The 243,793-nt window shown below is 44.2% G+C and overlaps 4 protein-coding genes and 2 non-coding genes across 6 annotated transcripts; 3 read left to right on the top strand and 3 right to left on the bottom strand.

The window, feature by feature from the left end:
- Nucleotides 1-930: 930 nt before the first annotated feature.
- LOC139340366 (inactive dipeptidyl peptidase 10-like) lies at nucleotides 931-92,937 on the bottom strand. Its single transcript, XM_070976153.1, has 26 exons — nucleotides 92,604-92,937; nucleotides 38,077-38,188; nucleotides 37,320-37,415; nucleotides 30,927-31,021; nucleotides 30,458-30,532; nucleotides 16,178-16,230; nucleotides 15,792-15,873; nucleotides 14,677-14,797; nucleotides 13,902-14,056; nucleotides 12,006-12,103; nucleotides 11,785-11,908; nucleotides 11,666-11,704; nucleotides 10,499-10,606; nucleotides 10,032-10,123; nucleotides 9,899-9,946; nucleotides 9,228-9,349; nucleotides 8,171-8,218; nucleotides 7,536-7,634; nucleotides 6,383-6,452; nucleotides 6,062-6,256; nucleotides 5,450-5,504; nucleotides 5,275-5,374; nucleotides 4,491-4,549; nucleotides 3,458-3,530; nucleotides 3,258-3,331; nucleotides 931-2,252 (listed from the first exon to the last, which is right to left on the bottom strand). The coding sequence occupies exons 1-26, from the start codon at nucleotides 92,658-92,660 to the stop codon at nucleotides 2,115-2,117; spliced, it is 2,388 nt and encodes a 795-aa protein (XP_070832254.1). The 5' UTR covers nucleotides 92,661-92,937; the 3' UTR covers nucleotides 931-2,114.
- On the bottom strand, nucleotides 17,281-17,354 carry trnan-guu (transfer RNA asparagine (anticodon GUU)). Its single transcript has one exon. It is a non-coding gene; the product is annotated as a tRNA-Asn (tRNA).
- Nucleotides 92,938-115,222: 22,285 nt separating the features above from the next.
- cops8 (COP9 signalosome subunit 8) lies at nucleotides 115,223-123,341 on the top strand. Its single transcript, XM_070976156.1, has 7 exons — nucleotides 115,223-115,355; nucleotides 116,058-116,128; nucleotides 116,418-116,466; nucleotides 116,950-117,082; nucleotides 121,609-121,716; nucleotides 121,851-121,913; nucleotides 122,782-123,341. Exons 1-7 carry the CDS (start codon nucleotides 115,284-115,286, stop codon nucleotides 122,859-122,861), a joined length of 576 nt encoding a protein of 191 aa, XP_070832257.1. The 5' UTR covers nucleotides 115,223-115,283; the 3' UTR covers nucleotides 122,862-123,341.
- Nucleotides 118,159-119,895, top strand: trim63b (tripartite motif containing 63b). Its single transcript, XM_070976154.1, has one exon. The coding sequence runs from the start codon at nucleotides 118,427-118,429 to the stop codon at nucleotides 119,489-119,491; it is 1,065 nt and encodes a 354-aa protein (XP_070832255.1). The 5' UTR covers nucleotides 118,159-118,426; the 3' UTR covers nucleotides 119,492-119,895.
- A 1,269-nt stretch (nucleotides 123,342-124,610) lies between the features above and the next one.
- Nucleotides 124,611-124,684, top strand: trnai-aau (transfer RNA isoleucine (anticodon AAU)). Its single transcript has one exon. It is a non-coding gene; the product is annotated as a tRNA-Ile (tRNA).
- Nucleotides 124,685-141,583: 16,899 nt separating this feature from the next.
- Nucleotides 141,584-183,521, bottom strand: LOC139340680 (collagen alpha-3(VI) chain-like; the record flags this gene model as incomplete). Its single annotated transcript, XM_070976591.1, has 45 exons — nucleotides 141,584-142,461; nucleotides 144,082-144,267; nucleotides 145,218-145,277; nucleotides 146,644-146,829; nucleotides 148,127-148,210; nucleotides 148,610-148,870; nucleotides 149,208-149,263; nucleotides 149,361-149,463; nucleotides 149,579-150,280; nucleotides 150,706-150,808; nucleotides 150,924-151,417; nucleotides 151,526-151,537; nucleotides 151,653-151,689; nucleotides 151,794-151,826; nucleotides 152,037-152,099; nucleotides 152,410-152,472; nucleotides 152,583-152,618; nucleotides 152,796-152,846; nucleotides 153,168-153,230; nucleotides 153,563-153,625; nucleotides 153,912-153,974; nucleotides 154,191-154,253; nucleotides 154,350-154,385; nucleotides 154,478-154,531; nucleotides 154,660-154,725; nucleotides 155,070-155,132; nucleotides 155,234-155,287; nucleotides 155,463-155,507; nucleotides 155,606-155,632; nucleotides 155,736-155,807; nucleotides 156,029-156,082; nucleotides 156,198-156,290; nucleotides 156,378-156,523; nucleotides 156,637-156,712; nucleotides 157,481-157,815; nucleotides 157,948-158,553; nucleotides 158,721-159,320; nucleotides 159,566-160,186; nucleotides 160,390-161,001; nucleotides 162,868-162,922; nucleotides 165,432-165,950; nucleotides 168,843-169,313; nucleotides 170,484-170,996; nucleotides 179,070-179,411; nucleotides 183,291-183,521. Coding segments are annotated over 45 exons (8,514 nt in total), but the record flags the coding sequence as incomplete, so codon positions are not given.
- Nucleotides 183,522-243,793: the final 60,272 nt, after the last annotated feature.

The raw sequence follows: 243,793 nt of genomic DNA, 5'->3' as shown, positions 1-243,793 counted from the left end.
TGGGACTCTTTGATTTGAAGGCTTTTCAGGGTGTCATATCATTATTTGGCCTCACGTACACATGACGCTTGATTGACATCACTTCCGTCAACCATCTCACCTCGTTGGCTCTTCCGCAGCGTCCAATCAAATCACACGAGCTTCATCAGCATGAGGAGTTTGGCTGGTTTGTCTCAGCTGCTGTTTCCAAACTCTGGGACGAACGTCGAACCTTCTGTTGAAGCTTGTAAGTGAAGCTGAATCTTATTTACTCGGAGTTCATTTATTTATTTATTTTTACAAGGTCGAGGGACATTAATCAGCATCACAGTAAATGTGCTGGCATTGGCTAAAAGGCTCGTTTTTGACTGTTGTCCCTTTGCCAGATGTTAAACTGGCCATTACCTGATGAGATTAAACAGACTCATGTTGTTATTATTCAGGAGATTTTCCCCGCGGAGCCAAACTGCTGCTGCTGCCGGAGACTGTCAGAAAATCCTCAGCTTTGTTTCAGCTGCAGATAAAATATCAAACAAATGTTAACTCTGTCAGCACTGTAAACTGAAGGCTGAGCCACGAGGAAGCAAAGAGTTATGGGATATGTCGGTGTTTATGATCTCAGTCGCTGGTTTCAAGTCTGCTTCACTTCAGCACCATGTTGTTGTTGTAAATTATGGTCCCATTCAGAGTAAAACAGACCATAAAGCAGGTGATCCTTTAGGGCGTAGCCACCTTTTGATTGACGAGTTGCTACCACAGTGTAGTCAGAGCCAATCAGGGTCCAAAAAAAGGTGGGTTTATGTTTCAGTCAGACTTTGTTGGAAGGAAATCTGTGAAACACACACATCACCCCGTTCTGCCTCTCAGCTTTAAGCTAACTGCTAAGCTAAGCTAACCGCCTCAGCTGTGACACACCTGCTGGTTTCCACACGATGCAACACACAGAAGAAAAACTGTCTGAACAATTTATTTCAGCGTATAAAGTTTCCCAAGAATACAAACGTCTACTGTGGACATCATGGCGAGAATGACAGTTTGACAGTGAAGCAAGTGCAGCAAAGGATCATGGGGTCTGAGAGTGATCTGGTTTGTAATGAGGGAAAGATTCGGTGCTCAAACAGAATTAAAGGACAAAGCTCAGTGTACACACAGACTGGTATCATTTCATTTTCTGCAAACACTTTTCACATTTTGGGATGTTGAACGCTACATGTGACGCTGAAGAGTGACGGAGGAAAAAGACTTCATCAGGACAGGAATCAGACGACCAGTGTCGTCGGTAAGAGAACAAATTATCATCACGTTGCCCTGAAAACAAATACTCTGATCAATAAAACCTCTATTACAGGATGAGTTTTATTATATATATAGAGAGAGAGCTCGGAGAGTTCAGAATCATAAAAAATAAATGTCCATCTGTAATTCAGCTCATCGTCCCAGACTGGGAGGTCTCTAACGTGGACATTCAGCAGGACAAAGACAGCAGAGTAAGTCAAATTAAAATACAAAGACGTCCCTCTGGACAGGAGGACCAGCTAGCTCTGCGAAGTGCTTATTGATTGAAAGGGCTGATCAGTGCAGGTAACGTTGATGGAGACGTGAATGTGATTAAAACCAAACAGCAGCTGCTTTTCATCGTCTGGTGAGGAAAATTAGGAATTTATCACTATTGAAGATGCAGATGCTCAGTCGATCCTCAGTGCTTCAGTATCTAATTACACACTATGCTGAGTGTTGCTCTAAGGGCTGAAATAACGACGGCTGTGATGAGGTAAAGGCACCCGCAAGTATTGTTTGATGACCACTCAGCTCAGAATCTGGTGTTTGATGAAATTGCTTTGTTTGCAGTAAATAGAAATCTTCACAGTAGATTACAGCGATCGGCTAAAAGTATAGCTTCAAATGGAAAAATACGAGTTTCTCTTATTCCCTGACATTTGTGCTCAGTTCATGAGACAAACATTACAAAGTATAATCTGAAGCTTTAGAATACAGCGACAACAACAGCTAACGTCACCTCTCCTCGCTGATGCTACGTATGTTACACACCGGAGGTCTTCCTCGCGCTCTGACTGTTTCACAGACTGCAGCCCTTCAGGAAAACGTTGGCTCGTGGCAGCAGCAGCTGCTGCGGGTTAGTCGTCCTCCTGAGGCGCCTCAGACACGACGACCTGCTCGTCCTCGAAGCAGCGCCTGAAGAAGGTGAGCGCCGAGTTCAGCATGTAGTGCTGGCTCTTAACGGAGGAAATACTGTGGCCTTCATCGGGGAAGATCTGGGCAGCAGGAGACAGACGGAAAGGAGTCAGAGTTAGAAAAATCTGTAGGCTAAACATGTAGCTGGAGCTAGCAGCTGATTAGCTTAGCTTAGCACAGTGACTAGAACGGCCTGGCTCTGTCTGAAGGTAACAAAGTCCTCCTCAGTCAAACACATCATGTCTTCTTTGTTTAATCTGGACAAACAGATTATTTCTTCCCAGTGGCCAATCGCAGTATTACAACCAAAAAGCATTTTTCCCATAGACCACCACTGTGAAAGATTTCAGTTATTATTAGTTATTACTCTTTGTCTTGTACATTTTTAAGCTGTGGAGGTTTAATGTTGTCAAACTTTTTCAAAGTCTGAATGACTCAGACTGGTTCACATCGCCCAGCTGGGCCACAGGCATGATGGGATTAACAGGACTGCACGTATTCAGTGGGTTGCATACTCCTGGAAGCTGTAAACCTTCTGGCCGATGCACCAGGGAAGCCCTTCTGATTGTACTGAGCAGCTCTTATGACACACCCACAGGACAGAGCCCGGCTGTTCACGTGCTAAGCTAAGCTAACTGACTGCTATCAAACTTCTCATGAAACTCTTAGCAAGAAAAAAGCTGTTGAGCTGCTGATCTTTGTGTCTCTGTCTGCTGGTGCTGTGCAGGGCTTAAACCAGGAGCTTTAACCTGATGAAGGCAGTAATACAACTGCACAACTCTCCAAATCAACTTTCCTCCAAAGTAAATGAAAAAACACTCATTTGTCAGCGTCTTCCAAAAGCTCTTTCTCTGCCTCCTCTGCTGTCAGCGTCCTCCAGATCCATCACAAATGACTCGCACAGAAATAACCACGGTGTCTTCTATCACACCTCACTCACCCGTCCATCGAGCAGATAACTCACGCTGCAGATGCAGACTCACGTGATTGTAAACAGACGACTGTTTGTGACAGAAAAATACTGTCTGACTGAATGCTGTTAACTCGTCTGACCCATAAACACAACGACATCTCTCCTTACTCACCTGGAGAGTGTAATTAACATTGGAGGCGGACAGCAGCTTGACCAGCTCAGCAGAATGCTGGAAGTGAACGGTGGCTGGAGAAAAACAGAAGAAGAATCAGTGAAGATTCAACGTGTGGCCAGCCAATCAGATCACTTCATGTTGAATCTTGTATAGACCTGTGATGCTCTATGTAATCTGTATCTGTGATTCGCACTCACCATCCGCCGTGCTGTGGATGATCAGGAAGCTCAGAGGACTCGGTGCTGTGATGTTAGTGAGCAGAGAGGAAATCTGCAGGAGACAGCGAGCAGTAAAATTAGCCTCCGCAGCCAAAAGCAGCGCCGTGACACCGTCTCACTGGAAGCTAACAAGTCGAGTTTAGATGACATTATGGGACAGAACTGCATATTCAGATAGAAACCCAGCGTAATCAAACAATTCTATAGGCTTTATTTTAAGGGAAATCATCTGTTTGGCTCAAATACTACAATACCCATCAGCCTCAGCCACTGACGCCATGGACAGGAAGTCAGTCAGCAGTACGAATCTTTGTCTTCTCGTGTCCATCATGGACGTTTTGTGATAAATCACCTGTCCGCAAAGCCTCAGAGCCTCTAAACCGCACCAGGAAGCACGTGCACGACACGAGCCCTGAGCTAAATGGAACGCAGCCACCGTTAATGTTATTGGTTACGCCTGAGCTGTGACAGGAAAACAAAACAAGGCCACAATGTGAAAGAGGAAGATCCACCTGCTCTGTGACGGACTGACACAGCCACACAAACAGCTTTAATGAGTTCTATTCTACTTTATTTGTTTTCTTCCATCACACAGCTGTCAAACACTGTAGGAACGACACGACTGGACTTCCAGCCTCTCCACTAATAGAAACTCGGCCATGAAACACACACCTCTTCCCTCTAGCTGCACACTTCCAGACAGCGTTAAGCCGTTACTGTCTGGAGAAGCCGTCTCTGCCTCTGGCTGACAGAACGACGGCTGCTACGCTCTCCAGATTCCACCCACCCTCTCTGCACGTGCCGCTCAGACGGCTGAGAATAACAGGTGGGCTCGGACGTTTCCTCTCAAGAGCTGCCGCTTTGAGCCGGCCGTTGAAAACTAAACAGGCTCCTGTGTCTCATCTACATGCTGATTGTCACGATAAACTGCTTCACACGAGTCTGGACTGGACTCATCAGCTGACGTGTTCCTGCTGTTGGCTCTACATGGAGAAAATAGCTGCAGTCATACTTGGTATTTGTGGTCCTCCTTTGCCGGCGAGCCGAAGTACTTCTCAGCATGGGCCGACCCTTTGTGAAGATGAAGAGAGGAAACGTTAATGAGCAGACACCGAGGTCTAATTAACTCACAGTTCATTCATGATAACGCTTCCACTTCCTCTCAATAAAACTTCCTCCCTGAACAACAGACAGTTTACAGACTGTTTACGGGCACAAAATGCTCCAGTTTTTTCTTTTTCTGACAAACACAGTACACATTTTTAAGCTGCTTATGTGCTTAATGAAAATGAATATTCCACTAATATTCCTGTTTACATGCAGCCGTGCAAACTCGTGCACATCTGAAAACCTGTTGATATCCAAGTCTTTCATAATGTTTAGAGTCGGTGTTTCTCCTTCAGACTGTAAATGTGGGCTTTTCTTTTCTGCATGCGTCTCTCTGAGCCTTACAAAGCCAGAGTCTTCATCAGGAGACGCTCCACTGGGAATAAGCCCTAATTCAGAATATCCAGATGGAATATGTTGTTTACACGAGTCGAATCAAAGTCAGACTGTTGTCATGATTGGAGTAATAGTGGAATATTTACGTGCATGTCAACAAAGTGAGTGTGACAAATGGAAAATGCCATTAAAGATTAATGCTGCTCCCCTCGCCGTCTCGTTCTTTAATGAAATCTGCTTCCATGAACGAGACTGTTCAAACACACGACAGTGAACACGTGTCGGCACTGACGCTACGAGCTCCAGCTGCACGTCACTGTGATACTGTGAGTACGTGCGACACTTCATCTCACCGTAAAGTCTCCAGTTTGTTATAGGAGCCACAGCGATGCCGCACTGGAACATGGAGCTGTGGGAGAGGAGCAGGAGCGAGGACAGAAATCCTCCGTACGCCTGCAGGAAAACAACATGGCCGCTTTAAAAGATGCAGACATTTCATCTATAGATTACATACAGAGGCTACGTTACCTTTCCATAAACTCCAACTTTGTTGCCATCGATGTAGGGAAGCCTGACCAGGTGCCTGAAAGGTTAAAACAACAGCAGTGATCCCTTCCTAATGAGACTACACATACAAATTCAGACAGTTTGGATCTGAGAAGGCTTATCAGCATTTCTCTCAGCAGGAAGAAACAACTTCACAGCCAGTTTGAACAGGAGGAGCGACTCCAGTGACCAATAACGAACGTGATAATCGTATTAAAACAGACCTTTAAAAACATGAACTTAAGCAGCTACTCACTGACCTGGTACAGCTAGCTTAGACCATGAAGCAAGCCAGAGGTCCTCACACTGAGGCTTAGCAGTGGCTAACCAGCTAATATGTCACAAACTTTGGGGTTACTGCAGGGCAGATTTCTCCTCTTCTGACAGAGTGTGAACTGGTGCATATCAAAGTGTAAACACTGACACACTGACACTTCACATGATTGTACCAGTTCATGTGTTTCAGCTCAACACCAGTGTGGAGATTTAAAGACATGCAGCATGAATGCATTACTTTTTAATGGATCATTACTGCAGTAATCACAAGTTATATATAGTAATACATACATAAATAAATGAATATACAGATCTTACTCCAGAGCTGCGATCTGGTCCTGGACGTCCACCGTTCCCAGTCTGTGGTGGACCTCGTGGAGGATCCTCTGACCCTGGAAGCCGCTGCCCCGGCCGTCCACACGAGCCACGATGACGCCATCCGAGCTGACGAGCACTGAGCCCCAGCTGAGAGAGAAGCGGTCGCTCACAGCCTGACCACCGGGGGCGCTGTCACTGTGAAAGCATGAGTTTAGACCCTTCAGCGGCTCAACAACTCAAAATAAACCCAGACTAAACGAGCGTGCATGGTGGCTCGTGCTCCTTAAAGTATTAAATGTATTTGAAAATGAAACTACGTACAGAATCAGTAAAAGTGGGTGCTCCTTAGTTTCATCCAAATTTATCGGGACAGTTAACTCCAGACGAAGTGCTGCAAAACAAGTCAACAGCAGAATTTCATTTGTAGTCAATAATAAATTTCCTGCAACGCATGTTTCTAACTCACAGCTTAACATGGTGTCACGCTCTGCACGTCGTGCAGTTTGAATGGTTTCACTTCACTTAAGCTTAGTCTTTAAGTTTTATGTACATCACAGCAGAAACAGACAAGAGGTCTTAAGACTGAGGAAGTCTTTCAGAAACCTGTTCTGCAATGTGAAGTGAGAGGTGTTTAAATGAAGTCACAGCATCGTTGTTTGAGGCTTTGACTGGTGTGACCCTGCAGGGCCAAGATGTAATGACAGCACTGCCAGCAGAGGGTCAGTGAATGCATCATTCATCACACCTGATGAAGACCCCGAGGACTGAAGATGAAGTCTATTTAATGAATTTACATGGCGGACATTCAGATCTTTTTCAGTCTCTCCAGGTGAGTCATGCTGGAAACCATCACACCTGTCACCAACAGCCCGGAGCTTCAAGTTTGACCTTCTAGCAGCTCCCACAGGTTTTCAGCTAAATGCTAATGTCAGCATGCTAATAAGTTAGCAATGACGATACTAACATGCTAATGTTTAGCAGGTGCAACGTTTGCAGCATCTTAGTATTGGAGCGGCCCTGCAATCGGCTGGCGACCGGTTCAGGGTGTACCCCGCCTCTCGCCCATTGTAGCTGGGATAGGCTCCAGCCCCCCGCAACCCCCAAAGGGATAGGCGGTATAGATAATGGATGGATAGTATTGGAGCTAAACACAGAGCAGAGCTGAGGCTGATGGGAGTCATTCGTTCTGCAGGTTCAGAAACCAAAGTGCTGGACAGATCTTGTGTGCATGGAAACACGTGTATGTGAAAGGTTGCACCCTTGAACTTTAACCTAAATTTGGTTCTTCAACCTCCTGATTATAACTCATTAACTGAGCCGGGAGAGAGCGAGAGGCAGTCGGTGGAAGAAGCTGCTTGTAAACATGGTGATAGTGGAGGAGGAGATAATACAGACGAGGCTGGAGGGCAAGCTGAAGAAAAACAAATCATTATCATAATATGAAAAGTTTGCACATCGTTAAAACGTCTCATACCATAGTTGTGGATTTGTACAGTTCTTCTTTCCCACTTGGGTATCGTCCTGTTTCTCAGAGCATGTCTCAGTACTGTGTTCTTCTCCAGAGTCTTGTGCTCTGTGACATGACAGGAAAGAGGAACGATTACCTCCTAAAACTCTGTTCAGATGCATCATCAAACACGCAGGAGTCACACTTAAAGTCACACGAGTCAAGAATCTGCGAGACGATGCACTGACGTGTCACCGAGTCCATGTCAAACAGCACGGTAACAGACGACGTGCGAATGATCCACATCTCTCAACCCGCAGCCTGTCGGGGCGGAGGAGGATAATCGTCCCCAGACGCTGCTCTGAGTGCCTCTGATGCACACGCAGAAACATTTCAGGCACTTAACGCTTTAACCTTAATTGCATCCTCACATGCAGCTTTTTCCACAGCCATAAGTAAACGTCTGTTGTTGAATTTTGGCTGAACGACTCTTGATCTTAGTGGCTTAATCTCCACAGATGAGCTGATCGATTGATGCACTTTCAGACACAGAAGGCGCAAAAATCAAACTCTGCCAAACCATAACAAATAAATATGATGTAACTGAGTGAAAGTGTCAAACTAGTAAGTTGGTTCAGGTTGGTGGATGCCAGAGCACTTACTGTTCACATCAGTCAGTTTGTGGAGAGTAGTTTGTGGTATTCCAGGACCTGAGGGGGAAATAAAACGTCAGGAAGTTCATCTGACATTTCAGTAACAAGGGTTTCATCAAGACATCGAACCTGAAGAGACTAAAAACAAAAAGTAAATATCAGGAAACTAGAAGGGCGTGAAAGATAAAACACACTGAAGCAGAGGCGCCTCTTTCCCGCCTCATTATTATTTTTTTTTTTTGCAAACAGACGCCTGCAGATGATTTTATCTGGGACTTATGAGCTGAAAACACAAAGGGACCACAGCATGAGGCCTTAGCCGAGTCCAAGTTCAACAGAAACTGTTAACAAACTGAATGTTTTCATGTTTTCTCTGAAGGTGTATCTATGTGTTCTCCAAAAAAAAAGGCAATTTATTGTATTTATCTGCATAAATATCTCCAGCTACATTCATGAAATCTACATTTTGGCCAACTATATTCCTATTTAACATGCCTATACATTAATTTTGGCTTTATATCTTAATAATGAGGTCATTTATTATATTTGTCACTTCAAACTGTGTGTAAGGCCTGTATAGAGTATGTGTTTTTATTTAAGGAATACTTTGACGGCAGCCGTCTGAACACTGAGAAAAGCTCATCGCAGTCCAAATAAATGCAGGGATTATTTTTAAAACCTTGTTTGTGGATGAATCCTCACTATGTTGCTGTAAATGTTCATGTTCTGAGCGTCCTCGGTCAGTGCTAATGCTCATCAAAAGCATGTCAGCCTGCAGTCGAGCTTGTTTCTAACGTTTCAGCTTCTATTAATAAATCAATGATTTACTGACTGGACTCAGCAGACATGGAAGATCAAGACTGAGACTCTAACAGTAAATACAATTAAGATCGAAGGTTTAATAAACAATGAAATGACCCTCTGTCAACATTTCAGAGCCACTTGAGTGTTTGAAGTGTTAATGAACCAACGTGCGGCTCTTCAGCAGGCTGCGTTCCTGCAGTTTACATCCGCGTTAGGCAAACCTGCCGTGAAGCGCTCCGTCCTGGGCTCAGTGACGCCTTACCTCTGCAGCTGAGCAGAACGTGCTGATAGTCCGGACTGAGGACGCTGTCGTAGAAGGTGCACTTTGATTTGAAGAGGGAGCAGGTGAGGCACGCTTTATGGAAGGGATCCACGGTGGAGACTCTGAGGAAAACAACCAAGACACGTGAGAGAGGATCTGAAACCTCAGACAAAATCAATCTGCGCCTGAAGAAAATTCAGTAATTCATAGTATCAGCAGTGTTTTAGTGCCACTCAACATGAGACGAGATCACTGCATGAAACATGTGACTCTAACATCCAATGAAGCTGCTGCTCAGCTCCAGAGAGGATTCAAATATCAGACATGTGTGGAGCGAAGAAGAGACCGGAGCCTTCGTCACATCAATGCACGCGGAGAAAACAAACAGCATATCTCCAGCCATGATTGAGACTCAGCCGGTGCTGAATTAATTACGTCCATTATGTCTCATCTTCAACACACCCAGTGAATATTAACACAGCTGTAGTGGATGGAAACACACATCAAAGATAAAACACTCTACAGCCGCTTCGCTCATATCTGGCTGGTTAACGTGATTTTTATTAATATTGTGTGTTTAATATTCACCATACAGACACTAGAGTGATATCAACCAGTCAAATAAGCACATTTCCCATCATGTGCTATCCTTAATAAACTCAGTGTGGTACCTGTACAGGTGCCGCTGTGTCGATCCCTCCTCTGTGCTCAGGAAGTAACTGAAAAACATCAAATTGACCTGTTAGTCGAGAGTTCGTGCTGTGTGTTCTGTCACACGGCGTGGGATTAGTAACTCCTGCTTACACTGAGCTGGTGCTCTCATCGTACGCCAGAATCTGAGTCACTTCCCAGCTTCCTGAGGTCAGGTGGCGGATGTTGACCTCTCGACCCTCAGACTGAGGAGCAGCAGAGAAAGCCTGTTAGCGTGCTCTTTCAGGGATGCATCAGTAACCCGGCCTTGACTCTCAATGTTAAACTTATTGTCTCGACAGAAACTGAGTTAATGTGGAACAGCGCCTCCAGTGCATCTACTGTACAACCCTGTTCATTTATTCAAGCGGACGTCTTCTTAATTCTCTGGTATTCCAGGAAATAGAGTTAGGATATATAATTCAAAATGATGAGGCTTCAAAATGGAAGCGGTATGAATAATTGGACGGCCGTCACTGCAGGCGGGACAGATAAGGGGACGGGGAAAGCACACAGACACGTGTTTCATTTAAACAGCCAACTGAGCGCATTCGTTTATCAAAAGTTTGTAAAAGTCTTACGAGGTTGGAGATCATGGTGATGTGGCTGAACGTCCCGCGGTCACCGTGCTTTAAGGGCATAGTGATGAAGAACGCGGTGCAGTCCTTGGAGAACACTGGCTCCTCGTTCTGGGAAAGAGACGGAAAAAAGTCACTTTTAGACATTTCCACACTGCAGGACTCCACCAGTCTTTTCCTCCAGGACACCCAGTGTCCCCCATCCAATCCACACCCAAACCCTCAGCTTAAACTGAAACTCCTGAATGTTAGAGACACTTTGTCTCTGGCTGGATTCCAGACTTACTTTGGAGGTCCATGTGGAAAACCTGTCAAGCAAACTGAAGGTCAAAATTGGATTTCTGAATAGATACAAATGGTTTGTCTTCCATGAGGACAAAGACCGTCACAGCTCTACAGCTCCGTCTGTCTGTCCGTCCGTCTCCGTTTCTCCCTCCACTTAAAACCTCCTGACTACTCGTTTCTCACTCGCTGCTGTGTCTGAGAAAAGTTGAGGTGGTCCTCCATAACAGACAGACAGAGTGGTGAAAAGGACCAAACGTGTCAGCTCACAGCAGTTAACACGTTTACTATTCAAACACTGTGCTGCGTGCAAATGAGATGAGCTCCCAGAAAATAAATGACTTACATTTTCTGTTTTTTTTAATGTTTGAATTATTTCAATCACACTTTATGTTTAAAGTTTATGCTTAAACTGTGTGTGTTTATCATATGTATTTTTCTAACCAGGTCTCGATCTCAATGATGAACTGTTTAAAAAAGGGATTAAATGAATTTAAGCATCTTAAATAGTTTCATAGTTTCCGATTAAGTTGAAAAAGACAAAAGATTTTCTTCTGGCATCACTGATCTGATAGAATCGGCTTGTCCGGAGGAATTTTTCTGATCTGGTCCACTTTAAAGGACAATAATGGACTTAAAACAAAATGTTTTGTTCAATTAATGATGTTTCATGTTACAATTCAAGCATTTATGTCCGGATTTCTTTTTAAAAGAAACTCAGGGCAGCAGATTTGTTTTCCATGTGAACCATTTGAGGAGTAAAAGTAATCCCCCTCCCTGTCAGTGTTTTTGCTGCCCTCCATTAGTGCCTCCTCTCTGTTCATGTGGCTGTATTTCACATTTGGGCGCTTCACTTCATGCGAGGCCTTTCTGGAGCGACGCACTCACCTGGCGATCGAGCCACTTCTCTGAGGTCATCACGTGTTTCTGAACAGGAAAGATCACGTCAGCACAAAACACTTGGCTAAATGTATATTTTAGAAGAGTCTTCACAGTAAGCTGCTCGCCTTCGTGCAGTCGCCCGTCGTCACGTCACACAGCGAAAGGATTGACATGTTTTGAGCTCGATTCACCCAACGCACGCTCAGCCTCTCGTGCCCCACCCACTTCAGCATGGTGACGTAGTACTCGCTGAGGAGGACAAACAGGAAGCAGTAACCAATAAAAGCAGACTGGATCCGTAGATAAAAACAGAATCAGGCTGAGTTGAGTGAAACTGAAATCACACCTCTTTTCAAAGCTGTCAGGAGGTCTCAGCTCGGTCGTCAGGGAGCTGCCGTCCACAGTGACCACGTAGAGCCTGACGGTGGGGTTGATTTGACCCATCTGGAGTAAAAAAGGTTCAAACGTATGATTACATTCACCGCACGCTGCCCTTGTTTTCTATTTTTATGTGCTGTTATCCTGAACAGTGCCGGTAGGACTTAGTCACAGAGAATATAATGGAATATGAGCAGAGAACAAACTGGGTTGTTGTACACCGAGCGAGCCCCAAGGCCAGTCACTCATTCTCCTTCGCCTCCCTCCAAACACAGCTCATTAGTCAACAAGGGAAGAGACCTATCACAAGCATGGCAGTCTCTATTGGGCACTTACGCCCTCTTAATTTTACTGGTTATCGTTCATGTCTTCTCCAATCCTTCACTTTCTGCTCTTCTGGAAGTGAAAGAGCTTCTTGAAAAACTGTGTTCTGTTTTAATGAAAATGTTTGCAGCACATTACATGACAGGCAACACGTCTGAAACCTGCCACCGCTCACGCTGAAAGGAGAATAAGTCCAAAACTATTCTTTTCTTCTTTAATAGCAATGTTACTACAGTATCATATGGCACAGAGTATATAGTACACTATAGTACACAGCTTAGAGTACACACTGACCATCAGTAACCACTGTATAGATGAACTCGTACACTGTGTTTCCAGATCTTGTCATGATTCAGCAATTAAGAGTTAATCACATGTCACATATATCCACACGCAGCTAAGATGCTGAGCATGGTAAATAGGACTTTTAACCGCAGCACGCTGCTAGCATGACTGCAGACTGTAAGTCTTGATGTTCTCAATATCGATATGGCATCGGCTTCAGAAAATTAAGTGCTGTCCAGGCCTTAATGGGTTTGTCTCTGAGACAGTAATTAGATGTTTCCTTAAGCGTGGATGCATGATAGCCATGAAGGATACTCTGCAGGGTATTACTTTACTGTGTGCTGACTGATGAGGAGATTCCCACCGGCACATTATCCCCCAGCGACTGAAGCAGAAGTGTGACTGACGGCAGTACAGCATCAACGCTCTCACAGAGCAAAGGAAAGGGATGCCAATTAAATCTCTCCTTCGTTTAGTCCCACAATATGATAACAATGACCCCACTCAAGGGTTTAAGCAACGTAATCACTGTGTGTGTGTGCGTGTGTGTGTGTGTATGTGTGCATATAGAACATTTTTACACACTGTGTTTTAGGGAAGGCTCCGATCAAGGACAGCGCTTTGCTAATTACAAGCCCTCCTAAGGACGCCCTCCCCCCCGTGGTTCTGAACTGACAAATAAGGTTGCTCGGCACCTTTTGACCCCCATTCCACCAGTTTTCCACAACCCATCTTCCATCTTAGAGGAATTTGATACGCTAAACATCCGCATCAAAGGATGGGAGGTGTGTTAGCTTGCCTCGCTGAAGCATATCACGTTCCTATCCCCGCCAGCACCGCAGATCCCTACAGGCACCCCCCTTCAAAGGAAGCAAGTCACCATCAGATAAACCAAATAAGAAAAGGATTCAGTAACCTTCATGGATAAACTGAGGCACAGAGCCTGTAGTTGTATTACTCATAGCGCTGCTTTAACACAATGAAGCTATGTCCCTGCTTCTGATTCTTTCTAGCGCTGCTCTACAAGGCTCGAGCTGGCCAGAAGGTTTTGGATACTGATGCTGGATTCAGTTCTGGCTGTAAACAATGTTTGTAATTAAGAATATTGGAGTTAGTGTATGTTACTCTCAGCTGAATATGTGTGTTGGCCATCTGTTCTTTGTTTTAAAAGAAGGCTCCTCTAACTGGAATAATCGGCGTGTGAATACCCAGAATCAGTGCAGTCATGTCGTGTGTAACCAGCTGTGAGTTCCACCTTTGGATAAGGGTACTCCTTCCCTCTGGGGTACAGCGAGCCCGTGAAGCGGGGCAGGAGCATGTTGGGAACCAGGGAGTCGTTGATGGTGAGGTAGGCCAGTCTGGAGCCGTCAGGTGACCACCAGTGAGCCACCTGTGTGTGCAGCACCTCCTCTGGAAAACCAAGAGAAGACTGAGTCACACGTTCTGAGCTCAGCTGCTTATTAACCACAAAATGTGAAGCCCTTTAGCCTTTACGCTCCTCTGTGGTTAACATATATTATTAGTTTAGATGTAAATGGATGGCAGGTTAAATAATGACTGACTCCTCAACTGAATGAGCTGATCGATTCACTGCATAACGTACACGTTTTAATGCTAAATTAAAGAGATAATGATGTGAAGATGTGCAGAAAACACAACAGACCATGCACTTGATGACTTCTTTCAAGCTTCCACTAAGCCTGAGGTTTTCTTTGGTTTGAGCTCTAAAACTACTCGATGGTTGGGTAAAGCTCATCAACACTGCACAGAGAGTAGCCTTCACTGTTCATAGGAAACAGGCTGAAACGGCGGTCTCATGTATCTAAGTCACTCTTTTGACCCTGACATCCATCCACATGTTCTGTAGATAATATAAAAAAAACAACATGACTTCTGTCATCTGCTGCTGCTGCACTGCTTTCTTCAGCTACAGGAGAGCCAGATTGTGTAGGGGACACATGATTTCTTCTATCTGTCCTTGAACTCCACCCACTGTGCCGCGCTGTGTGGCGCCTCAGCTTCTCTCTTACCCTCATACAGCCAGTCTGCGATGCCGTTGAAGACAACGCCCTCCTGTCCGGAAGACGTGAGCCTCCACGAGCTGCTCTGAACGTCCGTTTGGTAGTAAATGTTGTTTTCAAATATATAAATCTGTGGGATAGAGAGGAAGTGCCACAAGCTGTGATTCATTCAGTGCAGGACACGTGAAGATGTCACGTAGATGCATCATCTTTTATGAATTAGAACGCAGCTCGGACAGTGGTCTGCTGCTTGGCACGTCTTCTCGTCTATGTCCTCCTCCTCCTGATCACAAAACCCAGCTCATCTGCACGCACTGGTGACCTGAAGTATGTCGTTTTACCGTACCTGTGGTTTGCAGACAGGCACAATGCTAACATTGTATTTTGCTGTCTGATGATCCCTGGTGAAGGGATCTCACTCGGATAACATGCTCATCGATCGACACATATTCAGTAACTGCTGTCATCTCTTCTGATAACACAGACAAATATGCCAAGGAGAGTTCACAAGCGCTGAATACTTCTTTATCATTAGCGGTGTGAAACACTGCTGCAGGGCCTCCTGGAGAACAGCTTCCACTGCGGGCAGGTAGAAATACTGAGGAAACGAGATAAATATGCTATCGCATGCTTAATTACTTTCCTTGTCTGCACTGAAGAAAATAATGGAGTGATTATTCTGTGCAAAACACTCTGCCCGACAAAGGCATTACTCACAAAGAGAGCTTTGGCCGCCCAACAAGATGTCTTCCAGCAGCCGTGTGATTAGTTAACCGTTGCTGGTTTCTTTTCAAATAATTGTTTTCTTTAAGGGGAGTTTGTCTTTCCTCTCAAGTCAAAAACAGCCTGTGATCCGCCTTCACGTAGAACAGGCGCTTCATCGAATGCAATGATTTATACATCAGTGGTGTTCACCTTTCTCCATGCAGCAACGTGTTTTCATCTGAAATGAATGTTTAGGGCTGCAGCTACATCTGCTGTTCCTGATTATTTTCTGAATAACTGGATTAACTCTTGGGTCTACATTATATTCTAGAGTGTCTTATATGATGTTTGTATGTATGTGTGTCTTTATATGAATAATGGAAGATGAGTTCAAGTGATTTGACCAGGTCAATACTCACCAGCTGCTGACCATGAACGCCCCATGAGGCAAACTGGAGGACTGAATCGGACACCTCTGGAGGATTCAGCTCCCGCACCTCTCTGATGTGAGGACAATTAAAAACGTGACACATCAGAGCAGGAAGCATTTAGATGTGCCTTTAAACCTCAGAGCAGAGACAATCACTGCAGATTCACAGGTTGAATCATTTTCAGGTGAATAATGTTAATGAAATTAAGTGAGTTTAACTGAATTTCATCAGGAAGATACATCAGTCCACTTTAAACTGAATCTGATTTTATCTGAGGGTTTGATTTGTCTCAGCTGATTTTATAGAAATGATTTGATATGTTTGTCCTTAATTTGGGTTAAATGAAAGAGAGGTCCTTTAATGATGGTCGTTACCTTGTATACAGGTTGTAGATCAGGTATGATGCCAAGAAAGAATGCTGGTAGACCTGAAAGACAACAAACGAAAAAACAATTCAAAGTTATTATGAGACCTTTGTTCTTCCCCCATTAATGATAATTAGGCCTCATCAGCCCAGAAAAACAAGGAAACATTTCAAATAATCATGACTAATACTGTAGATTCATCCAAAGATTCATCATCAGGACGGATATTCCACTATAATTTCAGCCTCTGGTGACAAAACAAAAAAACATGATGCAAAAAGATTCTGAGAGGATTTTGTGATTATGTTCTGTGATGGAGCACCAGCTTCTCCTTTACCAGCTTTGTGTGCTTCAGTTAGATATTTCCTGGTTTTTCTTCCTGTTCTTGTGCAGAATGAGCTTCTCTGTCAGCACTTTGAATTGCCTGGTGTATGAATTGTGCTATACAAATAAATTTGCCTTGCCTTGCCTAATAACAGAGCATAGTGCTCAGGAGCATTATGGGCACGCCCTGCTCCTTCAGTCTGACCCTAAAAACTAAAACTAGAAATAATGGAATGAATCAGTTTTAAAGCGTCTTCTCCAGGCTGTTTTACTTACACATTGCATTACAGAAAGAAAATTGTGGTTTAATGAGCAGCATGCACTGGAGCTAACTGACCAGCGACTGGGCCCACTAAGCATTATCTCAAAAGTCCCATCAACAGAGTGACATTATCGGCTTCACACACTTCATTAACTCTGAAAAACAGCATGTGGGTCTTTACTGATTGCCACCTCAATGGCTAACCAGATAGAACATATATTGGAGCAGCTGAGACACATTTTCCTTCTGTGGCAGAGACTAATGCTAGCTAGGCAGATTTCCCACTGCTTCCAGGCTTTGTGCTAAGCTAGGCTAACAATGTCCCAAACACATTAGATTCAACTTTATTGTCATCAGAGTGCAACACAGAGACAACAAAACATAGTTTAGCATCTACCCAGAAGTGCAAATAGTCATAATATCCAAAAATATACATATATGTAGGCAGTGCAAGTGGCATGAAGTGTAAACAGTGTGTCAGACATTGGCTGATTGTGTTATCAGGTACGTGATGCACAAAACACACCGTCCCTGGGTGGGCTCGAACCACCAACCTTTCGGTTAACAGCCGAACGCGCTAACCGATTGCGCCACAGAGACTGCCCACTTCACATCCAGATAAAATTGATTCTGTGAGAACATACACAACCCAAAAGACATAATTTCTGCACAAACAACATTCAAACGTTCCTTTTTCAGAAAAGACATCAATACAACAAAACATTAAAAACATCCTTTACATTATGAGGAGTCCATATGGTGCCTGCAGCCGACAACAAAGCCCAAAGTGGATAAATGGATAAATTATGATTAATTTGCTGTGGCAAAACTCTCATTAAAACCTTGCAAATAAAAGTGAGGCTGGAAAGAACCCAAGAGGTACTTAAACTGTATAATTTCACATTATGGTTCATCTTAGATGATTATTTTGCAATTACCTGTAAATAAGTGCATTTGAGCATGAAATGTTGATATAAATTCCACTCCGCTGTACCACATATTTAGAGTCACTTTACCGTTCTTGAGCATCCACTGCACGTGCAGTGAAGTGACCAGAGAACGTCCACTCACAATGCTTTTGTTTCAGGATTCAATTAGATAATGGTTCAAAACCTGAGAGCCTCTGCATGCTAATCAGCTGAGGCATTAGCATAACAATGTTACAGTAAGCTCACCCCACAGCGATATGATAAATACTGTAGAGCCACTCATTCCCCTCAGCAAAAGATCAACGGTGCACAGGATGGAGTCTGCTGGCTGATCTACTCGCCACCCAGCCTTCACTCCTAATTTGGACTTTCCTCTTCACTGTACAAGAGAGAATTCTCCTGGAAGGAAAAATGAAATTGTATTTGAACTTGACTGCTCTTCTTCTCCTCCTTCAAAAAAAGACGTCAACATCATTCTGCAGACAGCCTTCATACAGCGGGTGACAGCTCTGTGATGACTCCTTGATAAGGCTGTCAGTGATGGTGACACATGAGAGGGGAGGGTGTTGGGAGATGTGCAGCGAGTAACAGGCCGGTTTAGACAGCAGCTGCTAACGGCAGCTACATGCCACTTGTAAACACTTTAATTCTTAGTGTTTGCTGTATATATCTTAGAAAAGCACATACATGGTGTTCGCTGCATCGTCAAACCTGCAGCAGAAAAGCACTTTAATGTAAATACAACAATCTGCCTCTTAATTAGTGCTTTTCTCTCACATCTGAGCCTTTCACTGAGAATCTGTTTCACAAGCTGGAAGGCTTCGGAAGGTTGAGAGGGTGGAAAGGAACGAAACATGAAAATATATGAGTGGGAAAAGATAAAAGGTGCATGGATGTATGTTGTAAACTGCACTCTGCGCAGATTGTGGAGGGCTGCATTTACATATTGAACAACAGGGAGAAATGCAGACAGAGCTGGAACTTTGTATTCACCATTCGAACACAATTAAAGCTTCAGTGTTTGATCTCGAATGATCCAAGAAAATTCAATGTGCACGGCGGGTCGCAGAGCCAACATGCAGGCTCGTGCATCAAGCAAGCTGATTGGCTGACGTCCTTTAGGGAAGTTATGTCTCCCTGCATAGTACTGCCACATGTGATCTGAGACTATTCCTCTTCAAGATTCCTAATATCGTTGGCCGTATTCTCATTGTCCCGTCCATTTTTTTTTGTGTATTTTACAGACGTAGGCTCGTGGTTCATTGACAGCACACAGTCCCTGTGTGCTTCTCAGAATGGCTTCCATATACATTCTCTCATTTGCAGCCCAGAAAAGCAGAATTCCATCCGAAGTTCTTCACTATGCTCGAAATGATCGACACTGTACGATGTGCTTGCACATGATCCTGAAGGCCACACGTCTGGCTTCATCGCACTGCCTCTTCAATCCCTCACAAACAGATCTGTGTTGTTTGTTTGTCTTTGCAGTCTTGGCACAATTAACTATACATATGGGCAGTTTCAGGACGGCCTCTGCTTGAAGGCATCTGTGGTGTTGTGCTCTTCAAATCCTGCCTACTTTCTTATCTGCGCACATCAAGCCGAGCCAATGACTGGCTCTTCCTTTAAAGCATACTGAGCCTTCGCTTGGGAGGCAACATTAGATCAGGCGACTTGACAATCCATCTTACCATTTTCCAAGAGTTGCACTTTTGGCTGAACCAATCAGTCAGCGTTCTGAGGAACTACTGGCAGCTGTGGGCGGATGAGGCGTAGGTGTGACGACAATGTCACGGCTCCTAGAGAGGTTAACGTAGAAGCTGCTGTAGCATCAGCGATCTCAGAAGTGGAAAGTATTTCTTCATTAAAAGAAGAGCAGATACCGACACTGAAGGCTTCCTGGATGGAAAAGATGTTTTTCGCTCTTTTCCCGACTGGCTCTGGCAAGACTTTCTCTTCCTGTTGATCTGAATGGTTGGTGTTAGCCCATGACAGACAGATGGTTCGTCCAATCACTTGCCAAGTATTTGTTTAAAGTACCTGCCCTTTTCCAAACAGTTTCCATGGACATTTTCCCAGATGGTTGAGTATGACAAACCATCTGGTGCGTCAGGTTATAACGAGCCCTGAAGCTGAAAAACTGTTTCTTGTCCATCAGCTGAGGTGTTTGTAAAGAGCTGTCATGGTGGACGTGTGACAGTAGAAGACGTTATTAGTGAGATTAACAATGGCTGCACTCCAAGACCACGCTATTATGGTGCGGGCTCACTGGCATAACTTTCTGGAACTTAATAACTTAATGGAATGGAGCCATAATTAATATTATTGATTACACATCTGTCCTCACTGTTGTGACAAGTCAAAATTCAGCTTACTTGGGGCCTATCGAATGACCCGCTGCCGTCAGTAAACGAGTCCGTGCAGTGTGTCGAACATCGTGACCGCACCATATGATGTGATGTGAGGAAGCATTCATTGAAAATTATTTCATAAACTCTCAAGTTGTGATGATTAACAAATGAAAATCCAATCCTTTAGAAGGAGTTTCATACCCTTTGAGCACCACGAGGAAAACGCTGGAAGTTCTGAGATGTATAGAGACATTTTTAATTGATGATGATTTGAAGTCTGGCAAAGAAGAATGTGGCTCATTAAACCATTTCTGTCTGTTTCTCTCAGAGATCAACTCTCCTGAATGCTTTAGCAAAAGATTATGGGTTAATTAGTGCCTTTTGTTTATTTTCACACTATAATTTCATTATCGAAATGAATAAAAACAGATACTCCGTGACAGCTGCAATAAGCAGCACCTCAGTAATTATGTGAGTGTACGTGTACAAGTCATGAAAAATGCCTTTTGTATTCTGCACAGAAGGCTGCTGACCATAAAAAAAACAGTAAGATTTATGGAAACCTTTGACGCAGCAGTATAGCACAGTAGAGACTTGGCATGATTATGATAAATTCATAAGACAGCCGGAGACAGTGGTGTAGCAGCAGGCCATTACTCTCCATAGATCCACGCCGTCACTCCGACGATGAACACATCTGCTCCGTCCATCTCAGGAAGAGACAGCACCGCGAAAACTCTGCTGTCTCAATCCCATCGAGCTCACACAGCTCATTATCAGGCCTGCTGAGCTCACCCACACTGAGGTGTTCCCGCGGCCATCGAATCACAGGACGGAGCAGCGCAGAAGAAGTGGTAATCTCAAGCAGCTTCTGGGAGACAACACTCAACTCTTATTCTAGTCACAAAAGGTAGACAGAGTGCATTTCTACGTACAGCGCTTCTCTACCTTAACGGACAAAACGCTTCACAGCTGGTCCCTCATTCACAGTCATGCTCTCTCATTTATTATACTGCGCACTTGCTTTTACCATTATGCATGCAGTGAGCGTGGAGCTGCAGGGATTAGTCTGTGAACATCAGGTCCGTAATTCAGTGAGATGTAACTAGACAATAGTTGTTTATTTAGTGATTGTGAGAAACATCTACTCTATTCAGTGACAATGTTTGTGAAGGGAGGCGCTGCACTGCCATCAGTGGTTTGGTTTAGGCAACAAAAGCACTTTGGTTAAGGTTTTTATATATGAACCAAGACCAGAATCTACACCATAATCTATCCCTGACCAGAGCCAAGTGCTGCGAGCGGCTGAAACATTTCAACTTCATCATGCAGATATTGTAGGAAAACAAATGATGTTCATGGATATAATTTATCTCCTCTCTGTATGCGTATAGATATGAATGTTTGTTTATGGTGTGTGTCAGCGTCTCAGAAGTCAGACATGTTGGTTCCAGAAGTATTTTTATAAGCGTAGATTTCTCTTTTCATGAAACGCCCAAATAATAGTTCATATCCTGCATAACACAGGCGCCGCATAAATAATGCAATGACGCTACAGCTTAATGTTGAGGCTGCCAGATTTGATTATTTCAGCTTTTTCTGAGTCCCACTGTTTTCAGTACGGCAGGTGGCTGTGAATACTATGATACTCATGAGCCTCAGCCAATGTTCCTTCAGTCAAGAAGTCAGTCTGAGTGACGACTGTCTGGAAAACACTGAACTTCGAACCACAACTAAGAGCTTTAAGCTGTGAGGCTGGATTGAAATGCTCACCCTGAGCTGTAGTTTATTTCCATATTTTTACATACACTGTTGTTTGTTGACAATATGAAAAATAAACAGCAGCCTTATTCTTTAATTTTCAAAAATGCAGATTTGTCTTTTTCCACAAGAAAGGAAACAACTCAGGAGCCAAATGTACTTTAAAAATGTGATTCTCAGCATGCATTTCATCTCTATTTGGTGATAAAAAGGAGGATCCATGCAACATGCACAGCAGCTGATTAGCACTAATTCACATGCAGTTTCGTCCTGGAAGTGGGAAAATGTTGTATTCACAGTCAGCTTCAGGGTCCATCTTAGATGTGTTAATGCTAAAAACAAGTGTGTAAGGAGAATTTCAGCTGTGTCTGAAAACAAGTCACTTTGTGGTTTGAAAGAGCTTCTCTCCCTTACAGATGGTTGCTAACAAATGTCCTCTGTATGCTGCAATGTTAATGAGTTTTCCAGGATTGTGTGCACAGCCTGTTTCTATCTTTAGATCCACAGTCCCTTATCTCTGCTGCATGGCTGGATCAGATCTCAACTGTGATGAGAGCAACACAAAGAACACAAAGAGTCAGCGATAGGCTTGATGTGAGACTTGGGAATGGAGATTATTTTGTTTAATATATTGAAATACAGCTGCACTGCTGCCGTAATATGAAAAATACACGTGTGCTTTTTGATTTTCTCTCATGGCAAGATTTCCTGTGACCTTTCTTGCATTTCAGTGAGTGTCATTGAGAAACTGTTTGCTTCGCTGCATCACTCAGAAGCTCTATGAAGTACATGAATGGAGTCAATCAGCTCAAGTATATCCAAAGATCTGAGCAATTAAACACGCTTAAAACCACCATCAGGGCTTCAAACCAGCCACTGAAAACTTTTACTGTAAGAACAGAACAAAGTTAAGATGCTTAGAAAAGCAAATGTGCCCTGTGGACATACACTGCAATATTTACAGAAATAAAACACATTTCTCTGAATGTCCGCAGATTAGCAGATGTGAATGTTCAGTTTGCAACACGATAAATGAACAGAGACAAGACCAAACAGTTCCACTGAGCAGAAGTCGTAAAACTGCTGTATCTATCTGTGTAAGTAATTGCCTCCTAAGTATGTAGAATATTCCAAACCAGTTTGCTTTCAGAGCAGGAAACTGTAAGTAAATACGATGTCAGATGTGTGATGTATGAAGCTGTTAAGCACTATTAATCCAAACACTGTCTCTGTAAACACAGCTAAACTTTCCCACGTGATCTTTTGTGGCCACTCGGAGATTCATGTGCTGCACACAAAAGTTGTGTTTGAGGAAGAAAACGGTTCCTCCACTCCGACGGCCATCAGGCAGAATATTCACACTCATCTGCCCTGTGGAAATGAGTTCATCACAGCTGCCAGAGGACCAACAGCCAGATCTAAATTTGGGCTTCAAAGAGAGTTTTTTTTTAACGAGCAAGTTGACCTGCACAAAAACTTACAGCAAAGTATTAAGCAGCTCCGAACATGTCCACCATCTCTGTACATCCACTGACTTAATGTTCAAACAAGTCTTCATTCTGAGACAGGCTCAGTCTCTGAATTTGTGAAGGGACAACGTGTAAAAAGGTGTCAGTGTGACGCCTGACACACTGTCCTGTAACACATTTCTAACTGAAATATTAAAACAACTATTAAACAGACTACCATGACATTTTACCCTCAGGATGATTTGTACTAACTTTAATGATAAACAGACTTTTAATTAGCACCATCATCAGGTCACAACTGTAACTGGTCCAATACTTGATGACCAAATGCCTGAAAAACAAGTCACATTCTCATCAGCCTCAGCTCTACCTCTTCTTAATAATCAGTAAATATTAGCATCCTAGCCCGCTAAACTAAGACAGCCAACATGGTAAACGTTACACCTGCTAAACATCAGCATGCTAGCATTGTCACTGTGAGCATGTTAGCATGCTGACAAAGAAGTAAACAATTCCACGACCGCACCGCTACCTGCTCACAACAACGAGAAAAAGCTGAAATAGTGATAACGTAAAGTGCTGACTCAGCAGGTACAGAGCTGATTGTTCTGATAATCATGCATTTCCTCAACACACACAAACAATCCTCCATCCCGTCAACAACTCTATAAACACCACGTTAAATGGTGAAGCCAGCCTGGAGTGGCTGGGCAACAGCACAAAGCTCAGAGTTTGTCTTCTGATATTTTAGAATAAGACATGCTGGGACCGCTGGGGGCTCGGAGTGCTGATCTTCAACTAGGCAACCATTTAAATGTGATTTTGTTATTAATTTTTTCTGTGGCACCCGAGAAAGAGAGGATATGTGCATCCCCACAGCATCACTAACAGCCTTACTATGGCTGCTCTGAATATACCTGAGAGAGATTCATCACTCATCATGTGAAAGTGAAAAACACTGTTTGAAAACACTAACAACGAAGCAGATCAGTGGAGAGAATTAAACAGTCAGCTGGAAAATGTGATTTTAGCAAACTCGGTGTTAAATATCCAGTGAGCTAAAGCTGGTAAAATACACCAGCGACAGTCATCATTTCAGCCAGCAAAATCGATGTTTGTCAGCTAGAGATGAGACGCCTGCTGCTGTTGACTCCGGTGTGAAATTGAAGAGCCATTCACCCATTGTTCCAAAATTTAGGAGAGTGCTGAATCTGCCACCAATGTCTTTGCAAACTGCATGATTGCCATGCTTGGAGCTTGACTGGCAGGGCGACTGTAATTTAATTGAGTTTGACACGTATGTGCACAGCCTACACGCATGTGATGATGTCTGGTATGTCCCACACTTGGTTGGGAACAACAGGGAAGAGCAGGGGGGTGATGATGACGCTGCCAATGCACAGATTTTCAAAGTGAATCTTATACAGCTAAATTAAGTGTCTGTTGTTTAGCGGGCGCTTGGCCTTAGCTGCTAGAGGCCAAGAGCGGCAGCCAAGGCTGTCCAAGACACTCGGTGGGTGATGCATTTATTTTTATTCTCTGCCAGCTTTTCTCATAAGCCAGCCGAACTTCACCCATGAGGCTGTTGCTAGCAGCAGGGAGTGAAGCTGTGCATCACAGCAGAGATGGTAAAAGTTCCTTCAAGGATAAGATGAAAGAAACATCCAATGCTGGAAGTAGATGTACAGCTGCTACAGTCAGTTAGCAAGTTAGCAGAGCAAACAATGAGTTGATCATTGTGACCAAAGCTGACTGTTTCGGACCTTTCGTGTGAGCAAACGTAGACCTGCACTGTTAACAAATGTGACTTCCAAACGAATAAAAATGGATACAAATGTTACCAAATTTTAATCAAGCATGACTGTTGCAAATGAAAATGTGCTATCATATCTGTGTACATACATGCAAGAATTTTAGCAAAAGACCACAAAACACCAGAGCAGGTAAACTTGAGGTCATGATGTAACGTGCTGTTTAAAATCCTGTGTAAGTTGTGTGAAATGACTCGTGAGTCATTTTGTGCCAGTCTGACGTCTGTGTGTGGAGTACTTCACGGAGTTAAGGGTAATTGCTAATGCATTGGTTCAGAGTCAGTCTACTGTTGGCCTGTAACTGCCTTAATCTGGAGGTGACGACTGGATTATTATGTCAGTGTGTGTTGTGTGATTGGATATTTAATCAGACCCATTAAAAAGCATTCCATCTAAAACTACCAACAGTACTGGTATGAAACTATGAAACTACAAAAATGATGGGGGACAGAATGAGGATTTTGAAAAGTGAGAGGGACATGTCCCCTCGTCCCCAGTGGACATTACACCGAGCACACAGAGATGACTGAGGGATTGTTACGGTTAATCTATCGCAAAGCTTGTGTACCAAATCCACTGACCTTGTAAATAAAAAGACTCCTTCCTGCAAAATACTCAAAAGTTAGAGTGCTCAGATCTGATACTTATGAGGTTTCTGCCTGTCTAACAAACCAGTAACCACATGAAGAGCATTAAGTCCAAATCAGCACTGAAAACATAAACACAATCTCCTCTGCAAACCATTTATTATCACACCATGTTAACTGTGTGTGCTGTGCACACAAACACTGTTTACTCTGATCTCGCTGTTAGCAGGTGGGCTTAATTACCAGCATACTATAACTGTCCAGCTACTAAATCAATAATCAAAAGCGAGTTAATATAATAATAAACTCAGTTACGACCCAGTTGTGTGCATGTCACTGATATTCCACATCAACGATTCCAAAAGAGAGAACTTTGTGTTTTCTCGTGCTTGATAAAAATATAAAAGGGAGTGAGAAAATGACTAAATTATCATAACGCTGGCTGCTGTGCTGGATTGAAACAGGTGTTACTGTGTTCATCCTGTTGTTGTGTTGATGTCCTTTGACTGCAGTCTTTCACTGTGGAACATGTAAAGAGATTCTCAAGGATCCCTCAAGGAAGTGTTTTGTTTGTCAGTGTTTTGCTTTGATGGTCATAAACTGTGGAGCATCTTCTCTTCTTCTGGTCATTTCGGTCATAGTTTAGAAAATCGGGCATAATTTTGTGCACATGTGAACAGCACTGCTCAGCTGTGTAACAGCACCGTGGCTTACTGGGCTTTCTTCTGGGATAATTTAAAGCATCAAGCTAAACAGATATGTTTGCTGGTTGTTGATCAAATTAAAGCAAGCAAAGAAATCATAGCTTTGAGTAGCTTTCCAAAAAATGCAATAACTACATGTTTGACTCTTCCTCAGTCTAACACTTGCTTAAAACTCTGCATGGTGCTGTTGTGGCTGCAGCAGCTGCAAAATGAGCTTGTTGATCAGAGTGTGGAAACAGATCGTAAATGGCCAATCTGACACACAATGAGCTTTGTTCCATTCAGAAAACAGGTCAAGAGGCTTTAGTGTTGCGTGGTCTAAGTGATGAGTTCTTCTCACCCCAGTGAGGAACAAACTGATTACAATGATGTGCACAGACAACAGCAGGTTATTGTTAGAAATCAGGTCAGCACCACTGGAGGATACATTTCCATGTACTGCAATAACCTGCTTTCTTGCATATTCTCAATGTATTATAGTTTAAGCTTACGACTGATTATACCCCTTTCACACAGCAGACGACCCGCGTGGCTCCATTCATATGAGACAGCACACTCTCAGTTTTATTCAGTTTATGTCATTGCTTACAAAAAACACAGCTGGTCACCAAACGTGGGTCGGGAGAGGGTTTTTTCAAGGAGGGTCAGCTAATGCATGTTGATCCATTCAGATAGACTGGTGACATGGCTTTGACACGCATCACTGTCTCAGTGTTACTGAGGTATTAGCGACCTGTTCCCATTAGCCTGAAAGGCCTATCCAAGGCATACCCAAAGTAAACTGAGAGCTGTTCTTGATTCATCTGCAGTGCGGTTTGGTCTCTTTGAAATGCAACACTGAAGTTTTATCTCCAGCAGTCTGAATCACAGTGAGTGCGACTGGCACTCACTATTATAAGTTTGAACACACTCAAGCAGAAGGTTTTTAATTTCCACCTGAATATTCTTTTGCAAATAGATGTCTGCATATGACACAATGGGACCACAGCATGAAGCCTCAGCCTCGTCCAAGTTCAATAAAAATTGAAAAAAGCATTTTTATCTGGTTGGAACATTTGGACTGAGGTCCTCGTTGGATTAAAAACAACAAAAAAACTACAAAAACCAGCAGAACCTGAGCACAGGCAGAACTTAAAACTGATCCAAAATACTGCTGTTGAATAGAAGTGAAAGTCACATTCATCCCACGGTCAGGGTTACGTGGCTCACAGCTGAACCACTTCAGTGTCTTAGACAGGCATGAGATCCTGCTGATCAACAGGACAAAAGGTGGACAGTTATGTCAGAAAGGTCAAAGCTACAATCCTGAGCACATAAAAACATTGGTGGAGGACTCAGCTATAACTCCCACGGAGCCTGATTACGCTGCTGAGGAACATTAACTCAAAGAAACTTGTACTAAAAATAATGTTTATATGAGCAGTGAGCTTTACTTACAACGATGCTTTGTCTGAAGTCTTACAATAAAAGATAAAAATGAAGGTTTTAGAGGAGAAATGTTCCTCTCTGCATGCGTTTCTCCTTTACCCTGCTTCAGGAAACAAGGTTTATTGTTCATGACATTCAAATAATCAGGCTAGTGCAGAATGCCAACAATACCACAATTACAGGCATGTCAGCGCTTCGTCATCTGCTGTGATTACGAGGGAAATGAATTCTAAATACAGCCGCAGAAGTGCATGTTAAGTGAACAATAGGAGACAATCAGGAAATGTCAGAAAGAACTCCTTCTCATACGGATAAAAGCAGACAATGTCGTCTTAATAGGACAATGAAGCTGCTTTTCCACAGTCCACATCCTGGTCCTCTTTAGTCTGTTTCTGATAATGTTCAGTGTGAAACTCAGTGAATATTGCTCCTCCATGTACACATGAGGGAAAAACCTTGTAAGGTATTTCTCAAAAGGATGACCTTTCCTCCCAGAAAATTCACATCCACAGGGATCAAAACAACTTACACAACCTCAGCATCACCATAACCAACGGACTACAGGATACTGCATGTTTGGATTATTTATTTTGTTGTGTACTCAGATGAAACATGAAGGCTCGCTTCGTTTGAGCTTGGCTTGGAAAGCGTGTCTAAGAACAGCTGGAGGAGTGCAGTTAGCAGAGTTCACGACACAATGAGTGTTTTATGAGTCGAAATGATCAAGAAAACAAATGCTTATAGGACCGACAAAGCATCAAGGTCAGTCTGTCAAGGTCCCGCAGCTGACGTCAACAGCCTCCAACAGCCAAGTAAAAACTATGCATACAGCACACTGTAGGTGTATCATCACCACCTGTCACTGCCTAATACAACTAAGAACTATAGATATCACCAATTAAAAGAGTTGGATGGTAGAACACAGTATGACGTGAGAATCAGTCTGAACATACAGGCTGCTGCCTAAAATGAATAGAATAAGGTAACATTCATATATGGTCTGAATCAGGACTGATCTTTAGAGCAATGACGCTGAGCAGCACAGGCGGCTGGTGTTTGTATCACTCCAAGAATATGATCAATTCCAGGTTATTGACACAAACACTACATTAACTTATATGCTCATACTCAACACTGTTAGAAAGCTAAGAGTCATGTGACTTGACTGATGGACGACAAAGGTCCTGAAGATACAGCGCAGTGAAAGCATTTAGACCAACATAATAATAACTTCGTCTTCTGCGTTTTCACCGTCGCACCTTCTGGAAACATGTACAGACAGGCGCCATCTTGTCTCCAGTTACTCTGTGGAGTGTCAGGTTTCAAATGACACCTCACTTGACCAATCGTGATCTGCCATATGAAGCCTAGCAACCAGGGAAGCCAATAACATCCTGAGTGCAACACAAGGGCCTCGCTCTCACTATCCATGTGAAGATCAAGCCAATCAGAAGTGATTGTGCAGGTGACTGACGCCCTGAACAGCCAATGAAATTTTAAATAAACAGATATGCCACTTTAGTGTCTTATTTACAAGATTTCAGTGCTAATATGGACATTATTAAAAACAGCTTTGGGTTTACTTTGGGTAATGGACACAGCTGGGACGAGCTGGATCATCTGATAGTGAGGACAGTGAGTCTGAGCGAAGTGACAGCGAGAAAGCTTTTACATGTTATCAGACCTTGATGTAACCAAAAATAGGATGAAACATTTCAAAGGAAAAAACATAATACGTGGAGTAGAGGTAGAGATAATTATTAAAAAGTTAAATAGCACTGACTCGTTTTGGATCCACACTGACTCTAACCTCCATTCAGCCGTCACTGTCCTCATGACCAGCTGTCCTGTCAGCAGTCCAAAATGTCTTCACCAGGGTGAGTAACATCAGGAATTCACCAAAACAGTATTCAAGTAGGCTCCATGAGTAGAATACAGGAAGAGAACAGTTTTTAATCTAATGATTAATTGATTTTAATTCTGATTCACCGTAACGGGTGGAGACCACATACCTACAGTGAAAGCAGAAAGCCAGCAGACACTGAGGCCCTTGATCAATGATTACGACTCGTACGTCACACAGTGAGCGGCTGTGGATCTTTACATTTAGTAGAATAGAAGTGCAACTGTTTTCTGAGATGAACGAGTGGGAGACGTCAAAAACACTTTGTGTTTACACTATCCTCCAGGCTGACTCCAGCATATGGAGGGGCTTCTAAAAATAAGCGCACTGAGCGATAAGAGAGTATCACTCTGCACAAACGGCTACTCATGCCCCTCCAACAGAGACGGCCTGATAAAATAAAGATACTACCGAGCATAAAAACGTCTCTTCTTTGAATTGCAGGCAGCGAGCAGCTCAAGCACGAAGTCGTTTAACATGTTATGTTTTAATATGTATTAATACTTGTAAATTTCACAGCCCGCAGGCTTGATGAAGTGTGTGTTTGTTGTGAACGAAACATCTCCTCTCATATTTCTAAAACTTGTACCCTCCTGGTGGATCAATACTGGCTTTAACTCACTGACTCTGAACAGATAGATATCTCCATGCTGGTCACATTTCCATTTTAGTTCATGAACTGTAAACCTTCAATGTAAGCAGCCCCAAGCCAAATACCAGTGTCAGAATATATGCAACCTGAATATTAAGAGGTTCTCACCTGCTTGACATCATATCCCAGAAGAACAAAGTTCAGATCTGGAGAAAATGCAAACTTTGAGGCCTTAAAAGTTGCCTGTGGGGACAACAACAGATAGATGAGATCTTCTTTTTCCAAAACAAACCAATTTTTATTCTAAAACTGAGAATATCTCTCAGAAACACATGCCAAACAATCAGTCCTGATGCAACCCCAAAAGCATTAGCCCAAACTGAGATCAGCTTAAAGTTACAGTCAAACTTTGGCAGGTTGAAAATACCTGCTGAGGGCGAAGCTTTACCAAACTTTATTCTAATACAATATTATCTTGCATACAGTTAATGTGTGACAGAATTTTCATGCAATGTTCTTTCAACAAATCTTTAAATCCATTGTCATTTTGTTGACACTGGCATGTTTGTTTTTTCTTTATTCAGCTTGTGCACGCATGTGGAAAAATCATCTAAATGTACTGAAAACTCGCACTTACAAACGTTGTGTTTTTCAGCAGGAGCTCGGTCTCGTTGCTGTGAGTGCTGACTTTCAAAATGTCTCCATCCCAGCTCCGAAAGATGATTTCTTCATCTAAGACAGAAACAGGAAAACTGAAAATACTGCATTTAATTGTTGGATTGGTAATCATTTTTTAGTTATTTATTTATTTTTATTTTCACACTGCAACAAACTGTGACAGCTCTGAAAGCTTTGGACACTTGATTTGAAATTTCTGAGTCAAAGAGAAAAAAGTCATGTGCTTGGATGTTAGAGCATGTTGGAGTTTAGAAATGTTTGACCAGAGAAAATAATTCACATAATTTCAGTATGCAGTACAGCTTGCAGTAGCTTCGGACGCATTATATATAATACATTTCATCCAATTCCTTTTTTCTATACTCACGTCACACTCTGTTATAGCGGCTGCAAGTATTTTGAGTGACAGGAAACCCATTACCCCTCCAAGAATGGGCTTAATTAAGAAACTATTAGGATTAACTTAAGCACATTTCTCTTTTAATTTACAGCACTTTGTTAAAACATACACAGAAGAATCATCACAGACTGGGAGTTTGGAGGACGCTTCCAAATCATAAGCTAACAAACCTGAACTTCACACATCAAACTTATTCACCATTAACTAGCCACACACTGTCATTCCTATTAGTAGCATGTTGGCCATATATTAGTCATTATAAATCACTTATTATTGCCTCGTTTTAGGGGTTACGCTTGTTTGGGTTAGGTTATTAAGATCGTAATTCATTTTCATGTTCCTTATTTACTATCAATAAGCAGCAGTTGGGAGGTTATTGAGGCAAAACTCAATAACTAGTTAATGGCCTAGTACTTGAAGAATATGGTGAGGCATTAATAAGTGCTTTATAGTGACTAATAAAGAGCCAATATGCTACTAATATGGATGCTAATAAGTTAACTAGTTAATGGTGAATATGTGCACCTCTAACCGCTCCCATGGGAGAGGTTAAAACGTCCAAAATGACTCCAAAAACAACAAGCAGGAAGATGATTATGTGAAGGAAAGATGCCAGTGGAGCCCCTGAGAGGAGAGTTTAACAAGAGAGAGGAAAACAACAACAAAGACTCATTTAGGAGGATCTGTCTGAGGCAACTCGGCTCAATGAGATTACACTTCAACTTTCAACAGTGGAAACAATGACAGGAGTGCCTGCAATAACCCCCGTCTAATCCCAAACCAACACTGCAGCCCAGGGAGGCTGAATTCCATTAATGCACTTGACAGGTCTAAATAATTTCAAGGTCCCAATCTCATGTAAATGTCAATGAATAAGCCCTGAGGCATCAATCTCAGACAAGAAGGCTATAGACTGGCAAACACTCAAAACACTTCTGAGTATAATGCCAGGAAAAGAAATATGAAAGACAGATGGATTGCTTGTGCTCAACAGGCAAGAAATCCTCAAAAGGGCTCTTGTCATTTAGAAACCCTACACACAGTTAAAAAAAAGAGAAAGAAAAGAAAAAAGTCCTTTTTGCCTCTTTGGTATGCCTTGCATGTATCAAATCAATGGTTATATAAAACATTTTACAGCAACGTTAATTGGAAATCCGGGCAACTCCTGAGCTGACAACAGTTTCATCAGTAAGAGCTCAGAGGACAACGATGACACGCAATCTCAGCTGTGATTAAAAGTGTCCCGCTATCCCAAGACTTGAAAGTGTTTTGTGAGGGCAAGAATTAGAGGAAATCCCCCGTTACGCCACTATCGACACAGTTACCCGACTGATAAATGGCACGTCACTGGTCTGTGAGCTTAATGCAGTGATGTGAAGAAACCAGTTTCAGTGTCGTATCAGTTAAAGCAGCAGACATGCTTTTCATTGGTGACCTGACATGGATTTAACGTGCAAAGGGGCTGGAAATTTAAGGTAAAGGTAGTAAACAAGTAGGAATTTTAGCCTAATGTTGCACTTCAATATTCAGCCTGTAGAAATAGGACGTCATGTTTCGGGTGGCTCTGGAGGGCCGAGCCCATCCTCGCCAACAGCAGGATAGTTCGACCAATATTTATCTAGTTTTGGTGTCTTGAGCCATGTGATGATGAAGGTTGTCTCAGTTTGGGTTTTGTGGCAACAAATCTTAAACAGAAAGTCTGTGTACAAACTGGGGCTGTGGAGTTTGAAAGAGCAGTCAGAGGGCAGCTGCTGCTGAGTTGCATTGTGGGAACTCAAGTGTTTTTGGAGCTTGGCACTCAGATCTAAAACAAAGGATATCTTGGCCTCCACTGCTTTCATCCATCCCTTCTTTCTTTTTCTTATTTATTTATCGCAAGTCTACCAACTTGTTTCACTCTCTTTCAGCTCTGTTTTCGTTTGCACCAACATCTGAGAGAAATATCTGGCTCTTTAGCTGCTAAATGCTCCCCTGTTTTGCCAGCTAGTGGCTGACTTTGGCTGTGTGCTGCTTGGTTCTGGGCAGGAAGTGCACAGTGGTTCATCAGAGGGTTTTGCTGGAAACAGCTGCCTGCTGCAGCCAGAAACAAGGCTGATGAGTCTGCAGGCCAATAATCCACAGAGGACTTAAATGCTTAATGGAGGGAACTGCAGAGCGATTCAACATGAGTGACACCTTTCACATTCCACAGTCTTTTGGCCAATTGTTAGCATAAACACCACTGATTGGTGCAGCACTGAGTGAACAAATAATTAATAATTTGAAGGATGTACTTTTTAAAGTAGAAAAAATATCCAATGTTATTATATTTAGATTATATTAAGATGAGAAGCCTACTTAGCTTTATACGACCTCTGCTTTGGCAGCATGCAGGCTCTCTACTCTCTCTGTAATTACTGTACAGCTGATAATGTGTATTATGGTCGAAACACACTGGAATAACAATAATACTGCTGGTTCTTCACTCGTCTCACTGACTGCCATAGATAAGCTGTGAGAAAAATATCCATTGGTTGATGTTCCAAAAAAGAAACTTCTCATCTAAGTGGCTTCTTCAGTTCTACCTGATTGGTGGGGAGTTCCTGGTATTTGACCTCAAAGAGTGTGAAAATGACCCCAAAGAAGGTTAAATATCAGGGACACAACACCAGTCACTCAAAACTGAAGGATTTCCTTGGATGAGAAGCAAAATGTTTTCCAGTTCCAGCTGCCCCTGACTTTAGATAACCATGACCTGGATGACTGAGATTCTTCACAGACATGAGTACTGGAGGTTTGGAGGCCAAAACATCTCAGCACTTGTGTATCAATGACCAGCACAGCTGAGTCACTGCTACTGGAAAATTCACCCTGCAGACACATTGTGTTTGCTGACCAGAGGCTCAAAGGGCAGCCGGACTCTCATGAATCTTGAAAGATGAGCATGACAGTCAAACTGTGACTGTCAAAGTTTTTAAAACTAAAATGACTGAAACTGTTGGTGCTACCATAAATATAAAGTGGTATTTCCATTTACACCTTGTATGGTTTTGTTTTCCTCTGTCTTCTTCCTATATATTGTAATTATGCACCCTGGTGTGACGCCAACAAATAACAGGATGCTTTTGGACCCTCGACACTGGACTGTCTTACCATTTTAGTGTGGAGCAGCTGTCATGGAGCTGGCATTCACACATAAACGGCACTGCAGTCCGTGGAGGGGGTGAGGTGTGTTATCTGTGGCGATGAAGCAGGTGTTCAGATGCACTTTAACAGCCGTCCTGATGTCAGGTGTCTCTGTTGCTCTGATTTAATTTAAGTTTAAATCAACATGTTGTCAAGGTAAAGAAATGCACATTCAACAGTCGCTTGTAAAATAAATTCATATAAACCTGTGAGTAAAGTGATTTTCGATGCTGGTATATAAGACTGAACTAAGACTGTGTCTCTTGCAGTCCTATAGAGTCAGTTAATGACATACGGCTTCTCCAGAGAAGTGAAAGTTTTGCAGCATCAGACGACAACACACACAAGAAGCAGCAGCACGGGTTTGTTATCAAGCTATTACAGAGGAACATTATAATTGTGTTTATAGAAGCAGCTTTCATATTTGTATTGAGCCTGTCATTATCATAGCCACACTAAAAGCTCTGTTTGTTTGTGACTGACATGTGGCTTAGAGCACTCAGAGAAGCTTTATGTATGGGCATAAACCTGGGTTTACTAGGTTTATACAATTTGCAAGGGCTGGTACACTGAGCTTCCTGGTCTCAGAGCTAATTTAATCAATAATACTGCATTTACAATGGAGACGATGAGTATTATGAAAGATCCCACAAAGATCACCCAACTCTACGGAGAGTTTTAGCTCTGTTTTGTTTATTTCTGTCAGTAAACTCTCATCAAGCTTGATTTCAGTCACAGCAAGCAGCTTCGTTCAGCCACAAGGATCCAATGAACCCACAGCAAACTACTTGCCCAACACCAAACAGCAGACAAACAAAGTTAGTAATCAGATTTCCGATGGTGACGGAGAAGTGCTGGTCCCCGGGCGTGGGCGTCAGCATTGCCTGGCAGCTGGCAGCCCACCGCTCCTGGTCTGCCGCGGAGGATCGACAGATCGAGGATGGGTCAAATGCGGAAAAAACTAATTTCACGGAAAGCATGGCGTGTAGTGCAACTAACACCTTGTGTGATGTGATTAATAAAGTACGTTTCTTCTTCTTCTTCGTCTTCTTCAAAGTACTGGAGCATTAGCCACCAAAGAGCCAGATATTCCCTTAGGAGCTGGTGGAGGCCACAAACGGGCTAAAAGGAGAGTGAACTTCAGGTGGACACAAACTCGACTCCAAACGAAGACCAATGTTGATCTATGTCTGTCGGACGTGTAAACAGGCAAATATTTGCTAACATGTTGGCCACAACACCTTAATAATGTGATGTCAAATGGTGTAGCTGTGACCTGATCTGCTGCCCCCAAGTGGTCAAAAGTGGTGCTCCACCTGTGTAATACATCAATATGGCAGTTACAGTCATTGATTGGGTAATTATCTGCTGTCTTATCAAATGCTTATTAATTAATCAGAGGCAAAATTAATGCATTTCACTGAGCCATTCACACACAGCAATTACAGCAAAGGGGATGTTGATAAAGCCAAACTTTTTGCCCGACATCATTTTTTTCTGTTATTAAAATTACTTGAGCTCTTCTATGAGCCAGCCAGCACTTGAGCAGGTAGACTTGCAAGGTCGTGCTTTCAGAAGTGGAGGACTGAGCGTGACTGAGCCACAGCGGCCCTGTCAGAAGAAGGAGGGCTCAGACAGCTTGACAGCACCAGCACTAACAGCTGGACTGGATTCACCAGAGAGCCTTAAAAGAAGAGGACCATTCCATTACAAAAAGTGGTAATTGACGTGTTATTCATGGCGTCTCTAAGAGGAGAGCCTCTTGGATTCTTAAGACAAACAAAGAAAACATCCATCCATCCATCCATTATCTATACCGCCTATCCCTTTCGGGGTTGCGGGGGGCTGGAGCCTATCCCAGCTACAATGGGCGAGAGGCGGGGTACACCCTGAACCGGTCGCCAGCCGATTGCAGGGCCACATGCAAGGACAAACAACCATTCACACTCACACTCACACCTACGGACAATTTTAGAGTCATCAATTAACCTAATGAGCATGTTTTTTGGTCTGTGGGAGGAAGCCGGAGTACCCGGAGAGAACCCACGCATGCACGGGAAGAACATGCAAACTTCACACAGAAAGGCCCCGCCTGACCCGGGGATCGAACCGGCAACCTTCTTGCTGTGAGGCACGCGCACTACCTGCTGCACCACCGTGCAGCCACAAAGAAAACAGACGGTGGAAAAAACATCTCTCCCAGCATCCCTTAAGGGTTTCACTTCCAGTCGTTGACTGTGACCCACAGTGGGAACTCACTGGTTTAAGATGGTACTTTGTGTGACAGAGGCACATAAATGACATCATTTTACTGGTTAAATACTGCCACCAGTACACAGACACGTTTTTCTAAATCAAAACAGGCCGCCTGTAACATCAGTGATCCTGAGTTCATTATTCCTGGTCATGAATTTCATTTCAGATCAAAACTCTTGTTTAACAGCATCTTACGTGTTGTTTGTGTGAGCACACATAGAAACTGAGCTTTGTCTTGAGGGGAAGGGAAGACTGAAGCAACAGACTTATACGAAAGAACACAGACTAAAACCTGTTTCTGTAATCTGCATGCCAGATTACAGCCACTCAGCAGTAAAATAAATAATAATGGAGCTTCCTGTTGTAAGATATTCTAGACATTGCATTTTTTCTGAGGCAAGATTGCTGCATCACAACTGTCTCTCTAACTGTCTCTTTGGGGTCTTAAAATAGTGTTTTACTGTAACAGAAACAGCAGTCTGACTAGCGGAGAGCTTTGATAGTTGTCTCAGGAGTTTCTGACATGCTTACCACTGATCCACTTCGCATCGGGATCGTGTATTTGGAAGTTTCTTTGAAAGAGGTCATCCAGTGTTAACTGTGAACCAAAGGGTTTGCCACCATCATCTACAGGGAAAAAAAAAACACATTTAATATGCTGTCGACAATTTATCACCTGTCAAAACAAAAAATGAACTTGCGGTTTTTCTGAATTTACAATTAAGTCTTAAAATGCAGTGAGAAAGGTTTAAGAAAAATCACAGGGTAAATAAAAAACACATTTAATCAGATGTTCTTCTATAAATCACACACAGAAGGAAAATGTAAAAGCACTGCAGGAGCAGGTAAAGGGTAGGGTAATATTATTTAAAGGTAACTGAATACTAAGTACTGTAGCCCTGCTTCATGTGGACAAAGCATTTTTCATAAATTTTAGCAGTAAATCCCTTCTAGATGTTGTCTTACACGGCTCCTCTCCACGTTTTTATTTCCCCATCATCATATTTTCTCTGGGTAAACAATTCAAACCTGGCTTGATTCACCTGACAGTGTCTCTGATTACCTGCTGAGTACTTTCAGTGCTGCTCTGAATGAATACAAATGCTAATTAAGGCAGAACAAACTGAGGAGTTTGTGGCATACATGCAAACTGTGAAAGGATCCCAATGTGATATAGATTAAACTGATGCTGAGCACGACAATAACAAGTTGAAAGTCTGCTGACGTACATGTCTCCATTTATTTTTCACAAACTCTGACGACGTGATGGATCCGTAGGGAGCCTCACCTTTTGACAGCAGAACAATGGACAGTCCGATAAGTGACAGCACCACCAAAATAACCAGCAGGGAGATGGCAATGCCCTTCCAGTTTCTATCCTGTCCAATAGGTCCAATGTCCTGCACAACAAGACAAACAAATCACATCAATAATAATGCATCATGTAAATAATACCACAAAATAGCATGACACAGGGAAAGAAATGAGGGAACAAGGATTTATTATGTCTGTTAGGTCTTAAGCATCTTCTCTTCAGAAAGCTGCTGAAGTGTCCTTGAGCAAATCAGAGCACCTACATCCATCCGTGCAGTAGTTGACTGAGCCTGTGCATAAACCCAAGGGGACAAAGCAGATTATGCAGATTAAATCGAAGCGTGTGAGTTAACATAATGTATAAGATCAATAAAAAAAGGCAGTCTGAGGTTATAATGGCCACACTGTACACCTGAATGAATATGATTGGATGTTACGGCCCACACAGCTGTTAATGAGCCAGTGATTGTGAAGCAGCTGATGCCAATCAGTGGCAACAGACGTTAAGGCGGCCCAAACCCACTCGTACAGTGCTGGCTGCTGCCAGTTCATCCAACTCCTCCTCAATAATAACACAAAATCCCTGAAGCCCAAGATGATGTAGGCTGACATTAGACAGTGTGTGTGTTCTGTTGACGCTGGCTTTACTTCCTCATCGATGTGCTACACACAAAGTCAGAAATCCAGAGAAGCATGTCCAATATCTAGAAACATATTTACAAGGCCAGTCTGTCACAAACTGTTTGCATGTTTGATGAAGGTGATCGAACACAGACAAGGCCGTAAACCATTGTTTCGCCTTTAATGTTATATGCCACGCTCCTGTATGTACACTTAACCTGCAGTACATATGCTTTAACATACCCATACACATGTATACTACTGTCTATACTGCATAACTGATAGATATTCAGATTTATACTGCTGATGTCAATACTGCCCATATATGATCTATAGTGTCTCATGTACACACTGCATTCATGTGATACCTCCAGATATTCACTCTTGCCTGTACTTGTACCTGTACGGTATAAATCTGTGTAAATCTTGGTGTATACATATGTACTCCTTACTGTTTATTCTATACATATTTACATTACTTTACACTTATTTACACTGTTTGCACTTGTGGTTAGATGCTGAACTGAATTTTGTTGTCACAGTACCTGAAAATGAAGGTGAATCTAAGCTAATCTAATCTAATGTGGGTTATGCATGAACAAAGAACCTGTTGCTGTTGATATGACATGTTGTTGTTATATGTTCCCAGCATGGCCACTGAAGGGCTGTGTCCATCTTTTTTTACAAGGATGGACAGATGGAACATAAAAGACCACGATGGAAATAAATCTTTCACTTGACAATGTTTTACTCACTATTTGAATTACTACATTTAACTTTTGTCAGATAAACAAGGACAATCCATGTTATCCTACACGGTGATGCTTAACCAGGACAGTAGAACACTGAACCTATCTGGAACATGGCTTGATACAGCCTGAAATAAATAAACAAATAAATAAATAAATAAAACCTCCATTTGTTCTTGGTTTTCACCGTAACTCAGTAAACTTGCTCTTGGAACAAACCCAGGGAGTTGGGGAGTCGTATCTGCTCTTACTGTGCTGAACTTGATGAAAGCTTGATGAAAGAACAGAGCAATTCTCTGAAGACCAGGCCCATTTTTGGACGTATCACTCTTTGTCTTCCTGACATCAATTATGCAGCCTTATTTCATTTGCAGTGACAGAGCAGTGTTATAAATATATCTTGCTTACAGAGCCCCAAGCTACTGAAAACTCATCTGTGTATTTATGGATCTATTTGCTCTCCAAGTCTTTTAATTGGAAGGATGATTCAAAGATAAATATCTTGGAGCCTTGTCAATTCTACACCCCCCCCAGCTCTACTCAACAACTTTAGCCTTACGCCGAGTCCCTGTGGCTTCTCAGTATTAAAATTCTGGATCTCTCACAAGAGAAAGTAATTTTCCACAGTGGACACTTTTCCTCCAGTCTGGATTCACCATCATTTTACTTGTGCTGTCCCCATTTTCTGTTTTGTTTAGCCTCATTAACTAGACCAACCCTCACTGCATGTCAGGGAACATTATTTGCCTTTGTGGTTTCTTCATCAGGTCATTATTCATAGACCTCCAATGATGCACTGTGCTGTCAGGCCGTTATGTTCCTGATAGTATACATTTACATACTGTATGCTGGAATTCAGTGGATCTTGTCGTACCCAAAGTGAAAATGTGCTGCTGTGTATTCAGTTTAAAGATAATTGCAATTGCCATGAAAGAAATCCATTGAACAGCTCTAACTAAAATGTAGAAGAGACCATTTCAAACCAATTCAGTTGAGTTCAACTCAATTTGACTAGATTCACGTCAGTCAAAAAGAGAACCTGCATGTAAACAATTAATAAGCAATAAATTAGTGCATCCTTTTGACCACTAATTACAAAATTTCATGACATTCAGCACATATGGCTGAGCCACTGCACCACCTTCATGTCCATCCTCGACACCGGCTGCACCCAAGGCTGCACCTCAGTCCACTTCTCTCCTCCCTTTTCGCTACACTCCCACAGCTCAGATGATATAAGTGTGGGCCTGATATCCACTGAGAACCAATCAGCTGACGTGGGAGGAGGTCCAGACTGTCTGCATGGTGTCAAGACAATGACCTGAACCTGAGGATCCTGAGGTGCAACAGACTCCTCCAAAAACAGCACTATTTAGAGTATCCTGACATGCTGCTGTAGTCTGGCACTCCGGTTGCACTGCAGCAGACAGGAAGGACCTACAGCGGAGAGCTGAAACAGCTCTCAGGATCATTGGCTCTGCACTCCACAACCACACGGACCAACAGGCTGAGAAACAGCCTCGGACAGGCTGCTGAACCCAGAAGAAGCCCCAGCCTCAAGTGGAATACCTTACTGCTGCTGCTGCTAATGCAATAAGTGCAGTAACACTGTCAATGCGTACATCCATGTATGATACTTTATTTCATTTTAAAGATAGCTTTATTTTGCTCTCCACCAGCATCTGAGGGAAATATCTGGATCTTTAGCTTCTCAAAGCTCCATTAGCTAGTTGCTAAGTTTGTCTATGGGCTGTTTGGTGTTATTCAGGTAGTGTACAGTAACTTCATCAGGACTCTTCGCTGAAAACTGCTGTCAGGAGTGAACTTGAACCACAACAGCTCGAGTCGCAAAACTGATGTAAAAAGTAAACCATAGAAGACAATACAGGACTTCGCGGCATCGAGAGGAACTGCAGTGTCGGGTGAAAAACACAAACTCTGCTGGTCGTTAAGATGCCAAGTCATGGTTTTATTGTTTGTCAGCACCATGCGAGAGGGCTTCTTGTTTATGAAGCAAGCAAGGTTATCTCACCTGCTACCCTGTCAACAGAGGCAAATTATTTCCTCACACATGCCATTTCTGTCTTTGCAACAGTTTTCTGTGTGACGTCCATGTGATCTTACTTCTTGTGTAATGCACTCACCTGTCTGTAGCACTGTGACAGGTGCTGTTTTGAAGACATGGTTGCAGAAAGTGAACTGCACAGTAAGCAGGACATGAAGTGTACTGTGCTCCAGTGCAGCTAGTCTCTCATTATGTCCATCTGAATGTAAGCCTTCGTCTCCACTGTGTGCCTTGGATTCTTTAAAGGGGGGGGGGGGGGGGGGGGGGGGGGGGATACCCTGCAGAATACCCTGCAGTTGAACACTTTGTCTAATCACCGGTTTAGTTGGCAGATCAATACAATTCAACAGGAACATGCACAGGGTATGTTCTGGATAACACCGATCACTGGAAAACATGAAAGGAGCCAGCTGGGAAACTTCAAATGGACTAAACTTCAAACAGAAGTTAACTTTGTGTAACTTCACACTGTCAAACAACTTGCATCAGAACATGAAATGGCAGCTAGTTTTTGTCACACTGATTTCCTGTATGTCCTTCAGGCCAAAAGCTTGAAAGCTGCTCGTTTACCAAGGCTCCTGCTCCTTTTCCAGCAGTGACAGAGCTCACTGTGTTTGAGGCCGGTTAACCCTTCTCGATCAGAAACGGGGCTGCTGGCGATTCAGCACATGTGCAATACACGAAACACACAATTCTCTTAAAAACACAAGATTTTAGTCATTGTTTCAGTGGTTTGTTCTTGGATATTTAGTTGTAGCAGTGAGGTGATTATCTGCACTCCCCTTATTCACTGTGTAGTCTGACAGAGCTTCTATCCTTCATGGCCAATTAAGCAAATTGTTGAATTGCCTTCGTCACTTTCATGTACAGATTTTGCACTCTGCAGGTACAGCTGAAAAGATAATCCAGTTATATTACAATGCAAGGAACTCCAAATCTGGACTATAGCTACATCTGTTTCATGGTTGTGTTAATGAGGGTTTGGTGATTTCAGTAAATATGGTCATCTTAAAGGTATAAAGCTTTTGACCACTTGCACTGCTATGAAGCAACATTTTTAAGAGTGGGTGCCTGCTTTGTATGGTGCACCCATGGACGCACATGCCCAAACAGGTGGGCGATATTTACACTAGTGCTGCAGGTTTCACACTATTACTGATCAACACTAGGTGGCGTTAAGGCGGCAAGAAGTATAGCAATGAGCCAACAAAGGCAGCACAGATGAAAACTGCCTGCAAGTAAATATGGATGGCTTAGAACGGTTAGAAATATTTTTTGAAAACATGGTTGTCAGACTTCAAGGATGAGCACAATGAATCTTGGTGAATTGAGAAAGAATGAAAGAATGTAAACATTGTTTGTTTACAAGAAAACTCCACACAGGACCTTTATGGTGCACACAGACACACAGGATATCTTCCTGAAAGCACTTGTTGGCAAGAATTCCTTTGACGTACCAGGATTCCTCACACTGGACAGTTTCAATAGACCTAAATGCTTGTTCTTCATTTTTTATTAGTTTGCCATTTGACCGCTGTAATGTATCCATTGATCAGCTGCCAAATTTGATAAACTCATCTGTGTCCAGTCGCTGCCACGTTCTTCCTAATTCTTTGCAGTTCCATGCAAAACTCCTAAACCAGGTATCTGACTATGGTGCATAATCAATTCCAATTCATGCAGTACATATTTTGTGTTCCCACACACTTTGTGTTTTCCGTCATTATTAACCTCAGACCTGTGTGCTAGCCTGACAGTCTGCAGTTTGGATAGTACTCAGCCACATCAGCGTCGAGAGTATTTATCACCATCATACTCCATCACCCAGGAGAGCAGTGCGAATCCTCTCTGCTCACACTCTCTATTCACCACATCTCAGATGGAGAAAATGGCTTTTTCCACATTGTGTGACTGTTATTTACTGAATGTTCTGAGTCGACAAATAGAGACAAAGGGTCATTTGGGGCAAAGCACCACCTGCTGGTTTTAGTGGCACTAACTTAGAAATTAATCTAATTCTGGATTAATGCATGTAAGACAAATCCAAGGATTCTGTTATTTACCATTATTTAAGGTCAGTGGCTGGACAGAATATTTTCTAAATATTTTAATTACGCTTGGGTTGGCTGTGTGTAGCCCCACGCTCACAATGTCAACTGATGGAAGCCAACCTGGTCAAGAGCAGGCTTTCAGGATCTCAGGTGCCTCTCTGAGGGGATTATAAAACATGAAAGCAGCAGGAGTCCTTTAGGCAATGCTGGGCTTAGTCAGCAGAGCAAACAAAGCTACCCAAACTGAAAGAAATTGAGCAGAAGTTGAGGAGAAGACATTTATGCTCAGTCAAATGTTCACCTGTGTTAAACTGAGTGGAAAATGTAGAATGGCACATTATGTTGAATTGTAAAATTCTTTCATTTTCTGGTTTTTCGTCTGTCCAAAGTAGCTGCTCGCCTAAAAATGCTACTGATGACGGAGATGGTTACACACGTATGTACAAATGCATAACTATAATCATGATGTAAAAAAGTCAATCAATGAATTGGCTTTTTGGATTTTCATTAAGAGCAGAGGAACATATTCAGTCAGCCGCAGACCTCTCCAATGACTCCACTTTCAGATGCATTCCTATGCAACAAGAACGTTTCAAGGTAAGTTGCTTTTAATGAAAGCAAGGTGGTAAAGTTTTAAGTGCAAACGTCGCCAAATTCAGACAGAAGTTGTATAAAACACATTATGTTTGGTTTAGCAAAAATCCCTTTAAGACTTGGGAACATCTTTAAAATGTAAAACGACTACATATAAAGTCATAACATTCAGTACTCGAACAAAGCAGGCAGATATGCTACAGGAACGAAAAAGCTGCAAAGTGCCTTGAAAAATTGGTGGATTAAAAGCAAGGCCATGAAGTCGTGACTTCTTTTCCGTGAGCTTTAAAATGAGTTTCATTTGGGTCAGTCTCAGATGTCATCTCCATTCTTTTAGTCCATCTCTGTTTACGTTTTTCTTTTTTAGCTGTTCTCATTTCCTGTTTGAGATATACAAACTACAATAACTAAATTCCTGTTGTTTTAGGACACAGACAGGCACCTGTCAGTTTCACCTCATGCCGTCTGGCTGCCTCATGTCTCCCCCTCACATGCCACACTGTTTGAAAACCTGTCCTCATCTATTTGTGATAACCTGTGATTCTCAGGCGTCACATACAAACAAATAGCTGGTTTTACTGCAGCTGCTTTTGACCCCGTAAGTGCTGCACGAAGAGACCAAGTCATCGCCAAATCCTTCTCCTGGTGATGCAAACTCAGGCCAGCTGCACCAAGAAAGACACACTAAAGATACATAATCGTTGTCCTCACCTTCAACTGTGACAATGAAACCATTAAACTAAAGTTAGGCTTTGCAGCAGGAAGAAAAAATGAACATTGATGAAAGGAAAACCTACGAACCTTACTAGTCACTAGTCTGTATGCATATAATCTTGTCATTTGATATGAATGCATATAATACAATTTATTTGCCATAACTCATTCAACAATGTTGTAAACCCAGGCACGACACTACAGATGAATAGAGTAAAGAATTTAACCAAGAGATATCAGCAGGAAACTTCCTCAGTTGATGACTTAAATTAAGACAATTTCTTTTTAGAATGACAAAAATTTCTGAGCTTATATGTTTGGATATGCAAATTCTACATTATTACTGAATTAATATGCATAATTTGCATATATTTCGAGAATAGGTTCAACATTCTTTTATCACTCGATACGTCAGCCATTAAAAAAAGTCCATTTTCACCACATTTTTAGGATTACAATACTATATGAATTAAGCTATGAATGACATATGAAGAAACCTGTCTGTAAATAAAGATCTGGTGCATGTAAAGACTCCTCAAGTGGAGATTTCTGCCTCAGAGACTGAGAAAAAGCTCATTTTGAGGAAACAGCCCTTGATTACTTACGTCAAGACATTTTTTTGTTACAAGTTTTCTGAAATATTATGTTTAAAATGCAACTGATTCATTATCTATTAAATGTATGCAAATTTGCATACATTTTCAAAACAGAAATCTACTAAACACCTAATTGTGTATTTTGTAGGTTTTTTTCCCGATTAGTGTAAGAGAAGATATGTTATGGAAGCAAAATAACCCAAAATTGACTTTGACGTTCCAACCTGTTCCCACAAAAATCTGACCTGGGACCAGCTCCAGCCAAAGCAGTCCTGAATGCTCTTGCTGGAGTGGTTCTGGACTTATTTAACCTGACTGAATTTAGCACGCTCATCTATTGACAATGACAAGCTAAAGAAATGGAGTGCATGCTGTGTCTCAATTCAGTATTTTACTGAGCTCTTTGGCAGATGGGAACAAATTTACATGATGAATTGGCAGAGTGAAATATTCTAATAAATATCCCGAAGGCTGAATTTGAGAGATAATATATCACCTAGCTGTGAGTGTGGAGCCTGGACCACTTGACATTTCTGTCATATAAAAGCAGGGAGGAAAGCTTTGCTTCAGCGGTTATTCAGGACACTGAATATTAAGAGAAAGCATAAGCAGGAGATGTCCTTTGGTTGCATAAAAGGGCTTGCAAGGTTGGTCTATGAACGTTGTAATCTCTGCAAACAAACCTAAGGAGATAAAGCAGTCTGGCGCAGATGGAGCAACAATGGATTCATTTCTCATCTTCGACAGAAACTGAGTCATCTTATGCAAACAGGTGTCGGACCAATATGACGCTCCAAATCTGAAGCTGCCGTGTTATTTAATCTGAATACACTTAAGTAAATTCTGAAAAGTTATGGGATGCTGCCACTGTTACATACTGAAACATCCTTAGGAGGTTAGGCACATAGGAAAACGCCCAGCATGCACTGGTGCAACAGACTTATCAACATGAGCTTCAGTACTTGAGTGCACAGCTCAGGCAACACTGATCAAAGTGAAATCACAGTTCCTCCTATGTTTACATCAAAGCTTGTCACATTTTTCATAAAGTGGTGGCCCAGCAGTGTGTGAAGCACTCACAGGGTTCTCTAGGAGTCAGGTGTAGACACTAACTGCTACCTGCTAACTCATCATAAGCACGAAAAAGGGGACTGTGTCCTCACACCTGGATCAATCTTATTCCTCTGCTGTGGACCATGATGCTGTCCATAATTAAAACACCTGAATGAGTCACACTGCTGCACTCGATGACATGCTCCTTCATTTTCATGAACACACATGCTGTAGTTTATTTTGGCCCACACTCCTACACACACCACACTACTGCCTGCAATACATCAAATGTTCATTGAATGTGAATCAATCCGCTCATAAAAATAGTCCAAAAATCTCTCTGTTAATGATTCTTTTTCTACATTATACACAAGCCAGCTCAGCCTCTTGTGGACAAAATCATGGATGTGATCAACTTTGTCAGACAAACATCAAGCAAGTCGATGTTTGTATTTTTGGCCAAAACCTTCAGTCACTTGAATACTCTTTATTTTCAGCTGCAGGAAAAGAGAAACTGGTGGTGGATATGGTGGAGAAACTGGAGGCCTTTTGTAAGAAGCTTGAATTGTTCCAAGCAGATGTGGCATGTGGACGACCCCCTACGCTTCAGTGCGCTGCAAGCAGCCAGGCTTAGAATAAATGGTAGAGTGGCCTCGCTTTGCATGCCTCTGCAGACATTGAACATTATTATAAACTGCATTTCGTTGTCTCTGTGTTGCACTCTGACAATGACAATAAAGTTAAATCTAATCTAATCTAAAATTATTAAATGATGAGCTGCCATATTTATGAGAAATTACATAAGACTTTGACGTAGTCATATAGTTATCAGCTACAGGTATATGACAAATCATGTAAAAAAACTATAAAAAGAAAAACTGTAGCTTTCATCCAGGGGCCAATTATCTCTGCTTGACAGCTGGATTTGTCCCACGAGCCAGTATTTTCCAACTGCTGCTGTACATGATGCATTATATTAATAAAAGAACACGGAGGGTCACAGCTTCTACTTCAGGTGTGAACCTCAGACTTTCCCCACCTCTCTTAAATTATCCAAAACATTTTCTTGTAGTGCAAATAAATAAAATAAATATTAAAGTAACGTGTGCTTTTTTTTACTGAGGCTGGATAACAAGTGCAAACTCTCGGGGGTTTTCTTCAGCATGATATAGTGTATCTGAGTTATTTTAACTCAGAGTGGAGCCACAGAGGCAGCAGATACAGGAGGCTGGAGGAATGCATCACATTAGCACTGCAGGCTCTGAGCATGGCTGGAGTGCTGCTTGCTCTCTATGTTTCTGAGTGTGTTATCAAGCAGGAGCAGCTTGCCTGGTTCGTAAAGTGGTGGGCTCTGTGTGTGTGTGTGTGTGTGTGTGTGTGTGTGTGTGTGTGTGTGTGTGTGTGTGTGTGTGTGTGTGTGTGTGTGTGTGTGTGTGTGTGTGTGTGTGTGTGTGTGTGTGTGTGGAGGACCATATGAGAAGTAGGGCGAGCGAGCAGTTGAAGCACAGGACAGTAATACAACATTGAAAACTGTTTTCCATCACACTTCATCCGGTCAGACCTCACCAGAAAAACGGCTGTACAGATCATCAGTGTCAGGAGGATGACATGACTCATATTTTCGCTAATTGTGAGGCGGCAACCCCTGGTGACCGTAGCAATTATGACGGAGCAAAGGAGGAGGCCGCTTGGTAAAACAAACATGGGACTTCTACCGAGGAGACCTCTGTTAGTGTCCTGTGTGAAACTGAAAGTCAACGCTGACTTATCTTATCTCACACTAAGTACTTAAGGAGCATTTTTAATGATGTATCATCACCATTTATCACGTAAATAAGTACGTAAGTAGGTAAGCAGCAGATTTGGTGCCTACACCAAAGCAAACTGACTGTTTCACAACATTAACCATGAGACGATGTCAGATATGTCATTTTGGGAGTCACTGGCAATTAACATATTCTCTCCCACTAAGGTGGTGGGTGTTCAGAGTTTCTTTAAATCCACTAAATCTTAATTCATTCAAGCTAACAATTAAAGCACCAAACTGCACATCTTTACTGCAGTTTAGTTTGAAAAAACAATAGAGAGGAATGACAAATAAAGTGTACCAAGCCTGTAGGATAAGCTGTTATTTCAGTGTGTCAGATACATGTTTCATCAGTACTTTCCATCCTCTCCTGCTCATCTCATTTTAAGGTTTCATCTATGAGCTCGTGACCTTCTCAGCCAATAAACAGTATGAATCTCATTGAAATCTTTTCGGTTTCTAACTTTTCTTACAAGTGTTGCTGAGCCAAAATTGATTCAACAGGGGATTCAAAACTAGATTCAAGATTTGATAAAATGACATCGGACCCCCAGCTCTCATCAGGAATATTACACCAAAGCACACCTGGAAATTTGGCTTTTAAATGTTATGCAGTTTATTTTAGAGTTTAGGACTTGAAACACAAAATGTAGTTGCAGTTATTTGACAGCTGTGGTTCATTGTTACTTTCCAGATATTTTTCACATAAAGCAGATGATGAGAATATAATACACAGTTGTGGTACCTCAAATGAGATGTTTCTGACGTGATCTCCACCTTTATCTGTAACAACAGTCTTCGCCTTGATCAATAACTGACAGTGACCATCATCAGTGCTCTCCAGGCGTTAACAGTCCAGCACGTTTAGGAAAGAAAACTGTCAGCCAGATTTAATGAATTAATCTGATGAGTTATAACAAAGTGAGTTTTCATGCACAGGCAGGTTCTGCAGACTCATTTGCAGAGGTGAGCGGAGCCAAATTGAGGTCACGAAAAGGTAGCGATGTTATCAGCCAATTCATCTCCTTTCATTGAGCTTTTTAATTAAAAGAAAGAAAAGTCAGTTAAAGGTAGTCTTTCCATGCCGGATACTTGCTGAAGCAGGAAAAGACTGTCGTTTCAGTGAAAAGCAATCAATGGATTTATCTGCAGTATTACAATTAGCAAAATTTACTTTCTGAAAATAAAGTCAGCCAGACATTTTATCAGTAAGATTGGCAGTTCCATTTATATATTACTTCCCGATTCCTCTTCTTAACTCTGTACAGATTTGGCACAGTGTGCCATAACATCATGTAAGAACTCCTCAGCCTGTAGTATGCAGTCCAAAAGTTTCCGTAAGATTTGGGTTGTTTTTATTCAGAATTTGTTCCACATTATCTCATGGCTTAGAGCATCCTTGAGTATGCTCACTTTTATGTAGCATTCAACACAATATTTTTCCCAACCCACACCAGAACAGAAAGTTTGGATATGATTTGATGAATGAATATGTTTTGGGGAACAATACATACTACACATACCAAATCTTTTTTTCTTTAAACCATACCTTTGGCATTTTTGCAGCATCTAAATGTGTTTAAGTTCCTTCAGCTGAAACTGTTGTGTGTCCCGTAACACTTGGTTCCATCAAACCAAGAGTTAGCTTTATCGGAGGAGTTAGCGTTCAGTGTTAGCTTTACAGTAGCATTATCAGAGGAGTTAGCGTTCAGTGTTAGCTTTACAATAGCTTTATCAGAGGAGTTAGCGTTCAGTGTTAGCTTTACAGTAGCATTATCAGAGGAGTTAGCGTTCAGTGTTAGCTTTACAATAGCTTTATCAGGGGTCCGAAATGGACAGGAAACAGACAGAAGGACAGGTAGTAGGAGACGGTGTCAAAGTAATCAATGATGAATTCCATTGCCATCTATTTCTATAGTTGATTTTAATCAATTTAATTTAATCAATTTCAGCCTAGTAAAAGCTAAGTGGTTAATAAATCTTACATGTAGAGATACACACTGTCCACATAACGCACCAGTGAATGATAATGTGTACCTGTACAGCATTTTCAGTTAAGCTGCTCTCATGTCCCCCAGCTCCTCTGATGAGCCCCCTGTGGTGTTTGTTTACTACGAGAACATACTGATGCTTTGGAATAAGGTGTTAATGTCCTTGCTCCAGATGTTGGAGAGTCATTATTGCCATTGAGACATTCAGGTCTTGACTTTGAAAATGTCACCTAGGGCAGACACTCAATTTATCAAGCTTGGCAACAGCAGAAGTGTCATTCTAACCTTGAGCAATGACCAGATAAACCACCATGCAACATTTCAGTCCTTGAAATTGTGTTCAGGTATTTTTGGGGATTTATTCTGGGAAAGGTCTTCTACAATCAGATGAAAGCTTAAAAAAGAGGATCTGGTCCCTGAATATTGATGATGAGGTATCAAAATGTTTCTGTCCTTAAACTGCCTTGATCTTCTCTGATATATGATTACAGAACGGTGACTCGGTTCATTTCAGACAAGCATTTGAAAGCCCAGGAACGCTGAATCAAAAAGTTCTTATGGGTCATTTTGGAAAGCAACGACAAACTACCTGTTCTGTCGTTCAGGGATGGGGATTGTATCAGAGTTACATGGTCTGACATGGTTTCAAAATACACTTAGAAATACATTTATTTTTTACAAGAGACGAGGTGGACCTTTCGTTCAGGTCCTTGTGTTGACTGCTTTTCCCAAGATGAAGAATAAATTGCCATTTAACCTGAATTTATACTATCTTGACCGAGACAACATTGATAAAAACATGGGAGGTAGAGGTGAACTCGATCAACGACATGGGAAAATATGATGCTTAAGCAAATCAACCTTTCCTTTGGAATGGGTTAACTGAGTGTCAATATCACATACTCCATAGACTCCAAACAACATCACAGTTTCTCAACAAGAACAGGTCCAACATCTTGGGGTGAGGAGACCTTCTTCTTCTTTGGTGGTGCTTGTGTCTGTTTATTAAAAGAAATGAGAAGAATACGAAAGTTTTTTTTTTTTTTTGTTTGGGCTTTGCACTGAGTGCTCAGACTTTAATCCTGGCCAGTACATTCTGATAAAAAGGTGTTTTTATGAGCTACATTTCTTTAAGTCACTGGAGTAAAATGCACCTGAATTGTATTCAGTTTGTTATCAAAGAAGTCCTACAATATTATTCACACTTAAGGGCTGAAGCCAGAGATCGTTTGGCCCTTTGGCTTTTAGAAATGTCTTCAACGATTAATCAAGAAAGTTGCAGACTGTTTTTCTGCTGATCAGCTGGTCGACTGAAGTGTCTCAGCTCTAATTCTCTTATGGAACTCATTTATCATGACGGACTAATGCTCCAACACTGCACAAGCGTCACTTGTTTTCTTTTTCTTTTATACTGCTGTTAATGATGTGTGCAGGGCAGTTTTGATATCGATGCTGTCATAAACAGTAGTGGTAGCAGCAGACTCATACTTTTCAAAGCTCCCTTAAAGGAGATTTGGTATTAAAAAGATATTGACATCTTTGAGGAATGAGGACATTGACTATTATGAGGAAGCAATGTAACTGCTGTGTTTGGAAAAGCAGCGACTGGTGACTATTTTTCCAGGAAAAACACTAATGCAGTTCCCTTTCATCTCCTCACCAAACAACACTGGACTAATAAGCAAACAGCTTCTTTTTCTAGCTTTAATACTACCTTTCAACAGTGTGACAGCGCTAAATTTCTGTCAAAACAAACTGCATTCCACAAACATAATAATGAGGCTGTTACCATATTGTCCATTGGTGTGTTTACTGACATATATTCTCTCTGTCCTCGCCATCTGCTGTCATGAGAGGGATTATGCGGAGGTGGACCTTTTGCAGAATGGCACGCAGACAAGATAGGATACTGTATCTGACAGGGAGGAAAACGATGCACCGCCACCTCGCCATGCGGCACATCTCATTACCCTGGCCACCCTGTCGACAGCGGGATCATAATTAATCTTCATTGAGCCACTGGGCTGTCTGCCTGACAGGCTAAATGATTGGGGCGGTCGAAAGGGTGGATAACAATGTCCTCCAACGTGGCGTTAAAGTGGGATCCAATGGAGTTTAATAGCATGTTGAGGAAACACAGCTAGTCATGGCTTACAATGACTGCTGACTCTTAAAGGAGGTAAAGAGCAGAGTAACAACCGGGGGCTCAGTCATTTATTCCCATGGGCATTACATAAGTATGAAAGTATTAACTGTGCTGCAGTGACATGCAGTAGATCAGCATCCTGGTAGAGTAATTTACTCACTACTGCCGAGGTGTTGAGAAGTTTCTGTACCTCAAAAAAAAAAAGAAAAAGAAAGAAAGTATCAGCATGGCAACACACTCGTTTGATTTAAATATCAACTCATTTATACCAGCCTCAGTCTCCCCGGATTCGGGGATTTGTTTACATCCTGACAGTAGCCAGAGGGTGATCAATTCACCAAATCGATTGTAACTCCTTTTGAGCTCATCAGTTTATTGCGTTGCAGAACAGCCCGGAGAAAAACAACTTATTCCAGCAGTAATGGCATGCATGTATGCGTATAATGTGATTTCTGCACAACTCATATCTACTGCTGCTTTCAGACTGTTTGACAGACCGTCAATGAGAGGCTTAAACTACAGTCTGTCTAAAGTAAAAATCTGTAAAGCAAACAAACAGAAGTATGCAGTCTTCAGCTCATATATAAACAGTGTGTATAAATATTGTTCCATGTCATTAACTGCAGTCAGAGATGGATGTCCCAGAACACGACATAACCTGCCTTCATAATCATGAGCTCAGAAAGTCTGAATTGTTGGCCTGATCCTGTATGCATTCCAAGGGGCTTTTATTATGATGCCTAATTCATTCCTCAATGTACATTTTTCTTCACTCTTCACCTTTCTGAACAGTATGTTTAACAAAATGATCTTTAATGAAAGGGCCACTTTTTAGTAGAGCTCTCATATGATCAAAACATGAATCTAATTAATTACGTGCTTTGTGGTTATTTAAACTGCTCGCACATATAATCTATCACAGGTGGACTTACGCAGCCTGCGTCTGAACGCCTGTTCGAGTGTGATGAGACGCTCATGGCGGCCTCAGAGGCTGCGCTGGGTCTGACCTCTGAGCTCGCTGCTAAGTGCTCTGTGCTGATATTTCATGCTTGAAATACTCCGGTAGGTAAATTTCGTACTACAGAATCTGCACAGGACGGAGCTCCTATCAACAGCTCCATCTGGCCGTTTTTTTTTTAAATTAATTTTTCCATTCACTGGGCCAAGCAACGTTTTGTCATCTGTTTACAAAGCTACCGCGGATGGTTGTATGTTCAGTGATTTAAGGTGGCATCACGGATTGTGATGATTTTTTTACAGTTGAAATGAACACATTGTTTTGACAACCCTACTTTTTAGCTCTTTGAGGCTTTTAACCGCATCTCCGTGTTTGACAGTTCAGAGCATCTACAGACCAACCACCTGCATTAAATTCATGTAACAGAAGCAAGAAGCTAATGTTTTGCTTTTAAGACTCACGTGTTGATGCTTTTTCCGTCATCTGTAATGTGAAAACATCAGATTTCCACACAAAGAAACAAATGTGCAGCGCACCACGGACAGTCTCCCCTGATTGGTTGCCAACAGCTCTGTCAGCTGAAGAGTGAATTCCATTGGATGGCAGTAGAGGAGGCTGAACTCATGTCAAGGTGGTGGTATGAATCTGGTGATTAGTCGATGTGATTCAGTGTAATTCTTGGGTTTATCACTAAAGTGTATGCTGTCAGTGAGAAGCAGGGTGACAGCAGTGTAACAGATGGATCCAACATGGGTTGAATTTGCATTGAGCAGACCTGCATCACGTCTGAAGGAGGTAAAGATGAGGTCTGACTCTGGGGCTTCCAATCATTTGAATCAACATTTCTGGAACAGCTCTAATTAAGTCGTGTTCAGCTTTGCTGATTTATAAAAGTGTGTCAGGCTGCACAGTAACGTAAGCATGCTTAGAGCTCTATAGTGCGTACATATTGTTTGTCATGTCTCTTCTTTATAAATACCAATTCCTGTGTGTAATGTGGTGTGTGAATTCCTGATGTGAAATACAGGACATGACTTAGGTCATGAACACAACTCAAATATGACAGTAATGGTTTGTTTGCTCCTGGAGGAACTCGTGGTAACCTTATCTCTGTTTAATAAAAAGCAACTCGCAGGCTGGCTTTTTTTCTTTCGGTCGGATTTGATGCATGCCAGTTACATTCTTCCTCTTCTTAGTTACACTCGAATGTACTTAAACCTCACAGTGATGCTACTTTGCAGTCTTTGACGAGATGCAGCTTTGTCACCTGGGAGCACAACAGTTAGCCCATGCTTAAAAGCATATTAAGGTCTATCCACAAGCAAGGAAAACAATCAATTGAAGAAGTGGAAAATCAGACCCGAAGCTGTTTAACATGCTTCATTAAATCCAAAGAGAAAACGCTGGCATGTTCCCAGAGATGCTATTAACTAGAATTCATACACAACCATGTTTTGTTATGTTCCTGCTTTGGACAAAATGTGAAAATTAAACTCGACTACACTTTTAAACACCAGCAAATAGACTGAACTCATTAAGTATTCTGTGGGTCACTGGGACATGCATCTAGAAGAGTAAGTACTATGATGAAGAAAGCTACTTAACAGGCTGCAAAATAACCCATCCTGCACTCAGAAACTGTCAATGGGTCAAGGTACATCCTTCATATTAGTTTGCCAGTAATTAATATACTTATATTTCATATTTCAACTCCCTCTGTGGTGTAAATAAAGAGGTTTGAATTTAATGCTGACATTGTGCCATTCAAAGGCTGTTGACATCCTGTGAACACCTGCGTATTTGTAATCAGTTTCACATAACTGCATAGTACTCAGGCAAGTCAGTTTAAGCACACTGCCTTTGTTAATTTATCCAGTGAATGAAAGTTATGTCTCCATGAACCTGTACTGCAGTGAGAAATCATCAGACACTAACGCTTCTCCAAACATCAAATTAGCTACATCACTTATCATATCATCTATCTGAACGGTGACAAATACTGCTCTGCTGGAGCTTTCTACATTTTAATCAGCAGTTACTCACACAGGTCAATCAGCAGTACATCAATGGCAAACTGAAGCTATCTGTACGAAGCAAATGGGACATGAACATATCAACGCATTTCCTCTTAGGTAAACAGTTAGTTGCTCATTATACAGACGAATGATGACATTATCAAAGGTTGGGTAAATATCAAAAAGAAATAGATTTTATTATAACACGGCACTAGAAAGTTTGATCTGAGTTGAGATTAATCATATCAGAACATTGCAACTTGTCCTCAGAGCTAAACAACAACATAGGCTGTACAAATTTTATTTTATTCAGAAAATTTGCAAAAAAAAATAAAAATAAATACATTTAATTTTCACTAATCTTTTTATGCAAAACTTGAAAACTCAAATAGAAACATGTTGATAGAAGGAAACCCAGTGAGCATTTTCTGATCTTATTCATTACATTTCGGCCTTCTCTATGAGTGTGGCCCTTCATCACAGAGAGACTTTTAACAGTTGTTTCTATGAACTGGTTTGTGTGAAGCACATTGAGAGCTGTTTTTAGCAGTATAACAATGCTATGTCATATTACTTCTGCTCATTGTAACATTCATTGTTTAGCATTTGAAAAAGTGGCCAGTGCTTCTGGTGAGGACAGTAATGAAGCTCTAACATGCCTCTGCCTCTACCTTCACTCTAATGAGAGCGGTCCTTCACTGAATCACCTCTACTGTCCGTCAGTCAAAACTGGACCCTTTCCTGTCGCTCCATTCGCTGTATTTTGTCACTGCCAGCATCATATAGCCCCCAATTATTATTTCAAGAATCTCCATTAACACAATTGCTCAAAGAGTCACTGAGACCAGCTCAGCTCCATGTCTGTCAAAGGCGTTCCTCTTTTGCACAAACCATTTTTATGCATGTGCTGCAATTCGTGTTGTTACTGTTGGCTTCAGGGCGGTTCATGTATTTTCTTCATCAGTTTGATCAGGTGAAATGGTGTGAAAGATCTCACTTGAGAACCACAAAGCTGTCTCACTTGGCTCTACTGAGCGTTTTGCATCTTTCTCTCATCCCTGTTTGCAGCAGCAACAGGTTTTCAGCTGATAAACAGTATTACAGCATCACAAACACACCATCTGCCCTGCACCAAACAGAAAACAAAGTTTGCAGCTAATTAGCAATAACTGCTAAATGTATGTAGAACTTAAAAGATAGATATTTTGAGTTGATGGAGACAGCAAGAGTCTGTGAAAGGAGAGTGAATATTGGCCTTAAGTTGACCATGTGGGCACCATTCCTCATGAATACCTATGTTGCTCTATGTCTGCTGTTAACCTTTTCTCTAGAAATTACATCAAATGACAGTTGTTTTCCTAAAATATTCCCTCACTACAACAAAAATACATTAACACTATAATGATTGGGTTGAAGCTAAAAGCATTTGGTAAAGGTTGGAGAAAGACTGTCATCATGAAGAAGGGGCATTAAGGTGCATGGCACATGGCGTGTTCCCCCATTAAGCATCTTCCATCTCCCAAAATAAAATTTCAACTGAAGGTAAATAAGAAATAGACTGGTTGAAAATTGGTGCATCCAAATTGGTGCAATGTGGGAAAAGTCAGCGTGAGTATTGAGGAAAGGTCTCACTGACCACTGATTGATGCACCGTGCAGGTAAGATACATGTGGTCCTGAGGAGAATCCTCAACGAGGAATCTGCTCCGATGTGATTGTCTTGGTTGGTAAGAAAAAGATACTGGACAGTAAATCTTGCATAAGGACTATGATGCAACAGGTGCAGCAGCCTCTCAAATTTAAATGAACTAATCTATCAATACATTCCTGAAGTCTGTCAAACAATACTGCTGAAATAAATATGAATAATAACTTATTAATACACACTGCCCAGGGAAATCAGATGCCTGTCAAAAAAGTTTCCATCCTTTGTATTTATTCTCAGTCACACATTTTTATCAAAACAAATTAACAGTATATAAATGTCATTTCTAGGCAGAGAGGGTTGCTGCTGTACGTGCTAATGGGCAACTGTCTTCACCTTATACCACTACTCTCATGGGGCCAAGGAGTCAATTAATGCTGATTTAATATTATCATTAGTCTTAGCATTAATAAAACATTTACTATTACTTGACACACTCAAATGGCTGCCTCTGTTCTAACGAATGACATCATTCATGCTCTTATAGTGGCATTTATCCAGCATTTCAACAGCCCGTTTGGTGAGCTCAGGACGTGTTGCTCTCATGTGAACAGTGTTGGTATTAATGAACTGCCATCCATCACGTTAAGATGATCAAACTCACTAACAAGAAGCGCAAAATCTCAGAAACATTTTAAAATGTAAAGCCTCTTAAATTATGGCAAGATGAGCAAAAATCACTGACCATTTAATATAAAAGTCATCCACATGGGTCCTTAGCGTGGTGTGAAAACAGCAAGGAATCTCCTGTTTTAATTAGGCAGTTGATTAAGTATGATCATTTTTTAATACTCACTGCTGTGTGTGAAACGTAACTGGTGGATTTCAGGTATATTCAATCAGTCAAGAACCTCTAATCCGAAGTTAACTGCTGCAAAGTTTGTGCCAGCTATTGAAAGTTTGGAGCTGAATGAAACGGTTCTGCAACTCAATATTCCATCAGCTAAACCTGGAATTGTAAAGAACTCGTATTCTCAAAGTGGCAGAGGTAAGGAGAAATTCTGTCTGGGCTGCAAGTCGTGACAGAATACAATTAGATCTACTATTAATGACTCTGCAGAACAGCTCTCAATCTGCGAGGCGTTTTATGCCCTCACAGTAAAGCTCATCCCACTAACTATATTTCAAAATGCTAAATCGTTACGAGGCTGACCTTACAGGCAGATATCCACCAGGATCCTGGAACATGCTCGATTATTTATGAGTGAACACACTACAAATAATGTTTATCTTACAGAGTGAAACCGATGCATTAAAAATCCCCTCAGTTTACCTCAACCGAAGCGCTTGTGATATACAGCACATATGACTCGATGAGCTGTAAAAAGGCATGATTTATATTCCCCTCTTCACTCCAAAGAAACCCTTTCATGGCGGCTTAAGATGTTAATAACGATAATGTCTGACTTAAATGTGTAAACTGTATGTATCTCAGTAAAAGTTTACGATGTTGTTTGAACGATGGTGTGATAAAATCAAAGGGAGATATATTTATTCTGTGTACTCGATGTTTACAACAACTCATCAAGAAGCAGTCTGATTTGTATCTGTTTATTTTCAGTGGTGCTAGCAGCTATTTGCCATTACAATTTATCCAGACATTCACGGTCCCCAGAGGATGACTTCTACAGACTTTGGTGAACATTTGAGTTTTCATCTAGCACCACCATCACCAGGATACTCAGTCATATTCTAGTGCTATAAAATGTTAGCATGCTGAGCTAAGATGGCGAACATAGTAGATGCTACACCTGCTAAACATCAACACATTAGCATTCTGAATACTAGCGCAGTGCCGTTCAGAACAGACCACTTGCCTGACCTCGTTTCTTGAATTATGTAAATCACCATAATGTTGAGTCGACAGGTCAACAGCTTTATACCTTTCACTTACTCCAGAAGATGGCTGATCATGTATCTCTGAATAATGCTGTGATGCAGAGCCAGCTGTCTCACCCCGTATTACATCATCAACTCTAACTTTGCCACTGGCCACACAGAATTCATCCTAATCAGTGTGTTTTTTGAAAGTAGTGTCTCATGCTTTACCTCTGTAAGAAACTGTCGATTAGTAAAAGAGAGCAGCGCTGAGGTGCTCCACAGAAGCAGCCTCATTCGCTTTGTTTTGGATCAGCATTTTAACTGACTGAATGAGTGTGCAATGGCAGGTTACACAATGTACTGTCACTGGCAAAACACAATGAGTCCGATGATGCGAATGGGAAAACATAACCTAACTGCTTACAGCAGCATGTTGACATGCCATTTGCAGAACTGCTTGCAGGGAAATCTTTTTATCACCTATAATCACAAGAAACTGTTAAAATCGTCTGGAGATTTAGTGACAAGGCTGTAAAATACAGTGAATATTGGACGGTGGTTGTAATAACAGCAGCACAGACTGTTTTTGATGCTTTAATTTCATGAAAAATCTAGTTGCTGTGTAATTCTGGTAAAATACAGCATGGGAGAAATTTACTAGGTGCTTAGGACTCCATTACATGACATGATTTATTATTTGGGATAGTGTTTAGGTCTATTGCAAGCTGGGTGATACAATTAAGTGGATGGGAGGTAGTGTTTGGAGCACAGATTAGTGTTGAAACCTCCTTATTCTTGCGAGACATTACTACACCCCAGAATTATCAGGAGTGTCTGGAAAAGCTTAAAAGGAGGCAATGCAGGGGGCAGAGAATAAGAAAGGCTGGTCATCATCCTGTGAATGGGAAAGTGGAAACATTGAAATAATGCATTTATTATTCTTAAAGCTAAAAACGTTTCGTGCAGTAGGGGGCTGAAGAACTGCTAAACAAGCTGAGAACTGTGCAGCCTTGACACAAATCACTGAAATCATGCAGACATGCTACAAATGCAGAAAGTATCCAAACAATTCAAGGGTTATGTTAGAGAGGATAACATTTTAAGTAGCCTCCATGTTAGTATTTTCATGTTATTTTTAATACCATGCTATGAGGTGAACTCTATTCACTGAGATACAACACAGTGCTGCTCCCTCCAATATGTTACATGGTGAGGATGCTCACACCTGGGACACGTAGCTTTAGCCACAGTCTCTTAGCATTATATCACGTATGCAGCCATAAACTACATATCTAAAAGGTTTTTTTTATAAGGCTTTCATTTTAAAATATGTCACATGGAAATGTCAGCTGGAAAAGGACTACTCAGTTGACTCACAGTTTAAGCATTAGCATTAGCTTTCATTAGCTAGCTACACTTGTAAAATCTGCTGGCGAGTCATTGATTTAGTCTGCATTTGTTTACTTCTATGTGGAGTTGAGGACATTCGATGGTAAATCTGCCGCCTTCATCACTGTAAGCATGGCAGGGCTTAATGAAAGGTCAGTTTTGATTTGAAAGAGCACAATTTCATGAAAATGTCCTTTGACAAACAGTAGCAAAGTCAGTCTGTGGCACATCGTCCTCTCCACACTCATATTTCTGCTGGTGCATGACTGACCTACTGAACACTTTTTACTCAGCTGTTCAATGCTACATACAATGGAATTAACGTTGAATACAGCTCTTCAATTGTAGCAGGTGATTATAAAATATCAGCCATTACTACTTTCTAAAGTAAAAGCACAAAACTGTTCCACATCAGCTGACCTCCAATGGTTTCCATTGCTGTCAGAGGAGCACCTGTGGCATCAGACTAATCTGTCACAGACCTGCATGAACAGATGGGCTCCAGTACATCGTTAGTGTCCACAATCCACCGGGGCGTCCGCGGCATCATCAGCGCCTGACTCAACTCAGACCATAAATATTCATGATTCGTCCTTTCTGCCAGACAATGTGATGAAAGTTAAGGCCAAAGTTCCATTGAGCATATGTGGTTGGATACGGATGAAATTATCATCCTCATCCTCATTTATCACTGGATGTTTCTGGGCACATGACCATGCGGGTGTGGGTGTGAGTGACCATCCCAAGTGAAATTATGATACAGGTTGTTTTGTGGCTTTGTCATCTCAGCTGGTGGGACTATGTCTACCAGCTAACTTGGGACTTATCAGCCAGGAGAATAGGACAAGGAGGAGATGGACTCCTCTATTAGCCAACTTGTCACTCATCATCTCTTGACCTGTCCTCACAAACAGAGGGAACATGGTGCTTCCACTGTTTGGGTAGTCTGCACCTTCCTTATTTTGTTTGCTGTCGCACATTTTAATCTGCTCCACTGATTGCTTTTTGCCTGCATTGGCAGACAGCCCCACAGAGCCTAATCACAGGGCCAGAGTTTTATGTCACTGCTGCCCAAACATAATCAACTGGACAGATTATGCTAATGCTCTCACATCCGAAGAGCACTGTAAGCCTCAGTGCTCAGACAGAACCACAATCCTAGTCAACGGCATGTGACAAAAAATTCATTTTCTCCTGGGATTGGCTATCTCAACTCCATCATTTAAAATGTACAGAGTGAGTCGTTTAGTAAACCTTATTCTGTTTCCTCTCCCTTCCTTCAATACGTGTCTTGCAGGAGCTCCAGGTCACAAGTTGGCATATTAAAGCAGTGCTTTGTGAATGCCGGACTAAGCCTTTGCTCCACAACAATTTGGTAAATGGATTAGTGGCATTTCTACAATTTGGTTTCACTCATTGTCTTGCGAGACACACATTAACCTGCCATGTTATTAAACACACATAAAAACCACCTCGGGCGCATATGTTCCAGGGCTAGCAGCGTTCATATAGTTCAACCAACAAGCAGAGAACTTGAAAAGAATTTTAATCTTTGATATGCAACCTGACAAGGAAAATCATATTCATTTGGCTTGGTACATGCTCACTTTCCATTCAAAACTTCTCCAGTTCACAAAAGAGTAATGTCCTTACTACTATCAAAGCTCACATTGGCACATGCCCACATGAAAATAAATAAATAAATAAAAATACAACAAGCAGCACAATTATTTCCATTAAAATGCAAAAGCATCACAGAGTATAGTGTGAGCTATACTTGAGTTAGACTGAACGAATGTGTCAGTCTAATGGACTCTGACAGCTGATACACAGTGTACAAGAAGCAAAAGGAGCGGTTACTGTTGACTTTGTCATGGTCACCTGCTTTCAAAATTTTCCTTTAAGAGCATTTTGCTTGAGAGTAGACTGTTCAGCTTTTATAAAATACAGATGTGACTGTAAAACCATTTTGTGACGATCAATGCAAAGCAGCAGCATGAGCCTGGAGGATTTTCTTTATTCTTGTAATCTCCGAAATTAAATCTTTATGCTTTACTTTGCATTAGTGATTTAGTTGTTAGATGATGCCAACAAGCCATAACAGAACATGTAAAGTCATTAAGAAGAAAGAGAACCCCGTGAGCATCTTAAAAGCTCAGCATACGGGATAGATGCCATATACCACCTAAGAATGTTTACCTGACTCCACCAGAAAGGGGAATTATGACTTTGGCCTATGAGTAGATGAATGGGTCAACAAAGCATGTGCCTTTGATTCAGGAGGGTACATGTTAACGCACCAGTGACCATATACAGTATTATTATATCTGATGATGCCTGAACACAATAATCCAGAAGCTGCAGTATATAATGGGGTACCACTGACATAATGAGTGCTTTTCCCTTCAATTCTGTATGCAGGGCTTTGACTTTAAGTGAGTATTTTTACAGTTCATCATTACTGCTCTTTTGCACAAATGCAGTCTGAGTACTTCTTCTTCCACTGGTTCTGGTAAGCGTTGCATATAATGTCCTCCTGCTGATGAGGTAGTTTGTAACAGGTTGTTTCTGGAGGCACTGATGCATGTTTAGTCACTTAGTCAGGAGAACTTCTTGGACTATTTTCTTTATTTAAATGTCACTCTCAGGATTTAGGAGATTAGACAGAAACCAATTAGGCACCACAGCCAACCCAAACACCTCTTCCTTCATCACAAGGTTTGTCAAGAGCTTGTACGGTTGACTATGTCCAAGTATCCCAGCCTTCTGTATATGCCTAACTGGATCAGCACAATACACCAACAATTTCCTCCACAAACTCTGACAGCTGATGCCAGTTGCCCAAAGCGCCTGAATCCCAGTCTCAGTATTCATTAGACTTTTAGTTGAAAGTTATTTGGGCTCTGGGCTTTAGCTTATATTGGGATTCTGCTCCTGTACTGACCGACTGGCTTTGATGTATCCTCACAATTTCATGGCTTGCACAGATCCATATTGCTTCCTCAAACTTTCTAATTTTGTTTTAGTTCCTGCTCCTCCTCCTCTAGGAGAACTCAAATTAAAATTGCATGCTAACATTTTAAAAGCTCGAGCCAACCAATTGTTATTGCCCAATGGTAAACCAGGTTTGCATTTCAAGCAAATCAAAGACATATGCATGAACAGCATATGACACCTTCTGGGTTCATAATTTATACTTACTATTTTTAAAAGATTTCCTTTCATACAGATTCAACCTGAAGCTGTGTTTTTACCTTTTACGATCACAAAACATAAATGCTTTTGTACATCAGCATTATGAATTTAAAATGCATTACACTTAGTCCCCTGGCCACGTCCTCTTCTAATTGGCTGAATATACCTGATTGGGTTTTTTTCTGTAGTGAGCCATATAGCCCAAAGCCTTATTTAAATTAGTATTGAGGCTGCGTGCATGTACAGGCAGAAAAGTAGGCAGGCTGAGACCTTGAGGAGCTAGAAATGAGTCGCGAGGCCTTGCTACTCCTGCTCATTAGAAACATGAAGGAAAGAGGTGGGATAGTATCCCATAGCATACGGCTATGGGATGAATAATAGATCCCAACATCAAAGTGGGGTCTCTCTCTGCAGTTTTCAATGCCCAGGGCTTGAGTAGACCAGTCCTGCAAATTTCTCCCTCTCAGCCCCTGCCGAGCCAAGGCTCCAGTCTATTTGCTCTCAGTACTGTCCAGCCCATGAGACAGTGTGTGCCTGTGTGTGTGTGTGTGTGTGTGTGTGTGTGTGTGTGTGTGTGTGTGTGTGTGTGTGTGTGTGTGTGTGTGTGTGTGTGTGTGTGTGTGTGTGTGTGTGTCCGCGCGTGAGCATGAATGTTTCATAAGGCATATGAAGATTAGACCTCTGGCTTCAAAATTCACATCTATGTGTTATTTTTGCCTGCCTGTCAAAGGGATGGGCAGACAGCTGACCTTTAAAGGACATTTGCAGGTGCATACACCATCGTGCATCTATGTTAAGAAGACCAAAATGACATAATTCCCATGTAGTTAAAATGTGTGCCAGTTTGTTTCAGCACAGCTCTGAGAGGTTTTTATATCCTGTGTTAAAAATCGCCAAACACACACTTGTTTTCCTCTCAGCGAAAAATTACTCAAATTACTCACAAGTTTTGTGACAATGAGTCATATTCGTTTGTCTCCTCCCTCCAGCTCACGTTGGCCAGATCTGTTACTGGATATCAAACGTGTCTGAAATGAGTCGAGATTATGTCACACCACTCACGGGGACATGCTTCAAAGCAACTGGAAGTGAGTCACAGGTTTTGGCTGCCAAAAAGTTAACGCCTATGCTCCCAGCAATGGTCTCCAAGATCCTCATCCTCATTCCAAGCACCGTTTGTGGACTGAAAGAAATAGCCATGTTTAAAGCTGCTCTAATCAATATTCCCATCTTATAATTAATGAATGACTATGTTCAATGTAAAAAAGGCCCACAGTGAGTTAATACCTGACTCCCCTGAACTGTCCGGTAGTGTCTTTCAGTTAGTTTTGGTTCACTCTCACCGCTGTCATCGACCCGAGCTGGTGCTAGTTGTTAAAGAGCCTGACCTTTCCCTCAGGGACTGGTGGGGACTAAAATAGAGCTAATAAGAGAGTGAATATCGGACATGCATTCATTCATTCATTCATTCATTCAGCTGGCCTGAAGCTCAACTTGAAATGTTGAAATGTGTTGCTCCATGTTTGCTGGCTGTGTAAAAAGGTGCTTGCCATAGAAACTTTATAGTTTGATAGCATGTCGATGGTTAACGACTTGTTCTTCTGACCCCACACAGGCCAAAAGACAAAGAAGAAAGAAAAGAAATCGAAGGTACTTTTTAAAATGAAATGTTTTCGAGCTGAGACCCAGAGCTTCAGACCCTCATCTTGCTTTGTGTGCATCATACACAGAGGTTTTACAAGGGAAACTCATGAAACGAATCTCTGATGCATGATGGCATTTTCTAATAAATCTCATATCCAAATGACTCAGTTAGACGCTTTTGTGTCCCATTTAATATTGGATACTTTATCTAGATGTTTAAAATTTACCAGCAATTCTGCTTAACAGAGCCATGATGATCATATCACACCCATCAATAGTTAGAGAAGAATTACTCTATAAGGAGATGTAGGTTAATTTAATCTGAGATCTTAGAGGTGTAATGGGCAGTTTGAGTGTGGTCTTGATCAATCAATAAGTTTTAGCCATTACAAAAATACAAAAGCAAGACATTGCTGTGTTTGGGTATTCATCATATCATCTGATACCTTCATCTTGTACAAAAATGAATGTCTGATGTCTCTTTGTAAGAATCTGACTGGTTATATAGAGACACATTTTTATGAGCACAACATTGTGGTGCTGCTGTTGATCATAAATAATGCATTTCAGCATCACCTCTCACCTCTTTTCTGTTTTTCCCCTCCGTTCATTTGGTTGCACACATCAGAGTGTTTAAAGTTGCATTAGGTAGAAAGCAGACTTTAAAAAAAAATCATGACACAAAAACTCGATTTACTTTCTATGCATTTGTCTTTCCTGCCCTCTCATTTGCTCAGTCTTCCTCTCTGTGCTGTCAGCCACTGTGGCTCAATTCTGTCATATTTACAATGCTCTATAAATAAACTTGATTGGAGAATATTCTGTGTTGATTTATCAACGACCACACTCACAAACATTTGCCTAAACTTACAGATCTAGAAGGAACTGTGTGTTTTAGTAATCTTCTTGAATTCTCTTTTCCACTACCTGTCAAATGAAATATTGATTGGTGTTTTAGTCCTGGTTTGGTCCGCCAACTCCACAGCAAAAACTGACTCTTTTCATCCCTCACTTGTTTACTTTGGCTCTCTGCTATTTCATACCGGCCAAAGCAGAATGCAGTACATTTGGCTTATGTGAGCTTGTGTGCTGCTGTCCATAGCTTTAGAGAAGAGGGTGAGTGGGTGGATAGAGTCAGTGAGAGCCTTTGGGACTTAATCATTCTGACCAGCAAACCAAAACAATGAGCTGAAAGCAGCTTAAAGCTGAGGAGAGCTGCAGCGTTGATTCCCAGAGGGACCCGCAGTGCCTTGATTTTACAGGAAGTCATTTGATTCAATAATATCAAATATCAAACATACTGCTTAATTTGAATTTGACAGTAAAGGCTGAGGTGACATAAGATAGCAGACCTACAGGGAGCTAATTTCCTAACAGTGCACACTGACCAACACTCAAACCTCAGATAACCACCTAATTAAAACATGGAGCTGACAGGATACTCCAATGAGTCAGAGCAAAAGTCAGTGAAAACAACTTCGCACTGGCGAGAAGAAAGACGGAGCCAAGAGAAGAAAACCCATTACAAAGCATGGCGGCCTGTCTGAACTGTAATGACAGAACTCATCGCCGACAGTGGGTTTGGCTGTTATGTTGCTTTGCATTACTTTTCTCAGAAAGCAACGTGGTGGCTGCAGTCAAACCCCTGAGGCAAATGCAGATAGGCTTCACCCTCTACTGGCATGTTATCGCCATCATTAATAGGCAAATTAATGTAATTATGAGATGATTCAGTTGCTAATTGTATTATTACAGTATATCATATTATAATACATGCTGGTGGAAAATGATGAATATGTGAGGATGTATGGCTAAGACAAGATACTGTTTTTGAAAATAAAACAAAGCACTTTGTTTTGGTCTCTACACTGTTAAACTCGACTGACATCGTTCCCTCCAGGACTCTCATGATAAATTGACGCAAATGTACCATTAAGTCCTAGACCACATCATTCACCTACAGCACATCTGTCCATCTCCTCAAGTGACAACAAAAACATGATGATTAAGACTGTAAACATAACTGTGCCGACCATCTTTGCTTTGCATAGATGTGTGTGCATATTCACAAATCATGGGTTAATTTAATCTTGGAAAATCAGGGTCGTCAACTCCTTGTTTGGGTCTTAAAAACGCCATTTCTTACAGCAACAGAGTGTAGGATTTTGGGGATCTCTTGGCAGAAAAGGAATATAATTTTAATAACTATGCTGCTATGAGTGTATAATGATATGACTCTTTCACAGAATCCGCCATGTTTCTACAGTAGCCTACAATGGACAAACCAAACACGGAAAGACCATGTAACATTTAGCGCGAGACGCCCTTACAACTCCAACAGCCAGTCCGTGGGCCATACGAGAATTTATCGCGCTGTATAGCTTCTCCCATCTTTTGGCATAAACGCCAGGTTCACGTTTACACTCATATTACACACAGTTAGAAAGCTACCACTCTCGTGAATCGATTGAGGCAAACCATTTCAAGACATCATCACAGCAACAGCAGACAAACAACCGTTTTTTACATTAACAACATGGAGGCAGCTCACCGGTTACGTCTCCGGTGCTCCACAGGTGGATAAAAACGGTCTGGAAACATCGACACAGGTCCAGAAGATCCACAAAACATGATAATAATCCACAGAAAGATATTTTCTCTTTTCAAATTCACAGGCATATGCTTGTCTTTTTCCTAGTTTCTGTGTTTTCCCGCTAAAAAACTTCCAGAAACCACACAGACGGTAACTAGTCTACGGTTACTGGGTGGAGTCTCAAGTTTCACTAGCAACCAGAGCAGCCAATGACAGTCTGTTTTGAACAGACGTTCTTCTTCTTCAACATCAACTAATCGCATTGAGTTTGTTGATGATTGACACTTTGAATAGCAAATGAAATTAAGAATCCACCAAACGCCATTTTAGTTGGTTATTTACAGCTCCAGCAGCGCATATCGTGTGCTAATAAGGATATTACACACAGTTCCAAGTGATAAATATAGTAAATGGCCTCAATAGCCAAAATATAGGTATTGATTCTTAAATATTAATATAGATGGCCAAAATGTACATACATATATAATAAACTGCTTTTTTTGGATGATGTCGAGACATACTAGAAAACATGAAAATAATAATAAAAAATTCTGTGGTATTGTCAGCAGTTTTTTATTGAACTTGGACTCGGGTAAGGCTTCATACTGTGGTCACATTGTGTTTTCCAGCTAATATGTCAGGTTACCTTTCAATAAACCTGGTCCTCAGTGTTATTTATGTCATTTTAAAAGTGTTGTCACTGTACCTGTAATGATCAAATGTTCAAAAAAAAAAAGCTTAGCTGCTGTAAAACACTCTGCTGGCAAACGTGAATGTGAAATCAGACATGCAGCAGACCCCTGCTGTTAGCATAACTTAACAGTCAGGACACGGTTGTACCTGTATGTCTTCTGTGACTGCAGTGCACATGAGAAACGCTTTCCTTAAATTTCTGACAGAGCAAAATCGTGTGTCATATGTATTTTCAATAGAAAACAATGGTGTCTGTCTCACTTACACTGCTGTGGCTCTCAGGTGAGTAAGACAGAGGAAGAAGTGACTGCCAGGCAGAGACCTTGACTGCAGAAAACATAAATTTCCATAGATATGAGACAAAGCCCTGGTGGTGCCTTTGATATTTCATGGAGCATTTCTTTGCCCATTTGATTGTGATAAGGTTAGAGACAGTGTACCAGATGGAGTAGCAGCCCCAGTAAATATGTGCTTTCCAGCCAGGGATTCAATTACGGGCAGCAGATGACTGACCTCATATGCAAGCTGGAAATAAATATGTCGGGGATCATCCAGATGAGGCTGGAATAATAGACTGGTGAAAGAAAGGGCAAATAATGATCCAAAAGACAGATGAAAACAGCTGGTTGCTGTGGTGCTCCTTTGAGCTGCAGTGTGCTGTGCTGCTTCCAATCACAAGCTCAAGATGAAAGAGGATCGCCTGCCTCAGTGGTCCACCTGAAGGAGCTTCTGATTACAATTTGTTGGACTGAGTCCTTTGTCCAAGTTGAAGTGGGGGAAAGAAGTGCTGGCCGGTGTAATGAAGCTGTGTGCTGAGATGTAGATGTAGCATCATGAGATTGAAAGGATTAGAAAGGCGTTTTGACCTCTGACTGCATTTTTATTTTAATGACCCACTTAACCTCACTCTACTGAGGTTATGTAGGCTGACAGTGTCAGTACTAGAACAAATATCCATGATGGGACACCAAATCACTGGTAAGTGATAACATCGGCCTGCACAGTGAGAGTGAAGCCATTCGTGGGTAAGCCCCCCAGGACAGAATTTTAAGACAAAAATGGAAAAACATAGTGTATTCTCCTCAATTTCCTAATCACCTGACAAAAAACACAATGACTTAAATACAATAGCTGCCAATTAACAGCACAATAAAACATCACTGAGGCAGGCGACACCGAGCTGTGTAAACAATATAAACTCCATCACTGCTGCAGCCATAAACACACGTCAAAGCAGGGAGAGCTGCACAGGTTTTGCACACTGTGTAGCGCACACAGAATGCTAAGTTGCTAAGCAACACAGCGGTTGTTGTTCCAGTCGTTGCCGTGTACTCACCTGTCTGAACGCCCCACTATAACCAGTCCCACTGCACTCTGAGTTTGAAACATAAGCTGCTGCAGTCCCAGCTGTGTCAGAAATTGTGTCAGAAATTGTCTGAAATAGCAGAAAGTCCTCACACACCTCACTGAAGGAAGAGCTTCACAACGTAGAAGCCAACGCTGGCGGATCCAGTGTGAGCATTTTAGCTTTAGGCAAACCCAGCATGCACCTGTAGGTCACACAGCCTGGGGTGTGCCACTGTGCATGCTCACTGGGTGGTGCATTAAATTAGTCATTAGTTAAGGTAGATGCTACCTTTTTTAAATTAAGCCATTACCCAGGACATCATCCTTCACTGTACTGCATTGTTGTACATTGTTGTACTGTCCTCTAACCGATAGCCCTGGCCAGTGAACATACCCACCACCACGCCAATCATCAAACTGACTTCTGTTTCCTAAAAATAAGGAGCAAGTTCTGTAGAGTGTTCGTCTCCATCGCATTATTTGTGCTTTCCTGAACAATGGTTTCAATTTCGATGCTACATCCCTATAGAATACAGTCAATACCCAACAAGTATTTTTCTGATTTGAAGTACAATACCTCAGTGCTGGAGGAGTGTAAAACACACAGTCAGTGTCATCATCCAGGCTTGGTGAAAAGCCCCACACTATAGACATGGATGGCCAAACATGTCTGAGGAGCGCAGTAAATAGATAAATAAATGGAGCATGGACAAGCCTCCGAGTGTCAGAGATGTGCTCAGAAACACACCAGTCCGTGAAAGGTTAGACAGATGCAAAGCTGCAAGACAGCCTATGGTATTCCTCTGAAAGAAGGAGTCAACTTTTGTCTAGTGGTGAACTTTCTGTGAAAAATTCTCACAGAGGGGTGGTACGCATCAATATTTCTCCTTCAGGATAACATGGAGACCCTCAGAGAGCAGGGCAGTGTCTGGAGCATTGCATGGGTTCTCCAGGAAGCCAGCTATTCTCAGCAAATGAAAAAGAAGAAGGTATTTTTCAGAGCTTGTATGTCTGTTTGTCTCCGGTCTGTGGTGAACAGCTGCTCCCACAATGATGCACATTTTAATATGTGAACGATGTTTGTAAATGATGTTTTGATAATAAACAGGATTTTTTTTCCCCAAACAAATTATATGTTAATACAATTATTATTTAAAAGATGCCTGCAGATTGAGTTATTACTAATCCTTATTGTGACCACAGTATTACCCTAATCCAAATAAAAAAATATGATAACAATAGCACAGAAAATGTATATTTTACATATGTTTTGCTAATGGTATGTCCAGGCATTGTCAAAAAAAACAAAAAAAAAACAAAAACTATATCTATATTTAGGGAATCTATACTTGTGTTTAGGCTAACTCTCTTTATATTGAGGCTATTTTCTGTATTCATCATTTTGAACCCTTTGTAATATCCCTGTTTGAACTGAATTCCTTGTTTTGGCTGTAAAATTACCCACTGATGCATAATAATCAGTTTTGTCCACAAGGGGGCAGAATTATTCTAACAGCATTAATCAGTGCAGTGAATCAAAGGGCCGTATGTGATGTGAAAGAAACCAACAGATGTCCTACGACTCTGCACTGCTCCTCGGCTCTGCAGGGTGTTTCAGCGTCTTTCAGCTGACTCTTTTAGCGTCATTGTTTTGACTCACTCTGGACGCTCATCGACCAGCGGCTGTTTTCAGAGAGGCAGCTCTAATGAGCGCACCGTAAAATACCTGCCCAGGCCCAAACGGCAGATAAACAACGTTAACAACTATCTTGTGAATGGAGTGGGACATTTATCAGCTGTTGGACTTTTATTATTCAGGAGGCCAGACACACGCAACAAGTCAAGATTAAGACTCAAGATTAAATGAAACTATAACTCCGACCTGTCAGTTCAAATCCATGTCTGTCCACACTTTAAGCAGTAGCGTTGCTTGGGTCTCTTGGAGCCCCAAGCAAGAAAGCCCTGGGCCCCCACCCCACCCCACCCCACCCATGCACTCTGCAAAAATTTGGTTTATGCACACATAAATGCACAATTTCTGAGACATTTGAGATGAATACTGAAAAAATAGATTAGTGGTTCTCAAAGTGAGATCCAGGGACCAACAGAGGTCTCTGAAAGCCCAGGACTATCAATAATCAAGAGGCCGAGGCCCCCCTAGTGGCCAGGGGCTCCAAGCAACTGCCTGGCTTGCCTGTCCACAAGCCCCACCGCTGGATTTAAGGAAAGATATTAAGAGTATTTTCTGGCTAAATGGAAGTTATCACTACATAATGTGAATTATTCCCAGTGAGACATCGTCCTGATGAGTGGAAGTCCAACATCCGCTTGTTTTCTCTCCTCGGTTTGGTCCACCAGCTCCTGGGACAGACGCTGAATCCCTTTTGCTGTTAAATGTTCAGCTTCCTTCACCAGCCACTTGTTTACGTTTCCTGCCCGACATTTTTTTTTGTTTTTTGTCGTGCTGTATCGTCGGTATGTGTGAGCTTGTAAACTGGGAAGTCGTTGACAGCTGCTGGGACTCAACAACCACAGAGACCAGTAAGCCAGAACAACGAGCTCAAAGCTGCTGGAAGCTGCATAGAGCTGAGCTGATTGATACTATCGATCCTTTTGATCCCTGTTTGTGACGTTTTGTTGATGTTTCCTCGCTCCAGTATATAAGTACGTAAACATTTCTAACAGACCGTATATATTTTCACCACACTTCAAAGACTAATGTTTCTGAGAACCTAATATCTAATTAAGGTTCCTTACAGCAAATCTATAATCCCCATTATGGCTATTAATCAGCATGCCATAATTGTCCAGGCTGAGACTATTAGCATAAATTAATAAGCTCCGTACCCAGTGTCTCCACTGGGGTCCTGTTCCTGCCCATTAAGGATTTGACTTTACATAAAATGGGAGGCAGAGACAATGGCAGAGGGATGTTCCTACAATTCCTGGATGTCTTTTCACAGCCATAAACACCATTTCTGGACACGTGTCCATTCTTATTTTAGTGCAGCCTCTAACGCTGCCACAGCCAAAGCAGAAAAACAAACAAAAACACAGTTGAGTCATCCGTTTCCTGCCTGTATGCACCGTCTTCCCCTCAGTTTCATATTCCTATCAGATTGTGCAGTAATATGATATGCATGTGATCGAGCTGGAGAACTCCCAGCCCCTCTGGGGGAGGTGGGGTGTGAGAACTTGGATGAATTTATAGATAGGCTATCTCCTGAATGCAGCCTTTGATATCTCCGCCAATGAATTTAAGCTCTCCAGAAAGAGATATGAGAAAGCAGCGAGAGTGAGGGGCAATCTGGGTCCAAGTGCACAAACTCATTCTTCCAGCTGACAAGCTGCTGATATCCTTTTCTAAGCATGGCATGCTTCATGTGCGAGCTGATCGCTGCTGAAGCCTGGAGTGTCCATCTCCTGTCCTTCTCCACACTGTGTTTTAATGTCTCTGTCTCCAAACAACAGATGGAGCCACGGTGGACCTTTTCACTCTCCTCTCTTAAACAACAGTCAAAAGGTAAGAAGATCAACGTTGAAACAGGCTCATGAGGCTGATCTCTATCACTGGAGGGACACGACAAAGTAGGTCAACAGATAAGCACTGAGATTGATAACCTAGTTACTGATGCAATCAAAGCCATCACTCATTAAAGCACACGTCGGATTCAGTGGCTCCTTATCACAGGATGTACTGTAGATCTTCAGTTCTGCAGCCAGACACACAAAGATGATGACAGATGTGGCAGTTAAGCAACAATGTGGGAAGACGTCTCCAGGCTAATGTACGTTATTCACTTTATGAGAATCAAATTAGCACCATATACACAAAGAAACAGAGTAGAGGTCACGTGGAGAGAAGCTTCATGTTTTTCAGAATTGAGATTTTATCCTGGCTTTGTTGATGTTTTATACACACTCCTGCAACAAATCCTGCACACACACAGGAATCAGTTCACATTGTTTATTTTCCTCATTTATTGACATGCACTTTGCCACTGTACCAAGCAGCTTTTGCTCAGTGTGTGACTGCCCCCTACTGCTTATAATGAGCCATTACAGTCATTTCCCCTGCAGGTCTAAATCACAGTGAACAATTTCTGTCACTGCTGCTGCAGTAAGCTTGTCAGTGTGATTTATACGGCATGCCTGAGGGGGTGACAGCTACATACATCTGATGATAGCTCATCTGTTTAAGAGGTGAGAATGTAAATATATCTTATGTGAAGCACAGGTGAAATGTTTATCATTATCACAAGGGTCTCGGAGTATTAAAAAAAATCCTGGTGATAACATCATGCATGAAATTAATCATCCTACGGGGTGAGAAGGGGGAGGGAGGGCAGGGATACATGTTTTAATTACAACTAGTCGCTCATTTATAAATAATCCATACATTAAAGCCGTGGTGGCACAGCACAGAAACATTACAGTATAGCATAATTAATGCAATCTAACGTCATTTAAACTAACGAGTGTGAGAATATCTGACTTATTATTTATGTGACAACTCGCAGGAAGTCAGGGCAGAATAGACCTGAGAAGAAAACGTTTAGAATGAATACAGACGAGTGATGCGAACTGACCATTGAGAACGGTGGACGCAGACAAACCTGGCAACCCAGGGAAAATAGATTGTTTTAAGTGGGCCATGAAAAGGAAGAGACAGAGCAGCACTGCAGCTGAGATGAAGGCAGAAGAACCACGTCCCATATCAAAATAACACTCATAAACTCTAATATTCACTCACTCAGGCAACATTCAGCATTTACTCTGGTAAAAACTGACGTTGAAGGTGCAAGCCACAGTATATCAGAGCATCTCACAGCCTGAGGGATAACACATGAAAGTGCACCAAATGCCTTCAAAACCGTCTTTTAAACCTTCTTTTATGCTTTTATTTTTACCTCCGTTCTTTTCATCAAAGTGTAACACGCAGTACTGTGCATAACACTTTCGACTTTTCTTAAAAATTCAGCATTATTCCACTTTAATTGGAATCATTGTATAGTCTGCTTTAATCTGCAAAACTGTGCTTAGTTATGGCCACGTCATTAAAGCCAGTTTGAATTCGACAACGCATATAGACACAGTGTTCCTGCGAATTAATAAGAAAACATTAAATATGTACACATGGTTGAAGGAGACCAACATGTTTATACTGTGAGTTTATACCTTTTGCCATTGGACCTGCAAATCACTTCACAGCCAATGTGAAAATATTGGATTGCAGTGAGTCTTATTTCCCTTGTCACTGCTAATGATTTAAGACCTGCTAATGCACTGAGTGCAATACAAACATAACCGATGGCTAACAGGCAACCTCCACCACCCGTCCGTCCTCCAGCACAGCTCCCATCACACAAGGTCTGGATCTATTAAGTGGCCTTGACTGGATGTGCCCTGAGGCACAGCTTTTATGTGACACTTCACAAATGACATCATAGATCCTTCAGGTATAAAACGGCCCCTCCATCATTAAGCTGAGTGTGATTTATAAGTGTTCAAGAAACTGCTCAGTTTAATGGCTTTCTCATGGCGCACTTGTATAAAGAAACAGCACACTTCCTCTCCATTTCATGCATTGAGGGCGTTCAGAGGAGCCAGAAAATGGATGAAGCATGTAAACGCAGAGTGTGCTGGCTTCAACTTTCACATATTCTATAGAAGAACACATCGAGGAAATTAAGATTTTAGTGCAAAGGTTTGTTGTGAGTTAGTTAACTGAGATGGCGCAAGGAAGCCAACTGTCTTAACGTGTGCCTCAGGGGTTCATCGAACAGGGAAAGCATACTAATGCTGAAAGAGAGTGGGCTTTCTGCTGCTTAGGGAACAATAGCAGAGGACTTTTATTTTGACGAGCTGCTAGAGTGTGACTCATCGGCACGACAATGACTCCACAAAATAGGTGGTGGCAGAGTGCAACCTCCAAAGCTAACGAGCTACGAGCTTTCATCAACTGGAATTTATATGTTGTCTATAAATTCATACGACGGCGTTAAACAGCCTGGGACACGTGAATTTCAATTTCATCAGCTGGAGTTTAACATACAGTCTATAAATTCATACGTCAGTCGGTCTAATTGATGTTTTCAGTCAGGACTCATAACTCCTTGGGCAGCTGGAGGGCCTTGTTAGCTGAATGGAAGCAAATGTTTTTTTTTAGCATTTGGTGAATTGACTGGCGCCCTCCTTTTTCTTGGGAGGAGAGTCTTGATTCAGCATATCAACTGGTCTGATAAGTGATGGTGTGACGGAAATATTACATTTTTCTGATATAATGTCACAGGACGTGTGGAGGCATACTGTCAGTACTGTCCAATCATGTCTTAAGTCTGTTAAATAAAATTTCAGTCAGAAAAACTTTCAGTATGTTTACAAGTTAAATGGCTGCACAGTTCGATTTGTCAGAAAGGGCTCTGATTGATCTCTGAGGGAGCTCTCAAACAAGGACTCTGTTTAGAGCACTAATACTCCCTTAATAATAAGAATGAAGAGCTCCATTTGTCGGGATGATGAAAGGAGCTGCAGCATTTGTGAGAGCCATAACAACACGAGTCAGTTGGCAGCCCAGCAGCTGATAAAGTGACTGTGAAGACTGAATGAAGCAGCTGACGCCAATCAGCCAATACAAGCATGGATCAGGTGTTCTGTCTAAACAGCGCTTGAGAGGGACATCCATAGACAGCTCTGCACCTTCTCCATCAGCATACAGTCCATCCATCCATCCATCCATCCATCCATCCATCCATCCATCCATCCATCCATCCATCCATCCATCCATCCACTCTCTGAATGGTTGCATGGTGCTGGCTATCTCACATTAGGCGAGGCTAATCCTTATCCTCCTCTGGATAAAGAGCTGGTCTATCACACGAACTGCACACTTGCTTCATTGTTCCCGAAGGCAGTGAGAGGCATTCTGGGAAGTGGGAACCCACTAAATGCAGCAGAACAAGACAGTGCTATCAACAAATGTGTGTTGAAATAACCATGGAAGTTCAACATGTAGTCGATAAATCCAGTCTCATATCTGCTCCACCTGCTCATCATTCTCATTTTGTGACATTATGGGAATCGTTCAGTCGACAACATGTGCTGTCATGTCCCGGTTATTATAGTTTTGCTGTATGATACCCCCAGTGCTGCATTTCTTTAATGCTGTTCCTCAAAAAAGAGAGACAGAAAGATGGCGAAAGAGGGACAGACTGCATGCAGATGTCCCTCCTCTCATGCACACACCTTCTCACAGGCAGGGAAACACAGCCCCCTGTGGATTATTCCCTGAGCATCCTCTGTTCTTCAAAGCCAATCCGAGCTCATGCATGTCTGCATCCTATGGAGGCTCTCTTTAGGGGGATTATCATAATGAGGCAGCGCTGCAGCACATTAAACAGCTGCTTCTCCAGCCCTTTCTTCACCTGCACCTCAGATCTTGTCTTTCACTCACAGTGTGGATGACCACCACCATCAGCACACTCTGCAGGACATCCACTGGCAGCAGAAGATGCATGCGCAGGGCGTGGGGTTTAATTCTGATGCTGGATGTGCACGTCAAGCCCATAAACCAAAGAGTAATCAGATACAGATACAGAGGAGCAGCACGGATTAAGAGTGTCTAAATGGAGGTGCAATGAAGGACAAAATGGTAGATAGTAAACGGAGAACACGGATGGTATGTGGAGCGGCGCAGAGCCGCTAACGGAGGCTTAACGTAATCAATATTGTTTATGAGAAGGTGTGTGTATTAGGTGTGTGCATTGTGTGTGTGTGTATTAGGAAGATAAGGGAAGAGTGCAGCGCTCTAGCACAACACTGAATATCTGCAGGAGGCTGCAGACGCCTGAAGGTGAACAACATTGGTGGCAGAAATAAGTTTGGCCTGGATCTCTCCTCTCCACCTCTGAGCAGATAAGTTGATAAATCTCACCAAGAGGGAGACTCAGAGGCTCGATCTGTCATCCAAATGTAAAACAGAAAACACTGAAGAGCACATACCATCACCAACCTGCACATGCCTCTGAGTTCTGTTTGCATCAAAACATACAGTCATAGCGAATCGTGTTGATTTTAAATTCAAATCCTGGAGAGGTTGGGATGAATTTTGGCTGGTTAAATTTCATTCAGATTGTGTGCAGCATATAGAATATAAAATATATACACAAAGCTAAATTTCTTTCCTGCTCTTTTTCAGTTTCATCGCGCTCCTGCACTCAGATTTTTCTTTCCACTTAAAAATCCTTTTAGTCCTAAAAGCATTTTGGATGTGAACTCTGAAGAGTGGCACCAAGAATAAAATTTAAAACAGCACCAGGAGAAGAGGCTAAGGCTGATCTTTTTCATAATCTCTCTTCTAGGACTTTTCATTTGTTTTCAGGGTTTCTTTGTTTACACAGCATCCGCTCCAACGCTACCTGCCATTTAGAAGCTTCTGTGGAAGCCGGCAGCATTTTCCCCCCTCGGCTCGAAACCTTTCATGGGCTGACAATTGCTATTAACAAAAGGAGAGGAGGCACCTCCGTTCCAGTGGCTGACTTATTCAAATCGCTCCTTCTCTGAACAACTGGAATGATAAGAAAGCAGCTGTATCTTATTAGGTGTGATTATAATTGACAGGTATCCAAAAACAGATTTGGTGCTTGTGGGTTTATGTGTGCAACGTGCACAAATATCTGTGTCTCCTCTGGTTTGTTGCAGCGAGGTGGTGCTCAGCCAGCTGGAAAGTAGGTGCAAGAGGAGGAAATATGATCCGAAGACAGAGGCACACCGCAGCTGTGTGGAGCTCTGGTGAACCACAATGTGAAGAACAGTAAAAAAAAAAGAGTTCTGCTCATTTTCTCTGTAAAGAAACATCACCTATTGTGATAGCGCAGCTGGTGTTTTTCCATTTTTCAAAAGAGAATAAAACACTTTTGTGGAAACAGCGTCTGAGATTGAACAATCTGGATGACATGTGACATCGACTGACTGACACTGGACTGAATCAGCGTCTGTGGTGTGCTGCTGACTGGGACAGGTCGCTGTCCTCTCGCCTTCAAGAGGATTTCTTCATCAACCCAGCTTGAGCCAGCATTTAAAGCTTGGGAGGACCCATCATGCTGCTACGTTTCTTTTCCACTCAGAAGCTAGTTATCAGAGCTTTATGATGATCGCGCTGATTCCTGCTAGAGGTTCATTTTCAGCACCTCATGCACCTCTGGAAGATCACTGCTCTGCTTTCCTAAATAGAGAGGGTCTAGCTAGTGTTAGCTGCAAAGAAAAAAGACTGACAACTCAATGCAACATATTCAATCTCAGTGCGTGACCTGGAGGAAGCTTAACGAGTGATGGAGGAGTGTTGGGTCTTTTCCTGCTATCCTGACGGGGGTGGAGTCTTCTAGGATCAGTGGCCCCTCCACAGGAAACAGGGGTTCACTGAATGGCTTGATGAGTCTGACAATGATGTGAATGAACCTTCACATTCTTCACTCTCCACCACATCAGGGAGTAATGGTGTTCATCCCTCCATTGACTGAGAGAATCTACTTTACATCCTGCAGCTCATGCTAACACCTTATCAAGAGAGCTATGTTGAGTTTTTTTTTAGCTTTTCCCGCTTTACACTAACTCTCAGTCTCAGTCACGTCCTGCGTCAGTAGTTCTCTGCGTTTTTCTCAGTGTGACGTCATCGGGAGCAGAAGGTGTTGTGGCATCACTGTCTTTGGCTCAGCACCTCACCTGGTGTGAATCATCTCAATGCTGTTACATCGGACTTACTTTCACACCTTCTTGTCCAAACCTGTTCTGTATCAGCGTGTTAAAAGTGGAAGGTGCGATGGAAAGAAGGACCTCAGAGCTTCTTTTGATTTGATGCTAAAATTACACAGTTGAAAAGTAATTTTCATTTGCTGCCAATCCAGCGGTTTAGGCACCATCTGGTGCTCCTAATGGGTTCATGATGACTCATTACCTGCTTTTGTTACGCTCCTGAATGGTGCTGAAGCTGCAGAGCTCATATAACATCATTTTCAGTTAAGTCTGCAAGACCTGGATATGAGGAGAGTGACTGAGACAGTAACAATACTTCAATTGTTTCTACAAAACACTGACTATGGAACTGTCACCACAATACCCAGCGAAAACAAACATTATTTTTTCCTTTATTATTTTAACTTTCTGACCTGAAGTTCTGACTTTTCTTGATCTTTGTGTAATTGTTGGCTGAACATGCGATGGGCAGATACTGTTGTGATTCGATCCGCTAATCAAGAACATTTTGTTATTTTATTTCTAAACTTATATTTGCGGATGCACATTGAGTGTCGTTACACAGAGACAGAGCTGAACATAATTTAACACAGCATGACTGGGACAAAAACAGAGACTCACAGGTGTGCTGAATGACAACAGTAAAAGGTGGGAAGAGTCTTTAAATTCAGGGGGTGGACGAGTGAAAATGTGCTGTGTGGATGTCGTGATGCAAAAACAAAGGAAAGGAAACAAAAGCCACAGTGCAGGCGTGTGGAGGAGAGGAGATCTGCCAAAGGACTGGCTGCTGCTCCGGCTGACGTACACTGGGCACACCTGGTCCAGGTGGGTCCCATCCCGCTGATTAACCTCTGACTGGTCTGCAGCCCATGAGACAGAAAACAGGCAGAACCAAGCAGAGGGGCATGATGTGCAAAAATACCTGAAATTATACGGAACGACATAACGTGACATGACATTACATTACATGGCATGTCGTGCCTGAGAAACATGAAGAAGTAAACAGAAGCCAGCAGTTTCAGGGCAGGCTGAAGAATGCTTGGGAGTTAAAAGAAAAATAGAAGAAATGGATGCCTTTCCTCTGCAGACCAAAATGCTCAAGGCCACTTTCTAAAAACTCTGTTTGAACTTTGTTTTATTCATGCCGGGGATGAAGCCTGGCTGCCCTAAACAGCTAGCCAACAGAGGGTATAATCCTACCGCGGAAGAAATCCTCGCAATAATAAGAGATTGTGAGCAGCTCTTCACATCTGTGTGCGTTCGATGCCTCACTTGCAGTGGATGGAATTGAGATTTGACTAAAATGGCCTGAAGCCCGGCCTTCAATCTTTAATATAAACCGCATCTCATCTAAACTTTTCTGTAACAGCAGTTCAGGACTCACCTCTTTCCACAAACACTGTCCAGAAAACAGCACAGAAAACCAGAAAGTGTGCACTGAAAGACGTACATAGGACAGGATAAATGCTGGACCGGCGCTTGTTTTTCATTGTTATAGTTGACTTCATGTCACTTGGTGGGCAGATAGCAGTGCTACCACAGGCTCAGAGAGACGGAGGCTCCCGTGTATCGCAGCTCAAATCCATACCGACACTGAAACCTTTCAAACTGAGATGTAATGTATTTCCTACCCTGAATATGATGCCTTGATCAAGATTTAATGGAGGTGTAAGGCTGGTATGTCAGGTCCAAAAATACAAACACAGCTCATTACACAGTCCTAACAAACCATCCCGCTGCTGGCTCCACTCCTCCTGACCCAGATTCACACTCACTAATCGGTGATGTTTCTGGCAGCTAATAACTGTGCAGCTAATAATGCGGTTTGTCCAGTCAGAGACAGCAGAGCGCGAGGGACGCCCCCGAACGTCAGGGCTGCCTCTGAAGCTCTGGAGCTGGGCTGCAGTCTCAGCCCGTCCCCTGGGTGAAATCAGGAGTCTTCTGCAGTTCCTCCAACACTCAAAGTCTGGATGAAATGTTGTGCGTGCAGACACAGCTTTGTTCTATTCTGATGTAGTTGTGGCACGCTCTCCATTTCTCCATCTGACAAGTTCCCCTTTCATTCGTCTCTGGTTTCTTCTCCTGCTCGCCGCCCTTCACTCTCAAACAGCTCAGTGCTTTTATTTGGCACTTTTTAAGTGATAATAATGATCTTTGTCCTCCTCCTGCTCTGTGAGCTCATAAATAACAACTATTTATGGAACGCTGGCAGACATCTGGATAACACAAAAGTTCCTCACTGGAAACACAAATAAAAGTATGTTCATACAATATAATTTACACCATTGATAGATGTAAACACACGTTTTCCCTGTCCTCCAGCACATACACGGCACAAATATCTTTGCAGTCTTTACACCTCCAGATATGCTCTTCAGGATTAGACTCACTCACATCAACGTAATCAGGAATCATGCAGCATCTCTCCACATATGCAAACCCATTGTTGTATTTAGCGCTTCGCTTGTATGAAGACCTTAACAGACCCGAAGTGATGAAAAAAAGAACCCTAATTACTTTTTGAATCTGCATAGCAGGAAACATAATGACAGCTGAGAATAATTAATTTGTTTTGGGGAAACTGTTGGTGTGACCCAGTTTTAAAGTTGGCTGGTTTCTCAAGGATGCTGTTTGTGCAAACAATGCACCATCCCTGAAAAATTCATTTTCAGGGGCTTTCAATTAACGCCTGAGATTCACAGAGTGCATCCGCTTTCACCAGTTTGAAAGGGAAATGTGAAAGGACAATAAGTCGCTCATAAATAAATATCAAAGAGGTCTCATCCTTTTCACTCCTGCAAATCTAAGGGTCATTATTAGCAGCCAAGTACTGCTGCACTGCTCATGCTTTTACCACATCTCAAGGAAAAGGTTACCTGAACATTTTCTGCTAAAAGGCAGAGAAATTTATGGTATTTGTGGAGACTTTACAGGAATTAAAGGTTGCACAAGCAAAAGAGAGAGACCAAGGTAATGTTCAAGTCTCCATAAAAGCCCCTGGGAGTGGCGTCATTTCCAACAAATCAATTTAAAAACGATTAAAAAGCGAGAGTTTAAAAAAATGTGCATTTTGTCTGAAAACTGTGAGCAGAATTACAGTAAATGCATAACTGAAAAAGGCTTGGCCATATTTGATGTTTCAAAAGTTCACTTTGACATGAAAACCAGCTGACTGCTCAGGAGTAAAGAGAAGCCAGGCACCAACAAAGGAGAACCAGTACTGTTGACTGGATATTAGGAGCTGAGTCATTGAGATAAACAGTGGGTGGCGCTAATTCTCCAATAGAGTGCAATAAAACCACTGCAGGAGAAGACAAGGACACAGCGAGATGGCGTAATTAAAAGAGAGCATTTAGGTTTTTATGAGCAAACTAAAAATGTGCATAAAAACCATAAAAACAGGCGGATGAAATGCACAGTTTGTAAGAACGTCCTCAAATCAGCACTTTGCACCTGGTATCTTGATTGTATTCATTCCTAATTGAACTTCACCTCTAACGCTCTGGATACACAAACAGACGTCCTGATTGGCTTAGAGACGAAATAACAGAAGCTAAATCAATTCAACCATTTACTGGAAAAAAGGAGAAAAAACTAAGAAGAATCCCATCATGGATGTCAAGTTCATGACAATCCAAGAAGACTTCATATTCACTATGTGTCTTCTTTTGTCTTTCACTTCAAATGTCCCGGCTGCAGTGATGACTTCAGAAAGTGTTGTCATGACATGCACTTTGGAAAATATGTGAAACTCATAGTTTTACAAATAAATTTAAAAATCTTCATTTTTGAATAAACCTCTTACAGTAGATGGACAGTGTTTGAGTTGTGAACACCATTCGTCCAGAAGATGTTTCAGTGATAAATCTTTTTGTCCTTCAGCCTCCTGTTTGTGCTGTACATTACTGCACATGCATTCTCCGTTTCACACCACCGGTCTGACTCGGGAGGGATTTCTGCTGCTGGACAAAAAAAGCGTGACTTATGTATGTTGGAAACATATATTCCAAGCTGCCACAGGCAACTGTGAAAGGTTAAAGAATCTCAGCTCAGTGTATGAAGACCGGAGGCTCGTTGCCTCTCTGCTTTCTGCGCTGCAGTCCACATATTTCAGGGTCTGGATGAGGACATGAAAGGGGTCCATGTCAGTGTAGGTTCACCACACATAAACGGCTGCCCACACCTGCAGCAGGCCTGGAGGCCAGACTCCTCTCACATTATAAATCTTGATGTGTCAGTGGATATGCCCGAAATATAGAGAGAAAAAGAGCAGGACGAGTCTTCAGTGTGAACTTTGAAGGAAAAAGGTAAAGAGAGTCCTGCTGCTTTTCTGTCTGTTGTGTCCCCGTGTTCAATAATTCTTTATAATAGTCATACGTTGACCTGTGTGCACCCACTGCAACGACCCACTTTACAGTAATGACTTGTGCATTAGTTAATTGCCGTGTGCGAACGTTGATTTGACAGCTCTGATTTTCTCTTAGTCTCGCCTCCCAGAACAGACAGCTTTCCACTCCATTTCAACATCGGCTCTTCCCTCGCCATTCATCAGAGGAGCTTCTCAAACTGTGTCTGTGCTGCGCGTAGAGAAACACACCCCGTGATTGACAGGAAGAGGTGCTGCCCCTCGTTGAAAGCTAGCCTGATTGCTGAGTTTGGCTCGCTGGATTTCCAGAGGGGGCGATTGCAAAGCGCTCACCGTGGTTGCACGCCTCACTGAGTGCTTTAAAGGAGCAGAAGAAATGGATGGATATGGAAGATTGATAGCTTTGAGCTTTTTTATTAAATTAATTCAATCACCTTTGAGGAGGAGCTGTGTCAGAAATCCAAAAGAAAATGATCCTGCAGACCAACATAAGTGTAAGCTGCCTATAAGATGAGTTTATTGACCAATCTGGTTGCTGATTTATGTGCTGCGCTCTCAAGTGCTGCATCCATTTCTGCAGTAGCAGAATGGAACCGAGCACAGGTTCAGGTTAATCGCCCCCTTCGACACCTATCTCAAATTAGTTCTGAGACAGAGTTTGGGAAAAGCTAACGTTTAGTACTTCTGTGTCCGGCGCCCACAGCCTGGATGCTGAAGAGCAGAACTGAATCCAGACATAATTATCAGCAAACTGTGATTCCCTCCATTATAATCAGATCAATTGAACAGTTTCATCAAAAACACAATGCTGTAAAATGAAATCTTCAGTGGACCCTGGCCGTCCTTTGTTGGAGGTTGGCTCAGAAAGCACTCAAACACGAGGATTTAACAATAATGGAGATTTAGAAAGGTGAAAGTGATTTCATGCGTGGCTCGTGGCTTTTACTTTCCAGGTCTGTCTTTCCCAAAGTCTGGAAGAGCTGCAATGCAAGTCGTTTCTTTGCAAAAGCTCTTAAAAAGTGAAATCCTTTGCACACAGTTAAACCAGGTTTACTGTGGGTGTGTTATAAAAGCTCTCTGAAGACATTCAGTTTACAGGCGCGGTGCCACCGGAAAAATGGCAGCTTGTCGACTTTCTCTTACAGAGTCCATATTTTATGTGAGATTAGCTCTGATTTATACTCATACAAATGCATTTCATGTGACCAGGCAGCATTTAAAAAGCCACCAAGTCATTGTGTGTTCATGAGCTGTGCACACATCAGTTACGGTGTAGCTACAGTACCTGTGCACACTCATAAGGTATACTGTAGCACCGTTGACGCATAGCTTGTTGTTGTCGCCACCTTGTGACTATTAAATGCGAATGCAGGTTAGATATTTCGTTACGATGCGACTTATAAGTGAGAGGAAGAAACCCGGCTGTACAGATGAGCGATGAGTTCAGCTCTCAGACTGTATATCTTCATAATAACAATATATTAAATGACGATGCAAAGATATAGTGAAAGGGATCGATCATACTGATGACCTGACGGAGGACAATCAATCTGCAGCTCCTCAGCTCACTGTTTAGCTGTCCGGCTGCCAAAATCACTGGTCTCATTTTTGGTTTTAGCTGTTTTCAGCTGAGAGAAAGCTCTAAAAATCCATCGCACACCACCTGCTCAGCGGCAAACTGCAGACGAACACAGTTAGAAGCTCGCTGGTGAACAAAGTGCAGCATTTAGCAGCAAAAGAGGTTTTTCTCTCTGTAGCTGGTAGAGACCAAAACAGCAAAAACAATGAATATTGGACTCTTTCTGGCACATGCTATCAGAAAAACAAACTTGTCATTATCATCACAGGTGCTGTAAAATGAAGCAGGACTGAAATCACACCGTATTCAGACCCATTTGCTCCCAGCCAACCCCTATATAACACAGCCCCGTCCAAACATGTGATTATCAAACCATACTGAGCCACAGTCAGGCCAACAGGATGCACTGAAATTATCCGGATAACATGTAATCAACACGGAATGAGAGAATCACTTCACACCTGCACTCGAGACAATGACGTCCTATCAGAACGGCACGTCTGCCTTCCACCTGCGTTCCTGCTCTGCACGCCGCTCACCTCGCAGAGCCACGCAGGGAGGACTGCTGGGAAACTGCAATCACAATCATCTCCTTTCAGAGCCAGACTCAGATTAGCCCTCCAGCTGCTACAGAGCATTGACACCAAGAGATCCCAGCAATATTAAAACACACGCCGCTATAATTTGCTTTAACACTTCACCCAGATATGCTCGATGAGCATCAGAATATCAATTGTGGAAGCTTATTTTTAGTCCTCTTCTGCTTAATGCTTCTTGAGTAGCAGCAGAGGCAAAAGTGATGGAAGTGGGAGTTAGTGGCTGTTTTCATCTGATGACAGGGGCTGCGCTCTTATCCCGGCTTTGTTGTTTGTTTTCCAATTACAATGGCCCAGTGAAATCTAAGACGCTCATATTCAACAGACCGACGGTGCAGCTGGCAGCGTTTGAGTAAGACTTGAACCAATTTCAAGGATTTTTCTAATGACTTCATCGTGTGGAGGATCGCCAGCGCTGCAAAGAGCTGACAGCTGGATTCATCTTGATGTCTGCGAGCAGCACGCCGCGTCTTTGCGGCCTTTCAACAGCAATTCAAATCCTGTTGTGGACTGTCTGACGTCTGCCTAGAACCATACTCATATTTAAAATGAAGAAACAACATCACCTGTCAAGCACTATAAAGCACTTGCCAAATTATAGTCCTCACAAGGCTGCCAGCGGCAGCGCGTCTTGTTTTCCTGTCAGTCGCATCCAGTCTGATAGGTTTTAATTAAAACACTTAAATTTTCTAATAATGTAAACGATGGTCAGCGTGTTGCAGGAGCTATTATACCATACTGTTCCTTACAGTCCCTTAAAGAATGATCCGTTGTTTGATTCCTGCTTGTTTGATGCGTCTGTGGCTTTCAGGAGTTTTCACAGATCCTGGAGAACTTTTTTGGTTTCTCGTTCAGGCTCTTTCTCCAGGAACAGTCTCTGCAGGGAGAGAGGTGACAAGAGCCCGGCTGTTTTCCCATCTGTCCCGCGGTGGGGGCTCCCTGCCGTGCTCCCGGTGAGCCCCAATGTTTCAAGGGGATTTCCTTTAAATGACACACTGGGCTGTTCCAGAAGACTTTGTTCCCCTGCGCTGATCTGTGTGCTTCATCGGTCCAGGGAAGCTGTTTGCTCGCTGGAGGGGGCGATAATGGAGCTGCAGAGTGGCTGAGCTCGTCATTTGTACCTAAAAACATCAGATGCTGTCCCATGTTGGATGAAGGGAATAAAAAGCTGCACTGTGTGCATGTTTTGCTATGTTGAACGCCCCGTTTGAGACGCTCACAGCTGCTGTTTTTCTGTCGACAGACTATCTCTGTCAACCTGCTGGCTTTATGGATTCCATGTTTGGGTCTGACAGCTGATTATCCAGCCAGGGCTGGGTGTCCAACTCATCACCACAGGCCAAACGAGCACATGCAAACTGCAATGCTCTGCTTTGGATGATCATAGAACTAGAGTTACAACACATAACCTTAAGTTTGAAGACTAAATACACTAAGGGAGGGTTCTGAAAATCAGAAAGGTTTTCACGCCAGCAACCATTTTATCTTTGACTGCGACTTAACAGAAGAATTCCTACCAGGAATATGCACATGCATATTTGATTGTCAAGCAGCCACGTAGCCACACAAACACACGTCTGTTGGCCTGAATTCAAATCTGTAATTTGTCTGGGTCTACCTGGCAAACATACCAATCAGGCTTGGCATCGCTCCAGTCCAAAAGGACGCAACGATGCACTCTGATGGATGGGCTGCAGCTCCCTCGGCCATCGTTCAGGAACTGAACTGATCAGGCTTCAGAATAACACTCGTTCAAACAGGAACAACTTCAGCTGCCATCATCACAGGAGCACAGACTCTGTGCTACAGACCACTTACTGATGTGGTTTCAGTTTAGAGGTCTAAAGAATATGTATGGAACCACCTCAGGAGGTGGTTTGATCAATCTGATTTCAGTCCGTCTCAAATGCTTTTTGACTTTTTGGATATCTGACAGCTGTGCACCCACGAAAAATGAAGTGTTTTAGAGTGGTTTCTTCTTCAGAAAGCACCGTTTAGATAGACAGGACAGACAAAGAGGTGACAAAACATCCAAACCTCAAAGCCAAATCTTAACCAGTCATGCTGTGAGCACAAGGCAAACACCGACTGTTCCAAAACACGGCAGGTTCCTTTAATCGGCGCCGCTCGCCGCAGCAGATGAGTCCTACCCCTCAGCACTTTCATATCCTGGTGACACATCGCCTTTGATAACTACATCCCAGCCAGGGAATCCAAACAAAGTCAGATAATGGCAATGCACCATTCAGGTAGAGATGTGTGATCGTCGCTGTGGAGAACTCGGGGACGAATGTTTAAAAACCTCTGTCTTAGCTGTGAGCCGCCTCGAGTGCCTGGATAGTAAAAGAAAGTGAACAAGAAAATTTCCCAAAACATTAAAGCACTTCTTTAATATTGTCCTAGTTTCTTAGGAGGTGTGCAAAAATAGAGGCTGGAACTGTGCTGATCGTGCTGAACGGCAAAAATCTTGAAAACTGGTGTAACTAATACCTAGTACCTAATAAAGTGGCCACTGAGAGTGTTATATATTTCTGTCTGGACATACACACACATACATATATATGTCTCCACACAGAAATATATAATGCTCTCAGTGGCCACTTTATTAGGTACACCTGCACAATCTAATGCAAGCCCTTTTATAACAAGAGTCTGTAGAAGCTCACAAAGTGCTCGAAATGTCTAAATTCAATTATATGTGTTTCACCGAGGTCCTATAAGAGGTGGTGTTGCACTGGACTAAATTATGTTTTTGTCCTCCCTGTTTACATGCATGAGTAGGACAGAATATTAGAAACACCTCTCAGTGTAACATCACTAAGATTTTGTGAGCTTTTACCAAAACAAATTGAATGATTTCTAAGAATCTGTAACACCAGTGCAACCACTGAGCCTGACTCAGTCATGTTTCAAGATACTGACATTTAACCCAGAGGGAAAAAATCCCGTCAGAAAGTGGAATTATCGCACTACAAAACAATCGTTGTATATCTTCGTATATGCTGTCGGGTAATTCTGAATCAGAACGCCTTCTTCAGAGAGGCTTTTTTTTTTGTGCAGGAAAAGTAAGAAATGAGCCTCAAACAGGTCTAACACTGTGTTTATAATATCCGGATGGTTCAGAGTGCGTCATTAGGAAAATTGTTAGTCTCAAAAGAAAAATTGTACAGCTCACATCCAAAGTTTAATGGACAGACCGGAGGAGGCGAGAAAATGAACAACTGGATGTCCGCCAGCGAGGAACGCACATTTATTTCTCTCTCAAAGCCCACAGGGGAGGGGGGGTGGGGTGGGGGGGGTGTCACAATTGTCCTCATTTTCCATTTCTGCAGCTGGTTTTAATGGCTACAGAATTCTGGATGTAATGAGACAAGCACTATGTGAAGCATATAGCTGAGATGATTGAAATTAACGTCTGTTCCTCAGAGTGAAGCCATCATTTCACACCGCTGGCCTCACTCTGGAAACAGCAGCGCCAGTTGTTCGGCCCGTTGGTCCATTACTCTGTCAGTCTGACACCCCCATGAGTGATATTTCAACATCTGTTACAGATGTTTGGAGCATATAGAGGATGCTAATGACACTAATCCTCTGACTTTACATGCAAACAGGTTCACACCCCCACTTGTTCAGGACGCTTTGAAAGCAACCAAACATGACAGAACAACATGCTGCACTGGCTAAACATGCTCAGAGGTTAAAGGTTACATGTTAAATTCCAGCAAGTTAATACAGAATGAAATGTTTGCATTGCTTCAGCAAACCAGAGACGTGTTAAATTTGTCTGTTTCTTATCAACGTTTCTACAGCAGGTATCAAAGCAATGGATGACAGGTACGTGCATGTGAGCTGAGTTTCTCCCCAGGAGGAGGATGGAGGCATGACAGCGAGATGAGATGACCGTCAAGTAGCAGACTTTTAATGAGACATCACTGCGTTTTCCAGCTGTGTTTATGGCAACAAAACCAGGTATTTTAAGACTAATCATAACCTATTCATAGCCCTGACCGAGTGGTTTTTGTTCCTGAACATAACCAGATCCACAGCGTTGTCACATCATAAAACTGAACTGCTAACATCTACTCTGGCACCTGGGTTGTAATTCCAAGTCATCGGCGATGCCATGTTGACACGCTCCACTCTCAAAAGTGTCATTTTATTTTACTCCCACTGCTTTTAATCACATCCTCTATACTGCAGTATACTGCACTCCTTAATAAGGATCATGCAGTTTGAATTTTTCATGCTTGTAATCACGGCACACACACTCAGACGGCTGCACCTGATTCAGGACGCTGCTGTTACTGAGACCGAGAAGGTGAAGCATCAGCTGAGATTCTGGCACTGGCTTTCTGTGTGTCAAAGAAATGACATGGAAATACTGCAGCTGAACCGTCCACACCTCTCAGATCGTCTGGGGCAGGTCTGCTCGCTGCCCTCAGGGCCAACGCTGAACAAACAGCAGCCACGTATCTGGAGGAAACTCCCAGAAAACTTCTTTCAAACAAAGGAATCAAACTTTCATGTTTGCCACTGCTTCTTAATAAATCCAATTTGGGAGTATTGCACTGTAGCCGCGGTGCAATTTTTCATTCTTCTGTTTATTCTGGGTTTTGACAGAATCATTTGAGATTATTTTCTTCTCTGTTTTATTTCATTCATTGTGTCTATGTGTCTTTTGGTATTGCCTAGTGCTCGTTTATATCTCGTCTTAATGCTTGTTTATGTCTTATGTAAAGCACTTTGAGCTGCCTTGTTGTTGAAAGGTGCCACACAAACACACTCGCCTTGAAATTCATAACATTTCTTACACTGAGGCTTCTTTCTGTGAAGACGAGGGTACAGAAATGTGTCCGTGCCATTTAGTTCTGTAATCATATTTATCCTACATAGTGCTATATTTTCCAACGTACATCAGTTTTTCTATTTATGTACTGATTGGTACAGATGATTTAGCACGTAGCATGGGCACAAACATCTCCTTTGGGATGAATAAAGTTCTTCCCTGTCTTATCTTATCTTATCTTATCTTATCTTATCTTATCTTATCTTATCTTATCTTATCTTATCTTATCTTATCTTATCTACTCTGTCTTCATTGGCTTGTTGCTGTGCTGTCACGGGAACGATGCCATAAAGGGGAGCAGAGGTGAAGAACTCCAGTTGACCCAGCTTGGACTGAAGAAAGTTAAATCAATGGTTAGCCAAGCTGTTACACAGCATTAAGCCCGGGCTTTGCAGCATCATGAAAGCTCTGCCGAATAGGAAAACACTCAGCCTCCCTTACAGGTGGAATCAGTACGAAGTCACTACTCTGCAGAGAGGCGTGTTGGATTTGAAACCCAGCGGAGCCTTTGGGCCTAAATGAAGAGCTGAACGGATGCTTCCTCCACTTCCTGCATCCTCTTGATGGATGCAGGGTTTGTACTTCTACCTCAGTAACTTTAACAGATATCAGTGTTCTTTTTTTTCTGATGCGATTCCTGCGTTTGGGGTGTGGCAGTTTGACATTAGCTATGGCAGCTCCCACTCTTGGATCCATTATCCTGTCGATCTGAGATCCTGTTCGACCAGTTATCAAAGACAATTGTACACCTGCTCTAGGTTGACTTATGACTCTGTCCATTCTGACTCTAATTTACAGCCATTAACTGTGCAAACAGACAGATGTTTCAACACTGCTGTGTCTGCGTCAGTGTGCTTCAGTCCCATTTTTCCTTCAGGAAGTTTGCTTTTGGAAGTGTCTGATTCAGCTGCATGAAAGCACTGTTTCCACCAAACTTACCTCTAACAGGGAGGCAGCTGCTGAGGCTGAGCATCAGTCTGACCATTAAAAACTGTACTGGTATGCAATGGGCATTACGACCCGGATGGGTGGATCTATAGGCCGAGTCTTGTTGATGGACTCTTTTCATTTCCATTGAAACACAAACAACAACGTCCATTTGATCCGTTTCACTTAAAGGAGGACTAAATAAATGCGTTCAGTGTCCGGGTTCGATATTAATTGTTAATATTTGGCCTGCCATATGTCGGTAGTATTCAAAGGCCCATAAATCATTTAATCAAGTGGATGCACTGGAGAGAGCCCGTCCTCAAACGCAGCACCGCTTGTCCTGCCTTCCTGTTAAATCATTCATCCAGCATCGTGCCTGCGCTAAAGCAACACAGCGACCGATCAGATGTTCGGCCACAGGAATCACACAAACAGTTTTATGTCATTTAAATCACCCACAACTTCCTCCACGTGTTTTACTTCTGCCCCTCGCAACTTATCCTCGCAGCAGCAACTTTATTCCGCCGCTGAGAGTTCTGATCACAGAAGCAAAAGACTTTGCGCCGCTGAAAGTTGAGCCTCACATGTTCCAATCATACAAACAGCTCCACTCATGCAACTTGCAGTATGAGGCAGAACATGAGACACGAACCCATCGACAGGAGACACGACGCAGCCCTCTGCTTACCTTTCCGTCAGTGGAGTACCGCCGGGTGTGCTGCGCTGCTCCCGCGCTTTGGTTCATGCTTCAGCACCGTGGAGAGCTCCGCCGGCAGAGAAAAAAGCCAATCAGTCCGCGGGTCGATAAACTGCTGCTCGGGGTGATGACAGAGAGCAACTGGCAGACGCAAGGGAGCCACTGGAACTAGTTTACTGGTTCGTTAGAGCTGGTTACTGGTTCGCTGTTCTTCTCCGTGACACGCATGGGTTTTCAGCCAATGGTGCCTTGTGCGTAAAGACTGCTGGTGCGCCAGCTGTGAGCGCAGGCGGGCTGTTCATTCATCCGACAGTTAGCCTTCACTAACCGAGATAACACGAACAATCTGGCTGCCGGATGCTGGAAATATATAGGAAGGCTTCTACATTTACCAAAATGTTTCATAAATCTTAAATCATCACTTTCACATGTGGGGACAGTTGCTGGCTCAGGAGTTAACCTTTGTTTTATCCTTCCATGGGGTCAGATTGCATAACGTGATAAAACTGATGACAGCAGTTTGCTGCATGTAAAAGCTTCATGTTGTCAGAGCTGCAGAGCACTTTTCTTAGGCTGCTGTTAGCACGCTGCTGGCTTCATGAGGAACTTTCTTTAAGCACCATTAAAAAATGAGTTTTGGTAATTATTGTGAGAAACGTGCTATTTGAATCAAATGTGCAGAAAGTTCAGTGTTTAAAGCATGAAAACATCAAGTCTGTCATCCCCATCATCTATTCAACACGAACGTCCGAGGAATCCTCACAGAGTGACATTTAATGAATAATACATAGACATGCCCACAGCAGCGAGATTAACTGATGATGTCCTCACAGGAAGGACTCTGAATAACGACCGATGCTGGAGACTATTTGAATTGAATTCAGAGCTTCCAAGTGAGAAACATTCACCCACATCCCAGCAAGCCACCGTGGACATTAACGAGTTTCCTATAATTATGTCTCCATAACATAATCACTGCAGCATCGTCTCGCTTTCTGCACAGATTCTGAAGAGACTTAAGAGTTTTAAGACAGATGGTAAATGTATTCCTTGCTGGACTCCACCTTTAATTAAGGCACTAAATCCCTCCCCATGTTTCACAGAAGCTTAATCCATGCAAAGTAAAATCCACCATTTTTCAACCTGGATATTATTTTCATATTTCATATGTTTTTGCACTCTGACTCTGGGTTAGAAACTGTTACTGTAAATGTCTTGTGGCAGTGATGAAGAAAGGTCATGATGATTAGACTCAGTGTGAAGCATCTTCATTAAATGTACGGCCATGAACGCAGCAGCTGAGACGGATCCCTCTGGAGCTCAGGCGCTGGTGGTGGTGGAGTAAAGCAGCAGGGGGAGGATGGAGCCTCCCGGGCTGAAAGTCGTAGTGCTGATGGGGAGGTGGCGGGTGAGTCTGAGCACAATCCTCCAACCAACTGGCTCAAGACAGGTGAGCATGAAGATGATTGGTCAGGCAGGATGATGTCAGACTTTGTGAAAGACAGGAAGTGTGACAGCGTGGGAAAGTGAGAAATACAGGAAATTTACCAACAGAGGAAAACTATTATTGAACTTCCTCCAAGTGGCTAATTTTTTTAAATAATTTACCCTAAAGTGTTTTCTTGTGGCTACACAATGAGTTACGTGTATGATTTGATGATTTTCTCTTCGGTTAACCTTGAAAACATTTTACTACAGTCCTCGCTTCTAAATTCAAGCATGAAGGTGAACCACCCACAGCTCCTCCAAACGTTATCTGACACACAATCCAAAAGCACCACAGAGTAATAATTCACACCCTGAAAACCCAGAAGTGGATCACGTTATTACCTCTGACCATCTTAAAATTGTTTGCACCATTTGCTTTCTCTGAATTTTAGTGTGGCTCTTAGAGAAAAGCACAGAAATCAACGTCCACATGTGTCCCTTTAAGGACGACCGCTGCTCCATTTTCACAGGTCAAAACCAATTTCCTCTGTTTTCCTGCTCAGGTGACGAGGCCTCACTGTTGGTGTTTATAGTGGAGGTCCTGGCACTGTGTTCGCCTCGTTTCTTAAGGTGCTATTGTTCTATGAAATAAACATCTGAACAGATTTCCACGACAAGGTTTGCTGTGAGTTATTAAACCAGAGCATCGATGATGGAGTGACGGCTTTGTTGGGGAGCTGTGACATTTTCAGGTAATTATCTTGAAACATGCTAAACATGCTTCAGCACTGTAATGTGAAGGATCCTGGAAACACCTGGTGTCAGAGCAGTTATCCCCTCTGTTCTGTCAACCAGCGACGGTGCAGTGGCCTCCAGCTGTAAACTAGCCACGCTGCCCGCTAACTCTCACCATCAATAAGTAAAGGCCTCCTCTGCTGTTAACTTACCGCAGGGCACTTTGAAGACCGCCGCTCGCCTTCACTTGAAAGCATGCATCCAGTTTTAGAGAGGACGAGATGCAACCTTTTGATGCGTGAAAGGTCGAGCTGTGATAGGAAACGTGTCACAAACGCCAAAATGTCACCAGGAAGTGCGAGCCTGTGCGGCGGCAGACGCTGACGACACAGAGCGAGGCTGAGCAGCTCTGGAGGAAATTCAGCAGCGAGTAAACACGGAAGCAGCTTTGCAAATGTGTTACGAAGAAGATGCATTCAACAGGTTTGTGAGCAGAACCATTTCTGTTTGAGCTCCTGTCATCTCCTTCAGCGTCACCTGACTCCCAAACCCACCTGCAACCTTAAGCTATGGCTCAGTTCCACGGAGCGTCTCTGTGGGCCATGACAGCGAGCCGGCCGACGCAGTAACACGAGCCTGACACGAGCTGCTTATTAATGTTATGAATTACAGCTGCTGTGGCGGAGCTTTGTCACTGCACACTTTTTGGCCCGTTAGACTTCTGGTACCTTCACACATGCTGTTTCTGGAGCACTCCCTCATTGGCAGCTGTGATGTCACATGACTCCATTACACTTTTTTTCAGAATTTGTGCACTCAAATAAATTGTGGCCATAAATAAAGTGCATAACAGTAAACAGTGTTTGCAGACAGAAATTGTGAATCGTGTGTTTCATCCACAATATGCGAATATGAGGAAAAGAAAACGCCAGTCGAACCACAAATGAGGGAAACGTGATGGAAATATGTCATTTATGTTTGTTTCACGTACAACTGAGATTCCACAGAAGTTTGGACGCTGTGTAAAACATAAATGAAGCAGAATGTGAGAACTTTCTAATCCTTTTTTGACATCTACTCAACAGAAAACAGCACAAAGACATAAATATATTTAATGTTTGGTGGTGACGGTGTTACTGATAACATCACCGACAGCTGATCGATGGTGAGCCGGCATGCACAGTACCAGGACCCTCATACAGAAGCAGCTACATGGAATTCAGCCACCATTCGTTTCGGTATTTAAAGCTGTGCTGTGACATGTCAAAATGAGGTAAGTAAGCAGACTTGTGGGTGTTGGACTTGTCCGTCACCAGTCTGACCAGTCAGTCAGCGGTCAGCTCTCCATGCAGGCCTGAAGGAAATGAGGTTTATGAAGATTACCTGCAGCCTGTGACATTTATCTACACGGCTGAACACACACACTTCCAGCGATCCTGATTTCCTTCATCCACCCACAATCTGCACACCCTGAGGCCTTTTTCCCGAATGTTCTTCCTTTTTAGGAAAACGAAATGTGAACGCGCCCCCTCCGCCTCGCTGTCACATCAAATCTGCTCAAAGAGATCGGCTGTTGTGGCGGATATGCTTACAGACTTCTGTGAATTCAGTCCCGCCACGCTGCCCCTGCCCACACGGGTGCCAACTGTACTAATCCCTCTGACTCTTTCGTAATCTGCGGCCTGAGGATAATGCATCGAGCTTACGTAACAATGATTTGCTTTTCTTCTGAACCTTTTCTTATTTCAGCCAGTCTATTTCTGCTCCACTCCATTGAGGTGTATTAATACACTCGTTTCCTGTGCACAATCAATTTTCTGACACCAAAGAAAGTCTAAATTTGCATTCAGGAAGCAGCACGTTGCTGCAGGTTCACCAAATGCTGGCCTCGATGGCGTGGACGATGTTCCACTGGAGCGAGGGTGCAGCACGGCTCTGACTTTGTCCACTCAGAAATTCCTTTTAATCTGCCTCATCTATTCCTGGGTGCTCTTCTGCTCTCATTCATACGCAGCATGTGCATTCTTTTACGTTACGATGATCGATTCCTCTTTGATCTACATGACAGAATTATTCCCTGCTGGTGCAGCCGAGTGCTTTGTGGAGGAGGAGGAAGTTCACGGGGCCTCGGTCGGACAGCGTAGCTGCCGTCCACAGCGTCCCTGCTTCCCCTCAGTCAGCTTCAGGAAATGGAGGAGTGAGGTGCATCTCTCCTTCAATTCCCCTTCAATCATCACTCATCGTTTAATCTATTCCCAGAGAGAGTCTGCATGTTTATTTGTATGTTCTGCAACTGTGACAGCTTCACTTTTCCTCAGCATTTCAATCGCAGGCTGAGGAAATGAATTTACACACATCTGATACGTTATACTTGAAGCACGCAGCTCGACGGACGCTCAGAGTCTCCAAATCTCCACCTCCCCTTCCCACAATGCCAGACGGCTTCGTTTGAGCGCAGTGCTTTCATTAGTGACCACATCAGCTGCTGCCTTCTCTTTATACCTCCCACACAGAGGAGGACGGATGCAACTGTTCCCCAAACAGAGGAGACAAACAAAGTGCTCGTCTTCTGTCTTTGATGGATTCCCAGAATTGTCAGAGTGGAAGTGATTCATTGCACTTCTGTTCATTTCTATCACAGGAAATTGCTATTTCCCCAAATATAGAGCTCATTACTGCCGTCAGTGGTCTTGTTTCAAATGGGAAAAAGATGTCCAGACCATCTTTATTGAAATCAGCTGAATTCAGCTTCAGGTAAACTGAGTTAATTTAACAATAACCACAATCATGAAACCTGCCAGCATGAATGTGTGGACTTTATCAGGCTGCTCTCTGAGACATGTAAGTTCATGCACTGACTTCCTTTCCTTCTGTAAATATATGTGATTTCAGGCTCGTGGAAATAGGAGACGGGATTGATTTATGATTGACAGACACACACACTCTCATCCTCAGGTGAAGAGACACTGATCTAAATTACAGCATAATCATGAGAAAAACACCATTTCCTGTCTCAAGACTGCATCATAATTAATGGTTTTCTCACAAGCTGACCCCCCAGAGATGATGTTTCTGTATCACTATCACTTCACCTGTACTGATGCTATGATTACTGTTATCGTGGCAACAACTCTGGGCATTATACTAACCTGTCATGTTATTGATCAGTGATCGGAAACATTGGCTAATGTTAGCTAGCTTGGCACTACAAATTAGTAATATATAAACATTATTTCCAGGGTTGACGGGGTTGTGAGAAGACGTCCTCATCCCTCCCTGAAGGCCTTATGGGTCTGAATCTGTTTACACCTTTAGATATAATCCTGAAACAGACGTGTTTTTCCTTTTTACCTGACGGCTGTTTCATCTGCTTATCCTGTTTTTTACTTCTACTTTATGTTATTTTTTTATGTTAAGCTCTTCGGGTTGCATTTTATGCATGAATTATGCTTTCTAAATAAAGTTTATTGCTATTATTGTTGTATTGTTACTTGGGCTTTTGTATAATTTTACATTCACTACCAACTTTTTGCAGTGTTTCCTCATGGTGTAACATCATCCAAGCAGAACTGTGTCACTTTTATTCTGTGTTGGATTCGTGGCGCTCTACATAAACATGCTGGTCCTCAAAGCAAAGGCCACAGAGAGAAAGCAGAAACGGTCGCTGTGATGAACACACGCAGACGGCAGAGAAAATAATTGCCACAAAAAGGCAATTCCTCCTTCCTCCCTGCACAGAATCAGCTCTTAAACAGTACTCTGCATCATCCACTTGTGAGCATTTACTTTGGCGTGAAGAGGACGAGTGGGACCATTCGCTCTTCTGTTCACAGTGAATTAGGTGGCTTGACCTTCCTGCCTCCATTCTGATTACCTCTTTGGCTTCTCTTAAAGTGGGAGCTGATCTAATCAGAGCCTCGCCCATGCAGCACCACGATCTAATTCTCTTTCCATGCCTTCCTTGCATTACCATTCTGTTTCCACATGCAACTCTTCAAGCCTGTTTTCAAGCTCGCTCTCTTGGGGTGCTTCCCTCACCTTTTCATATGTCGCCCATTAATTATGAATGAGACAGGGGTCTCTGAAGAGTCGGAGGAGCAGTGATGGTATAGGGCCACGGGTAGGCCTTGGGGAAACAGGGGAATTGTGCACCTCCTTGAAGAGGAAATAGAGAGGAGGTCCTGCAGAGCTGCATATCCAAGTGCTGTGTGTGATAAACCCATAATAATTCATAATAACTCGCTCAGTAAAGCAACTCTGCTTTGTTATGGAGCTTGAAGTAAAACTCAAACGTTGTACTTTAACTGCGTTTTATATAAAATTCACTCGCTCGCTTACGCGGACAGTAAGTGGGTAGAGATTCAACCTTGAACCCACCGCGGAGCGAGGAACGGGGCCACGTTTCTCTGCTGCATTTGGGAGCGGCGCCGTGACACACTTCAGCGTACAGTACGGGTGCACGGCTGACAGGAAATGATTAATGCACGGGTCTATTTAAGACTTTTTGTAATTACAGAGAGAATAGAGGGAGAGAAACTAAATCCACAGAGGGAATAACCCTCGCAGTAAGACATCTGTGATGAATTGAGGACTGAGCCGGCGACACATGTACCATAGAGAAATTTTATAATATTTTAATGATGTTTGACCTAATACTTGAGAAGGTTCTGTATTATAAGTACAGCTATGGAAACAGGATAACCATAGTGATTATATGAACATAAAAGAATAGCACGCTGGGAGTTTATGGTAATACATTTAATTAAATCGTTTTCATTTCATATTGATAACACTTATTAAACCTCAATGCCTCGTCTTAAAATCCAGTTTTTATTGAAAACAGCCATGACTCGGAAATGACTTTCAGAACTGTCGGGCTGCAAGAGCACACTTCACTTAAGGTTCAGAAATTTTCATAAAACAAGCCTGTTTCAGAGGATATAACACATTTTCAGCAATTTCTACGACTCATCCTCTAAAACTGACAGCTGCCATCCACAAATCCATCCTTCAGTAACATTTTCTTTATGAGTTATTCTTCATGAAAAAACACATTTAGTGTGACATGACGGCCTCAGTGTCAGAGTAACTCAATAACAGACGATACCATAAAGAACATGAGAGGCAACAGTAAAAGAGAAGAGGCCTGTGTGTGTGTGTGTGTGTGTGTGTGTGTGTGTGTGTGTGTGTGTGTGTGTGTGTGTGCACCTGTGTACAGACTTGAAACCCAAACTGCTGTGCAGGTTTATTGATCATTATTTGTTGAGAGCAAAGGAAACATTCACAAGGCCTTTGTGCATCCTCGTTCTATTTTTATTAGTCGCTTTGAGGTGAGCTCGCCGTTATGGAGCCTTGTTTTTCTTTACTTCTGTTGTATCCTCCCATAATCCTCCTTGTAAACTGCTTCCAGCTTAAGGGCTATAATGTTTATTATCATCATTATCATCGTCTTACATTGCAGAAACCTCTCACCTGCACCAGCAGAGGTTCTGCTCTCCGCAGTAAACCTCCGATGGGGCTTCTGAAGACGGTGTTTGAGCTTTAATAGCAGCTCCAGCACAGACTGAGTGACACGAGATGACAATCAGAAACAGCTTGCTGCAGGGGAAATGTCAGCTACACATTATGGTGTTAAATTGATGCAATAAACTAAAGACGTGTGGTACCACTGCAGAAAAACAAAGGCATGATTAGACTAACCGTAATTATTTATTAGGAAAACCTTAAACTTTAATATCTTCTTAATGGAAGAATATTATTGCCACCAAGACACACATTAGCAGTAAAATTAATAACCAGATTTTAAAGCTAGCATAACAAAAAGCTCCAGTAAGTTTGTGTTTGGAGGAAGAACTGCGGCTGGATTAGAGCAGTGGGTATAATTATTTCTAAGGCGCCTCTGCGTCCACTCTTCACCGACAAAGATCAGCTGCTGTTTGAGGTCCAGAGGAGGAACACGATGGGCTGATGAGACAGGCGAGAAGTGACAGTAAAACTTTAATGTCCCTGAGCAGCAATTTGGCTTTCAGACAGCAGCCGATAATAGTAAATACAGAAAAATACTGCGATGAGTAAAACTGTCAATCAATACAAAAACCGAAAAACTGCACCGGTTAACAGTCCTGGAAGAAGAAACCAGAGGGCACCATCACATTAGACCAAATCACAGTTTATTTTCACCCCCTCGACGTCGACGGGAAGAAAAGAGCGAGGCCAGCTGGACCAACGCTCAGCAAGAAAAAGCAATTACAGCACGTGAGGGATGACAACACGTGTGACCCACCGGCCGTAAGCACCTGCATGTGGTCATACGTTTTCTATAATGGCAGCTGAGAGAAAAAGTTGGATAATTAGCCTCAGGTAAAAAAAAAAATATCCATAAAGACAAATGATGTGGCATCCCGAGTGATGTCTGGGTCAACCTGCGGAGCAATTAGCACAGCTGGAGCCTCCATCATGCAGCAGCAGCGTCAGTCAGTGAACAGCTCGTCACTGTTTTCTTGCATTTCAGAAACTTGTTTCCATGAGTCCTACAGAAGAGGTGACAAGAGCACAGTCAGCACGCCCTGTGGAGCCATGTTGGCCGGATGGGGTGGACGTTTCAAGAGTTCAGGCTAAGGGAGAAGGCACAGATGTGATGTCTACTCATAGCGGACTCCAGCTGTGTGAGGGGGAGGGCAGCAAGTCATGATGCATCTCTGCTGCAGCGGTTCAAATCCCTGGTTGAGATTATAGTTGTTTTTATTACGTGACTTTGATTTAAGGCTCTACTAGAGCTCTGTAATAAAAACAATTAACTATTCAACCACTCAGAGGCGCGTCGAGACCAACTAATTTCATGGCATGTAGGGCAGCTCAAATGGGAGTGCTGTGTGTTCTCCACTAGAAATGCACTGGGGGGGCCAGCATGGTGGATTCTCCCAGTGCTCCCGACGGCCAGCCTGGGCCTTTGCATGAAATATCATTATGACTTGGACACCTAGAGTAGAGTCACAGGAAGAGATATGTTTTGAATCTGCCCCCTTTGTCTCATGAGCATTGATCATTAGGTTAGAGTAAGTCTCCAGGAAATGAATGTGAGTCAATGTGATGTCCTTTGAAGTGGTGGAAAAACAACTCAAAGGGCAAGGGGCCCGGCACCCCCTGGATCCAAACCCATGTCTTTTAATCACTGCATTTCATCTCTCGGTCATCACTTCACTTTTATGTTTGTGCAAACACGCTAAAATCAAACCAGCATTTAATCGCGATGATTGCTTCTCGTGCAGACGGGAAGTTAAAAAGGCCGAAGTGTGCCGCGCCGACAGTCTGATCTCCTCACCGGTGGCCATTTTAAATTCACATTTGATTACTAACCACAGTGTGTGGAGACTGGATGATTAAGAAAAGGAGTCATACTCATACTGCAAGAGTAAGCAGCATTGAAAACAGAGCATTAAGTGCCAGGTGGGTGAATGAAATGCGTGATCGGAGTGGACACCGAGCACTGTTAGCGGAATGTAAACAGACCTCACAATAATCAATCGTCCACGCAGTTTAACACACTGAGTTTGGATAAAACCAAAGCTAATGGAGGCGCAGTCTGATTTTATGTTTATCCAATACCATTACACACAATGTATTGTTCTATTTAGCTGGGTGAAGATCACATAAATCATCTGTCCAGCAGTTCAATTTTCCCTCTGCTGCTGCTAATTGATTAGCAGCCTGCCTGCAGATGGATCATGCATAAAGTTGTCTGCTGCCCGCTCTGACGCTCCTCCATTACTCAGTAGTTGTTCTGCAGTGCGACATGCTGAGCAGGAGCAGCTGATGAACATAGAAAATCACATGAAGCAGAGATGACTGACGCAGGTGATGTGATGTCTGGCTCTGCTTTGAAAAAGACGAAAAATTCAGTTTTAAAGGCGGCCGTGGAGCCGCCTGGGGACGGGAGCTGATGCAGTCAGACTGGTGCACAGGCCGTATGTTTCTCCACCCTGTCGGGATTCATTAAGCTTTTCTCTGGGCGTGAAGCAATGTGTTTTGTTGAGCCCCAAAACCTTTATTCATATTGTTCGCTCTGCTGTTGCAAGGCTGTTGGGCCTCAGCGGATATGCTGCGGAGATTCATTTTGCAGAATTCACATGGACAACAGGAGACATTTGTGGAGACAAAAAACAACATTTTGCCTTAGACAGCGCAGTGACGTGATGGCTGAGCTGAAGTCTTCACACACCGGCACACCGTTGCGTGACTGTTTAGTTCTGGTTATAATACAAAGCATCTTCTTTATTCCTTTGTCAACACATTTGAAATGAATCAGACTCTCGGAGCCTGTTAGAGGATATCTGCACCTTTCTGACGGATCAAATGACTTCTAAAGCCTCAGCTTCCCCCCTCCTCTCAATCTTCCCTGCAGCCACTGTTGTTGTTCTGAATTCTTGTAGCTATTTCTGTTTTCAACATGTTATGTTTACTTCCACATCCCACTGGCATGGCGTGTAAATAAATTAGCACCTGCAGTGAGTAAATTTATGCGGTGCTAATATTCAACCGCGCTGCTATTTTGGTCAAGTTCATCTTCAGTGTTAGCGTGTCTTCCTTTGAAGCAAACTCTGCAGTGTAAAAATAGGATGTCTTTGTAAGATGTAACACACCTCAGGTTCAAAGGAGTTTCTCTCCGAGATCCCAGAAATAAAAATTAATCAAATATATAATACAGATGTATTAGTTTCTGTTTGCAAGGGGCTTAACTCAGACAGAAGCTTCACAAAGGACAGACAATATGATCCTGGTAGAGCAAACCCAGGACTAGCGGCCTCGATGCGAACACAAGTGCTGCAGCGTGACTGGTTTCACTTTGACAAGAGCTGCAGACTCTGCTCAGTCTGTGGCCCTCACGGACAAGGACCCTCAAAGCAATGGCATGTGTTACTGTGTGATGTCTGCAGGGGGCGCTTTGCACACATAAGCCCACTGCAGCTCTCTGGCTCAGGATGTGATGTCAAACTGCGACAAATGAGACACAGTTCAACATCAAGCCGACAATCTGTTTTAAAATAAGCAGGAAAACAGCCGTACAGGTCGATTTCACAAGCAGGTTATCACAACACGTTTACACTTATTGTTAGGCGGCGACCTCTAGTGGCCGTAGCCATTATAACGGGGGAAAGGAGGAATAAGGTGACAGTATAAAGAGCAAGAAAGTCTGCACATGGTGGAGTTGGGCTGGATGGATCAAACCAACACACGACTGTCATCCAGGAGGCTGATGCTTGAGTCTCGTGTGAGACCCAAACTAACGTAACAGTTCCAGTTAATTTCCATCGAGCTTTATCAATGCAATATTTCACAAAGGCCCATAAAAACGCCATGATGGTGACACGGCTGCTGCCGATCGACCTACCGAGGATGAGGATGTATTGTTTGAACATGGTTATGTTCTTTTGCGTCAGCAGCCGATGAAAAATAAACAGTAGATCATCCTCAGTGTTTGTATGTCGCTTCATCTGAAGACTGGAGTCCTCAGGTTCAAAGGACTTCCTTTAAGAGACTCCAAGACAAATACCATCAAAAATAATGGTACATTAGTTTCTGTATGTCAGTTTGAGTATTTCATAGAGGGCACAGTTCTAGTCGTGGTCCAGAGATTGTTTGTGTTCTGGACTCTCACAGCTGTTGTATTCCTCTGAGTGACATGTGAAACACTTTCATTACTGTTGGTTAAAGAGCTTTGTGCAGAAACAAAGCTGTAAATGTCTTCAGAGCAGATGATGAAGTGTGTGAGTTCAGATCACACACTGGATGAGCCTCTGACTAAACAACGCTGCTAACAACCCTGCATCCTTGACTCGAGAACGTCCTGCTGTCCTGACAATGCTCTGACATCCATCTGGACCTACGGTTTGAAATGAAGATGCCGTACTTGCAGCTGTTAGCACAAACATAAGATTCAGACGGCCTCAATCAGATTCAGGTGACAATCCAGCTGAATGCAGAAATCTTAACTCTTGTGGATATCTTCAGGAGGATTTGAGGCAGACATTCATGATTCGCCTTTATTCATATTTAACAAACAGGAAGTAGTAGTACAGCTGGAAAACTGGTCTAGAAAGGGCACCCAGGGTTCAGAGAGGTTGTACAAATCTTTTCATTAAATCCAGTCAGAAGGACGGAGAAATAAATAAACTCTTGTTGCACGTCAGTGTGCGTTTTGGCTACACGGACGGCAGCCTGAGCAGAATCAAATAATCAGCAGACAACATGCAGACCCGGGAAACAAACCTTTCAATATGAATCCATTTTGCAGCGTCGTGCGCTCAGTACCACCAGTAATTGGAAGTCTGTGTGTGGAGTTACCTTCAAAGAAAATTCACAATTTACAATTGTGAACCTCCCATTGCTCTGTTTATCTGCACACAGTTCAGGAAGAGTGCAGATAAGATTTTGCATTATTGATGCACTCTGCTAGATTGTCATCAATAGCTCGAGCCATAACCTCGACCAGAGAGCCCACTGACTGTAATGCACGAACTGATGCACACAGACACTGATTGCAATTGACACACGCTGAGCTGCAGCGGCAACTGGCAAGCAACCAAAGAGCTTCTGTCTCGTCTGCTGCTGCGACGCAGAAAATAGAACAGCTGGAGCAGAAACAGCCGAAGTCCGCAAAGAGATTTAGGTTTGCAGTGATGCCGTTACAGGTTCTGCACATTTTTGGTAGAGTTACAGTTATTTCTCAGTTTGGCTTGTGGAGGAAATCATCTTTGTCAAAGGTAACATTCCTCATGAATGAATGTATGATTGTTTGTTGTTGTCAAAGGAAACGTCTGCAGACTCCAAACACCTCATTAGGCTATAGGTGAAATATCTCAGTGCGGTGCAGAGCATCCAGCAGGGAGCATCCTGTCAAGTCACATTTCAACCGCTGCAATGAAAGAAGCTGAAAAACACAAAACCACTGCACAAAAACAGCCCTAATGATGTGCTGTGCCTCCATTGGCACCACTCTTAGCATATTATCTACTGTATGTTGTCATTTAGTTACCGTGAGCCAAGACAAACTACAGCAACAAACCCAGGACTTTAACAGAACCCATGCAAACCAGAGCAAAGCTGCTATTTACACTTTCAGCGCAGAATCTGGGTCAGTTGCAAATCCGTTCTAAGCTCAGGATGATCTGGCGGCTCGCTGAAGGTTCTCTCGTCCTCAAATCCAGGCAATGCATCCAGCTGCCACAGCCGGTCCCTCGGCACACACTGAAATGTGACCTGAGGAGGAGGAGGAGGCTCAAAACAGCAACACCTCATGCAACACAGATAATGAACTCCCAGATTCTGCATCACAAACCAATAAGCCACTAAAAGAGGATCTTAGGATGAATGAGGACGCTTTGCTTTATGGCGTCGCTGAAGAATAAAGAATCTTAGCGTGTGTGTTAGTTTATTCCTGTTTATATTCTTGTGTCCACCGAGGGACGGATGGGATAATGAGAGGCAGATGTGTTGGCAGGTGGGGATGATGTGGGAGTGTGAGTGGGTGGATGTGGGAGGCAGGTGGAGAGTGGTGGGTCTGGGAGGCTCCTCAGAAATGCATGGTGGTCCTGGGGGAAGCGGCTGGAGGCTGAGATGGAGGGACAGGCTGGACAAAATAAAAACAAGGGAGGCAGCAGACAGTCTGACAAATGCTGAATGAACTAAGACATCTCGATGTCGAGTCAGAAGCATTGAGCTAAATAAGGTGGGCAAAATAACAGGACCCCCCCTCCATAGAGTGAAATCCAGTGACAGGAGACTGTAATAAGTGCACAGTTAGAAATGTGGGTCTGTCTGTGAGTCCTGCAGCTCATTCACGTCACACTGCTTCTGCGATTTAACACATGAGTTTTCTGTGTTTTAGTGAAAAATGTGATTCCAGTCATTTCATCTGCAGCTTCAGAACAAGAGCTCTGCTGATTGTGCATGTTCAGGAGACTGAGGCTGAGGGAAAGCACAGACTTAAATCCAGGAGGGAGGACTAACGATGGGGCAGGTAAAACGAATCAACAAACACACAGGAAGTAAAGCAGCAGATGACGCGTGAGTAAAGTCCTTTCAACATAAAACAGGAAACAGCAAAACTAAACCCAAAACAGCATGTGAGTAAAAACTGTACCAAGTGTGATTCTGTTGACGTACGCTGATTAAAAAGTCTTATTTTCTTTTGCTAAATACACTCTGATTGGTGTCAAATCAAACAGATATTTACGATCTGAACTGTTAATGCCAACATGAAGCAGTCTCATTCCTCAGAGTGTCCTAAATGTTACAGCGAGGGACGGCTTTTATTTTTAGAAATCTTTGTTCGCAGAGACCCAGAAGGCTGTTTTTAAGTCTTTTTTTAGAATTTCTAATAAAATCCAGTTGCTGCTGTGTGTTTTTTTTATGCATCTGTTCATGTCGGAGCAATTTTGAGCTCAGAAATGCATCTTATCAGGAAACGCATGAGCAGCCTTCTGTGAGAGCCAAAAGCTTCTCAGATAGTTTGTGCTGTCGGCATTTATAGCTTCTTCTCTGGTTTTACAGACTTACAGAGAAGATCAGTGTATGAAGAGGATGTAGGGACAAACTATGACTGTAATGGTGATAGAAACATTAAACTGGGTTGTTATGATGGTTAATGGTGATGAGGGAAGTGTGGTTCAATACGACGCTTGTTAGGAGGATCAGCTCATTGTTGGTTTTGTTCTCATCGTGATGTTTGTTGAAAAATCAAAATATGGAGTATCGGCAGTCATACCCTGAAGGCACATGTGTTGTTGGCATCTTGTTCAGAGCAGCGGAGGGAAGGATGATGAAACTGGACCCCACTGTGGGAAGATGATGCATCTGCAAAGCAGTCCGCCTGCAGCTCAGCACCCTGCTGTGCCTCCTGTTACTCTGGTGGCCCAGCTCCATCATCACTGTTTTTTCTTCTTATTTAATGTCTTAAATTTCCCTTTGCTTCAAATCAAACAGAATCAGCGGCGGCGTTCTCCAGACGATGACGTCCGTTTGTAAATGACTTCTGATAATAGCACCAATCATGTGGATAGACAGCGACATTGTAATTCTGCTGCTTGAATGGCATCAACGCAAAAATGCATCTCTTTCCAAACGTTATAATCACCTTTGGTTCAGTCATTTGCAGACAAACGCTGAATTTTCTATATATAGCACATTCAATGCACAACTCCTGAATGCACTCGCTGTTGTTTTTGTATCCTGACATCACGGCGCACATTGTTTTCACTTGCAGTTGCATTCTGCAATCAAGCATCTTTGACTTCAGGCGCGAAGTAATTAGTCTGACAATTAGTGCAGAAATTAGAAATGTGCATGTGTAAGAGTCAGACATTCCTGCACAGACAGCTGAGTGTGATCCAAATCCAAAATCTAATATTGCATTGTATTGTAGACTCAGTACTGAGGACCAGGTGAGCATAGAAAACACACTGCTGTGGCTTCACTCTGGAGTACTGACACACATTTTATATTGATTTATTTTAAATGTATTAACGTGTTTACAACTGTGTCTCTCTCCTGCTTTCCCTGACACACACAAACGCAGAGTAAAATCATAAATATTGCATCTCTCCATCCCTTATGGGAATATCATAAAGATGTTGACATACACCCGCCTACCATCTGCGATTTTCACCTCTTAGAAGGAACTTGAATGGTGATGAATGCGCCGTTCTTGGCGAGGGAACATAACAAACTGGAGGATCAAAGGGGTTTGGGACTGTGCCAAGATGAACTGTGATATGTGTTCGAGCTGAAGCGAGCTTCATGTTGGATCTAATTCATGGCAAGCCCTGAAACTAACCGCAGTCATTAGGCAGGCAGGCTGAAGGAAAAAGAAAACAAACTTTCTTCCAGCTTAAAGCTTTCTGAGCACCTTAACGCTGAGCTGAAGAGCAGCGTTTCACTGGGTTTGAGCTCTGGAGACGTCCAGCATGACGGGGGTTTGTTTGTGGGCATCAAAGCTGCAGCAAACTGTGTTCAGTCACCAGCCAGCTGTGGGGGGATGGGCTCCTGTAGACGAAGAAGACGCTGCTTCTTCTTCTTCTTGTGCAACATATTTACTGTGCAATAACCCAAAGACACTATTTTATTATTCATATTTTGCTCGTGTGCAATTCAGTGTGAAATTGAACCAAAGCAGCCAGCTGAGCCTTCACAAACCAATATTTTTACACACTCTGGTATATAATGTATATAGCTGATGTCATTTCTTTTTGCTCTACTTGCTCCTTTTTCTCCCTCTCCTTTCCATTCTGGCTGTTAAAACAGGTGAATTTGCCCTGCGTGAGATCAATAAAGTTTTATCTTATCTTTGCTCCACACTGACGAGAGGTGACATGTTATAGTGATGTTTACAGAAACAGACTTTTTATTTCACAATTCGTGGCTCATGATCACATCTTTGTGTCAGTATAAAAGCCTCTTCTGTGATTGATTGTCAGCAGTTATTTTTGCATGTAAGATCAAATCTAACTGAACTAAAATCCAGCCTTGCACTGGGCACAGAGACCATGATGATCTGCAAAATGTCCAGAAACGTGACGTTAAAAAGAGACATCATCTGCTCTCTGTATTTTCATATTTGAAACAATATGAAGTCTCCTCTGAGAAAAACTCCCAAGCTGTCATTACGGCGTGACGGGGGGAGTCGTGTGTTTAAAGGAGAGACCGTTTGATTTGATTGATGCAAAACATTTCAGGATACAATCAACTCCACACGGATGAAGTCTCATTAATCCACCAATCGATAACACTCCAACCAAAATGATCTGGTTACACTGGCGAAGGTCCAGAAGATGCGATTCATTAAAATATTTAGTTCAAAACACTACAGTAATCCAAGGAGAGATGTTTTGTCATTTCATATTAGCTGGCGGATGGTTGATCTTCCACGTTTTCTCATAGGCGTAGGCTTCATGCTGTGGTCCTATCGTGTTTTCCAGCTAATAAGGCTCAGATAAAGTCATCTGCAGGCATCTATTTGCAAAGATTCAGGCAGAAATAAAAACTTTCTCCTTCAGTGTGTTCAAACTTCTATTACTCAGTACCAGTAGCACTTAGAGTGATTCAGGCTGCTGGGAATAAAAGTTCAGAGTTTTCCATTTCAAAAGAGATAAAAACGTTGGCTATGCCTTAGATCGGCGTTTTAGGCTAATTTTACAGGAGTTTAGAGGAAGCAATCTCACCGTTTGGCAAAGGTAGACGAACACCCTGAAAGAGAGAAACTCAAAGGAGAATAATCAGGTTTTTTTTATTTCAATTCAAAAGAAAATCATTCAATAAAAACTCCCCGTCCTTGTCAGAATATATAAATGTTGAGGTATAAACTTAGAAAAGGCCCTGTCATCACTAAAGACGGCACGCTGTCCAGTGGACTTGTGGTAGTTGTAGTATAGTCATGCATGCAAACAAAGGAAGACAGAACATCTCAGAAACCATCTTTAACACCGAAACAGGGATCAGCTGCAGCGGACGCCTCAAAGCCAGCTGACCTCAGCGTTGGATCCAAACCCGCTGCTTGACGTCATTTTACACAAACAAATGTCTCACTCTGTCTGAAACATGAGAGCAGGTTTCCTCTGCTGGGACCAGCAGTCAGTCGGGGTGATTTACACACAGCTGTGGTGATGTTACAGCAGCACCAGTTAAAGGAAGAGGATCGATAATATCTGTTGATACAGCTTCCAAACCGTTAAGCTAAACCCGGTGTGTGGTTGAACAGTCAATGGATGGAAGTAAATGATGAAAAGGCTTAAGTGATGATAGATGGGTTATCTGGAAAAGTGTCCTGTCTCCATTTAGAATCAGTTTTCTGTTGATTTCTGATGAATCAAACAAGACAACGAGCTGCTGAGGAAGAAGCTTTGAGATTCAGTCAAAGCAGCAAAACCACACAGTGAAAGCACTTCAGTGTAAGTATGATCAGCTACATTTACTGACAGTATCTGAAAGTAAAAGTACTCACAGCGCAGTAAAATGTGCCGTATGTGGATTCATATCACAGTGTGGTCCTACGAGAACCTCGTATTTAGCTGAAGACCCATAAAGGAGCTCTTCATCCTTCAGTTTAGCAGATGAGTGAAGTAAAATTTGCCCCTGAGATGAAGTGAAGTGTGAAGCTGCATGAAATACAAATACTCAAGTACAAATACCTCAAATTTGTACTTTGTGCTTTGGTTACTTTCCACTGACTGAAGCATATTGTGTGTCTGTGCATCTATTCTTTGCATATTTGAGTCAAGCTTCTTCCCACAGTCACCCAGCAGTGGAGTAAAACCTGGACCAACAGTCACTGATTTCATCACAGTTTGCCGTTTGCAGCTGGGATTGGAGATTCTGGTATTTTCTGGGAATTTTTGCCAAAATCTGCACCTGTTTCCTGTGAAAAATAGCTGCAGGATTCGGGAAATTTTCGTGTGTGTGTGTGTGTCCGGTGTGACCTTGAAATGCTATTTTAAAGTGGTCTGACTGAATCAGCGACATGTTTCCTCCATTTACTTTTCACGCTGCGTCCTTAAACACTGATTAGAACGACTGTGAACGAAGTGCAAACAAAAACAGTTCAAGCTCAACAAGTGGCTCAATCAGACAAGCACAAATCAGTGCAGAGCGCCGTTCAACAAGCGGACATCGAGTGCGGATAATCGCCCGACATTACAGATTCTCCTCCCCTCTAAGCACAGAAACCACAAATGGCTGCTTTGTCCCGTTTGTTGTCACTCTGCGCAGTAATAACCTCCCCTATGACCACCAGCAATCTTTAAAAACACATCAAGGTTGGAGCTGTGTTCTTTAGAGTACTTTCAAGAGATTTTTTATTCTACTGCCACGTAAAATGAATAAGAAAAAAGAACAGGGGAAACTTAGAAATTCCTTCATTGCGAGAAGAGCGACATGTTCAAGGTGGATGTGACTTTAAGTTGTCAGTGTTGCTCAATAAGGCCCAGCAGCAGTAAACAGATGATCCAGAATCTGCTGGAAAACAGAGCAGGTTCCCAAAATCTGGAATAAAAAGTCAACGCTCTACAGAAATCATCTCTAAAAGCAACTTTTCAGACACGTAAAGATGTGAAATGTTTGTTATATAACGTATAAATCCCCAGAGAAAATCACAGCCAACGGGCCGTACGGGCTTTAAAGTGACTGTAATGAAAGATGCAGCGCCTCAGTTCAGTTCATTTGCCAGTGAAGTAAAGGTGAAGCAGCCTCTCTTCCAAAAACTCAGTGGTGCGTTCAGTGTCATTAAACTCAGAGATCAAAGCGGCACTTTCTCAGCTGCGTACAGGAAGTGAAGCAGAACAGCTTTCAAAGGCGGAAATAAAAACATCCCATATCAGGCTCTTAATTACCACTTCTTATTTCCCTCTGTATCAGGATATTAAAAACGTGTATATTAGGCAGCATTTCCCCACGCCGCTCCCTCCAAATCTGTTTTTGTGAACTCCACATTTCAACATTTGTTTGGTTGTTCTAATTAACGAGAGTGAGACAAAAAAAAAAAATAAATAAAAAGATGCTAATTTTCTGTGCCTCTTTGAAACGCTCACCACAGAGAAGAACATGTATACAAAGTGATCTGCAGAGTGCTGCAAGCTGAGAGCTCCCAGCAGGGAAACAACACTGGAGGGGGAACATTCAGAGGAAGAATGAGCTCTGAATCCCATTGATGCTACAGACTGTGAGGCTGCTTCACAAAGCTCAGCACTGAGATTCATTTAACAGCAGAGAAGCTAAGTAAAGCACATCTGTGCGTTAGAGCTGCATGTTGTTACTGTCATTTACAGCTGACTTTGTCCTCTAATCTCCATCTCTGCCTTGCAGGCAGGGAGGAATCCAGCAGGTGTCAACCACACACCTGCGAGGAGCATCCAGTGAAGTCTCACATTAACGCTCCATAGACAGTCTGAGGCGGGTCACGGCTAGTTTACAGCCCTGAAATCCACTCCACAGAGAGGGAGGATGGTCCAGTATTTTTCTTGTGGTGATGTTTGATTCATTCGTGTGTCTGAGGGATTCTGTTTCAGGGTTTTTAAACTGTTAAACTGCTGCTTCGCGTTCCTCTGATCCTCTGCGTTAGACCACATCGCAACATCTTATAGATAGATTCTACCATTTTCAGGAAGAGATGAGAGGAGGGGAAGATAAGGGACTGCAGGATTGGACTGGGTGCTTCATAACGACGGCAGCGGATCAGAAACGTATTTTGTCCCTAAACCCTTCAGTGCTTTTATACTGTAAGCCTAAAATAGTATCAATCCATTCTCTGACACGCAGGGAGGTCTAAGAGCTGCAACAGAGTCTGAAAAAACAACCTTATAAACTGCAAAACTGAGCAATGCTGCGTGCATGTGGCAACTTTAGTCACTGCAGAGTCACGGGCAGGGGAATCAGTGCATGTGTGCTCGAGTTTATGCGCATTTTAAAGCCACAGAAATCATGATCGATCATCACATGCAAGGACTCATCAAGTTTTAAAGGCTTTTCCAAAGCTTCAGGGTTGTTTTGTTGTTGGAGAAAAAGCCATTCAGTAACCAGCAGTGGTTTTTTTTCCATGTGGATTTGCTCCTTTTCAAGTACAGAAATGGTTTGAGAGCACTTGTGCTGAATTTTTGAGCCCATGTTGCTTTTCACAGCGGGAGCAGAGACCGAACCCTTTGGTTTACCCATCCACAGTCCACCCACCTGAACACTGAGCCTGAAGGTCCACATCTGCTGCCAGGCTGGAGCTCTGATTCTTACAGACATCAAATATAAATATACATAATGTAACGGTGCTAATCCGCCTGAAACCATTTTCATTTTTCATCATTTTGGCTCATTTTTAGAAGATCAGACCATTTGTTTATATCTGTCAAACACTTAGATGGGTGTAGATATTCTGTGTGGTGTCACTGAAGACCTTTACAGGGCGGGAAGAGGAACACAAGATCTGAATTAATGAGATTTGTTGTATCTGAGTTTGCACTGGACTTGGCTTTAATCGCATATTTAAGGCAAAAAGGTGCAGTTAATTGTTCCCTGTCAGTGTTTTTCTGTCAGATCTGCTGCATTCACGTGTCTGTTGCATTTTATGCTGCAGAGGTTTAAAATCATTTGAACTCCTTTATATCCTGTTGGTAGTTTAATCTGCAGCAATGCATCATATTCTATAAGATCATCATATGTTTGCAGCCTGGCCGTCCTGTGAGAACCTTGTATCTCCAAAGAGTTTGATGAGCTCAGCCTGTTTTCAGCTTTGTGGTGATGCATTTTCAGCTGATCCAAGGGGCTTTTCAAAGAGTTTGTTTAGCTGAAGACCCATAAAGGAGCACTTCAACCTTCAGTTTATGACAAAATCAACAGATCTGGAGATACATGGAACTGACTGAAAATCGAGTCAAGCTGTGAGACAAATGCAGTGGAATAAAAACAACAATATGCCTCTGCTTTGAAGTATAAAATTGCATGAAATGATGATACTTAAATAAATAAGTACCCTGAATTGGTGCATGCAGTATTTATTGCAACATGTTTTTATTGTTGCCCTTAGACATTAAAACTAGATTGTGAAGTTTAAAAACTGGCTGACTGAGTGCAAATTTTCCCCAGAAGATAAAAACAAGCATTTTATTTCTAACCTGAGGGAAACAGGATGGCAGCTTTAAACTGAAGCTTCATAAAAGAGATGTGAATCTGAAAGAAGTTTCATACAGCGGGCGTAACGTTATTTGGAAGAGACGTTTGAAGTCAGCAAACTACAAAGTTCTGAAAAGCAAAATAACTGTCATTAAAATGAAAGAAATTTGGAGGAGCCTCACCCTCAACGCTGGCGACGACCTAAAGCAGGAAAGATGAACTGAGTGCAGATGTGTTCTCCATAACAGCTAAAAAAAAAACATCTAAACACATCAAAATGGAAGAAGCACATTATAGTTCTTCCTGTGGTGCCAAGCCATTTTCCAAATGGAGTAGAAACATGTATGTAGTCAACAACATCAAAGAAAATGGAGAGATCAAAAAGTATTAAGATGCAGAGAGCCGTGACACCGGCAGGCAGAGAGCGTCATTAGCAAATTTAAGTACTGAGGAGTCACTCAGACCAGACTGAATTCTCCAAAATGCTGTTTGCAATCCATATTTAAAAAACAATCAGCTGAAGGAAACTTTCAGATATAAATGAGAATTTAAGAATAAATCTATATTTCCAGGTTTCCAGATTATCATATTTGTATGTTGAGTATTGTTTAAAAAATAATTTGGACACCATTAATGTAATTTAGATGGGATGTTATTGGCATTTTATTGTATTATATTGAACTACAGTCTAATTGACTCTTGGATTGCAGCTTTGATTTAAAATGCTAGAGGTGATGTCTAACACAGATCCTGTAGTTCGCTCTTCATCCAGTGGAGGGCAGCAACATCTGCCTTTGCAGCAACTGGAATTAGGCAACACAGAAGAAGAAGCTGCTGCTGTAACTGCTACAGCTAGGCATCATCATGCCTGCTGCTGTGATTATGGAGGAAAACTTTGATAAATTATTAGAGCAGTGTGAAGCTCAGGAGCTCGAGGTAAGCGCTGAATTGCGATACTCTTTATTATTTTGTGCCAGCAGTAAATGTTGTCTTTCAGCTTTTCTGTCGCTGAAGGGCTTGGTAGAAGTGTTTCTTACAGTTAGCTCATGAGCAGTTAAGGCTAACGTTCTGTCTACGAAGCTAGCTTGTTTTCAAGTTTGGCCTCAAACACTGTTAAATTAACTTACGTTAGGTGTTAACTCATAAATCAGCCAGTGCCATGCTAACAACGCCGGGGAACGTATCTTCATTCAAACGGAAGCGGCTCAGTTGCTATAAGAAGATAGCTAGTTAGCTAACTTTGATAGCCAGAGAGCTCTTCGCTATGTTAGTAAACAAAGCTACAGCTAACGCCTCTGTATTGTTTTACGTAGGATTTGCTAACATAGAAACTATTGCTTAAATTAAGGTTAAGTGCGTGGCGTCAGGTAACCTATGCACCGGCTATTTACCTTCACAAATACAGTGTTACTGTCAGGTGAGGGACAAATGCTATAACGTTAGCATAAGCTAAGGACATTAATAACATACCGGACGGGGCGGCTAATGCTGAATGTGAGACTGTGGAAATTACAGTCTTTAGCAAATGTGTACTAGCTAGCTATCTTAAAATATGCAGGATTGTTTAGGGATGTAAGGGTAGCTTGGTTTTCTGCTAGCTTCCAGCTTTAACATCACACCTGCATTCATTTCCAACAGGCTCCAGGGGGCATTGCAACACCTCAAGTCTACGCTCAGTTGCTGGCGCTCTATTTACTTCATAATGACATGTAAGTCAAGCGTGTGTTTGTCTTCAGCTCTGTGTGCTGACAGCAATACTGTAGTACATTATACATATAAAACATGACAGCAAAAGACAGAGGACATCCAAAAATGGAACACTGATTGTCATCATCACTTATAGCTCTGAAAAGTACTGTAACGGTGTTTGGCTTGTTAATGAATATGTGACAGTAGGTACCTGAAGTCTGTTCAGTCATAACTCCAAACCCTGTGTTCTGTTGTTGGCCTGCCCCTGTAATCTGTGTATTTTCTTACTTTTCACGGTGGATCTAACAGGAACAATGCCAGGTATCTTTGGAAACGGACTCCCCAGGCAATAAAATCGGTAAGCATGTTGAAGCATATGTAGACGCTGGTAATGAAGTACGACTGAAGCCCGTTTCAGTAGGATACATGTGATTGTCCTGTTATGCTTTCTGCTTGAGTAGTCACCATATTTACCCTTTTGCAACTTGAAAATAAACATGTAATGGTAATTATAACTTCTGATGTGCTTGTTGTTTTGCTTCTGGCTGTCAAGTGTAAAATAAAGAATGGAATAAATAATGATGAATAATAATAATCAGATCACACATCTTTGTCAGATGCTCAGCTGAGGCCTGAGGTTCTCAGATTATAGAAGAAAAAGCCTCATGTTGCGTAAACGTGTGATTTGTCATTTCTGTTATGGACAGGATGGTTAAAAAAATGGAACCACTGTGATTCAGTATCCAGAGTATTTGGGTGTGACTGCTCTTTATAGTAGCATGAAAACCACAGTCTTGTCATGCTGTACGTTTTTCAAATGTTTTCCTCTTCTGGTGTTCAGGCAAACCCTGAGTTAACAGCTATTTGGGCTGTTGGCCAACGCATTTGGCAGCGAGACTTTCCAGGGATCTACACCGCCATCGCAGCTTACCAGTGGTCAGAGAATATCCTTCCGGTCATGGAGGCCCTTCGAGGTAACAACAAAAGTCACGTCTAATCCGACATTTCTCTCTTAATTACTTTACATGTCATTTAGCTCTTTAGATTATGAAAACACTTGAAATAATGTTCTTCTGCATAACATATTTGGCTCTGGTGAAAAATGCCTTCTGCATGACTGAGAAATACAATCAGCAGAGGTCACCAGCTGAGCAGTTTCAGTTATGATGCAACCCAGGAGTCATAACATGTTGGACAATTAAGAGACTGAATTCGATTGTTTACAATTCCTTTTTATTTCCAGCAGTGTTCCATACATGAAGCTAGTTCAGGTGGTTACGACACAGTAAGATATCAGTTGACATGCTCACATACTTGCACTGACACTCTCTCATAATGTTGCAGAATATCTAGATGTTTCTGCTGTGTGTTGATTTCATGCGTCACCTTCTGACATCAAATGCATCGTTCTGAGAAACATTCCTGTGTGACATGCTCGCAGTGATTTGGGCATCTGTGTCATGTGATGTCTCCTTGTGTCAGGGTTAAGAATAGCTTCACCCTCATGTTTTCGGTACTTTGTGTTGACCTGCTGTGCATGCTGACGTTCTCTTATGCCATAAGACTCTTTGGCAATCATTGATGATGAGCCTGGTGAATGTGTGTACAGTGTGTTTGAATGTCAGTGCACACACTTTACTTTTTTAAAAAGCTCTTAGTAAAGCAGATTTAAGACTTAAACTTTATGTAATCGAATACTTGATAAAGTTGTAATTAATCATCAAAACAGTGATTTTTCTGCCAATTAATTTCATTGGTTGATTTAAATTGGCAACAAAGTCACTGTGTCTTCAGTAGATCAGCACTTCAGTAGCAAACACGGTAAATAACAACAAGATAAAATGGTCAAAACAACACAGGAGTCACAGGATGTTGACATTGACTTGTTTACCAATTAGACTGAGCTCCCTCTGTCAGCCCGTCCAGTCACATGGACCGTGGCTGTCTCTGCTCAGTCCACCACTTCTGTCAGTGCGAGGAGGGACGCAGCGCCCACTGGGACATGTGACACATGCAGCACCTCGGAGGAGGGGGCCATTTCTGTGAAAAGATCCCAAGGCAGCAAGCAGGCAGGAATGCGGGCTCTGGGTGGTGGGACGGATCGGATGTCACCAGCTGTGAGGGCTGCTATAAAGGACGGAGCTGCTAGCTGTCAGCCAGAGTAGATATCAGCATTTCACTTGTTGCAGCACATGTAAGAGTCTGCCCTTCGTTTTAGGAGCTTTTAGAAACCAGCAGAGAGAGCGTGAAGGTTTTTGATTCCTCTTGTGAAAACTAGGACATTTACTGGTCTAACTGAAGGCAGAGACATTTCCATCATGGACGTCCAGAGGACAGGATCTATGGTTCGTCCCCCGAGCCCCATGGACAGCCTGGAGAAGCAGCTGAGCTGCCCCATCTGCCTGGACATGTTCACCAAACCTGTGGTCATCCTGCCCTGCCAACACAACCTTTGCCGTAGTTGTGCCAGCGACCTCTACGACTCGCGCAACCCGTACCGCTTTTCTGGTGGCGTCTTCCGCTGTCCTACGTGCCGGTTTGAGGTTGTGCTCGACCGCCACGGCGTGCATGGGCTTCAGCGCAACTTGTTGGTAGAAAATATTATTGACATCTACAAGCAGCAGCAAGAAGGCAGCGGCAGTGGAAACACAGAAAGCACCCTGAAGCCCAAAGAATCCAAAGAACCACTGTGTCAAGAGCACGAGGACGAGAAGATCAACATCTACTGCGTGACCTGCCAGGTGCCCACCTGCTCTATGTGCAAAGTGTTTGGCCAGCATAAGGACTGTGAGGTGGCACCTTTAGCAAGTGTTTACCAGGCCCAGAAGGGTGAACTCAGTAATGCTATCGACACCCTGGTGGCTAGCAATGGCCGCCTGCAGGCCCTGCTCAACCAGATGGAAGACGCCTGCCGTGCTGTGCAGGAGAACGCTCAGCGTGCTAAGCAAGGGCTTGCTGAGCGCTTTGACCTGCTATACGCCGTCCTGGAAGAGCGCAAGACCGTTCTGCTCGAGCAGATTGGCAAAGAGCAGGACGAAAAGGTGGCAGCTCTGCGGGAGCTGGCTCAACGTTACGGTGAACGACTGCAGGCCAGTTCAGAGCTCACAGACACGGCCGTGAGGGCGCTGGAGCAGGGCGGCGCTGCCGAGTTTCTGCTGGCCTCCAAGGGCCTCATCTCGCAGACCAAAGATGCAGCTAAAGGCTCACTGGGGGAAGAGAGGCCAGAGCCAGGCTTCGAGAAGATGGACCACTTCACTTTGTCAACAGAGCACGTGGAGGCCATCCTGGCAAAAATGGACTTTGGAGCAGCTGATGATGATGAATTTGAGGATGCAGAAGAAGAAGAAGAGGAGGAGGAGGAGGAAGAGGAGGAGGAGGAATAATGAAAATTGAAGTGGTTCGGACTTGTAGGATTTTCAGTAACGTGTGCTGTTGAAGGTGTCTGACCCTGTTTGTGTCAGGGACTTCTGCTGTTGAGAGGATTCTGAGGTTACAGTGGATTTGGGCTAAAATGGCTTGGCCTCACTTTCAGTGCAATATTTAATTTCACTGTCGTATTCGTACTTTTTCTTAACTTTTTTTATACTTTTGTACTTCTAAGCCATTTGAATGAAAAAATGGGTCTTGATAAATGTAAATATAGAATGTCTGAAGATTGATTACACGTCATTTTCCTCATAAGTTGCTTCTGGAAGTGTTTTTCTCACTTTGTGTTGAATTGGTGATCAGCTGATCTGCCTGTAATCACCTAATCTGTCTTTAATGGAACGTGGAATAAAGCTGCATGAAGTTGAACATCCATTTGCTTTATTGCTGAATGAAAACATGAAGTTTAAGTTAAGGGAGCTTTTCTTTGGAGTACTTCCATCAAAATGTCCCCCAGTCTGTTGCTGCTCTTAACTTGGCATCAGGTGGTATTTAAAAATAAAAGCCCTTGCCATGTCCTGTCTGCTTTGCCTTTGCTGGTGAAAAGTGGGGGCTATTTTTAAGAGGTGAGAGGGTGAGAAATGATAGCGGCCCTAGAATAGTCCGGCAAGGACAGGCCAGGTCCTGTTTCTCCTCCATAAAACTCCCGTCCTCCCACTTATGGACGTCTTGCTCAGCAGCTCCGACCGAGGGCATACTCAGAGAGGCCGGTCCAGTTGCCACACGAGTCATGGCCTAACGGTCAAGAGGCCAGCGGTAAAAATACACGTCTGCCCGAGGACTGGGTTACAAAAAGCCCCTCGACGTGACCTGCTTGGCTGTGCGACACCTCATTTCTTTTCTAATAAGCAGCCAGTCAGGTGCAAGAAAGTTGTTCCAACACAAGAAGCGGTTTTATGACGCGTGATAAATGGTTCACATTTAACAGATGGACGTTTCATACTGACTCGAGAGGGAAAAACAACTCATGCATCAGCGGCGAGACGGCACAAAGGCAGAACAGAAGTATTTCATCCACGTTTCTCTGTAAGCATTAAAATAGTCTGCTGCAATCAGAGCCTGAAGAGGAACTATTTTCCTCCACAAGCATAACTTTGATCAAAACCATAACACAATAAAAATGAAGTGCCTTCAAACAGTTGATGCATAAACACTGCTTTGACGTACTTTTCCAAGCTTTTTGTCTCTTTTCAGTCAAGTACAATAACAGAGCAGGAAGCCCCTTGGACGGCAGGATGGGAAAGCGCTCTTGACAAATCTCCAGCCCTCCCCTCACAGCTGTCTCTTCTCATCCCACTTGTTATTGTTACTGCAGCGAGCTGCTTCAACAGACCGGGGTCCGCTGTTGGTACACATGAACCGTTGCTAGGCTATAAAAAACCAAAGGCCGCAACCCTGAGGCTTTTACGTGACGGCCGCAGGAGCTGCAGCAGCAGGTCCGTGCTGGGGTGTGTTGTCCCAGGCTTGTGAGGCCCGTCACTCTTAAGTTATCTCCACGAACTGCAGCACCACGTCAAGTCAGGCTAGATAAATAGGGCCACTTTGACATTTTGGAAGCCTGAGTCAGTGCAGACTTCAGCGCAGGATATCATGTCATGATTCATCTGAAGCTCGCCCCATTTAACAAGATCTATTGTGAAGTATTCCTGCTTATGGAACATCTTAATTTCCTATTTATTCCAAATGCTCCATTTCATTCAAAACAAATCCAGATGCTAACAGCAGCTAAAGGAGGACGAGCCAGACTCTTTGTCCAGAATAGCTTGATTTTATTTTAATCCTGCAGCGGCTCCTGCAAGTTGTTAAGTTGTTTGTGACTGTGAGCTCGTTTGGCCAGAGGAGGAGACGTAGTGGCGAGAAGAATCGACGTCATGACCACAAACGCACAGAATTAACAAAACCAGAGGAGGAAAAGCATGAAATGCAAGAAGTGACCACAGCAGAGAACTGTTTGTTTGATGTGTTTTTAGCAGCCGCTGGCTTAGAAAACGCTGCCTGTCGCTCTCAATCATTAATTGTCTTAATCTTAAGTGTGTCCACGTGGACCTTAACGTGCTTCATGGCTCGTTCGCAGAGAGCACTCGGCAAAGGGCCTACAGTCTCGTGGCTCAGGCTTACACCTCCATCACAGCAGAGGACTTCGCCGCCTTCGTGGGATACTCTGTGGAAGAGGCAGTAAAGGGTGAGACTGAGCGTCCTTCAGGACTTCAGCACTGTATCTCCACATAGATGTGTTGTACTTCCATTACCTCACCCTGTTATATATTCGCTGATGAAGCTATTTTCTCCTCCTTTCTCACTTGTCTTTGTCTGCAGGTGTGGTGAGCCAGGGCTGGCAGGCAGACCCCGCCACCCGCATGGTGATGCCCAAAAAGCCAGGTAGGTGGCAGTATTGCTCCTCTTATTTGTTCCCGTCGTCAGCCCGCTCTCCCCCCCTGAGTAACCCTACACCCACCGTCCTGCTACTCTTCCTCCTAGATTTTATTAGGCACAAAAAATATATGGAGGGCAGGGATTTAGGAGCCATTTTAAGCTCAAAGAAAGACGAGTGGCTGTTTAGTTTTCCAAGAATCTCTCTTTGATTTGCTAAATCTCCCTTGTCTATTGTCCATATTTCCAAAACTTCACTCAACCACTCCCTTTCTTTTCTCCCCCGTGCTCCCTTATTTTGTCAGATTTTATAATCACATCATCACACGTCCTAAGTTGGTGCATTGATCCGTGTTGTGAGACCCGCTGATGGATGCAAACAGTCGAAGGGGAGGTCACGGTCCGCCTTTGTCTCTGTAATCATCAGACGTTGCTGCAGAAGCATCTGTTGCACACGTGTCCTGCACAACACGCTAACCCACTCACCATTAATCCTCACATGTCTGCCTTTCCCCCCCGTCCACAGCGCCACTGGGACTTAATAGCGCTTCGGTGATGTGGGTTGCATAGTGTGTCTCGCACAGGAAATCACTCTGGTTGTGATAAATGTAAAGAGTTGTAATGATCTCCAGGCTGAATGTCTCGCAGACACATGGGGAGACTCTGTAGGTTGTGCTTTTAAACAGGACGGGGGAGAAGCGGTGAGGTCAGATGTCAACAGCGCGGTTAACCTGCGTCCTGCTGAGTCTGTCTGAGCTGGAACACGTGGGCTTTACCCGCCGGGGGAAGTTAGAAGATCGATAGCGCTTGGCACAACGAGGAATCCCCCTCTGACTCAGCTTCTCCTCCTCGGTGTCTTTCTCCTCTCTCCCCACAGATCCTCCCCCCGTCTCGTTGGTTCCAAATGAGCAGCAGTTGGCCAGACTCACTGACTACGTGGCTTTCCTCGAGAACTGATAACCCACCGCGACCACTGCCACCCGTTCACCGCTTGCTTGGTACAGAGGGAGAGCACAGGTTCGGACAGACTCTTCCTCCTCCCTGCAAAGACCCACTCCCCGATAAAGACGTACCAAAAACACACACATCCTCTTGCATGAATGCTGCGAGCTCTTCTGAGGCCGGCCTGCAGCTTCCCCTCTCGATTCAAAAACAGACACAGTGTTGTCTCATTTTTTGTTCTCTCTCTGATGTATACATTTGGGTCTGATTTTGGAGGTATTACAGGAATTATGTTTCCTGTGACTGTCAGTATGTTTTTATTGCTCGCCTAACAAACCTCCCTCACAACAGAAATACACCAACTTGTATGTACAGCACGTCCGTTCTGGCTGTCAGGTAACAGAAGTCTTGGCATGCGTGCAGCACCGTGTGGATTTCAGACCTCATATTTTGAAGTTTTGACTGGTGAATAAATATTTTGCTGTTTCTTATCCAGAGTTTGTCAGTTCTTTTATTCAACTTTCAGGTTCAGGGGCCAAACGGTGTCACATGCAATAAGTTTTCCTTTTTCTGGGGCCTGGCATTAATAATGCACATACATGAGGAAGAACATGATTAAACCGATATATGTTCCTCATGTATGAGCTGCGGTGGATAATTAAAGGAGTGGTCGTGACATCAGCCTTTAAGTCTGCAAACTTCCATGTCTGCTGCATGACTAAAGCCATCAGGTCGTTTTACTGGAACATGCGAAGCAGCTTTGTGCTCAAAGATAGAAAATTGCTGTATGGATGAAGTCATTGTTAAATATTTTCACAATTAAAATGAATGCCCTGAATCTAATCAGCAGGAGTTCACGTCAGAGAAATGATGGATGTTTTATTTTGGAAAGTCGGATCTGGCTGCCATCTGCTGATCGGTGCTACAAAATAAAAGTCTGGTGATGATTTTTTTTTTCCTCAAACATAAACTTCGTATTTACTTTGCAGTCATTTGATCTGTGGCGTAGCTTCGCGTTCAAAGGAAGTGTCAGACATTTGATGTGATTTAGTGTGAAACCAGGGCCGTTCCCTGCGTGTCTGCGGAGGCGAGGAACTCATTTCTTTCCTGACACGGTTTGCTTTGTTTCCAGAATTGCACATTGGACACGACTGCACACACAGATACTGACATTCGCTTTGTATTTGCTGTGCTGGCTCTTCCTCGCTCGGCCTGTTAAGCAGCTATTTTAGTAACAATCCAGGCAACATCTTCCTATAAATACAAATTGTCTCAACATTTCATGAACGTGGCTCAGACTTGAACGCATCTTGCTGGTTTAGATTACTCTCACCTATATATAGAAATGTTACAGTATGTGTACGTATGCAGTATAAACACGTGTTGGCGTGCTGGCCATGTCCAGGCATGTGTTGAACCAGCGCTGGCCTCATGTCAGCGCAGTGTGCCAGAATCAGTCAGCAGGAGTGTGAGAAGGTAACCGACCTTCATCACGCTACTAAATTTGTACGCAGGAGCACATGCACCTCCACAAACCTGAAGCTGTGCGTCACGGCAGAGGCAGACTCAAGAATACAACTTGAAAGTTCACGTTAGACCTGATACTCCTACAGTTCTTCGCTTGTTTAATTCAGAATGTGCTGACGGAGGGCTTCACAATCAGCATCAGAATCAGCTTTATTGGCCAAGTGTGTGAGCACATACAAGGAATTTGACTCGTGATGTTTCAGACGACTGTTATGATGTAGAACACCTGTTGTACATGGCCGGTTAGCACAGCTGGTGAGAGCGTGGTGCTAATAACGCCAAGGTCACGGGTTCGATCCCCATACGGGCCGAACTTCTGCTGAAATGGCTTCAATATGATACTGAACCCTGAGACCAGAACGTGTGCTGTTTCACTGAAGCTGTTTGTTTGAGTATTCAGATGGTTAGCCCGTCTGTGGCCTGTTTAAGCCTGTCTTTCGCCATCGAAAAATTAGCATCCTAATGCTAATGATATGTCAGTTAATGTGGCATATGGATGCATCTTGCTAACCAAGCTAGCGCTAGTATTAGCTGACAGTGAAGTTCACAGTCAGATCCACCCTCTCCTCCAAAAAAACAAGATGGCGTTGACCAAAATACCAAACCCGAGGCAGCCAGCGGATGACGTCACGGTGTCTACATCAACGTCTGACGAGTCTGTGTGCGCATGCACGAGCGAATATAAAGCACATTCCTCAGCACTTCAGACGCATTTTAATCGCTGTGAAGGAGAAGTTTTTTATTTACGCTGGCAGGTTTCCTCCAGACCGGAGAAGAAGTTCTGGAAGCACAAACCCTAAAACGTCTTTGAGGAAATCTATAAGTGAAACAAGGCCTGAGTCCTGCCAGTGGACACTAAATCAGTCCTCACAGAGCAGTTTTGGTGCTCTTTAAAACCCTTTCAGGTCATTAATACTGAGTAACATAATGCTCAGCACAGTTTTACAGGTTCGTATGATCCATAAATTATGTTGAGGCTGTTGTGAGGCAGCTGGAGAACACTTTGAAGTGCCAACTCAAGGTCATTCTGGACTTCCAGGATAGATTCAGCGAGTTTTTGGTTCAATGAAGGTCAGCGACAAGACTTTTTTTAAACCCCGAACTTCTCTGTTCATCCCATGAATGTGTGACATGTAGTTTAGCCTGAAAGCAGAGCCCCACAGAGGGAAACAGCAGTGACAACTTGCTTAAAGGTTAAAGGTTATGACCGCTTAGAGCCGGACTTCTTTCATTTCCACTGGACATGGTGACGTTTGTGCCATGGAGTACAAAGACGAGCGCGTGCTGTTCGACACAGACGTCCTGTAACGAGCTGCAGCCATTGTTTCCGTCTCTCCTTCGCCGAGTTTCTCACAGCTCCATACAAACTGTCCCGTCCTCGTCGTGTTTCCGCTCCAGCCTGCAGCCTTTCAAGTGGCTGAGATCACTGTTTTGCATTATTTGTACAATGATTTTTGTTTGCAGCGAGTCTCCAGACAGATAGCACATTTTAGAAACAGTTAACACGAGAGCAGAGAAACAGAAGCTGAAGGACAAAAGACGGACGTCGTCTTTATTTTCCTTTCTTTGTCTCTTTTTTAATTGTATGCTTGAGTGAAAAAAAGAAACCTTGTGGGATCTCGACTGAGTCAATGAACGATGGTCCTTTGCACAGACGCTCGCATGAAGAGCTGGGGGGGCTTCGTGAGGTAATCTTTTCCAGGGGTCAAAGGTCACTCCTGCGTCACATCATAGAACATGCCACTGACATGATGTTACAGAGGTCTGCGAGGGTGGTATACAAACATTTGGCTAAAGCAGGGGGTTTCAAAGCCTAACATTTGGCCCCCTCCCCAGACACAAATGAGACAGCTGTGCTCCCCACCCCCCAAACATTACACTTCCTGTTTACAGGAAATAAAGTGTTGCCATGGACTCAGTTAGCTCGCTGCGGGCTACATCTCAAGCTTGTGTGTATTTCAATATATTTGTTGATATTTTGGTGGATTGTAAACATTTAAAGCAGCTCCTGTTTGTAAACTACCCAAAATACAAGAGACTGAGGAACTCTTTTAACTCGGCAGATTTCTGCAGACTGATGGCATCACTGGATTTGACATAAACTGGGCATTGAGAGTGCAAAGTGCCTCTTTCACCTCCATTAACTGTCACTCCTGCTGCTGCTCCTGCCTTTCACCGGCTTGACAAGCAGCCAAACTACAAAAATTAACTGCCCGTTGACTTTAAACAGTGAGCGCCTGCACATTTCACCTCCCTGAGGCAGCGAGTAAGTGTCATATCTTTTATTTAACCATGTTCATCATTTTAGTAACATGCAGAATGAAAAGAAGTGAATTACATAGCTATAATCTATTACTCCTGAATTTAACGCGGAATTCAAATCACTTTTAAGATGTATGCTCTGATGCTCTGAAGTATCCTGATGACACAGCAGCTTTGGTTGTAAATCAGGTGGACGGCTGAGAGGGCCACGCTTCAGATGGGGAGGAGGTTACGTAAGAGAGGAGGTGAACCAGCAGGAGGCGATCTTCACTGCCAGATGGTGTGAACTCAGAGAGAGACATGACACATACTGCTCACTATTACAGATACTAACGCATCATTGACAAGTTTAGAAAGCCTTCATCAAAAGCAGGAATATTTGGAAAAGAGGAGAAGAAGCAGATTTCCGTTTTTTTTCTTTTCTTCCATTTTTCCCTTTGCTCCAGCTTGGGGGGGCGTTGTTTAAATTTTCATTAGCAGCAGTAAAAGTTCCTTCACATCCACAGAGAAAATGTTTCCATGTGGGATGATGAGTCATGAGCATGAGACCGAGAGAGGACTCCAAGAGGATGTGGGAGACTGCACAGAGGACGGTGATGAGAAAAAGAGGGAGATCAGAGGAGGAGGAGGAGAAGGAGGAGAAGGGAGATGGTGCGAAGGGCCAGCAGGAGCCAAAGCGAGAGAAGTGGGAGGAAGAGTGAGGAGGAGGAGTGAAGGAAACATTGCAGAGGCATTGCTGCATGAGTTCCAAGTGGACAAATATCTGCTGCAAAGAGGACGAAAGACAAAGACAGAGGCTGGAAATTTAACGTCGCTGAAGCAAAAGTGGATTTTCCAGCACTCTGTCGATGACATTACGGGATGTTTAGAGATCACTGCATGGATAAATTAAAAAATCTGATTCAAATCATGTAAACAGTGAGGAAATGTATGAATCTGTGGCAGCTTTTCAACATTTAACGTTCGTCTGATTGCAAGCAGATTCCTCTCATACGCAGGCCGGCACCACCAAGACCTGCATCGGGCTCACGAGAAGCAACATAACGTGAACGCTCACTCTCACAAACCGAGAATCTCCACGCAGCTGTTTCCCAAACCACGTGACCTCAGTAAGAGTTCCCAGATAATGGCCACAGCTCCGGGCCCTCATGTCTCTCATCCAGCAGATTTCCTAATCTAGCAGGACTGGACTTGGCTTAAGCGATCCTGCTGCCAGCCAAGCTGAATGGGTCTTTTATGAGCCCACCTCGCACACTCCACCGGTGTCCCCCTCCTGGGGACGTCACGTTTAGGCCTCACGTAAATGCAGAGGAAATGAAGTGAGGAAAATGAACACAGATGAGCGGCCGAGCAGCAGCATGCTTTCATTATTCAGCTTTAACGTCTGCTCTCATCTGCGAAAGACATAAGGTTAAATATAAATTCCCAGTTAATGCCAAAAGTATTTTTCAAAGACTGCTTTGGTGTTGCATAATACTTGTTGGGAAGCAGGACGTGGTCAGCAGAGATGGCTCTCGCAGCGTGTAGCCTCAGCCGGCTGGAACATACTCAGGATTAATCCCTCAATCAAAGACCTTTTTGCTTCCAGAAGCAACAGGAAAAGTCATTATTGTGTATCTCTGTCTTATTGTTAACAAATCCCATGAAAATAAAATGGACTGATCCTCCTAACGTGTTCTACCCTCGGTGCCATAGAGCTCCACTGTTGTCCAAAAATGATTAAATCAGTGAGTCACACAGCTGCACTGGCTGACATGTTCCTTCATTTCCATAAATGCACATGCAATACTTTATTTAAACAACTGCAGCCCCAAGCATGTCCAAAAAGTAGTCCCCAAAGGCACAATTTACTCCTGTTTGCACAGTTTTATGATATAATTGAGCCTTTTCAGTCATGCTTAAGGGGTTGATCAGTTGGAAATACCTCAACTACTGTGAATTACCATGAATTTTGGTACATTTTCCCCTCAGGATGAACTGTAATAACTTCACTGATCTCTCAACCTTTCAAGCAATCATCAGGTAAATGTTTGGTTAAAACTAAAGACATTCCCATCAGCCCCGGCCATAATGTTAGCATCTAGCATGCGACACTAAGATGATGAATGTGGTTAACATTAAACCGGCTAAGCTTCAGCTTCTTCAGTAGCATTAGCCTTACGGAGCCGTTAGCCTGTTTGTGTGGACATAATGTCTTGCTTTAAACTGAAACTCTGTGTTTTGGGGGATTAATGAAGGAATTATTCTCGTGGAACTTTAAGCTGGAAAAAGGCTCCTCAGAGTGTGTCGGTGCACTCTCAGTGTCTTTAACTCACCATCCTGCACTGCACGAACCAGTGTTCCCAAAGATCAATCCAAACATCTCATCGTGGTTTACAGCGAGCCACAGTCGCCTACCATGTTATTATTTCTACTTTCTCTGGATTCTCTGGATATTTGAGGGTCTGAGTCATCCGACGAGGCTCAGGAGCGTGACGTCACCAAACGTCACGTCACACCGACTCAGCTTACACTCTGGACTGCAGAAACTTATCTTTGCTGTAAGATATTCGTCTCCTCAAGGTTCAGCGTCGGCACAGGTTGCCATATTTCCCCTCTCCTCTGTGTTGGAAACGATACTGTGGATGTTGAGCCAGTTCCTTAAGCCCGCAGTTGAGGAACAGGGTCCACCAGGTGCAAAGGCACAAATCCAACTTCCTCCTGCAGGAAGCTGACTCCGCTGCTCTGAGCCTGATCCTTGTGCCACTTCAAACCAGAGCATCTTAATGGCTTCTGCACATGTGGAGGGAACTTTTCCTTTAACACACAGGCTCGCAAATAATGAGAAAAATGAACGGGGCACTCCACTGGCTCTCTGGCGGGAAGTCTGACAGAATAACTCCGATGATGTTGTCAGGGTAAACCCTGGGACGAGATATTTATTACAGAAAGCCTGTGTTACAAACTCAGGCATGGAGTTTGAAAGATGTGGACATTTATAAGGCAGGGGAAGCCTAACGGTCTGGCAGTGGGAGCAGATGGCCGCCCACCCAGAGCCGGGATCTGTTCGAGGTTTCGTCCTGTTAAAAGTGTCTGCTCATGGGGGAACTGTTGGGTCTCTGTACATTAAAGCGTCTAGACCTGCTCTATGGGGGGAGTTAATATTACTACCTAGACCTGGGGTCAAACTGGAGACACAGAGACATGACATGAAACAGCTTTTTTTGTGATTTGCCGTTATATAAATACACTGAATTCAACTCAATTTACTAAGATGCTACTGAGCTGCATTATGGGAAAGTTGAGCGTTTTTGAGGCTTTGTCCCTTTAAATCAACCACTTTAAAAAAGAAACTTATGTTTATGTGACTGAAATTTCAGAAGTTCACCAGGTTGTGGTTAATGTTTTTCCAACTAAACTGTTTGTAAAATTGTTCTCAGAATCTGCATTATGAGCAGTGATTGATAACCTGAATAAATATGGCATCCATTGTGCAGTTTGTCCCCGAGTCTTGGACTATTCTGCTTGAGTTGACAGAGTTCCACGTCTGAGTTTAAGAGGCACAGCTGCACAAGATACGAGCTCGTGTAATAATGTTTGTTTGAATCACATCCACATAAATTCTGCTTTAACAGATTCTAGGAATATGTGACAGTTCGACAAAATAAACTGAACAAAGTGGTCTTGGAAGGCCTCAGCTGTCATGTGGGGACTGCTGGGATCCCCCAGACAGGGTCACTCACTGCAGACCTCGAGTACGAATGCAAAGCTCAAAAGTGCAAAACAGATTTTATGTCATTTTCATTTTCTCCTTTTAATTAAGTTGTGGTTAGCGTGACTTCTGCTGCTAAACATGTCTATGCTGATCTAAGATCAGTCACAGGCTAATTACAATACAAGGACTTGAGGACCCGCTTGCTTTTAATTTCAACTAAACTGCTGCTCCTTAATTAAAGCAGGTTCGATAAACATAAAAACTTAAATATGTCTCTGCAATGACACTGGTTTTACAGAGAGAAAATCTGGGAATAAGTAGTTGTTGTGTGACTTTAACTGTTTATGAATTGCTGCTTATTGTTTGGTGCATTGCTTAAACTAATGTGTTGGAGGCAACCTGAAGGAGCGGGGCATGAAACGCACCATCATGGAGAACAAAATACTAACAAGTGAGGCTGAAAAGCTTCCTTGTCCTCTCTGGTTGACAGATTCAAGCCTGTTATGCCTCGGGGGGGCTGGAGTACATTCCTACGTCTGCAGACAGGTGAGAAGTTAAACCACAGGGGGGCAGCAAAGACAAGATTTTCAGGTGTGTTTAGAGAGTCCGTCACTGATTTAGCATTACACTCCTGTAACGTCGCACTAAAAAAATAAGATCAAATTTGATGCAACAGAAGCAGGGATATCGCGTTTTTTATGCCACACATTCTTCGCCTACATTACCCACAATGCAACTTGATTGCAGAGAGTTTGGTTGGAGATGTGGGCCCAGATTCTTTCAAACATGAGTCTGACTCAAGTGACATCACTTGAGGACATTTATCGACTTTGTGGAGCTCCCCCTGAAGCCCCCCCCCCCCCCCCCAAAAAAAAAATATATATATACATCTGCTTTCAGCACCTGTAACAAGAGTTTGATGTAAGCACATAAAAGACAGGTGAGCTAGCTGTTTAATTTGCTTCAGGAAATCCAATAGAGACAAAAACCTGGACTGCAGGCTGATGCTATTAAGAAACAAGTCAACAAAACCACTTCCAGAGGGTCTGTGCACATGAGACGTCACACTGGTTGGCAATCTGGCATTAATATTGTCAAGCCAAAAAACTTCAACTGATGGAAAGAGCTGCTCTCAGAAAAACTGTTGTTGTTCTCTGTTCGTTTTGTGCCAACGTCGTCTTTGTTAGCATGATTGTTTCCACTTGTGAACAATTGAACGTCCCCGACCAACAGAGGGTACGTAAGGCAACTCGTCCCTGCAGTCTGCAGCACAAGCACAGTAACTTCATATGAAATCATGGCCACTCAGATCTACTACTAAAAGTATTTTTGATGTAATACACAGACTGGGACAGTATTCCAGACAGCAATGACGTGACTTGTTATCAGTTCCTGTTTTCTAAAAGAGATCACGACATCTCCGATAAATCATTTCATCTAATTATCTCCTCTCAGAGCACGTTTCACACCGCTGACTGAGGATGGAAAGAATGTTTTCCTGTCAGACCAGAACTGAGGAGCTGGGTTGAACAGAAGTTTTACTGCTGAGTGATTAAACTGCCACAGCGTGAAGTGGAAAAAAGGGAGAGCAGAGACATGAAGGTGTTGAAGGTGCACTCCCCGCTTGTGGTCCCAGCCGGGAGAAACTCTTAGCTTAGCTCTTAGCTGTTTATCTAATACATATATCTAATACAGTCTAATACATAAACAACTCTGTTACATGCAACAATCATATAAACACAGGTAAAATGGCTGTGTCAGACATCTAAACACCAAAACTCCTCTGGTGCTCCGAGCACCTAGGACTGCTAGCTGCACAGCTAACTGAGCTAACTAGCTAGCAGCAGCTACAGTTAGCAGTAACTTTTGCAAGAGCAAAGTGAAGCAATCTGTCCATTGGGAGACTGTATATCTGTAGCTATCTATGCTAATATCCATGCTATCGCTATCCATGCTAATGATGTTGATGATTTTCCTCCTTGACATGTATGATAGAGTGGCTGGTTGCCTTGGTACTGGATTATTTGTGACTGCTAACCACATGCCTGTTCTTTGTCTGAGAGAGAACGAAAAACAGGAAGTAAGCCTGCATTCATGTGGCGTTGCAATAATCGCCTGAATGAATTGAGCATGAGATCTTATTTTTGCAGTTAAGACAGCATTTTACTCCCTGCTCACCAAAGGAATTGTTAACATCTGGGAAAACGGTGACAAGCAGTCAGATGACCAGATTACCTAAACCACTTCATCTGCAGGTAGACTGAAACTGAGCTCACCTGTAATATCACTAATGATCACTAATAATAAATTGAAGCTGTAATGAGGCTTGAGATTATGATTCCTGATCACTGTGAGATGGTTCAAACTAACTGAGATACTCGCTTATTTGTCGCTTCAACAACAAAAAAACAAACTGTGTTCATTTGTCTTGGAAAGTGCGACACTTTGTGTCTTTTTACGTTTTGTTGATGGGCGCCATGATGCAATGAGGTGTTTCAACTGCGACGAAGGTGTTGTGTTCAGGGGTCACTCGGTAAAATGTGAAATCTACTTTTTGTGTTATTTATTTGTTGCTGTAAAATAATGAAAGTAATTGTTTGTTTGTTTTTTTTTTGCATTGATGAATTGCCTCACAGGAAGTTTTTGGGTTTCTGTTCCAAATAAGTTTAACTAACTTTTCTTTCGTTGTGGTTTGTCACTCAGTTAAGCCGTCTTTTTATTTTTCAGGAATCTCAGCAATTAAAATGGTAGGTGCAATGTTATCAAAACATATATAAATGATGGCAAAAAGTACAAATATGAGACCTAAATTGTAATAAACCATAACTATCCTTTTAAACAAAAACTAATGTTTGGCAAAATTACCTAAACTCCACAGCCAGTGTTAAAACCAGAAACAGGCTTTAGTGTATCGACACAGATGTATGAGGCTACGTTCACAGCCATAACACTGTTTGGATTACACAAACACACTCTACCCTAATAAACTGTAAAAGGTTTCAACTTTATACGACTACACTGGGAAACACTGCTGAGTCTGCTGCTCATAAACAGCATAATGTAGTGTTTTGTTGCATTTTCATAGCAACCTTTACACACATTTGAAGAATGTCAGAGTGAAAACATCTGTCGTCCTCTGGAGAATCCGAAGAATGCCATCAGAGAAGATTCCTTTTTATCAGAGTGTGTTTTTAATCTCTTTCTCTGGAGATCCAGCTGAATTCCTCTTGTGATGATGGTGTTACCTCAACTGGAGGTCAGGGGCGTCGCTGAGAATGAACTAGTTCTGTGTACATTAGGTGAATATTTAGTTTATGTTTTTATATATGTGTGTTTGCCCACGAAGAACAGATCTGAGTACAGACAATCAGCATTCAGTATAACCACTGAGTTCTGCTCTGTGTCCACTATTGGAAACCTCAAAGGCAACTTAACTACATGCAGATCATTTAACCAAACTAATAGAATATGGATGCAGGACTCATTTGCAGAAAGAGAACAGTGCTGCATAAAATCCTGCTAAACTAATGTCTGAAACTCTGCAGTTCGGTGCTTCATGGAGCGTAAACACAATACAAGTCATAATGGAGCACATCATAAACGAACAATTGACTGTAACAGTTACCACTAATCAGATCATATTCAGATTTCAGAGAAACTACATTCTACTGCTAAATGAGGTGTCGTATTGTTGTCATATTGTTCTGTTTATCTTTGCTTGTGAAAGGCTTATTTATGACTGGGGGGGGGCAACCCTGCACATTCTTATCAACACAAACTGGAATCTTTGTGGTTTGGCTGCAGTTTGTCTTGGTGTGCTGCATCTGCTGTTATGTAATGTGATTCATGTAATCCAACACAATCCAGCATTTCTTAACAAATATAAGAGTAGAGCAAGAAACATGAGGTCTAGACTGAGCTCAGCTAATCAGCTAACATCAGATACGCGGGTACAGTTTGTTCCACAGGAGTCTGAGCATTACTGCCTGTCTAAACAAAACTTAATCGGCGTGCTTTTTAATTAAAACCCTCTTTTCGGTATTTTTCACCCCTGCCTTTCCAGAGTGGCGGTTTTCTCTCTTTACTTGCAACCATAACGAGCACACCTCGTTATGGTTGCGTGCAGTTTTCTCCCAGAAAGGCTGCACGACATGTCAACAATACCAAAATATTTGGGCACGGACCACTCCAAGTTCATTTTGATTTGGCGGTCACAAAGAACTGAATCAGATTATTCAAACAGAAATCCCACTGGGTCAATTGTCAGCTGTAATTTTTTGTAATTCAGGTGATGTCCTTGGGACCTACATTTGAAAATCCAGTACAATCAACTTAAATGACTGGCGTAGATTCTGAAAGCTATCAAGCTCTACAAAGGGAACAAATTCCAGCATTTAACTGTTAATCTGTTATTGATCTTTTATGCAGAGCAGCAGTTCGGAGGCTGAAAATACTGAGTTTATACTGAAAGTGCAGATTTATTTTTGACCCTATCTATGATAACGTGTTCTAAACTCAAGGTCCAGCTACGAGCAGCTGAAGAAGGCCGTGATATTTGAACGAAAGCTCTGGAAAAGGCTTGTGAGTTAACCTCGAGACTGTCTTACATCTGTGTTACACAAATACCTGTATACAGTATGTACATGTGTTTTGCTGGAACAGGAGGCGGCGCTCTCTTTACATCACTGACAAAGACTCAGAGTTTTATACGATTTTTCATTTGTCACACAGAAAACTACAAATTCTAATAAGGTTAAAGAGGCTCTGGTCAAAATAGTCCATTTTTGCCCTTATTCTGAAAAAGATGATATGTCCATGAAGCTGTTTACATGGCTCATCAAACACAGCCTCCCTCCTTCATTCATTCAGCCACCATCTTCAAAAGTCTGGTATTGTAATATTTGCTCATATTCAAAAACCTGCTGATATCCAAGAGTTTGATAATGTGTGAAAGTAGCAGAAATGTGGGATTTTCTTTTTGTGCATCATCTCTGTACACAGAGCTGGCTATAAAAGAGGCATAATATACATTCTGTATATATATAATATCTTCACATCACATCTTAATCAGAAAATGCAATAAGTTTCTGGTTTATTTTCCTTCTCTTTGGAGGAACAGGCTAATGCAGTTATTTATTCTATTTGAAAGAACTCTTAAAACATGTCATGATGGATAATATGATGGTTTGCTTTGGCAAATATGTCTCCAGAACAAACTTTATGTTCAATTTGGACTTCAAACTGAGCTTGATTTAATCACATGAGATTAATTATAGACCCTCAGTCGAAGAAATGAAGTAAAACTTTCTCTGGTTCACAAAAAAATGTTGAATATCCGCTGACAGATATTCAAAACGCTTCTATCGTCTCCTTGTTTTTTGGGGTTTTTTTTTGACAATCTATGGGAACCATGAGGACCGCGCTGACCCAGCTGTCACCACCAAATTATGACATTTTTGAGGACAAAAAAGAAAAAAAAACAGGATCTTTCTCTCAGATCTTTTTGCTCCTTCATGTCAGACATTTAACTTGGCAGCGGTCACCCGTCCAGGGAGATTTGCAGACTGTATGCTCAGCATTCAGCCTGACCATGAATGGGCAATAGCTGCAGGTCAAAGGAGCCAAAGGAGACAGAGGCGAGAGGGAAGAGATGAGTCTGCTGGTGGTTTCTGCTCTGACTCAGGAGCTGCAGATAGTGGGAGTGCATTTACAGCCCTGCTGCTCAATGTGAAAGTCATTACAGACCCCTGACTTTTATGGCTCTTGTGGAAAGATGCAAAGCCAGCAGTGTGAGTCATCGATGGAACGACTGCATGTGTGCTGCTACAGCAGTAAAAATCCTCTCTGCTTTCCCCACCTCTTGTTCTTTTGGCTGCATAGAGCATGAAGCCACCAGGGACGGAGCAGAGCTCCCACGCTCGTAGTTTCATCTCGCCAAGTTCATCAATTGGAAAGTAGTTGAGCAAACCGCAACTACATGATCCTTCACCAGCAGGAACGCGCAGCTTCAAGGCTCCATTAAAGGGTATTTTGGTTTAGGGTTTCCTAAGATCAGAACACAGTTTGAGCCCCCAGTTATTATTTCACTCATCTTCAGAGAAGTTCATGCAGATGAAACCAACGCTCGTTCCAAAATTTCTCCAGACTTGTTCAGAGAAACCGCACATTTTTCACTGATGTCTTTGCACAGTTTGAGTTTGGGGCACAAAGCTCAGCAACGGTCTTTCCTCCAACAGCGTTTACTCTGGCACTCCCATGGCGCTGCATGAATCATCAGCCTGTGGAAGTGACCACACAACCACGGGATTGGTAGAGGCACCATATGGAGGAACCAGAGGAGCCTGCTCAGTTAACTGGAAGTGATGAGAGCTCCTCTGTCTGTTCGGCTCCTGATAATATCACGCTGTCACAGTGAGGATGAGGAGATATTTCACAGGACGCTGGATTCGTTCCTGTTCGTGAATTAGAGGGGAGTAAATGAAAAGGCTTCAAACTGCAGGGGAAATGAAGCAATCTGAGTTCACAGCCACAGATGAAAAATATAAAATAAAAAAAAGTGTGTTATATAATCATCTTGCAAGTCTTTGTTTACTTCAGAGCTCATTTTCTTTATTTATCAAACACTCACATCTAAATATCCACTGGGAAATCTGCCGTGGAAACTCTGAGCGTACAAAAATCGCTCGGCTACCCCCAGTGGCTTATTATATGAAACCATGCGTACGAAGCAAACGGTCCAGAGGGCCCAGAAACCGTCATATCAATGGATACAGTGCCATTCTGTCTGCCCAGACAGTCCAACATGTGGACGGAGAAAGGCTTGAAAAAGGGAAAACAGCCAGAGAGAAATGATAAACAGAGGAAACGAGTAGTCAAAGGGCAGCGTGGAAATGGAGAGTTTAGAGAAGGAGTCGGTTACTTCACGGGATCTTTATGACCCATTCATTACCTATAGCAGAAACCAAAATAAGGATTTGCTCCGTGTGATGGTGCTGAGGTTATTTGTTTGAATTCATATTCTGCTGGGTGGCTGCATGCAGGAGGAGAGAGGGCGGTTTGCTTTGGCATGTGCTGAATGCCTCAGCAGTGTCCTGCAGGGAGCTGCTGTTCACTGCTTTCTGCTCATTGTGGAAACTCTGACACAGAACTGCCAGTTTCTGCAGCCTCTGTTTTTTCTTCTAAATGGACGACTGGCTGCATTTTCTCTTTTTTTCATTTGCTTATTTACTTTTTAACTCTGTGGCTCTGAGGTACACCTAACAGACTGTCACATGAAATAAACATGAAACTGACGGATACTTTGAGGGAAGATGGCTGTGTGTCCTCTGGGTTTCATGACTTGTCAAAAACATGTTGGACCAGGAACGAGAGAGACGACGATGAGAGTTAGATTTAATCCCAGAAAGTTCATAACTTTAAGTTTTAAAGTATTATCAGTAAAATATATACGTGAAGTATCAAAAGTAAAAGTACTCTTTCTATAGAAAAAGGGCAATGATTGACACATATCACACTAATGCATCAGTGTGAGAGCAGTATTCTGCTGTTGTAGCTGCAGCTGGTTTTAACTGCATTATATTTGATGCATTGTAACTACAGGTGGGATATTTAGTCCAACCTCAGGGTCGGGCCCCTCCCAAGGGTCCCAATCTGAGGGACAAGAGAGGATCAGTGGGAGAGGAAAGACGTGCAGAACAGAGACACTGAAGATTTGGATAATAAAGGGTTTGTTTTCACAAAAAATGGCGAATGATCAGTGGGAGATCCAGAAAGGAGCAGGCAGGTAGGTGAGGTTGTTCAGGTGGTGGACTGGATCTGGCAGGTTTGAGACATGAGGAGAGCAAACTACTCAAAAAAAAACAGGAAAGACAAAAACTCCGGAGCTCGTAACAAAACACAAGGACAGCAAAGTGGCAGAGACGTGTTTCCAGGCCAGTGAAGACAAAGGTCTGGAGAAGACAGGTGAGGAGTTCCAGGTTTTATCTGCTGTGGCTGATGAGCGTGGATGGGCTGCAGCTGTGGTGTCTGATTAAAGGAAGGAGGTGTCCTCACAATGCCGTCCTCACTTATTTATGGGAGTGAAACAGTTTAAATTGAAACTCAAAGGTTTACAGGAGAAATGTCTCTGAAACACGACAAGAAGGTCCAAGACGACCCCATCTATAAAATACATGTAGTGGAGTAAAAAGCACAATAATTCCCTCTGAACTTTAGTAGTGTGGAAGTATAAAGTAGTAAAAATTGTACTTCAATTGCTTTACTTTGCAGCAAAAGTGAAGCACCTGAGGGGTGAATGAATAAGGAGGCTGCATTTCTTCATCGTTTTGGGAAAAAAAGGCTTTTTTACTGGTTTCTCGCAGAGATTTGGAAAATACGATATTGTTCTCACTAACATCTGTCCACTAAATAAAAGCGGGAGCCAGCAGACAATTTATCTGAGCGTAAAGGCTGGAAACATCGAGCCCGGTGCTGTCCAAAGAAAGCAAAACTAAAAACAAACTCGTTCCCCAAAATGTCAAACTATTTCGTGTTAACACAGTGCTTTTGTGAGTCTGAGCATCAATCACAAGCCACCGAGTCCGACCTATCCGGGATGTTCTGGGACTGCGAGTGAGACTGGGATGATTGTGCTGTGATGGATTTACAGACACACACAGAGAAATGACTGCTGAGTGTGTTTCTGATCAGGTCCGACAGGATCCACCGCTCAGTGCAGGATATCGATGTGTGCTCAGTGGATCTGCATGTGAATGTGAGATTTCACTCTCATTGGCACACAGCTCTTCAGATCTTTATCGCAGGCGTCCAAAAGAACAAATTCCCACACACAGAGAGAAAGAGGCAGTGCTGGTGTAAATATATCAAGTCTCACCACTAATTGCGAGCAGTTGTCTGCAGTTAGAGTTTGGGATTTGAATGATTGTCCTCCAGGGTGATGTTTTAATGTGCTAACGAGATTCGACTCTATGTGATGTGGGACATTCAAAACACTGAGTCCCACAGTAACTGAAGGCCTGAGCGGCACAGTGTGCCAAACCAGATCACAGTGAGATCGTGCATCCTGATTGGAAATGTGTGTATTCTACCTCGAAGTTATTAACAGTATTTGTATGACATGGCCATAAGTTTGTGGACACCTGAACATCTCATTGCATAATCATAGCTAAGTGTTGCTACAACAGCCTCCACTCTTCTGTCTTTCCACAGTTTTGGAACATGGCTGCAGGAATTTGCTCCCATTCAACCACAACACCATTAGAGTGGTCCAACACCGACGCCGGGCACGAAGCCCTGGCCCTCAGCTGGCATCACAGTTCACCCCAGAGGTGTTGGGTCAGAGCTCTGTGCCGGCCAGAGACCAGAGTGGGAGAAGGATTTCTTTGACAGAGCTTGAAATGTGCACAGAGATGCACCATTATGTTGAAATGGGAAAGGGAAACACGCATGTTGCCATAAAGCTGGACACCTTGGTCTAAAATATAATTACATGTCCCACAGTTGGACCTGCTCGCTGCAGACAGGGGCGTCCACTTACTTTTGGCCTGATTGTGTAAACGTAGAGTCTTTGTTGTCTTCACAATATGATTTATTTACTCTTCATCACAAATGTCAGACTGTGTTCCACGTTGGGAAAAAGCGACGGGCCCTGGTGTGAGATGAAGTGCTGATGAAATCCTGAAGTGAAGTGATGAATGTGGGAGGAAATCAGGGGAGTTTATCAAAACAATGAACTATTCCCAACACCCAGGAGAGAAGACATCTGGACGTTTTGCTGTGGTTGGAGACAGAACTCGTCCCCAGGCTTTTTAAATCCACTGACCAAATATTTAATCTTCTCCTCTCCAGACAATGACCAAGCTTGCACTTCTCACTTCTTTGTTTGACTTAGGTCTGATCTCTGAATGGACGTCTCCAGCCATGCTTGTTCAAACAGTCCACGTCATTTTTGTAGTGACTGTACGCAGCGTGTTGTATCCAGACCATGGAGACACTAAATTATGTTGCAGGATGCACAGTCTGTCCCTTCATTTTATCAGAATCCAATCTCTTACATTTAAAGCTATTGGTGAAAAAACAACTGAGTGTAATTTTCTGGTTATTGTGGAGCAAAACTCCTCCTCGGGTTGTTCACTTCCCCAAATTCCCAATGCTGTACCCCAAAGTCACATGCACACTCATATGTACAGCTATTAATAATGGTCCATGTTAGTAACTTGGATTTATTGCTAAATAAAGAGCTCATTCTGTACAAATGTATATTTACTCCTCAGCCTGGTGTGTTATTGGTGGCTTCATGCAGAAAAACACAGGTATGCTGTCTGACAGCAGCCTCACAGGTAAATATTGTACATTAGCTTTGGTCTCTGCAGGCAGGGAGGAGGTGCAGGTGCAGCCTGGCCTTCAGACCCTCTGAAGGCGAAAACCCTTCAGGCTGAGACCTTCTTTGAGCTCAGTGTCACCAAACCACAGGCGGCAGCGATAAACAAGACACACCTGCAGTAACAAAGCCGCTTCAGGTTCAGGTTCAGGTTCAGGTTCAGGTTCAGGTTCAGGTTCAGGTTCAGGTTCAGGTTCAGGGTCCTGGTTCTGTGGATTCTGGCTCACAGCTGACTGACTGAACAGAACAGAGCCGCCGTTTATGTTTATAACAGCTGAAAAATCAAAGCGTCTGCTGTGAATCTGCTGATATTTACTGAACAGGAGAGTTAATATTTCACTCCTGTCTCTAAATGTTTGTCTTTATAAAGACGACAGGGACATTTTTACGAGGATAATATGATTCAGTCTGCGGCTTGTGAAGTGCTTCTTATAGAAAATGACTGGAATGATCCTAAAAAATAAGTCTCTGCTTACGGAGAAATGTGACGTCAGAGTCTCATGAATTAAGAAAATCAAAAAGAAGCCTTGAATATAAGACATTATGAGAAATACTCAGAATGTGGTCTTTTCTTTAAATTACAACACATTAATTCTTATTCTAACTATAATTAATAATGTACTCTGTATTTTGATGCTTGTTTGATGCTTCATCTTAACATTAGAAAACATGTGATGGGTTATGTGGGTTGTGAGGTGTGAAGAGTAAAAGACTGTAAAGTAATACTAAATAAACAAAAGACGACCTTTGTAGGACTTTATTGTCCTTCTCTTTTAAAGGACGTCAAATGTCGTCTCTGAAACTGTTTCATGTGTTTAATTCTCAATTCAAAACAAGAAAGAAAAGAATCAGTTGCTCATGTTTATTAGAAAGTCTAATTCATTTTTATTTCCCCTATACCCCGATGATGAAACACAAATTTCAGTAAAACCAATGAAACAAAAATTAAAAACAAAAAGAAAAAAAAAACAGCTTGACAAGTGCATCCATTCCTCAATAGCTGGAAGGTGTGTGTGTGTGTGTGTGTGTGTGTGTGTCTGAGGCAGCGGATCCAGAAGTGCACTTAACGTTTCGTTAATGTTTTAGCATCCGAGCAGTTGTTCACTGTCGTTTAAGCACACACACACACACACACATGCCGCCGAACAAGACTTGTGTAAACATTGCTGTGGTTTCTGTGACGGTAACATAGTGAAGGGATGATTCCACAGGGATCAAGTGAAAACAGTATAAATCCATAAAAGCCAATGTCGCTATGTGAACGTGGAATGTCAAAAACACAATAGAAAATAAAAAAAAAAGATTACTGCATTGAATAACGCCAGTCCTGCATGTGCTGATTTATGGCTGATCTTTGTCCAAGATATTCATATATGTTTCTTGCTTAATTATAAAACTGCATTTTAAAAAATATCAAAATATGACGTCATGTTTCCAGAAAGCTTGACTGAAGGCACTTTGACAACTCATGTGTAAAACGAACGTATGTAGCACCAGGAGGTTAAAACGAATCATGCAGCAAATCGTGTTGCCTTCCTTCTTGTTGCGAAAAAGACTACTTCAAGAATTTTTGGGGATAAAGTCCATTTTTGTGGAATCCAGTGCAGCCACCATTGCTTTGGTATTGCATCCTGACAGTACGGCCATCTTGGATGGTCCTCCTCAGAATCCCCTAAACGGAGGCGGAAGCTGGCCGTGAGTGTCGCTTCTGTCCTATGTTCTCATTGCAGCGATGACTCCTTGTTTGATGGGAGCTGGTGATGGATGGCAGAGAAAAACACCGTCAGACTTTAAATTCATGAGGAAACTTCTCTCACATATCAGTATTATATATGTACATTCTAACTGTTAATCAAAGTGGCACATTTTTCCCAAATGGTCTGAAATTTCAGGAGGAACTAATCTCGTAATTATGACTTCTGTGCCTCATAATTCAGATCTGTCTTTATTATTTATTATCATTTACTGTGAAGCACTGATGTAGAAAGGTGCTATATAAATAAATGTTAGTCACTAACAACTATTTATCTTCCTGATCTTGTAAATATGAGACACAGATGTCATTATTGTAAGATCTGTCTGACGAGTGGAGCCTTGGGAGCTGATGTTTTAGGTTGTTTTGGTCGTAGGATGTGTTTTCCATGAGTTTTAGCCACATGCTAACTGCTACACTTCAGCGTATTAAAGGTTTAGTGAGCATGTCAAGCTGAAGCAGCAGCCATTTATGAAGTTAATGCTCCTCTTTGAAACAGTGAAAGAGGTTCCCAACCCTCGGTCTGTGGACTGGGGCTGAGCCACCGAACATTTCCTGCACAGAGATATGATTTGCTAAAAAAAAGCTGAATTTCCTAGCTTTAAAGGCTATTATAGGCTATTTATTTTATTTGCAGTAATAATCCTGAACTTGGCGCAGTCTTTGCTTCCTTTTTCCTTCCTCGCATCCTGTCAAGCCCCCAACAACAACAACACGCTGATTGATTTTTAACTAGAGTGGGTCACCAGAACACGAGGAAGCAGCCCTTCATCACCACTTCTCAGCATTCAGCAGCACATGAAGTCTGTGTGAGGACACCTGAGTGACACAGAGGTCTGCCTGTGCTCAAATGTACTTAGCAAGAACAAGAAACACAAGCTAAATTAGATTAATTTCATTTTTCAGTTTGGTTTCCAACACTTTATTTAAACGCTAGCTGAGAAGTTTAGAGGGGAAACGTTCATTAGATGGAGCTGCTGATAACTGACAACCAAAAACTGCCAAAAATGTCAAGAACATCTTGAACAGTGTATTTGGCAGTGGATTAAAAAGTCCAGTGTTTCCCCCTTGAATGTAGTGGAGACAGTACAGACAATGGAAACAGTAAAGATCCTGAGTCATAACTTGATCCTTCAGAGTGTGAATTGATGGAACTTTATGAAAATTAACACGACGTTCAGTTTTTACTTTGATGAATTCAACACGTTTCCACAGAAATCAGGCCGAGGGACAGTGAATAGTTATCAGCGTGACTCACTCTGCGCTGTGAATGCTCTAATTGCTCCCCAAGAGATGGTAAATGGGTAAAGTCGTGTTGGCAACCTTGCATGCCAACTCAGATTGCAACACCTTGGTTTATTTGGCTTTCTGCAGCAGATAACTGCCAAGAGAAAAAATAACTGCACAGTAAAGTTTATGTATTTTGTCACTACTTTTATGATGTTCATGAATCAAAGACTACTGTCTGCGCTCGTGGCATTTAGGATCCGGTGTCCTCTTCCACTGAAGCAAAGCCAGCCTGCAGCATAACCCACAGAGCTGCTTTCGCTCAGGTGTTTTTCTGTTACCTGTGCACTGACAGCACCTGGTCACTGACATGGTGAGACCGTGAGACACGTACCTGGTTTTCCACAGGCCTTCTCACACTGCTCGTGCGTGTCAAAGCGATTCTGGTTTCCGCCGCAGCCTCCGTACCAGAAGCGCGTGCAGCTCTTGCTGGGGGCGTCGTAGTGCCACTTGAGGACAAATTTGGCACAAGTACCTTCCTCTTTGGGGAGCTGGCAAACGTCCACGGCTGTAGAGGCCGCTGTGAGGGAAGTGACGAAGAATTATAGTCAAGGGAAGTATGTAAACGCATTGTTGGTAGAGGAACACATCTCTGGCAAGGCTGCATGATTAAACTAATTGCAAATACATTAAATTAGACTTAGAATATGAACAATGAGAGGTGCAATCAGCAGTAAATATATAATTATCATTACACATAATGAGCAGTAATGGAGAGATGATGGCAATATTTTGCCAGCGACTTGTTTGTGTTGTGGGATGGAAATCAGTGTAATGCTCAGAAATGTTTCTAGGAAAGAACAAAAGCAAATCCATCACAGCAGACTTTTATTCTTCCACAATCATGAGCTATACCACATTTGCTTTGGAGTAGACTTTGCATTACAGTAAGGAGCTTGTGCCAATTTCCTCCAGTGCTGATGGGGTACTGACAAATTGAACTCGCTCTGTGTGAGGACCGCTGCCAAAAAACAATGAACCAGTGAACAAGGCTTTCCATTCATTTTCTCTGCGGTCATGACTTGGCTCGCTCCTGTGACAAAAGCATAACCTTCTCATTTTCCACGTTTGGCTCTTGACTTGTTCCGTCAGTCATTTAGATTGTCTGAGGGGCAGCGGAGGGGGTGGGCGGGTTTGCAGTACAACACAAAGGACTTCTTGTTTTGCAAAGCGAGCACAGTTTGTGGAAATTGAATTATTTAACAGTGATGTAACACTGCTGACTTGATGTTCAGATATACTGTACGCTCAACGTTAGGGGTGGTCTCAAAGTTTAATTGAAATCATGTTTTCAGGATGTGGATTTGCTTGTTCAAAACCAGGAAGGATGTGCTTCTAATTTCCTATTATTTGCAGAGCATACACGTCCATGCACGTCAAAGTCAGCGATAACAGAGAGCTAGAGGAAGAGGAGCAGTGACACGATACTGCAGGTCTACAGGTGTTTAGTGGCGGGATATCAGATCTCACCTGGAGCCGGGAGGATCTTCACCTGTTCAGTCTGCTGCACTTTTGGCTGAGGCTCTGGCACTGTAGAAATACGAAAATATAAATGTGGTTTACTTTCACCAGGAGGATTTTCAACATAATGTGGATATAAATGACACACATGTAATCCTCATCATGTCACAAATTGTCCACATCGGCAGGTGACTCTCTTATCCAACTTTAACTCCCCAGCACACTTATCTCTGCACGACGATGTAATCCACATTTTCCCAAATACTTCATGTGATCAGTGACAGTTACAAATAAACTGGAATAAGATTAAAGTTCCTTTAGCTTGTATGAATTATGTGTGTTTAATTGACTGTTTGCTAAGCCCTGCCCTGCTTGCTGCGCCTGTCAAGCTCCCAGTTCTCTCACAGTATGCAGTTTCCAGTGATAACTGTGGCAGATTTTCAACTGACAGTAATTTTTTAAACAACAGGCCTTCAATTTCATGACAACTTTAACACAGATTTTATCAGCCAAAGCTAATGCTAAAGCTGAAATCTTGTGAGTTGTTTTGAAAGTCTGTGTCCATCTGACATTTTAATATGTCCAACTGATGTTTTAAAATAAAAGCATATAAAGGGGTTTTAAATCTCAGATGGCTTCATCTTATCATGCTAAATATAGAGCTACACGTTGCACGCGTTAGCATTCTCACAGCAAGGTTTGTATTTTTTCAGGAGCAAAGTGTAGCTGCATGATTTGTACGGGAAACTCGATTTGTTCTACGCCTGTGCCAAAATGTGGCCCTTGAACAGTAGGAGTTGGGGAACGGTTAGGGTTAGCATAACTCATCGGCAAGGTGTTACGACCTGACCTATGCCTCCGGAAACTCATGTTTCCGGTATGGACTGGGAGGAGCTGGGCAGAGCAGCTATCGTTAGCGACCGCATATACGAGCAGCTTGGCTCCCACACAGTGGATGTTCCAGCCCCCAACAGGTACTTTTCTAAAGAAACCTGTAAGCCTCTATAATTAAACGACATGCCTCATGCATCTGGAGTTAATACCAGGGTACTGCAGGCAGCTAATTAGCCAGGCATGCTAGCCTTTGCAGCTTTCATTGGAGCACTGTTCCATTCATTCTTCACAGTTTTCCTCCTGTGCTTTTAATTTTGGAATGGTGATTAAAAAATACGCCACCCTGCAAACTGCGGTAGCATCGCTCATGCAGCCTCATGCACACCATGTGGAGAAATCCAAAACCCGACGGACATGCTGTGCCTAGTTATGGCTGCTTAGCCTCGATTGGACTATAATTGTTCTGGAGCGAGGTTTAGCGAACAGTCACTTGTCAGTTTTGTATCTGGAGCCGTGGCTCGTAATGTGCTACTTTACACCACACCACCACACCAGGGGGCAGCACATTCCCTCAGAGGGCCTGGCACGGGAAACAACTTACCTGACCTCATGCAGTTTTTCAAGCAGAGGGCCTCAGTGTCGAACCTATTTTCATTGCCTCCACAACCTCCAAACCAGAACTGTGTACAGATCCCGTTCTTTCTGTCAAAGAACCACTTAGCCTGATAGTCTTTGCACGGCATTCCAGGGTCATAGTCAAGCGAGCATGGGTCTTCAAATTCATTAACTGGAGCATGCAAAAAAAAAAAAAAAAGAAGACAACAGCAGTGATGGAGGACAGAAAGAGAGAGAGGATGAGTTTGTGTTAGGGATAAATGTACAACTGTATGAGGCACACAGCAGTGACTGTGCTGTTAAAACGTTGCTGGTAGTGGATAAATAAATTAAGGGTGTTCAACGAGTCTCAATGCTGATTTGGTTCATTCTTCTGGTGCAAAGGAAATGGCATTCAACATAATGGCATCACATGCTAGTGACAGCTTAGGGGCCTTGCATTACTGAGGGTTCAGACATCTGAAAACTAAAAGTAGGCAGCAGAAAGAAACAGGTTTAAAAATCAGTTTGCACAGGTGAACTGAAAAGTTAGTCTGTTATCACTACAGCTACTGTTTTATGTTAGTTCATTTAGTCATCTAGGGTTTGCATGGCTGTGCGGTCCAGGTTATCTGCATGTGACCAATCCCAGAAATCAGCCCCAGAAAAACTCCTTCACGGGTCATTATGACAAAAATCAAAGCACGGCGCTCACTGACTTTTAGCAATGCTAGCTGTCAGGTTTCACTCCAGAGACAAAAGTGTACAAAGTAAATCATCTCCATTTCCAGTAACAATATCCATTTTTCTCCAAGGTGACTCAGATATTACAACCTCAACTCATTTCTTGTCATAGCAAATCATGGAGAAGATTAAATCTATAAACCAAGACTTCAGCTGCCTTGAGAGAGTTGAGCTGTAGATTCCTAAGATTTCCTGAATGAGAAACAGTACATTTTGGCAAGAAATAGCGAGTTGATTAATAGCACATTTTTGTAGTAGTTGAATAAAAATATTGCTGCATTACAGCATAGCACACTCATATCTTTGAGTTAAACCATAAGGTTTTATTCATATGACTAACATTCTGCGTAGGGAACACAGCCAAACTCTAGTATTACAGCACTAGAGTAAGTACTGAATGAATTGCAGAAAGTTCAAAGGCGGCACAATGTTCAACATTTTTGGTTCCTACTGAGGTGCATTGTTGTTCTGATGTGTGACTGATGAGGCCAGAGCAGAAGAAAATACAAAACCAAAGATGGTTCTTATTAGGAATCAGCTCAAATTCATATTTACCCTCTTAGAGTTTCTCTTCAAACTCAAGCTTCCCTAAATCACAGGGTACTGTGCACCACACAAGATGTACAAATCACATAAAGAAGCATCTTTTCTGCTAAATAATGTGCGTTTAAAATTACAGAATAGAGGTCACAGCAGAAGAAAATGTAATGCATACACACACACACTTACACATGCAAGTCACTCACCAGTTTCTGGTTTGTCCAGTGGTGCGGTGTCTACAGTACCGGTGACTTGGGCAGCTGGCTTACGCTCAGCAGGCTCTGCTGCTTCTGTCAAAGTGAAACGAGCGGTCATGGAGCAGCTACAATATTAGAGGGAAGTCTGTGATTCAAGGAAGACAACTGCCTGTTTAATGTTTAGCTTAGCTTTAATTTACTTGATTGCACAAATAACACCACCCCCTCCCAAAAATACTACGATGCATTAAAGGAGGAAAAAGGGAAGAAGGAAAATGTGTCAATGTGTGTTTGTGTGAGCTTCAAAGTAAAAAACCCAGAAGTCTTATTCCCTGGTGGTATTTATCAAGCTACTCTCAATCCACATATTTACTATATTCCTACTTTTGTGTTAGGGGGCAGGGGAAATATTGCTTATTGCTCGTTTATATGTCATCTTGTGGGATAAAAAGGAAGCTTACAGCATATGTGGAGATGTGTTTATGGACTTACTGGTGGTCATGATGCCTTTGCGGGTGGAGACAATTTGACCCTCTGCAGTGTGGGCTGTGACCACAGCATGATACGTTTGAGCGCTCTCCAAGTTGTCCACGGAAAGCTCTGTGCCCGACACGTTGGTCTTCAGCACCAGCGCGTGGTCGTGCAGCCGTGTCACCACTACCTCAAAGTAGACGAAGAGCTTGGGGTTCAGGCTGCTCCAACGCAATTTCAAGCTGCTGGAGGTGACGTTGGTGATGTGAAGCTCATCTGCATCTGAGGAGGTTAGATGGAGTGGAGTCAGCGCACAAAAAAAAAAACACGTTAGCAGAAAAAGGAGGCTAGCAGCTGCTGTGGTTGAATGTCAGGGTGATGAAAGAAATAAATCGTTTTCGAGTCATTTTTCTGATGTCAAGTGTGCAGAAACGCGTCTGAGAGAAGTGTGAACTCTGGTGCTGATTGCTGATTTATGGGCAGCCACTGTTAGCGGTTAGCTCTGCATGACTCTCAGTGAAGAAAACAGAATCAAGCAATCCAAATCAATCTTCACCCCGACATCGCCTGCTGAAGTTGTTTAAGTTCATTTTACGCTGCTGTAAGTCCAAAATCTCACCTTTGTGCTTTCTCTGATGAACTGCTTGGTGATTTTCATGATGTTTCTGATGTTTCCTATAAGCGCACCAACAAATAGGGAATAAAACCGTCAATGCTTCCGTGAAATTAACAGCAACCAATGACATGGCATCAAAAAAACCACAATACTGACTCCTGCTGCTGTGATGATGCAAAGGGGTTTTTCAGTGGCTGGTCACTCTGGAACCACTTGCAGTTTTTGGAGACTTCAGGGGACATGTAGAAAGCATTTTCAACTGGAACGAAAAGACCTGAATTAACTGATGAAATTAATGGCATTAAGCCTAAATCTAAAAATCTGCAAAAAGTCAATTAAATTGATTGATGGACTGATAGCTATCCTGAACTTACTGCTGATGTACTTTGGCATCAGCTGGCCAAAGGTCTGGATGTATTTGTCGTAGAAGTGTGAGATGCTGTCCAGCCGCTTGAAGAAGACATCTGTCGGCTCGCTTGCCATTCGTGACAAGACACGAACGTCTCCAGCACTCAGCTTCTCACCCACGCCCAGGATGACCAGGAAGTAGCCTCTGCACTTCACCTCAGTGGCAATACGCACCAGCTGCTCCTCTTCCTCTTCCACACTTCCTGTCACAAAGAGCACCAGTACCTTCCTGTCACGCTGCAGAGGTGCCTTCTCAAACACCTGCTCCACGGTCGATTCGATAGCCGCTGCCAGTGCCCGTCCGCCCTCTAACTGCGGCGTCTTCTCCAGCACGAATTTGATGATGTCTTCAGATGAGTGGTGCTCGGTCAAGCCGATATCCACATGGATGGGAGATCCAGTTTTGTTGTGGATGAACCCGTAAGGTGCTTGCTGGATCACCGACACTCTGGCGTGGTGGATGGATGATGTGGGATTTGAGGACACGTGCAGCTGCTCCACTATGTGCGCTATGTAGCGTTTGATCTCTGTGAAGACTGTCGGGTAGGTGGACTCTGAGCTGTCCATGATGAAAGCCATGTCGATGTCCACGTCTGTGGTGGAGGACCTCTTGTCTCGCCCAGTCCTTGGGGGAACATAGTCACACATTTGGTCCGGAGAGCAGGCGTCTAAAAAAGGAAAATATGTAATGTAATATAACTTTTATGGAGGCAATGTATTTCTAATCAACACAAGATGTATTCAGATTTTCTTTACAAGTATACTGTCATCGCCCAGGGTTTGTCTTACAATGGTCACACAAGATTAAAAACATACTAACATTAGGGCTAATTTTTCTTATTTTTCCAAAAATGAAAATCTGGCAATGTATTAACAAAGTATGTTTATACTTAAAACTTGAAAAATGGGATAAAATAACGAATAATACAAAAATATCCCCAATTTTCAGAATTCATAGTCGGAAATAGAGCAACTATTGGATGCATGAGGCAACAAATCTGGATTAACATCAGATCAGGACAATCTTTAAATATTGTATATTTTTCAGTCAAGAATGAACTGTGATGTCATTATTGGTGCACAAACATCTTACCTAGGCAGACATGGCAGTTCATGACCTTTTGGATGACTGAATTGTACTGTGCCGTTCCAGGGTTGGGAAGGACAATCACCTGGGCCAGTGCCGTGTTGTTGCTCTGGTGTTCAAAGAGAAGCAAAAACATGAATAATACAATGAGCATTGTGTGATTTTTCTTTGAATGGAGACACTAGATGTTCCCCTTAGAGATATGTGCCCTGTTTTTGTTTTACCTGCAGTGCTCTGCTGAGCGCTCTGTCATCACGGCTGACCAAGAACAGAGTGGCGATTCCAGCATCGTAGAGGCGAAGAGCTGCGTTAGTAAGTGCTTGTGTCTGAGTGACTTGCCCACCAACAAAGAAGATGGCCACCTTCCTCATGAGGAAACCACTGCGCACTCTCTTGAAGGTGTTCTGGGCCACAAAGCTCATTGCGGTGTCCAAGTTGCGCGGCTTCTTGGTCTGCAGGGTCTGCAGTCCCTCGATGTGCTGCAACAGGGCCCGTTTCTTCATTGCATCAGCAAAGCGGATCTCAGTGGTCACTTCGTTGTTGTACAGGGTCAAAGCAACGCGAGCTCCTCTTGGACAGTTGCTCTCAGCGATTGTGATGTCTCTGAGGAGGCGCAGGACTGTGTCACGCATGTTGTTGAAGGTTGGACGACCATTGCCCTCAGAGACATCCAGGGCAAAGGCCAGCTCAGTGGGGTAGAGCGGGCACTCCTGTTGACCTAATGGTGCACACATAGAGCATCGTGTTCTGTGCGTAGTAGTACATACGGTGTATATACACAGTATTTAAAAAGTTCTATCTTATTCATGCTGTTTTTTGTACTTACCGTAACAGCAAGCTGGTAGTAAAAAAAACAAAAACATGTAGTGAGTAGTTGTAGCACATGAGACATAAACATCTTTACTTTTCACATCATGGCATGAAATCGCTGATTGTTATGAAATCATACTTACGACAGTTGTCCCTGATCTTCTTGACCAGGTCGCATTGCTGAGGACAAAAAGAAAAATGTTGAAAGATTTTTAGCACAAGCAGAAATGATTTTTTTTGTTCAGCCCATTCAACTTTAAACAGTTTGATAAATGTGCACATACCACGACTCCTGGTCCTCTCGGTCCTTTCTGACCCTATGGGAACAGCAACAACAGTTGTGTTAACAGCTGGATGTTGTCAAGGTTTTTTTATTTTTAGTACTGCTTTTATAACATGATTAATTTAGTTAAATCATGTGAAGATCTTAACATAACTATACTGAGCATCCATGAGAAGACACAAGCAAAAACAGACCACTCAAGATTAGTTATGTAGAAGTTAAAGAGTAACTTTAAGTTGCTTACATATGGCCCAGAGTATCCAACCTCTCCCTTCTGTCCGGGTGCACCAATGTTCCCAGAGACACCCTGAAAAGAATGAAAAGTCAGCGATAAACAATTCACTTTTAAAGCTATTCAACTGTCAATAGTTCTAAAAAGAGCTTGGCTTTAAGACTCACTGTCTTCAACACTGACCCAGCATTAATGTGCATGTTCATCTAGCTCATTCACTGCCAAGAGCTACTATACATCTGAAACAAAACTTTAACACCAGTCCTCTAGTGTGTCAAACACATATCCAGTGATTTCCATTCCAGCTGAAGGAGGATAGCGTCTGCTGTCACATTTAGAATATACTCTCATATTAACCTGACCTATGTCGGGTCTGAAAACGTACCCTCTGTCCACGATTTCCTCTGGGTCCAGGTCCGCCCTTAGTGCCTGGGTCACCACGAGCTCCCTGGAGCGATGCAAGTAAAGACAATTAATCAAAAGGCACATTGTCAAAGCGTGGTAACACTATCATTTGCAACTTCTGTTGAGATTTCAAAAGTCGGTGTTTTCTCTCACCTTTAGTCCTGGGAATCCTGGGAAGCCCTCGTCACCCTGTGCAGGAAGATGTAAACGTACTTTAGAATTATGTATATCATTATCCTCCCATTGAATGAGTATATAGCTGCACTGATGCTTGAGCTTTACATGGCAGCTCTAAAACTGTTTCACATGCACCTTCTGCTTACCATATACTTTTATGTATATTACAAGTGGTCAAGATTCACTTGCCTTTCTTCCTTTAGGTCCAGTGATGCCAAGCCCATCTTTACCATCTTCACCCTATAAGAAAAAAAAAATGCTCGACCACTTTGTTTTCTTTGTAATGTGCAAGCTGCATACAGTCTTGGAAGGAAAGGGGACACAAGGGCAACACTTCCCGCTCCCCTCTGTCCTAACATTGCATATGTTAGGACAGTTGGGCATATATGTCCAACAGTTATTAAGTAGATTATCAAATAATAGTATACTGTATCATGAAGCATAGACATCTGGTTTCATAAATTACTAAGCATCTACAGTAAGTCTGATATTTCCTGCAGTGCTAATTTTCTCCAGTGTTACGTTACAGTGCATGCAGGCATGATGTGGTTTCATTCTTACAGGCTCTCCACGGGGACCAAGAGGTCCGACGACACCCTTAGGTCCTGGATCTCCAGGCTCTCCCTGCAAAGGCAGAGATACAGAGACTGAGACAGAGACAGACTCTCTCAAAGGCAACGTCAAGACTTTAAATTAAGAGTGAAATATTTCTTTAAGCTGTCTGGCCCGTTTCAATACATTTAATTAAGCCCATATGCTTTTTTTTTTTTTTTTTTTGCAGTAGATCTCAAGCGGAGCCTTGATGTTTTCTTATAGCGCTTTCATGTTTGCTCAAATAGACTACACATGTGTGTCCAGTAATGTGAGAGAGCTCGGCTTAGGCCAGTGTGTTTTTATATGAAACAAGCCTGTTATGGAAGAACATAAGCCACGCCTAATCATCTCCCACTCAGTACCTTGCGACCAAGAGCTCCTCTTCTGCCCTTTTCTCCAGAGGGACCAGGGGTACCTCCGGGACCCTAGAAAACAAAACATTAAGGCATTAGAAGACATTACTTTTCTTAAAATGGAGCACTCTGTGCAAATGATTTTTAGTCTGTTAAACCAATGTTCCATGTGTTGCAAAGAGTGGCAGTACAATGCAACTTCAGTATGTCTGTTCAGCATTTTATCATGGCTTAAACCTGATGCTGATTTTAAATGTGTTGCATAAATATATATGATTTCACTGGAATTAATATGTGTTTGATATGTTACAGACACGGCAAAAGATTTTATATAATTAAACAAAAACAGGCTACTCACCCTGGGACCAGGGTTTCCATCTTCTCCTCTGGGTCCTGGTGCACCAATGGGTCCCGGTGGACCCTTAAAAAAGACAAACCAGACATCGATGACACACCAGTTTCTTGTATATTAGACATAGACTTCCAACCCACGAGTAAAGAATGAACACACGTTTGAAGATATATAAATAATCCAGTCACAGTCAGTATTAACAGTCATGACAACATTCGCTGTGATACAAGTTTTGGTGCATTTGTAGACTGAATAATCTGTAAAATACAAGGATGACAGGCTTACCCTAGGTCCTCCAATACCAGGCTCTCCTGCAACACCATCAGCTCCTGGCCTTCCAGCGTTTCCCTTTAATGACGTGCAAACAACAAAATGTTATAACTCCTGCAAGAGTTACTGCAGTAAGTATCAAACAATGTATGTTATCACCAAAAATTGACTTACAGGCAGTCCAGGTGAGCCTCTTCTGCCATCAGCTCCCTAATGAGGTGCGAGAAGAAGAAAGCCTTGATTAACAAAAGACAGCAGTAAGTGTTTGGCAAAGATAATGAACACGTGGTAACATTATTTACCCTTCTTCCCAGTTCACCAGGGCCTCCCTTCTGTCCATCCTCACCAGGCTCTCCCTATCATTTCAGAGCAGACGTCAAAGTTAAACAAACCCATGCAAACAACCACGTAATGTAAAACAGCTAAAGAGCTACAGGCAGGATTTTATTCTATTGCAGGACAATGTGTGAAGGAGAGAAGTTACCGCTGGTCCAGCATCACCGGGGTCTCCTTTAGGTCCTGCACGGTTGTTGTCTTGTCCACTTGTACCCTATTGGACAGATATCACTTTTTCATATACAGTCAGGGGGAGCAATGGCAAGCTAAGGGGTGGAAGTACACAGTCACATGCTAAATGATCAGACACAATTTAAACTGCTGACCATTGCTGAGCATGCAGTTTAAGATCAGTAAATGGGCTATTAAGGAATGGATGAATGTGTAGATTTTGCACCAAAAAAAAAAATAAAAAAAATTTCCAAATAATAATGCACATAGTGACACTCTATAATCAGCCTGGATCAGTTCAGGTATCCATGATCAACACAAGATGGCATGTTATGGATAATTGTTAAGACAGTAAATAGCACTATAACCAGTTTCCATAATACTCACTGGGTCTCCTCTGATTCCAATTTCTCCATTGTCTCCTGCTTGTCCTTTGGTGCCTTTGGGGCCCTAAAAGCAATGAATATGTTAAGTGAACATTTATCAGCACTGATGAGGTAGCACTGAAAAAAATGGATAGAAAAAATGTGAAGTTGCATCCAGACACTCACTCTTCTGCCAGGATTTCCTCTATCTCCTGGGGGTCCAGCGACTCCACTTTTGCCCTGAAAACATACAGCAGATGCCAATTGAAGCCCACAGACATGCATAAACCAGAACACATTCGCACGTGAATACACTGGTGGGACTCACTTGGTACACAGCTGGAACAAGAAGCTATCATGCATGATGTGTGACATATAGAAGGAATGGACTTAATCTCATAGAACAAACACCTACCTCTTCTCCATTGATTCCATCAAGCCCAATTTCTCCAAATTCACCCTGCAACATGAAAGCAGTTGGTTAGGTGATGAGTGGATCCTCGCTTGTTTTACAGCTTTATCTAATAATGAGAAGTTTTAGAAAAGAAAAACACACACCTTTTCTCCTGAATACCCACGACCACCCTGAAAAAAAAACCAAACAGAATAATGTTACATCATTATAACGAATAAATAAATGATAAAAATGACAAAACCAAAAACGTTTAAGCTGAATGGCAACTTTTACCTTGACACCTCTCTGTCCAGGACATCCCTGGAAACCCTGAGTTCCGTTCACACCAGGAGGACCTCTTTCTCCCTGTCATCACAGAATAAAGACAATAAAACATGCAGACAAAACACAAGAGGGCTGTAATATGAACGAACCTGAAGTGGTGGAAAACAAAGAGAACACTGAACAGAAAAACAAAAAAAAACATGGTTAAACAACAGTCACAGACAAGGGCAGTCTGCAGAGGGTGTCTGATGGAAACATTGTCAGGCTGTGACCATATATGTAAGCAAGGCATTCAAACGTACAGGTCCACCCTCATCTCCAGGATGTCCCTGGCTTCCTGGTGATCCTGGACTACCCTGAAAGACAAAGAGAACAAGTATTAGCTTCTGATGAAACGTTATCTGATATAATTATAGGAAGAGTGTATTTTGAAGTACAAAATATATTTTGTGTTTTTTTGACACTGGATACCTTAGACCCTGGAAGTCCAACTCCACCTCGGTCTCCTCTGGTGCCAATACATTTACATGGTACTGCACAGCATTCCCTCTCTGCAATATTGTCCTGCACAGCAAAACAAAACAAATATTAAGTAACTCAAGTGGACAACATAAAGCTCAAAAAGTATTCTGTCTAATAACTAGTACTCACCAGTTCTTCCATTAGCTCATAGTCCAAGTCCATGATATTGACTCGTAAGGGTCTGGAGTACCTGAAGCCACGACCAAATTCCAGTTGCAGAGCCTCCTCGAATCTGGGCACCCGCTCCAGCCCGACCAGGATGAAACTGTTCACTCCTGATTTGAACATACAGCAGATTTATCCTCACTAATTACTTCTGAATATGATACTGCTTTAGTTTCACAGAGGTTCAAGCACTGAGGCCCATTTGTACTTTATCATGTCTTACCTGACTGAAGTTCCTCAACTCGCCTTTTCATTTCGGCAATGGGGGCATCCAGACCATCAGTCAGATGAATGACAACCTTCGGAAAAAAAAAAAAAAAACGCAGTTCAGTTTCATACTTCTGTACACTGGCTGCAATCCAGATCTGAGTCCCTTAATAGTAGCAATATCTGCCAATACCAAGCCTGATTTGATCCTCATATTTACCTAAATGTTGATTAAAATATGTATCTGACACAGTGAAAGAGGAGCTGCAGAGCTGAAAAGGTTTGCACACCTTATTTTTCATGAGGTATTTGATCCACATTCTGAAGGTTAGGGGTGCTACAGAGTGGAGTGTCTTCCCTCACACACAATTGCAAAGCACACCTTAACTAGACAACACAAAAGCGTAATTGTTTCCTGCCCTCAGCTACTCACAGAATTAACGTTAATCAGCAACAGCTGATATGACCTGCTATTGACAAAAGGTATGACACAATTAGAAGCTGCTATCTGGATGTTTTTACACTGTCCTTTGCTAATGAGAGAGAGAGGGTTTGAGATAGAAACTAAAGAATCTGTGTAATGGTATTTTCCCAATCCAGGTGTCAGAACTGGAGTGCACAAAAACATTCACGCACTCTAATTTTTACAGGCATGCAAGCAAAATGCATATGTGCACAGCCAGGCTTTCATAAAGGAGAATGACAATGCAACACAATAGGCAGAGGTGGACTAAACACAGCAGAATTCAGCAAGGGAAGTATCTTATTTCCATCTGCTTTATTTTAGCTAATACTGATCCTTTAAGATATGCTTGGATTGGCTTGGGATAACTCTAGTTTAAGCTGTTTCAGTAACCAACCTTGACAACATTGTCCTGTCTGGTTTTGAACCTATTGGTGTAGGCTGAGATGGTCTTGCCATTGAGGACAAAGGGACCACGACTCCGTAGGGCTCTGAAGGCCTCAAAGAGCTCATCAGCATTGTCTGTGAAGTCCAGCTGGACAGGCTCAGAGGCAGAATCCATGGCCAGGATGCCCACTTGCACTGAGGGAATCTGCCCAGATGAGCAACTGATAGACGCCATTTTGGAAATTCTCTGCAGAATGGCACCCATCTTACTCTGGAGGTTGGTCTGCGCACTGAAGATGTTCTGGGCATTAACATCAAAGCCCACCAACACCTCTATGCTGCAGGCTGTAATACAGAGCACAGATTTGAACCACAGGAAACATCTGGAAACTTTTGAATTTTAAATTGCTAGTTTAATGTGAAACAGCTCAGCTAAAAAATCCATTTGAATTAAAAAAATAAAACTATGCCTCTTACCTTTAGGAGCTTCTGGCACACCAACACACAGCTTCCCCTTGACTTCATCGTCCAGAGTCTCCAGGATTTGCTCATTGAGCTCTGAAAGTCCTTGAATGGTGCTTGCCCGAGCGACAGTAGTGGACTCACTTGCTAAGTTCTCTAACTCAATCTCAGTGTCGCCCACTCCCACAGCGAAGACTCTCACACCCTTTTTCTTCAGACCAAGGGCTGCTGTTTTGCTGTCATCAGCTGAATTCCCTGCAGTGATTACCATTAGAATCTGAGGAGTGCCCTCATCCGCCCTGCTGCCTTTTTCTTTGGTGAAGTGAACATCTTGAACATGGCGAATGGCTGCACCAGTGTTGAGTCTGTTTCCACCTTTGTACTCTGCTCGGCTGATGCCGTTCATAACGTCTTGCCTGTTCTTGTATGTGTTGAGGTAGAAGACATCAGTCACATCTGCAGCATAATGTGCCATTCCAATCCGCAGGTCGTCTCTCTCAGTGTAGAACAGATCAATTAGGTTGCTGATAAAAATCTTCACTTCACTGAAGTCGTTCCTGCTCAAGTTAATGGAGCCATCCACTAAAAACACGATATCAGCCTTTTTGGATGCAGGCAGGCCTATGATAAGGAAAATGAGATATTGAAGAGGACAGGGTAAAGAAGGGTGAGAACAGGAGAAGAAAAGGACAAAGAGTGATTCATTACATTTTAGCATCCTTTGACTATATGGTTAGTTCTGGGTGAAACGTGTTATCTATGTATCTGTGTATTTTTGCACAACTTACTTGGACCCGGGAAAACTGGGTCTTGTATAACTGGGATGCTCCCACTCAACCTGGCAACAAACCTATCCTGGATTGCTGGCAGGCCAGGGAATGTAGGAACCTGAAGGACATCATCTGAGGAGGTGGCAATTTGGGTTAGCTGCCTTGTGTTAGCACCACCAGCTCCAACACCAATACAGTTGACCCGGGAACCCTTAAGCAGAGGTCCATAGATGGAAACATCTTGGGAAGAACGTGCGCCTGTGAGAACCACAAGATGCTGGGAGGCCTCAGACAGACGAACACCGGAGGAGGGTTTTAACTCATTCTCTATAACATACTTAATGGCATCAGCCAGATCTGATGAGCGGCCACCCATCTGACGAAGTCTTTTGATAGCAGAGATAACAGCCGGCTTGTTGTTGTGTGAGTTGAGTGAGAACTCTGTTTTAACTCTGTCTGCATACTGGACAACAGCGACACGCACTTGATCAGGCTGCACGTCGAGTTGTTGGACAATGCTGAGGATGAAGTCACGGATGTGAGCGATGCCAGCAGCACCTGTACTGTCTGAGCCATCAATAAGGAAGAGAATGTCCTTTTTCCCAAGATTTAGGTTGCCTGCAAATAAACACAACAAAGAGAAAGGGAGATATACTTTATTTTGAAGTCTATTATTTATTACCAATATAACAGAATTGTAGAAGAGAATCAAGCTCCAGGACTTTGTAGTAGTGGACAGGAACTTTTTGTCAGTTGTGGCAAATGAATGAAAAATACTGCTAAATTGTAAATAGTGAAAACAATCAGTTATTATTAATAACTTGAAGTTAACTTAAACCTTGAATATAGATAGTATTTCTTACCTAAGTCCACTGTGGGAGGAACATAACTGCTGATATCAGTGGTGGATATTGTTTTGACTGAATCAATGAGCTGCGTCTCCACTCTTGGAAGCTGCTGGAAACTGTCAACTGTATAAGCAAGTTCGGGCCTCAGGGAAATCTGTCTCAGTTCATTAGGGTCTGCATTCCTTGAACCAATGGCAAGAGGTGCGACCTGGTTTCTCTTGAGTTGGTCAGCTGCAGTGGATACATCATCTGTAGACTTGCCACCTGTAACTAGAATGAGGAACTGCGGCACTCCATCCTCAAGGCGACTTCCAGCTGACCTCTGGTAGATGTTTCTGGAAACCCACTCAAGCGCACGACCTGTATTCAGGCGGTTCCCTCCTTTGCTTTTAAGTTTCATCACAGCCTGGCGTACCTCCTCTTTGGTGGAGAATTCATTCAGAAGGAATTCTAACTTTGGGTCATCACTGTACTGTACCACCGAAACTCTGACCTTATCCAGTCCTACATCCAGCTTGTCCACAACTCTTCTTATCATGTCACGGATAGACGGGAATTCACTACGCACTGCTGTCGTGCCATCAATTAGAAATACGACATCCCTCCTGTCTCCTTCTGCAGGTGCTGGAGTGATTACTGCTCAGAAAGAAGGCAAGCACAGCAATATGGTATGATTACTAACCACAGAGTTCCTAATAGACATACAGAATAACTGGTAAATTCAAATATTGGGTAAAAAAAGGGTCACAACTTATAACTTGATATTTAGATTGCAGTTAGGAGGTTTTTTTTGCAGTTTGCAGTTTGTTTTTTTTACATAATTTACTGAGTAAAATTACCTTCATAGGTTGGGAATACTGGACGCATTCTGGCGATATCATCATCCGATAACTCAGTCAGAGTGGTAATCAAGTTTTCTTGGACTGTGTACAAACCAGGGAGGTCATCTACAGCGAAGGCATAGTTCGGCACGTATGACACCACCCGGAGCTCTGAAGGGTTAACATCCCTGGTCCCAATGCTGAAGGGAATAACTCGAGATTGTTTGAGGGAAACGGCTGCACGACCGATGTCATCTGTTGAAGGTCCACTGGAGACGACAATCACAAACTGAGGTACACCCTCTTGTTTCCTGCTGCCACGTGCTGCTGTCAGAACATCCTGACTGAGGAACTGCAAGGCCTGACCCAGGTTACGTTGTCTTCCTCCTCGCTGCCTTATTCCCCTGACAGCATTCAAAACGCCTTCTTTGGTTGTATGTGTGTTCAGATACATGTCAGCCCGAGCAAAGTCACCATACTGGACTACACCAATCCGAATCTTATTCTCACCCACATTTAGACTATCTACAACCCTGCGGATAAACTCCTGGATGATAGGAAATTCCCGTCCAACACCATCAGATCCATCAACAAGGAAAATGACATCCTTCCGGGGGCCCTGCGACTCGGCTGGAAGAGAAAGAGAAAAGGCAATATTATGTTCTGCTACATGCATAAACAACATATGGGACAAAAAGTCAAAGGAACATCATTGCAGCAGTTATGCCTATCCAAGGCATATCCAAACTGAAAGTTGTTTTTGAACCACTGGAGTACATACATGGTTATGGTGTCTTTTGAAAGGTAACACTCAAAGCTAACAAGGTTTTATCCCCAGCAGTCAGAATCACTATAAATGCTACTGGCATTGAGGAATGTAAGTTTGAACACACTAAAGCAGAAGGGGTTCTTTTCCACCTGAATATTTTTTTGTAAATGGATGCTTGCAGACAACTATCTTGGACTTATTAACTATAAAGTTCAAAAACAGCTGATTACAATAACACAGAAACGGATTTTAGGTATGTAGATTTTTTTTTAAAAAGATACAAATATATCTCTCGTTGTATTGGTTTTCTCTTTTACGGACATAATGCAGAAAAAAAAAAAGATATTCAAATGGTTCAAACCTATGTGTGTTTTTTTTTTTTTTTTCAGGCAGCATTAGGATTCACAACATCAAGTGTCAGCCACCCAGAGTGCAAACATTTGAGGAACAATTTCTGCTGAATGAAAATGTCACTTTTGAAACCATCAGCAGAAAACAACACAATTCTAATTTAAAATAAAGACTACAGTGATTCACATCCTAAATTTATTACCTGACATATGAGTTGCCATATATGTAACAATAAAAGCCTTTTTTTTTCTTTTATGAAGTGTAACCTTTTCTTTGCTGATGACATATAAATACAGTATTCCTCATTTATTATAAATTGTGCTGCCATTTTTAAACTACGGTGATAATATTCAGCTCATTCCAACAGGAGAAAAACTACACAGTTGTTGCTTTGCTGGACTACAGCTTTTTCGTCCAAATTATGAATTCAAGGAAAGTTGTTTATGTGGCCATCTGTCCATGATGAAACTAATATCCTGTCATTCTGTGCATAATGCAAAATGTGAAATAATCACAGTAAGTAAGAACAACTAAAATGATTAGAAGATCATTCCAAAGAATTGCTTGAAAATAGAAAGACAAGCCTCCTGACAATGCTGCCAGAAAAGGAAAGAAGATTAATATTGCTGTTGTTGATACAAACAAGGTAGAAAAATATTTTTATAAGCAATACGAACACGGATGATGGATGGAAATAAAGATCTAAAAAATAATCAGAAGAGAATATGAATAAGATTAAAAAGAACATGAAAAATAAGAATAAGATGAAAAAGAGAACAAGTGGTTGCTGGCAAGACTCAGACTAAAGAACATCATCAGAGTCAAGAATGTCCTAACTGTTTAAAAAGTGCAGATCCTTGAATACTATTTGGATCACATTTTCTTGCCAAAAAATTCTCAAAAAATTCTCAAAACAAATCTTCAAATGACTTCTCTTTTTTTTTTTTTCAAAAATCCACAAGTGGAAAATTGAAAGCCATACATGAAAATGAAAAAAATCAATATGGTAAAAAGCAATAACTGCAAATGTGAGGGTTCATTAGGTGCAGAGGTAAAAGGGCAGGGTGAACTGAAAATAAATCAGTAATTATTGTGATACAGATATCATGATTGCTTATGGAATAGCAAGAAGAACATAGGATGTTACTTTCATGAATGGAGATGAAAGGGATGCCATCACAGACACTCACGCAAATGTAAAATAATGAGAGTAATAATTGATTGATGTTGTGGAAAACAAGGAGGGTGTGGTTAATTTGTGACCGCCTGCTGTTGTTTGACAGTGATGCATCAAAATAAAAACAACTTAAGATGGTTGTGAATTGCTGAATGAGCCACAAAAGGTGAGAGGTGAGACACCATGATTGCTAACATACCAGGTACAGTTGGTGATTCTGGAGTAGCGTCAATTACCACAGCCTCCACGAAGGACTGAAGTTGTTGTTGGACATTGGGAAGGTAAGTGAATTCAGATACAGAAAGAGCAGAAGTGGGATTGTGAGATATCCTCTGCAATTCCCTAATATCAGACCTCCTGGTTCCAATTGAAAAGGTTAAGACACCAAGCTGTTTGAGAGCGGAGGCTGGTGCGTCAACACTGTCAGAAGAACGTCCACCACTTAGCACTATTAGCACCTGTGGAACTCCTTCCAGGCGCCTGCTTCCAGCAGAGGCCGTGAAGACATTGTCCCTCAAGTACTGCAGAGCGGCTCCAGTGTTGAGGGGTCTTCCGCCTTTGTGCCTCAAACCTCTGACAGTGTCAAGAATCACGGCCTTTGTTGAGTATGTGTTCAGATAGAATTGGACAGCCGGATCTCTGCTGTACTGAACCACTGAGACACGGTCTTTGTTGTCATCCAGACTCAGTGTCTCGACTACTCTTTGCACAAAGTCTCGCATAGCTGGGAATGCACTTCTAGTGCCATCAGATCCGTCCAACAAGAACACAACATCCTTTCCTGGTGGCTTTCTCTCCACTAGGGAACATAGAATTTGAGACATATTCAGCTTTATGTGTCCCATATTAAAAAGAGATGAGAAAAACTAAGCTCAGTGTTTACAACTCACTCTATTACAGCTAGCACAAGTCTTTTGTCACAGCAGAACTGGCTTAGCAATTTGCTAACATACATTTTAATACACTTCAGTTTGCATCCCACCATGAGGTTGGGATGCAAAAATCAGTCACTTGCTTACCAGTTACTGTTGGTGTCATGGGTGTCGCCCTCACTCGCACTGTGCTCATGACAGAGGAGAGCTGTTCTTGGACAGTGGGGAGGTCAGTGAAGTCAGACACGGATAGAGCATAGCTAGGCTCATATGATATCTTCTGCAGCTCACTTCTGTCAGAGTTCCTTGTTCCAATGCCAATCACAAAGATGCCCTGCTGTTTGAGAGCAGTGGCTGGGGAATCTACATTGTCAAAAGACCTTCCACCATTTAGCAGGATCAGCATCTGTGGAACACCTTGCAGGCGTCTACTGCCAGAGGAGGGTGTAAAGACGTTGTCTCTGACGTACTGGAGGGCTGCCCCAGTGTTGAGGGGTCTGCCTCCTCTGTGTTTCAGCCCTCTGACCGAATCCACGATATCCTCTTTTGTGGCGTGTGTGTTCAGATAGAAATTGACCTCTGGATCTCTGCTGTACTGGACCACAGAGACACGGTCATTGTTTTGGCCCACATTGAGTTTCTCCACAACTCTCTCAACAAATTCACGCATGGCAGGGAAGCCATTCCTTGTGCCATCAGAACCATCCAGAAGGAACACGATATCTTTTTTGCCACTGTCAACTGAGAAATGAGAGGAAGACAGAAAAATGTTTTAAATAGCCTCCCAAAGAAGCAATCTGGTGGATTAATCATGAAGTCGTAGACTATTGTTTTGAAAAGCTCTAGCACTGCCTACTTTACTAATAAATGGCAGGAACATAGTCCACTACCTCTCGTTCAAAACACTTGGAGATAAACAACTATCACACTAAATTTCTTTCCGTTAGTGTAACTGAAACAAGTCAGGTAGCCATTCAGGACAGCAAGAGGTCATGCTTGTTAACATACCAGGTACAGTTGGTGATTCTGGGGTAACGTCAATTACCACAGCCTCCACCGAGGACTGAAGTTGCTGTTGGACACTGGGAAGGTCCGTGAATTCAGATACAGAGAGAGCAGAAGTGGGATCGTGAGATATCTTCTCCAGCTCTCTGCTATCAGAGCCCCTGCTTCCTATTGCAAAGATCAAGACACCCAGCTGTTTGAGAGCGGAGGCTGGTGCGTCAACACTGTCAGAAGAACGTCCACCACTTAGCACTATTAGCACCTGTGGAACTCCTTCCAGGCGCCTGCTTCCAGCAGAGGCTGTGAAGACATTGTCCCTCAAGTACTGCAGAGCGGCTCCAGTGTTGAGGGGTCTTCCGCCTTTGTGCCTCAAACCTCTGACAGTGTCAAGGATCACGGCCTTTGTTGAGTACGTGTTCAGATAGAATTGGACAGCCGGATCTCTGCTGTACTGAACCACTGAGACACGGTCTTTGTTGTCATCCAGACTCAGTGTCTCGACTACTCTTTGCACAAAGTCTCGCATAGCTGGGAATGCACTTCTAGTGCCATCAGATCCGTCCAACAAGAACACAACATCCTTTCCTGGTGGCTTTCTCTCCACTAGGGAACATAGAATTTGAGACATATTCAGCTTTATGTGTCCCATATTAAAAAGAGATGAGAAAAACTAAGCTCAGTGTTTACAACTCACTCTATTATAGCTAGCACAACTCTTTTGTCACAGCAGAACTGGCTGACGGCAATTTGCTAACATACATTTTAATACACTTCAATTTGCATCCCACCATGAGGTTGGAATGCAAAAATCAGACACTTGCTTACCAGTTACTGTTGGTGTCATGGGTGTCGCCCTCACTCGCACTGTGCTCATGACAGAGGAGAGCTGTTCTTGGACAGTGGGGAGGTCAGTGAAGTCAGACACGGATAGAGCATAGCTAGGCTCATATGATATCTTCTGCAGCTCACTTCTGTCAGAGTTCCTTGTTCCAATGCCAATCACAAAGATGCCCTGCTGTTTGAGAGCAGTGGCTGGGGAATCTACATTGTCAAAAGACCTTCCACCATTTAGCAGGATCAGCATCTGTGGAACACCTTGCAGGCGTCTACTACCAGAGGAGTTTGTAAAGACGTTGTCTCTGACGTACTGGAGGGCTGCCCCGGTGTTGAGGGGTCTGCCTCCTCTGTGTCTGAGCCCTCTGACCGAATTCACGATATCCTCTTTTGTGGCGTGTGTGTTCAGATAGAAATCGACCTCTGGATCTCTGCTGTACTGGACCACAGAGACACGGTCATTGTTTTGGCCCACATTGAGTTTCTCCACAACTCTCTCAACAAATTCACGCATGGCAGGGAAGCCATTCCTTGTGCCATCAGAACCATCCAGAAGGAACACGATATCTTTTTTGCCACTGTCAACTGAGAAATGAGAGGAAGACAGAAAAATGTTTTAAATAGCCTCCCAAAGAAGCAATCTGGTGGATTAATCATGAAGTCGTAGACTATTGTTTTGAAAAGCTCTAGCACTGCCTACTTTACTAATAAATGGCAGGAACATAGTCCACTACCTCTCGTTCAAAACACTTGGAGATAAACAACTATCACACTAAATTTCTTTCCGTTAGTGTAGCTGAAACAAGTCAGGTAGCCATTCAGGACAGCAAGAGGTCATGCTTGTTAACATACCAGGTAGAGTTGGTGATTCTGGGGTAACGTCAACTACCACAGCCTCCACCGAGGACTGAAGTTGCTGTTGGACACTGGGAAGGTCCGTGAATTCAGATACAGAGAGAGCAGAAGAGGGATCGTGAGATATCGTCTCCAGCTCTCTGCTATCAGAGCCCCTGCTTCCTATTGCAAAGATCAAGACACCCAGCTGTTTGAGAGCGGAGGCTGGTGCGTCAACACTGTCAGAAGAACGTCCACCACTTAGCACTATTAGCACCTGTGGAACTCCTTCCAGGCGCCTGCTTCCAGCAGAGGCCGTGAAGACATTGTCCCTCAAGTACTGCAGAGCGGCTCCAGTGTTGAGGGGTCTTCCGCCTTTGTGCCTCAAACCTCTGACAGTGTCAAGGATCACGGCCTTTGTTGAGTACGTGTTCAGATAGAATTGGACAGCCGGATCTCTGCTGTACTGAACCACTGAGACACGGTCTTTGTTGTCATCCAGACTCAGTGTCTCGACTACTCTTTGCACAAAGTCTCGCATAGCTGGGAATGCACTTCTAGTGCCATCAGATCCGTCCAACAAGAACACAACATCCTTTCCTGGTGGCTTTCTCTCCACTAGGGAACATAGAATTTGAGACATATTCAGCTTTATGTGTCCCATATTAAAAAGAGATGAGAAAAACTAAGCTCAGTGTTTACAACTCACTCTATTACAGCTAGCACAAGTCTTTTGTCACAGCAGAACTGGCTGACGGCAATTTGCTAACATACATTTTAATACACTTCAATTGGCATCCCACCATGAGGTTGGAATGCAAAAATCAGTCACTTGCTTACCAGTTACTGTTGGTGTCATGGGTGTCGCCCTCACTCGCACTGTGCTCATGACAGAGGAGAGCTGTTCTTGGACAGTGGGGAGGTCAGTGAAGTCAGACACGGATAGAGCATAGCTAGGCTCATATGATATCTTCTGCAGCTCACTTCTGTCAGAGTTCCTTGTTCCAATGCCAATCACAAAGATGCCCTGCTGTTTGAGAGCAGTGGCTGGGGAATCTACATTGTCAAAAGACCTTCCACCATTTAGCAGGATCAGCATCTGTGGAACACCTTGCAGGCGTCTACTGCCAGAGGAGGGTGTAAAGACGTTGTCTCTGACGTACTGGAGGGCTGCCCCGGTGTTGAGGGGTCTGCCTCCTCTGTGTTTCAGCCCTCTGACCGAATCCACGATATCCTCTTTTGTGGCGTGTGTGTTCAGATAGAAATTGACCTCTGGATCTCTGCTGTACTGGACCACAGAGACACGGTCATTGTTTTGGCCCACATTGAGTTTCTCCACAACTCTCTCAACAAATTCACGCATGGCAGGGAAGCCATTCCTTGTGCCATCAGAACCATCCAGAAGGAACACGATATCTTTTTTGCCACTGTCAACTGAGAAATGAGAGGAAGACAGAAAAATGTTTTAAATAGCCTCCCAAAGAAGCAATCTGGTGGATTAATCATGAAGTCGTAGACTATTGTTTTGAAAAGCTCTAGCACTGCCTACTTTACTAATAAATGGCAGGAACATAGTCCACTACCTCTCGTTCAAAACACTTGGAGATAAACAACTATCACACTAAATTTCTTTCCGTTAGTGTAACTGAAACAAGTCAGGTAGCCATTCAGGACAGCAAGAGGTCATGCTTGTTAACATACCAGGTACAGTTGGTGATTCTGGGGTAACGTCAATTACCACAGCCTCCACCGAGGACTGAAGTTGCTGTTGGACACTGGGAAGGTCCGTGAATTCAGATACAGAGAGAGCAGAAGTGGGATCGTGAGATATCGTCTCCAGCTCTCTGCTATCAGAGCCCCTGCTTCCTATTGCAAAGATCAAGACACCCAGCTGTTTGAGAGCGGAGGCTGGTGCGTCAACACTGTCAGAAGAACGTCCACCACTTAGCACTATTAGCACCTGTGGAACTCCTTCCAGGCGCCTGCTTCCAGCAGAGGCCGTGAAGACATTGTCCCTCAAGTACTGCAGAGCGGCTCCAGTGTTGAGGGGTCTTCCGCCTTTGTGCCTCAAACCTCTGACAGTGTCAAGGATCACGGCCTTTGTTGAGTACGTGTTCAGATAGAATTGGACAGCCGGATCTCTGCTGTACTGAACCACTGAGACACGGTCTTTGTTGTCATCCAGACTCAGTGTCTCGACTACTCTTTGCACAAAGTCTCGCATAGCTGGGAACGCACTTCTAGTGCCATCAGATCCGTCCAACAAGAACACAACATCCTTTCCTGGTGGCTTTCTCTCCACTAGGGAACATAGAATTTGAGACATATTCAGCTTTATGTGTCCCATATTAAAAAGAGATGAGAAAAACTAAGCTCAGTGTTTACAACTCACTCTATTACAGCTAGCACAAGTCTTTTGTCACAGCAGAACTGGCTGACGGCAATTTTCTAACATACATTTTAATACACTTCAGTTTGCATCCCACCATGAGGTTGGAATGCAAAAATCAGTCACTTGCTTACCAGTTACTGTTGGTGTCATGGGTGTCGCCCTCACTCGCACTGTGCTCATGACAGAGGAGAGCTGTTCTTGGACAGTGGGGAGGTCAGTGAAGTCAGACACGGATAGAGCATAGCTAGGCTCATATGATATCTTCTGCAGCTCACTTCTGTCAGAGTTCCTTGTTCCAATGCCAATCACAAAGATGCCCTGCTGTTTGAGAGCAGTGGCTGGGGAATCTACATTGTCAAAAGACCTTCCACCATTTAGCAGGATCAGCATCTGTGGAACACCTTGCAGGCGTCTACTGCCAGAGGAGGGTGTAAAGACGTTGTCTCTGACGTACTGGAGGGCTGCCCCGGTGTTGAGGGGTCTGCCTCCTCTGTGTTTCAGCCCTCTGACCGAATCCACGATATCCTCTTTTGTGGCGTGTGTGTTCAGATAGAAATTGACCTCTGGATCTCTGCTGTACTGGACCACAGAGACACGGTCATTGTTTTGGCCCACATTGAGTTTCTCCACAACTCTCTCAACAAATTCACGCATGGCAGGGAAGCCATTCCTTGTGCCATCAGAACCATCCAGAAGGAACACGATATCTTTTTTGCCACTGTCAACTGAGAAATGAGAGGAAGACAGAAAAATGTTTTAAATAGCCTCCCAAAGAAGCAATCTGGTGGATTAATCATGAAGTCGTAGACTATTGTTTTGAAAAGCTCTAGCACTGCCTACTTTACTAATAAATGGCAGGAACATAGTCCACTACCTCTCGTTCAAAACACTTGGAGATAAACAACTATCACACTAAATTTCTTTCCGTTAGTGTAACTGAAACAAGTCAGGTAGCCATTCAGGACAGCAAGAGGTCATGCTTGTTAACATACCAGGTACAGTTGGTGATTCTGGGGTAACGTCAATTACCACAGCCTCCACCGAGGACTGAAGTTGCTGTTGGACACTGGGAAGGTCCGTGAATTCAGATACAGAGAGAGCAGAAGTGGGATCGTGAGATATCGTCTCCAGCTCTCTGCTATCAGAGCCCCTGCTTCCTATTGCAAAGATCAAGACACCCAGCTGTTTGAGAGCGGAGGCTGGTGCGTCAACACTGTCAGAAGAACGTCCACCACTTAGCACTATTAGCACCTGTGGAACTCCTTCCAGGCGCCTGCTTCCAGCAGAGGCCGTGAAGACATTGTCCCTCAAGTACTGCAGAGCGGCTCCAGTGTTGAGGGGTCTTCCGCCTTTGTGCCTCAAACCTCTGACAGTGTCAAGGATCACGGCCTTTGTTGAGTACGTGTTCAGATAGAATTGGACAGCCGGATCTCTGCTGTACTGAACCACTGAGACACGGTCTTTGTTGTCATCCAGACTCAGTGTCTCGACTACTCTTTGCACAAAGTCTCGCATAGCTGGGAATGCACTTCTAGTGCCATCAGATCCGTCCAACAAGAACACAACATCCTTTCCTGGTGGCTTTCTCTCCACTAGGGAACATAGAATTTGAGACATATTCAGCTTTATGTGTCCCATATTAAAAAGAGATGAGAAAAACTAAGCTCAGTGTTTACAACTCACTCTATTACAGCTAGCACAAGTCTTTTGTCACAGCAGAACTGGCTGACGGCAATTTTCTAACATACATTTTAATACACTTCAGTTTGCATCCCACCATGAGGTTGGAATGCAAAAATCAGTCACTTGCTTACCAGTTACTGTTGGTGTCATGGGTGTCGCCCTCACTCGCACTGTGCTCATGACAGAGGAGAGCTGTTCTTGGACAGTGGGGAGGTCAGTGAAGTCAGACACGGATAGAGCATAGCTAGGCTCATATGATATCTTCTGCAGCTCACTTCTGTCAGAGTTCCTTGTTCCAATGCCAATCACAAAGATGCCCTGCTGTTTGAGAGCAGTGGCTGGGGAATCTACATTGTCAAAAGACCTTCCACCATTTAGCAGGATCAGCATCTGTGGAACACCTTGCAGGCGTCTACTGCCAGAGGAGGGTGTAAAGACGTTGTCTCTGACGTACTGGAGGGCTGCCCCGGTGTTGAGGGGTCTGCCTCCTCTGTGTCTGAGCCCTCTGACCGAATTCACGATATCCTCTTTTGTGGCGTGTGTGTTCAGATAGAAATCGACCTCTGGATCTCTGCTGTACTGGACCACAGAGACACGGTCATTGTTTTGGCCCACATCGAGTTTCTCCACAACTCTCTCAACAAATTCACGCATGGCAGGGAAGCCATTCCTTGTGCCATCAGAACCATCCAGAAGGAACACGATATCTTTTTTGCCACTGTCAACTGAGAAATGAGAGGAAGACAGAAAAATGTTTTAAATAGCCTCCCAAAGAAGCAATCTGGTGGATTAATCATGAAGTCGTAGACTATTGTTTTGAAAAGCTCTAGCACTGCCTACTTTACTAATAAATGGCAGGAACATAGTCCACTACCTCTCGTTCAAAACACTTGGAGATAAACAACTATCACACTAAATTTCTTTCCGTTAGTGTAGCTGAAACAAGTCAGGTAGCCATTCAGGACAGCAAGAGGTCATGCTTGTTAACATACCAGGTACAGTTGGTGATTCTGGGGTAACGTCAATTACCACAGCCTCCACCGAGGACTGAAGTTGCTGTTGGACACTGGGAAGGTCCGTGAATTCAGATACAGAGAGAGCAGAAGTGGGATCGTGAGATATCGTCTCCAGCTCTCTGCTATCAGAGCCCCTGCTTCCTATTGCAAAGATCAAGACACCCAGCTGTTTGAGAGCGGAGGCTGGTGCGTCAACACTGTCAGAAGAACGTCCACCACTTAGCACTATTAGCACCTGTGGAACTCCTTCCAGGCGCCTGCTTCCAGCAGAGGCCGTGAAGACATTGTCCCTCAAGTACTGCAGAGCGGCTCCAGTGTTGAGGGGTCTTCCGCCTTTGTGCCTCAAACCTCTGACAGTGTCAAGGATCACGGCCTTTGTTGAGTACGTGTTCAGATAGAATTGGACAGCCGGATCTCTGCTGTACTGAACCACTGAGACACGGTCTTTGTTGTCATCCAGACTCAGTGTCTCGACTACTCTTTGCACAAAGTCTCGCATAGCTGGGAATGCACTTCTAGTGCCATCAGATCCGTCCAACAAGAACACAACATCCTTTCCTGGTGGCTTTCTCTCCACTAGGGAACATAGAATTTGAGACATATTCAGCTTTATGTGTCCCATATTAAAAAGAGATGAGAAAAACTAAGCTCAGTGTTTACAACTCACTCTATTACAGCTAGCACAAGTCTTTTGTCACAGCAGAACTGGCTGACAGCAATTTTCTAACATACATTTTAATACACTTCAGTTTGCATCCCACCATGAGGTTGGAATGCAAAAATCAGTCACTTGCTTACCAGTTACTGTTGGTGTCATGGGTGTCGCCCTCACTCGCACTGTGCTCATGACAGAGGAGAGCTGTTCTTGGACAGTGGGGAGGTCAGTGAAGTCAGACACGGATAGAGCATAGCTAGGCTCATATGATATCTTCTGCAGCTCACTTCTGTCAGAGTTCCTTGTTCCAATGCCAATCACAAAGATGCCCTGCTGTTTGAGAGCAGTGGCTGGGGAATCTACATTGTCAAAAGACCTTCCACCATTTAGCAGGATCAGCATCTGTGGAACACCTTGCAGGCGTCTACTGCCAGAGGAGGGTGTAAAGACGTTGTCTCTGACGTACTGGAGGGCTGCCCCGGTGTTGAGGGGTCTGCCTCCTCTGTGTTTCAGCCCTCTGACCGAATCCACGATATCCTCTTTTGTGGCGTGTGTGTTCAGATAGAAATTGACCTCTGGATCTCTGCTGTACTGGACCACAGAGACACGGTCATTGTTTTGGCCCACATTGAGTTTCTCCACAACTCTCTCAACAAATTCACGCATGGCAGGGAAGCCATTCCTTGTGCCATCAGAACCATCCAGAAGGAACACGATATCTTTTTTGCCACTGTCAACTGAGAAATGAGAGGAAGACAGAAAAATGTTTTAAATAGCCTCCCAAAGAAGCAATCTGGTGGATTAATCATGAAGTCGTAGACTATTGTTTTGAAAAGCTCTAGCACTGCCTACTTTACTAATAAATGGCAGGAACATAGTCCACTACCTCTCGTTCAAAACACTTGGAGATAAACAACTATCACACTAAATTTCTTTCCGTTAGTGTAACTGAAACAAGTCAGGTAGCCATTCAGGACAGCAAGAGGTCATGCTTGTTAACATACCAGGTACAGTTGGTGATTCTGGGGTAACGTCAATTACCACAGCCTCCACCGAGGACTGAAGTTGCTGTTGGACACTGGGAAGGTCCGTGAATTCAGATACAGAGAGAGCAGAAGTGGGATCGTGAGATATCGTCTCCAGCTCTCTGCTATCAGAGCCCCTGCTTCCTATTGCAAAGATCAAGACACCCAGCTGTTTGAGAGCGGAGGCTGGTGCGTCAACACTGTCAGAAGAACGTCCACCACTTAGCACTATTAGCACCTGTGGAACTCCTTCCAGGCGCCTGCTTCCAGCAGAGGCCGTGAAGACATTGTCCCTCAAGTACTGCAGAGCGGCTCCAGTGTTGAGGGGTCTTCCGCCTTTGTGCCTCAAACCTCTGACAGTGTCAAGGATCACGGCCTTTGTTGAGTACGTGTTCAGATAGAATTGGACAGCCGGATCTCTGCTGTACTGAACCACTGAGACACGGTCTTTGTTGTCATCCAGACTCAGTGTCTCGACTACTCTTTGCACAAAGTCTCGCATAGCTGGGAATGCACTTCTAGTGCCATCAGATCCGTCCAACAAGAACACAACATCCTTTCCTGGTGGCTTTCTCTCCACTAGGGAACATAGAATTTGAGACATATTCAGCTTTATGTGTCCCATATTAAAAAGAGATGAGAAAAACTAAGCTCAGTGTTTACAACTCACTCTATTACAGCTAGCACAAGTCTTTTGTCACAGCAGAACTGGCTGACGGCAATTTGCTAACATACATTTTAATACACTTCAATTGGCATCCCACCATGAGGTTGGAATGCAAAAATCAGTCACTTGCTTACCAGTTACTGTTGGTGTCATGGGTGTCGCCCTCACTCGCACTGTGCTCATGACAGAGGAGAGCTGTTCTTGGACAGTGGGGAGGTCAGTGAAGTCAGACACGGATAGAGCATAGCTAGGCTCATATGATATCTTCTGCAGCTCACTTCTGTCAGAGTTCCTTGTTCCAATGCCAATCACAAAGATGCCCTGCTGTTTGAGAGCAGTGGCTGGGGAATCTACATTGTCAAAAGACCTTCCACCATTTAGCAGGATCAGCATCTGTGGAACACCTTGCAGGCGTCTACTGCCAGAGGAGGGTGTAAAGACGTTGTCTCTGACGTACTGGAGGGCTGCCCCGGTGTTGAGGGGTCTGCCTCCTCTGTGTTTCAGCCCTCTGACCGAATCCACGATATCCTCTTTTGTGGCGTGTGTGTTCAGATAGAAATTGACCTCTGGATCTCTGCTGTACTGGACCACAGAGACACGGTCATTGTTTTGGCCCACATTGAGTTTCTCCACAACTCTCTCAACAAATTCACGCATGGCAGGGAAGCCATTCCTTGTGCCATCAGAACCATCCAGAAGGAACACGATATCTTTTTTGCCACTGTCAACTGAGAAATGAGAGGAAGACAGAAAAATGTTTTAAATAGCCTCCCAAAGAAGCAATCTGGTGGATTAATCATGAAGTCGTAGACTATTGTTTTGAAAAGCTCTAGCACTGCCTACTTTACTAATAAATGGCAGGAACATAGTCCACTACCTCTCGTTCAAAACACTTGGAGATAAACAACTATCACACTAAATTTCTTTCCGTTAGTGTAGCTGAAACAAGTCAGGTAGCCATTCAGGACAGCAAGAGGTCATGCTTGTTAACATACCAGGTAGAGTTGGTGATTCTGGGGTAACGTCAACTACCACAGCCTCCACCGAGGACTGAAGTTGCTGTTGGACACTGGGAAGGTCCGTGAATTCAGATACAGAGAGAGCAGAAGTGGGATCGTGAGATATCGTCTCCAGCTCTCTGCTATCAGAGCCCCTGCTTCCTATTGCAAAGATCAAGACACCCAGCTGTTTGAGAGCGGAGGCTGGTGCGTCAACACTGTCAGAAGAACGTCCACCACTTAGCACTATTAGCACCTGTGGAACTCCTTCCAGGCGCCTGCTTCCAGCAGAGGCCGTGAAGACATTGTCCCTCAAGTACTGCAGAGCGGCTCCAGTGTTGAGGGGTCTTCCGCCTTTGTGCCTCAAACCTCTGACAGTGTCAAGGAGCACGGCCTTTGTTGAGTACGTGTTCAGATAGAATTGGACAGCCGGATCTCTGCTGTACTGAACCACTGAGACACGGTCTTTGTTGTCATCCAGACTCAGTGTCTCGACTACTCTTTGCACAAAGTCTCGCATAGCTGGGAATGCACTTCTAGTGCCATCAGATCCGTCCAACAAGAACACAACATCCTTTCCTGGTGGCTTTCTCTCCACTAGGGAACATAGAATTTGAGACATATTCAGCTTTATGTGTCCCATATTAAAAAGAGATGAGAAAAACTAAGCTCAGTGTTTACAACTCACTCTATTACAGCTAGCACAAGTCTTTTGTCACAGCAGAACTGGCTGACGGCAATTTTCTAACATACATTTTAATACACTTCAGTTTGCATCCCACCATGAGGTTGGAATGCAAAAATCAGTCACTTGCTTACCAGTTACTGTTGGTGTCATGGGTGTCGCCCTCACTCGCACTGTGCTCATGACAGAGGAGAGCTGTTCTTGGACAGTGGGGAGGTCAGTGAAGTCAGACACGGATAGAGCATAGCTAGGCTCATATGATATCTTCTGCAGCTCACTTCTGTCAGAGTTCCTTGTTCCAATGCCAATCACAAAGATGCCCTGCTGTTTGAGAGCAGTGGCTGGGGAATCTACATTGTCAAAAGACCTTCCACCATTTAGCAGGATCAGCATCTGTGGAACACCTTGCAGGCGTCTACTGCCAGAGGAGGGTGTAAAGACGTTGTCTCTGACGTACTGGAGGGCTGCCCCGGTGTTGAGGGGTCTGCCTCCTCTGTGTTTCAGCCCTCTGACCGAATCCACGATATCCTCTTTTGTGGCGTGTGTGTTCAGATAGAAATTGACCTCTGGATCTCTGCTGTACTGGACCACAGAGACACGGTCATTGTTTTGGCCCACATTGAGTTTCTCCACAACTCTCTCAACAAATTCACGCATGGCAGGGAAGCCATTCCTTGTGCCATCAGAACCATCCAGAAGGAACACGATATCTTTTTTGCCACTGTCAACTGAGAAATGAGAGGAAGACAGAAAAATGTTTTAAATAGCCTCCCAAAGAAGCAATCTGGTGGATTAATCATGAAGTCGTAGACTATTGTTTTGAAAAGCTCTAGCACTGCCTACTTTACTAATAAATGGCAGGAACATAGTCCACTACCTCTCGTTCAAAACACTTGGAGATAAACAACTATCACACTAAATTTCTTTCCGTTAGTGTAGCTGAAACAAGTCAGGTAGCCATTCAGGACAGCAAGAGGTCATGCTTGTTAACATACCAGGTAGAGTTGGTGATTCTGGGGTAACGTCAACTACCACAGCCTCCACCGAGGACTGAAGTTGCTGTTGGACACTGGGAAGGTCCGTGAATTCAGATACAGAGAGAGCAGAAGAGGGATCGTGAGATATCGTCTCCAGCTCTCTGCTATCAGAGCCCCTGCTTCCTATTGCAAAGATCAAGACACCCAGCTGTTTGAGAGCGGAGGCTGGTGCGTCAACACTGTCAGAAGAACGTCCACCACTTAGCACTATTAGCACCTGTGGAACTCCTTCCAGGCGCCTGCTTCCAGCAGAGGCCGTGAAGACATTGTCCCTCAAGTACTGCAGAGCGGCTCCAGTGTTGAGGGGTCTTCCGCCTTTGTGCCTCAAACCTCTGACAGTGTCAAGGATCACGGCCTTTGTTGAGTACGTGTTCAGATAGAATTGGACAGCCGGATCTCTGCTGTACTGAACCACTGAGACACGGTCTTTGTTGTCATCCAGACTCAGTGTCTCGACTACTCTTTGCACAAAGTCTCGCATAGCTGGGAATGCACTTCTAGTGCCATCAGATCCGTCCAACAAGAACACAACATCCTTTCCTGGTGGCTTTCTCTCCACTAGGGAACATAGAATTTGAGACATATTCAGCTTTATGTGTCCCATATTAAAAAGAGATGAGAAAAACTAAGCTCAGTGTTTACAACTCACTCTATTACAGCTAGCACAAGTCTTTTGTCACAGCAGAACTGGCTGACGGCAATTTTCTAACATACATTTTAATACACTTCAATTGGCATCCCACCATGAGGTTGGAATGCAAAAATCAGTCACTTGCTTACCAGTTACTGTTGGTGTCATGGGTGTCGCCCTCACTCGCACTGTGCTCATGACAGAGGAGAGCTGTTCTTGGACAGTGGGGAGGTCAGTGAAGTCAGACACGGATAGAGCATAGCTAGGCTCATATGATATCTTCTGCAGCTCACTTCTGTCAGAGTTCCTTGTTCCAATGCCAATCACAAAGATGCCCTGCTGTTTGAGAGCAGTGGCTGGGGAATCTACATTGTCAAAAGACCTTCCACCATTTAGCAGGATCAGCATCTGTGGAACACCTTGCAGGCGTCTACTGCCAGAGGAGGGTGTAAAGACGTTGTCTCTGACGTACTGGAGGGCTGCCCCGGTGTTGAGGGGTCTGCCTCCTCTGTGTTTCAGCCCTCTGACCGAATCCACGATATCCTCTTTTGTGGCGTGTGTGTTCAGATAGAAATTGACCTCTGGATCTCTGCTGTACTGGACCACAGAGACACGGTCATTGTTTTGGCCCACATTGAGTTTCTCCACAACTCTCTCAACAAATTCACGCATGGCAGGGAAGCCATTCCTTGTGCCATCAGAACCATCCAGAAGGAACACGATATCTTTTTTGCCACTGTCAACTGAGAAATGAGAGGAAGACAGAAAAATGTTTTAAATAGCCTCCCAAAGAAGCAATCTGGTGGATTAATCATGAAGTCGTAGACTATTGTTTTGAAAAGCTCTAGCACTGCCTACTTTACTAATAAATGGCAGGAACATAGTCCACTACCTCTCGTTCAAAACACTTGGAGATAAACAACTATCACACTAAATTTCTTTCCGTTAGTGTAGCTGAAACAAGTCAGGTAGCCATTCAGGACAGCAAGAGGTCATGCTTGTTAACATACCAGGTACAGTTGGTGATTCTGGGGTAACGTCAACTACCACAGCCTCCACCGAGGACTGAAGTTGCTGTTGGACACTGGGAAGGTCCGTGAATTCAGATACAGAGAGAGCAGAAGAGGGATTGTGAGATATCGTCTCCAGCTCTCTGCTATCAGAGCCCCTGCTTCCTATTGCAAAGATCAAGACACCCAGCTGTTTGAGAGCGGAGGCTGGTGCGTCAACACTGTCAGAAGAACGTCCACCACTTAGCACTATTAGCACCTGTGGAACTCCTTCCAGGCGCCTGCTTCCAGCAGAGGCCGTGAAGACATTGTCCCTCAAGTACTGCAGAGCGGCTCCAGTGTTGAGGGGTCTTCCGCCTTTGTGCCTCAAACCTCTGACAGTGTCAAGGATCACGGCCTTTGTTGAGTACGTGTTCAGATAGAATTGGACAGCCGGATCTCTGCTGTACTGAACCACTGAGACACGGTCTTTGTTGTCATCCAGACTCAGTGTCTCGACTACTCTTTGCACAAAGTCTCGCATAGCTGGGAATGCACTTCTAGTGCCATCAGATCCGTCCAACAAGAACACAACATCCTTTCCTGGTGGCTTTCTCTCCACTAGGGAACATAGAATTTGAGACATATTCAGCTTTATGTGTCCCATATTAAAAAGAGATGAGAAAAACTAAGCTCAGTGTTTACAACTCACTCTATTACAGCTAGCACAAGTCTTTTGTCACAGCAGAACTGGCTGACGGCAATTTGCTAACATACATTTTAATACACTTCAATTGGCATCCCACCATGAGGTTGGAATGCAAAAATCAGTCACTTGCTTACCAGTTACTGTTGGTGTCATGGGTGTCGCCCTCACTCGCACTGTGCTCATGACAGAGGAGAGCTGTTCTTGGACAGTGGGGAGGTCAGTGAAGTCAGACACGGATAGAGCATAGCTAGGCTCATATGATATCTTCTGCAGCTCACTTCTGTCAGAGTTCCTTGTTCCAATGCCAATCACAAAGATGCCCTGCTGTTTGAGAGCAGTGGCTGGGGAATCTACATTGTCAAAAGACCTTCCACCATTTAGCAGGATCAGCATCTGTGGAACACCTTGCAGCCGTCTACTGCCAGAGGAGGGTGTAAAGACGTTGTCTCTGACGTACTGGAGGGCTGCCCCGGTGTTGAGGGGTCTGCCTCCTATGTGTTTCAGCCCTCTGACCGAATCCACGATATCCTCTTTTGTGGCGTGTGTGTTCAGATAGAAATTGACCTCTGGATCTCTGCTGTACTGGACCACAGAGACACGGTCATTGTTTTGGCCCACATTGAGTTTCTCCACAACTCTCTCAACAAATTCACGCATGGCAGGGAAGCCATTCCTTGTGCCATCAGAACCATCCAGAAGGAACACGATATCTTTTTTGCCACTGTCAACTGAGAAATGAGAGGAAGACAGAAAAATGTTTTAAATAGCCTCCCAAAGAAGCAATCTGGTGGATTAATCATGAAGTCGTAGACTATTGTTTTGAAAAGCTCTAGCACTGCCTACTTTACTAATAAATGGCAGGAACATAGTCCACTACCTCTCGTTCAAAACACTTGGAGATAAACAACTATCACACTAAATTTCTTTCCGTTAGTGTAACTGAAACAAGTCAGGTAGCCATTCAGGACAGCAAGAGGTCATGCTTGTTAACATACCAGGTACAGTTGGTGATTCTGGGGTAACGTCAATTACCACAGCCTCCACCGAGGACTGAAGTTGCTGTTGGACACTGGGAAGGTCCGTGAATTCAGATACAGAGAGAGCAGAAGTGGGATCGTGAGATATCGTCTCCAGCTCTCTGCTATCAGAGCCCCTGCTTCCTATTGCAAAGATCAAGACACCCAGCTGTTTGAGAGCGGAGGCTGGTGCGTCAACACTGTCAGAAGAACGTCCACCACTTAGCACTATTAGCACCTGTGGAACTCCTTCCAGGCGCCTGCTTCCAGCAGAGGCCGTGAAGACATTGTCCCTCAAGTACTGCAGAGCGGCTCCAGTGTTGAGGGGTCTTCCGCCTTTGTGCCTCAAACCTCTGACAGTGTCAAGGATCACGGCCTTTGTTGAGTACGTGTTCAGATAGAATTGGACAGCCGGATCTCTGCTGTACTGAACCACTGAGACACGGTCTTTGTTGTCATCCAGACTCAGTGTCTCGACTACTCTTTGCACAAAGTCTCGCATAGCTGGGAATGCACTTCTAGTGCCATCAGATCCGTCCAACAAGAACACAACATCCTTTCCTGGTGGCTTTCTCTCCACTAGGGAACATAGAATTTGAGACATATTCAGCTTTATGTGTCCCATATTAAAAAGAGATGAGAAAAACTAAGCTCAGTGTTTACAACTCACTCTATTACAGCTAGCACAAGTCTTTTGTCACAGCAGAACTGGCTGACGGCAATTTGCTAACATACATTTTAATACACTTCAATTGGCATCCCACCATGAGGTTGGAATGCAAAAATCAGTCACTTGCTTACCAGTTACTGTTGGTGTCATGGGTGTCGCCCTCACTCGCACTGTGCTCATGACAGAGGAGAGCTGTTCTTGGACAGTGGGGAGGTCAGTGAAGTCAGACACAGATAGAGCATAGCTAGGCTCATATGATATCTTCTGCAGCTCACTTCTGTCAGAGTTCCTTGTTCCAATGCCAATCACAAAGATGCCCTGCTGTTTGAGAGCAGTGGCTGGGGAATCTACATTGTCAAAAGACCTTCCACCATTTAGCAGGATCAGCATCTGTGGAACACCTTGCAGGCGTCTACTGCCAGAGGAGGGTGTAAAGACGTTGTCTCTGACGTACTGGAGGGCTGCCCCGGTGTTGAGGGGTCTGCCTCCTCTGTGTTTCAGCCCTCTGACCGAATCCACGATATCCTCTTTTGTGGCGTGTGTGTTCAGATAGAAATTGACCTCTGGATCTCTGCTGTACTGGACCACAGAGACACGGTCATTGTTTTGGCCCACATTGAGTTTCTCCACAACTCTCTCAACAAATTCACGCATGGCAGGGAAGCCATTCCTTGTGCCATCAGAACCATCCAGAAGGAACACGATATCTTTTTTGCCACTGTCAACTGAGAAATGAGAGGAAGACAGAAAAATGTTTTAAATAGCCTCCCAAAGAAGCAATCTGGTGGATTAATCATGAAGTCGTAGACTATTGTTTTGAAAAGCTCTAGCACTGCCTACTTTACTAATAAATGGCAGGAACATAGTCCACTACCTCTCGTTCAAAACACTTGGAGATAAACAACTATCACACTAAATTTCTTTCCGTTAGTGTAACTGAAACAAGTCAGGTAGCCATTCAGGACAGCAAGAGGTCATGCTTGTTAACATACCAGGTAGAGTTGGTGATTCTGGGGTAACGTCAACTACCACAGCCTCCACCGAGGACTGAAGTTGCTGTTGGACACTGGGAAGGTCCGTGAATTCAGATACAGAGAGAGCAGAAGTGGGATCGTGAGATATCGTCTCCAGCTCTCTGCTATCAGAGCCCCTGCTTCCTATTGCAAAGATCAAGACACCCAGCTGTTTGAGAGCGGAGGCTGGTGCGTCAACACTGTCAGAAGAACGTCCACCACTTAGCACTATTAGCACCTGTGGAACTCCTTCCAGGCGCCTGCTTCCAGCAGAGGCCGTGAAGACATTGTCCCTCAAGTACTGCAGAGCGGCTCCAGTGTTGAGGGGTCTTCCGCCTTTGTGCCTCAAACCTCTGACAGTGTCAAGGATCACGGCCTTTGTTGAGTACGTGTTCAGATAGAATTGGACAGCCGGATCTCTGCTGTACTGAACCACTGAGACACGGTCTTTGTTGTCATCCAGACTCAGTGTCTCGACTACTCTTTGCACAAAGTCTCGCATAGCTGGGAATGCACTTCTAGTGCCATCAGATCCGTCCAACAAGAACACAACATCCTTTCCTGGTGGCTTTCTCTCCACTAGGGAACATAGAATTTGAGACATATTCAGCTTTATGTGTCCCATATTAAAAAGAGATGAGAAAAACTAAGCTCAGTGTTTACAACTCACTCTATTACAGCTAGCACAAGTCTTTTGTCACAGCAGAACTGGCTGACGGCAATTTTCTAACATACATTTTAATACACTTCAGTTTGCATCCCACCATGAGGTTGGAATGCAAAAATCAGTCACTTGCTTACCAGTTACTGTTGGTGTCATGGGTGTCGCCCTCACTCGCACTGTGCTCATGACAGAGGAGAGCTGTTCTTGGACAGTGGGGAGGTCAGTGAAGTCAGACACGGATAGAGCATAGCTAGGCTCATATGATATCTTCTGCAGCTCACTTCTGTCAGAGTTCCTTGTTCCAATGCCAATCACAAAGATGCCCTGCTGTTTGAGAGCAGTGGCTGGGGAATCTACATTGTCAAAAGACCTTCCACCATTTAGCAGGATCAGCATCTGTGGAACACCTTGCAGGCGTCTACTGCCAGAGGAGTTTGTAAAGACGTTGTCTCTGACGTACTGGAGGGCTGCCCCGGTGTTGAGGGGTCTGCCTCCTCTGTGTCTGAGCCCTCTGACCGAATTCACGATATCCTCTTTTGTGGCGTGTGTGTTCAGATAGAAATCGACCTCTGGATCTCTGCTGTACTGGACCACAGAGACACGGTCATTGTTTTGGCCCACATTGAGTTTCTCCACAACTCTCTCAACAAATTCACGCATGGCAGGGAAGCCATTCCTTGTGCCATCAGAACCATCCAGAAGGAACACGATATCTTTTTTGCCACTGTCAACTGAGAAATGAGAGGAAGACAGAAAAATGTTTTAAATAGCCTCCCAAAGAAGCAATCTGGTGGATTAATCATGAAGTCGTAGACTATTGTTTTGAAAAGCTCTAGCACTGCCTACTTTACTAATAAATGGCAGGAACATAGTCCACTACCTCTCGTTCAAAACACTTGGAGATAAACAACTATCACACTAAATTTCTTTCCGTTAGTGTAGCTGAAACAAGTCAGGTAGCCATTCAGGACAGCAAGAGGTCATGCTTGTTAACATACCAGGTACAGTTGGTGATTCTGGGGTAACGTCAATTACCACAGCCTCCACCGAGGACTGAAGTTGCTGTTGGACACTGGGAAGGTCCGTGAATTCAGATACAGAGAGAGCAGAAGTGGGATCGTGAGATATTGTCTCCAGCTCTCTGCTATCAGAGCCCCTGCTTCCTATTGCAAAGATCAAGACACCCAGCTGTTTGAGAGCGGAGGCTGGTGCGTCAACACTGTCAGAAGAACGTCCACCACTTAGCACTATTAGCACCTGTGGAACTCCTTCCAGGCGCCTGCTTCCAGCAGAGGCCGTGAAGACATTGTCCCTCAAGTACTGCAGAGCGGCTCCAGTGTTGAGGGGTCTTCCGCCTTTGTGCCTCAAACCTCTGACAGTGTCAAGGATCACGGCCTTTGTTGAGTACGTGTTCAGATAGAATTGGACAGCCGGATCTCTGCTGTACTGAACCACTGAGACACGGTCTTTGTTGTCATCCAGACTCAGTGTCTCGACTACTCTTTGCACAAAGTCTCGCATAGCTGGGAATGCACTTCTAGTGCCATCAGATCCGTCCAACAAGAACACAACATCCTTTCCTGGTGGCTTTCTCTCCACTAGGGAACATAGAATTTGAGACATATTCAGCTTTATGTGTCCCATATTAAAAAGAGATGAGAAAAACTAAGCTCAGTGTTTACAACTCACTCTATTACAGCTAGCACAAGTCTTTTGTCACAGCAGAACTGGCTGACGGCAATTTTCTAACATACATTTTAATACACTTCAGTTTGCATCCCACCATGAGGTTGGAATGCAAAAATCAGTCACTTGCTTACCAGTTACTGTTGGTGTCATGGGTGTCGCCCTCACTCGCACTGTGCTCATGACAGAGGAGAGCTGTTCTTGGACAGTGGGGAGGTCAGTGAAGTCAGACACGGATAGAGCATAGCTAGGCTCATATGATATCTTCTGCAGCTCACTTCTGTCAGAGTTCCTTGTTCCAATGCCAATCACAAAGATGCCCTGCTGTTTGAGAGCAGTGGCTGGGGAATCTACATTGTCAAAAGACCTTCCACCATTTAGCAGGATCAGCATCTGTGGAACACCTTGCAGGCGTCTACTGCCAGAGGAGGGTGTAAAGACGTTGTCTCTGACGTACTGGAGGGCTGCCCCGGTGTTGAGGGGTCTGCCTCCTCTGTGTTTCAGCCCTCTGACCGAATCCACGATATCCTCTTTTGTGGCGTGTGTGTTCAGATAGAAATTGACCTCTGGATCTCTGCTGTACTGGACCACAGAGACACGGTCATTGTTTTGGCCCACATTGAGTTTCTCCACAACTCTCTCAACAAATTCACGCATGGCAGGGAAGCCATTCCTTGTGCCATCAGAACCATCCAGAAGGAACACAATATCTTTTTTGCCACTGTCAACTGAGAAATGAGAGGAAGACAGAAAAATGTTTTAAATAGCCTCCCAAAGAAGCAATCTGGTGGATTAATCATGAAGTCGTAGACTATTGTTTTGAAAAGCTCTAGCACTGCCTACTTTACTAATAAATGGCAGGAACATAGTCCACTACCTCTCGTTCAAAACACTTGGAGATAAACAACTATCACACTAAATTTCTTTCCGTTAGTGTAACTGAAACAAGTCAGGTAGCCATTCAGGACAGCAAGAGGTCATGCTTGTTAACATACCAGGTACAGTTGGTGATTCTGGGGTAACGTCAACTACCACAGCCTCCACCGAGGACTGAAGTTGCTGTTGGACACTGGGAAGGTCCGTGAATTCAGATACAGAGAGAGCAGAAGTGGGATCGTGAGATATCGTCTCCAGCTCTCTGCTATCAGAGCCCCTGCTTCCTATTGCAAAGATCAAGACACCCAGCTGTTTGAGAGCGGAGGCTGGTGCGTCAACACTGTCAGAAGAACGTCCACCACTTAGCACTATTAGCACCTGTGGAACTCCTTCCAGGCGCCTGCTTCCAGCAGAGGCCGTGAAGACATTGTCCCTCAAGTACTGCAGAGCGGCTCCAGTGTTGAGGGGTCTTCCGCCTTTGTGCCTCAAACCTCTGACAGTGTCAAGGATCACGGCCTTTGTTGAGTACGTGTTCAGATAGAATTGGACAGCCGGATCTCTGCTGTACTGAACCACTGAGACACGGTCTTTGTTGTCATCCAGACTCAGTGTCTCGACTACTCTTTGCACAAAGTCTCGCATAGCTGGGAATGCACTTCTAGTGCCATCAGATCCGTCCAACAAGAACACAACATCCTTTCCTGGTGGCTTTCTCTCCACTAGGGAACATAGAATTTGAGACATATTCAGCTTTATGTGTCCCATATTAAAAAGAGATGAGAAAAACTAAGCTCAGTGTTTACAACTCACTCTATTACAGCTAGCACAAGTCTTTTGTCACAGCAGAACTGGCTGACGGCAATTTTCTAACATACATTTTAATACACTTCAGTTTGCATCCCACCATGAGGTTGGAATGCAAAAATCAGTCACTTGCTTACCAGTTACTGTTGGTGTCATGGGTGTCGCCCTCACTCGCACTGTGCTCATGACAGAGGAGAGCTGTTCTTGGACAGTGGGGAGGTCAGTGAAGTCAGACACGGATAGAGCATAGCTAGGCTCATATGATATCTTCTGCAGCTCACTTCTGTCAGAGTTCCTTGTTCCAATGCCAATCACAAAGATGCCCTGCTGTTTGAGAGCAGTGGCTGGGGAATCTACATTGTCAAAAGACCTTCCACCATTTAGCAGGATCAGCATCTGTGGAACACCTTGCAGGCGTCTACTGCCAGAGGAGGGTGTAAAGACGTTGTCTCTGACGTACTGGAGGGCTGCCCCGGTGTTGAGGGGTCTGCCTCCTCTGTGTTTCAGCCCTCTGACCGAATCCACGATATCCTCTTTTGTGGCGTGTGTGTTCAGATAGAAATTGACCTCTGGATCTCTGCTGTACTGGACCACAGAGACACGGTCATTGTTTTGGCCCACATTGAGTTTCTCCACAACTCTCTCAACAAATTCACGCATGGCAGGGAAGCCATTCCTTGTGCCATCAGAACCATCCAGAAGGAACACGATATCTTTTTTGCCACTGTCAACTGAGAAATGAGAGGAAGACAGAAAAATGTTTTAAATAGCCTCCCAAAGAAGCAATCTGGTGGATTACTCATGAAGTCGTAGACTATTGTTTTGAAAAGCTCTAGCACTGCCTACTTTACTAATAAATGGCAGGAACATAGTCCACTACCTCTCGTTCAAAACACTTGGAGATAAACAACTATCACACTAAATTTCTTTCCGTTAGTGTAGCTGAAACAAGTCAGGTAGCCATTCAGGACAGCAAGAGGTCATGCTTGTTAACATACCAGGTACAGTTGGTGATTCTGGGGTAACGTCAATTACCACAGCCTCCACCGAGGACTGAAGTTGCTGTTGGACACTGGGAAGGTCCGTGAATTCAGATACAGAGAGAGCAGAAGTGGGATCGTGAGATATTGTCTCCAGCTCTCTGCTATCAGAGCCCCTGCTTCCTATTGCAAAGATCAAGACACCCAGCTGTTTGAGAGCGGAGGCTGGTGCGTCAACACTGTCAGAAGAACGTCCACCACTTAGCACTATTAGCACCTGTGGAACTCCTTCCAGGCGCCTGCTTCCAGCAGAGGCCGTGAAGACATTGTCCCTCAAGTACTGCAGAGCGGCTCCAGTGTTGAGGGGTCTTCCGCCTTTGTGCCTCAAACCTCTGACAGTGTCAAGGATCACGGCCTTTGTTGAGTACGTGTTCAGATAGAATTGGACAGCCGGATCTCTGCTGTACTGAACCACTGAGACACGGTCTTTGTTGTCATCCAGACTCAGTGTCTCGACTACTCTTTGCACAAAGTCTCGCATAGCTGGGAATGCACTTCTAGTGCCATCAGATCCGTCCAACAAGAACACAACATCCTTTCCTGGTGGCTTTCTCTCCACTAGGGAACATAGAATTTGAGACATATTCAGCTTTATGTGTCCCATATTAAAAAGAGATGAGAAAAACTAAGCTCAGTGTTTACAACTCACTCTATTACAGCTAGCACAAGTCTTTTGTCACAGCAGAACTGGCTGACGGCAATTTGCTAACATACATTTTAATACACTTCAATTGGCATCCCACCATGAGGTTGGAATGCAAAAATCAGTCACTTGCTTACCAGTTACTGTTGGTGTCATGGGTGTCGCCCTCACTCGCACTGTGCTCATGACAGAGGAGAGCTGTTCTTGGACAGTGGGGAGGTCAGTGAAGTCAGACACGGATAGAGCATAGCTAGGCTCATATGATATCTTCTGCAGCTCACTTCTGTCAGAGTTCCTTGTTCCAATGCCAATCACAAAGATGCCCTGCTGTTTGAGAGCAGTGGCTGGGGAATCTACATTGTCAAAAGACCTTCCACCATTTAGCAGGATCAGCATCTGTGGAACACCTTGCAGCCGTCTACTGCCAGAGGAGGGTGTAAAGACGTTGTCTCTGACGTACTGGAGGGCTGCCCCGGTGTTGAGGGGTCTGCCTCCTCTGTGTTTCAGCCCTCTGACCGAATCCACGATATCCTCTTTTGTGGCGTGTGTGTTCAGATAGAAATTGACCTCTGGATCTCTGCTGTACTGGACCACAGAGACACGGTCATTGTTTTGGCCCACATTGAGTTTCTCCACAACTCTCTCAACAAATTCACGCATGGCAGGGAAGCCATTCCTTGTGCCATCAGAACCATCCAGAAGGAACACGATATCTTTTTTGCCACTGTCAACTGAGAAATGAGAGGAAGACAGAAAAATGTTTTAAATAGCCTCCCAAAGAAGCAATCTGGTGGATTAATCATGAAGTCGTAGACTATTGTTTTGAAAAGCTCTAGCACTGCCTACTTTACTAATAAATGGCAGGAACATAGTCCACTACCTCTCGTTCAAAACACTTGGAGATAAACAACTATCACACTAAATTTCTTTCCGTTAGTGTAACTGAAACAAGTCAGGTAGCCATTCAGGACAGCAAGAGGTCATGCTTGTTAACATACCAGGTACAGTTGGTGATTCTGGGGTAACGTCAATTACCACAGCCTCCACCGAGGACTGAAGTTGCTGTTGGACACTGGGAAGGTCCGTGAATTCAGATACAGAGAGAGCAGAAGTGGGATCGTGAGATATCGTCTCCAGCTCTCTGCTATCAGAGCCCCTGCTTCCTATTGCAAAGATCAAGACACCCAGCTGTTTGAGAGCGGAGGCTGGTGCGTCAACACTGTCAGAAGAACGTCCACCACTTAGCACTATTAGCACCTGTGGAACTCCTTCCAGGCGCCTGCTTCCAGCAGAGGCCGTGAAGACGTTGTCCCTCAAGTACTGCAGAGCGGCTCCAGTGTTGAGGGGTCTTCCGCCTTTGTGCCTCAAACCTCTGACAGTGTCAAGGATCACGGCCTTTGTTGAGTACGTGTTCAGATAGAATTGGACAGCCGGATCTCTGCTGTACTGAACCACTGAGACACGGTCTTTGTTGTCATCCAGACTCAGTGTCTCGACTACTCTTTGCACAAAGTCTCGCATAGCTGGGAATGCACTTCTAGTGCCATCAGATCCGTCCAACAAGAACACAACATCCTTTCCTGGTGGCTTTCTCTCCACTAGGGAACATAGAATTTGAGACATATTCAGCTTTATGTGTCCCATATTAAAAAGAGATGAGAAAAACTAAGCTCAGTGTTTACAACTCACTCTATTACAGCTAGCACAAGTCTTTTGTCACAGCAGAACTGGCTGACGGCAATTTGCTAACATACATTTTAATACACTTCAATTGGCATCCCACCATGAGGTTGGAATGCAAAAATCAGTCACTTGCTTACCAGTTACTGTTGGTGTCATGGGTGTCGCCCTCACTCGCACTGTGCTCATGACAGAGGAGAGCTGTTCTTGGACAGTGGGGAGGTCAGTGAAGTCAGACACAGATAGAGCATAGCTAGGCTCATATGATATCTTCTGCAGCTCACTTCTGTCAGAGTTCCTTGTTCCAATGCCAATCACAAAGATGCCCTGCTGTTTGAGAGCAGTGGCTGGGGAATCTACATTGTCAAAAGACCTTCCACCATTTAGCAGGATCAGCATCTGTGGAACACCTTGCAGGCGTCTACTGCCAGAGGAGGGTGTAAAGACGTTGTCTCTGACGTACTGGAGGGCTGCCCCGGTGTTGAGGGGTCTGCCTCCTCTGTGTTTCAGCCCTCTGACCGAATCCACGATATCCTCTTTTGTGGCGTGTGTGTTCAGATAGAAATTGACCTCTGGATCTCTGCTGTACTGGACCACAGAGACACGGTCATTGTTTTGGCCCACATTGAGTTTCTCCACAACTCTCTCAACAAATTCACGCATGGCAGGGAAGCCATTCCTTGTGCCATCAGAACCATCCAGAAGGAACACGATATCTTTTTTGCCACTGTCAACTGAGAAATGAGAGGAAGACAGAAAAATGTTTTAAATAGCCTCCCAAAGAAGCAATCTGGTGGATTAATCATGAAGTCGTAGACTATTGTTTTGAAAAGCTCTAGCACTGCCTACTTTACTAATAAATGGCAGGAACATAGTCCACTACCTCTCGTTCAAAACACTTGGAGATAAACAACTATCACACTAAATTTCTTTCCGTTAGTGTAGCTGAAACAAGTCAGGTAGCCATTCAGGACAGCAAGAGGTCATGCTTGTTAACATACCAGGTAGAGTTGGTGATTCTGGGGTAACGTCAACTACCACAGCCTCCACCGAGGACTGAAGTTGCTGTTGGACACTGGGAAGGTCCGTGAATTCAGATACAGAGAGAGCAGAAGAGGGATTGTGAGATATCGTCTCCAGCTCTCTGCTATCAGAGCCCCTGCTTCCTATTGCAAAGATCAAGACACCCAGCTGTTTGAGAGCGGAGGCTGGTGCGTCAACACTGTCAGAAGAACGTCCACCACTTAGCACTATTAGCACCTGTGGAACTCCTTCCAGGCGCCTGCTTCCAGCAGAGGCCGTGAAGACATTGTCCCTCAAGTACTGCAGAGCGGCTCCAGTGTTGAGGGGTCTTCCGCCTTTGTGCCTCAAACCTCTGACAGTGTCAAGGATCACGGCCTTTGTTGAGTACGTGTTCAGATAGAATTGGACAGCCGGATCTCTGCTGTACTGAACCACTGAGACACGGTCTTTGTTGTCATCCAGACTCAGTGTCTCGACTACTCTTTGCACAAAGTCTCGCATAGCTGGGAATGCACTTCTAGTGCCATCAGATCCGTCCAACAAGAACACAACATCCTTTCCTGGTGGCTTTCTCTCCACTAGGGAACATAGAATTTGAGACATATTCAGCTTTATGTGTCCCATATTAAAAAGAGATGAGAAAAACTAAGCTCAGTGTTTACAACTCACTCTATTACAGCTAGCACAAGTCTTTTGTCACAGCAGAACTGGCTGACGGCAATTTGCTAACATACATTTTAATACACTTCAATTGGCATCCCACCATGAGGTTGGAATGCAAAAATCAGTCACTTGCTTACCAGTTACTGTTGGTGTCATGGGTGTCGCCCTCACTCGCACTGTGCTCATGACAGAGGAGAGCTGTTCTTGGACAGTGGGGAGGTCAGTGAAGTCAGACACGGATAGAGCATAGCTAGGCTCATATGATATCTTCTGCAGCTCACTTCTGTCAGAGTTCCTTGTTCCAATGCCAATCACAAAGATGCCCTGCTGTTTGAGAGCAGTGGCTGGGGAATCTACATTGTCAAAAGACCTTCCACCATTTAGCAGGATCAGCATCTGTGGAACACCTTGCAGCCGTCTACTGCCAGAGGAGGGTGTAAAGACGTTGTCTCTGACGTACTGGAGGGCTGCCCCGGTGTTGAGGGGTCTGCCTCCTCTGTGTTTCAGCCCTCTGACCGAATCCACGATATCCTCTTTTGTGGCGTGTGTGTTCAGATAGAAATTGACCTCTGGATCTCTGCTGTACTGGACCACAGAGACACGGTCATTGTTTTGGCCCACATTGAGTTTCTCCACAACTCTCTCAACAAATTCACGCATGGCAGGGAAGCCATTCCTTGTGCCATCAGAACCATCCAGAAGGAACACGATATCTTTTTTGCCACTGTCAACTGAGAAATGAGAGGAAGACAGAAAAATGTTTTAAATAGCCTCCCAAAGAAGCAATCTGGTGGATTAATCATGAAGTCGTAGACTATTGTTTTGAAAAGCTCTAGCACTGCCTACTTTACTAATAAATGGCAGGAACATAGTCCACTACCTCTCGTTCAAAACACTTGGAGATAAACAACTATCACACTAAATTTCTTTCCGTTAGTGTAACTGAAACAAGTCAGGTAGCCATTCAGGACAGCAAGAGGTCATGCTTGTTAACATACCAGGTACAGTTGGTGATTCTGGGGTAACGTCAATTACCACAGCCTCCACCGAGGACTGAAGTTGCTGTTGGACACTGGGAAGGTCCGTGAATTCAGATACAGAGAGAGCAGAAGTGGGATCGTGAGATATCGTCTCCAGCTCTCTGCTATCAGAGCCCCTGCTTCCTATTGCAAAGATCAAGACACCCAGCTGTTTGAGAGCGGAGGCTGGTGCGTCAACACTGTCAGAAGAACGTCCACCACTTAGCACTATTAGCACCTGTGGAACTCCTTCCAGGCGCCTGCTTCCAGCAGAGGCCGTGAAGACGTTGTCCCTCAAGTACTGCAGAGCGGCTCCAGTGTTGAGGGGTCTTCCGCCTTTGTGCCTCAAACCTCTGACAGTGTCAAGGATCACGGCCTTTGTTGAGTACGTGTTCAGATAGAATTGGACAGCCGGATCTCTGCTGTACTGAACCACTGAGACACGGTCTTTGTTGTCATCCAGACTCAGTGTCTCGACTACTCTTTGCACAAAGTCTCGCATAGCTGGGAATGCACTTCTAGTGCCATCAGATCCGTCCAACAAGAACACAACATCCTTTCCTGGTGGCTTTCTCTCCACTAGGGAACATAGAATTTGAGACATATTCAGCTTTATGTGTCCCATATTAAAAAGAGATGAGAAAAACTAAGCTCAGTGTTTACAACTCACTCTATTACAGCTAGCACAAGTCTTTTGTCACAGCAGAACTGGCTGACGGCAATTTGCTAACATACATTTTAATACACTTCAATTGGCATCCCACCATGAGGTTGGAATGCAAAAATCAGTCACTTGCTTACCAGTTACTGTTGGTGTCATGGGTGTCGCCCTCACTCGCACTGTGCTCATGACAGAGGAGAGCTGTTCTTGGACAGTGGGGAGGTCAGTGAAGTCAGACACAGATAGAGCATAGCTAGGCTCATATGATATCTTCTGCAGCTCACTTCTGTCAGAGTTCCTTGTTCCAATGCCAATCACAAAGATGCCCTGCTGTTTGAGAGCAGTGGCTGGGGAATCTACATTGTCAAAAGACCTTCCACCATTTAGCAGGATCAGCATCTGTGGAACACCTTGCAGGCGTCTACTGCCAGAGGAGGGTGTAAAGACGTTGTCTCTGACGTACTGGAGGGCTGCCCCGGTGTTGAGGGGTCTGCCTCCTCTGTGTTTCAGCCCTCTGACCGAATCCACGATATCCTCTTTTGTGGCGTGTGTGTTCAGATAGAAATTGACCTCTGGATCTCTGCTGTACTGGACCACAGAGACACGGTCATTGTTTTGGCCCACATTGAGTTTCTCCACAACTCTCTCAACAAATTCACGCATGGCAGGGAAGCCATTCCTTGTGCCATCAGAACCATCCAGAAGGAACACGATATCTTTTTTGCCACTGTCAACTGAGAAATGAGAGGAAGACAGAAAAATGTTTTAAATAGCCTCCCAAAGAAGCAATCTGGTGGATTAATCATGAAGTCGTAGACTATTGTTTTGAAAAGCTCTAGCACTGCCTACTTTACTAATAAATGGCAGGAACATAGTCCACTACCTCTCGTTCAAAACACTTGGAGATAAACAACTATCACACTAAATTTCTTTCCGTTAGTGTAGCTGAAACAAGTCAGGTAGCCATTCAGGACAGCAAGAGGTCATGCTTGTTAACATACCAGGTAGAGTTGGTGATTCTGGGGTAACGTCAACTACCACAGCCTCCACCGAGGACTGAAGTTGCTGTTGGACACTGGGAAGGTCCGTGAATTCAGATACAGAGAGAGCAGAAGAGGGATTGTGAGATATCGTCTCCAGCTCTCTGCTATCAGAGCCCCTGCTTCCTATTGCAAAGATCAAGACACCCAGCTGTTTGAGAGCGGAGGCTGGTGCGTCAACACTGTCAGAAGAACGTCCACCACTTAGCACTATTAGCACCTGTGGAACTCCTTCCAGGCGCCTGCTTCCAGCAGAGGCCGTGAAGACATTGTCCCTCAAGTACTGCAGAGCGGCTCCAGTGTTGAGGGGTCTTCCGCCTTTGTGCCTCAAACCTCTGACAGTGTCAAGGATCACGGCCTTTGTTGAGTACGTGTTCAGATAGAATTGGACAGCCGGATCTCTGCTGTACTGAACCACTGAGACACGGTCTTTGTTGTCATCCAGACTCAGTGTCTCGACTACTCTTTGCACAAAGTCTCGCATAGCTGGGAATGCACTTCTAGTGCCATCAGATCCGTCCAACAAGAACACAACATCCTTTCCTGGTGGCTTTCTCTCCACTAGGGAACATAGAATTTGAGACATATTCAGCTTTATGTGTCCCATATTAAAAAGAGATGAGAAAAACTAAGCTCAGTGTTTACAACTCACTCTATTACAGCTAGCACAAGTCTTTTGTCACAGCAGAACTGGCTGACGGCAATTTTCTAACATACATTTTAATACACTTCAGTTTGCATCCCACCATGAGGTTGGAATGCAAAAATCAGTCACTTGCTTACCAGTTACTGTTGGTGTCATGGGTGTCGCCCTCACTCGCACTGTGCTCATGACAGAGGAGAGCTGTTCTTGGACAGTGGGGAGGTCAGTGAAGTCAGACACGGATAGAGCATAGCTAGGCTCATATGATATCTTCTGCAGCTCACTTCTGTCAGAGTTCCTTGTTCCAATGCCAATCACAAAGATGCCCTGCTGTTTGAGAGCAGTGGCTGGGGAATCTACATTGTCAAAAGACCTTCCACCATTTAGCAGGATCAGCATCTGTGGAACACCTTGCAGGCGTCTACTGCCAGAGGAGGGTGTAAAGACGTTGTCTCTGACGTACTGGAGGGCTGCCCCGGTGTTGAGGGGTCTGCCTCCTCTGTGTTTCAGCCCTCTGACCGAATCCACGATATCCTCTTTTGTGGCGTGTGTGTTCAGATAGAAATTGACCTCTGGATCTCTGCTGTACTGGACCACAGAGACACGGTCATTGTTTTGGCCCACATTGAGTTTCTCCACAACTCTCTCAACAAATTCACGCATGGCAGGGAAGCCATTCCTTGTGCCATCAGAACCATCCAGAAGGAACACGATATCTTTTTTGCCACTGTCAACTGAGAAATGAGAGGAAGACAGAAAAATGTTTTAAATAGCCTCCCAAAGAAGCAATCTGGTGGATTACTCATGAAGTCGTAGACTATTGTTTTGAAAAGCTCTAGCACTGCCTACTTTACTAATAAATGGCAGGAACATAGTCCACTACCTCTCGTTCAAAACACTTGGAGATAAACAACTATCACACTAAATTTCTTTCCGTTAGTGTAGCTGAAACAAGTCAGGTAGCCATTCAGGACAGCAAGAGGTCATGCTTGTTAACATACCAGGTACAGTTGGTGATTCTGGGGTAACGTCAATTACCACAGCCTCCACCGAGGACTGAAGTTGCTGTTGGACACTGGGAAGGTCCGTGAATTCAGATACAGAGAGAGCAGAAGTGGGATCGTGAGATATTGTCTCCAGCTCTCTGCTATCAGAGCCCCTGCTTCCTATTGCAAAGATCAAGACACCCAGCTGTTTGAGAGCGGAGGCTGGTGCGTCAACACTGTCAGAAGAACGTCCACCACTTAGCACTATTAGCACCTGTGGAACTCCTTCCAGGCGCCTGCTTCCAGCAGAGGCCGTGAAGACATTGTCCCTCAAGTACTGCAGAGCGGCTCCAGTGTTGAGGGGTCTTCCGCCTTTGTGCCTCAAACCTCTGACAGTGTCAAGGATCACGGCCTTTGTTGAGTACGTGTTCAGATAGAATTGGACAGCCGGATCTCTGCTGTACTGAACCACTGAGACACGGTCTTTGTTGTCATCCAGACTCAGTGTCTCGACTACTCTTTGCACAAAGTCTCGCATAGCTGGGAATGCACTTCTAGTGCCATCAGATCCGTCCAACAAGAACACAACATCCTTTCCTGGTGGCTTTCTCTCCACTAGGGAACATAGAATTTGAGACATATTCAGCTTTATGTGTCCCATATTAAAAAGAGATGAGAAAAACTAAGCTCAGTGTTTACAACTCACTCTATTACAGCTAGCACAAGTCTTTTGTCACAGCAGAACTGGCTGACGGCAATTTGCTAACATACATTTTAATACACTTCAATTGGCATCCCACCATGAGGTTGGAATGCAAAAATCAGTCACTTGCTTACCAGTTACTGTTGGTGTCATGGGTGTCGCCCTCACTCGCACTGTGCTCATGACAGAGGAGAGCTGTTCTTGGACAGTGGGGAGGTCAGTGAAGTCAGACACGGATAGAGCATAGCTAGGCTCATATGATATCTTCTGCAGCTCACTTCTGTCAGAGTTCCTTGTTCCAATGCCAATCACAAAGATGCCCTGCTGTTTGAGAGCAGTGGCTGGGGAATCTACATTGTCAAAAGACCTTCCACCATTTAGCAGGATCAGCATCTGTGGAACACCTTGCAGCCGTCTACTGCCAGAGGAGGGTGTAAAGACGTTGTCTCTGACGTACTGGAGGGCTGCCCCGGTGTTGAGGGGTCTGCCTCCTCTGTGTTTCAGCCCTCTGACCGAATCCACGATATCCTCTTTTGTGGCGTGTGTGTTCAGATAGAAATTGACCTCTGGATCTCTGCTGTACTGGACCACAGAGACACGGTCATTGTTTTGGCCCACATTGAGTTTCTCCACAACTCTCTCAACAAATTCACGCATGGCAGGGAAGCCATTCCTTGTGCCATCAGAACCATCCAGAAGGAACACGATATCTTTTTTGCCACTGTCAACTGAGAAATGAGAGGAAGACAGAAAAATGTTTTAAATAGCCTCCCAAAGAAGCAATCTGGTGGATTAATCATGAAGTCGTAGACTATTGTTTTGAAAAGCTCTAGCACTGCCTACTTTACTAATAAATGGCAGGAACATAGTCCACTACCTCTCGTTCAAAACACTTGGAGATAAACAACTATCACACTAAATTTCTTTCCGTTAGTGTAACTGAAACAAGTCAGGTAGCCATTCAGGACAGCAAGAGGTCATGCTTGTTAACATACCAGGTACAGTTGGTGATTCTGGGGTAACGTCAATTACCACAGCCTCCACCGAGGACTGAAGTTGCTGTTGGACACTGGGAAGGTCCGTGAATTCAGATACAGAGAGAGCAGAAGTGGGATCGTGAGATATCGTCTCCAGCTCTCTGCTATCAGAGCCCCTGCTTCCTATTGCAAAGATCAAGACACCCAGCTGTTTGAGAGCGGAGGCTGGTGCGTCAACACTGTCAGAAGAACGTCCACCACTTAGCACTATTAGCACCTGTGGAACTCCTTCCAGGCGCCTGCTTCCAGCAGAGGCCGTGAAGACGTTGTCCCTCAAGTACTGCAGAGCGGCTCCAGTGTTGAGGGGTCTTCCGCCTTTGTGCCTCAAACCTCTGACAGTGTCAAGGATCACGGCCTTTGTTGAGTACGTGTTCAGATAGAATTGGACAGCCGGATCTCTGCTGTACTGAACCACTGAGACACGGTCTTTGTTGTCATCCAGACTCAGTGTCTCGACTACTCTTTGCACAAAGTCTCGCATAGCTGGGAATGCACTTCTAGTGCCATCAGATCCGTCCAACAAGAACACAACATCCTTTCCTGGTGGCTTTCTCTCCACTAGGGAACATAGAATTTGAGACATATTCAGCTTTATGTGTCCCATATTAAAAAGAGATGAGAAAAACTAAGCTCAGTGTTTACAACTCACTCTATTACAGCTAGCACAAGTCTTTTGTCACAGCAGAACTGGCTGACGGCAATTTGCTAACATACATTTTAATACACTTCAATTGGCATCCCACCATGAGGTTGGAATGCAAAAATCAGTCACTTGCTTACCAGTTACTGTTGGTGTCATGGGTGTCGCCCTCACTCGCACTGTGCTCATGACAGAGGAGAGCTGTTCTTGGACAGTGGGGAGGTCAGTGAAGTCAGACACAGATAGAGCATAGCTAGGCTCATATGATATCTTCTGCAGCTCACTTCTGTCAGAGTTCCTTGTTCCAATGCCAATCACAAAGATGCCCTGCTGTTTGAGAGCAGTGGCTGGGGAATCTACATTGTCAAAAGACCTTCCACCATTTAGCAGGATCAGCATCTGTGGAACACCTTGCAGGCGTCTACTGCCAGAGGAGGGTGTAAAGACGTTGTCTCTGACGTACTGGAGGGCTGCCCCGGTGTTGAGGGGTCTGCCTCCTCTGTGTTTCAGCCCTCTGACCGAATCCACGATATCCTCTTTTGTGGCGTGTGTGTTCAGATAGAAATTGACCTCTGGATCTCTGCTGTACTGGACCACAGAGACACGGTCATTGTTTTGGCCCACATTGAGTTTCTCCACAACTCTCTCAACAAATTCACGCATGGCAGGGAAGCCATTCCTTGTGCCATCAGAACCATCCAGAAGGAACACGATATCTTTTTTGCCACTGTCAACTGAGAAATGAGAGGAAGACAGAAAAATGTTTTAAATAGCCTCCCAAAGAAGCAATCTGGTGGATTAATCATGAAGTCGTAGACTATTGTTTTGAAAAGCTCTAGCACTGCCTACTTTACTAATAAATGGCAGGAACATAGTCCACTACCTCTCGTTCAAAACACTTGGAGATAAACAACTATCACACTAAATTTCTTTCCGTTAGTGTAGCTGAAACAAGTCAGGTAGCCATTCAGGACAGCAAGAGGTCATGCTTGTTAACATACCAGGTAGAGTTGGTGATTCTGGGGTAACGTCAACTACCACAGCCTCCACCGAGGACTGAAGTTGCTGTTGGACACTGGGAAGGTCCGTGAATTCAGATACAGAGAGAGCAGAAGAGGGATTGTGAGATATCGTCTCCAGCTCTCTGCTATCAGAGCCCCTGCTTCCTATTGCAAAGATCAAGACACCCAGCTGTTTGAGAGCGGAGGCTGGTGCGTCAACACTGTCAGAAGAACGTCCACCACTTAGCACTATTAGCACCTGTGGAACTCCTTCCAGGCGCCTGCTTCCAGCAGAGGCCGTGAAGACATTGTCCCTCAAGTACTGCAGAGCGGCTCCAGTGTTGAGGGGTCTTCCGCCTTTGTGCCTCAAACCTCTGACAGTGTCAAGGATCACGGCCTTTGTTGAGTACGTGTTCAGATAGAATTGGACAGCCGGATCTCTGCTGTACTGAACCACTGAGACACGGTCTTTGTTGTCATCCAGACTCAGTGTCTCGACTACTCTTTGCACAAAGTCTCGCATAGCTGGGAATGCACTTCTAGTGCCATCAGATCCGTCCAACAAGAACACAACATCCTTTCCTGGTGGCTTTCTCTCCACTAGGGAACATAGAATTTGAGACATATTCAGCTTTATGTGTCCCATATTAAAAAGAGATGAGAAAAACTAAGCTCAGTGTTTACAACTCACTCTATTACAGCTAGCACAAGTCTTTTGTCACAGCAGAACTGGCTGACGGCAATTTGCTAACATACATTTTAATACACTTCAATTGGCATCCCACCATGAGGTTGGAATGCAAAAATCAGTCACTTGCTTACCAGTTACTGTTGGTGTCATGGGTGTCGCCCTCACTCGCACTGTGCTCATGACAGAGGAGAGCTGTTCTTGGACAGTGGGGAGGTCAGTGAAGTCAGACACGGATAGAGCATAGCTAGGCTCATATGATATCTTCTGCAGCTCACTTCTGTCAGAGTTCCTTGTTCCAATGCCAATCACAAAGATGCCCTGCTGTTTGAGAGCAGTGGCTGGGGAATCTACATTGTCAAAAGACCTTCCACCATTTAGCAGGATCAGCATCTGTGGAACACCTTGCAGGCGTCTACTGCCAGAGGAGTTTGTAAAGACGTTGTCTCTGACGTACTGGAGGGCTGCCCCGGTGTTGAGGGGTCTGCCTCCTCTGTGTCTGAGCCCTCTGACCGAATTCACGATATCCTCTTTTGTGGCGTGTGTGTTCAGATAGAAATCGACCTCTGGATCTCTGCTGTACTGGACCACAGAGACACGGTCATTGTTTTGGCCCACATTGAGTTTCTCCACAACTCTCTCAACAAATTCACGCATGGCAGGGAAGCCATTCCTTGTGCCATCAGAACCATCCAGAAGGAACACGATATCTTTTTTGCCACTGTCAACTGAGAAATGAGAGGAAGACAGAAAAATGTTTTAAATAGCCTCCCAAAGAAGCAATCTGGTGGATTAATCATGAAGTCGTAGACTATTGTTTTGAAAAGCTCTAGCACTGCCTACTTTACTAATAAATGGCAGGAACATAGTCCACTACCTCTCGTTCAAAACACTTGGAGATAAACAACTATCACACTAAATTTCTTTCCGTTAGTGTAACTGAAACAAGTCAGGTAGCCATTCAGGACAGCAAGAGGTCATGCTTGTTAACATACCAGGTACAGTTGGTGATTCTGGGGTAACGTCAATTACCACAGCCTCCACCGAGGACTGAAGTTGCTGTTGGACACTGGGAAGGTCCGTGAATTCAGATACAGAGAGAGCAGAAGTGGGATCGTGAGATATCGTCTCCAGCTCTCTGCTATCAGAGCCCCTGCTTCCTATTGCAAAGATCAAGACACCCAGCTGTTTGAGAGCGGAGGCTGGTGCGTCAACACTGTCAGAAGAACGTCCACCACTTAGCACTATTAGCACCTGTGGAACTCCTTCCAGGCGCCTGCTTCCAGCAGAGGCCGTGAAGACATTGTCCCTCAAGTACTGCAGAGCGGCTCCAGTGTTGAGGGGTCTTCCGCCTTTGTGCCTCAAACCTCTGACAGTGTCAAGGATCACGGCCTTTGTTGAGTACGTGTTCAGATAGAATTGGACAGCCGGATCTCTGCTGTACTGAACCACTGAGACACGGTCTTTGTTGTCATCCAGACTCAGTGTCTCGACTACTCTTTGCACAAAGTCTCGCATAGCTGGGAATGCACTTCTAGTGCCATCAGATCCGTCCAACAAGAACACAACATCCTTTCCTGGTGGCTTTCTCTCCACTAGGGAACATAGAATTTGAGACATATTCAGCTTTATGTGTCCCATATTAAAAAGAGATGAGAAAAACTAAGCTCAGTGTTTACAACTCACTCTATTACAGCTAGCACAAGTCTTTTGTCACAGCAGAACTGGCTGACGGCAATTTTCTAACATACATTTTAATACACTTCAGTTTGCATCCCACCATGAGGTTGGAATGCAAAAATCAGTCACTTGCTTACCAGTTACTGTTGGTGTCATGGGTGTCGCCCTCACTCGCACTGTGCTCATGACAGAGGAGAGCTGTTCTTGGACAGTGGGGAGGTCAGTGAAGTCAGACACGGATAGAGCATAGCTAGGCTCATATGATATCTTCTGCAGCTCACTTCTGTCAGAGTTCCTTGTTCCAATGCCAATCACAAAGATGCCCTGCTGTTTGAGAGCAGTGGCTGGGGAATCTACATTGTCAAAAGACCTTCCACCATTTAGCAGGATCAGCATCTGTGGAACACCTTGCAGGCGTCTACTGCCAGAGGAGTTTGTAAAGACGTTGTCTCTGACGTACTGGAGGGCTGCCCCGGTGTTGAGGGGTCTGCCTCCTCTGTGTCTGAGCCCTCTGACCGAATTCACGATATCCTCTTTTGTGGCGTGTGTGTTCAGATAGAAATCGACCTCTGGATCTCTGCTGTACTGGACCACAGAGACACGGTCATTGTTTTGGCCCACATTGAGTTTCTCCACAACTCTCTCAACAAATTCACGCATGGCAGGGAAGCCATTCCTTGTGCCATCAGAACCATCCAGAAGGAACACGATATCTTTTTTGCCACTGTCAACTGAGAAATGAGAGGAAGACAGAAAAATGTTTTAAATAGCCTCCCAAAGAAGCAATCTGGTGGATTAATCATGAAGTCGTAGACTATTGTTTTGAAAAGCTCTAGCACTGCCTACTTTACTAATAAATGGCAGGAACATAGTCCACTACCTCTCGTTCAAAACACTTGGAGATAAACAACTATCACACTAAATTTCTTTCCGTTAGTGTAACTGAAACAAGTCAGGTAGCCATTCAGGACAGCAAGAGGTCATGCTTGTTAACATACCAGGTACAGTTGGTGATTCTGGGGTAACGTCAATTACCACAGCCTCCACCGAGGACTGAAGTTGCTGTTGGACACTGGGAAGGTCCGTGAATTCAGATACAGAGAGAGCAGAAGTGGGATCGTGAGATATCGTCTCCAGCTCTCTGCTATCAGAGCCCCTGCTTCCTATTGCAAAGATCAAGACACCCAGCTGTTTGAGAGCGGAGGCTGGTGCGTCAACACTGTCAGAAGAACGTCCACCACTTAGCACTATTAGCACCTGTGGAACTCCTTCCAGGCGCCTGCTTCCAGCAGAGGCCGTGAAGACATTGTCCCTCAAGTACTGCAGAGCGGCTCCAGTGTTGAGGGGTCTTCCGCCTTTGTGCCTCAAACCTCTGACAGTGTCAAGGATCACGGCCTTTGTTGAGTACGTGTTCAGATAGAATTGGACAGCCGGATCTCTGCTGTACTGAACCACTGAGACACGGTCTTTGTTGTCATCCAGACTCAGTGTCTCGACTACTCTTTGCACAAAGTCTCGCATAGCTGGGAATGCACTTCTAGTGCCATCAGATCCGTCCAACAAGAACACAACATCCTTTCCTGGTGGCTTTCTCTCCACTAGAGAACATAGAATTTGAGACATATTCAGCTTTATGTGTCCCATATTAAAAAGAGATGAGAAAAACTAAGCTCAGTGTTTACAACTCACTCTATTACAGCTAGCACAAGTCTTTTGTCACAGCAGAACTGGCTGACGGCAATTTGCTAACATACATTTTAATACACTTCAATTGGCATCCCACCATGAGGTTGGAATGCAAAAATCAGTCACTTGCTTACCAGTTACTGTTGGTGTCATGGGTGTCGCCCTCACTCGCACTGTGCTCATGACAGAGGAGAGCTGTTCTTGGACAGTGGGGAGGTCAGTGAAGTCAGACACGGATAGAGCATAGCTAGGCTCATATGATATCTTCTGCAGCTCACTTCTGTCAGAGTTCCTTGTTCCAATGCCAATCACAAAGATGCCCTGCTGTTTGAGAGCAGTGGCTGGGGAATCTACATTGTCAAAAGACCTTCCACCATTTAGCAGGATCAGCATCTGTGGAACACCTTGCAGGCGTCTACTGCCAGAGGAGTTTGTAAAGACGTTGTCTCTGACGTACTGGAGGGCTGCCCCGGTGTTGAGGGGTCTGCCTCCTCTGTGTCTGAGCCCTCTGACCGAATTCACGATATCCTCTTTTGTGGCGTGTGTGTTCAGATAGAAATCGACCTCTGGATCTCTGCTGTACTGGACCACAGAGACACGGTCATTGTTTTGGCCCACATTGAGTTTCTCCACAACTCTCTCAACAAATTCACGCATGGCAGGGAAGCCATTCCTTGTGCCATCAGAACCATCCAGAAGGAACACGATATCTTTTTTGCCACTGTCAACTGAGAAATGAGAGGAAGACAGAAAAATGTTTTAAATAGCCTCCCAAAGAAGCAATCTGGTGGATTAATCATGAAGTCGTAGACTATTGTTTTGAAAAGCTCTAGCACTGCCTACTTTACTAATAAATGGCAGGAACATAGTCCACTACCTCTCGTTCAAAACACTTGGAGATAAACAACTATCACACTAAATTTCTTTCCGTTAGTGTAACTGAAACAAGTCAGGTAGCCATTCAGGACAGCAAGAGGTCATGCTTGTTAACATACCAGGTACAGTTGGTGATTCTGGGGTAACGTCAATTACCACAGCCTCCACCGAGGACTGAAGTTGCTGTTGGACACTGGGAAGGTCCGTGAATTCAGATACAGAGAGAGCAGAAGTGGGATCGTGAGATATCGTCTCCAGCTCTCTGCTATCAGAGCCCCTGCTTCCTATTGCAAAGATCAAGACACCCAGCTGTTTGAGAGCGGAGGCTGGTGCGTCAACACTGTCAGAAGAACGTCCACCACTTAGCACTATTAGCACCTGTGGAACTCCTTCCAGGCGCCTGCTTCCAGCAGAGGCCGTGAAGACGTTGTCCCTCAAGTACTGCAGAGCGGCTCCAGTGTTGAGGGGTCTTCCGCCTTTGTGCCTCAAACCTCTGACAGTGTCAAGGATCACGGCCTTTGTTGAGTACGTGTTCAGATAGAATTGGACAGCCGGATCTCTGCTGTACTGAACCACTGAGACACGGTCTTTGTTGTCATCCAGACTCAGTGTCTCGACTACTCTTTGCACAAAGTCTCGCATAGCTGGGAATGCACTTCTAGTGCCATCAGATCCGTCCAACAAGAACACAACATCCTTTCCTGGTGGCTTTCTCTCCACTAGGGAACATAGAATTTGAGACATATTCAGCTTTATGTGTCCCATATTAAAAAGAGATGAGAAAAACTAAGCTCAGTGTTTACAACTCACTCTATTACAGCTAGCACAAGTCTTTTGTCACAGCAGAACTGGCTGACGGCAATTTGCTAACATACATTTTAATACACTTCAATTGGCATCCCACCATGAGGTTGGAATGCAAAAATCAGTCACTTGCTTACCAGTTACTGTTGGTGTCATGGGTGTCGCCCTCACTCGCACTGTGCTCATGACAGAGGAGAGCTGTTCTTGGACAGTGGGGAGGTCAGTGAAGTCAGACACAGATAGAGCATAGCTAGGCTCATATGATATCTTCTGCAGCTCACTTCTGTCAGAGTTCCTTGTTCCAATGCCAATCACAAAGATGCCCTGCTGTTTGAGAGCAGTGGCTGGGGAATCTACATTGTCAAAAGACCTTCCACCATTTAGCAGGATCAGCATCTGTGGAACACCTTGCAGGCGTCTACTGCCAGAGGAGGGTGTAAAGACGTTGTCTCTGACGTACTGGAGGGCTGCCCCGGTGTTGAGGGGTCTGCCTCCTCTGTGTTTCAGCCCTCTGACCGAATCCACGATATCCTCTTTTGTGGCGTGTGTGTTCAGATAGAAATTGACCTCTGGATCTCTGCTGTACTGGACCACAGAGACACGGTCATTGTTTTGGCCCACATTGAGTTTCTCCACAACTCTCTCAACAAATTCACGCATGGCAGGGAAGCCATTCCTTGTGCCATCAGAACCATCCAGAAGGAACACGATATCTTTTTTGCCACTGTCAACTGAGAAATGAGAGGAAGACAGAAAAATGTTTTAAATAGCCTCCCAAAGAAGCAATCTGGTGGATTAATCATGAAGTCGTAGACTATTGTTTTGAAAAGCTCTAGCACTGCCTACTTTACTAATAAATGGCAGGAACATAGTCCACTACCTCTCGTTCAAAACACTTGGAGATAAACAACTATCACACTAAATTTCTTTCCGTTAGTGTAGCTGAAACAAGTCAGGTAGCCATTCAGGACAGCAAGAGGTCATGCTTGTTAACATACCAGGTAGAGTTGGTGATTCTGGGGTAACGTCAACTACCACAGCCTCCACCGAGGACTGAAGTTGCTGTTGGACACTGGGAAGGTCCGTGAATTCAGATACAGAGAGAGCAGAAGAGGGATTGTGAGATATCGTCTCCAGCTCTCTGCTATCAGAGCCCCTGCTTCCTATTGCAAAGATCAAGACACCCAGCTGTTTGAGAGCGGAGGCTGGTGCGTCAACACTGTCAGAAGAACGTCCACCACTTAGCACTATTAGCACCTGTGGAACTCCTTCCAGGCGCCTGCTTCCAGCAGAGGCCGTGAAGACATTGTCCCTCAAGTACTGCAGAGCGGCTCCAGTGTTGAGGGGTCTTCCGCCTTTGTGCCTCAAACCTCTGACAGTGTCAAGGATCACGGCCTTTGTTGAGTACGTGTTCAGATAGAATTGGACAGCCGGATCTCTGCTGTACTGAACCACTGAGACACGGTCTTTGTTGTCATCCAGACTCAGTGTCTCGACTACTCTTTGCACAAAGTCTCGCATAGCTGGGAATGCACTTCTAGTGCCATCAGATCCGTCCAACAAGAACACAACATCCTTTCCTGGTGGCTTTCTCTCCACTAGGGAACATAGAATTTGAGACATATTCAGCTTTATGTGTCCCATATTAAAAAGAGATGAGAAAAACTAAGCTCAGTGTTTACAACTCACTCTATTACAGCTAGCACAAGTCTTTTGTCACAGCAGAACTGGCTGACGGCAATTTTCTAACATACATTTTAATACACTTCAGTTTGCATCCCACCATGAGGTTGGAATGCAAAAATCAGTCACTTGCTTACCAGTTACTGTTGGTGTCATGGGTGTCGCCCTCACTCGCACTGTGCTCATGACAGAGGAGAGCTGTTCTTGGACAGTGGGGAGGTCAGTGAAGTCAGACACGGATAGAGCATAGCTAGGCTCATATGATATCTTCTGCAGCTCACTTCTGTCAGAGTTCCTTGTTCCAATGCCAATCACAAAGATGCCCTGCTGTTTGAGAGCAGTGGCTGGGGAATCTACATTGTCAAAAGACCTTCCACCATTTAGCAGGATCAGCATCTGTGGAACACCTTGCAGGCGTCTACTGCCAGAGGAGGGTGTAAAGACGTTGTCTCTGACGTACTGGAGGGCTGCCCCGGTGTTGAGGGGTCTGCCTCCTCTGTGTTTCAGCCCTCTGACCGAATCCACGATATCCTCTTTTGTGGCGTGTGTGTTCAGATAGAAATTGACCTCTGGATCTCTGCTGTACTGGACCACAGAGACACGGTCATTGTTTTGGCCCACATTGAGTTTCTCCACAACTCTCTCAACAAATTCACGCATGGCAGGGAAGCCATTCCTTGTGCCATCAGAACCATCCAGAAGGAACACGATATCTTTTTTGCCACTGTCAACTGAGAAATGAGAGGAAGACAGAAAAATGTTTTAAATAGCCTCCCAAAGAAGCAATCTGGTGGATTACTCATGAAGTCGTAGACTATTGTTTTGAAAAGCTCTAGCACTGCCTACTTTACTAATAAATGGCAGGAACATAGTCCACTACCTCTCGTTCAAAACACTTGGAGATAAACAACTATCACACTAAATTTCTTTCCGTTAGTGTAGCTGAAACAAGTCAGGTAGCCATTCAGGACAGCAAGAGGTCATGCTTGTTAACATACCAGGTACAGTTGGTGATTCTGGGGTAACGTCAATTACCACAGCCTCCACCGAGGACTGAAGTTGCTGTTGGACACTGGGAAGGTCCGTGAATTCAGATACAGAGAGAGCAGAAGTGGGATCGTGAGATATTGTCTCCAGCTCTCTGCTATCAGAGCCCCTGCTTCCTATTGCAAAGATCAAGACACCCAGCTGTTTGAGAGCGGAGGCTGGTGCGTCAACACTGTCAGAAGAACGTCCACCACTTAGCACTATTAGCACCTGTGGAACTCCTTCCAGGCGCCTGCTTCCAGCAGAGGCCGTGAAGACATTGTCCCTCAAGTACTGCAGAGCGGCTCCAGTGTTGAGGGGTCTTCCGCCTTTGTGCCTCAAACCTCTGACAGTGTCAAGGATCACGGCCTTTGTTGAGTACGTGTTCAGATAGAATTGGACAGCCGGATCTCTGCTGTACTGAACCACTGAGACACGGTCTTTGTTGTCATCCAGACTCAGTGTCTCGACTACTCTTTGCACAAAGTCTCGCATAGCTGGGAATGCACTTCTAGTGCCATCAGATCCGTCCAACAAGAACACAACATCCTTTCCTGGTGGCTTTCTCTCCACTAGGGAACATAGAATTTGAGACATATTCAGCTTTATGTGTCCCATATTAAAAAGAGATGAGAAAAACTAAGCTCAGTGTTTACAACTCACTCTATTACAGCTAGCACAAGTCTTTTGTCACAGCAGAACTGGCTGACGGCAATTTGCTAACATACATTTTAATACACTTCAATTGGCATCCCACCATGAGGTTGGAATGCAAAAATCAGTCACTTGCTTACCAGTTACTGTTGGTGTCATGGGTGTCGCCCTCACTCGCACTGTGCTCATGACAGAGGAGAGCTGTTCTTGGACAGTGGGGAGGTCAGTGAAGTCAGACACGGATAGAGCATAGCTAGGCTCATATGATATCTTCTGCAGCTCACTTCTGTCAGAGTTCCTTGTTCCAATGCCAATCACAAAGATGCCCTGCTGTTTGAGAGCAGTGGCTGGGGAATCTACATTGTCAAAAGACCTTCCACCATTTAGCAGGATCAGCATCTGTGGAACACCTTGCAGCCGTCTACTGCCAGAGGAGGGTGTAAAGACGTTGTCTCTGACGTACTGGAGGGCTGCCCCGGTGTTGAGGGGTCTGCCTCCTCTGTGTTTCAGCCCTCTGACCGAATCCACGATATCCTCTTTTGTGGCGTGTGTGTTCAGATAGAAATTGACCTCTGGATCTCTGCTGTACTGGACCACAGAGACACGGTCATTGTTTTGGCCCACATTGAGTTTCTCCACAACTCTCTCAACAAATTCACGCATGGCAGGGAAGCCATTCCTTGTGCCATCAGAACCATCCAGAAGGAACACGATATCTTTTTTGCCACTGTCAACTGAGAAATGAGAGGAAGACAGAAAAATGTTTTAAATAGCCTCCCAAAGAAGCAATCTGGTGGATTAATCATGAAGTCGTAGACTATTGTTTTGAAAAGCTCTAGCACTGCCTACTTTACTAATAAATGGCAGGAACATAGTCCACTACCTCTCGTTCAAAACACTTGGAGATAAACAACTATCACACTAAATTTCTTTCCGTTAGTGTAACTGAAACAAGTCAGGTAGCCATTCAGGACAGCAAGAGGTCATGCTTGTTAACATACCAGGTACAGTTGGTGATTCTGGGGTAACGTCAATTACCACAGCCTCCACCGAGGACTGAAGTTGCTGTTGGACACTGGGAAGGTCCGTGAATTCAGATACAGAGAGAGCAGAAGTGGGATCGTGAGATATCGTCTCCAGCTCTCTGCTATCAGAGCCCCTGCTTCCTATTGCAAAGATCAAGACACCCAGCTGTTTGAGAGCGGAGGCTGGTGCGTCAACACTGTCAGAAGAACGTCCACCACTTAGCACTATTAGCACCTGTGGAACTCCTTCCAGGCGCCTGCTTCCAGCAGAGGCCGTGAAGACGTTGTCCCTCAAGTACTGCAGAGCGGCTCCAGTGTTGAGGGGTCTTCCGCCTTTGTGCCTCAAACCTCTGACAGTGTCAAGGATCACGGCCTTTGTTGAGTACGTGTTCAGATAGAATTGGACAGCCGGATCTCTGCTGTACTGAACCACTGAGACACGGTCTTTGTTGTCATCCAGACTCAGTGTCTCGACTACTCTTTGCACAAAGTCTCGCATAGCTGGGAATGCACTTCTAGTGCCATCAGATCCGTCCAACAAGAACACAACATCCTTTCCTGGTGGCTTTCTCTCCACTAGGGAACATAGAATTTGAGACATATTCAGCTTTATGTGTCCCATATTAAAAAGAGATGAGAAAAACTAAGCTCAGTGTTTACAACTCACTCTATTACAGCTAGCACAAGTCTTTTGTCACAGCAGAACTGGCTGACGGCAATTTGCTAACATACATTTTAATACACTTCAATTGGCATCCCACCATGAGGTTGGAATGCAAAAATCAGTCACTTGCTTACCAGTTACTGTTGGTGTCATGGGTGTCGCCCTCACTCGCACTGTGCTCATGACAGAGGAGAGCTGTTCTTGGACAGTGGGGAGGTCAGTGAAGTCAGACACAGATAGAGCATAGCTAGGCTCATATGATATCTTCTGCAGCTCACTTCTGTCAGAGTTCCTTGTTCCAATGCCAATCACAAAGATGCCCTGCTGTTTGAGAGCAGTGGCTGGGGAATCTACATTGTCAAAAGACCTTCCACCATTTAGCAGGATCAGCATCTGTGGAACACCTTGCAGGCGTCTACTGCCAGAGGAGGGTGTAAAGACGTTGTCTCTGACGTACTGGAGGGCTGCCCCGGTGTTGAGGGGTCTGCCTCCTCTGTGTTTCAGCCCTCTGACCGAATCCACGATATCCTCTTTTGTGGCGTGTGTGTTCAGATAGAAATTGACCTCTGGATCTCTGCTGTACTGGACCACAGAGACACGGTCATTGTTTTGGCCCACATTGAGTTTCTCCACAACTCTCTCAACAAATTCACGCATGGCAGGGAAGCCATTCCTTGTGCCATCAGAACCATCCAGAAGGAACACGATATCTTTTTTGCCACTGTCAACTGAGAAATGAGAGGAAGACAGAAAAATGTTTTAAATAGCCTCCCAAAGAAGCAATCTGGTGGATTAATCATGAAGTCGTAGACTATTGTTTTGAAAAGCTCTAGCACTGCCTACTTTACTAATAAATGGCAGGAACATAGTCCACTACCTCTCGTTCAAAACACTTGGAGATAAACAACTATCACACTAAATTTCTTTCCGTTAGTGTAGCTGAAACAAGTCAGGTAGCCATTCAGGACAGCAAGAGGTCATGCTTGTTAACATACCAGGTAGAGTTGGTGATTCTGGGGTAACGTCAACTACCACAGCCTCCACCGAGGACTGAAGTTGCTGTTGGACACTGGGAAGGTCCGTGAATTCAGATACAGAGAGAGCAGAAGAGGGATTGTGAGATATCGTCTCCAGCTCTCTGCTATCAGAGCCCCTGCTTCCTATTGCAAAGATCAAGACACCCAGCTGTTTGAGAGCGGAGGCTGGTGCGTCAACACTGTCAGAAGAACGTCCACCACTTAGCACTATTAGCACCTGTGGAACTCCTTCCAGGCGCCTGCTTCCAGCAGAGGCCGTGAAGACATTGTCCCTCAAGTACTGCAGAGCGGCTCCAGTGTTGAGGGGTCTTCCGCCTTTGTGCCTCAAACCTCTGACAGTGTCAAGGATCACGGCCTTTGTTGAGTACGTGTTCAGATAGAATTGGACAGCCGGATCTCTGCTGTACTGAACCACTGAGACACGGTCTTTGTTGTCATCCAGACTCAGTGTCTCGACTACTCTTTGCACAAAGTCTCGCATAGCTGGGAATGCACTTCTAGTGCCATCAGATCCGTCCAACAAGAACACAACATCCTTTCCTGGTGGCTTTCTCTCCACTAGGGAACATAGAATTTGAGACATATTCAGCTTTATGTGTCCCATATTAAAAAGAGATGAGAAAAACTAAGCTCAGTGTTTACAACTCACTCTATTACAGCTAGCACAAGTCTTTTGTCACAGCAGAACTGGCTGACGGCAATTTGCTAACATACATTTTAATACACTTCAATTGGCATCCCACCATGAGGTTGGAATGCAAAAATCAGTCACTTGCTTACCAGTTACTGTTGGTGTCATGGGTGTCGCCCTCACTCGCACTGTGCTCATGACAGAGGAGAGCTGTTCTTGGACAGTGGGGAGGTCAGTGAAGTCAGACACGGATAGAGCATAGCTAGGCTCATATGATATCTTCTGCAGCTCACTTCTGTCAGAGTTCCTTGTTCCAATGCCAATCACAAAGATGCCCTGCTGTTTGAGAGCAGTGGCTGGGGAATCTACATTGTCAAAAGACCTTCCACCATTTAGCAGGATCAGCATCTGTGGAACACCTTGCAGGCGTCTACTGCCAGAGGAGGGTGTAAAGACGTTGTCTCTGACGTACTGGAGGGCTGCCCCGGTGTTGAGGGGTCTGCCTCCTCTGTGTTTCAGCCCTCTGACCGAATCCACGATATCCTCTTTTGTGGCGTGTGTGTTCAGATAGAAATTGACCTCTGGATCTCTGCTGTACTGGACCACAGAGACACGGTCATTGTTTTGGCCCACATTGAGTTTCTCCACAACTCTCTCAACAAATTCACGCATGGCAGGGAAGCCATTCCTTGTGCCATCAGAACCATCCAGAAGGAACACGATATCTTTTTTGCCACTGTCAACTGAGAAATGAGAGGAAGACAGAAAAATGTTTTAAATAGCCTCCCAAAGAAGCAATCTGGTGGATTAATCATGAAGTCGTAGACTATTGTTTTGAAAAGCTCTAGCACTGCCTACTTTACTAATAAATGGCAGGAACATAGTCCACTACCTCTCGTTCAAAACACTTGGAGATAAACAACTATCACACTAAATTTCTTTCCGTTAGTGTAGCTGAAACAAGTCAGGTAGCCATTCAGGACAGCAGGAGGTCATGCTTGTTAACATACCAGGTACAGTTGGTGATTCTGGGGTAACGTCAACTACCACAGCCTCCACCGAGGACTGAAGTTGCTGTTGGACACTGGGAAGGTCCGTGAATTCAGATACAGAGAGAGCAGAAGTGGGATCGTGAGATATCGTCTCCAGCTCTCTGCTATCAGAGCCCCTGCTTCCTATTGCAAAGATCAAGACACCCAGCTGTTTGAGAGCGGAGGCTGGTGCGTCAACACTGTCAGAAGAACGTCCACCACTTAGCACTATTAGCACCTGTGGAACTCCTTCCAGGCGCCTGCTTCCAGCAGAGGCCGTGAAGACATTGTCCCTCAAGTACTGCAGAGCGGCTCCAGTGTTGAGGGGTCTTCCGCCTTTGTGCCTCAAACCTCTGACAGTGTCAAGGATCACGGCCTTTGTTGAGTACGTGTTCAGATAGAATTGGACAGCCGGATCTCTGCTGTACTGAACCACTGAGACACGGTCTTTGTTGTCATCCAGACTCAGTGTCTCGACTACTCTTTGCACAAAGTCTCGCATAGCTGGGAATGCACTTCTAGTGCCATCAGATCCGTCCAACAAGAACACAACATCCTTTCCTGGTGGCTTTCTCTCCACTAGGGAACATAGAATTTGAGACATATTCAGCTTTATGTGTCCCATATTAAAAAGAGATGAGAAAAACTAAGCTCAGTGTTTACAACTCACTCTATTACAGCTAGCACAAGTCTTTTGTCACAGCAGAACTGGCTGACGGCAATTTTCTAACATACATTTTAATACACTTCAGTTTGCATCCCACCATGAGGTTGGAATGCAAAAATCAGTCACTTGCTTACCAGTTACTGTTGGTGTCATGGGTGTCGCCCTCACTCGCACTGTGCTCATGACAGAGGAGAGCTGTTCTTGGACAGTGGGGAGGTCAGTGAAGTCAGACACGGATAGAGCATAGCTAGGCTCATATGATATCTTCTGCAGCTCACTTCTGTCAGAGTTCCTTGTTCCAATGCCAATCACAAAGATGCCCTGCTGTTTGAGAGCAGTGGCTGGGGAATCTACATTGTCAAAAGACCTTCCACCATTTAGCAGGATCAGCATCTGTGGAACACCTTGCAGGCGTCTACTGCCAGAGGAGTTTGTAAAGACGTTGTCTCTGACGTACTGGAGGGCTGCCCCGGTGTTGAGGGGTCTGCCTCCTCTGTGTCTGAGCCCTCTGACCGAATTCACGATATCCTCTTTTGTGGCGTGTGTGTTCAGATAGAAATCGACCTCTGGATCTCTGCTGTACTGGACCACAGAGACACGGTCATTGTTTTGGCCCACATTGAGTTTCTCCACAACTCTCTCAACAAATTCACGCATGGCAGGGAAGCCATTCCTTGTGCCATCAGAACCATCCAGAAGGAACACGATATCTTTTTTGCCACTGTCAACTGAGAAATGAGAGGAAGACAGAAAAATGTTTTAAATAGCCTCCCAAAGAAGCAATCTGGTGGATTAATCATGAAGTCGTAGACTATTGTTTTGAAAAGCTCTAGCACTGCCTACTTTACTAATAAATGGCAGGAACATAGTCCACTACCTCTCGTTCAAAACACTTGGAGATAAACAACTATCACACTAAATTTCTTTCCGTTAGTGTAACTGAAACAAGTCAGGTAGCCATTCAGGACAGCAAGAGGTCATGCTTGTTAACATACCAGGTACAGTTGGTGATTCTGGGGTAACGTCAATTACCACAGCCTCCACCGAGGACTGAAGTTGCTGTTGGACACTGGGAAGGTCCGTGAATTCAGATACAGAGAGAGCAGAAGTGGGATCGTGAGATATCGTCTCCAGCTCTCTGCTATCAGAGCCCCTGCTTCCTATTGCAAAGATCAAGACACCCAGCTGTTTGAGAGCGGAGGCTGGTGCGTCAACACTGTCAGAAGAACGTCCACCACTTAGCACTATTAGCACCTGTGGAACTCCTTCCAGGCGCCTGCTTCCAGCAGAGGCCGTGAAGACATTGTCCCTCAAGTACTGCAGAGCGGCTCCAGTGTTGAGGGGTCTTCCGCCTTTGTGCCTCAAACCTCTGACAGTGTCAAGGATCACGGCCTTTGTTGAGTACGTGTTCAGATAGAATTGGACAGCCGGATCTCTGCTGTACTGAACCACTGAGACACGGTCTTTGTTGTCATCCAGACTCAGTGTCTCGACTACTCTTTGCACAAAGTCTCGCATAGCTGGGAATGCACTTCTAGTGCCATCAGATCCGTCCAACAAGAACACAACATCCTTTCCTGGTGGCTTTCTCTCCACTAGGGAACATAGAATTTGAGACATATTCAGCTTTATGTGTCCCATATTAAAAAGAGATGAGAAAAACTAAGCTCAGTGTTTACAACTCACTCTATTACAGCTAGCACAAGTCTTTTGTCACAGCAGAACTGGCTGACGGCAATTTTCTAACATACATTTTAATACACTTCAGTTTGCATCCCACCATGAGGTTGGAATGCAAAAATCAGTCACTTGCTTACCAGTTACTGTTGGTGTCATGGGTGTCGCCCTCACTCGCACTGTGCTCATGACAGAGGAGAGCTGTTCTTGGACAGTGGGGAGGTCAGTGAAGTCAGACACGGATAGAGCATAGCTAGGCTCATATGATATCTTCTGCAGCTCACTTCTGTCAGAGTTCCTTGTTCCAATGCCAATCACAAAGATGCCCTGCTGTTTGAGAGCAGTGGCTGGGGAATCTACATTGTCAAAAGACCTTCCACCATTTAGCAGGATCAGCATCTGTGGAACACCTTGCAGGCGTCTACTGCCAGAGGAGTTTGTAAAGACGTTGTCTCTGACGTACTGGAGGGCTGCCCCGGTGTTGAGGGGTCTGCCTCCTCTGTGTCTGAGCCCTCTGACCGAATTCACGATATCCTCTTTTGTGGCGTGTGTGTTCAGATAGAAATCGACCTCTGGATCTCTGCTGTACTGGACCACAGAGACACGGTCATTGTTTTGGCCCACATTGAGTTTCTCCACAACTCTCTCAACAAATTCACGCATGGCAGGGAAGCCATTCCTTGTGCCATCAGAACCATCCAGAAGGAACACGATATCTTTTTTGCCACTGTCAACTGAGAAATGAGAGGAAGACAGAAAAATGTTTTAAATAGCCTCCCAAAGAAGCAATCTGGTGGATTAATCATGAAGTCGTAGACTATTGTTTTGAAAAGCTCTAGCACTGCCTACTTTACTAATAAATGGCAGGAACATAGTCCACTACCTCTCGTTCAAAACACTTGGAGATAAACAACTATCACACTAAATTTCTTTCCGTTAGTGTAACTGAAACAAGTCAGGTAGCCATTCAGGACAGCAAGAGGTCATGCTTGTTAACATACCAGGTACAGTTGGTGATTCTGGGGTAACGTCAATTACCACAGCCTCCACCGAGGACTGAAGTTGCTGTTGGACACTGGGAAGGTCCGTGAATTCAGATACAGAGAGAGCAGAAGTGGGATCGTGAGATATCGTCTCCAGCTCTCTGCTATCAGAGCCCCTGCTTCCTATTGCAAAGATCAAGACACCCAGCTGTTTGAGAGCGGAGGCTGGTGCGTCAACACTGTCAGAAGAACGTCCACCACTTAGCACTATTAGCACCTGTGGAACTCCTTCCAGGCGCCTGCTTCCAGCAGAGGCCGTGAAGACATTGTCCCTCAAGTACTGCAGAGCGGCTCCAGTGTTGAGGGGTCTTCCGCCTTTGTGCCTCAAACCTCTGACAGTGTCAAGGATCACGGCCTTTGTTGAGTACGTGTTCAGATAGAATTGGACAGCCGGATCTCTGCTGTACTGAACCACTGAGACACGGTCTTTGTTGTCATCCAGACTCAGTGTCTCGACTACTCTTTGCACAAAGTCTCGCATAGCTGGGAATGCACTTCTAGTGCCATCAGATCCGTCCAACAAGAACACAACATCCTTTCCTGGTGGCTTTCTCTCCACTAGAGAACATAGAATTTGAGACATATTCAGCTTTATGTGTCCCATATTAAAAAGAGATGAGAAAAACTAAGCTCAGTGTTTACAACTCACTCTATTACAGCTAGCACAAGTCTTTTGTCACAGCAGAACTGGCTGACGGCAATTTGCTAACATACATTTTAATACACTTCAATTGGCATCCCACCATGAGGTTGGAATGCAAAAATCAGTCACTTGCTTACCAGTTACTGTTGGTGTCATGGGTGTCGCCCTCACTCGCACTGTGCTCATGACAGAGGAGAGCTGTTCTTGGACAGTGGGGAGGTCAGTGAAGTCAGACACGGATAGAGCATAGCTAGGCTCATATGATATCTTCTGCAGCTCACTTCTGTCAGAGTTCCTTGTTCCAATGCCAATCACAAAGATGCCCTGCTGTTTGAGAGCAGTGGCTGGGGAATCTACATTGTCAAAAGACCTTCCACCATTTAGCAGGATCAGCATCTGTGGAACACCTTGCAGGCGTCTACTGCCAGAGGAGTTTGTAAAGACGTTGTCTCTGACGTACTGGAGGGCTGCCCCGGTGTTGAGGGGTCTGCCTCCTCTGTGTCTGAGCCCTCTGACCGAATTCACGATATCCTCTTTTGTGGCGTGTGTGTTCAGATAGAAATCGACCTCTGGATCTCTGCTGTACTGGACCACAGAGACACGGTCATTGTTTTGGCCCACATTGAGTTTCTCCACAACTCTCTCAACAAATTCACGCATGGCAGGGAAGCCATTCCTTGTGCCATCAGAACCATCCAGAAGGAACACGATATCTTTTTTGCCACTGTCAACTGAGAAATGAGAGGAAGACAGAAAAATGTTTTAAATAGCCTCCCAAAGAAGCAATCTGGTGGATTAATCATGAAGTCGTAGACTATTGTTTTGAAAAGCTCTAGCACTGCCTACTTTACTAATAAATGGCAGGAACATAGTCCACTACCTCTCGTTCAAAACACTTGGAGATAAACAACTATCACACTAAATTTCTTTCCGTTAGTGTAACTGAAACAAGTCAGGTAGCCATTCAGGACAGCAAGAGGTCATGCTTGTTAACATACCAGGTACAGTTGGTGATTCTGGGGTAACGTCAATTACCACAGCCTCCACCGAGGACTGAAGTTGCTGTTGGACACTGGGAAGGTCCGTGAATTCAGATACAGAGAGAGCAGAAGTGGGATCGTGAGATATCGTCTCCAGCTCTCTGCTATCAGAGCCCCTGCTTCCTATTGCAAAGATCAAGACACCCAGCTGTTTGAGAGCGGAGGCTGGTGCGTCAACACTGTCAGAAGAACGTCCACCACTTAGCACTATTAGCACCTGTGGAACTCCTTCCAGGCGCCTGCTTCCAGCAGAGGCCGTGAAGACATTGTCCCTCAAGTACTGCAGAGCGGCTCCAGTGTTGAGGGGTCTTCCGCCTTTGTGCCTCAAACCTCTGACAGTGTCAAGGATCACGGCCTTTGTTGAGTACGTGTTCAGATAGAATTGGACAGCCGGATCTCTGCTGTACTGAACCACTGAGACACGGTCTTTGTTGTCATCCAGACTCAGTGTCTCGACTACTCTTTGCACAAAGTCTCGCATAGCTGGGAATGCACTTCTAGTGCCATCAGATCCGTCCAACAAGAACACAACATCCTTTCCTGGTGGCTTTCTCTCCACTAGGGAACATAGAATTTGAGACATATTCAGCTTTATGTGTCCCATATTAAAAAGAGATGAGAAAAACTAAGCTCAGTGTTTACAACTCACTCTATTACAGCTAGCACAAGTCTTTTGTCACAGCAGAACTGGCTGACGGCAATTTGCTAACATACATTTTAATACACTTCAATTGGCATCCCACCATGAGGTTGGAATGCAAAAATCAGTCACTTGCTTACCAGTTACTGTTGGTGTCATGGGTGTCGCCCTCACTCGCACTGTGCTCATGACAGAGGAGAGCTGTTCTTGGACAGTGGGGAGGTCAGTGAAGTCAGACACGGATAGAGCATAGCTAGGCTCATATGATATCTTCTGCAGCTCACTTCTGTCAGAGTTCCTTGTTCCAATGCCAATCACAAAGATGCCCTGCTGTTTGAGAGCAGTGGCTGGGGAATCTACATTGTCAAAAGACCTTCCACCATTTAGCAGGATCAGCATCTGTGGAACACCTTGCAGGCGTCTACTGCCAGAGGAGGGTGTAAAGACGTTGTCTCTGACGTACTGGAGGGCTGCCCCGGTGTTGAGGGGTCTGCCTCCTCTGTGTTTCAGCCCTCTGACCGAATCCACGATATCCTCTTTTGTGGCGTGTGTGTTCAGATAGAAATTGACCTCTGGATCTCTGCTGTACTGGACCACAGAGACACGGTCATTGTTTTGGCCCACATTGAGTTTCTCCACAACTCTCTCAACAAATTCACGCATGGCAGGGAAGCCATTCCTTGTGCCATCAGAACCATCCAGAAGGAACACGATATCTTTTTTGCCACTGTCAACTGAGAAATGAGAGGAAGACAGAAAAATGTTTTAAATAGCCTCCCAAAGAAGCAATCTGGTGGATTAATCATGAAGTCGTAGACTATTGTTTTGAAAAGCTCTAGCACTGCCTACTTTACTAATAAATGGCAGGAACATAGTCCACTACCTCTCGTTCAAAACACTTGGAGATAAACAACTATCACACTAAATTTCTTTCCGTTAGTGTAACTGAAACAAGTCAGGTAGCCATTCAGGACAGCAAGAGGTCATGCTTGTTAACATACCAGGTAGAGTTGGTGATTCTGGGGTAACGTCAACTACCACAGCCTCCACCGAGGACTGAAGTTGCTGTTGGACACTGGGAAGGTCCGTGAATTCAGATACAGAGAGAGCAGAAGTGGGATCGTGAGATATCGTCTCCAGCTCTCTGCTATCAGAGCCCCTGCTTCCTATTGCAAAGATCAAGACACCCAGCTGTTTGAGAGCGGAGGCTGGTGCGTCAACACTGTCAGAAGAACGTCCACCACTTAGCACTATTAGCACCTGTGGAACTCCTTCCAGGCGCCTGCTTCCAGCAGAGGCCGTGAAGACATTGTCCCTCAAGTACTGCAGAGCGGCTCCAGTGTTGAGGGGTCTTCCGCCTTTGTGCCTCAAACCTCTGACAGTGTCAAGGATCACGGCCTTTGTTGAGTACGTGTTCAGATAGAATTGGACAGCCGGATCTCTGCTGTACTGAACCACTGAGACACGGTCTTTGTTGTCATCCAGACTCAGTGTCTCGACTACTCTTTGCACAAAGTCTCGCATAGCTGGGAATGCACTTCTAGTGCCATCAGATCCGTCCAACAAGAACACAACATCCTTTCCTGGTGGCTTTCTCTCCACTAGGGAACATAGAATTTGAGACATATTCAGCTTTATGTGTCCCATATTAAAAAGAGATGAGAAAAACTAAGCTCAGTGTTTACAACTCACTCTATTACAGCTAGCACAAGTCTTTTGTCACAGCAGAACTGGCTGACGGCAATTTGCTAACATACATTTTAATACACTTCAATTGGCATCCCACCATGAGGTTGGAATGCAAAAATCAGTCACTTGCTTACCAGTTACTGTTGGTGTCATGGGTGTCGCCCTCACTCGCACTGTGCTCATGACAGAGGAGAGCTGTTCTTGGACAGTGGGGAGGTCAGTGAAGTCAGACACGGATAGAGCATAGCTAGGCTCATATGATATCTTCTGCAGCTCACTTCTGTCAGAGTTCCTTGTTCCAATGCCAATCACAAAGATGCCCTGCTGTTTGAGAGCAGTGGCTGGGGAATCTACATTGTCAAAAGACCTTCCACCATTTAGCAGGATCAGCATCTGTGGAACACCTTGCAGGCGTCTACTGCCAGAGGAGTTTGTAAAGACGTTGTCTCTGACGTACTGGAGGGCTGCCCCGGTGTTGAGGGGTCTGCCTCCTCTGTGTCTGAGCCCTCTGACCGAATTCACGATATCCTCTTTTGTGGCGTGTGTGTTCAGATAGAAATCGACCTCTGGATCTCTGCTGTACTGGACCACAGAGACACGGTCATTGTTTTGGCCCACATTGAGTTTCTCCACAACTCTCTCAACAAATTCACGCATGGCAGGGAAGCCATTCCTTGTGCCATCAGAACCATCCAGAAGGAACACGATATCTTTTTTGCCACTGTCAACTGAGAAATGAGAGGAAGACAGAAAAATGTTTTAAATAGCCTCCCAAAGAAGCAATCTGGTGGATTAATCATGAAGTCGTAGACTATTGTTTTGAAAAGCTCTAGCACTGCCTACTTTACTAATAAATGGCAGGAACATAGTCCACTACCTCTCGTTCAAAACACTTGGAGATAAACAACTATCACACTAAATTTCTTTCCGTTAGTGTAGCTGAAACAAGTCAGGTAGCCATTCAGGACAGCAAGAGGTCATGCTTGTTAACATACCAGGTACAGTTGGTGATTCTGGGGTAACGTCAATTACCACAGCCTCCACCGAGGACTGAAGTTGCTGTTGGACACTGGGAAGGTCCGTGAATTCAGATACAGAGAGAGCAGAAGTGGGATCGTGAGATATCGTCTCCAGCTCTCTGCTATCAGAGCCCCTGCTTCCTATTGCAAAGATCAAGACACCCAGCTGTTTGAGAGCGGAGGCTGGTGCGTCAACACTGTCAGAAGAACGTCCACCACTTAGCACTATTAGCACCTGTGGAACTCCTTCCAGGCGCCTGCTTCCAGCAGAGGCCGTGAAGACATTGTCCCTCAAGTACTGCAGAGCGGCTCCAGTGTTGAGGGGTCTTCCGCCTTTGTGCCTCAAACCTCTGACAGTGTCAAGGATCACGGCCTTTGTTGAGTACGTGTTCAGATAGAATTGGACAGCCGGATCTCTGCTGTACTGAACCACTGAGACACGGTCTTTGTTGTCATCCAGACTCAGTGTCTCGACTACTCTTTGCACAAAGTCTCGCATAGCTGGGAATGCACTTCTAGTGCCATCAGATCCGTCCAACAAAAACACAACATCCTTTCCTGGTGGCTTTCTCTCCACTAGGGAACATAGAATTTGAGACATATTCAGCTTTATGTGTCCCATATTAAAAAGAGATGAGAAAAACTAAGCTCAGTGTTTACAACTCACTCTATTACAGCTAGCACAAGTCTTTTGTCACAGCAGAACTGGCTGACGGCAATTTTCTAACATACATTTTAATACACTTCAGTTTGCATCCCACCATGAGGTTGGAATGCAAAAATCAGTCACTTGCTTACCAGTTACTGTTGGTGTCATGGGTGTCGCCCTCACTCGCACTGTGCTCATGACAGAGGAGAGCTGTTCTTGGACAGTGGGGAGGTCAGTGAAGTCAGACACGGATAGAGCATAGCTAGGCTCATATGATATCTTCTGCAGCTCACTTCTGTCAGAGTTCCTTGTTCCAATGCCAATCACAAAGATGCCCTGCTGTTTGAGAGCAGTGGCTGGGGAATCTACATTGTCAAAAGACCTTCCACCATTTAGCAGGATCAGCATCTGTGGAACACCTTGCAGGCGTCTACTGCCAGAGGAGGGTGTAAAGACGTTGTCTCTGACGTACTGGAGGGCTGCCCCGGTGTTGAGGGGTCTGCCTCCTCTGTGTTTCAGCCCTCTGACCGAATCCACGATATCCTCTTTTGTGGCGTGTGTGTTCAGATAGAAATTGACCTCTGGATCTCTGCTGTACTGGACCACAGAGACACGGTCATTGTTTTGGCCCACATTGAGTTTCTCCACAACTCTCTCAACAAATTCACGCATGGCAGGGAAGCCATTCCTTGTGCCATCAGAACCATCCAGAAGGAACACGATATCTTTTTTGCCACTGTCAACTGAGAAATGAGAGGAAGACAGAAAAATGTTTTAAATAGCCTCCCAAAGAAGCAATCTGGTGGATTACTCATGAAGTCGTAGACTATTGTTTTGAAAAGCTCTAGCACTGCCTACTTTACTAATAAATGGCAGGAACATAGTCCACTACCTCTCGTTCAAAACACTTGGAGATAAACAACTATCACACTAAATTTCTTTCCGTTAGTGTAGCTGAAACAAGTCAGGTAGCCATTCAGGACAGCAAGAGGTCATGCTTGTTAACATACCAGGTACAGTTGGTGATTCTGGGGTAACGTCAATTACCACAGCCTCCACCGAGGACTGAAGTTGCTGTTGGACACTGGGAAGGTCCGTGAATTCAGATACAGAGAGAGCAGAAGTGGGATCGTGAGATATCGTCTCCAGCTCTCTGCTATCAGAGCCCCTGCTTCCTATTGCAAAGATCAAGACACCCAGCTGTTTGAGAGCGGAGGCTGGTGCGTCAACACTGTCAGAAGAACGTCCACCACTTAGCACTATTAGCACCTGTGGAACTCCTTCCAGGCGCCTGCTTCCAGCAGAGGCCGTGAAGACATTGTCCCTCAAGTACTGCAGAGCGGCTCCAGTGTTGAGGGGTCTTCCGCCTTTGTGCCTCAAACCTCTGACAGTGTCAAGGATCACGGCCTTTGTTGAGTACGTGTTCAGATAGAATTGGACAGCCGGATCTCTGCTGTACTGAACCACTGAGACACGGTCTTTGTTGTCATCCAGACTCAGTGTCTCGACTACTCTTTGCACAAAGTCTCGCATAGCTGGGAATGCACTTCTAGTGCCATCAGATCCGTCCAACAAGAACACAACATCCTTTCCTGGTGGCTTTCTCTCCACTAGGGAACATAGAATTTGAGACATATTCAGCTTTATGTGTCCCATATTAAAAAGAGATGAGAAAAACTAAGCTCAGTGTTTACAACTCACTCTATTACAGCTAGCACAAGTCTTTTGTCACAGCAGAACTGGCTGACGGCAATTTGCTAACATACATTTTAATACACTTCAATTGGCATCCCACCATGAGGTTGGAATGCAAAAATCAGTCACTTGCTTACCAGTTACTGTTGGTGTCATGGGTGTCGCCCTCACTCGCACTGTGCTCATGACAGAGGAGAGCTGTTCTTGGACAGTGGGGAGGTCAGTGAAGTCAGACACGGATAGAGCATAGCTAGGCTCATATGATATCTTCTGCAGCTCACTTCTGTCAGAGTTCCTTGTTCCAATGCCAATCACAAAGATGCCCTGCTGTTTGAGAGCAGTGGCTGGGGAATCTACATTGTCAAAAGACCTTCCACCATTTAGCAGGATCAGCATCTGTGGAACACCTTGCAGCCGTCTACTGCCAGAGGAGGGTGTAAAGACGTTGTCTCTGACGTACTGGAGGGCTGCCCCGGTGTTGAGGGGTCTGCCTCCTCTGTGTTTCAGCCCTCTGACCGAATCCACGATATCCTCTTTTGTGGCGTGTGTGTTCAGATAGAAATTGACCTCTGGATCTCTGCTGTACTGGACCACAGAGACACGGTCATTGTTTTGGCCCACATTGAGTTTCTCCACAACTCTCTCAACAAATTCACGCATGGCAGGGAAGCCATTCCTTGTGCCATCAGAACCATCCAGAAGGAACACGATATCTTTTTTGCCACTGTCAACTGAGAAATGAGAGGAAGACAGAAAAATGTTTTAAATAGCCTCCCAAAGAAGCAATCTGGTGGATTAATCATGAAGTCGTAGACTATTGTTTTGAAAAGCTCTAGCACTGCCTACTTTACTAATAAATGGCAGGAACATAGTCCACTACCTCTCGTTCAAAACACTTGGAGATAAACAACTATCACACTAAATTTCTTTCCGTTAGTGTAACTGAAACAAGTCAGGTAGCCATTCAGGACAGCAAGAGGTCATGCTTGTTAACATACCAGGTACAGTTGGTGATTCTGGGGTAACGTCAATTACCACAGCCTCCACCGAGGACTGAAGTTGCTGTTGGACACTGGGAAGGTCCGTGAATTCAGATACAGAGAGAGCAGAAGTGGGATCGTGAGATATCGTCTCCAGCTCTCTGCTATCAGAGCCCCTGCTTCCTATTGCAAAGATCAAGACACCCAGCTGTTTGAGAGCGGAGGCTGGTGCGTCAACACTGTCAGAAGAACGTCCACCACTTAGCACTATTAGCACCTGTGGAACTCCTTCCAGGCGCCTGCTTCCAGCAGAGGCCGTGAAGACGTTGTCCCTCAAGTACTGCAGAGCGGCTCCAGTGTTGAGGGGTCTTCCGCCTTTGTGCCTCAAACCTCTGACAGTGTCAAGGATCACGGCCTTTGTTGAGTACGTGTTCAGATAGAATTGGACAGCCGGATCTCTGCTGTACTGAACCACTGAGACACGGTCTTTGTTGTCATCCAGACTCAGTGTCTCGACTACTCTTTGCACAAAGTCTCGCATAGCTGGGAATGCACTTCTAGTGCCATCAGATCCGTCCAACAAGAACACAACATCCTTTCCTGGTGGCTTTCTCTCCACTAGGGAACATAGAATTTGAGACATATTCAGCTTTATGTGTCCCATATTAAAAAGAGATGAGAAAAACTAAGCTCAGTGTTTACAACTCACTCTATTACAGCTAGCACAAGTCTTTTGTCACAGCAGAACTGGCTGACGGCAATTTGCTAACATACATTTTAATACACTTCAATTGGCATCCCACCATGAGGTTGGAATGCAAAAATCAGTCACTTGCTTACCAGTTACTGTTGGTGTCATGGGTGTCGCCCTCACTCGCACTGTGCTCATGACAGAGGAGAGCTGTTCTTGGACAGTGGGGAGGTCAGTGAAGTCAGACACAGATAGAGCATAGCTAGGCTCATATGATATCTTCTGCAGCTCACTTCTGTCAGAGTTCCTTGTTCCAATGCCAATCACAAAGATGCCCTGCTGTTTGAGAGCAGTGGCTGGGGAATCTACATTGTCAAAAGACCTTCCACCATTTAGCAGGATCAGCATCTGTGGAACACCTTGCAGGCGTCTACTGCCAGAGGAGGGTGTAAAGACGTTGTCTCTGACGTACTGGAGGGCTGCCCCGGTGTTGAGGGGTCTGCCTCCTCTGTGTTTCAGCCCTCTGACCGAATCCACGATATCCTCTTTTGTGGCGTGTGTGTTCAGATAGAAATTGACCTCTGGATCTCTGCTGTACTGGACCACAGAGACACGGTCATTGTTTTGGCCCACATTGAGTTTCTCCACAACTCTCTCAACAAATTCACGCATGGCAGGGAAGCCATTCCTTGTGCCATCAGAACCATCCAGAAGGAACACGATATCTTTTTTGCCACTGTCAACTGAGAAATGAGAGGAAGACAGAAAAATGTTTTAAATAGCCTCCCAAAGAAGCAATCTGGTGGATTAATCATGAAGTCGTAGACTATTGTTTTGAAAAGCTCTAGCACTGCCTACTTTACTAATAAATGGCAGGAACATAGTCCACTACCTCTCGTTCAAAACACTTGGAGATAAACAACTATCACACTAAATTTCTTTCCGTTAGTGTAGCTGAAACAAGTCAGGTAGCCATTCAGGACAGCAAGAGGTCATGCTTGTTAACATACCAGGTAGAGTTGGTGATTCTGGGGTAACGTCAACTACCACAGCCTCCACCGAGGACTGAAGTTGCTGTTGGACACTGGGAAGGTCCGTGAATTCAGATACAGAGAGAGCAGAAGAGGGATTGTGAGATATCGTCTCCAGCTCTCTGCTATCAGAGCCCCTGCTTCCTATTGCAAAGATCAAGACACCCAGCTGTTTGAGAGCGGAGGCTGGTGCGTCAACACTGTCAGAAGAACGTCCACCACTTAGCACTATTAGCACCTGTGGAACTCCTTCCAGGCGCCTGCTTCCAGCAGAGGCCGTGAAGACATTGTCCCTCAAGTACTGCAGAGCGGCTCCAGTGTTGAGGGGTCTTCCGCCTTTGTGCCTCAAACCTCTGACAGTGTCAAGGATCACGGCCTTTGTTGAGTACGTGTTCAGATAGAATTGGACAGCCGGATCTCTGCTGTACTGAACCACTGAGACACGGTCTTTGTTGTCATCCAGACTCAGTGTCTCGACTACTCTTTGCACAAAGTCTCGCATAGCTGGGAATGCACTTCTAGTGCCATCAGATCCGTCCAACAAGAACACAACATCCTTTCCTGGTGGCTTTCTCTCCACTAGGGAACATAGAATTTGAGACATATTCAGCTTTATGTGTCCCATATTAAAAAGAGATGAGAAAAACTAAGCTCAGTGTTTACAACTCACTCTATTACAGCTAGCACAAGTCTTTTGTCACAGCAGAACTGGCTGACGGCAATTTGCTAACATACATTTTAATACACTTCAATTGGCATCCCACCATGAGGTTGGAATGCAAAAATCAGTCACTTGCTTACCAGTTACTGTTGGTGTCATGGGTGTCGCCCTCACTCGCACTGTGCTCATGACAGAGGAGAGCTGTTCTTGGACAGTGGGGAGGTCAGTGAAGTCAGACACGGATAGAGCATAGCTAGGCTCATATGATATCTTCTGCAGCTCACTTCTGTCAGAGTTCCTTGTTCCAATGCCAATCACAAAGATGCCCTGCTGTTTGAGAGCAGTGGCTGGGGAATCTACATTGTCAAAAGACCTTCCACCATTTAGCAGGATCAGCATCTGTGGAACACCTTGCAGGCGTCTACTGCCAGAGGAGGGTGTAAAGACGTTGTCTCTGACGTACTGGAGGGCTGCCCCGGTGTTGAGGGGTCTGCCTCCTCTGTGTTTCAGCCCTCTGACCGAATCCACGATATCCTCTTTTGTGGCGTGTGTGTTCAGATAGAAATTGACCTCTGGATCTCTGCTGTACTGGACCACAGAGACACGGTCATTGTTTTGGCCCACATTGAGTTTCTCCACAACTCTCTCAACAAATTCACGCATGGCAGGGAAGCCATTCCTTGTGCCATCAGAACCATCCAGAAGGAACACGATATCTTTTTTGCCACTGTCAACTGAGAAATGAGAGGAAGACAGAAAAATGTTTTAAATAGCCTCCCAAAGAAGCAATCTGGTGGATTAATCATGAAGTCGTAGACTATTGTTTTGAAAAGCTCTAGCACTGCCTACTTTACTAATAAATGGCAGGAACATAGTCCACTACCTCTCGTTCAAAACACTTGGAGATAAACAACTATCACACTAAATTTCTTTCCGTTAGTGTAGCTGAAACAAGTCAGGTAGCCATTCAGGACAGCAGGAGGTCATGCTTGTTAACATACCAGGTACAGTTGGTGATTCTGGGGTAACGTCAACTACCACAGCCTCCACCGAGGACTGAAGTTGCTGTTGGACACTGGGAAGGTCCGTGAATTCAGATACAGAGAGAGCAGAAGTGGGATCGTGAGATATCGTCTCCAGCTCTCTGCTATCAGAGCCCCTGCTTCCTATTGCAAAGATCAAGACACCCAGCTGTTTGAGAGCGGAGGCTGGTGCGTCAACACTGTCAGAAGAACGTCCACCACTTAGCACTATTAGCACCTGTGGAACTCCTTCCAGGCGCCTGCTTCCAGCAGAGGCCGTGAAGACATTGTCCCTCAAGTACTGCAGAGCGGCTCCAGTGTTGAGGGGTCTTCCGCCTTTGTGCCTCAAACCTCTGACAGTGTCAAGGATCACGGCCTTTGTTGAGTACGTGTTCAGATAGAATTGGACAGCCGGATCTCTGCTGTACTGAACCACTGAGACACGGTCTTTGTTGTCATCCAGACTCAGTGTCTCGACTACTCTTTGCACAAAGTCTCGCATAGCTGGGAATGCACTTCTAGTGCCATCAGATCCGTCCAACAAGAACACAACATCCTTTCCTGGTGGCTTTCTCTCCACTAGGGAACATAGAATTTGAGACATATTCAGCTTTATGTGTCCCATATTAAAAAGAGATGAGAAAAACTAAGCTCAGTGTTTACAACTCACTCTATTACAGCTAGCACAAGTCTTTTGTCACAGCAGAACTGGCTGACGGCAATTTTCTAACATACATTTTAATACACTTCAGTTTGCATCCCACCATGAGGTTGGAATGCAAAAATCAGTCACTTGCTTACCAGTTACTGTTGGTGTCATGGGTGTCGCCCTCACTCGCACTGTGCTCATGACAGAGGAGAGCTGTTCTTGGACAGTGGGGAGGTCAGTGAAGTCAGACACGGATAGAGCATAGCTAGGCTCATATGATATCTTCTGCAGCTCACTTCTGTCAGAGTTCCTTGTTCCAATGCCAATCACAAAGATGCCCTGCTGTTTGAGAGCAGTGGCTGGGGAATCTACATTGTCAAAAGACCTTCCACCATTTAGCAGGATCAGCATCTGTGGAACACCTTGCAGGCGTCTACTGCCAGAGGAGTTTGTAAAGACGTTGTCTCTGACGTACTGGAGGGCTGCCCCGGTGTTGAGGGGTCTGCCTCCTCTGTGTCTGAGCCCTCTGACCGAATTCACGATATCCTCTTTTGTGGCGTGTGTGTTCAGATAGAAATCGACCTCTGGATCTCTGCTGTACTGGACCACAGAGACACGGTCATTGTTTTGGCCCACATTGAGTTTCTCCACAACTCTCTCAACAAATTCACGCATGGCAGGGAAGCCATTCCTTGTGCCATCAGAACCATCCAGAAGGAACACGATATCTTTTTTGCCACTGTCAACTGAGAAATGAGAGGAAGACAGAAAAATGTTTTAAATAGCCTCCCAAAGAAGCAATCTGGTGGATTAATCATGAAGTCGTAGACTATTGTTTTGAAAAGCTCTAGCACTGCCTACTTTACTAATAAATGGCAGGAACATAGTCCACTACCTCTCGTTCAAAACACTTGGAGATAAACAACTATCACACTAAATTTCTTTCCGTTAGTGTAACTGAAACAAGTCAGGTAGCCATTCAGGACAGCAAGAGGTCATGCTTGTTAACATACCAGGTACAGTTGGTGATTCTGGGGTAACGTCAATTACCACAGCCTCCACCGAGGACTGAAGTTGCTGTTGGACACTGGGAAGGTCCGTGAATTCAGATACAGAGAGAGCAGAAGTGGGATCGTGAGATATCGTCTCCAGCTCTCTGCTATCAGAGCCCCTGCTTCCTATTGCAAAGATCAAGACACCCAGCTGTTTGAGAGCGGAGGCTGGTGCGTCAACACTGTCAGAAGAACGTCCACCACTTAGCACTATTAGCACCTGTGGAACTCCTTCCAGGCGCCTGCTTCCAGCAGAGGCCGTGAAGACATTGTCCCTCAAGTACTGCAGAGCGGCTCCAGTGTTGAGGGGTCTTCCGCCTTTGTGCCTCAAACCTCTGACAGTGTCAAGGATCACGGCCTTTGTTGAGTACGTGTTCAGATAGAATTGGACAGCCGGATCTCTGCTGTACTGAACCACTGAGACACGGTCTTTGTTGTCATCCAGACTCAGTGTCTCGACTACTCTTTGCACAAAGTCTCGCATAGCTGGGAATGCACTTCTAGTGCCATCAGATCCGTCCAACAAGAACACAACATCCTTTCCTGGTGGCTTTCTCTCCACTAGGGAACATAGAATTTGAGACATATTCAGCTTTATGTGTCCCATATTAAAAAGAGATGAGAAAAACTAAGCTCAGTGTTTACAACTCACTCTATTACAGCTAGCACAAGTCTTTTGTCACAGCAGAACTGGCTGACGGCAATTTGCTAACATACATTTTAATACACTTCAATTGGCATCCCACCATGAGGTTGGAATGCAAAAATCAGTCACTTGCTTACCAGTTACTGTTGGTGTCATGGGTGTCGCCCTCACTCGCACTGTGCTCATGACAGAGGAGAGCTGTTCTTGGACAGTGGGGAGGTCAGTGAAGTCAGACACGGATAGAGCATAGCTAGGCTCATATGATATCTTCTGCAGCTCACTTCTGTCAGAGTTCCTTGTTCCAATGCCAATCACAAAGATGCCCTGCTGTTTGAGAGCAGTGGCTGGGGAATCTACATTGTCAAAAGACCTTCCACCATTTAGCAGGATCAGCATCTGTGGAACACCTTGCAGGCGTCTACTGCCAGAGGAGGGTGTAAAGACGTTGTCTCTGACGTACTGGAGGGCTGCCCCGGTGTTGAGGGGTCTGCCTCCTCTGTGTTTCAGCCCTCTGACCGAATCCACGATATCCTCTTTTGTGGCGTGTGTGTTCAGATAGAAATTGACCTCTGGATCTCTGCTGTACTGGACCACAGAGACACGGTCATTGTTTTGGCCCACATTGAGTTTCTCCACAACTCTCTCAACAAATTCACGCATGGCAGGGAAGCCATTCCTTGTGCCATCAGAACCATCCAGAAGGAACACGATATCTTTTTTGCCACTGTCAACTGAGAAATGAGAGGAAGACAGAAAAATGTTTTAAATAGCCTCCCAAAGAAGCAATCTGGTGGATTAATCATGAAGTCGTAGACTATTGTTTTGAAAAGCTCTAGCACTGCCTACTTTACTAATAAATGGCAGGAACATAGTCCACTACCTCTCGTTCAAAACACTTGGAGATAAACAACTATCACACTAAATTTCTTTCCGTTAGTGTAACTGAAACAAGTCAGGTAGCCATTCAGGACAGCAAGAGGTCATGCTTGTTAACATACCAGGTACAGTTGGTGATTCTGGGGTAACGTCAATTACCACAGCCTCCACCGAGGACTGAAGTTGCTGTTGGACACTGGGAAGGTCCGTGAATTCAGATACAGAGAGAGCAGAAGTGGGATCGTGAGATATCGTCTCCAGCTCTCTGCTATCAGAGCCCCTGCTTCCTATTGCAAAGATCAAGACACCCAGCTGTTTGAGAGCGGAGGCTGGTGCGTCAACACTGTCAGAAGAACGTCCACCACTTAGCACTATTAGCACCTGTGGAACTCCTTCCAGGCGCCTGCTTCCAGCAGAGGCCGTGAAGACATTGTCCCTCAAGTACTGCAGAGCGGCTCCAGTGTTGAGGGGTCTTCCGCCTTTGTGCCTCAAACCTCTGACAGTGTCAAGGATCACGGCCTTTGTTGAGTACGTGTTCAGATAGAATTGGACAGCCGGATCTCTGCTGTACTGAACCACTGAGACACGGTCTTTGTTGTCATCCAGACTCAGTGTCTCGACTACTCTTTGCACAAAGTCTCGCATAGCTGGGAATGCACTTCTAGTGCCATCAGATCCGTCCAACAAGAACACAACATCCTTTCCTGGTGGCTTTCTCTCCACTAGAGAACATAGAATTTGAGACATATTCAGCTTTATGTGTCCCATATTAAAAAGAGATGAGAAAAACTAAGCTCAGTGTTTACAACTCACTCTATTACAGCTAGCACAAGTCTTTTGTCACAGCAGAACTGGCTGACGGCAATTTGCTAACATACATTTTAATACACTTCAATTGGCATCCCACCATGAGGTTGGAATGCAAAAATCAGTCACTTGCTTACCAGTTACTGTTGGTGTCATGGGTGTCGCCCTCACTCGCACTGTGCTCATGACAGAGGAGAGCTGTTCTTGGACAGTGGGGAGGTCAGTGAAGTCAGACACGGATAGAGCATAGCTAGGCTCATATGATATCTTCTGCAGCTCACTTCTGTCAGAGTTCCTTGTTCCAATGCCAATCACAAAGATGCCCTGCTGTTTGAGAGCAGTGGCTGGGGAATCTACATTGTCAAAAGACCTTCCACCATTTAGCAGGATCAGCATCTGTGGAACACCTTGCAGGCGTCTACTGCCAGAGGAGTTTGTAAAGACGTTGTCTCTGACGTACTGGAGGGCTGCCCCGGTGTTGAGGGGTCTGCCTCCTCTGTGTCTGAGCCCTCTGACCGAATTCACGATATCCTCTTTTGTGGCGTGTGTGTTCAGATAGAAATCGACCTCTGGATCTCTGCTGTACTGGACCACAGAGACACGGTCATTGTTTTGGCCCACATTGAGTTTCTCCACAACTCTCTCAACAAATTCACGCATGGCAGGGAAGCCATTCCTTGTGCCATCAGAACCATCCAGAAGGAACACGATATCTTTTTTGCCACTGTCAACTGAGAAATGAGAGGAAGACAGAAAAATGTTTTAAATAGCCTCCCAAAGAAGCAATCTGGTGGATTAATCATGAAGTCGTAGACTATTGTTTTGAAAAGCTCTAGCACTGCCTACTTTACTAATAAATGGCAGGAACATAGTCCACTACCTCTCGTTCAAAACACTTGGAGATAAACAACTATCACACTAAATTTCTTTCCGTTAGTGTAACTGAAACAAGTCAGGTAGCCATTCAGGACAGCAAGAGGTCATGCTTGTTAACATACCAGGTACAGTTGGTGATTCTGGGGTAACGTCAATTACCACAGCCTCCACCGAGGACTGAAGTTGCTGTTGGACACTGGGAAGGTCCGTGAATTCAGATACAGAGAGAGCAGAAGTGGGATCGTGAGATATCGTCTCCAGCTCTCTGCTATCAGAGCCCCTGCTTCCTATTGCAAAGATCAAGACACCCAGCTGTTTGAGAGCGGAGGCTGGTGCGTCAACACTGTCAGAAGAACGTCCACCACTTAGCACTATTAGCACCTGTGGAACTCCTTCCAGGCGCCTGCTTCCAGCAGAGGCCGTGAAGACATTGTCCCTCAAGTACTGCAGAGCGGCTCCAGTGTTGAGGGGTCTTCCGCCTTTGTGCCTCAAACCTCTGACAGTGTCAAGGATCACGGCCTTTGTTGAGTACGTGTTCAGATAGAATTGGACAGCCGGATCTCTGCTGTACTGAACCACTGAGACACGGTCTTTGTTGTCATCCAGACTCAGTGTCTCGACTACTCTTTGCACAAAGTCTCGCATAGCTGGGAATGCACTTCTAGTGCCATCAGATCCGTCCAACAAGAACACAACATCCTTTCCTGGTGGCTTTCTCTCCACTAGGGAACATAGAATTTGAGACATATTCAGCTTTATGTGTCCCATATTAAAAAGAGATGAGAAAAACTAAGCTCAGTGTTTACAACTCACTCTATTACAGCTAGCACAAGTCTTTTGTCACAGCAGAACTGGCTGACGGCAATTTGCTAACATACATTTTAATACACTTCAATTGGCATCCCACCATGAGGTTGGAATGCAAAAATCAGTCACTTGCTTACCAGTTACTGTTGGTGTCATGGGTGTCGCCCTCACTCGCACTGTGCTCATGACAGAGGAGAGCTGTTCTTGGACAGTGGGGAGGTCAGTGAAGTCAGACACGGATAGAGCATAGCTAGGCTCATATGATATCTTCTGCAGCTCACTTCTGTCAGAGTTCCTTGTTCCAATGCCAATCACAAAGATGCCCTGCTGTTTGAGAGCAGTGGCTGGGGAATCTACATTGTCAAAAGACCTTCCACCATTTAGCAGGATCAGCATCTGTGGAACACCTTGCAGGCGTCTACTGCCAGAGGAGGGTGTAAAGACGTTGTCTCTGACGTACTGGAGGGCTGCCCCGGTGTTGAGGGGTCTGCCTCCTCTGTGTTTCAGCCCTCTGACCGAATCCACGATATCCTCTTTTGTGGCGTGTGTGTTCAGATAGAAATTGACCTCTGGATCTCTGCTGTACTGGACCACAGAGACACGGTCATTGTTTTGGCCCACATTGAGTTTCTCCACAACTCTCTCAACAAATTCACGCATGGCAGGGAAGCCATTCCTTGTGCCATCAGAACCATCCAGAAGGAACACGATATCTTTTTTGCCACTGTCAACTGAGAAATGAGAGGAAGACAGAAAAATGTTTTAAATAGCCTCCCAAAGAAGCAATCTGGTGGATTAATCATGAAGTCGTAGACTATTGTTTTGAAAAGCTCTAGCACTGCCTACTTTACTAATAAATGGCAGGAACATAGTCCACTACCTCTCGTTCAAAACACTTGGAGATAAACAACTATCACACTAAATTTCTTTCCGTTAGTGTAACTGAAACAAGTCAGGTAGCCATTCAGGACAGCAAGAGGTCATGCTTGTTAACATACCAGGTACAGTTGGTGATTCTGGGGTAACGTCAACTACCACAGCCTCCACCGAGGACTGAAGTTGCTGTTGGACACTGGGAAGGTCCGTGAATTCAGATACAGAGAGAGCAGAAGTGGGATCGTGAGATATCGTCTCCAGCTCTCTGCTATCAGAGCCCCTGCTTCCTATTGCAAAGATCAAGACACCCAGCTGTTTGAGAGCGGAGGCTGGTGCGTCAACACTGTCAGAAGAACGTCCACCACTTAGCACTATTAGCACCTGTGGAACTCCTTCCAGGCGCCTGCTTCCAGCAGAGGCCGTGAAGACATTGTCCCTCAAGTACTGCAGAGCGGCTCCAGTGTTGAGGGGTCTTCCGCCTTTGTGCCTCAAACCTCTGACAGTGTCAAGGATCACGGCCTTTGTTGAGTACGTGTTCAGATAGAATTGGACAGCCGGATCTCTGCTGTACTGAACCACTGAGACACGGTCTTTGTTGTCATCCAGACTCAGTGTCTCGACTACTCTTTGCACAAAGTCTCGCATAGCTGGGAATGCACTTCTAGTGCCATCAGATCCGTCCAACAAGAACACAACATCCTTTCCTGGTGGCTTTCTCTCCACTAGGGAACATAGAATTTGAGACATATTCAGCTTTATGTGTCCCATATTAAAAAGAGATGAGAAAAACTAAGCTCAGTGTTTACAACTCACTCTATTACAGCTAGCACAAGTCTTTTGTCACAGCAGAACTGGCTGACGGCAATTTTCTAACATACATTTTAATACACTTCAGTTTGCATCCCACCATGAGGTTGGAATGCAAAAATCAGTCACTTGCTTACCAGTTACTGTTGGTGTCATGGGTGTCGCCCTCACTCGCACTGTGCTCATGACAGAGGAGAGCTGTTCTTGGACAGTGGGGAGGTCAGTGAAGTCAGACACGGATAGAGCATAGCTAGGCTCATATGATATCTTCTGCAGCTCACTTCTGTCAGAGTTCCTTGTTCCAATGGCAATCACAAAGATGCCCTGCTGTTTGAGAGCAGTGGCTGGGGAATCTACATTGTCAAAAGACCTTCCACCATTTAGCAGGATCAGCATCTGTGGAACACCTTGCAGGCGTCTACTGCCAGAGGAGGGTGTAAAGACGTTGTCTCTGACGTACTGGAGGGCTGCCCCGGTGTTGAGGGGTCTGCCTCCTCTGTGTTTCAGCCCTCTGACCGAATCCACGATATCCTCTTTTGTGGCGTGTGTGTTCAGATAGAAATTGACCTCTGGATCTCTGCTGTACTGGACCACAGAGACACGGTCATTGTTTTGGCCCACATTGAGTTTCTCCACAACTCTCTCAACAAATTCACGCATGGCAGGGAAGCCATTCCTTGTGCCATCAGAACCATCCAGAAGGAACACGATATCTTTTTTGCCACTGTCAACTGAGAAATGAGAGGAAGACAGAAAAATGTTTTAAATAGCCTCCCAAAGAAGCAATCTGGTGGATTAATCATGAAGTCGTAGACTATTGTTTTGAAAAGCTCTAGCACTGCCTACTTTACTAATAAATGGCAGGAACATAGTCCACTACCTCTCGTTCAAAACACTTGGAGATAAACAACTATCACACTAAATTTCTTTCCGTTAGTGTAACTGAAACAAGTCAGGTAGCCATTCAGGACAGCAAGAGGTCATGCTTGTTAACATACCAGGTACAGTTGGTGATTCTGGGGTAACGTCAACTACCACAGCCTCCACCGAGGACTGAAGTTGCTGTTGGACACTGGGAAGGTCCGTGAATTCAGATACAGAGAGAGCAGAAGTGGGATCGTGAGATATCGTCTCCAGCTCTCTGCTATCAGAGCCCCTGCTTCCTATTGCAAAGATCAAGACACCCAGCTGTTTGAGAGCGGAGGCTGGTGCGTCAACACTGTCAGAAGAACGTCCACCACTTAGCACTATTAGCACCTGTGGAACTCCTTCCAGGCGCCTGCTTCCAGCAGAGGCCGTGAAGACATTGTCCCTCAAGTACTGCAGAGCGGCTCCAGTGTTGAGGGGTCTTCCGCCTTTGTGCCTCAAACCTCTGACAGTGTCAAGGATCACGGCCTTTGTTGAGTACGTGTTCAGATAGAATTGGACAGCCGGATCTCTGCTGTACTGAACCACTGAGACACGGTCTTTGTTGTCATCCAGACTCAGTGTCTCGACTACTCTTTGCACAAAGTCTCGCATAGCTGGGAATGCACTTCTAGTGCCATCAGATCCGTCCAACAAGAACACAACATCCTTTCCTGGTGGCTTTCTCTCCACTAGGGAACATAGAATTTGAGACATATTCAGCTTTATGTGTCCCATATTAAAAAGAGATGAGAAAAACTAAGCTCAGTGTTTACAACTCACTCTATTACAGCTAGCACAAGTCTTTTGTCACAGCAGAACTGGCTGACGGCAATTTTCTAACATACATTTTAATACACTTCAGTTTGCATCCCACCATGAGGTTGGAATGCAAAAATCAGTCACTTGCTTACCAGTTACTGTTGGTGTCATGGGTGTCGCCCTCACTCGCACTGTGCTCATGACAGAGGAGAGCTGTTCTTGGACAGTGGGGAGGTCAGTGAAGTCAGACACGGATAGAGCATAGCTAGGCTCATATGATATCTTCTGCAGCTCACTTCTGTCAGAGTTCCTTGTTCCAATGCCAATCACAAAGATGCCCTGCTGTTTGAGAGCAGTGGCTGGGGAATCTACATTGTCAAAAGACCTTCCACCATTTAGCAGGATCAGCATCTGTGGAACACCTTGCAGCCGTCTACTGCCAGAGGAGGGTGTAAAGACGTTGTCTCTGACGTACTGGAGGGCTGCCCCGGTGTTGAGGGGTCTGCCTCCTCTATGTTTCAGCCCTCTGACCGAATCCACGATATCCTCTTTTGTGGCGTGTGTGTTCAGATAGAAATTGACCTCTGGATCTCTGCTGTACTGGACCACAGAGACACGGTCATTGTTTTGGCCCACATTGAGTTTCTCCACAACTCTCTCAACAAATTCACGCATGGCAGGGAAGCCATTCCTTGTGCCATCAGAACCATCCAGAAGGAACACGATATCTTTTTTGCCACTGTCAACTGAGAAATGAGAGGAAGACAGAAAAATGTTTTAAATAGCCTCCCAAAGAAGCAATCTGGTGGATTAATCATGAAGTCGTAGACTATTGTTTTGAAAAGCTCTAGCACTGCCTACTTTACTAATAAATGGCAGGAACATAGTCCACTACCTCTCGTTCAAAACACTTGGAGATAAACAACTATCACACTAAATTTCTTTCCGTTAGTGTAGCTGAAACAAGTCAGGTAGCCATTCAGGACAGCAAGAGGTCATGCTTGTTAACATACCAGGTGCAGTTGGTGATTCTGGGGTAACGTCAATTACCACAGCCTCCACCGAGGACTGAAGTTGCTGTTGGACACTGGGAAGGTCCGTGAATTCAGATACAGAGAGAGCAGAAGTGGGATCGTGAGATATCGTCTCCAGCTCTCTGCTATCAGAGCCCCTGCTTCCTATTGCAAAGATCAAGACACCCAGCTGTTTGAGAGCGGAGGCTGGTGCGTCAACACTGTCAGAAGAACGTCCACCACTTAGCACTATTAGCACCTGTGGAACTCCTTCCAGGCGCCTGCTTCCAGCAGAGGCCGTGAAGACATTGTCCCTCAAGTACTGCAGAGCGGCTCCAGTGTTGAGGGGTCTTCCGCCTTTGTGCCTCAAACCTCTGACAGTGTCAAGGATCACGGCCTTTGTTGAGTACGTGTTCAGATAGAATTGGACAGCCGGATCTCTGCTGTACTGAACCACTGAGACACGGTCTTTGTTGTCATCCAGACTCAGTGTCTCGACTACTCTTTGCACAAAGTCTCGCATAGCTGGGAATGCACTTCTAGTGCCATCAGATCCGTCCAACAAGAACACAACATCCTTTCCTGGTGGCTTTCTCTCCACTAGGGAACATAGAATTTGAGACATATTCAGCTTTATGTGTCCCATATTAAAAAGAGATGAGAAAAACTAAGCTCAGTGTTTACAACTCACTCTATTACAGCTAGCACAAGTCTTTTGTCACAGCAGAACTGGCTGACGGCAATTTTCTAACATACATTTTAATACACTTCAGTTTGCATCCCACCATGAGGTTGGAATGCAAAAATCAGTCACTTGCTTACCAGTTACTGTTGGTGTCATGGGTGTCGCCCTCACTCGCACTGTGCTCATGACAGAGGAGAGCTGTTCTTGGACAGTGGGGAGGTCAGTGAAGTCAGACACGGATAGAGCATAGCTAGGCTCATATGATATCTTCTGCAGCTCACTTCTGTCAGAGTTCCTTGTTCCAATGCCAATCACAAAGATGCCCTGCTGTTTGAGAGCAGTGGCTGGGGAATCTACATTGTCAAAAGACCTTCCACCATTTAGCAGGATCAGCATCTGCGGAACACCTTGCAGGCGTCTACTGCCAGAGGAGGGTGTAAAGACGTTGTCTCTGACGTACTGGAGGGCTGCCCCGGTGTTGAGAGGTCTGCCTCCTCTGTGTTTCAGCCCTCTGACCGAATCCACGATATCCTCTTTTGTGGCGTGTGTGTTCAGATAGAAATTGACCTCTGGATCTCTGCTGTACTGGACCACAGAGACACGGTCATTGTTTTGGCCCACATTGAGTTTCTCCACAACTCTCTCAACAAATTCACGCATGGCAGGGAAGCCATTCCTTGTGCCATCAGAACCATCCAGAAGGAACACGATATCTTTTTTGCCACTGTCAACTGAGAAATGAGAGGAAGACAGAAAAATGTTTTAAATAGCCTCCCAAAGAAGCAATCTGGTGGATTAATCATGAAGTCGTAGACTATTGTTTTGAAAAGCTCTCGCACTGCCTACTTTACTAATAAATGGCAGGAACATAGTCCACTACCTCTCGTTCAAAACACTTGGAGATAAACAACTATCACACTAAATTTCTTTCCGTTAGTGTAGCTGAAACAAGTCAGGTAGCCATTCAGGACAGCAAGAGGTCATGCTTGTTAACATACCAGGTACAGTTGGTGATTCTGGGGTAACGTCAACTACCACAGCCTCCACCGAGGACTGAAGTTGCTGTTGGACACTGGGAAGGTCCGTGAATTCAGATACAGAGAGAGCAGAAGTGGGATCGTGAGATATCGTCTCCAGCTCTCTGCTATCAGAGCCCCTGCTTCCTATTGCAAAGATCAAGACACCCAGCTGTTTGAGAGTGGAGGCTGGTGCGTCAACACTGTCAGAAGAACGTCCACCACTTAGCACTATTAGCACCTGTGGAACTCCTTCCAGGCGCCTGCTTCCAGCAGAGGCCGTGAAGACATTGTCCCTCAAGTACTGCAGAGCGGCTCCAGTGTTGAGGGGTCTTCCGCCTTTGTGCCTCAAACCTCTGACAGTGTCAAGGATCACGGCCTTTGTTGAGTACGTGTTCAGATAGAATTGGACAGCCGGATCTCTGCTGTACTGAACCACTGAGACACGGTCTTTGTTGTCATCCAGACTCAGTGTCTCGACTACTCTTTGCACAAAGTCTCGCATAGCTGGGAATGCACTTCTAGTGCCATCAGATCCGTCCAACAAGAACACAACATCCTTTCCTGGTGGCTTTCTCTCCACTAGGGAACATAGAATTTGAGACATATTCAGCTTTATGTGTCCCATATTTAAAAGAGATGAGAAAAACTAAGCTCAGTGTTTACAACTCACTCTATTACAGCTAGCACAAGTCTTTTGTCACAGCAGAACTGGCTGACGGCAATTTGCTAACATACATTTTAATACACTTCAGTTTGCATCCCACCATGAGGTTGGGATGCAAAAATCAGTCACTTGCTTACCAGTTACTGTTGGTGTCATGGGTGTCGCCCTCACTCGCACTGTGCTCATGACAGAGGAGAGCTGTTCTTGGACAGTGGGGAGGTCAGTGAAGTCAGACACGGATAGAGCATAGCTAGGCTCATATGATATCTTCTGCAGCTCACTTCTGTCAGAGTTCCTTGTTCCAATGCCAATCACAAAGATGCCCTGCTGTTTGAGAGCAGTGGCTGGGGAATCTACATTGTCAAAAGACCTTCCACCATTTAGCAGGATCAGCATCTGCGGAACACCTTGCAGGCGTCTACTGCCAGAGGAGGGTGTAAAGACGTTGTCTCTGACGTACTGGAGGGCTGCCCCGGTGTTGAGGGGTCTGCCTCCTCTGTGTTTCAGCCCTCTGACCGAATCCACGATATCCTCTTTTGTGGCGTGTGTGTTCAGATAGAAATTGACCTCTGGATCTCTGCTGTACTGGACCACAGAGACACGGTCATTGTTTTGGCCCACATTGAGTTTCTCCACAACTCTCTCAACAAATTCACGCATGGCAGGGAAGCCATTCCTTGTGCCATCAGAACCATCCAGAAGGAACACGATATCTTTTTTGCCACTGTCAACTGAGAAATGAGAGGAAGACAGAAAAATGTTTTAAATAGCCTCCCAAAGAAGCAATCTGGTGGATTAATCATGAAGTCGTAGACTATTGTTTTGAAAAGCTCTCGCAATGCCTACTTTACTAATAAATGGCAGGAACATAGTCCACTACCTCTCGTTCAAAACACTTGGAGATAAACAACTATCACACTAAATTTCTTTCCGTTAGTGTAGCTGAAACAAGTCAGGTAGCCATTCAGGACAGCAAGAGGTCATGCTTGTTAACATACCAGGTACAGTTGGTGATTCTGGGGTAACGTCAACTACCACAGCCTCCACCGAGGACTGAAGTTGCTGTTGGACACTGGGAAGGTCCGTGAATTCAGATACAGAGAGAGCAGAAGTGGGATCGTGAGATATCGTCTCCAGCTCTCTGCTATCAGAGCCCCTGCTTCCTATTGCAAAGATCAAGACACCCAGCTGTTTGAGAGCGGAGGCTGGTGCGTCAACACTGTCAGAAGAACGTCCTCCACTTAGCACTATTAGCACCTGTGGAACTCCTTCCAGGCGCCTGCTTCCAGCAGAGGCCGTGAAGACATTGTCCCTCAAGTACTGCAGAGCGGCTCCAGTGTTGAGGGGTCTTCCGCCTTTGTGCCTCAAACCTCTGACAGTGTCAAGGATCACGGCCTTTGTTGAGTACGTGTTCAGATAGAATTGGACAGCCGGATCTCTGCTGTACTGAACCACTGAGACACGGTCTTTGTTGTCATCCAGACTCAGTGTCTCGACTACTCTTTGCACAAAGTCTCGCATAGCTGGGAATGCACTTCTAGTGCCATCAGATCCGTCCAACAAGAACACAACATCCTTTCCTGGTGGCTTTCTCTCCACTAGGGAACATAGAATTTGAGACATATTCAGCTTTATGTGTCCCATATTTAAAAGAGATGAGAAAAACTAAGCTCAGTGTTTACAACTCACTCTATTACAGCTAGCACAAGTCTTTTGTCACAGCAGAACTGGCTGACGGCAATTTGCTAACATACATTTTAATACACTTCAGTTTGCATCCCACCATGAGGTTGGGATGCAAAAATCAGTCACTTGCTTACCAGTTACTGTTGGTGTCATGGGTGTCGCCCTCACTCGCACTGTGCTCATGACAGAGGAGAGCTGTTCTTGGACAGTGGGGAGGTCAGTGAAGTCAGACACGGATAGAGCATAGCTAGGCTCATATGATATCTTCTGCAGCTCACTTCTGTCAGAGTTCCTTGTTCCAATGCCAATCACAAAGATGCCCTGCTGTTTGAGAGCAGTGGCTGGGGAATCTACATTGTCAAAAGACCTTCCACCATTTAGCAGGATCAGCATCTGCGGAACACCTTGCAGGCGTCTACTGCCAGAGGAGGGTGTAAAGACGTTGTCTCTGACGTACTGGAGGGCTGCCCCGGTGTTGAGGGGTCTGCCTCCTCTGTGTTTCAGCCCTCTGACCGAATCCACGATATCCTCTTTTGTGGCGTGTGTGTTCAGATAGAAATTGACCTCTGGATCTCTGCTGTACTGGACCACAGAGACACGGTCATTGTTTTGGCCCACATTGAGTTTCTCCACAACTCTCTCAACAAATTCACGCATGGCAGGGAAGCCATTCCTTGTGCCATCAGAACCATCCAGAAGGAACACGATATCTTTTTTGCCACTGTCAACTGAGAAATGAGAGGAAGACAGAAAAATGTTTTAAATAGCCTCCCAAAGAAGCAATCTGGTGGATTAATCATGAAGTCGTAGACTATTGTTTTGAAAAGCTCTCGCACTGCCTACTTTACTAATAAATGGCAGGAACATAGTCCACTACCTCTCGTTCAAAACACTTGGAGATAAACAACTATCACACTAAATTTCTTTCCGTTAGTGTAACTGAAACAAGTCAGGTAGCCATTCAGGACAGCAAGAGGTCATGCTTGTTAACATACCAGGTACAGTTGGTGATTCTGGGGTAACGTCAACTACCACAGCCTCCACCGAGGACTGAAGTTGCTGTTGGACACTGGGAAGGTCCGTGAATTCAGATACAGAGAGAGCAGAAGTGGGATCGTGAGATATCGTCTCCAGCTCTCTGCTATCAGAGCCCCTGCTTCCTATTGCAAAGATCAAGACACCCAGCTGTTTGAGAGCGGAGGCTGGTGCGTCAACACTGTCAGAAGAACGTCCACCACTTAGCACTATTAGCACCTGTGGAACTCCTTCCAGGCGCCTGCTTCCAGCAGAGGCTGTGAAGACATTGTCCCTCAAGTACTGCAGAGCGGCTCCAGTGTTGAGGGGTCTTCCGCCTTTGTGCCTCAAACCTCTGACAGTGTCAAGGATCACGGCCTTTGTTGAGTACGTGTTCAGATAGAATTGGACAGCCGGATCTCTGCTGTACTGAACCACTGAGACACGGTCTTTGTTGTCATCCAGACTCAGTGTCTCGACTACTCTTTGCACAAAGTCTCGCATAGCTGGGAATGCACTTCTAGTGCCATCAGATCCGTCCAACAAGAACACAACATCCTTTCCTGGTGGCTTTCTCTCCACTAGGGAACATAGAATTTGAGACATATTCAGCTTTATGTGTCCCATATTTAAAAGAGATGAGAAAAACTAAGCTCAGTGTTTACAACTCACTCTATTACAGCTAGCACAAGTCTTTTGTCACAGCAGAACTGGCTGACGGCAATTTGCTAACATACATTTTAATACACTTCAGTTTGCATCCCACCATGAGGTTGGGATGCAAAAATCAGTCACTTGCTTACCAGTTACTGTTGGTGTCATGGGTGTCGCCCTCACTCGCACTGTGCTCATGACAGAGGAGAGCTGTTCTTGGACAGTGGGGAGGTCAGTGAAGTCAGACACGGATAGAGCATAGCTAGGCTCATATGATATCTTCTGCAGCTCACTTCTGTCAGAGTTCCTTGTTCCAATGCCAATCACAAAGATGCCCTGCTGTTTGAGAGCAGTGGCTGGGGAATCTACATTGTCAAAAGACCTTCCACCATTTAGCAGGATCAGCATCTGTGGAACACCTTGCAGGCGTCTACTGCCAGAGGAGTTTGTAAAGACGTTGTCTCTGACGTACTGGAGGGCTGCCCCGGTGTTGAGGGGTCTGCCTCCTCTGTGTTTCAGCCCTCTGACCGAATCCACGATATCCTCTTTTGTGGCGTGTGTGTTCAGATAGAAATTGACCTCTGGATCTCTGCTGTACTGGACCACAGAGACACGGTCATTGTTTTGGCCCACATTGAGTTTCTCCACAACTCTCTCAACAAATTCACGCATGGCAGGGAAGCCATTCCTTGTGCCATCAGAGCCATCCAGAAGGAACACGATATCTTTTTTGCCACTGTCAACTGAGAAATGAGAGGAAGACAGAAAAATGTTTTAAATAGCCTCCCAAAGAAGCAATCTGGTGGATTAATCATGAAGTCGTAGACTATTGTTTTGAAAAGCTCTCGCACTGCCTACTTTACTAATAAATGGCAGGAACATAGTCCACTACCTCTCGTTCAAAACACTTGGAGATAAACAACTATCACACTAAATTTCTTTCCGTTAGTGTAGCTGAAACAAGTCAGGTAGCCATTCAGGACAGCAGGAGGTCATGCTTGTTAACATACCAGGTACAGTTGGTGATTCTGGGGTAACGTCAACTACCACAGCCTCCACCGAGGACTGAAGTTGCTGTTGGACACTGGGAAGGTCCGTGAATTCAGATACAGAGAGAGCAGAAGTGGGATCGTGAGATATCGTCTCCAGCTCTC

The sequence above is a fragment of the Chaetodon trifascialis genome, chromosome 12, assembly GCF_039877785.1.
Source record: "Chaetodon trifascialis isolate fChaTrf1 chromosome 12, fChaTrf1.hap1, whole genome shotgun sequence".
Taxonomy (NCBI): Eukaryota; Metazoa; Chordata; class Actinopteri; order Chaetodontiformes; family Chaetodontidae; genus Chaetodon; species Chaetodon trifascialis.
This window is presented reverse-complemented; position numbering and strand designations above follow the sequence as displayed.

Excerpts from the sequence above, each read along its gene's own strand:
- LOC139340366 (XM_070976153.1), bottom strand. The coding sequence starts at position 92,660 with ATGAACCAAAGCGCGGGAGCAGCGCAGCACACCCGGCGGTACTCCACT. Across the intron at positions 11,909-12,005 it reads CCTGACAGCTTTGAAAAGAG|CGAGTACTACGTCACCATGC; the intron begins GTGTGATTTCAG and ends TGTCCTCCTCAG. Across the intron at positions 8,219-9,227 it reads CGTTCTGCTCAGCTGCAGAG|GTCCTGGAATACCACAAACT; the intron begins GTAAGGCGTCAC and ends TTTCCCCCTCAG.
- cops8 (XM_070976156.1), top strand. The coding sequence starts at position 115,284 with ATGCCTGCTGCTGTGATTATGGAGGAAAACTTTGATAAATTATTAGAG. Across the intron at positions 116,467-116,949 it reads CTCCCCAGGCAATAAAATCG|GCAAACCCTGAGTTAACAGC; the intron begins GTAAGCATGTTG and ends TCTGGTGTTCAG. Across the intron at positions 121,717-121,850 it reads TGTGGAAGAGGCAGTAAAGG|GTGTGGTGAGCCAGGGCTGG; the intron begins GTGAGACTGAGC and ends CTTTGTCTGCAG.
- trim63b (XM_070976154.1), top strand. The coding sequence starts at position 118,427 with ATGGACGTCCAGAGGACAGGATCTATGGTTCGTCCCCCGAGCCCCATG.